General features: G+C 46.1%; 3 protein-coding genes across 8 annotated transcripts; 2 read left to right on the top strand and 1 right to left on the bottom strand.

The window, feature by feature from the left end:
* Nucleotides 1-510: 510 nt before the first annotated feature.
* Nucleotides 511-126,087, top strand: LOC119970564 (zinc finger FYVE domain-containing protein 16-like). Of its 5 annotated transcripts, none has more exons than XM_038805393.1 (18): nt 511-867; nt 7,114-7,222; nt 8,679-10,990; nt 23,470-23,569; nt 48,347-48,529; nt 70,230-70,393; nt 70,618-70,852; nt 73,809-73,928; nt 78,667-78,822; nt 87,923-88,147; nt 95,315-95,397; nt 97,307-97,411; nt 101,702-101,852; nt 101,946-102,026; nt 110,081-110,243; nt 111,294-111,399; nt 120,311-120,487; nt 123,744-126,087. In XM_038805393.1, the coding sequence occupies exons 2-18, from the start codon at nt 7,153-7,155 to the stop codon at nt 123,909-123,911; spliced, it is 4,599 nt and encodes a 1,532-aa protein (XP_038661321.1). In that variant the 5' UTR covers nt 511-867; nt 7,114-7,152; the 3' UTR covers nt 123,912-126,087. The 5 variants fall into 5 exon arrangements, with proteins under 5 accessions (XP_038661321.1, XP_038661323.1, XP_038661320.1 ...); XM_038805392.1 differs by having other exon boundaries at nt 512-987; XM_038805394.1 differs by lacking the exon at nt 511-867 and adding an exon at nt 1,058-1,368.
* Nucleotides 126,088-136,212: 10,125 nt separating this feature from the next.
* On the top strand, nt 136,213-161,927 carry fam151b (family with sequence similarity 151 member B). 2 transcript variants are annotated; one of them, XM_038805390.1, is made up of 6 exons: nt 136,213-136,319; nt 150,741-150,866; nt 153,103-153,268; nt 154,458-154,675; nt 160,828-160,963; nt 161,328-161,927. In XM_038805390.1, the coding sequence occupies exons 1-6, from the start codon at nt 136,268-136,270 to the stop codon at nt 161,491-161,493; spliced, it is 864 nt and encodes a 287-aa protein (XP_038661318.1). In that variant the 5' UTR covers nt 136,213-136,267; the 3' UTR covers nt 161,494-161,927. The 2 variants fall into 2 exon arrangements, with proteins under 2 accessions (XP_038661318.1, XP_038661319.1); XM_038805391.1 differs by lacking the exon at nt 150,741-150,866 and having other exon boundaries at nt 136,253-136,319.
* Nucleotides 161,928-199,610: 37,683 nt separating this feature from the next.
* Nucleotides 199,611-230,174, bottom strand: LOC119970562. Its single transcript, XM_038805389.1, has 4 exons — nt 229,662-230,174; nt 208,898-209,114; nt 200,442-200,619; nt 199,611-200,364 (listed from the first exon to the last, which is right to left on the bottom strand). Exons 1-4 carry the CDS (start codon nt 230,083-230,085, stop codon nt 200,131-200,133), a joined length of 1,053 nt encoding a protein of 350 aa, XP_038661317.1. The 5' UTR covers nt 230,086-230,174; the 3' UTR covers nt 199,611-200,130.
* Between the last annotated feature and the right edge of the window lie 13,619 nt (nt 230,175-243,793).

Here is a 243,793-nt window from a genome sequence, read left to right as displayed (position 1 = left end):
GAGGGATTTTCACAGTAACTTTGTTGCACTGTTAATGTAAGCCTACTTCTGACTCGAATAAAGGTTATTATTATTAAATGACTAACTGCCCCTACACTCCCATCTTTGGTTGGTACCATGTCCACCCTCCAATTGCAAACCGTCAATTCCCTCTTTCACTTTTCAACTGGAAAGTTAAAAAACTCTTCATTCCCCAATTCTTGACTGTCAGCTAAACAACCTTGTTTCCCAGCTCTAATGCTTTAAAAAACATAATAAATGAACATGCATTCCAAGGAAATGAAAATCACACATTTTTATATCATCGTTTTTCTGCAGTGTTGCTCGCAGCAGTAGTTTGGGATTTGACCTCAATGGCTGGAGATTTCAGGCCAATCCTGAGACGATGGCAACCCTCCGCCTGAATCTGTTTAAGCAGGCAAGGACAACAGCGCTGATTCCAACTTTAAACTACAAGAATATTCTGTGGTTAGGTCTTATGGACTCGAAATGTTAACTCTGTTTCTTCCTCCACAGATGCTGCCAGGCCTGCTGAGTTTATCCAGCATTTTCTGTTCTTATTTCAGAGTTCCGGCATTTGCAGTATTTTGCTTTCATAAGGCTGTTCACTGTGACCTGTTTGACAGCAGCCTGCTGACTGCTCTTTCAGGGCGAACAGCTGGAGTCTGGCTGAAACGCAGCAGCGCAACGGGAAGGCTGGGCTGAGGCGCGACTAGGACCCGGGACCAGGCCGCGCCCGGTTTCCATGGTTACCCCTGACCTCGCCATGAGAGCTCAGCCTGCACCGCGCATGCGCCCTACCTATCTCCGGAGGGTTGGGGGCGGTGGTGGTTCCCCGTGGGGTGAAGGAACTGGAGCTCGGACATGGTGAGTGAGTGGGCCAGTTTCATCACTTGACGGTCGTCTCTGCTGCTCAGGCCTTGTCCTGTCGGTCGGGCCGCTCTGATCTACCGTCTCCGCCGATGCATCAGGAGGGAACAGCCAAAGGTAAACCGGCCTTTCCTTGGCGCAGCCCCGGTTGGAGTCGATTCCCTGGCCTCCGTCCACCGGAGCAGGCAGGCAGGAAGGAAGGAGGATCCACCTCTCTGACCGTGCCTCCCCTGGCAGCTTTTCTTGGTTAGTTGTGGTTTGGTGTAGCCGGACACAACCCCATTCCGCCTGAACTCTCAACAGGAACCGGGGAGGATCGTGAAGCCGAAAACTTAGCCTTTTGTCTCTTCCCTGACTAACTTATTCCAAGGGCCTCGCGAATCGTCGGTTTGGTTCCACTAATTTTGAGCTCTTGTTGATCTGCGCAAGGGTTTGTTTGGTGTGCTGCCAGAAATGGTAGTTTTCCAAAGATACGGACTTGGTTTATCAGAAGTGTCGGTAAGATATTTAGCCAGTTATGAAGTTACATTAATTCAAAGAATTTTAAATTAGTATATGCACAGATTGAGATAATGTTCATCTTTTTGTCTAACTCAACATTTTTCAGGGGACCTTCTTGCAAATATTTCAGTGGCCTTATGCTCCACACCTATTTTTTTTGTTGGTGCCATTTACAATGAAGTTAATCTTCATTGTATCTCATTCTATCTCGTTCAGAAATAAAAACGAAAATGGTGGGAACATTCAGCAGGTTGAGAAGCATAATTGGAGGGAGAATATTGGAGTTGTCAACCTTCTGGCAGTTGTTTATAAAGAGGATGCTGGGGCCAAATTGGGATGATGTGGAGTTTATAAAGAAGATGCTGGGGAAGATACCGGGTGACCTGGACTCTCACAGGTTGGTCATAGGAGGGGACTTCAACACAGTTGTTGACCCTGGCTTGGACCGGTCAAGTTCAAAAACGGGCAGGGTGCCAGCAAAGGAACTAAAAGGGTTCATGGAGCAGATGGGGGGTGGATACATGGAGATTTGGGCAGCCGAGGGTGAAGGAGTTCTCCTTCTACTCACGCGTGTATAAAGTGTACTCCCGAATTGATTTCTTTATTTTGAGCAGGGCCTTACTGGTAGGGGTGGTGGACATGGGATACTTGGCGATCACAATCTCAGACCATGCTCCGCACTGGGTTGACCTGCAGGTTAGTAAAGACAGTAACCAGCGCCCGCACTGGAGGTTAGATATGGGACTTTTGACTGACGAAGGGGTGTGCGAGCGGCTGAGAAAATGTATTCAGAACTACCTGCAGGTCAACGACACAGGAAATTTCAGCAGCAGTGGTCTGGGAAGCACTGAAGGCGGTCATCAGAGGGGAGCTGATCACGATATGGCCCATAGGGAGAAGGTGGACAGGGCAGAGACGGATCGACTGGTAAAGAAGATACTACAGATCGATAGGAGATATGCGGAGACCCCAGAGGCAGGGCTTTTAAGGGAACGGCGGAGTTCGGCTTGTTAACCACAGGGAGGGCAGTGGAGCAGCTGAGAAAGGCGAGGGGGTCGATCTATGAGCATGGAGAGATGGCCAGCAGAATGCTTGCACAGCAGCTTGCAAAGAGGGAGGCAGCCAGTGAGTTAGGGAAGTAAATGACGGAGATGGAAACCTGGTGGAGATTCAGCAGGGGTGAATCAGGCGTTTAGGGATTTCTACAGTAGGCTGTACAGGTCGCAACCCCCTACGGGGCTGGAGGGGACGAGGCACTTCTTGCAGGGGCTGAATTTCCCAAAGGTGGACGGGGAGCTGGTAGAAGGGCTGGGGGGCCTGATCGCGTTGGAAGAGATAGTGGAGGGTCTGAAGGCCATGCAGTCTGGTAAAGCCCCGGGGCCGGACGGGTACCCAGTGGAGTTTTATATAAAGTTCTCTGGGATATTGGGACCGTTGTTGATGAGAATGTTCAATGAGGCAAGGGGAAGAGGGGTGCTGCTGCCAACGATGTCACAGGCCACGATTTCGCTGATTCTGAAGCGGGACAAGAACCCAGAGCTGTGTGGGTCCTACAGGCCGATATCCCTGTTGAATGTGGATGCCAAATTGCTGGCCAAAATTTTATTCTCCAGAATTGAGGATTGTGTTCCGGACGTTATTGGGGAGGACCAGATGGGGTTTGTTAAGGATAGGCAGTTGGTGGCCAATGTAAGAAGGTTGTTAAACGTGATCATGATGCCCCCGGAAGGTGTGGAGGTAGTGATTGCAATAGATGCAGAAAAGGCTTTTGATCGGGTAGAATGGGATTATCTGTGGGAGGTACTGGGACAGTTTGGATTTGGGTGGGGCTTTATTGACTGGATCAGGTTGCTCCATCAGGCTCCTGTGGCAAGTGTATGGATGAATAGGACAACATCGGACTATTTTAGACTGCTCTGGTAGACGAGACAGAGATGCCCCTTCTCCCCACTATTGTTCGCGCTAGCTATAGAGCCATTGGCAATTGCTCTGAGAACCTAAAGGGGCTGGTCTTGGGGGGGGGGGGGGGGGGGGGGGGTTGGTGGAGCACAGAGTCTCGCTCTATGCACACGACCTGCTTCTGTATGTATCGGGCGCAATAGAGCGGATGGAAGAAATCACGAGGATTCTATGGGAATTTGGCCGGTTTTCGGGGTATAAACTAAATATGAGATGTTTGTGGCCCAGGGGAGGGGACATGAGAGGCGATTGGGGGAGCTGCCGTTTAAATTAGTAGGGGGAAACTTTAGGTAACTAGGCATTCAAGTGGCGCGGGAATGGGACCGGCTGCATAAATCTGGCCCGACTAGTAGACCAAATGAAGGACGATTTTCGGAGATGGGACACGCTTCCATTGTCACCGGCAGGGAGGGTGAAGACGGTGAAGATGACGGTCCTCCTGAGATTCCTGTTTCTATTTCAGTGTATCCCCACCTTTATTCCGCAGTCCTTTTTTAAACGGGCCAACAAAGTGACCCCGCGAGTAAGGAAGGTAATGCTTGAGCGGAGTTGGGGAGAGGGAGGGCTGGTACTGCCAAATTTTAGTAACTATTACTGGGCGGCGAATATAGCCATGGTCAGGAAGTGGGTTGTGGGGCGGGGGGTCGGCATGGGAGCATATGGAGGCGACTTCATGCAAGGGCACCAGCCTGGGGACGTTGGTAACTGCCTCTGCCGTTCCCGCCGGCATGGTACTCCACCAGCTTCATGATGGTGGCGGCCCTGAGAGTCTGGGGGCAAAGGAGGAGACATGTGGGAGCAGAGGGAGCATCGATCTGGCCTCCAATCTGTAATAATCACCGGTTTGCCCAGGGAAGTATGGATGGGAGGTTCCGGATATGGCGGAGAGCAGGGATTGAGAGGATGGGGGATATGTTTATAGAGGGGAGCTTTCCGAGTATGAGGGAGCTGGAGGAGAAGTTTGGGTTGGCAAGGGGAAACAAATTCGGGTATCTGCAGGTGCGGGACTTCCTATGTAAACAGGTGTCAACCTTCCCGCTCCTCCCACTAAGGGGGATTCAGGGCAGGGTAGTTTCCAGAGGGTGGGTAGGAGAAGGGAGCGTCTCTGACATTTACAAGGAACTTACGGGGTCAGAGGAGACGCAGACCGAGGAGCTGAAGCACAAGTGGGAGGAGGAACTCTGAGGAGAGATAGAGGATGGTCTATGGCAGGAGTGGAGTCAACGCGTCTGCAACGTGTGCCAGGCTCAGCCTGATACAATTCAAGGTTGTTCATCGTGCTCACATGACAGTGGCCCGGATGAGCAGATTCTTTGGTGTGGAAGGCAGGTGTGCAAAATGTGCGGGAGGACATGTCCGAAGCTTAGGGCATGTTGGCAGGGGTTTGCAGATGTTATGTCCATGCTGTTAAAAATAAGGGTGGCACTGAGTCCAGAGGTGGCGATTTCTGGGGTGTTGGAAGACCCGGGAATCCAGGAGGAGAAAGAGGCAGACGTTCGAGTCTTTGCTTCCCTGGTAGCCTGGAGACGGATACTATTAGCTTGGAGGGACTCAAAGCCCACAAAGTCGGAGACCTGACTATTGGACATGGCTAGCTTTCTCTGTTTGGAGAAAAATCAAGTTTGCTTTGAGAGGGTCACTGTTAGGGTTCGCCCGGAGATGGCAACCGTTCATCGACTTCTTTGCGGAAAATTCATCGTCAGCAGAAGGGGGAGGAGTGGGTTAGTTTAGCTTAGAGTAGGGGGTTAATAATGGTGGGAGCTGTAAGGAAGGGAGACGGCTTTTGCACTATGTTTATAGTTTCATGTACATTGTTTATTTTGTTGTTGTTACAAAACCAAAAATACCTCAAAATATTTATTACAAACTTTCTGGCAGTTGATAACTCAATGCCCAAGTCATGTCGGTCTACAGCACTTGTGGAGATGTTGGTGATTGACCAGCCTGGTATGTTTGCTCATACAATATGGAGGGCTACATCTGTGATTTGTGCATTTGGCCTCCAATAACCTTGCAAGCCAGTTCCCCAGTCATTTGGTTATAGAGACAGGGAACTGTGTTCTGTGCTACTAAGTTACACTGTTGTAGTTAGTTAGGTTTAGCTCAGTGGGCTAGACAGCTGGTTTGCGATGCAGAACCGGGCCGGCAGTGCGGGTTCAATTCCCATACCAGCTGAGAATTGTGAATTCTTCCTCTGTGTACCTGAACAGGTGCCAGAATGTGGTGACTAGAGGCTTTTCACAGTAACTTCATTGCAGTGTTAATGTAAGCCTACTTGTGACAATACGGTAGCATGGTGGTTAGCATCAATGCTTCACAGCTCCAGGGTCCCAGGTTCGATTCCCGGCTGGGTCACTGTCTGTGTGGAGTCTGCACGTCCTCCCTGTGTGTGCGTGGGTTTCCTCCGGGTGCTCCGGTTTCCTCCCACAGTCCAAAGATGTGCGGGTTAGGTGGATTGGCCATGCTAAATTGCCCGTAGTGTAAGGTTAATGGGGGGATTGTTGGGTTACGGGTACACGGGTTACGTGTGTTTAAGTAGGGTGATCATTGCTCGGCACAACATCGAGGGCTGAAGGGCCTGTTCTGTGCTGTACTGTTCTATGTTCTAATAAAGGTTATTTATTTATTTATTTAAATTCCAAGAGTATTCCTGCATTTACTCTGTATATGCTTTAATTCTTGTCAACTTGCACCTAACTCTCCTGTTTGGTTTAGTGAGATATATAAACTACAGTATGTAACTACCACCAAAACATTTTGCCAGTGTCATTATTTAATTTATTGCCATTTGAAGCATACTAATTTTAATATTTTTGGTGATTTCATATTGAGACAGTATCTTGCTGTGTATCCTTTATTTCATAAACAGGTTTGTACAATGTCAATTAAGCAAGTTAAAATGTTATTTAAAATATCCCACTTTCCATCACGTATTCTATCCTTTATGAAAAATAGACAGGTTTTGCTGCCCTTTTCACAAGGGTAGGTGTTGTATTTGCGGCATTTTGGTTTGCATTTGATCTATTTGTTGTACTGACAAGTATGCAGACTGAGTTTTGTTCACATCAGCCTTTGAAAAAAAGTGATAGTTTTTTAAAATCAATTTTTCAACTAATAAAGCAATTTAAAGTTTCTTCCGTTTAAAATTTGCTTAGTTTTGTACATTGTTCATCCTTGATTTACCCTTTCCTACTATTCAACAGTCGCAATTTTAAAATTATTTTACTTTTATATTAGGTTTTAAAATTATTTCATAATATTTTTAAAATCCAACGTTTTTGATTCTTTGAATTTTTTATTCTCCAGTAACCACAGATTAATCTTGTCAGTAACAAAATTAATTTGAATAATCAGCACAGATTATTGGCAGGGGTTTGGTTGAACATTTATTTTGTCCTTTTTCCTACTTTTGTCCCATTAAGTAGTCTGCTTTAGATTTGTGAAATTATAGAAATATCACTGCAGACAAATTGGATCTAGTTGTCCTGATCTTTTTCCAGTTTTTTAAAAGTCTATTACTTTTAAGTTACCTTCCTGCTTGCATACTTGTGTGTCAGTTAATATGACTCCTGTATGACCATTCCTTTTGGCGAGAACCATGGAAATACAGAGGGAACAAAGACTTGCATTTACATAGGACTTTCAATAACCTCAGATGTCCCAAAACATTTCACAGCCAAAAAGTACTTTCCAATTTGTTGTCATGTAGGAAATGCAACATTTAATGACTTTCAACCTTAACCATAACCCGATTTTAAAAATCTACTCTGTTCATTCTTACAGGAGCATGAAAGCTTCAGATTTGAATTATAAATACCCAGAATGGACAGCTACTTCAAGTCAGCAGTTTGTGACCTGGACAAATTGCTTGATGAGTTTGAGCAAAATCCAGGTTGGTTGTATTTTTCTTTCAGACATCTTTAATTTATTTTCCCCTTTCAGTTAGTGTGCAGTCTGTTTTGGAGCCCTAAATTAATCTGATGCTTTGAGTTGCGCAGGAATAGTCCAGAGATGTAACTTTTTCCTCCTCATGTTAGTGCTGGTATCTGTTTTGATGCTTTTCACAGTCATTTTGCAGAGGCTAAGAACTTGGGTGGGGTAAACAAGCTTTTGTGCTACAACCTGGTAGATTTTCCTCCTTGTGAAATTGTCTGAAAATTTGAAGAACGTTGTACTGAGTGATGAGCTTTGTGATGTTTCAAAACTGTATACATTAAATTCTCCCAGACCAGACACTGTGTATGGTGTCTGCATAGAACTATTGCTATGTAAAGTTTATTCACTGCTTAATCTCATTTAATTTTGGACTCTATTAGTCATCACATTGATTGCATCCATTCCATTATTCTTTACTGGATTCAACCTGGCGTGTCTGGGCTTTGCTATAGTTGGCGAGGTTGAAGGAAGCATCTGCCCTGCGAGTGATGGCAAAATTATGTTAAGTTGAGTGACTGTCTATGAAGGCTGAAATTGTATGCTTCCTTTTTCCTAATGCCCATTTCTCCAAGTCACTTCTGAGGAAGTGCTTGACCTCAACCCAGCACCTTTCTCAATAAGATCTTTCTGTTCAATGCCCTGTGCATCCTGCCAGGAGTGTTTTTCTCTATCGAATCTCCTTACTAGTTGATATATTTTCTGCATTGTAGTTCTTTACTTCAAATCATGTAGTTTCAGTGTCGGCAAGTTACTCAATTTTTACTCCCCCTTAGCCATCCAGTTCTGAGGCTCGTTGTTGAATAATGCTACACTAGTTCTGTTTGAGTAAGCATGACCATATTCTTAACTACACAATCATCCACTTCAATTATGTAATGTGTGGTATCTTTTATTTGGTTAAAAAATAAACTAGTGTTTAAAAACTCTTCAGCATTTGGGGGGCACAGTAGTTAACACCGTTGCTTTACAGCGCCAAGGATCCAGGTTCAACTCCGGCCTTGGGTGACTGTCTGTGGAGTTTGTACGTTCTCCATGTGGCTGCGTGGGTTTCCTCTGGGTGCTACGGTTTCCTCCTACAGTTCAAAGATGTGTAGGTTAGGTGAATTGGTCGTTCTAGATTATCTTAGTGTCCCAACGGTTGGGCGGGGGAGTGGGCCTAGGTTAGGTTGCTCTTTCGGAGTGTTGGTGCAGACTTGATGGGCTGAATGGCTTCCTGCACTGTGGGGATTCTCTGATTCTATGATATGATAAACACATTTACTAATTGTGATGATTTCTTTGCCCAGGCAGTTAAGCTGTTCTATTTTGGTACTATATTTTACATGTTTTACAAATTTCCCCATTGTTAATTGTGGAGTTAAAACTTTGTGTAATTTTAATTTTGATATTTTGTCCTGATTTTTGTTTTAAAGACGAAAATGATTTTTGCAAGACTGGTGTAGAAGAGCCCATATCTTCAGACTATCCATCTCTTCAATCAAACTCAAAATACTTAACAAACTTGCCTGCATCCACTGCACAGGCGACATTCAGCACACACTCATTTGATGCATCTGATGGTCGGCTCAAAACAGATTCATTGTCGCCATGCATTGCTGATCCGAGAGAAACTTTAACATTGTCACAATCCCAAAAAACTCTAACAGAATTAGACTTGTTGTCTACTGTTGATAGCAGAGCATCTGGTGACCCTGAGCAGTTCAATCATAACAGAGGCAGTGGACCTATCTGTGACTTAATAAGTGACACTGAAAGTGTGACCCATGAAACAAATGGCCCTGAGGTTGATAATGAAGCTGAAATTGAACCCACTGAGAATCGGGCTAGTGGCTCTCTGCTGATAGACTTTAATCAGCCTTCTCCACCAGTTCATATTGGAGAATTGGAATGTTCAGGAGGAGAGAGTCTAGGAATTACAAGTCTATTGGAGTTGAATATATCTTTTCATAATGGTACAGGGCTTGAGCCACAACATTCAGGTTATTTTAATGCAGAAATAAAGAACCAAGAATATCCAAACCAGCACAAGAGTCCTGATGAACTCGAAGACGATAAACCTCAAAAGGAAGAGGAACATCTTGAAAAATTGCCTCAGTCTGAACAAAGTGAAGAGTTATCATTTGTTTCAAAACACACCAATGAAATCAGTTCTGTAATTGACGATGCTACTGGATACCACGCTTGCACCAACAAGCGACTGGAACATCCTGCCAATTTGCCTACAAGTGTAAATTTGAACAATGTAACCGCTGTTGTATCCTGTGAGGCGGAGGATGTTGAAACTGGTTTGGAGGTCGAAAAGGAATTTTTAAAAGTGAGATATACATGTAATGCAGGATTAACAAAAAATGCAAATAGGATGGGTCAAATGAATAATCTGACCAAATCTTCAGATTCTTTGTTGATTCCACTTCCTGCAGCAGGCTGTGCCATAAACTCAGTTGATTCAGAGCAGGATTCGCAAGCCAACTCATCTCAAAAAGAATCTAATGGGACGTTAGACTATGACTTGGCCACGTGCATTATTAAAGACTCTGTTAACCTGAGCTCCAAACAATGTGATCAAGGTCTACCTCTTGTGGATGGCACCAATCAGAATTTGGAGCATAATGGTGATATCTCTTCCATGGAACCTGTATATTTTGAAGGTGAAGAGAAGACTGAGGAAAAGGATGAAAAATATCCAAACAAGTGGGTGCAACATGAAAGAACTTTGATATCTTCAGCTACTCTTGCAGAAACTGTAGCTAAACCACTTGAAGAGGTATTGAATAATGTAAATGACATGGAAGCAGTGTCGACTTACAAAGAATTTACAGCAGAGTTTTCTTTTGTTAATGACATTGACCAAGATGGATATGATATAAATGATATGCTGGTTAGTGATTCTGAGCTTGATGCGTTCTTAATGGAACAAAGTGATCCGAATGGTTTAACAGAACCCATGGTAGGCCATTCAGTTCAAAGCTTTTCGGAGCCTACTACTAGCCAAACTGGTTTGCTTGAAACAGTTGGTTCTCGAAGTCTTCCTAAAGATGTTGTGGCTGATGGTATAAGTCGTGGTCCTTGGGAAGAAGAGACTCCCATATCAGCTGAGCATGAAAAAGGGAAGTTAACGTTAAATACTGAGAGCACTCCATCCCCAACAGAAAATGGTTTAGTCAACCCTGCTGTAAATGACCTACTGTTTGGGATAACTCAAAAACCAGGCAGAACCAAAAAGAATGAGTCATTGTCTGCCACTGACCCTGATCAAATAGTCAACTCTACCCTTAATAATCAAATTAATTTTGGAGGTGCAAGACCCAAACTTCTTAATTCTCAAGCAGGCATTCAATCAAATAGAGACCTGAATGGTCCAATTCTTGATAATCCTAAGGATGCTGCTGATGGTTTGGATCAGTGCACAGTGTATATTGAATCAAAAGGTCTTGTTTCTGAAACAGTCCAAAGCCCATCCATTTTAAGCTCCACTTGTAATTATGACATTTCTACAGAAGATGGGACACAAGTGTTTGGACCATCCTATGATTCGATTACACATGATTATGAAGAAATTGCATCTGAAGGTGTTGATGTCACTGAACAGCTCACCAAAGAAGCGACTGTACTGGGACAGAATCAGCCACAATGGATACCAGATTCTGAAGCACCAAACTGTGCAAAATGTCAAGCTAGGTTCACTTTCACAAAAAGGCGACATCACTGCAGAGCATGTGGACAAGTAAGTTGTGTGTCAATTTATTCAATGGCAAGAAATTTTGTTTTCAATTTTCTGGGGTAATGTATCCAAGTTTGCTGATATACTAAGTGGGAATGTAAGCTGTGAGGAAGACGGAGGCAAGGGAATGTACAAGTTTAAGTGAGGTGGCAGATGGTGTATAATTGGAGAAGTGAGGTTTTGGTAGTAAGAAACAGAAAAGCAGAATATTAACTAAAAGGTGTTAAATTTCTAAATGTTGATTCTCAGAGGGACTTGGCATGCAGGTGCAGCATCAAATTAAGAAGGCAAATTGCATGTTGGCCTTTTTTGAAAAGGGGTTAGATTACAAGAATAAGGAATGCGTCCTACAGTTTTGGGTGCTGTTGACAGAACACTTGGGGCACTCTGCAATATTGGTCCCTAAAGCTAAGGAAATATTGTGTTTGGGATGGTAATGAGGTGCCATTAGATTGGCTCCAGGCAGGTTCCCTTTCAGTGACTGTCCCTTCACTCTGTCCCTATGTTTATTTCATTTAGTTTACTTGGTTATTTGTGTTCATCAAAATAGTTGAAATGAGAGGGATGTTGTTCACTGATGAGAGGCTGAGTGAATTGAGCCAATTACCTGTGGAGTGGAAGAATGAGTTGATCACATTGAAATGTATAAGATTTGAATAGAGGGAAGAAATGTTCCCTTTATTATGGCGTTGTGGAGATAGATGGATTTTTGGTATCTCAGGGAATCAAGGGGCATAGGGAGCATGTGAGAAAGTGGGGTTGAGGCAGAATATCAGCCATGATATTGAATGGGAGAGCAGGTTTCAGGGGCTATATGGTCTATTTCTTTATGTTAATTTTACAGCCCTCCGCCTTTTGATTTAAAATGGTTCAAACTAGCTGTTTGATTTTTACCTGAAAATTTATAACTTGTCAATCCGTATGATTGCTCCGAAATACTACATATTTGAGTTTCATGAGATTTGATGTGTGCACATTCTTCATAGAAACTTAAACATTTTGGGGCGACATGGTGGCACAGTGTCCCCGGGGTCAGTGTCCATGTGGAGTTTTCACATTCTCCCCATGTCTATGCAGGTCTCACCTCCACAACCCAAAGATGTGCAGGGTAGGTGGATTGGCTATGCTAAATTGCCTCTTAATTGGGGGGGAAAAAAAGAATTGGGTACTCTAAATTTATTTAAAAAAAAGTAAACTTAAGCATTTAATAGCATAGCATCTATCTCCACAAGACCATGTTCACGTCAACCAAAAATGACCAAAGCAACCTAATCTCACTATCCAGCTCTTGGTTTGTAACCCTTGGTTGGGTTACAACATGTTGAATGTATTTCGAATATTTTTTTTATAAATACAATGAGGCTTTCTGTCTCAACAGCCTTTTTCAGGTAGTGGAATCCAGAACCCCATCATCCTGTTGATGAAAAATTTCGATGCGGCTCCTTTCTAATTCATCTGTCAATTCCTTTAAATGATACCTGAATATTGATCCTCTGCTAATATAAATAGACATATCCTATCCACTCTATGCAGGCCCCACAAATTTTGTATCTGTCAATTAAATCTCTCCTCCAACTCCCCTGTCCAAAGAAAACAACCCCAGTCTATTCATTCTTTCCTTGTGACTAACATTCACCATTCTGAGGTGGCACAGTGGTTAGCACTGCTGCCTCACAGCGTCAGGGACACAGCTTTAATTCCGGCCTTGGATAACTGCGTGAAGTTCACACTTTCTCCCCGTGTCTACGTAGATTTCCTCCGAGTGCTCCGGTTTCTTCCCACAGTCAAAAGATTTGCAGGTTAGGTAGATTGGCCATCCTAAAATTGCCCCTTAATGTCCAAAGACATGCAGTTTAGGTGGGGTTACAGGGGTAGGGCGGGGGAATGGACCTAGGTTGGGTGCTCCTCTGGAGAGTTGGTGCAGACCCAATGGGCCAAATGCAGCCCTCCTATACTGCAGGGATTGTATGCGTCTTGACAATATCCCTGAAAATCTCATCTGCACCCTCTAGTGAAGTAACATCCTTCCTGTAATGTGGTGATCAAATCTGTACACAGTTTTCTAGTTGTGGTCGAATGAGTATTTTATACCGTTCCAGCATAACCTCCTGTTCTAATATTTTATGTCATGATAAATAAAGGAAGTTATTTCATATGCTGTCTTAACCACCTTATCTACCTGTTCTGCTTTCAGAGGCCTGTAGAAAAGCATTCCAGTCCCTCTGTTTCTCTAACTTTGCAATATCCTACCATTTATAGTGTATTCTGTTGCCTCTTTTACTCTTCTCCAAGTATATTACCACATGCTTCTCCCGATTGAATTCCACTTGCCAATTTTCCATCCACCTTGACTAGCCTATGGCTAGTCCATAGCCATCTTCCTGCAGTCTACAGATTTGTTCCTCACTAACAACTACACAGACAATTTTTGTATCACCTGCAAACATTTTCATCATGCCTTCTACATTTCAGTCTAAATCAGTGATTATACCACAAAGGGCAAAGGATCTAGTATTGAGCACTGCAGAACCATATAGAAAACAGCCTTCTTGAGTGCTGCAGATCCTCAAGGGAAACTGCTTTTAGTCACAAACATCTGCTGATCACTGTCTTTTGATTCTTGCCACTCAGCTGATTTTGGATTCCACTTAGTACTTGCCCTTGAATGTAAAACTTTTCAAAAATTATTTCATAGGATGTGGGCATCATTAGCTGGGCCAGCATTTATTGCCCTCCCTAATTGCCCACAAGGAGGCGGTGGTGAGCTGCCACCTTGAACTGCTGCAGCCCACGTGATGTAGGTACACCCACAGTGCTGTTGGGGGGGGGGGGGGGGGAAGAGTTCCAGGATTTTGATTCCGCGACAGTGAAGGAACACCGATACAGCTTCAAGTCAGGATGATGTTTGTGTTAGAGGGGAACTTGCACGTGGTGGTGTTCCCATGCATCTGCTAACATTGTCCTTCTAGGCGGTAGAGGTCGCACGTTTGGTAAATTATGTCAAAGGAGCTTGGGTGAGTTGCTAATTTGTCAACTTTGTCAAAACCCTTGCTAAAATAAATGTAGACTACGTTGACCAAGCTACCTTCAGCAATAATCCTTGTTACTATCTCCAAGTTAATCAAACACTGCCTTCCAATAACAAATCCATGCTGACTGCCCTTTATTAATCTGTACCTTTCTAAATGATGATTTGTGCTACCCCCCCCAGAAATTGGAGGTTTGGTTGACTGATTACACAGTCTATCCTTTTCTTATGGTACCAAGCATAGCCAGAGAGGATTGGGTAATGATGGCCAGAACCTTGGTGACTTCCTCTCTTGGATCTCTTAGCAGCCAGGGTTACATTTAATATGAACCTGCCAATTTATCTACTTTCTAAGATGCTCATCTCCTTAATGTTTCCCCTCTCATTGTTTGTTTATCCTATCCAATATTTGACAAGTCCTCCTCCTTAACATACCTGCTTTAGCCACCACTTTTGTAAAGAGGGATGTCAATTATTCATTAAGAATCATGCTCATGAGCCTCAACATACAAGTTACCTTTTTGATCACTAATATAACATTCTCTTGCTTTTCATGTATTTATAAAACGCCTTTGGATAATTCTTAATTCTACTTGCCAGTAATATTTTAATTTTTTTGCTCTCTCAATTTCATTTCTAATTTCATTCTGCCTTGTTGAGCCTCTTCAGGGCTTTCTGCAGTATTTTACTCGGCGACAGATATAGACTCCCTTCTTTTTGCCTTTCCTATCCAACGTACACTTCGATAGGGCTGGCACAGTGGTTAGCACTGCTGCCTCACAGCTCCAGGGACCCGGGTTCAATTCCGGCCTCGGGTTACTGTCTGTGTGGAGTTAGCACTTCCTGTGTCTGTGTGGGTTTCCTCTGGTTTCCTCTCTCAGTCCAAAAATGTGCAGATTGGATGGATTGGCCGTGCTAAATTGCCCCTTACTGTTCAAAACGTTAGGTGGGTTACAGGGATAGGGTGGAGGTATGGGCTTAAGTAGGGTGCACTTTCCAAGGGCCGGTGCAGACTCGATGGGCCGAATGACCTCCTTCTGCACACTAAATTCCAAGATTCTATGATCCGGAAGGGGATGAGGAAATGGAAGGTAGGTGCAGGGGTGGGTTCTGGATTTTGGAGTCCCAACCTTTTTCTTAGTGGGTCCATATTTTTTCTGATCCTTTATTATCTCCTTGTAAGCCTTCCCTGCTTTGACATCGATTTTGTCTTCATTACCTGTTTCCAATTTACTTTTGGCAAATCACATTTCAGCTTAGCAAAATTTCCTGTTGCCCAATTTTAAGTTTTTTATTCTTGGTCTATCTGTCTTTTTCCATAGAACATAGAACAATACAGCACAGTACAGGACCTTTGACCCACGATGTTGTGCCGACCATTTATCCTCATCTAGGATCAACCTAACCTACACCCCTTCAATTTACTGCTGTCCATGTGCATGTCCAAGAGTCGCTTAAATGTCCTGAATGACTCTGTCTCCACCACCTCTGCCGGCAGTGCATTCCACGCACCCACCACTCTCTATGTAAAGAACCTGCCTCTGACATCTCCCCTATACCTTCCTCCAATCACCTTAAAATTATGTCCCCCTCGTGACAGCCATTTCCACCCTGGGGAAAAGTCTCTGGCTATCCACTCTATCCATGCCTCTCATCACCTTGTGCACCTCTATCAAGTCACTCTCTTCCTTCTTCGCTCCAGTGAGAAAAGTCCTAGCTCCATCAACCTTTCTTCATAAGACATGCCCTCCAGTCCAGGCAGCATCCTGGTAAATCTCTGTACCCTCTCCAAAGCATCCACATCCTTCCTATAATGAGGCCACGAGAACTGGACACAATATTCCAAGTGTGGTGTAACTAGGGTTTTATAAAGCTGCAGCAAAACCTCACTGCTCTTAAACTCCATCCTCCTGTTAATGAAAGCCAACACACCATACCCCTTCTTAACAACCCTATTAACCTGGGTGGCAACTTTGAGGGATCTATGTACGTGGACCCCAAGATCAGTCTGTTCCTCCAAACTTCCAAGAATTCTGCCTTTAACCCTGTGTTCAGCATTCAAATTCGACGTTCCAAAATGAATCACTTTACATTTATCAAGGTTGAAATCCATCTGCCACTTCTCAGCCCAGCTCTGCATCCTGTCAATGTCCAGCTGTAACCTGCAACAACCCTCAACACTATCTACAACTCCCCCAACTTTCGTGTCATCGGCAAACTTACTAACCCACCCTTCCACTTCCTCATCCAAGTCATTTATAAAAACTTCAAAGCGCAGAGGTCCCAGAACAAATCCCTGCGGGACACCACTGGTCACCGACCTCCAGGTGGAATACTTTCCATCCACTACTGCTCGCTGTCTTCTTTTGGCCAGCCAATTCTGTATCCAGACAGCCAAATGTCCTTGTATCCCATGCCCCCTAACTTTCTGAATGAGCCTACCATGGGGAACCTTATCAAATGCCTTACTGAAATCCATATACGCCACATCCACGGCACATAGTTATGTTAAAATGACTAAAATGTAATCACTACCACCAAAGAGCTCTTCCTTCTAATACCCCTGGCACATTCCCAGCTGTATTCCCTAAAACAAAGCCCAGAATTGTCCTTATGTACTTAGCTATGTATTGGCAAAAGATATTCTCAATGCGTTTGAAGAGTTGTTTCCTCTCCAAATCTTTTACACAGATCTATCCCATTTAATATTGGGATATTTGAAGTCCCCTATTTCTGCCCTATTGTTGCTGTGCTTCTCAGAAATGTTCTCTTCTAACTAACTCCCTTTGATTGTTAGGGGGAGGGTGGTGGTATTCTCTAGTTTACACTCAGCAGTGCAATTACCCTTTTTCCCCCTCCCCTCAGCTCAACCCATAAGTTTTTAAAAATAAATTTAGTGTGCCCAATTCATTTTTTCCAATTAAGGGGCAATTTAGTGTGGCCAATCCACCTAGCCTGCACATCTTTGGGTTGTGGGGGCGAAACCCATGCAAACACGGGGAGATTGCGCAAACTCCACACGGACAGTGACGCAGAGCTGGGATCGAACCTGGGACCTCGCCGCCATTAGGCAATAGGGCTAACCCACTACACCACCGTGCTGCCCAGCTCAACCCATAAGTTGATGATTCCCCTAACATGCCTACCATCTTCACAGTTGTGATTGTTTTTTTGATATTACGACCCCTCCCCACTGTTTTTTTACATCCCCCTTCTATCCTGTATGAAAATCCTTTAAGCAGAAATGTTGAGCTATGATTTCTGCCTTCCTTTAAGCCATGTTTCAGCTATAGCTATGATATGCTTCCAAGTGTCCATCTGTACCTTCAGATCATTTGCCTTATTTGCTGAACTCTGTGTGGAAGCATATACTTTCAATACTGGTTACCACACTTTACAGGATACTTACCAGAATAGTTCCTGGGATGAGGCATGTTAGCTAAAAGGTTGGGTTGGGGAAACTAGGTTGTTCTCCTTCGAGCAAAGGAGATTGAGGCATATTTGGCAGAGGTATAACATAATGGCATGATTAGAAAATGCAGAGAGAGAAAAGATGTCCCCTTTCGCTGTTCTCTGGGAGGTCTGTGAGGAAAAAATAGTTTCTGCTGTGAATGGCAAAATAGTTTATGCTGTGAATGCAGTAAAAGCAGTGCAATAAACATGCAGGACAATGCCTGACTGGATTGCTGTTGAGCCAGCATGGACTTGATGGGCTGAATGGCCTCTGTGGGGTGATAGTACAATAATTGAAATGCTCCTTTGTAGCCTTTGTTCCTTCTGTATTCCATTCTCCACAACTTTCTTTCCATTTCCAGCTTTGCTTCACCCCCTTCATAACTACGCTTAGGCTCCCATCTCTTTGTCAGTTGACCGTTTAAACACTCCCAAAACAACACTACTAAACCTCCATATCAGAATATTGGCCCCAACACTGTTGAGGTGCAATATGAGTGGTTTACTCAGACTGCTTCCAAAACCAGCCCCAATACTCCAGGAATCTTAAGCTCCATCTTCTCCACCATGTCTCCAGCCACACATTCAGCTACACTATCTGACTATTTCTGTCATCGCTATGTATGGCAATGGCAGTAATCTGGCGATGTTTACTTTTGCGGTCCTGCCTTTTAGTTTCTTTCCTAGCTTCCTGAAATATTCCGACAGGGGCTCATCCCACGTTCTGACTTTGGTACCAAAATGGACCATGATCTCTGCCTGTTCACCGTCCTCCCTGAGCTTCAACTACTCAAGTGACATCCATGATTCTGGCACCAGCCAAGCAAAGTAGCATCCTAGAGTCAAGTCTGAGGCTGCATATACATCTGTCGGTTTTCCCCCAACTATTGACTCCCCATATCCAGCAGTTATATAGAGGTTTGCGAGATCTCATTTAGAGTATTACACACTGTGTTTGGTCCCCTAATCGTTCTTTTTAATAAATTTAGAGTACCCAATTTTTTTTTTCCCAAATAAGGGACCATTTCGCTTGGCCAATTCATCTACCCTGTGTATCTTTTGGGTTGTGTGGGCAAGACCCGTGCAGATATGGGGAGAACGTGCAAACTCCACATGGGCAGTGGCCCGGGGCCAGGATCGAACCTGCGTCCTCGGTGTCATGAAGCAGCAGTGCTAACCCACTGTGCCACTGTGCTGCCCATTTGGTCCTCTAATCTAAGGAAGTATATTCTTACCATAGATAGTGCAACAGAGGTTCACCAGATTATCCCTGGATTGTTTTATGGGGAGAGATTGAGGAAGCTAGGTCTGTATTGTCTCAAGCTTCAAAGAATGAGGGGTGACTTTGTTAAATTGTACAAAGTTCTTCCAGGAGGCATCCCAGGCTGAATGCAGATCTGATATTTCCCTTGGCTGGTGTGTCTAAAATCTGGGGACATAATCTCAGGATAAGAAACAGGCCATTTAAAACAGGAGATGAGGAATTTATTCACTCAGAGGTGGTAACTCTTTAGAATTCTCAAGCAAAGTGTGAAAGCTAAATCATTGAGCATGTTTAAGACAGAAGTTGATAGATTTCTGGATAAAAATTACATCAAGGGAAATGGAGACAGTGTGGGAAAGTGGCATTGAGATAGATAACCAGCTATGATCTAAGTTAATTAATGGGCTGTATGGCCTACTCCTGTTATCAAAATCCTGACTTACCTCATCACTTTGCTTCTGTAGAGTTGAACCCCCATGATGGATTGCATATAGATTGGGTGAGTCAAATCAATCATAGTACAATTGAGGAGAAACTTCTGGAGTGTATACGGGATGGTTTTCTGCAGGAGTACGTTGAGGAGCCAAGAAGGAAACAGGCCATCTTGGACTGGGTGTTGTGCAGTGAGAAAAGATTAGGTGGCAATTGAGTTGTGAGAGAACCCTTGGAGATGAATGACCAAAATAAGATAGAATTCTTTATCAAGCTGGATAGTTGATTCTGAGATCAACGTCCTGAATCTCAATAAAGGTAACAATGATGGTATGAGGCATGAGTTGGCTATGACGGACTGGGAATCATTACTGAAAGGAAGTACTGTGGACAGGTAATGGCAGGCATCAAGGAACAAATAGATGAACTCCAAAAGTTGTTTATTCTATTTGGCGAATGAGTAGAAAGGGAACTGTGGCCAACTCATGGCTTACAAAGGAAATTAGAGATAGTATTAGATTCAAAAGAAGACCCATATAAATGAGCAAGAAAAAAACATTAGACCTGAGGATTGGGAACAGTTTCAGCAAAGGTAGACCAAGGAATTGATTATGAAAGGGAATATACAACATGAAAGTAAGCTAGCGGTGGACATAAAAACTGACAAATTTCTTTAAAAAAAAGAATAATCATAAATGGGGGAATTCACAACTGGGAACAAAGAAATGGCTGGCAAACTAAAATTGGTACTTTGCTTGTGTCTTCACAAAGGAGGACATGAATAATGTACCAGATATTCTGAGAAATACAAGTTTCAATGAGGAGCTGAAGGAAATTAGGATAAGTAAAGAAATAGTTTTGGGGAAATTAATGGGATTGAAGACGGGTAAATCTCCAGGGCCTGATAATCTTCACTCCAGAGTACTTGAGGAATCAACCTCAGAAATAGTAAATCCATTGGCAGTCGTTTTCCAAAATTCTTTGGATTCTGGAATGGTTCCTATAGATTGGAGAGTAGCTAATATTAACTTGCTATTCAAAAAGTGAGGTTGAGAGGAAACCAGGAACTACAGACCAGTGAGCCTACCGTTTGTAGTAGGGAAGCTGCTAGAATCCATTGGGGTGGCACGGTAGCACAGTGGTTGGCACTGTTTCTTCACAGCGGCAGGGTCCCAGGTTCGATTCTGGCTTGGGTCATTGTCTGTGCGGAGTCTGCACGTTCTCCCGTGTCTGCCTGGGTTTTCTCCAAGTGTTCGGTTTCCTCCCACAAGTCCTGAAAGACATGCTCGTTAGGTGAGTTGGACATTCTGAATTCTCCCTCCGTGTACCCAAACAGGCGCCGGAGTGTGGCGACCAGGGGTTTTTCACAGTAACTTAATTGCAACGTTAATGTAAGCCTACTTGTGACAATAATAAAGATTATTATTATTTCATGGATTTCATAGCACAGCATTTGGAAAGCAGTGGTATTATCAGACAAAGTCAGCATGGATTTATGAAGGGGAAATCATGACGAATCTACTCGAATTTTTTGAAGAAGTAATTAGTAAGTTGACTAGGGAGAACCAGTGGATGTGGTTTATTTAGACTTTCGGAAGGCTTTTGATAATGTCTCGCACACATTACTAAGTAAAGTTAAAGTGCTTGGAATCATGGTTAGTGTCTTGAGATGGATAGAAAGCTGGTTAACAGACAAAGCAAAGAGTTGGAATAAATGAGTCGTGATATGATTGTCAGTCTGTGACTAGTGGGGTACTAGGAATGTGTGCTAGGACCCCAACTGTTCACATTATATATTAATGATTTGGACGAGGGAACTAAATACATTATCTCCAAATTTGCAGATAGTACAAAGTTGGGTGGGGAGAGTGAGCTATGAGGAGGATGCAGAGATGCTTCAGTGTGATTTGGACTGGCTGAGTGAGTGGGCATATGCATGGCAGATGCAGTATGATGTGGATAAATGTGAGGTTATCCACTTTGGTAGCAGAAAGAGGAAGGCAGATTATTATTTGAATGCATGTAAATTGAGAGAAGTGCATACTCAGCGAGACCTTGGCACCCTCATGCATCACTCGCTGAAAGTAAGCGTGCAGGTAAATGTACAGCAGGCAGTAAAGAAGGCAAATGGTATGTTGGCCTTCATAGTGAAAGGATTTGAGTATAGGAATAGAAATGTTTTACTGCAATTGTATCGGGCATTGGTGAGGACACACCTGGTGTACTGTGCACGGTTTTTGTGTCCTTTTCTGAGGAAGGATGTTCTTGCTGTGGAGGGAGTGCAGCAAAGGTTTATCAGGCTGATTACTGGGATGATGGCGGGATTGTCATGAGGAGAGACTACATCAGTTGGGATTATATTCATTGGAGTTTAGAAGAGTGAGGAGGGATCTCATAACTTAGAAAATTCTAACAGGATTAGACAGAGTAGATTCAGAAAGAATGTTCCCGATGGTGGGGCAGTGCAGACCTTGGGGGTCATAATTTGAAAATAAGGGATCCACCTTTTAGAACTGAGGTGAGGAGAAATTTCTTCACCCAGAGAGTGGTGAATCTGTGGAATTGATCAGTCCCACTAGAAAGTAGTTGAGGCCAAAATGTTGTGTAATTTCAAGAAGGAATTAGATATAGTTCTTGGTGCTAAAGGGATCAAGGGATATGGGTGGAAGGTGGGATCAGGGTATTGAACTTGATGATCAGCCATGATCATAATGAATGGCAGAGCAGGTTCAAAGGGCCGAATGGCACCTACCTGCTTCTATTTTCTATGTATGATGCTATGGACTTGTCTCTAGCTGCACACCTCAGAAGAACAATTACCTGCACCAATATTCAAATCTGAAATCTGGTCTGGTCCTCTTTGCTTATCTGGCAGTCATCTCATCTCTACCTGCGAAGACTCAAACTACAGAGTGACCATCTCCTGGAATGTTCTATCCACTTGGCTCTCCACATCATTATAATGTAGTGACTGGAAGCTCAAGATGCTCTAGCTGACGATAGTTGCTCCACATGTGGTTATCCATGATGAGAAGCATTCTGGAGTTTTCACTTTAAAAGACATTTAAATAATTCAAGGGATGTGGGCTTTGCTGGCTCAGCCAGCATTTATTGCCCTTGAGAAGCTGCCTTGTTGAACCACTGCAGTTCATGTGGTGTTGGCACACCTGCAGTGCTTTTCAGGAGTGTTTTGACCCTGCAGGAGTGAAGGAACAACAGTATATTTTCAAGTCAGGATGGTGTGTGGATGTGAATCTGGTGGGACAGATGCCCTGTCATGCCTCTTCATTAGGCTACTAAGATACAAAAAATCTGTAGTTAAAAACAATGGGCTGGAAATATCCACCGGTTTCAGTAGCATTTGTGGAGAGAGAAACAGAATTCATGTTTCGATCAATTGACTTTTCAGAACTGTGTTTCTTAGTTTAACCCTCTGCTTTAACTTCGGAGAAAGAAACAACCCCAATGCAAAAAAAAAATCACTGTTGAGCTGTCGTGTCACTTACTTGATTTTTTTTTGTTGAATATATACTGCTGCATTCACACAGATCTGCATACAGTCTTGGGCCTTCTCTCCTGCTAGGTCTGCTTATGCTATCACTATGTGGGTCCATGTTTTGTGAAATCACTTTCGCTATTTCTATTTTTCACAACCAGTGATCGATTGTGAAGCTGCAAAAGTTTTTATTGCAGTACATTTTGTTGTGGTCTTAAGTCCACTTTCCTGTCTTCCATCCAGAACACTTGACTCCCTTGCGTTTCAAAAATCTATCTAACTCGGTTTTGATTGAATTCAATGACATAACCATTGCTTTCTGAGGAAGAGAATTCCACAGACGGCCCTCTGAGAGGAGTGGTTCCTCTTTATCTCTTACTGTGCACATGTATGTACTATGTAGATAATAAATATAACTCTATAAATATTTCCCCAGAGCTTCTGATCTTGCTAGGGTTTGGGGTGGAAACTTCGTACCCTGGAGGTACCCCAGAAGAATCACTGGGGGGGCCACCTAGAATCCCAAGGATACTAGTAGGAGCAAGAGTAGACCACAGGGCTGATCTTAGCAAATGGTGAAGCAGGTCCTCGGGGCCAAATGACCTTCTCTGTAGCCGAATGTTCTTATCTTCACACTTTTCCTTTCATGCACTTTCTGTCATAACTTGGAAGTTGAATATTGACTTTGAATGTAATTGTGGAGTGCACCATACTTGCTAATTTGTCTTAAAAATGCCAAACGTGTGTGATTCTTTATTTTTACTGTGCTATTTGTTTTAATAATGGCACTGATACAGTCACTTTTTTAGGTTTTCTGTGCTGCCTGTTGTAATCAAAAGTGTAAGCTGCAGTATTTGGAAAACAAGGAAGCTCGAGTTTGTGTTGTCTGCTATAGCAGCATACAGAAAGGTAAGCGATTTAAATAGCTCTAAACTTGGCCTTGTCCTATTGTCTTTCCACAATGTTAAACGCTATCCATTAGTTAGAAGAATGCTTTTATTTTATTGGAATGGTTCCTTCATTCTACAGTGAAAATCACTTGAGAGGGCAAAAAAACAATTTCAAATCCTCCTTCCCCATCCCAACCATGGTTTTGATTAAAGATAAACTTGTGGAAACCGCATCAGGAGATTTTTGAAAAAATAATCACAATTTAACAAGCTGGTTCCCTGTCTTGGTTCTTGATTTGAATGGTATCCTTGTTTCTGCATTAATCACAAGCTTGGTATTGGAAGGATGTTCAGGATGATGGATATTTGACTTGTAATGTGTGTGTATATTTTCTTCTTGCAGCTCAACTCCCCAAGGGTGACATGGCTCAGTAGTTTTTGGGTTTGTTTTTCTTCGATTGGCTTCTGAGACTGGGTGCCTTGTTTCCTCTGAAACTTGGAGCCACCACTTGGTGCAAAGAGATGAAATGAACCATAAAAAAGTTACTGTACAAAAAGAGGCCACTCAGCCCATGGTGTTTTTGCCGACTGAAAAAAATAAAGATGCCACTCATTTTAACCCCACTGTATGTGCAAAAATGTTAGCATGCTACCATTTTTAAAACTCTATTTATTAGACTTTTACAGTTTAGAAACAGACGCAACAAAGTTAGAAAATAATACCATACATAAGGAGTGCAGGGAAAATAGGCTCAACATACATGGGCATAAAATGGAGCAGGAGAACAACATCACAACTGGCTAGGTACAATCATTGGGTGAAATTGAATATTACCAGAAATCAAGGGAAAAACAAGATAAAGTCATAAAAACTGACATGCAGGACAGTGCATACCCTCCCACACTGGACCACTCATGTTCAGATTGGGTACACACCAACACAAGCCCCTCTTGGCTTCAGCAGCACCACGGGCATCATCCACCCAGCCCAGCAGTCTCTTTCGGATATTTAACCCAACTGCATCCATGCAAAAGCCAAGAATGGATACATCATATCCAAAACTGCAAAAAGCCAAAGAGAATACACGGAAACCCCAGCTCCAAGGACCCACTTCTCAACATGGCCAGGATTGAGCTGCACAACCAAATAGCTTGGGCAAAAACAAAGTGAGACACGGAGCGGAACCTCTGAAGCATCCCAGGAGAGAATAAGCAGAAAGAGAAAGCAAGAGCCACCAGTGCTATTCATACGGATAACCGAGAAACAGCATCCAACCCAAACCCCACATTTCTCAGGCAATTGCCCGACCCATGCCAACGAGAAGAAGAGCCAGGCACTCAGTCAACAAGGAAGTGCCTCACCCACCCTGGGGGAAAAGCAGGATATCTCTTCAGTGCAGCGCTCCGCCCAACCAAGTCCCCACACACCCGGGGGGGTTGAGCGCAGACCCCTGGGCAACACAGGATACTGACCACAGGGCCAAGCCTGGCCTAGCCCAACCCAGCACTGCACTTAAAACCCCCTTATATTGGATGTCCCCAGGACCTCTCCACAACCCGTAGGGCAACACAGTAGCATTGTGGATAGCGCAAGCCCAGCCCAGCCCTTTCCACATCCCCCTCCACATCCACATCCCCCAAGAGCACCGTCTCCTCCCCCAGTCAACCAGGACGAGCACCATGCACACCCAGCTGAGAGAAGAAATAAGAGAACCTGGGAAGGGGACACCCCAACCAGCTTGCGGACCCAGGTAATTTGGACATTGTGAATTCTCTCTCGGTGAACCCAAAAAGGTGCCGGAATGTGGCGACTAGGGGCTTTTCACAGTAACTTCATTGCGGTGTTAATTTAAGCATACTTGTGACAATAAAGATTATTAATATTGTTATTAGTTTCGAAACAGAGAGAGACCCATGTAAGGAGGAGATACAAACTCTACCCGAAGGAAGAAACAGATAGAGCCCAGTCCTCCCTAGGATAACAAAATGCCTGCCTAGGCTGATGAAGGATATAAGCACAGATTCTTAAAAGAACCCCAAACTGCTGAGCTCTAATTGGGGGTCTGTTGTCGATCAGCGAGTTTGAACAAACACTACCAATCCCAACCTTCCACCCCTTCCGACTCCACTCATCTTCTCAGTTAATGTCACTGGGGTGAAAACAACACCGTCCTCCCTCAACCACAGGGATTATAAGACACTAAAGCATTTTTAGGATTAAAACTATGCACAAATCCATGTATGACTAAACATAAACTTGCTCAATCAGCATAATTAAAGGTACAGGCCACCGCATCCACAATGCACCCTCTTCTGACAACATCAAGCAAACAACAGCATGACCAATGTCCAGGATAACAATTGAATTGCTGGGCAGTCCTCTGGAAAAGGCATCTTCCCAGATGTGCAAAGAAAGGATAATGAAGGATCAACGAGCATACTTCAGGAATTTTCAAGGATTCCAGTGATCTAAGCACATGACACCATTACATGCACCATACCGTCGCACCAATACCTAGGCTGTCCACAGCCTAGGCCTCGGCCAGGAGGGGATGATTCACCTCCAACGTCTCATGATGCGCATCAGGAATAGGACAACACAGGACCAGCGATCAGTAGGCCAAACCTCTTGTGCTCACCAGCGTATTAACATTTTATAGAATAACTTGGCTATCATACCTTGTGCTTATGGTTGATCTTGTGTCCTTTGTGAAGTATAAATTATATTGGAGTGATGTCCCTGATTTGAGTTAATTAAGACAGTATGTAATTAAACCATACTAACCTGTCCAAGTTCAATTCCTGGTTTGCGCTGTGAGTTAATCTCAGAGTAACAGTTCGGTACCTTTATGATAACATACTTGGTTCTTGGTCCTGATTGCTTGTTAAAATGGCAGTATTAACGTCAGGAGATCAGGAATAACCAAATAATTATTTTTAATCAAATAGGGTGTTATAACATAGAACAAATAGTGCAGAAGGAGGCCATTCGGCCCATCAAGTCTGCACCGACCCACTTAAGCCCTCACTTCCACCCTATCCCTGTAACTCAATAACCTATCCCTGTAACCCAATAACCCCACCTAATCTTCTTGGTCACCAAGGCCAATTTATCATGGCCAATCCACCTAACCTGCACGTCTTTGGGCTGTGGGAGGAAACCGGAGCACCTGGAGGAAACCCATGCAGACATGGGGAGAACGTGCAGACTCCAGCAGGGAATCGAACCTGGGACCCTGGTGCTGTGAAGCTACAGTGCTATCCACTTGTGCTGCCCAAATAACAATATAATAATCTTTATTGTCACAAGTAGGCTTACATTAACACTGCAGTAAAGTTACTGGGAAAATCCCACAGTCGTCCCATTCTGGTGCCTGTTTGGGTATACTGAGTAACATTAACTTAATGAGGCTTATTTCATGAAGAATCGTGAATTGAGCAATGTAGTAGTAGTGATAGATACCTGACAATTGATCTGCTCAAAGTAATGCATTAGGAAGGGAGCAAAGGGGAGCCAATTGACAAAGAAAGCTAGTGTTTTAGCAAGATATGTTCTGAGCTGTTCAATAACTATCAATAGAACTGGCACAGCACCAATTTGACTGATTACAATTTAAAAGAAAGACATTACTTGATAGGGCGGCAAAGATATTGGACATGATTCTCGATTGGCCGTGCCGGAATCGGGAAACACAATTGCTTGGAGAATTTGGCATCAGCCGAAAATAGAGGCTACACCGGGCACCAAACGTAATGTCATGCTCCGGTCCTTCCACAGCGGCGTGAATGAATTCTACACCGCACGCTGACGTGGGCATGCAAATTGTACAGTAAAAGCTGTTGGCATATCATTAACGGGCCCAACCTGGCATTTTCAGGGCCTACCGCGATGCTCCGCCTCTGCCAGGAGGAATTATGGACTGTGAGGATCACTTTTGATATTTCAAATTGGGAAACCGGTACCATGGCTGCTGAGGGTACCGGATGGGGTAGAAAAATGTCCAATGTGGCTATAGTGCTGGTGGGCATCTGCCAGGGCTTGGAGGAAGGGGGGTGGGTAGGAGTACCGGGGTGTGGCTAGGAGGTGGGCTGTGTGGTTGGGATGTACGGGCATGGACCTCCATTGCCGTAGCCTGCAAGGTAGCCAAGCGGCTGCGTATGCTGCTGACTGCCCACTGGGAACTTAGCACCATGGGTCGTAATGGTGCCACCCCCGAGGTACCCTCTTGCCCCAGCCAACCCATCAACGGGGTGGCCGTGCCCCAGCGCAACTAGTGCCATCATCTTGGCAGAGTTGAAGATCGGCATGCATTGGAATTGCGCGGGTTCTGCGTGGCGCCAGTGCTAGCCCATTAACGAGACCTGAATCGCTCCGGGACTGGCGCCTCTTTCGTCCATGTAGAACACTTGCGATTCTGTCCTGGTGTGTCTCAAAGAGAGAATTTTCCCCATGTGTTTAGTCTCTCAAATGGAGTATTCGTCATGTCTGTTTGGGTTTGTGACAAAGTTAGTGTAAAAGTAGAAAATGCGGGAAGAACTCAGCAGGTCTGGACAGAGAGTGTTTTGTTTTATAAATTTAGAGTACCCAATTCATTTTTTCCAATTAAGGGGCAATTTAGCGTGGCCATTCAACCTACGCTGCACGTCTTTGGGTTGTGGGGGGCGAAACCTACGCAAACACGGGGAGAATGTGCAAACTCCACATGGACAGTGACCCAGAGCCGGGATCAAACCTGGGACCTAGGCGCTGTGAGGCAGCAATGCTACCACTGCGCCACCGTGCTGCCCTGACAGAGAACGTTTTAAAAAATAAATTTAGAGTCATGGCACCGAGGTCCCAGGTTTGATCCCGGCTCTGGGTCACTGTCCGTGTGGAGTTTGCACATTTTCCCCGTGTTTGCGTGCGTTTCACCCCCATAACCCAAAGATGTGCAGGCTAGGTGGATTGGCAACGCTAAATTGTCCCTGAATTGGAAAAAATGAATTGGGTACACTAAATTTATAAGAAGAAAATAATAATAAATAAATAAATTTAGAGTATCCAATTATTTTTTCCAATTAAGGGACACTTTAGTGAGGCCAATTCACCTACCATGTCATGCTTTTGAGTTGTGGGGGTGAGACCCACACAGACAAGGGGAGAATGTGCAAACTCCACACGGCAGTGACCTGGGGCAGGAATCGAACCTGGGTCCTCGGTGCTGTGAGGCAGCAGTGCTGACCACTGTGCCACCCCTTGGACAGAGAAAGTTAACGTTTCAAGACTGATATGTTTAATGTTTTTTGCATTGTGTCTAATATATTTAAATCTGTAACCAGCAAAGAAGACTACCTCTATTATTAATTTTCTTTGTGGAGTAAATGGTCAACTTGAACTTTAATGGGATACACAAACAAGGTATGATTGAGATGTGAAATCAGTGACTGTGTAAAAGTGGTTTTGTGATTTTTTTTCTACTTTTCATTTATTGTTAATTACTCTTGAATAGATTGTGGGGAAATATGTTTTGGCAATATATATTTTGGCCTATTTATGGGGAGGGAATAGGAAGTTGAAAATTCCCACCTAATTGCTGTGCATTTACCAGAAAGAATATGTGGACACTGGAGGATAATGGCTCCATACAAGTATACTAGCCAACAGTGCTAAATATGCTATAAGGATTCGGGACCACCTTCACCTTGAGCACCTCCGACATAACATCAACAAACCCCTGCCAGAATCCCCCATGCTTCGGACAAGCCCAAAAGATGTGGACATGATTCGCGGGTCCACCTGCACATCGCACACACCCTGTCTTCCACCCCTTCAAAGAACCTGATCATCTCGGCCTCTATCATATGTGCCCTGCGACACAGGGACTGCGGCGCTGAGAACCTGGGTTCGAATCCTGGCCCTGGGTCACTGTCAGTGTGGAGTTTGCACATTCTCCTCTGCGTCACCCCCACAACAAGCAGATTAGGTGGATTGACCACGCTAAATTGCCTCAAAAAATTGGAAAAAATTAATTGGGTACTCTAAATTTATATTTAAATAAAAAGTGCCCTGTGAACCACCTTAAAACCGGAGAAGGGTAACCCGAGCGCACAACGACTATGTATTCACCCTCATCAGGGCCTCCTCCCACAGCCCAGCCTCCAACTCCCTACCCAATTCCTCCTCCCACTTGTGCTTCACTACCCATATCTGTGCTCCCTCCCAATACATCAGCTCCTTGTAAATTTCTGAGACCTACCCCTCCCCTACCCCTATGCTTGACACCACCTTGCCCTGTAGCCCCTGGGTGAGGAAGGGACGGTACCTGCGTCTGGAGAAAGTCCCTCATCTGCAAATGGAACCCATTCCCGATGGGCAGATCAAATTCCTCCTCCAACTCTCCCAAGCTCGGAAATCTGCCCTCAACAAATAGGTCCCCAAACTGCTCAATCCCCACCCGTTGCCACCTCCTGAAACAGATCGGTGCCCAGACCGACGCCTCCTCCAGCCTCAGGGACTGCCGCCACTCTCTCCACACCCCAAGGCTGCCATCACCGGGCTTGTGGAGTACATGGTCGGCGAGAACAGCAAAGGTGCCGTCAACACACATCCTTGCAAGAGACTGCCTCCATCTGCTCCTACTCTGACCCCTCCCCCACTACCCACTTCCTAGCCATAGCTATATTCATAGCCCAGTAATAGTTCATGAAGTTCGGGAGAACCAGACCCCGCTCCCGCTCTAGCAGCACCTTCTTCACCTGCAGGATTTTACCCACCCGACAAGCCATGAAATCAGTGCATTCACCCTCCTAAAGAAAGCCGTGGAAATAAAAATCGGGAGGTTTTGGAACACAAACAAGAAGCTCAGGAAAACCGTAATTTTCACCGTTTCTACCCGTCCCGCCAACAAAAGCGGGAGCACATCCCACCTCCTAAAATCCCCCTTCATCTGTTCCACCAACCGAGCCAAATTTAGCCTGTGCAGTTGCTTCCTCCCCCATGCCACCTGAATACCCAGATACCAAAAGTTCCCCGCCCTCACCACTCTAAATGGAAACTCCCCCAGCCCCTCCTCTTGTCCCCTCGTTTGGATGGGAAAAACCTCGCTCTTCCCCGTATTCAATTTGTACCCCGAGTACCGGCTGCGCACACGTACACAAAATAACAATCCAAACCCCAACGCATTGAAAATGAATTAAGTACTGTTCGAAGTAGTCGAGATTGCACTGTCTTGTGTCATTTGTCTGTATATTAGTAGAAAAGCAGAGCAGCTGATGAGCACAAACAAATCTGTCTCAGATATTTATGCTGACTCTAGTTTTCACTTCTGTATATTTTTTCAAGTTTCCGATGTTTATCTTAAATTATTTTCGTCTGAAGTAAGTGTTCAAGAGCACAGTGGTGTGTTGCTGCTTGTGGTTTCTTCTGCACAGTTGTCTGGAGTTTCTGCTTTGGTGCAATTGGAGGTCCAGATGGAAATTGCCCTCCTGAGAATATTGACAACTTTTTTTTGTCTATAAGTTTCCGCTCCAACACATTTGCATTTGGTGAACATAAATCTGATGTGAACCACCACAATCAGAAAGCATGTGGAATATTGTTTGAAACAAAATTGCTTCAAAAATATCCCTTGCTCTGAGTGGTGACCTTGGTTCAATTTTAATCATACTGTTGTAAATGTGTTTATCTAAAAAATAACTATTTTCTCATCATCTACTTGCATGTAACCCGATTTTTATAAATATATTGTACAGTAGTCAGATGTTTAGTATATAAGCACATATATTAAAAGCTTTTAAACATGCCTATTAATGTCCTTTACATCTAAAAGAATATCTCAATTTCACGAATCTCTCTTGAAGAGGGGCAGCACGTCAGCACAGTGGTTAGCACTGTGGCCTCACAGCTCTAGGGTCCCAGATTCGATTTCCAGCTTGTGTCACTGTCTGTGTGGAGTCTGCATGTTCTCCCCGTGTCTGCGTGGGTTTCCTCTGGGTGCTCTGGTTTCCTCCCACAAGTCCCAAAAGACGTGCTGTTCGGTAATTTGGACATTCTGTATTCTCCCTCTGTGTACCCGAACAGGCGCCGGATTGTGGCGATTAGGGGCTTTTCACAGTAAATTCATTGCAGTGTTAATGTAAGCCTACTGTGACAATAATAAAGATTATTATTATCCAACCTCTCCTCATAGTTAATGCCCTCCATACCAGGCAATATCCTGGTAAACCTCTTCTGTACCCTCTCCAAAGCCTTCACATCCTTCTGGTAGTGTGGCGACCAGAATTGAACACTATTCCAAATGTGACCGAACTGGGCAGCGTAGCGCAGTGGTTAGCACTTCTGCTTTCCGGTGCCGAGAACCCAAGTTTGATCCTGGCCTTGAGTCACTGTCTGTGTGGGGTTTGCACATTCTCCCTGCGTTTGCGTGGGTTTCATCCCCACAACCCAAATGATGTGCAGGGTAAGTGAATTGGCTACGTTAAATTGCCCCTTAATTGGAAAAAATGAATTGGGCACTCTAAATTCATTTTTTAAAAAAGTTTGGCCTAACTAAGGTGCTATACTCAATGCCCCAGCTGATGAAGACAAGTATGCTGTATGTCTTCTTGACTACCTTCTCCACCTGCATTGCCACTTTCAGTGACCTATGGACCTGTACACCCAGATTCCTCTGCTTGTCAATACTCTTGAGGGTTCTGCCATTACTGTATATTTCTCACCTGTATTAGACCATCCAAAATGCATTACCCCACGTTTGTCTGGATTAAACTCCATCTGCCATTGCTCCGCCCAGGCCTCTAACTGATCTATATCTAGCTGTATCCTCTGACAATCCTCATCGCTATCCGCAATTCGACCAACCTTTGTGTCATCCGTAAACCTACTTATCCGACCAGTTACATTTTCCTCCAAATCATTTATAGATACCAACACACAGCAAAGAGTAATATGAAACGAAAATCACTTGTCACAAGTACGCTTCAAATGAAGTTACTGTGAAAAGCCCCTAGTCGCCACATTCCCTCCCCTGTCCTTGAGTGTACTAACCTCTTGCTCTTTATATACTTATAATAAGACGTGGCATTTTCCTGTTTGCCAATGATTTTTCGTGACCCCTTTTAACCCTCCTGACTCCTTGTTTAAGTTCCTTCCTACTTTCCTTATATTCATCACAGGCTTCATTTGTTCCCAGCCTTCTAGCCCTCACACCTATATTCCCCTTTTCTTTTGCCATTGAATGTCATGGGGCGATGGTTAGATTCTCTCTTTGCCACTGCTGACCGTAAGACCAGGAGCAGAATTAGGCCTCTCGTCCCATCGAGTCTGCTCTGCCATTCAATCATGGCTGAGATTCTCCTGCCTTCTCCCCATTTTTATGCCTTCTCCCCATAACTCCTGATCCCCTTATTAATCAAGAGCCTATCTACCTCTGTCTTAAAGACACTCAGTGATTTGGCCTCCATAGCCTTCTGCGGCAAAGAGTTCCACAGATTCACCACCCTCTGGCTGAAAAAATTCCTCCTCCTCTCTGTTTTAAAGGATTGTCCCTTTAGTCTGAGATTGTGTCCTCTGGTTCTAATTTTTCCTACAAGTGGAAACATCCTCTCCACGTCCACTCTATCCAGGCCTTGCAGCATCCTGTATGTTTCAGTAAGATCCTCCCTCATCCTTTTAAACGCTAATGAGTACAGACCCAGAGTCCTCCACTGTTCCTCATATGACAAGCTCTTCATTTCAGGGAACATTATTGTGAACCTCCTCTGGATCCTTTCCAAGGCCAGCACATTCTTCCTTAAATACGGGGCCCAAAACTGCTCACAATACTCCAAATGGGGTATGACCAGAGCCTTATATAGCCTCAGAAGTACATCCCTGATCTTGTATTCTAGCCCTCTCGACATGGATGCTAATGTTGCATTTGCCTTCCTAACTGCCGACTGAATTTGCACGTTAACCTTAAGGGAATCGTGAACAAGGACTCCCAAGTCCCTTTGTGCTTCTGATTTCCTAAGCATCTCCCCATTTAGAAAATAGTCTATGCCTCCATTTCTCCTTCCAAAGTGCATAACCTCACACTTGTCCATATTGTATTCCATCTGCCACTTCTTTGCCCACTCTCCGAGCCCATCCAAGTCCTTCTGCAGCCCGCCTGCTTCATCAATACTACCTGTCCCTCTCTAGATCTTTGTATCATCTGCAAACTTAGCAACAGTGCCTTGTTCCTTCTTCCAGATCATTAATGTATATTGTGAAAAGTTGTGGTCACAGCACCGACCCCTGAGGCGCACCAATAGTCACTGGCTGCCATCCTGAAAAAGACCCCTTTCTGCCTTCTTTCAGTCAGCCAATCCTCTATCCATGCCAGGATCTTACCCTTAACACCATGGACTCTTAACGTATTTAACAATCTCCTATGCAGCACCTTGTCAAAGGCCTTCTGGAAATCTAAATAAATCACGTCCACTGATTCTCCTTTGTCTAACTTCTTTGTCACCTCCTCAAATACTCTGACAGATTTATCAGACATGAAATGAAATGAAAATCGCTTATTGTCACGAGTAGGCTTCAATGAAATTGCTGTGAAAATCCCCTAGTCACCACATTCCGGCGCCTGTCCGGGGAGGCTGGTACGGGAATCGAACCGTGCTGCTGGCCTGCTTGGTCTGCTTTAAAAGCCAGCGATTTAGCCTGGTGAGCTAAACCAGCCCCTGACATGACATGCTAAACATGACCTCCCTTTGACAAAGCCGTGCTGACTCGGTCCTGTTTTATCATGGACTTCAAAGTACTCCACGATCTAATCTTTAATCACAGACTCTAAAATCTTACTAATGACTGAAGTCAGACTAACCGGCCTATAATTTCCCGTCTTCTGCCTCCCTCCCTTCTTAAACAGATTTCACAGATTTCTGACCATAAAATTCGGGCCATCGTGTCATCAATGATTTGATTACTTCTGCGAGAGTTGATGAAAGTTGAGTTCGTTATTGCTGCATCGTCTCTTGATATTACTCTAGTCTCAGTCCAATTAGTTGATGCGTTGGTTACTTATCATACCAGATGGACTTCCGATTGTGACCATGGAGTGTGGTCACAGACACAGCAGCTCCTGCTTAAAGGCACAGAAAATATATATATTTTTAAACCTGATACTGGGTGGAATTTTGATGAAAAGGCGTAGATGAATGTTGGAGGAGTAGTTTCCCCCAGGAGCGATTTGTCTGCTGGCTATAAGATCCGGCAGAAAACAGAGAGTTGGCTGAAAAGTTGGAGGGAATCTTTGCTTCAGCAGCCACTGCAAGCATGCAGGTGGGAGGAGAAGGACTGTCGCAAGCTGGAAGGCCCCAGATGGATGACCTGATGGTGTTTATTAAAGACTAATTCTCCTGGCAGAGGAAGGAAGTGCGTGAGGATCGCGTAAAGGCCATTGAAGGAGCTGTGGCACCCCTGAAGAGTTCTGTGGGTGGAGAGGTGCAGTGATCGCAGATTCGGGAGATCGAAGGAGTGATCTCAGACCACAACAATCATGTTGTGGCTATGGAGGTGGAGGTGGGGCTCCAAGGGGACCTGTGTAAAATGCTGTGGGCAAAGGTTGAGGAGCAGGAGAATGTCTCAAGAAGGCAGAACCTGTGAATAGTGGGCCTGCCTGAAGGAGTGCAAGGTGTGAGTGCCACGAGGTATGTCTCTTATGTCTCTTAAGACGCTGGCAGGGCTCATGGCAGAAGGGGTGCCAGATAAGGTGCCTAAAGAGGACCGAGCGCATAGGTCCCTGAGCTGGGGAGCCGCTGTGGGCGGTGATCGTGAGACTCCATGAATTTGTGGAGAAAGAGAAGATTTTGCGATGGGCCAGGGAGAAGCGTACCTGCGACTGGGAAGGGAATAGCATCCAAATTTATCAGGACATCGGAGCCGAGTTGGCAAAGCACCGGGCAGGCTTCAACAAGGCTAAGGCCTTGTACCGGTGGCAGATCAGGTTTGGGGTGCTCTACCTGGCGAAATTATAGGTGATGTTCAGAGGCTGGGAGTATTATTTTGAGACCCCAGAAGCGGGCAAAGACTTCATTAAGGAGCATAAACTGTGGGAGAACTGAGTGGACAATGCTTGGGAACTGGGGTGCTGGCACTTTGTAATGGTTGGGAGCATGTTTGAAGTAGGTGTAGGGATATGGGGATTTCTGTCTTTTTTTGGGGGGGGGGGTTTGCTGTCTAATGTTGAGATTGTAAGGGGTTGTAGGGGTGAAGAGTTTGTGGGGATGGATGTTCCCATTCCTCCCCCCTCCTGTTTTATGGGAGTGTTTGTGTTTAACATTTGTTTGTTTGCTTTTGGAGAAGACTACCTGGAGTTCAGAAGAAGTCCTTGTTTGGGTGGGGGAGGGTAAGGTCAGGGGGGAGCCTTCCTCCTTGAGTTGAGGAGTGGGGGGGGGGGGGGGGGGGAGGTCATCAAGAGGTTCCTTTGGGGACTTCCCGGTGTGCATCATGAAATGAGTGAGCACACAGAGGCAGCTCCTGCCTAAGGTTGCAGAAAAGAGCTCTTTTTTGGGCAGCACGGGTTGGAATTTCGATGAAAAGGCGTGGGTGAATGTTCAAGGAGTATTTTCCCCCAGGAATAGGATGTTTCTTGGTTATCAGACCCTCAGAAACAGTGCAAGATTTGTCTGAACAGCAACAAACAAAAGCCTCTGCAAGCATGCTAGCGGGGGAAGGGCCAGCTTATAGGTCTCAAGCTGACCTGAGGGCCTTTATGAAAGCTGAATTCTAGCAGCAGAGGGAAGAACTGTGAAAAGATCTCACCAAGGCCATTGAAGAAGCGGAGACGGACTTCCGGTAGCGGTGATGCGGAGCTAAGCCGCACGTTCAGTGGCTCCCACTATTTTCGGACTTTGGGGCTCTTTTAAGGGCTCGTAGTGGTGCTGTTTGGAATTTTCCCCGTGTGGGAACACTCCTCAGATTCTCCACCGGTGGATGGCCTGGACTAGGAGTGGAGCGGTCAGAAAACCGGCTTTGCAGTTGCGGCTAACCGCAGCTCCCGCTACTTAAGGACTTTTGGGCCGATTTGAGGGCCCCAAACGGCGCTGTCTCGACGAATCCCGGTGGGGGAAGGTGTCTAGAGGAGCATTCCCCATAATTTATGGTGCTCACCCGGAGTGGGGCAAAGGAAAAGGCTGCAGCAGCTCCACAAGAAAAGCGGGGGAAGAAGGACAAAATGGCGGCCGGCGGAACACCTGAGGACTGGTGGAAGTGGGCGCAGGAGCAGCAAGCTGCTCTTCTGCGCTGTTTTGCGGAGCTGAAGGCTGAGTTGCTGGACTCACTGAATGCGACTACCAACAAGCTGCTTGGAGCTCAGGCGGCCCAGGAGGTGTCTATCCGGGAGTTGCAGCAGCAGGCTGCTGAGCGGGAGGAGGAGGCCGTGGTCCTCGTGGGGAAAGTGGAGTTGCACGAGGCACTTCACAAAAAGTGGCAAGACCGCTTGGAGGAGCTGGACGTTCGCACGAGGCGAAATAATTTGAGGATCCTGGGCCTGGCGGAGGGGCTGGAGGGGTCGGATCTCCCGTGGTACGTGACCACGATGTTGAGCTCGTTGATGGGAGCGGGTCCTTCCATTTGCCCCTGGAGCTTGAGGGAGCTCACAGAGTGCTGGCCAGGAGGCCTAAGGCAAATGAACCCCCGCGGGCGGTGCTGGTGCGGTTCCATCGATTTAGTGACCGGGAGTGTGTGCTGCGCTGGGCCAAGAAAGAGAGGAGCAGCAAGTGGGAGAATTCGGTAGTACGAATCTACCAGGGCTGGAGTGCGGAGGTAGCAAAGCGGAGGGCCGGGTTCAACCGGACGAAGGCGGTGCTGCATGCCAAGCAGGTCAGATTTGGAATGCTGCAGCCTGCGCGTCTGTGGGTGACATATAAGGACCGGCACCACTACTTTGAGTCCCCGGAGGAGGCGTGGGCCTTTGTACAGGCGGAGAAACTGGACTCAAACTAGGATCTGGGGACACACTATGGCCGTTGCTGTTTTTGCTGTTGCTGTTCTTCAATTTTGACACGTGTTTTTTTTATGCTGCTTTTCTTTTTGCTCTGTTTCCGGGTGGGTTTGTCTGTTGGGTATGGGTCTGGGGAACGTTGGGGGTATGTGCTTTATATGTTCTCTTCTGTACGGGGCCGGGGGTTGGGGTGAAACTGGATTTTGAGGAGCTGCGTCGGAAGGGTGGGGTGTGGCAGTGTGAAAGCGCGGGCTTTCCTCTGGTTGTCCGCGCTGCGGGGCAGGGGGGGGCGGAGCTGGAGGTGGGGACGTGGCCTCTACTGGTTTTCTTTCCCGCGCTGAAGCGGTGCCAAGGAGGTGTGGCAAGAGGGGGATGACCCCATGCCGGGAGGAGATGGGTTTTGGCAGGAGCTGCCGGGTCAGCAGAAGTCAGCTGACTCACGGAAGTACCATGGAGGGTGCGTCGCGGCTAGGTGGGGTCCTAGCCTGGGGGGGTGGGGGGGGATACCGGGTTGCTGCTGGAATGGCCAGGAAGGAGCTGGCGTGGGCCGGGGTGGGGTAGAGGAGAGGCGTTATCGCCATGGGGAACGGGTCAGGCGGGGCGAGCTGGCCTGGGGCGAGCAGTCGATAAGCTATGGCTAGCCGGCGGGGGAGAGGGGCAGGTTGCTCTCTGATTCGGCTGATTACCTGGAACGTGAGGAGGCTGAATGGGCCGGTTAAGAGAACCAGGGTATTTTCTCATCTGAAGGGGCTGAAGGCGGACATGGCTATGCTCCAGGAGACCCACTTGAAGGTGGCGGACCAGGTTCGTCTGAGGAAGGGGTGGGTGGGGCAGGTTTTTCACTTGGGATTGGACGCGAAGAACCGGGGGGTGGCGATCCTGGTGGGAAGAGGGTGGCGTTCGAGGCGGCTGAGGTGGTGTCGGACAAGGAGGGCAGATATATTATGGTGAAGGGTAGGCTGCAGGGAGAGAAGGTGGTGCTGGTTAATGTATATGCCCCGAATTGGGATGATGCCGGCTTCATGAGGCGCTTGTTGGGCCGCATTCCGGACCTGGAGGCAGGGGGCCTGATCATGGGGGGAGACTTTAACACAGTGCTGGATCCCCCACTGGACCGGTCCAGTTCAAGGACGGGTAGGAGACCGGCGGCGGCCAGAGTGCTGAGGGGGTTTATGGACCAGATGGGAGGGGTGGATCCCTGGAGGTTTGGGAGGCCGAGAGCGCGGGAGTATTCCTTTTTCTCCCATGTCCATAGGGTCTATTCCCGAATAGATTTTTTCATCCTGAGCAGGGGATTGATCCCGAAGGTGCAGGATGCAGAGTATTCGGTCATAGCGATCTCAGACCATGCTCCGCACTGGGTTGATCTGGAGATGGGGGAGGCGCGGGACCAGCGCCCGCTCTGGCGCCTGGATGTGGGGCTGCTGGCTGATGAGGAGGTGTGTAGGAGGGTCCGGGGAAGTATTGAGGGGTATCTTGATACCAATGATACGGGGGAGGTCCGGGTGGGGATGGTCTGGGAGGCTCTGAAAGCAGTGATCCGGGGAGAGCTGATCTCCATCCGGGCCCGTAGGGAAAGGAGGGAGAGGAAGGAGAGGGAGAGACTGGTGGGAGAGCTCCTGGATGTGGACAGGAGATACGCGGAGGCACCGGAGGAGGGGTTGCTGGGGGAACGGCGCAGTTTGCAGGCCAAATTTGACTTGTTGACCACCAGAAAGGCGGAGACACAGTGGAGGAGGTCGCAGGGCACGGTATCTGAGTATGGGGCGAAGGCGAGCAGGATGTTGGCGCATCAGCTCCGCAGGCGAGATGCGGCTAGGGAAATTGGTGGAGTGACAGATAGGGGTGGGAATGTAGTGCAGAAGGGGACAGAAGTAAATGGGGTCTTTAGGGACTTCTACGAGGAACTGTACCGGTCAGAACCTCCGATGGGGAGAGGGGGAATGGAGAGCTTCATGAACAGGCTATGCTTCCCAAGGGTTCAAGAGGAGCTGGTAGAGGGGCTGGGGGCGCCGATAGAGTTGGAGGAGCTAGTCAGGGGGATTGGACAAATGCAGTCAGGTAAGGCGCCGGGGCCGGACGGGTTCCCGGTGGAATTTTATAAAAAGTATGCGGATCTGGTGGGCCCCCTGTTGGTGCGAGCTTTCAATGAGGCATGGGAGGGGGGGGCTTTGCCCCCGACGATGTCGCGGGCACTGATCTCTCTGATCCTAAAGCGGGATAAGGACCCCTTGCAGTGTGGATCATACAGGCCTATCTCGCTCCTCAATGTTGACGCTAAGTTGCTGCCGAAGATCCTGGCCACCAGGATAGAGGACTGTGTGCCAGGGGTGATACACGAGGATCAGACAGGATTTGTCAAGGGACGGCAGCTCAACACGAATGTGCAGAGACTGCTAAATGTTATTATGATGCCGGCAGTGGAGGGGGAGGCGGAGATAGTGGTGGCGCTGGATGCGGAGAAAGCGTTTGATAGAGTTGAGTGGGGGTACCTGTGGGAGGTGCTGGAGCGGTTCGGATTCAGGGAGGGATTCATCAAATGGGTGAGGCTGCTCTACACGGCTCCGATGGCGAGTGTAGTTACAAATGGAAGGAGATCGGAGTACTTTAGGCTCTACCGTGGGACCAGGCAGGGGTGCCCCCTGTCCCCCTTGCTCTTTGCACTGGCGATTGAACCTTTGGCTATGGCGTTGAGGGAGTCAGGGAGATGGAGGGGTTTGGTGCGGGGTGGGGAGGAACATCGTGTATCGCTGTATGCGGACGACCTGCTGTTGTATGTGGCGGATCCAGAAGGGGGAATGCCGGGGGTGATGGAGCTGTTAGCGGAATTTGGGGGCTTCTCGGGCTATAAGTTAAATTTAGGCAAGAGTGAGGTATTTGTAGTACACCCGGGTGATCAGGAGGAGGGAATTGGGAGACTCCCATTTAAGAGGGCAGTGAAGAGTTTCAGATACCTGGGGGTGCAGGTGGCCAGGAGTTGGGGGACTGTCCATAAGCTTAATTTTACCAGGCTGGTGGAGCAGATGGAAGAGGAATTTAAAAGGTGGCACATGGTGCCGCTATCGTTGGCGGGTAGAGTGCAGTCCGTCAAAATGACAGTTCTCCCGAGGTTCTTGTTCCTTTTTCAGTGTTTGCCCATCTTTATCCCTAGGGCCTTTTTTAGAAGGGTTACGAGCAGCATCATGAGCTTTGTTTGGGCGCATGGGACCCCGAGGGTGAAGAGGGTCTTCTTGGAGCGGGGTAGAGATGGGGGGGGGCTGGAGTTACCCAATCTCTCGGGGTATTATTATTGGGCGGCCAATGTGTCGATGGTGCGCAAGTGGGTAATGGAGGGGGAGGGGGCAGCATGGAAACGGATGGAGAGGGCGTCCTGTGGAGATACAAGCCTGGGGGCCCTGGTAACGGTGCCGTGGCCGCTCCGTCCTACGAGGTATACCACGAGTCTGGTGGTGGCGGCTACCCTCAAGATTTGGGGGCAGTGGAGGCGACATAGGGGAGAAGTGGGGGGCTCGATGGAGGCTCCGTTAAGGGGGAACGATAGGTTCGTCCCGGGGAACATTGATGGGGGATTTCAGGGTTGGTACAGAGCGGGCATCAGACAGCTGAGGGACCTGTTTATTGATGGGAGGTTTGCGAGCCTGGGGGAGTTGGAGGAGAAATTTGGGCTCCCCCCGGGGAACATGTTCAGGTATCTGCAGGTAAAGGCATTTGCTAGGCGGCAGGTGGAGGGATTCCCTTCGCTTCCCACGAGGGGGGTGAGCGACAGGGTGCTTTCGGGGGTCTGGGTCGGAGAGGGGAAGATATCTGATATCTACAAGGTTATGCAGGAGGCGGAGGAGGCGTCAGTAGAGGAGCTGAAAGCTAAGTGGGAGGGGGAACTGGGGGAACAGATCGAAGACGGGACATGGACTGATGCCCTGGAGAGGGTTAATTCTTCCTCCTCGTGTGCGCGGCTTAGCCTCATCCAATTCAAGGTGCTGCACCGGGCCCACATGACTGGGACAAGGATGAGTAGGTTCTTTGGGGGTGAAGACAGGTCTGTCAGGTGCTCGGGGAGTCCAGCGAACCATGCCCATATGTTCTGGGCATGCCCGGCGCTGGAGGAGTTCTGGAAGGGGGTGGCGAGGACAGTGTCGAGGGTGGTGGGATCCAGGGTCAAGCCAGGATGGGGACTCGCGATTTTTGTGGTTGGGGTGGAGCCGGGAGTGCAGGAGGCGAAAGAGGCCGGTGTGCTGGCCTTTGCGTCCCTAGTAGCCCGGCGAAGGATCTTGCTACAATGGAAGGATGCGAGGCCCCCAAGCGTGGAGACCTGGATCAATGACATGGCGGGTTTCATTAAGCTAGAGAAGGTCAAATTCGCCCTGAGAGGGTCGGTACAAGGGTTCTTTAGGCGGTGGCAACCTTTTCTCGACTTTCGGGCTCAACGATAGGGTACGGGGACAGTAGCAGCTGCAACCCGGGGGGAGGGGGGGGAAGGGGGAGGGAAAAGGTGGGGGGGGGGGGAGCGGACGATGACTATGTTTGTTTATTTAATTTAAATTTATTTTGAAGTTCTTTTGTTGTTCATTGGGGTTGGGGGAGTGGGGGGGATGTGATACATGCGTCGATACGGTCTGGGGGTGGTACGGTTATTATGGGTTATTTTGTTGCATTTCATTGTTTGTCGTTATGTTTTATATTTTCTGTAAAAAATTCCAATAAAAATTATATTTAAAAAAAAAAAGAGGTTCCTTTGGGCAGGGCGGTCGTGCTAGCAGGTGATGCTAGTGAACGGAAGTGAGGTGGTGGGGAGAAGGCCAAGAGGGGAGGAAGGGAATGGGGAGAGGTTGTTGCGCCATGGCAGGGGGTGATAGATTCCATGGTCGTGGCGGAGGAAGGGGCCATCTAGGATGGGCTAGGTATAGGGTGGAATTAAGGGGGCAGGAGTTAAGTCAGGAAGATGATGGACGGTAGAGAAGATTGGAGGCGTAACCCTCCGGTAAGACTGGTAACGTGAAACTTTAGGGGACTGAAATGGGCCTTTAAAAAGGTCACGGGTGTTTGCGCACCTCAGGTGCTTGAAAGCAGGCGTGGTCTTTCTGCAGGAGACGCACCAAGGACCAGGTTAGGTTAAGGAAGGGTGCGAAGGAGGTGAGGTATCCAGGTGGGAGATATGTGATTGTGAGTGGGGGTATTGGAAGGGGCACTGGTAGTGTTGGTAAATGTGTATGCCCCAAATTGGGATGATGTGGGTTTTATGAGGGGGTTGCTGGCAGCGATCACGGATTTAGCCACGCACCAGTTGATCATGGGAGGAGATTTTAACTGTGTCCTGGAGTCGAGGATGGATAGATCGAGCCCCAGGTCGATGGGTAGGGTATGAATGGCAAGGGAGCCGGGGGTGTTTATGGAGAGGATGGATATGGTGGATCCATGGCGCTTTCAGAACCCAGGGGGAAGGGAGTATTCTGTCTTTCACGCTTCTATAAGGTGTATTCGAGGATTGATTACTTTGTAGTGAGGCGGGAGATTTTGTTTGGGGTGGAGGCTGCAGAGTGTGCGGGGATAGTTATTTTGGACAATGTGTCCCGCTTGGCTGGAGATTCGGTTTAGAACGGGACAAGAGCAGAGGCTGGCTTGGAAGTTTGACTCGGGGTTGTTTGGCGGATGAAGGTTTTCGTGATAAGGTGCGGGAGGCGATTAAGGAGTGTGTGGAGTTGAATCAGAAGGGGGAGGTGTCGACGGCTATTTTTTGGCAAGCACAGAAGGCAGTGGTCCGCGGGGGGAAATAATTTTGTTTAAGGCTCATGCGGATACAAAAGGAGGGAGGAACATGACTATCCAGTGAGCGAGATAGTGGAGGTGTTCAGGGAATATTCAAGGGTGCCCATCGTGGATGGATTGGCGAGGAGGAAAAAGTTGCAGGGGCAGTTTGACAGGCTGACAATGGGGAGGGCGGTAGGGCAACTGCGTAGAGCAAGAGGGATGCAATATGACTATGGGGAGAAGGCGAGCCCCATACTGGCATACCAGCTGCGGGAGCAGGCTGCGCCCAGGGAAATATTGAAGATGGGGATTGGGGCGGGGGATGTGGTATCGGACCCAGGGAAGATAAATGAGGTGTTTATGGAGTAATACCAGGCACTTTACGAGGCGGACACGGGGCGGAAAGGAGGGGGACATGGGGCAGTTTCTGAACGAGCTGGAGTTTCCCCAGTGGAAGAAGCAAAGAGGCAGGCATTGGAGGAGCACCTGGGGCTGAAACAGTTGCTGGATAGTATCAGGGGTATGAAGTTGAGGTGGGCCCCAGGGCCGGATGGGTACCCAGTGCAATTTTATAAGGAATTGGTGACGCACCTGGCACCACATCTGTTGGGGGCGTTTAATGAAGCACTGGAGAAAGGGGAGTTGCCGGAGACAATGTAATCACACTAATTTCCAAAAAAGGGAAGGACCTGGTCGAATGTGGGTCGTATAGACCCATCTCACTATTGAATATGGATGTGAAAGTATTGGCTAAATTGTTGGCGGCGAGGATGGAGGACTGTGTCCCGGGTGTGGTTGCAGAAGATCAAACTGGCTTCGTAAAGGGCAGGCTCCTTTTGAGTAATATAAGACGGCTGTTGAATGTAGTGATGAATCTGTTGGGTGCTCTGGCACCGGAGATTGTCGTGCCCATGGATGTGGCGAAGGCATTTGATCAGGTGGAGTGGCAGTACTTATTTGAGGTTTTGGGAAGGTTTGGTTTGCCTGAGATTTGTGGCATGGATGTGGTTGCTGTATACGGCACCAAGGGTAAGGGTGAGGACAAATGATATGAGCTCACGAAGCTTTGACTTACACAGAAGTACGAGGCAGGGATGCCCGCTCTCGCCATTGCTGTTTGCGCTGGCCATAGTGCCGTTGGCGATGGCGCTCTTGGCGTTGGCGGAGTGGTGGGGATTATGAGGAGACAGAGGGAGCATCGGGTGTCGCTCTATGCCGATGATCTTTTGCTGTATGTTTCGGATCCATTGGAGAGTATGGGAAGGATTCTGCTTGCTGCGGAGGTTTGGAGGGTTCTCTGGGTACAAACTGAATGTAGGGAAAAGCAAGATATTCCCGGTGAATGAGCTGGGACAGCGGGCTAATTTAGGGGGGATTTCATTTACGGTAGTTAGGGATAGGTTTAGGTACTTGAGGATTCATGTAACGAGGGAATGGATGGGGCTCCATAAATGGAACTTAACGAAGCTGGTGGAGGAGGCCAGGGAGGATCTTAGGAGATGGGATACACTGCACTTAACGTTGGTGGGGAGGGTCCAAGTGGTGAAAATGAATATTCTGCTATGGCCTTTTTTCGGAAAGGGGACACGATCACCTCAGACTTTGTGTGGGCGGGGAAGGTGACGAGGGTAGGGAGGAGCCTGCTACAGACGCAGCAGGGGGGATGTTGGTGTTGTCAAACTTTATTATTGGGGGGCGAATGTGGACAAGGTGTGGCAGTGGTGGGAAGGCGAAGGGGAGAGTGGGTTAGGATGGAGGAGGAATCCTGTAAGGGGTATAGTTTGAGGGCTATGGCTCCGAGTAGGTATTCAGGAAACCCGGTGGTGCAGTCCATGGTGAATATCTGGGATCAGCTGAGGAGGCATTTTAGGGTGGAAGGGATGTCGGTACTAAACACTGTGCGAGAATCATGGGATTAAGCCGAAGGGGATGGATAGTATATACAGGTGGTGGAGGGAAGTGAGGCTGTTCAAAGTGAGGGATTTGTATTTGGCGGAAGGGTTCGCCAGTCTGGAGGAACTGAGGGAGAGGGTAGAGCTGCTGAGGGGTAGTGAGTTCACATCTGCAGGTTAGGGACTTTGCACGAACGGTCTGGAGGGGGTTCCCTCGATTGCCGGGATACACCCTGCTTGAGCGGTTGCTGCTTCCGGGTTGTGGAAGGGGAGGGAAGAATTAGGGATATATACAAGTTGCTGGGGGAGTAGGGAGGTGAAGATCAATGTGCCAGGGACCGGTGAGCGAAACAAGCCAATCCAGGATTACTGTCTCTTTCTTTTCTGGAAACACTCCACGTACCGGCAGACGATGGCTCGCGTACCACACTTTGAGAAGCACTGCTCTAGTGGTTTACTTGGCTGTGCTCAAACTCATTTCACATTGGCTGAGTATCAGGAGCCTATGTACTCTGGGATAATACAGGCTGCAACTGGATGCAGCCTTAACCAAAAGATACTCCAGACCTTGAAATTTGTTCAATCTGATTTATTGAACCAGTAGCACAGTTGTCTATGAGTTCGACTCTCTGCTAACCTAAGTGTGGTTACTCTGTCTGACTGAACCAGACTAGCTCTTAGCCACGTGCTGGAGGTGCGATACTGTAAATACACCCTGACTCACTCTGTAGATGTTCATCGGTGGAAAGAGGCAGAGTGTGGGTGCCTCATGCCTTTTATAGTGAGATACCACCCCTTAGTGTCCTGCCTGCTCATTGGTCATGTCCTGTTCTCTGTGTTCCTTAGCTGTCTGTCTGTGCCTGTCTGTATATCATTATCTGCATGTCTGCATATCATGACAAGACCCACACACAGATCGAGAATGTGCAAATTGCACATGGACAGTGCTCCCACACATTAGTTGTAGTGAAACTTAAAAAAATAAATTTGAGTACCCAATTATTTTTTTCCCCAATTAAGGGGCAATTTAGCACGGCCAATCCATCTAACCTGCACATTTTTTGGGTTGTGGGGAGATGTGCAAATTCCACACAGTGACCCGGGGCTGAGATCGAATCTGGGTCCTCAGCGCCGTAGGCAGCAGTGCTAACCACTCCACCACCGTGCCGCCCCCATAGTTGTAGTGAAACTTAATTCTGCCTTTAACAGGTTATTAATCGGTTTTTAATTTGAATATACATATTTGAAGTCACTGTCCCTATTAACATGGAAAAGGCATTTAGCTTAGAAATGCTGATGCGTGTTGCAGAAGAGTGGGACCCCAGTAAATATTCGAAGCGTAAAAGTGAAACTTTTTGAAATAAGTATTCCAAGTACATCTCAGAATGATCAGTAATGATGTTGCCTATTGCCCATTCACATGAGGTAGGAGAAATAATTAGCCATCATTCCATTTCTGATACATTCAATGACTCATGCAAAGTGGATTATTAATAAAAAATGATGTGAACATAACTGGTCAAACCACATCTATGGAGATGGGCAGGGTTAATGTTTTGAGGTCAATGACTTTGAATGGAATGTAGAATCTCAGAATGTGCCGGAATGATGTTGATACCTATTGCCCATGAACATGAGTAAGGACAAACAATTAGCCATTATTCCATTTATGATGCATTCAATGACTCATGCAAAGTGGATTATTAATAAAAAATGATGTAAACATAACTTGTAAAACCACATCTATGGAGATAGGCAGGGTTTTGAGGTCAATTACCTTTTCCAGAACCCAGCAATGTGGGTCCTGGGTGACTTCAACTGACTATTGCAATGCTTTGGCATTTGAGCGACTTGTCAACAAATGACTTCTAGTTCCCTTGGAACTAAGTGCATAAGTATCATGAGAATATAGAAAAATAAGGAAAGGGAAGAACATGAACGCAACAATCATTCATGTGTGTAAGTAATTTCAGTTCTGCCAAGTAGGGCGGTACGGTAGCACGGTGATTTAGTACTGTTGCTTCACAGCACCAGGGATCTGGGTTCGATTTCCGGCTCGGGTCACTGTGCGGAGTCTGCACGTTCTTCTCGTGTCTTTGTACATTTGGGCGTGGGTTTCCTCCGGGTGATCCAGTTTCCTCCCACAGTCCAAAGATGTGCAGGTTAGGTAGATTGGCAATGATAAATTGCCCTTAGAGTCCAAAAGAGTTTGGTGGGATTGCTGGGTTGCGGGGATGGGGGTGGGGGTATGGGCTTAAATAGGGTGCTCTTTCCAGGGGCTGGTGCGGACTCGATGGGCTGAGTGGCCTTCTTCTGTACTGTAAATTATATGACTTAAGTGTATGATTCTGCAAGAAAGAAACTAAGGGGCAGCATGGTGCACAGTGGTTAGCACTGGGACTACGGCGCTGGGGACCTGGGTCGAATCCCGGCCCTGGGTCGCTGTCCGTGTGGGGTTTGCACATTCTCCCTGTGTCTGCGTGGGTTTCCGCCGGGTGCTCCAGTTTCCTCCCACAGTCCAAAGACGTGCAGGTTAGGTGGATTGGCCATGCTAAATTGCCCCTTAATTAGAAAAAAAATAATTGGGTACTCTAAATTATTATTTTTTTTAAAGAAAGAATCTAAGGCAAAAGGTGGAGCACATACTTATTCCTCCTCTTGGTAAGTAGGGAGGTTTTCTTTTCAATTTCTAATAGTTGTGCAGAGGGAAATAATATATGACAAGGGTTGTGTAATATGTGCAGCCAAATATATTATTTGCATATTAGCATGATTAATATTGCTGATGGGATAGAAGATTGTACAGAAACACTCAGAATAATCTGACTGTTATAATCCAAATATGATAATTGGATGCTGAATATCAATGCTACAACCCGTGGTGCAAGAAGTAGCTACTTAGTAAGCTTATTTAACCCTTTTTATCAAAATATTTATTGCTGTGTTTGCCATGAAGCTACATTTTGGCTGGATGGAAGGAAAGCAAATCTAATACCCATTGATGAGGAACCTCAAGGGTGTGCACCACATTCCATTTGAGACTTGTTCGGAATTCAAGGCATTGAATGAGTTGAACTTAGCTAAGTTGGTGACTTGATGCACTACAGTGAAAAACTGCTAGGAGCATTTTGTGTAGTGATTTTTGGGAAGAGTTGGGTAGTTTCAGGTCAACTGTTCATAAACCAGCGCATGTTATTTGGTCTTTTGCAGCTCAAGCATTTAAGACAATGATGAGTCCAACTGGTCCAAGCCCTAACCCTAATATCCCATCAGAATATTGTTCCACAGTTCCACCTCTGCAGCAAGCTCAGGCATCTGGCACCCTCAACTCCCCTCCCCCCACTGTCATGGTACCAGTCTCGGTACTAAAACACCCAAGAAACGAAAGCACAGGTATTTGTTAATTTGTTTTAGTTTTATTAGATTTCATTTTGTTTGTCTAGTAGAAACAGATACTGTGAAAATTTTATGTTTAATTTTTGTTTCAGTATGCTGCTGATTATCTTTGTACAATCATTAGCTGCAGAAACTTTATTTTTTTGGGAGGGGGAATCTTCTATTCAAACAGCACGTTACTACTTAAGAATGGAACACTTATTTTTCTCCCGTCCCACTGGCATCACTGAGTGTCATCTTGAAGTAATCTCAGGACAAGTACAGCCAGATTCGGAGTAAGCAAATCCAGGAATGTTCCTTCAGCCCCAATCTCAAGAGAATTCCTATACCGTACCAATATTAATTTGTTCCTATCATGCATAAGCCATGCCCTTTATTCTCGATGTGATTGGCAAATGATGCTGGCCTTTGCTCATGGTCACGAGGTTATGGGTTGAAACTGTTTAATTAACCACCAGTGGGGAATCATTGCAATCATCAAAGAGAGGAAAAATGTCATTCTGTAGATCCGGACTACGTTTCAACCAATGGTGAAAAGATAGCATGCTTACCTATTGCAAATTCCAGTTGTAGAAGTTTAGTGAGGGGATAAATTATTATCTCCTCATTTTTAGGCATCAGTATATTTATGAGAAGATAATATGTTGCATCTGATTGACATAAAGCATTATATCATAAAGCAAGGTATGATGTATCCACATGTTCGTATTCTCTACCATTGTCTCCCACAAATTGAACTCCAGTCTTGGCTAGGTTACCCATAAAAAATGCCAGAAGGCTTTTTTGTCTTTCGATGGAAAATAATTGAAAGTTAACCATTTCCCCTCCCAATTTTCTCCATTTCCTATGGTCTCATAAAACATAGAAAATACAGCACAGAACAGGCCCTTCGGCCCACGATGTTGTGCCGAATGTTTATCCTAGATTAAGAACAAATTAATCTACACCCCATCATTATACCAATCCAATAGCCGCTTGAAGGTCCCTAATGTTTCTGACTCAACTACTTCCACAGGCAGTGCATTCCATGCCCCCACTACTCTCTGGGTAAAGAACCTACCTCTGACATCCCCTCTATATCTTCCACCAATAGATCATAGAAAATACTCTATCCATCTAATGCAGGCCTCTTACAATCAATAACTGGTATGTAAAGAAAGGAAAAATATTAAAATTTCGCAGCTTCAGATTTGGATTGCACGTCATCGTTCCTTTTATTATACAATTAGCTCACTTTAAAAATTAGGGTACTGGAAAATTTATGCACCTGATCTCCAGCTTACAAAGATTTATAAATATTGTTCTGAGTTATCTTCGATACAGTTCAGCATCAAGAAACAAGGGGAGTAAATGCACTCTATAAAATACTTTTATTGTTTCCAATATTAGTCACTTTCCGGCGACCTATATGCATTTAAAAAAAATTCCTGATCAAGATTTGGGATGCTCGCCAATGAAACATTGGTTGCATTTGTGTACTTGTCAATTTTATGGTTCAATTCGTGGCAGCAATCCTCCTGTGCGGTTTACTGTTTACACAATGAGTTTAATGAATGTTGCTGAGTCAAAATCTTGGACTCTGACACGCTCTCTCTCTCTCTCTCTCTCTCTCTCTCTCTCTCTCTCTCTCTCTCTCTCTCTCTCTCTCTCTTTTTCTCTCTCTCTCTCTCTCTCTCTCTCTATACACACTCCTCTCCCCTCCCCCCCAAACTCACTCACCCCCCCCCCCCCCCCACCCCACTCACCCCTCCCACTGCACAATGGGGCTGGTTTAGCACAGCGCTAAATCGCTGGCTTTGAAAGCAGCCCAAGGCAGGCCAACAGCACGGTTTAATTCCCGTACCAGCCTCCCCGAACAGGCACCGGAATGTGGCGACTAGGGCCTTTTCACAGTAACTTCATTTGAAGCCTACTTGTTACAATAAGCGATTTTCATTTTCACTCACCCCTCCCACTCACCCCTTCCACTCACTCACTCCAACCATTCACTCCACCCATTCACTGGAAGTTAAATCACCACTATCCTTAGAAATCTCCCCCGAAACCAAAAAGAGTCAAAAAAGATGTTCTAAATGGTGCACAAGGATTTTCACTCCTTGACTCCTTTGCAGACTTAACTAGGTGTTATTTGGGTCAAACTAATGTTTCAAGTTATCCCTGGTATAACCTATATCTTCAAAGAAGGTTTTATTACTTACCACTCAGTAGCTTTGATCTTGGGTCCCGCCTTGCTGAGAAAGTACAGTAGACTTATCGATATTTTTGTAATAACCACTGTTTCAGGTTAGTTAATTTTTAAATTACTTTATTTTACTTCAAAAGATAACGTCACTGTCTTTACAACAAATGAAAACGGTCTTCTGCATTTTCCGTTCAAGTTGTTCGGACCTTCGTGGCCCCTTGACAATCTCTCTTCTTATCTGTGGGTGTTCTCAGTAACTTTGATTCTCTGTTCGGCTCTTGCATTCAGTCATTCCCATCTACCGAAGCAGCTCTGAGAGCTGGAAGTGATAATGGCCGTTAGTGATTCAGGATATTTATTACCCTTCTCACAGCCGTGCTGGTTACATTTTATTATCTTCAAGTAATATCTTCTGTTCATTAATGTAATTTTGTTTTGTCCATTGTATTCATCTAGTTTCCATTATAATAATCGCTTATTGTCACAAGTACGCTTCAATGAAGTTACTGTGAAAAGCCCCTAGTCGCCTCATTCCGGTTGCCTGTTCGAGGAGGCCGGTACAGGAATTGAATCTGTGCTGCTGGCCTTGTTTTGCATTACAAGCCCGCTGTTGAGCCCACTGTGCAAGAGGATGTTTCAATGATGGGCATTGGCAAAAAATGCTTTGATGCTAGTCAAATCTTAGAGGAGTGATACATCCGGTTCTCATCATGTTTAAACTGATTCCTGCTTGGTGTTAATTTATGCCTTAGTAGATTCGACCGTTATCTCCAGACTTCCACGTCTCACTGATGTCATGAAATTTCTATTATTCACAAATGCACCTTATTTCATGTAATTCACTTAAGATCTGGCAATTCTTATTCAACTGCTTTCTAAAATAATTAACTTCTATGAAAGTGTGAACTATTGTTTCCTCTATGTAACTAAAAACATAATTCACTAATATTTCTTTAACTTGAAAGGACAGCATCAGATTACAGCATAAGCTGTCTCGGGCTGGTTTTCAAGCTGATAAAGCCTATTTGCATTTCAAACCCGCTTTTCTGAATGTGGGATTTTCTGAATTCCTTTGTGGGATTTCTCTCATATTCCTTTGGGTTTTGTCAGATCTTCATGTTTCAAGTGACATCTTTCCCATTTTACTTTACAAACACCACCCACTCACTCCACCCTCTCACTCCACTCACTCACTCCCCTCAACCACTACCCTCCTCCCCTCACCCACTCCACTCCCCTCGCCCCCTCACCCACAGCCCTCACCCACTCCCCTCATCCACTCAGTCACTCAATGCTGGCTTAGCCAACAACGTTGCCAGATCCCATGATCGACTGATAAAAAACAGCCTGACTGGAACTGTAGCCAAGCCTGCTCTGGATCTGACTCAACAGGCAAGCAGACCGGGTTTATTAGATAACATTGGTGCATGAACTCTGGCTGACATTGTTTTCAATATCCCCTTTACTTGCCTCCTGAGGTACAGCAGTGGATTTGAAGCTGCCAATGCTGCTTCCAGCTGACTCAGTAAAGACAGGGTATCAAGCTTGGGGCTTAATAGTTTGCATTACTTTATCCTTGAATGACATTCAGGGAGTCCTCTGATATCTGGCCAGATGAACATTCCAGTAGGTGGAACATGAGGATCACAATCAATTTTATACTCTGAAGTGCTTTGGCTTAATTGACCTTTGAAACACTGGCTTTGAATAACTTTTCATTGTGTTTCCTGATTGGAACAACCTTTGCCCAAATGTACAAAGAGAGGAGACTTTCATTTATATAACACCTTAATGTAATTAAGTGACCATCCCAAGTTGCTTCACAGGACTGTTGTAAATCAAACCTTTTAATGCAACAACATATTAAGACAGAAGGCTAAAAGCTTGGTGAAAAAGATAGGTTGTAAAGGACAGTCTTAAAGGAGGGTAAGGCCTTGGACAACATTTGAGAGCAGTACAGCTGGGCAGTTAAAGTCACTAACTCCAATTGCACTACTTCATGCTCTGGTAAAGCGGAGCTGATTGCACACTTAATGGATCAGTGTTGGTGATAAATAGTGTCTGGTTTATAGTGTCTGAATTAGCTTGAAAGAATAGTTATTGCTCTTCACAGAAATTTTAAATAGTTTTTAAAATTTGTTTTTTAAAGTTTGACTTCCAATGATAGAGCTGACACAAAGTTATCTTTTTTCATTTTTATATTGTAACGGTACTTTCTATATCGGTTCTCTATGAGCACTTGTATTTTTATTGTCCAGTTGCTGGCGGCAACTCCGTCAGCATTTTAAACTGGGGGCAGTGTTAAGATGGACCCCTATCTGTAGGAATCATTTGTTAGAGCTGGCGGAATTGAAAGTCACATTTTGGCGGGGTGGAAAGGTAAGTAGCTGGAGTGAGTGACGGATTTGTTTTTGGAGGGGAGGTTTGCCAGCTTGGAGGAGTTGAAGGAGAAAGTAGTTGTCTTGTTATGCTCTAAGTGTGGCATAAGCGGCTTCCTTGTGATGCACTTGTCAAAGGAAGGTTCAGACGTGGAGATAACGTCAACACGTTTATTAAACTATATACACTTCTATTACTTGGGTTCGACACTACTGCTAATCCTACTATAGCTACCCAGACTGACTAACCAGTCTGCTACAATCCACGTGGTGGGAATGATATCGAATCAACCCTGTGTCTGTACTCACTGATTCTCTCCACTGGAAAGAGGCAGATCATGTGTGTGGTGTCCTTTATATCTGGGTTGGTGTAATGCCCTCCTGTGGTCATGTCACCTCTGTGTGTATCGTGAATGCCCATTGGTCGTGTCCTATCTAACTGATCTATTGGTTGTGTGTGTGTGATGTCTCTGTCGCTCCCTCTAGTGTCTAGCTAGTATACATGTATTTACATTAACCCCTTGTGTATTTATAGTGATGCACATCACCACAGTAGTATTTGTGGGTTCATTCTTGGTCGTGCCGTTGCCCACTTTATTGGAGAGGATTCTCTCCTTGTGGGGTCGGAAGAGTGCCGCACATTCAGGATATATGGATGGATCTTGGGGGGAGGAGCAGACCTCAGTAGAAGAGGTGAAGGCTAGATGGGAGGAAGAGCTGGGACCCATATTGGATGAGGTGGTGTGGAGTGAATGCTACTTCATCATGGCGAGGTTGAGCTTGATTCAACTCTGGGTAGTGTTTAGGGGCTCATCTCACCAAGGTAAGAATAAGTCAATGTTTTTGCGGGGGTTGAAGACGAGTGCAAGCAGTGTTGAGAGGGCCCGCAAACCACACGCATATGTTCTGGTCCTTTCTCAAATTGGGGTTTTTTGGGTGTCATTCTTCAGCATCATATTGGTGATACTAAATATTGATTTGGAGTCCTGTTCGCTAGTAGCTATAATCAGGTGTGTCGGACAAGTCAGAGCTGAGGACAGGTGAGAACGGATGCCCTGGCATTCGCCTCGTTGGTTGCTCGGAGGCCAATTCTGTTGAGATGGAGGCGGCCAACGTCACCTAATGCCTCGGCATGGCTAGGTGTCCTGATGGACTTTTTGCACCTCGAAGGTCAACTTGGGGGGTGTCGGTCGAAGGGTTCTACCGTAGATGGCGGCCTTTCATATCGTACTTTAAGGAATTGGTCACTTTGCTGTGGGGGCAGGAGGATGTGTTGTTTGGGTTACATTTCTGTTACTAGGACAACTTACTGTTATTTGTAATTTTTGATTTGGGTTTTGCAATTGTTTGATATTTGATATAAAATTATGTTCCATAAAAATATTAAATATTTTTTGCAAAATATCAGATTGCACTGCATATGATGCACATTAATTAGAGTTAAGGCCATTTCTAGCAGATGATTTGACACGTTTGTCTCTAGTGCAAAATATCAAATTGTAGCAACTTCAAAAGATGTTATAAAGCTAATTTCCCAGCAGTGGCCTGGGTCTTTTGAGGAGTGATGAAAGGTGTGTTGTGCCACAATTGAATTTAATATTGCAGTCTCAAGTATAAAGTAAGTATATAAATTTGAATTCTAACAAGGAGCTAAAAGATATTCCCTCACACTATTTCAGCAAATAATTTGCACCTTATGCACCGCAAAGTTGAATACAATGGGGTGCTTAAACAACCAAAATGTTGATCATTACGTAAGCATGGTGGTGACTTTGGGAGGTTTTAGGACCCTTTATTGATTTCTTTTTTGTATCCTGTTTGTGGCAACACCAGGAATGGCCCATATATTTACTATCCTTAGTTACCCTCTGAAAATAATGCGTTTGTATAATGTGGGACTGAAGTAACACGCAGTCCTTTCCGGAAGGATATCAATGAACAAATTGGTGTTTTGCAAATTACATTTTTTCTTGAGTTGAATTTGTGATATGCCATTAATTTCTGCTTAAAGATACTGTTTACAAATGACAGCAGGGCAAGTGTCTATTATTTTACATTTTGCAAAGTATTGTAAGTCTCTACTTTGCATGATTTTCACATTTCAAGAAAATGTTCCCACTAGCAAATACTGCAGAACTTCAAAAACGGCCATGTAAATGGCAAGCTAGACACAGTAACAAATAAGATCAGTTAAACCTTTCTGACCTTTTACCGGGGGACCGTACGCCACCGAGCCCCTGGAGGGGGACTTGTAAATGAAATGGTTTCTCCACGGGCTGGACATAACCAGCAATGGGGGAGGAAAAGAAACAGGGACCGGAAGCACTGCTAGGACGAGGGAGATTATGGAGAGCATCAACTTTCATGCAGTCGGGGAAAGCATCAGGTCCGGATGGCTTCCCAGAGAGCTGCTATTCAAACATGCCCAAACCAAGTTCCAATACCTGGGGATCCCGATAGCCCATAAGTGGACCTGTCGAGTCTAGTGGAAGAGGTAAAGAGACATGCAGAGGTAGAGCTTGCTCCCACTCTCCCTGGAGGGAAAAGTGCAGACAATAAAAATAAACATGCTGCCAATATTCCTCTTGCCATTCAGATACCTCCCGATCTTCATCCCCAAGGCTGCCTTCACAAAGGTAGAAAAATTAATTATGTCATTTGTGTGGGTGGTGTGGTGGCACAGTGGTTAGCATTGCTGCCTATGGCACTGAGGACCCGGGTTCGAATCCCGGCCCTGGGTCACTGTCTGTGTGGAGTTTGCACATTCTCCCCGTGTCTGCGTGGGTTTCACCCCCACAATCCAAAGATGTGCAGGATAGGTGGATTGGACACACTAAATTGCCCCTTAATTGGAAAAAATAATTGGGTACTCTAAATTTATAAAAAAAAAAAAAAAAAAAAATTTGTGTGGGTGGTGAAAAGAAAAACCAAAAATCTGTAAAAGCATCTTCCAAAAAACGAGGAATATGGGGGACTTGGTGCTGCCGAACCTCTGATTGTACCACTGGGTGGCAAACATAAAGTGGACAGGGGGTGGGTGAGAGAGCCGGATGGGTGTGAATGGAGGAGGCCTCCTGTATGGGGACATCCCACTGAGCACTAGCCATGACTCCACTCGCATTCACCCCCCTCAACCAAATACTCAAGTAACCCAGTGGTGCTGGTCACTTTTATTTAAAAAAAAAAAAAATTTTTTATTCAAATTTTCACAAAATATCAATGACAGAAAATACTAAGAACAGAAAGAACAACCCCCCCCCCCCCCCCCTCCCCCCAATACAAAAAAAGAAGAAATAAATTAACGCCCGACATTAGCAAAAAACAAATATACACGTCCCGTCAGCCCAAAACAAAGGGACGTTCCCCCCGGGATTGCTGCTGCTGCCGGCCTTATTTCTACCGTTCTGCCAGGAATGGTTGCCACCTCCTGAATAACCCCTGCATTGATCACCTTAGGGCAAATGTCGCCCACTCCAATTTAATAAACCCTGCCATATCGTTGATCCAGGCCTCCACGCTTGGGGGTCTCACATCCTTCCACTGAAGAAGAATCCTCCGCTGGGCTACAATTGATGCAAAGGCCAGAATGCCGGCCTCTTTCGCCTCCTGCACTCCCGGCTCCTCTGCAACCCCAAATATTGCGAGCCCCCAGCCCGGTTTGACCCTGGATCCTACCACCCTCGACACCGTCCTTGCTACGCCCTTCCAAAATTCCCCCAGCGCTGGGCATGCCCAGAACATATGGGCATGGTTTGCTGGGCTCCCTGAGCACCTAATACACCTATCCTCGCTCCCAAAGAACCGGCTCATCCTTGTCCCGGTCAAGTGAGCCCTATGCAGCACCTTAAACTGTATGAGGCTAAGCCTCGCACAAGAAGAGGAGGAGTTCACCCTTCCTAGGGCGTCCGCCCACGGCCCCGCCTCAATCTCCTCACCCAGCTCCTCCTCCCATTTACCCTTCAGCTCCTCCACCGAGGCCTCGTCTACCTCCTGCATCACTTGGTTCGTTGCCGAGATCCTCCCCTCTCCAACCCACACCCCCGAGAGCACCCTGTCCTGGACCCCACGCGGCGGCAACAGAGGTAACTCCGCCACCTGCCGCCTGACAAACGCCCTTACCTGCATGTACCTAAAGGTGTTCCCCGGGAGGAGCCCAAACTTCCCTTCCAGCTCAACCAGGCTCGCAAACTTCCCGTCTACAAACAGGTCCCTCAACCTCCTAACACCTGCCCTGTGCCAACTCAGGAACCCGCCATCAATTCTCCCCGGGACAAACCGGTGGCTCCCCCGTATTGGGGACCCCATCGAGGCCCCCACCTCCCCCCTATTCCGTCTCCATTGCCCCCAAAGTTTGAGGGTAGCCGCCACCACCGGGCTCGTGGTATACCTCGTTGGAGGGAGCGGCAGCGGAGCCGTTACCAGCGCCTCCAGGCTCGTGCCCACACAGGACACCATCTCCATCCTCTTCCATGCTGCCCCTTCGCCGTCCATTACCCACATACGCACCATCGCTGCGTTGGCAGCCCAATAATACCCACAGAGGTTGGGCCGAGCCCCCCCCCCCCCCCCCCCCCCCCGTCCCGCTCCAAGAACACCCTTCTCACCCTTTGGGTCCCGTGCCGTCACACAAACCCCGTAATGCTCCTGTTAACCTGGGTGCTGGTCACTCTTAAGGACCTGGAACCAGCTCAGGCACCATTTCAATCTTGGTGCAATGCCTGCTGCGGCCCTTTTCTGCAAAAACCATAAATTAACCCCAACAACAATAGATGCCTCCTTCAAAACCTGGAGACAGGAAGAGGTACTGTCAGGAGACCTGTACATTAGACAGCAGAGTAGCGACTCTGGAAGAACTAACAGAAAAGATCCATATCCCAAAAGGGAATGAATTTAGTTAGGTACAATTGAGGGATTACCTATGCAAAGAGATCGCTACGTTCCCTAGCTACCCGGACATATATTACTGTACAGACTGCTGGCAGGTCAGGGGACGGGAACTGCACCAACATGTACGGATGAATGGTAGGCAAGGTAAAGGCCCTGCTGGACGAGACATGAGAAAGGATGGGGACAGGAGCTGGGCATGGAGATGGGGGAGGACTCTGAACCGAGGCACTGCACAGGGATGAACTCCTCCTCATGTGCAGGTGGAAGGGTACATTTTTCCAGGGCACACATGAGCAGGTTCTACCCAGAGGTGGAGGACAAATGTGAATGTGCCAGGGAGGCCTGGCCAATCACACCCACATGTTCTGATCCTACCCCAAACCTGTCTGGTACAGACTGCCTTTTTCCAAGCCATGCCCAGGATTGTGGGGTGAGGGTGGTGCCTTGCCTGCTTGTGGCGGTCTTCGGGGTGTTGGAACAGCCAGAGCTCTTTACGTGTAGAGGGGCAAGATGGCTAGACTTTGCCTCTCTGATAGCCCGCCGGAGATTCCTACGCAGCTGGAGATCAACAGTGCCACCCAAGGCTGCGGATTAGATGTCTGACTTGGCAGAGGATCTGCAGAAGGTTTCCATAATATATGGAGACAATTCATCAGCCTAGGTGAAGTGGGAGGGGAAAAGGAGGGGGGAGATACGAAAATGTGGATTGGGGAGAGGAGACAAGACCCAGAATACAGGGGAAACCAGCACAGAGGGAGTAAAGGGTGCTGAGGGAGGGTGAAAACCTATTTCAGCTGTCATACCCCTAGTATGCTTTAATACAATGGGGTGGCATGTATATAGTTTACGGTTCTTGTGACCAATCAGTTGGATTTTACTGTTAATATGCCTCGTTTCTGTATATGTTTCCTGTGTGTTCTTATCTTTTTGTTACAAATACAAATGTAAATCAATAAAATTTCTTTTTTTTAAAAGAAGTAACATATGAAATTTTGAAGTGTGCTATTTCTAACACAGTGGCTGCAATATAACTTAATTTTTATATTGATATGTAATAATACAACTCCACAGTGATCCTGTGCTTAGACGTCTGCAGGACAATATCAGTGGGGTCCACTGAAGTTGGTATTTTGTTTAGAACATAGAACATAGAACATAGAACAGTACAGCACAGAACAGGCCCTTCGGCCCTCGATGTTGTGCCGAGCAATGATCACCCTACTTAAACCCACGTAACCCGTATACCCGTAACCCAACAATCCCCCTATTAACCTTACACTATGGGCAATTTAGCATGGCCAATCCACCTAACCCGCACATCTTTGGACTGTGGGAGGAAACCGGAGCACCCGGAGGAAACCCACGCACACATGGGGAGGACGTGCAGACTCCACACAGACAGTGACCCAGCCGGGAATCGAACTTGGGACCCTGGAGCTGTGAAGCATTGATGCTAACCACCATGCTACCGTGAGGCCCCAAGAACGTGAAAGCATTGAAAATCTTCAGTCTAATATGGGATTTTAAACAAAGCTATCCGTATGATTGAATAAATAGGACTAGGAAATCAGATACTCAGTTTCAGGACTTAATTTGTAAAGTTAGTGCACAACAAAGTTTAATATAAATATTCGTATAGAAAACATTGATCACACAAGTACGGCCAAATTCAAATGAGCCTGTTATAATGCAGTACCATAAATTACAACATTCTATTCAAATTGATAGCTTTTAAAAGTATTTGGGTTTTAATATTGAAGCTTAATTTCTTGCAAATAATAAAAATACCTAGTTTATAAGGCATTGTCCAAACAGCACGTAGTTGTTTTTTTTGGAAGTGTACAGCAATACTTCCAAAAAACCACAGTCCTGATACTGAGTGCTGAGCTTGTGGCATTTGAGTGCTACAGTGAGAGTTTGGTGACTGAGGGAGTAAAAGGGTTATTTAAAGTCTAGTATTTCTTTTATTTAGTTAATTAACTTAAAAGTTGCTGTTTGGTCTATAAGAAGGTGAATTTTGAATCAGCTTTAAACAAGGTTCTACTTGGACTTACTTGCAGCTGGAGCTTGTTAATTAGTTAATTGCATTAGGCCAGTTTTTAGAAGCTAGAGTCACAGTATAAATAGGGGCTAGATACAGTGCAGACTTTGTTTGCACTGAGTGCTGAGCTTGTGGCATTTGAGTGCTACAGTGAGAGTTTGGTGACTGAGGGAGTGCTGAGCTTGTGGCATTTGAGTGCTACAGTGAGAGTTTGGTGACTGAGGGAGTGCTGAGCTTGTGGCATTTGAGTGCTACAGTGAGAGTTTGGTGACTGAGGGAGTTAGGTGAGGAGGGAGTAAGGTACTCCTTTCATTTAATTTCCTATATTTATCAAAGAGCGTGAAGGGAACCAGGAGTTTAGAGTACAGCTGACTGGGAGCAGAGTCGGAGGGCGGAGGTCCAGTTGGTCCACAGGGCAGCTAATTCTGTAAAGTAAGAGGGGATGGAGGCTAGGGCAGTTGCATGCTCCTCCTGTAGGATGTGGGTGGTGAGGGATACCACCGGTGTCCCCGCTGACTATACCTGCGGGAAGTGCACCCAACTCCAGCTCCTCAGAGACCGTGTTAAGGTACTGGAGCTGGAGCTGGATGAACTTCGGATCATCCGGGAGGCAGAGGGGGTCATAGAGAAGAGTTACAGGGAGGTAGCCACACCAAAGATACTGGACAAGAGTAGCTGGGTTACAGTCAGGGGAAAGAAAACTAACAGGCAGACATTGCAGGGATCCCTCGTGGCCATTCCCCTTCAAAACAAGTATACCGTTTTGGATGCTGTTGGGGGGGATGACCTACCGGGGGAAGGCCCCAGCGGCCAGGTCTCTGGCACTGAGTCTGGCTCTGGGGCTCAGAAGGGAAGGGGGGAGCATAGAAAAGCAATAGTAATAGGAGATTCAATGGTTAGGGGAATAGATAGGAGATTCTGTGGTCGCGAGCGAGACTCCCGAAAGGTATGTTGCCTCCCGGGTGCCAGGGCCAGGGATGTCTCTGATCGTGTCTTCAGGATCCTGAAGGGGGAGGGTGAGCAGCCAGAAGTCGTGGTGCACATTGGTACCAACGATGTAGGTAGGAAAAAGGGTGTGGAGGTAATAAACAAGTTTAGGGAGTTAGGCTGGAAGTTAAGGGCCAGGACAGACAGAGTTGTCATCTCTGGTTTGTTGCCGGTGCCACGTGATAGCGAGGCTAGGAATAGGGAGAGAGTGCAGTTGAACACGTGGCTGCAGGAATGGTGTAGGAGGGAGGGCTTCAGGTATTTGGATAATTGGAGCGCATTCTGGGGAAGGTGGGACCTGTACAAGCAGGACGGGTTGCATCTGAACCAGAGGGGCACCAATATCCTGGGGGGGAGGTTTTCTAGTACTCTTCGGGAGGGTTTAAACTAATTTGGCAGGGGAATGGGAACCGGATCTGTAGTCCAGCAACTAAGGTAGACGATAGTCAGGACGCCAAAGCACGTAGTGATGCAGTGGGGAAGGTAACAATGACAAAGGAGAGTACTTGCAGGCAAGGAGATGGGTTGAAGTGTGTATACTTTAATGCAAGAAGCATCAGGAATAAGGTGGGTGAACTTAATGCATGGATCGGTACTTGGGACTACGATGTGGTGGCCATCACGGAAACTTGGATAGAAGAGGGGCAGAAATGGTTGTTGGAGGTCCCTGGTTATAGATGTTTCAACAAGATTAGGGAGGATGGTAAAAGAGGTGGGGGGGTGGCATTGTTAATTAGAGATAGTATAACAGCTGCAGAAAGGCAGTTCGAGGGGGATCTGCCTACTGAGGTAATATGGGTTGAAGTTAGAAATAGGAAAGGAGCAGTCACCTTGTTGGGAGTGTTCTATAGGCCCCCCAATAGCAGCAGAGATGTGGAGGAACAGATTGGGAAACAGATTCTGGAAAGGTGCAGAAGTCACAGGGTAGTAGTCATGGGCGACTTCAACTTCCCAAACATTGAGTGGAAACTCTTTAGATCAAATAGTTTGGATGGGGTAGTGTTTGTGCAGTGTGTCCAGGAAGCTTTTCTAACACAGTATGTAGATTGTCCGACCAGAGGGGAGGCCATATTGGATTTAGTACTTGGTAATGAACCAGGGCAGGTGATAGATTTGTTAGTGGGGGAGCATTTTGGAGGTAGTGACCACAATTCTCTGACTTTCACTTTAGTAATGGAGAGGGATAGGTGCGAGCAACAGGGCAAGGTTTATAATTGGGGGAAGGGTAAATACAATGCTGTCAGACAAGAATTGAAGTGCAGAAGTTGGGAACATAGGCTGTCAGGGAAGGACACAAGTGAAATGTGGAACTTGTTCAAGGATCAGGTACTGCGTGTCTTTGATATGTATGTCCCTGTCAGGCAGGGAAGAGATGGTCGAGTGAGGGAACCATGGTTGACAAGAGAGGTTGAATGTCTTGTTAAGAGGAAGAAGGAGACTTATGTAAGGCTGAAGAAACAAGGTTCAGACAGTGCGCTGGAGGGATACAAGATAGCCAGGAGGGAACTGAAGAAAGGGATTAGGAGAGCTAAGAGAGGGCATGAAAAATCTTTGGCGGGTAGGATCAAGGAAAACCCCAAGGCCTTTTACACATACGTGAGAAATATGAGAATGACTAGAGTGAGAGTAGGTCCGATTAAGGACAGTAGCGGGAGATTGTGTATTGAGTCTGAAGAGATAGGAGAGGTCTTGAACAAGTATTTTTCTTCAGTATTTACAAATGAGAGGGGCCATATTGTTGGAGAGGACAGCGTGAAGCAGACTGATAAGCTTGAGGAGATACTTGTCAGGAAGGAAGATGTGTTGCGCGTTTTGAAAAACTTGAGGATAGACAAGTCCCCCGGGCCTGACGGGATATATCCAAGGATTCTCTGGGAAGCAAGAAATGAAATTGCAGAGCCGTTGGCAATGATCTTTTCGTCCTCGCTGTCAACAGGGGTGGTACCAGAGGATTGGAGAGTGGCGAATGTCGTGCCCCTGTTCAAAAAAGGGAATAGGGATAACCCTGGGAATTACAGGCCAGTTAGTCTTACTTCGGTGGTAGGCAAAGTAATGGAAAGGGTACTGAGGGATAGGATTTCTGAGCATCTGGAAAGGCATTGCTTGATTAGGGATAGTCAGCACGGATTTGTGAGGGGTAGGTCTTGCCTTACAAGTCTTATTGAATTCTTTGAGGAGGTGACCAAGCATGTGGATGAAGGTAAAGCAGTGGATGTAGTGTACATGGATTTTAGTAAGGCATTTGATAAGGTTCCTCATGGTAGGCTTATGCAGAAAGTAAGGAGGCATGGGATAGTGGGAAATTTGGCCAGTTGGATAACAAACTGGCTAACCGATAGAAGACAGAGAGTTGTGGTGGATGGCAAATATTCAGCCTGGAGCCCAGTTATCAGTGGCGTACCGCAGGGATCAGTTCTGGGTCCTCTGCTGTTTGTGATTTTCATTAACGACTTGGATGAGGGAGTTGAAGGGTGGGTCAGTAAATTTGCAGATGATACGAAGATTGGTGGAGTTGTGGATAGTGAGGAGGGCTGTTGTCGGCTTCAAAGAGACATAGATAGAATGCAGAGCTGGGCTGAGAAGTGGCAGATGGAGTTTAACCCTGACAAGTGTGAGGTTGTCCATTTTGGAAGGACAAATCTGAATGCGGAAAACAGGGTTAATGGTAGGGTTCTTGGCAATGTGGAGGAGCAGAGAGATCTTGGGGTCTATGTTCATTGTTCTTTGAAAGTTGCCACTCAAGTGGATAGAGCTGTGAAGAAGGCCTATGGTGTGCTAGCGTTCATTAGCAGAGGGATTGAATTTAAGAGCCGTGAGGTGATGATGCAGCTGTACAAAACCTTGGTCAGGCCACATTTGGAGTACTGTGTGCAGTTCTGGTCACCTCATTTTAGGAAGGATGTGGAAGCTTTGGAAAAGGTGCAAAGGAGATTTACCAGGATGTTGCCTGGAATGGAGAGTAGGTCATACGAGGAAAGATTGAGGGTGTTAGGCCTTTTCTCATTAGAACGGAGAAGGATGAGGGGCGACTTGATAGAGGTTTATAAGATGATCAGGGGAATAGATAGAGTAGACAGTCAGAGACTTTTTCCCCGGGTGGAACACACCATTACAAGGGGACATAAATTTAAGATAAATGGTGGAAGATATAGAGGGGATGTCAGATGTAGGTTCTTTACCCAGAGAGTAGTGGGGGCATGGAATGCACTGCCTGTGGTAGTAGTTGAGTCGGAAAATTTATGGACCTTCAAGCGGCTATTGGATAGGTACTTGGATTAGGGTAGAATAAGGGAGTGTAGGTTAACTTCTTAAGGGCAGCACGGTAGCATTGTGGATAGCACAATTGCTTCACAGCTCCAGGGTCCCAAGTTCGATTTCGACTTGGGTCACTGTCTGTGTGGAGTCTGCACATCCTCCCCGTGACTGCGTGGGTTTCCTCCGGGTGCTCCGGTTTCCTCCCACAGTCCAAAGATGTGCAGGTTGGGTGGATTGGCCATGACAAATTGTCCAAAATTCTATGATTAACCTAGGACAAAAGTTCGGCGCAACATCGTGGGCCGAAGGGCCTGTTCTGTGCTGTATTTCTCTATCTATCTCTATCTCTAGGCTTCAATTCATTTCCAGCATTAGAATTTGAATTTAATCTAAAATATTAGCCTCCCTGTTTTTACTTCTAAAATTTAAATTGTTCATCTGAGTGCAGAGCGGTATTTTGGGGCAGACGAATATTGAGCGAGGAATGAAATACTTCCCTATGGACAAAATGACAATCTTCAGCAAAGTCTGATTGACATTCCTGAATTTCACCTTTGTGACTTTTTATATCTTTACTTTTCAGAGCTGAATTTGTATTTTTGTTGTTCGCACTTCCTCTAGTAACTGTTCTCCCATGGCTCTGATGCTTTTGTTGAATGATTTTCAGTGCTACATGAAGCTAGAATTGAAGTAAAACCCAATCCTCGAACAACATTTATGTTGATAAAGAATTGCTGAGGAATTACTATATTGCCAGGATCTATTATCTGGATGAAACAAGCCATATTCTGAAGTAGACTTCTAAAACCCTGCATCACTTGATATTCATTTGATATCCCAAACAGTTTTCTTTCCTCCTCTAATGCTACCACCACAAAAAAAAATCATACTAGCTGTGGAACCTTGCTATACTCAAATTGGATTCTACACTTATCTACATAGCACCAGTGATTGGTACTTCATAGTTCAAGCTTTCGAGATGAAACCTTTCATGACTTCAGGACATCCCAAAGCACTTGGGGTCCATGAAGAATTTTTCAAACGTAGTCACTCTTCTAATGTAGGAAATGCAGCAATCAATTTGAGCACAGCAGGGCCCATCAAACAACAATGTGCTGATTATTTAAAAAAAATATTTAAATAAAATTTTCAACATTTGATACATAAACTTAAGGCCAAAAAAAAACAGCCCCCCACAAACCAGAAACGAAATCCCTCCTTTCTCCACCTCCTCAGCAGCTGATGGAGGCCAGTTCCTTCAAGCAAGAAATAAATAGGCGCCATATCTTATGAAACCCTTCCACATTCTTTCTCAAGGAGAAGTAAACTGTCTCCAAATGCAGAAACTCCAAGTCCCCCAACCACACTGAGGCAGAGGGTTCAGAAGCTGACCTCCACCCCAACAGGTGCCGCCTCCTAGCCACTAGCTAGGCGAAAGCTAAAACGTCTACCCCCGCCTCTGACTGCAGCCCCGGCAGATCTGACACCCCGAATATGGCTCGAGGGACTGGGTAAGTCCATCTGCAAGATCGCCAAAATGGTGCAGTAGAATGAGCCTAAGAACTTCTTCAACTCGCAAACATCCTCCACCCCCTCAGACAACCGACTCATTCTCGACCTCGTCAGGTATAACTCACGCACAATCTTCAACTGTATCAGCCCGGCCCCGCACAAGATGTTGACACATTCACTCTCCGCAACACTTCGCACCACAACCCCTCTTCCAACCCTCCTATTCTTCCTCCCACTCGACCTTCACCCCCTCCAAAGATACCGTATCCTCTTCCATAAAAAGCCGAGGTGAATCCCCCCACTCCAACTCCATCACAGACCACATCCCTCCAGCAATAAGAGGGGAGCAGCACCGGAACATCAGGAAAGTCTTCCTGACAAAATCCCAAACCTCCATATACTTGAAGGCCTCAGTCCGCGGAATCAGTCGTAGGTAACTGCAGAGTGTGGTGAACTCAGCCCAACACATCCCACAAGCTTGCCATCCTCCCATTGATTCTGTATACACCTCCCACTGCCTCAGAAAGGTAGACAGCATTATCATAGACCCTCACACCCAGGCTTTGCCCTCTTCCAGACCCTTCCATCAGGCAGAAGATACAGAAGTCTGAGAACCCTCACTGCCAGACATAGTAGGAACAGCTTCTTCCCCACAGCTACTAGGCGCCTCAGTGACTCTCCCTTGGACTGATCTGTTCCCTGGAAGAACAATGCCCTATGCTCTCTTGTTGGCCCTTGTTTCGCACTGGAACCAATCACTATTTGTTGATGTACCATTGTCAATATACTCTGTTGGTTATTCTTTTGTCTACTGTGTACATTCCCTTGACCATAGAAAAATACTTTTCACTGTACATTATTTATAGCTCTATCTATGTTTTTGGTTTCCACCCCTTTATTCGATTAGTACCACCCCATAACTAATAAACTGAAAGAAATGCAGATCATTTAAAAAAAAAACAAAAAAAAAACTAACACAGAATATCAAAAAGGATAGCAAAAGGTTCCAGAGGTACATAAAAGAGAAGAGAGTTGCTAAGTTGAATGTTGGCCCCAACTAGTGAGTTAATAGTAAGGAACACAGAAATGGCAGTGATGCTAAATCAGTACTTTACCTCGATTTTCACGGTGGAGGACACTCGTACCATTCCTATAGGAACGGGCAAATCAGAGGTTATAGAAAGGGTGGAACTTGGAACAATCAGCATCATTAGGGAAACTGTACTTAACCAACTCTTGGAATTGAGGGCAAACAAGTCTCCAGGCTCTGATGGCCTACATCCTAGGGTGTTAAAGGAAGTGGCAGCAAAGATAATGGATCCATTGGTTATGATATTCCAAAATTCCCTGGATACAGGAAAGGTTCCACTGGATTGGAAAAATGCTAACGTCCTTATTCAAAAATGGAGGGAGGCAGAATTTGGGAATTATAGAACAGTTAGTTTGATAATTGTTGTTGGAAAATTGTTAGAAACAATTATCAAGGATGTAATATCAGGACATTTGGAAAGCCAAAGCGCCATCCATCAGAGTCAGCATGGTTTTATGAAGGGCAAATCATGGTTGACTAATTTGCTTGAGTTCTTCAAAGACGTAATAAGCAAAGTGGATAATGGGGTTCCTGTAGATGTAGTATATCTGGACTTCCGGAAGGTGTTTGATAAGGTGCCATACAGGAGGTTAATTCACAAGGTGAAATCACATGGGATTATGGGTAATTTATTAGCTTGGATAGAAGACTGGCTGGCGGACAGCAGACAGAGTTGGGATTTTAAAAAGATTTTTTAAAAAAATTTTTAAATTTAGTGTACCCAATTATTTTTATTTATTTATTTATTTTTCCAATTAAGGGGCAATTTAGAGTGCCCAATCCACCTAACCAGCACATCTTTGGGTTGTGGGGGCGAAACCCACGCAAACACGGGGAGAATGTGCAAACTCCACACGGACAGTGACCCAGAGCCGGGATCGAACCTGGGACCTCGGCGCCGTGAGGCAACAGGGCTAACCCACTGCGCCACCGTGCTGCCCAGAGTTGGGATAAATGGGTCTTTTTCTGGATGGAAAGATGCAACTAGTGGGGTGTCACAGGGTTCGGTCCTTGGCCCCCAGCTAGTTACAATCTATATTAGGGACTTGGATACAAGGCTAGAAGGATCTATAGCCAAATTTGCAGATGACACAAAAATAGGTGGGACACTAAGTTGCAATGAGGAAATAAGAACTTTAAAAATGAATATAGATAGGTTAGGAGAGTGGGACAAAATGTGGCAGATAGAGTTTAATATGGATAAGTGTGAGGTCATTCATTTTGGTCAAAAAAATGGAAGGCAGCTTGTTATCTAAATGGGGAGAGACTTCGGGGTGCTCCAATGCAGAGGGATCTGGGTGTCCTCGTGCATGAGTCACAGAAAACGAGCATGCAGGTGCAGCAGATAATAAGGAAAGCAAATGGTATGTTGGCATTTATAACAAAAGGAATTGAGTATAAAGGTAAGGAAGTGTTGTTGCAACTATAGAAAACATTGGTAAGACCGCACCTGGAGTATGGTGCACAGTTTTGATCCCCTTATTTGAGGAAAGATATAGTGTCGTTAGAGGCAGTTCAGAGGAGGTTCACTAGATTGATTCCAGAGATGAGGGGTTGTCGTCTGAGGATAGATTGAACAGTTTAGGTCTATACTCTCTGGAGTTTAGAAGAATGAGGGGAGATCTAATTGAGGTATACCAGATGCGAAAAGGTATGGATGAAATAGATGTGGAGCAGATGCTTCCTCTTGTGGGGCATTCTAAAACGTGAGGTCATAATCTTAGACTGAGAGGTAGCAAATTTAAAACAGATTTGAGGAAAAAAATACTTCTCCCAAAGAGTTGTGAATCTGTGGAATTCGATACCCCAGAGTGCGGTGGATGCAGGGGCAGTGAGTAAATTTAAGGAGGAGTTAGACAGATTTTTAGTTGGTAATGGGTTGAAGGATTATGGAGAGCGGGCAGGACTGGAGTTGACAGGATGGGTTTAGCCATGATCACATTGAGGGTGTTTGCTCGGGAGGCTCAATTGCCTACCCGCTCCTAGGTCATGTGTTCTAGGGAGGAGAAGCTCTGGCTGATTTTGCAAAACAGCTCTTGACCTATAACGTTGTAGGTAGCAGATGAGGAACATATCAGCCATGATAGAATGGCGGAGCATATTCTGCTCCTATATCTTATGAACCTATGAAATTGTGTTTATGCCACTGACCCCCTAACTTATCTCTTTAGGCAATAGTATCATTCGGGTGATGTGATCCCCTTCCAAGGCCAGTGTAACTTTTCTGAATTTCAGAAAGCATAACTGAATGCTGTACTCCAGATGGGGACTTATCTACAACAGTATGGTTCAGTCTCTTTGTGTCATCCTGTAATATCAGCATGAAGGCTACTGAATAGGGATCAGGCGAAGGAGCCCTGGCTGACTCCGCCACCCCCTCTCCTTATCCAAAGACACTGAAAACAACCTTATAATCCCAACTGCTGCCCTAGCTGAGGTCAGCTAACACAGAAGAGATGATTTGGTTTCCAGTCTGCTGTGGCACTTAGTTGCACATATTAGTTACACTGCTACTAACTTTGTTTCAGATTGCCGCATCTGCAGTAATTTAATTTTACATGCTACATTGGCTTTCACCCAAAAGACCATTTGGGAAATCTTTAAGTTATCCTGCACATGAAAAAGCAATTTCTCTCTGCCAATTTAAAAATAAAATGGCGACCAAAATTCTGCACAGTACTTCAAGTGTTGTCTGACCAATACTCAAACACAACGGTAGCACAAGTGGATAGCATTGTGGCTTCACAGTGCCAGGGTCCCAGGTTCGATTCTTCGCTGAGTCACTGTGCAGAGTCTGCACGTTCTCCCCGTGTCTGCGTGGGTTTCCTCCGGGTGCTCCGGTTTCCTCCCACAGTCCAAAGACGTGCAGGTTAAGTGGATTGGACATGATAAAATTGTCCTTAGTGACCAAAAAGGTTAGGTGAGTTATTGGGTAACGGGGATAGGGTGGAAGTGAGGGCTTAAGTGGGTCGGTGCAGACACGATGGGCTTAATGGCCTCCTTCTGCATTGTATGTTCTATGTACTATGTACACAAGCCATAATAACTTATGCTAGTGAAATATCTATATGTACATAAATTGTTTACATGTATTTGATCCATTGGCTGTTGTTAGACTAATTTGTATCGGCAAATCTGAGATTTCCTGAGTTTGGCATTCAGGATGAAGCATTTTTATGAACCTTTATGCTATCTTCGGAATCTCTATTCTTTAATGCTAAGAAAACATGACATTTCTTCTATGAAAATTTGCATTAGTTCAAGTTGTGATCTAAAGAAAATAGAGTTGATGCAGTAGTCTTAATATGTTTGAAGCTTTCAATGAGAATATGTATAAATTTTATCGGGTATTCTTTTCTCCACAGGCATCTGTTCCAGAGAGCACAGAAGGGTATGGTTTGCAGATGGCATTCTGCCAAATGGAGAAGTGGCAGACACAGCAGTGATAGGAAGTTCAACAGTTGGAGTAGGCAAAAGAGTACCAGATGAAGTGTGCCGAATGAGTCCTGCCACACAAGAACCAAAAATGGTATTGATAATTGCCAAATTAATTCCTTTTAAAACAGCAAATCCAGATGTTATGGTAGAAACTTCTTAACTGAAAAAAGTGGCCTGTTGTATGTCTTTTGTACCATTTTGTTGAGATAAACAAACAAGTATTTATACAGAAGAATTTTTAGAAGAATTTTAAAATGTTTACCAAAATCTTCAATTACTTTAAGCTTTAGAGGTGCTCTTTCTCCCAATTTGCAGCCTTCGTCTTTTAACGCAGGGGATAAAATCCATTCTGTTGATGCTTTAAGGACTGATTCAGCTATAACAAAGACAGTTTTAACAAGTCTTCAAGATGTCAAGTCTGACATTACTTGTCGAGCAGACTATACAGCACTGGCTAATGTTGGCAAGTCTGTCGCAAAAATCATCAGCCTTATTCCAGATGATGAGCATGGTCTACCTCCCATTATTCTAGCAATTGGAGAACAAGAAGGTATTTGATATTGATATGCCAACATTTTTAATAAAGTTTTTTGTACATTTTTAAATGTAAAAGAAAGTTGTATTTGAAATGCTGTCACTTCTATAAAATAAGTAGAACTGAAAAGAAAACTTGCCTATGGTTCTTAAAGGTGCAAATGTATTTTATCTAAAATGAATTGCTTTGAAGGATCAATCATCGATTTGTAGGTGATAGTTTTTGTCATATGTACAGCAAGGTCAGACAAACTGATGAAATAGTTGGCCAGTTAAACTTATTGATTGGTCTTTGATCAAATCTTTCTTTGCCATGAATAACTTTAGAATGAAAAATGATTTGAGCCTTAAATTTGTTGCAAATATCAAGTTTAAATGAGTCTGCCTGATTTGAGGAATTATCTGAATAAATAATGTAACAGACAATTTGGATGTGATCTGGGCTTCAACCTTTGGATACTACTGAAATCTGAATAATAAAGACTTTCCTGGAAATATTAATGAGAAAGAAAGACCAGAAGGACACACAACCCGTGGCTAACTTGGGAAATTGAAGATAGCATTAAATTGAAAGAAAAAGCATCTGATTCCACCAAGATTAGTGGCAGATCAGAAGATTGGACAGGATGTTAAAAAAGCAAATAATGATTAAAATAACAATGAGGAAGAAATTTAAAGTCTGGGAGAAAGCTTGCTGGAAGTATAAAAACAGATTCGAAGAGTTTCTGCAGGTATTCAAAGAGTAACTAGCACTGGCTTTCCAGGGAGTGGGTCAGGGAAATTAATAATGGGAAATAAGGAAATGGCAGATAAATTGAACAGATATTTTGAATCTGTCGTCACTATAATGGATGCAACTAACATCCAATAAATAATTGTCAAGCAGGAACAGTGAGGCAGAACTTAAAACAATTAAAGACCTAATGGAAAGGGTACTAAGAAAATTATTGGAACGAAAAGCTGACAAGGCCTCAACTGGCTTCATCCTAGTATCTTAAAAGAAGTGACTGCTGAGATATTAGATGCATTAGTTTTGATTTTTCAAAAGTCCCTACATTCTGGAAAGATTCCATCACATTGGGGGAAAAAATAAAATAAATATAGGCGGCAGGGTGGCGCAGTGGTTAGCACTGCTGTCTCATGGCACCGAGGGCCCGGGTTCAATCCCGGCCTCGGGTCACTGTCCATGTGGAGTTTGCACATTCTCCCCGTGTCTGCGTGGGTCTCACCCCCACAAAACCCATAGATGTGCAGGACAGGTGGATTGGCCACGCTAAGTTGCCCCTTTATTGAAAAAAAATTGGGTTCTCTAAATTTTAAAATCATAGAATTTACAGTGCAGAAGGAGGCCATTCGGCCCATCGAGTCTGCACGGCCGTTGGAAAGAGCACCAAGTCCACACCTCCACCCAATCCCTGTCACCCCACCCAACCTTTTTGACCTCTTAAGGGCAATTTAGCATGACCAATCCACCTAACCTGCACACCTTTGGACTCTGGGAGGAAAACGGAGCACCCGGAGGAACCCCATGCAGACACTGGGAGAATGTGCCGGACAGACAGAGACCCAAGCTGGGAATCTAACCCGGGACCCTGGTGCTGTGAGGCTACTGTGCTACCCTAATAAATAAAAGGAAGAAATTAAATATAATTTCTCTATTCAAGAAAGAAGGGAGACAGAAGGAAGGAAACTACACGCCAGTTAGTGTAACATCTGTCATCAGGGAAATGCTGTAATTTGTTATTAAGGAGGTTATGGCTGGTTACTTAGAAAATCTCAATGCAATCAGGCAGAGTCAACATGGTTTTGTGAAAGGAAAATCATGTTTGACTAATTTATTGGACTTCTTTTGAAGAGGTAACAAGCAACATGGACAAAGGGAACGTGTGAATGTACGATACTTGGATTTTCAGAAGGCATTTGACAAGATGCCATGTCCAAGGTTGCTACACAAATTATGAGCTGGTGCTGAAGCATTTCAAACTGTCAGACTGCGAGTTGTAACTTTTTAAATCTCAATTGTAGTTGTAATTTGACTTGTTAATGAAGTAATATTGTAGATGTTGAGCTAAACTGGTGGATCCTGGTTGTATGTGGTAAAGCTATACTTGTATGTCTGCTTGGCTCAGTTGATAGCTCACACATGCCTGGGTTGGAAGATTTTTAGGTCAACTTGGAACTTGAAGCACAATCTAGACTGAAATACCTGTGTATTTTTGACTATTGCTTCATTGTTGGTTTTATTCTTTGATTGATATGTTAAAATATTTTTTTTTGTAAATAGAACATAGAACAGTACAGCACAGCACAGGCCCATGATGTTGTGCTAACCATTTATCCTAATCTAAGATCAACCAAACCTGCATCCCTTCAATTTACTGCTGTTCATGTGCCTGTCCAAGAGTTGCTTGAATGTCCCTATTGACTCTGACTCCACCACCTCTGCTGGCAATGCATTCCACGCATCCACACTCTCGTGGGCAGCACGGTAGCACAAGTGATGAGAACGGTGGCTTCACAGCGCCAGGATCCCAGGTTCGATTCCCTGTTGGGTCACTGTCTGTGTGGAGTCTGCACGTTCTCTCCGTGTCTGCGTGGGTTTCCTCCGGGTGCTCCAGTTTCCCTCCACAGTCCAAAGACGTGCAGGTTAGGTGGATTGGCCATGATAATTTACCCTTAGTGACCAAAAAGGTTAGGAGGGGTATTGGGTTATGGGGATAGAGTGGAAGTGAGGACTTAAGTGGCATGGTGCTAACTCGATGTGCCAAATGGCCTCTTTCTGCACTGTATGTTCTATGTTCTCTGTGTAAAGAACCTACCTCTGACACCTCCCCTACTCCTTAAATGTTAAAGCTGTAAGTGGGGAGACATTAGAGTTAATTTTCTAGAATGATATGATCGAATGAACAAAGTGTCCTCTTCATTCACTTATATTTTGTTTCATTAACTTTCTCCTTAATGCGGTGGTCCAGTAACATTGGAGGAACACCCATCTCAGGATCAGGCCATGTTGTTGCTGAAGGATGATGGGCCGAGTCCATTGACCTTTGTGTTAAATGCCAATCTCCTTGTAAATGTGAAACTTGTGAACTGTAAGTACACTCTCCATTTCATAAAGATGTATGCTAAGTAGTCATTTGAATCAGGAGCTATTGCTTCCAACTTTTTCCCCTCTCCCTCAGGTCTTCTGTTGCTCATACAATCTTTAATTTCTCTCTTCGCACGTGTTTTGCCCATTCCTTGCCTCAGTCTATGACAACTCCATGTGAGATAGTTTGAATAAATGTTACAACCCTTTTTAAAACTTAAGCTTGATACCCTTATTACCAAAAGACACTCTGTAAAACATTATTTGAAAGGCACTATATGATCTGTTTATATCTACCTGGGGGACACCAGTAGTTTTGCAAGGCTGGACCAAATATAACTTGCATGCTTCTTGGCAGGTGTAATCAAAGTTTTCAAAAGTTTTTTTTAACTCTCTCAATCCCAGGTGTATATGACCACTGGCACACCTGACATGACATTAGTGAGCTAAGACATTTCCGAACAAGTGGAATATGTTTGGCAAAGCCACGTCTCATTAATATTGTAAGCTAAATTTGAAGTTAACATGCAATGTTCCAGTCTAAATGAGACAAATTCCCAATTTGAAAACAAAAGATTCTGCAGTTGAGCTAATGAGATTAGTTTACTTCATTCCGAATAGTGTCTCTCGGAACAATCCTGCTGTAGTTAATCAACAGTGTAAATCAGCTGGCTAGAATCCATTAGTTGATTCTGTAGTTTCATACATTTGTTCTCAACTGATCTCCGTAATCACAGACATCAATAAAGAATTGTATACCTACGCCATTAAACCACATCCTTCATTAGGTGATTAGTTCTTTTAAGGAATACAGTAATATGGCCAGTGCTGTAGGAATCCATTTTGGTCCAAATGTTTAATGAACTCCAGTGTGCATAATAGCACAACTTGTCCAGTTAGTAAACTCACAGATGTGTCCATCACTGGCATTCCTACTCCCTGGCTATTAGCACAGAATCCCTCTTGAAAAAGTCTGAATGTACCCTCTGCTTCCCTTGGCATTCTCTGAAGGGTCTATTGAGGCTCCTGCAACTCTCCTCATGAACAGTGAGATATTGTTCACTTTACGAGCTGGTATTATACTTCCTACTCCCTTTCATGTTATGATCACAGTGTCCACCACAACCATCCTGAGCTTTGACATTGAATCACCATACCCACCATTTCCTCAACTTCCCTGCAGAATGTCTATTTACATACGGGCAGGTCATGCATTACTTTATCGTGGCTGTGCATTGACAACCAAAGTTTTGACTGAAACTTTGCTCTCTGGTAGCAGCACCCAGTCGCTTACTCTCTAAATTCTAGGCAGAATTACCTGCCTTTACCAAAGTGCTTTGGTAGTGGCTAGCCAATATCACAAAGTTCACCACCTTCCCCATAGGAAATGGGACATTAGACCTAATAAATCTGGGTTGGTGTTAATCCTCCAGCTGAATAAATCGTTCACCTGAATTGACTGTCTCTCAATACTCTCTAAATTTACTCTTCCATATGATCTTTCTTAACCATAGTATCATAGACACTCTCATCTTGCCATCTCCTGTGGCAACAGATGATTACTGACAAGATCATTTCTGGCCACTTCCCGTAAATCTGACCAAACCCCTTAAACCCTCCAGTTCCACTTCCTCTGTGCCCAGCTAATAACTGCACAGTCAAATTACCACCTGTGTAACCTTTATCTCTCCATTTACCATAATGTATCATCAATCTGTTATTTCACACACACATCCCTCTGTGATGCTCTCGGCCCTGCAACGGTTTTGCTGTCTCGCATCACTTGTTTGCCATTGGGCCTAAGGGTACAAATGTACGGTTATGTGCAGCACAACCAGCTATCAGTTAAACAATTTTATCTGGGGGGGACTTCCGGTAGCGGCAATGACCGAGTGAGCCGCACATTCAGCAATCCAGCAAGCGCTGGAAAACATGCTACAGGTTATAAAAAGTAGTTTTGAGTCGCTGAAGCGGGATAACTTGGACCCACTTCAGAGGGCAGTGGATCAGCTAAATCAGAGGCTGGATGCCCAGGATGTAAAAGTTAAGGAGCTGGGAGAGGCGGTGGAGGAGCAGGCGGATGCGCAGACGATTGCGGCGTTATAAGTTGACGGGCTGAAGGAGAGGCAAAGAAGACTGCTGGACAGAGTGGAGGAGTTGGAAAATAGAGCCCGCAGGAAATATCTGAGGATCATCGGCCTCCCGGAGGGGGCTGAGGGAGCTGATGCCACAGCGTTTGTGGCGGACCTGTTGATGCAGCTGATGGGGGCTGAAGCCTTTCCGCGACCGCCGGAGCTGGAGGGGGCATACAGAGTGCAGGCGAGGCAGGTGCGTCTGGGGGGACCCCCCCCCCCCCCCCCCCCCCCCCCCCCCCCCCGTCCGATGGTGATTAGGTTCCACAGGTTCGTGGACAAGGACCGGGTGCTGCGGTGGCCGAAGAGTGCCAGGAGCAGCACGTGGAATAACAGTGTTCTTCGCATGTACCAGCCTTTAAACAAGTCAAGGAGGTATTGTTCAAGAAGCATGTGAAGTTTGGTCTGCTGTTCCCGGCCCGTCTTTGGGTTACACATCAGGGTCAACACCACTACTTCTCCGAGCCCGAAGAAGCGATGGACTTTGCGAGGGATTAGGGGCTGGTCCTGAAAAGAGGTCCCACGGACGCAAACTAGGGCCCGAGAACTACCGTTTGAAGGGACGCCGAATATGCCTAAACTGCTGGTCAACTGTTTACTGTTTTAAAGGTGCCATGTGGGACATTTGGGACTCTTCCTTTTGTTTTTGGTTGTTGTTTTTTTTGTGTGGACCATTGTTGCCTGGGGGGGTGTTCTCCCTCCCCCGCCCCCTCGTACTGTCTTTTTTTTAGTTTTTTGTCGCTTTCACTTTATGGTTTCTTTTCTGGGTCTTTCTGTTGTGATGGGTACTTTTTGTGGGGCTCGCTGAGGGCACTGGAGCCAGTATTGCAACTAAGGGGTGGCCGGTCAGCGAGGGGGGTTAAAGATTGGGCTAGGGGCTTTTGTTTTATTGGTGTTTATGCCTTCCAGTGCCAGTGAGTTTGCTCCAGCAGGTTGGAGAGGGGGAGGGTGCGCTGGGGGGTGGGGATGAGGACGGGGAAACAATGGGAATGAGACAGGTGGGCGCCAGAGTGACGAGTCACCGGGCTAGCAGATTGGCTAGTCAAGGGAGTCAGGTGGGGGGGGGGGAAGAATACAGCCAATGGATGGCAGGGGTGGGGTTACCTGGGGATGTTGCTAGGGGTGGGAGGGGGGGGGGGGTTATTCTGCTGACGGAGGGATCTGAAGTAGGCAATGGATGGGGGGGGGGGAAGAGAGAGAGGAGGAGGAGGGGGGGGGGAGAGAGAGAGGAAGAGGAGGGGGGGGGAAGAGAGAGAGGAGGGGGGGAGAGAGAGAAGAGGAGGGAGGGGGGAGAGAGAGAAGAGGAGGGAGGGGTAGAGAGAGAAGAGGAGGGAGGGGGGAGAGAGAAGAGGAGGGAGGGGGGAGAGAGAGAAGAGGAGGGAGGGGGGAGAGAGAAGAGGAGGGAGGGGGGAGAGAGAGAAGAGGAGGGAGGGGGGAGAGAGAGAAGAGGAGGGAGGGGGGAAGAGAGAGAAGAGGAGGGAGGGGGGAGAGAGAAGAGGAGGAAGGGGGGAGAGAGAGAAGAGGAGGGAGGGGGGAGAGAGAGAGAGAGGAGGGAGGGGGGAGAGAGAGAAGAGGAGTGAGGGGGGAGAGAGAGAAGAGGAGGGAGGGGGAGAGAAGAGGAGGGAGGGGGAGAGAAGAGGAGGGAGGGGGAGAGAAGAGGAGGGAGGGGGAGAGAAGAGGAGGGAGGGGGGAGAGAGAGAAGAGGAGGGAGGGGGGGGGAGAGAGAAGAGGAGGGAGGGGGGAGAGAGAGAAGAGGAGGGAGGGGGGAGAGAGAGAAGAGGAGGGAGGGGAGAGAGAGAGAAGAGGAGGGAGGGGAGAGAGAGAAGAGGAGGGAGGTGGAAGAGAGAGAGGAGGGAGGGGAAGAGAGAGAAGAGGGAGGGGGAAGAGAGAGAAGAGGAGGGAGGGGAGAGAGAGAGAAGAGGAGGGAGGGGGAAGAGAGAGAGGAGGGAGGGGGGGGAGAGAGAAGAGGGGGGAGAGAGAGAAGAGGAGGGAGGGGGGTTACTGTTGCTTGCCTCCACTCTTTCCTACCTCACTGATTGTAACTAGAAAGTCTGCAGCAGTGCCTTCTCTCTCTCTGCACTGTTACCTCTGGGGTCCCACATGATCGAATCTGACATGCGTTCTTTGATCAGCTGTAATTTCCTCCAGTTAAACATTGGAAAGGTGAAAGCAATTAAATTTAGCCCTTCTTGGGTCACTTGAGGCAAAAATACTATAATGCCAGCATAGCCCATACCCCAACATCTTTTAAAAGAAACAAATTTAGATTCCTTGGCACCTAATTATTTTGCGTTTGATTCTTTGCAGCCCCTCCATCTTGCTGTCATCAACACACTTTTAATAATTGAAAATCTATTTTAATGTCGGATCATTGATTCACAATGTGACATGCAGCAATACCTTAGGCCATTTCCTGCTACACCGACATTAGCTTACCTTGTCTCAGTTTTCACCCAGTGCTTCTTTCTGACATCTATCTTCAATATGAATTATTTTTCTATGTCTCTAAATTTACAATATATTTAATTTATCAGAAAGGTATTCCAACTTGATTCATGAACTCCATTTTCTCACACATATAGCATTTTCTTTCTTATCTCCGATTCCTAGATGCTGCAAATAAATGCTGGTGCTTTACATCCAATGGATTACATGGTGTGGGCCAGGAAGAAGTTGTCATTCTCTTATTGTGTTTGCCTGATGAACATACAATTCCCAAAGACATCTTTAATTTTTTTATTACACTTTACCAGGATGCAACTAAAGGTATGACTACAATGCACCGTTATAGAAATAATCAGAGCATAAATGCCTGCATCAAACTATAATGTAGAGATACCTTTTTTACCTGCTCATTGGATTTTGAGTGATATTTCTAGCTAACTTAATTTGAAAAATGTGCTTATTATGGAGCTTCTGTAACAAACGAGAGTGTGGAGTCGTTAATGTGAAAATAATTGAATTCAGGGAATATGAATGTTCGATTTTAAATAAATTAACTTCTGTATTCCCAGTTTTAAAGTGGCAAGTTAAAATCTTTTGAAGAAATGTGTTTTCGCATATTTTGTTCTCTCGCTCATCCTGCTCTCTCGATTTAGCCCTCATTTGCTTTCAAAATCCAAAGGATGCAGAGTTGAAAGGAAATGGTAGATAATTAGTTTAGCTATCCATGCTAAAATTGCTCACTACTCCAGATTCATCCTGCAAAGGGGTTTTTCACAGTAACTTAATTGAAGCCTACTCGTGACAATAAGCGATTTTCATTTTTTTTTCAATGCAAAGATAACTCTCAACAACTTCTCCACTCTAAGCCGTCTTTTGCTGTCTTCTCCACCCTCTCGTCCAACAATAAGGACTTTATATTAATGATTTTGGACTTAAATGTAGGGGGCATGGCAAAGCAGTATGCAGATGGTACTCAAATTGGTTCTGCGGTTCTCATATCTTTAGACTGCACAAAGATATAGATCGTCTGGTCAATTGGGCAGAAAAGTAGAAAATGGAATTAATTCCAGAGAAATGTGAGATAATGCATTTTGAGAATTTTAACAAGACTGATATGTGCAGGAACAGAGGGATCTTGGAGTAAATGTCTCAGATCCTTAAAGGTAGCAGGGCAAGTATTTTCTTTTTATTAACTTATGGGATATGGGGGACAATGGTTAGGCCAGCATTTATTACCCATTTCTAGTTACCTTTCAGAAGGTGATGAGTTGCCTTCTTCAACCACTGCAGCCCCTCAGGTATGGGTGCACCCACTGTGCTGTTAGGGAGGGAGTTCCAGGATCTTCACCCAGCGCCAATGAAGGAACAGCGATATATTTATAAATCGGGATGGTGAGTGACTTGGAGGGGAACCTCCAAGTGGTGGAGTTCCAACGTATCTGCTGCTCTTGTCCTTGTGGATGATAGTGGTCGAGGGTTTGGAAGGTGCTGCCAATGGAACCGTGGCACGTTCCTGCAATGCATCTTCAAGATGAGACACACGGCTGTCACGGTTTGTCAGTCGTGGAGGGATTGAATGTTTGCGGAACGGGCAGCAATCAAGTGGACTGCTGCCCTGGATGATGTGAGCTTCTTGAGTGTTGTTGGAGCAGCACTTATCCAGGCAAGGTGGTTAAGAAGGCATTTGGCATGTTTTCCTTTAGCCAATGGATAGATTATAGAACATAGAACATACAGTGCAGAAGGAGGCCATTCGGCCCATCGAGTCTGAACCGATCCACATTAAGCCCTCCCTTCCACCCTATCCCCGTAACCCAATAACCCCTCCTAACCTTTTTGGACACTAAGGGCAATTTTGCATGACCAGTCCAACTAACCTGCACGTCTTTGCACTGTGGGAGGAAACCGGAGCACCCGGAGGAAACCCAAGCGGACACGAGGAGAACATACAGACTCCGCAACCTGGGACCCTGGCGCTGTGAAGCCACAGTGCTATGCATGTGTGCTACCGTGCTGCCCGAAATTGGATTATAAATTCTAAATTGTAAATTATAAATTGGATAGTTCATGTTGGAACTTTGTGACACTGGTTGGATCACAACATGAATCCTACATACAGTTCTAGTCACTGCATTGCAGGAAAGACATGATTGAATAGGAAAGGATGCAGAGGAGGCGTATGTGGATGTTCAGAAATGGTAATTATGGCTCTGAGGAAAGATTGGGTAGGATAAGGTTGTTTTCCTTGGCACAGAGGAGGTTGAGGAATTAATATTTACTAATTAATGCAAATCCCCAAATCCAAGCTATAATCTCATTTGCTGAGCTTGCAATTAGTCTGCAACTTAGTCTGTAGACGGGACAGTCCTCAGTAATGCATGGTATTATTTGTCTTTCCACAAGTGCATAAAGAGTTTGTACTAATACTTTCAGTGGAGGTTGGCTGCACAGGGGCCTTGCCTGATCTGAACTGCTATTAGCATGACCGTTCAAAACCTGCCATTTGACAGATAGGGTTTGTCACAAGGAACTTGGTATTGACTTCCTGTGTTTCCCATTCTTTGATCCCAAGGATGTCTGCTTGTGAAGCTTCCTCATGAACTAATTGTGCACACTGGTTAGCCACAAAATAAGATTTGAAATGATTAAAAATTAATTTAAATCTTACCTCTGCCGTCATCTCTGTGGTTGGCATCTCCAAGTCCCGAAACCTCTGGCCTCCCGCGCATGCGCTAGCTGGGAAAACGATGCGTGGTCTGGATGTTTTTAATGTTGGTAATCCCAACTCTGTATACACTGGCCAGGAACAGCCCACACATGCCTGGTTTTGATTTTTTTTACATTTATCATGTGCATTGCCAAATTGCTAATTGATGTAGAACAGGTGCTTCAACAGAAATTAAAAATGAGTATAAAATTTTCCCTGCAGATTGACCCCCCTGGCTATGTCTGTAATTTTCTCCAGCCCCAGAAATCTCATACCTGTGCTTATTAATTCTGGCTTCTTGAGCATCCCAAATTTTAATTGCCGCACCATTGGTGACTGCTTTTCAGTTGTCTGGTACCTATCTTCCAGAATTGCCTCCCACACTTGCTTGCCTCTTCACCTAGGTGTTGTCCTGTAAGACACTCCTTAAAACCTCCCTTTTTTGGCCAAACAGTTGATTATCTGACCCAATTAACATCTCATGTGACTGACCCAATTAACATCTCATGTGACTCAGTGTAATATTTTTCTTAATAATATTCACGGTGAATTGCCCTGGGGTATTTTATTCCATTGCATATTCCCTTGTTTGCGCACACCCACACCACACTCAACCTAACTGTGTAACTATGCGTATTATTACGCTCAACACCATTCCCTTGGCTTCCTGTCCTGACAAACATCATTACTCCACATTGCTGCCGAGTTGCAATAACCCACAAAATGATTGCAAAACGTAGCAATGACCCCACCTGCCACTCCATGCTGATCTACTCACCCCAACCCAAGGTACGACTCCCATCAAGAAGGTCGATGTGGAAAAAACCCTCCCACGCAGGAATTCAACGCAAATTTTCTCCAGCGTCTGTGGTGGGTAAAGTCTTGGAGAGGATTATAAAAGATACGATTTATAATCATCTAGATAGGAATAATATGATTAGGGACAGTCAGCATGGTTTTGTGAAGGGTAGGTCATGCCTCACAAACCTTATCGAGTTCTTTGTGAAGGTGACTGAACAGGTAGACGAGGGTAGAGCAGTTGATGTGGTGTATATGGATTTCAGTAAAGCGTTTGATAAGGTTCCCCACGGTCGGCTATTGCAGAAAATACGGAGGCTGGGGATTGAGGGTGATTTAGAGATGTGGATCAGAAATTGGCTAGTTGCAAGAAGACAGAGAGTGGTAGTTGATGGGAAATGTTCAGAATGGAGTTCAGTTACGAGTGGCGTACCACAAGGATCTGTTCTGGGGCCGTTGCTGTTTGTCATTTTTATAAATGACCTAGAGGAGGGCGCAGAAGGATGGGTGAGTAAATTTGCAGACAACACTAAAGTCGGTGGAGTTGTAGACAGTGCGGAAGGATGTTGCAGGTTACAGAGGGACATAGATAAGCTGCAGAGCTGGGCTGAGAGGTGGCAAATGGAGTTTAATGTGGAGAAGTGTGAGGTGATTCACTTTGGAAAGAATAACAGAAATGCGGAATATTTGGCTAATGGTAAAATTCTTGGTAGTGTGGATGAGCAAAGGGTTCTCGGTGTCCATGTACATAGATCCCTGAAAGTTGCCACCCAGGTTGATAGGGTTGTGAAGAAGGCCTATGGTGTGTTGGCCTTTATTGGTAGAGGGATTGAGTTCCGGAGCCATGAGGTCATGTTGCAGTTGTACAAAACTCTAGTACGGCCGCGTTTGGAGTATTGCGTACAGTTCTGGTCGCCTCATTATAGGAAGGACTTGGAAGCTTTGGAACGGGTGCAGAGGAGATTTACCAGGATGTTGCCTGGTATGGAGGGAAAATCTTATGTGGAAAGGCTGATGGACTTGAGGTTGTTTTCGTTAGAGAGAAGAAGGTTAAGAGGTGACTTAATAGAGGCATACAAAATGATCAGAGGGTTAGATAGGGTGGACAGCGAGAGCCTTCTCCCGCGGATGGAGGTGGCTAGCATGAGGGGACATAGCCTTAAATTGAGGGGTAATAGATATAGGACAGAGGTCTGAGGTGGGTTTTTTACGCAAAGAGTGATGAGGCCGTGGAATGCCCTACCTGCAACAGTAGTGAACACGCCAACATTGAGGGCATTAAAAAATTTATTGGATAAGCATATGGATGATAAGGGCATAGTGTAGGTTAGATGGCCTTTAGTTTTTTTCCATGTCGGTGCAACATCGAGGGCCGAAGGGCCTGTACTGCGCTGTATCGTTCTATGTTCTATGTTCTAATTCCACCTGGACAAATGAATGGGCATCATTGAACATGACAAACAAGTGCCTGATCTCAAACGCAACTCAACAGCTGCCTGTTTTTAATCTTCCAAGAGTGGTCCATCCTTTAGTTCTGCTTGGCCAACCTCCATGGATGGAGCATTAGTGTCAACTCTCTATGAACATAGAACATAGAACGATACAGCGCAGTACAGGCCCTTCGGCCCACGATGTTGCACCGACATGGGAAGTCAAAAACTAAAGGCCATCTCACCTACACTATGCCATTATCATCCATATGCTTATCCAATAAACTTTTAAATGCCCTCAATGTTGGCGAGTTCACTACTGTTGCAGGTAGGGCATTCCACGGCCTCACCACTCTTTGCGTAAAAAACCTACCTCTGACGTCTGTCCTATATCTAATACCCCTCAATTTAAGGCTATGTCCCCTCGTGCTAGCCACCTCCATCCGCGGGAGAAGGCTCTCACTGTCCACCCTATCTAACCCTCTGATCATTTTGCATGCCTCTATTAAGTCACCTCTTAACCTTCTCTCTAACGAAAACAACCTCAAGTCCATCAGCCTTTCCTCATAAGATTTTCCCTCCATACCAGGCAACATCCTGGTAAATCTCCTCTGCACCCGTTCCAAAGCTTCCACGTCCTTCCTATAATGAGGCGACCAGAACTGTACGCAATACTCCAAATGCGGCCGTACCAGAGTTTTGTACAGCTGCAACATGACCTCATGGCTCCGGAACTCAATCCCGCTACCAATAAAGGCCAACACACCATAGGCCTTCTTCACAACCCTATCAACCTGGGTGGCAACTTTCAGGGATCTATGTACATGAACACCGAGATCCCTCTGCTCATCCACACTGCTAAGAATTTTACCATTAGCCAAATATTCCGCATTCCTGTTATTCTTTCCAAAGTGAATCACCTCACACTTCTCTACATTAAACTCCATTTGCCACCTCTCAGCCCAGCTCTGCAGCTTATCTATGTCCCTCTGTAACCTGCAACATCCTTCCACACTGTCTACAACTCCACCGACTTTAGTGTCGTCTGCAAATTTACTCACCCAACCTTCTGTGCCCTCTAGGTCATTTATAAAAATGACAAACAGCAACGGCCCCAGAACAGATCTTTGTGGTATGCCACTCGTAACTGAACTCCATTCTGAACATTTGCCATCAACCACCACCCTCTGTCTTCTTTCAACTAGCCAATTTCTGATCCACATCTCTAAATCACCCTCAATCCCCAGCCTCTGTATTTTCTGCAATATACGACCGTGGGGAACCTTATCAAATGCTTTACTGAAATCCATATGCACCACATCAACTGCTCTACCCTCGTCTACCTGTTCAGTCACCTTCTCAAAGAACTCGATAAGGTTTGTGAGGCATGACCTACCCTTCACAAAACCATGCTGACTATCCCTAATCATATTATTCCTATCTAGATGATTATAAATCGTATCTCTTATAATCCTCTCCAAGAATTTACCCACAACAGACGTGAGGCTCACCGGCCTATAGTTACCGGGGTTATCTCTACTCCCCTTCTTGAAGAAAGGGACCACATTTGCTATCCTCCAGTCCTCTGGCACTATTCCTGTAGCCAATGATGACATAAAAATCAACGCCAAAGGCTCAGCAATCTCTTCCCTGGCTTCCCAGAGAATCCTAGGATAAATCCCATCAGGCCCCGGGGACTTATCTATTTTCACCTTGTCCAGAATTGCCAACACTTCTTCCCTACGCACCTCGATGCCATCTATTCTAATAGCCTGGGTCTCCGCATTCTCCTCCACAATATTATCTTTTTCCTGAGTGAATACTGACAAAAAGTATTCATTTAGTATCTCGCTTATCTCCTCAGCCTCCACACACAACTTCCCACCACTGTCCTTGACTGGCCCTACTCTTACCCTAGTCATTCTTTTATTCCTGACATACCTATAGAAAGCTTTTGGGTTTTCCTTGATCCTACCTGCCAAAGACTTCTCATGTCCCCTCCTTGCTCGTCTTAGCTCTCTCTTTAGATCCTTCCTCGCTTCCTTGTAACTATCAAGCGCCCCAACTGAAACTTCACGCCTCATCTTCACATAGGCCTCCTTCTTCCTCTTAACAAGAGATTCCACTTCTTTGGTAAACCACGGTTCCCTCGCTCGACCCCTTCCTCCCTGCCTGACTGGTACGTACTTATCAAGAACATGCAATAGCTGTTCCTTGAACAAGCTCCACATATCCAGTGTGCCCAACCCTTGCAGCCTACTTCTCCAACCTACACATCCTAAGTCATGTCTAATGGCATCATAATTGCCCTTCCCCCAGCTATAACTCTTTCCCTGCGGGGTATACTTATCCCTTTCCATCACTAACGTAAAGGTCACCGAATTGTGGTCACTGTTTCCAAAGTGCTCACCTACCTCCAGATCTAACACCTGGCCTGGTTCATTACCCAAAACCAAATCCAATGTGGCCTCGCCTCTTGTTGGCCTGTCAACATATTGTGTCAGGAAACCCTCCTGCACACATTGTACAAAGAACGATTCATCTAATGTACTCGAACTATATCTTTTCCAGTCAATATTTGGAAAGTTAAAGTCTCCCATAACAACTATCCTGTTACTTGCGCTCTTTTCCAGAATCATCTTCGCCATCCTTTCCTCTACATCCCTAGAACTATTAGGTGGCCTATAGAAAACTCCCAACAGGGTGACCTCTCCTTTCCTGTTTCTAACCTCAGCCCATACTACCTCGGAAGAAGAGTCCCCATCTAGCATCCTTTCCGCCACCGTAATACTGTCCTTGACTAGCAGCGCCACACCTCCCCCTCTTTTGCCCCCTTCTCTGAGCTTACTAAAACACCTAAACCCCGGAACCTGCAACAACCATTCCTGTCCCTGCTCTATCCATGTCTCTGAAATGGCCACAACATCGAAGTCCCAGGTACCAACCCATGCTGCCAGTTCCCCTACCTTATTTTGTATACTCCTGGCATTGAAGTAGACACACTTCAAACCACCTACCTGAACACTGGCACCCTCCTGCGAAGTCAAATCTGTGCTCCTGACCTCTATACTCTCAATCTCCCGTACCCCAAAACTACAATCCAGGTTCCCATGCCCCTGCTGAATTAGTTTAAACCCCCCCAAAGAGCACTAACAAATCTCCCCTCCAAGATATTGGTGCCCCTCAGGTTCAGATGTAGACCATCCTGTCTATAGAGGTCCCACCTTCCCCAGAAAGAGCCCCAGTTATCCAGAAATCTGAATCCCTTCTGCCTGCACCATCCCTGTAGCCACGTGTTTAATTGCTCTCTCTCCCTATTCCTCATCTCACTATCACGTGGCACGGGCAACAACCCAGAGATAACAACTCTGTTTGTTCTCGCTCTGAGCTTCCATCCTAGCTCCCTAAAGGCCTGCCTGACATCCTTGTCCCCTTTCCTACCTATGTCGTTAGTGCCAATGTGGACTACGACTTGGGGCTGCTCCCCCTCCCCCTTAAGGACCCGGAAAACACGATCCGAGACATCACGTACCCTTGCACCTGGGAGGCAACATACCAAACGTGAGTCTCTCTCGCTCCCACAATATCTCCTATCTGTGCCCCTGACTATTGAGTCCCCAATTACTAATGTTCTACTCCTTTCCCCCCTTCCCTTCTGAGCAACAGGGACAGACTCCGTGCCAGAGGCCCGTACCCCATGGCTTACCCCTGGTAAGTCCCCCCCCCCCCCAAACAAGTATCCAAAACGGTATACTTGTTACTCAGGGAAACGACCGCAGGGGGTCCCTGCACTGACTGCTTCTTCCCAGTCCCTCTTACAGTTACCCATCAGTCTTTGGTGTAACTACTTCCCTGAAGCTCCTATCTATGACCCCCTCTGCCTCCTGAATGATCCGAAGTTCATCCAGCTCAAGCTCCAGGTCCCTAACACAGTTTCTGAGGAGCTGGAGTTGGGTGCACTTCCCACAGATGAAATCAGCAGGGACATCGATGGTGTCCCTCACCTCAAACTGTCACATGACAACAGCCCCTCCACAAACCACCTTCAAATTAGGCTGACCGCACTGCACGTATGCAAATTTCCCCAGAACAGCTGATCATTAGCTCTGCTCTGCTGCCCTCTGCTGGATGCTTGCCTTCACTCAAACTCCTTGGGTCTCCTTCGCAGGCACACCTTCTAATTAGGCTGACCGCACTGCACGTATGCAAATTTCCCCAGAACAGCTGATCAGTAGCTCTGCTCTGCTGCCCTCTGCTGGATGTGCCTATGGGAGAGAGCAGACTATGCACCACATGATAGAAAAGTATCCAATCCACTAGACTCAGCAGACGCCACAGAACAGGATCGGAAGAAACTGCTTGGCTTCGGGACTTTGCATTTGCTATATAAATTATTATAAAAAGCAGGTGCAGTAGAAGTATAAGTTGTAAATATTGCTTATTTTGAGCCCTTTAAACCAAAGCTTGCTCATTTTTGGTCAAACAGGAAAAACCGTTGGAAATTTAGGAAATATAACTTTCACTGAAAATTTTCTGGGCAGTAAAGATCATGGTGGATTCCTCTTCATCGTACCCACTGCCCAGTCATTGGCAGATGTACTACTTCCAAGTAGCCCATTTTTATTTGGGATCCTCATTCAGAAACTAGAAGTACCTTGGGCAAAGGTGTTTCCGATTCGGCTCATGCTAAGGTTGGGCGCAGAATATAATGGTGAGTTTTTACCTGTTTGGAAATAACTTGTGAAGTAATTATGATGTTTATGTACATGCCTGGAATGTGATATGATGGTTAATGACTGCAATGCATTGTCCCTTTGTTTCCATCGAATGACTACATATTCAAGTGTTGTATCCATCTCAGCTTATACATATAACTCGGGTGAAACAGATCTGGTATTGTATTTTATATTGTTGGAATGAGAAAACACCAAATTGAGACATGATTGATGTAATGAAGAGAATTAAACTGTAGTTGTGAATGGACTTCATAGAAAGTTACATAAAGAAATGGCTGGGAAAATCGGACACCCGTTTTCCTATAACAGTTGGAAAATCAATTAAAAAAGGAATAGTGCCCAGAGATTACAAAGCCAATAATAGAACATTTTGGGGCATTGGATAATCCAGGGATATCCAGACAAGTGAGATCATTAGTGGGTGTAGTATCGGAGGACATCTTGGAAAGGGGGATAATTAAGTATTACATAGTAAGCAGGAGTCATTATGGACTTCTGGGAATGACGTCTTGCCAAACAGGTTTACTGAAGGAAATAATGGATCTTTTGGGATACAAATTCCATGTTTGTCAAGTATTGAGATTTCAACAAGGCTTTTATCAGTCAACAAGGCAGAAATAGGATGAAATCTTCTGTGGTGGATTGATATTAGCTTAACCAGAGAAAGCAAAGCATGATTGAATATAACTGCATTGACAAGGCAGTTGTTCTCTTTTGAACTATCAGAAATATCTGTGCCAGGGTGCTATGGATTGCATAAATCTGGCAGCAGGGGACAAAAAAAGTTGACCAAATTTTTACAGACTGTTAAATTCGGAACGGGGGTTCAAACAGCAAGAGCTTGCATCTTGTATGAAGTAACAGATAAAAGGATCTGGATAGGTTGAAAATAAAAGACCATAAAACTGGGGAAGGGAAATTTGTACAAATATAACTAAAATGTCTCTGAGCTGCAGAAGAATAGAAATGCAAAAAGAAAAGGGGCAACGATTTTGGATTTATTGGTGAATAGCTTGAATAGATATTAATCAGCAATATGAAGTCAGCAATGAATGCTAACCAAATTCTGAGCTGTGTAGCTGAAGGAATACAGTACAGATATTGGGAATGGGCATGCATACAAACAGAACCCAGGATTGATTTATAAAGTGTAGGTGTCCAAAGAAATTTTGGCCCTGACAGAAATGCAAAAATGGCTGTTGAAGCCATCGGTAGCCTCAGGAGGTTGAAGATAAATATTTTTTGGAGAAGAGAATATTCAAAGGGAATAAGTAAACTGAACCTATTAATATATTTGTAATTGCCGCAAACTCTAGAATGACCATAAGACATCGGAGCAGAAGTAGATTATTCTGCCAATCAAGTCTGCCTCGGTGTAGACACTTAAATGTAACTATATGAAGGAGGTGGGTTGTGCAGAATGAGCTGCCCCAGGAGGCATAGAGTTAGGCATGTGTGTTTAGGGGTATATTAGTTTTTCAGCCGAACCAGAATTATTGTCGTCTTTTCCAGACTTTATTTTCTGATGTTTCTCACCACAAGAAAAAAGTTTAACCTCCTCTGTGACATAAATCCTGTGAAATGTTATGTTCCTTGTATGATACTTTTATCATTGGTCAATTGAAGAGCTTAACCATCTGATTTGCTGAATCAGTTATGACAGACCCACAGAAAAACAATGAATTAAAATGGTTCACGTCATTTAGTTTTTATCTTTCAGTGCTTTCATGTGCCATTTTGTCAGCTGAATGTGTAGCTGTATAAAATGAATGCAGAAATTAAATGCGCACTAAAATAATTGTAATTACTTGAACCTGATGCTGAACTCCACTTCAGTCTGGGTAGAAAATATCCCTGAAACTTGATTGCTACAAGTGCAATGTCTGCTACATTGGATGATTTTTTACTACATGGTGTGTGTGAGAGTCCGATATATCACTGGAGTTGCAGTTTTTAATCTGTTTCTATGGAAAAAAATAACTTCCACAGTATATCATTCAGAACCCATATGCCATGATTGATAGATTTATAGAATCACCTCCGTGCAGAAGGAGGCCATTTTCCCACTTTAAGCTAGTTACTTTAAAGAAAAAATTTAAAGTACCCAATTCATTTTTTCCAATTAAGGGGCAATTTAGCATGGCTAATCCACCTAACCTGCACATTTTTGGATTGTGGGGGCGAAACCCACGCAACCACGGGGAGAATGTGCAAACTCCACACAGTGAGTTGTGAGCACAGAAGCAGCATTCTTAAGGAGATTATTGGTGAGGTTACAGGAAACATTTTGGGGGGCAAGGTGGGGAGTAAGGACTTAGTTAGACACAGGGCCTGCCCCCTCATTCTACCCATCAGAAAAATTCACAGCATTTTTCTGTGGCTTCTGAATAATTGCCATGGGCCTTGGGCAAATAACTCAAAAAGAAAAATAAGGAGAAGTTAGTAAAATATTCCAGAACATGTCACAGGAATGTCATCAAACAAAATCTGATACCGAACCTCATAAAGAGATATTAGAGCAGGTGATAAGGCAGGTTTAAAGGAAAAGTGATAGGTGGAAGGATTTATAGAAGGAAATCCAAAATGTAACTATGAGGCAACTGAAGACTCAGCGAACATTGGTAGAACAGGATAGTGAGATGGAGAGAAGTCAGTAATCAGAGAGTTGGAGGATTTCGGGGACATTTTAGAGCGGCAGAAGAAATCGGAGCTCAGGAGAAGTTAGGCCAGTAAGAGACTTCAACATGAAGCATTGAGGAATCTGAGCCAGCGTAAGTGTACTTGGAGGCTAGAGGTGATGGGCAATTAGGACTTGGTGCCTGATAAGATACAGTGAACGGATATTTGGAAGAGCTGAAGTTTAAAGAGGATGGTGATGGGGAGGTTTGCAAAAGAACAGCCAAGTATTGGAATAGCCAAGATGAAAAGTGACAAACACGTAGAATCATAGAAGGGTTACAGCATTAGAGCAGGACATTCTGCCCAACCTCCTACCAGGGCAGCTCAGCTCAGCTGGTGCTATCCGCTGAATTTACCCCTAGAACATAAGAACTAGGAGCAGGAGTAGGCCATCTGGCCCCTCGAGCCTGCTCCGCCATTCAATGAGATCATGGCTGATCTTTTGTGGACTCAGCTCCACTTTCCGACCTGAACACCATAACCGTTAATCCCTTTATTCTTCAAAAAACTATCTATCTTTATCTTAAAAACATTTAATGAAGGGACCTCTACTGCTTCACTGGGCAAGGAATTCCATAGTTTCACAACCCTTTGGGTGAAGATGTTCCTCCTAAACTCAGTCCTAAATCTACTTCCCCTTATTTTGAGGCTATGCCCCCTAGTTCTGCTTTCACCCGCCAGCCTTGCAAATATTTTCTCTTCCCGTAATTATCCAATTTCCCTTTGAAAGCCACAGATTAATCTGTCTGCACCACATTCTCAGGCATTACCTAATCACACGGAACTTGGATGCTGTTGCTGTAACAGAGATTTGGTTAAAAAGGGACAGGACTGGCAGCTAAATTTTCCAGGATACAGGTGTTTTAGGCGAGACAGGAAGGAAGATAAAAGAGGTGGGTGAGTTGCAATGCCGGTTAGGGAACATATTACAGCTGTACAGAGAGAGGACACCATGGAAAAATCAAGTAATGAGGCACTGTGAGTAGAGCTCAGAAACAGGAAAGGGACAGTCACTACGATGGAGGTGTACTACAGGCCTCCCAACAGCCCACGGGTAAGTTGAGGAACAGATATGTCAGCAAATTCTGGATAGATGTAGAAATAATAGGGTTGTTGTAGTGAGAATTTTTAATTTTCCTTATTGACTGGAAATCCCTTGGGGCTAGGAGTCTGGATGGTGAGGAATTTGTTAAGTGTGTCCAAGAAGGTTTTTTTGGAACAATATGTGGATAGTCTGACCGACTAGAGAGGGGGCTATATTGGACCTAGTACGAGGGAACAAGCCCGGCCAGGTCAACAACATTGTAGTGGGAGAACATGTGGCGAACAGTGACCACAATTCTGTAAGCTTTCGGATACTATTGGAAAAGGACCAGTGTTATGGGTTAAGGTGCTAAATTGGGGGAAGTCTAACTACAACCAGATTAGGCAGGATTTTGAGGCTGTTGTTTGGGAGAGGTTATTTGAGGATAAATCCAGCTCAGTGGGCTAGACAGCTGGTTTGTAATGGAGAACAAGGCCAGCAGCGCGGGTTCAATTCCCATTCTTGCTTACCTGAACAGATGCCGGAATGTGGTGACTAGGGGCTTTTCACAGTAACTTCCTACTTGGAATAATAAAAGATTATTATTATATTATTTGGCATGTGGGAGTCTTTTAAGGAGCAGTTGGGAGTGCAAGACAGGCATGTGCCAGTAAAAAGGAAGAGGAAGGACGGGAAAGGCAGGATTCAGGAATCATGGCTGACCAGGGAAATTGAGAATATTGTCAAAAAGAAAAAAGATGCATATGTGAGGTACAGGCAACTGAAAACAGATAAAGCACTTGAGGAATACAAGGAAAGTAGAAAAGAGCACAAGCAGGGAGTTAGGAGGGCTAAAAGGAGTCACAAAATGTCCTTGGCAGACAGGATTAAAGAAAGTCCCAAGGCATTTTATACGTATATTAGAAACAAGAGGGTAGCTAGAGAAAAAGTTAGCCAACTCAGGAACAAAGTAGGAAAGTTATGTATATAACCAGAGCAAGTAGGTGAGGTCCTTAATGAGTATTTTGCATTGGTATTCACAAAGGAGAGGCACAGGTTGATTAGTGGTGTCTCAGAGGGATGTGTAAACACTTTAGAACAGGTTGTTATTGCGAGGGAGAAAGTGTTAGGTGTGTTAAAAAGCATTAAGGTAGAAAAATCCCCAGGGCCAGATGGCATCTATCCCAGATTACTAAGGGAGACGAGAGATAAAATCGCTGGGCCTCTGACAGAAATCTTTGTGTCCTCATTGGCCACAGGTGAGATCCCAGAGGAAAAATGAAAATCGCTTATTGTCACGAGTAGGCTTCAATGAAGTTACTGTGAAAAGCCCCTAGTCGCCACATTCCGGCGCCTGTCCGGGAAGGCTGGTACGGGGATTGGAGGACAGCCAGTGATGTACCGTTATTTAGGAAGGGTTGCAAGGATAATCTGGGTAATTATAGGCCAACGAGCTTGACGTTAGTGACAGTGAAATTGTTGGAAACATTTCTCAGAGAGGATCTATGCACATTTGGAAGTGAATGGTCTTATTAGTGACAGACAGCATGGTTTTGTAAGAGGGAGTTAATGTGTCACTAATTTTATTGAATTTTTTGAGGAGGTGCCAAAAATGATTGACGAGGGAAGGGCTGTGGATGTTGTCTACATGGACTTTAGTAAAGCATTTGATAAGGTCCCTCATGGCAGGCTGGTGCAAAAGATTAGATCACATGTGGTCAGGGCTAAACTAGCTGGATGGATCCAGAACTGACTTGGCCATAGAAGGCAGAGGGTAGCAGTGTTAGCAGAGGGTGTTTTTCTGAATGGAGGTCTGTAACTAGTAGTGTTTCGCAGGGATAAGTGCTAGGACCTCTGCTGTTTGTAATAAAAATAAATTACTTGGAAGAAAACGTAGCGGATCTGATTAGCAAGTTTGCGGATGATACTAAGATTGATGGAGTTGCAGATAGTGATGAAGATTGTCAGAGAATTCAACAGGATATAGATAGGCTGCAAAATTGGGCAGAGAAATGGCTGATGGAATTTAACCAGGACAAATGCGAGGTGATGTATTTTGGTCGATCCAATTCAGGTGGGTGCTATAAAATAAATGACAGAACCATCAGGAGCATGGAGACACGGAGAGATCTGGGCATGCAGGTCCACAGATCCTTAAAAGTGGCAGCACAGGTGGAAATGGTGGTGAAGAAAGCATATGCCATGCTTGCCTTCATAGGACAGGGTATTGAGTATAAAAGCTCGAAAATGATGTTACAATTATATGGAACTTTGGTTAGGCCACATTTGGAATACTGTGTCCAATTCTGGCCACTGCACTACCAGAAGGACGTGGAGGCTTTGGAGAGAGTACAGAAAAGGTTTACCAGGATGTTGCCTGGTATGGAGAGTATTAGTTATGAGGAGAGATTGAATAAACTGGGATTGTTCTCCCTAGAGAGACTGAGGCTGAGGAGCGACCTGATAGAAGTCTATAAAATGATTAGGGGTATAGATAGGGTGAACAGTTGGAGGCTTTTCCTCAGGGCGGAAATGACAATTACAAGGGGGCACAGGTTCAAGGTAAGGAAGGGGGGGGGGGGGGGGGGGAAGGTTCAGTGGAGATGTGCAGGGGAAGTTATTTACACAGAGGGTGGTGGTGACCTGGAATGCACTGCCAAGTGAGGTGGTTGAGGCAGATATGTTTGTGACTTTTAAGACTTATCTGGATAGGCACATGAACAGACGGGGTATAGAAGGATACAGGCTGTTGGTGTAGATGGGATACGTGAACGGCGCAGGCTTGGAGGGCTGAAGGACCTGTTCCTGCGCTGTATTGTTCTTTGTTCCAAGACAGTGACCCGGGGCTGGGATTGAACCTGGGACCTCGGCGCCGTGAGGCAGAAATGCTTATCACTGCGCCACCGTGCTGGCCCTAAGCAAAGTTACTTTTTATTACAAAGTCATATGTTCTATCTTGTGTCGCTCACTGTGATATAAATGTGTTGTATCAATACTGATCAAGCTACTGATTTTGATTTGATTTATTATTGTCACATGTATTGGTATACAGTGAAAAATATTGTTTCTTGCATACTATAGAGACAATGCATACCGTACATAGGGAATTAGAGCGTATGCTGGGCACAGCTTGCAAGAAGTCGCCTCACTCCGTCACCATCTTGGAATTTTTGTTATTTGATGAAGAGCTCTGAAGTCATACGGACTCAAATGTTAACTCTGTTTCTTTCTCCACAGATGCTGCCAGACCTGAGTTTTTCCAGGATTTTTTGGTTTTATTTAGGTTGCCTGCAGGATCATGCGAAGCATCCAAAATTATTCTTCAAATTTAATATAGCTGTATACAATGGCACGATAACAGCCATATCAAAAATTATTTTCAATTAGTCTCATGTTCTCGCCAACAAAATTGTTAATTGATGCATCCTTTTGTCTGCAGTTTATCCTTGTCCATTATTAAGCGTTCGATTCCGTAAAGCACTTTTTGGAGAAACGGGTCATACCATCATGAATTTGCTAGCAGTAAGTGTTCTGATTTATATTATATTTTCTGTATTTCCTCCGTAGCCCTCCCCATCTCTTGTAGATGAACATTCTAAAAATAATTTGCTCATTCCTGCTTCTAATATTTGCAAGCCCGGAATGCAAAATTGTGTTCACTCAGCGCCAATGGATAGATGGATGCACTCCAGGATGGATCCTGCAGGATTTTGCATTGTACCACAAAAATACTGAAATGTGTCTACTGCATTGATTATATGATGAATTGTATCACGCGTGTCTGAAGCCATAACGCAAAGAACAAAGGAAAGTACAGCAGAGGAAAAGGCCCTTCGACCCTCCAAGCATGTGCTGATTATGATGCCCTAACTAAAAACAAAAAACAACCTGGGCTAACTCCTGACATTTTTCATTAACTCCAGGCTTTTACAAGGGAAGGCCATTGTAAAGTGTGAACAAATTGAATGAGGACATTTACACATTTGCTACTTTAATGTGTTTTCATTTGGCATATGAATCTGCTTTCTTTAATATAGACTGCACTTGTTGGCATTTCAGGTTGCGTAGATATGTATTCAGATGGAAATAGGACTTCCTCGGCTACCACTAAGTTCTGCTTAACATGTTTGTGGGTTGATCCCCTGGGATTGTGGGTGGCACAGTAGCATAATGGTTAGCACTGTTGCTGCACAGTGCCAGGGTCCCAGGTTTGATTCCCGGCTTGGCTTACCGTCTGTGTGGAGTTTGCACACTCTCCCTGTGTCTGCGTGGGTTTCCTCCGGGTGCTCCAGTTTCCTCCCACAAGTCCCGAAAGACGTGCTTGTTAGATGAATTAGTCATTCTGAATTCTCCCATTGTGTACCCGAACAGGTGGGCGGAGTGGCGACTAGGGGATTTTCACTGTAACTTCATTGCAGTGTTAATGTAAGCCTACTTAGGACACTAATAAAGATAAAGGTTGTTATTATTTGGTTCATTGGGATTTTACTGTAATAGTGTATCCCTTCCAGAGATGAGACATGGTTTTATGTGTTTCTTTAGACATGGTTATGAGGACACTACCAATATTTGCAGATAGCATAACACTTTTAAGAGTATGATTATTTTGAGTTTGTAAACAATTTCAGGAGGGCATGTGGTGCAACAATGGACAGATAGATATTGGTTCAGTTACAAGTGAAGAGACTTACTAAGATGCTGAAAAGTTCTGAGATGCTTCGGTTATAAAGTTATTAAACCTGGTAAAGAGGAGAGATTTATACAGGTTTTCAAAATCATGAGTTTCGATTAGGTTTTTTGGGTTTGACTCTGAACTCATTGCTTCAGATCAATGTTCAGAAATTTCAGGGCAACTCCCACCCAACTACTTACTGCCATCCTCTCATCCCTTATGGGCTGCTGTGTTGAGATATTCCCAGGGTGAATCTAATCATGTTGGTTGGTAGATATGATTCTAAGAATATGACTGTTGGAATGTTGCTTGATTAGTCTGAGGCACTTTGTTATTTCGGAGGATTTACCAAGGTCACCAGATCTTATCCATTTGTTGTTGAATGGTTCTACCAATTTATTATTTTCCGAACAATTTTGCAACTTGCTAACTTCCGAGGGCTTTGAGGCTATCACGTAATGTGGGACCGGAGTCACGTGTCAACCTGAATAGAGGTGGCAGGCTTCCTTCCTTGGAAAATATTCAGTGAACCGTTTGGGTTAGTGAGCACTTATAGATATTTTCCTGGTCCTGGCCAAATCAATTTCAATTGCACAAATTGTTAAAAACGTGCAACATTTGTACCACGAGTTCAGATCCGTAACTACACTACTGATGAAGCAATTTGGTTACCAGAAAGTTTGTGCTGATTTTATTAAGTACTTATGGTCAAATCTGGTTTGCTATTTATGTTCACATTTTTCACATTCTTCTTTGCAGGATCTTCGAAATTATCAGTACACTCTACCCACAATTGAGGGATTAGTACTACTTGTGGAGATGGGGAAAAGCTCTATTAAAATACCGAAGAGAAGATACAATGAGGTTAGTAATAAGAATGAAACTGAACCATATCTGAGTGGTAAATACCTGTAGGAAGAAAAGCTTATTTTCTTTGTATCCATTACAATGTGTTGGACATCATGAGTAAGACAATAAGATCAAATCTTTCTTGGCAAGATCATAAATAATAAAAATGCAAAATAATGATTGATTACTCAGTTTTCTGAAACCTTATAACACAGTTTTATTTTTGCGATTGAAAGTTGTTCCATTCAGCGCAACGCTGCACAATATATGCCCAAAAGGTTGTGTTGAGTACTGCTCTCAAAGGTTGCTTGTTAAACAATTGCTCCAAGGCAGAAGTCCGGAGTGGGATGGAGTACTCCCCACTTGCCTGGATGAGTGCAGCTCCAACAACACTCAAGAAACTCGACACCATCCAAGACAAAGCAGGCCACTTAATTGGCACCCCTTCCACAAATATTCACACCCTCCACCACTCACGCACAGTCGTAGCAATGTGTACCATCTACAAGATGCACGGCAGGAACTCACCAAAGCTCCTTAGGCAGCACGTACCAAACCCACAACCACTACCATCTAGAAGGATAAGGACAGCAGATACATGGGAACATCACCATGTTAGTCTCAAACAAGTTTTGGAACAGGTTGATGAATAGCCCCCACACCTCGGATGGTGCTCTCAATCTTCTCCAGGTGGAGAAATTCCGACAGGTCTGCCAGCCAGTCTGCAGCTACGGTTGGTGCTGCTGATTACCAGCCATGCAGGATTCTCTGTGTGCGATTAAGGAAGCGGAAGCCAGGGCATTGGCCCTCTTCCTCATATGCACTCCTGGCTGGTACGATACCCCAAAGACTGCCACTCTCGTGCACGGCTCCACCCTCACCCCAACGACCTTTGACATAGCCTCGAAGAAAGCTTACCAGAACACGACAAGTCAGGGGCAAGCCCTGAACATGAGTGTGGTTGGCCGGGGCTCCCTGGCACTGTTCGCATTTTATCCTGGGAATAACTTGTTCATTCAGGTTCTGGTTAGGTGTGCTCTATGCACTACTTTAAACTGCTTGAAGCTTAGCATTGCCCCCCACTTTACTGTCCGTATTTATTAGTTTCTCTAGTAATGTGTCTCTTGGGGCTCTGGGGTACCTTGCTATCTCCTTGCGGAGAAAGTGTTTGATTTGTAGGTGTCTGAGTTCTTGTCCTGTCAGTAGTTCCAGGTCTTCCATCAGTTCGCCCAAGGTCCCTAGTCTGTCCCCTATAGTAAAATTCCCTGACTGCTAACGTTTCCCTGTCCTGTCTCCATTTTTCAAAAGTGGCGTTGAGCATGGCTGGAAGGAATATGTGATTTCCCTAGGTAGAGACCATGGGGGACATTTCAGTTAGACTGAAATGCTGCCTCATTTGGTTCCATGTCTTTATTGTTGCTACTACCATTGGCAGGATGTGTATTTCATCGAGGGGGAGCGCTGTGGTGGCGAGGGCTCAGAGGGTCGTTCCCTTGCAGGAGGAGGACTCCAACCTCACCCATTCCATGCTGATATAGAAACCGCCATGGGTCCACCGCCCCTATATGCTCCATGTATGTTCCCAGCTCCCTAGCCATGCCTGTCTTTTTCCCCGTTCTAGGGTTTTAGCCGTCCATCAGAAAGTCCTGAAGTAGCCCCCCCCCCCCCCCCCCCCCCCCCCCCCCCCCCCCGCCCCCAATGATCAGTTGATATATGTCAATGTTGGGTTTTCCGTCTTGGTTGGGTTATTGGCTGCCCTCTCTCCTGGGTGGTCGGGGCCCCTTTGCCTCATGAGCCTGCTATCTTGTCTGCCTGCTGGTCATGGAACTTTCCGCCACTTCTGCCATCTCTTCGGCCCCTTGAGCTCCCATTTACTGGCATCTTTCCTCGGTTACCCTCCTTTAGTTGTGCAAGGATTCTTTTCCCTTCATATTTGGGCAAAATTCAACTGAAAGTGCCTTATTTTGTCTCGGTTCAGAGTAGAGTCACCTGATGTGCGTCCTCTCAGAACATCACCGTCACCAAAAGTCATCTAATTGTTTTCTGTTGTCAGAATTTAAAAAAAAATTTGAACTTAGAAAATACAGTTTCTGTTCTAAGTTTGAAACCTATTCAGGATGCTATGAACTGAAAGGCATCTTTTTCAGATGTACTTCTCTGTTTCTGTATAACTATTTTAAAATCATAATACATAGATACAACTACCAGCTAGGCTGACAACATTACAGATGACATCTACCACACCAACTTTCAAACTTCCTTATCTGATCACCAAGTAGGCACTGATCTATAATAAATATACCAAGCTGATTGCATAGGCTCTCAATCATCAGACTGTACTGCCGCTCAATATGCTTGAACTCCGAGAATATTCCTAGCTATGTCTCTCATTACCATTCATTCCTCACTTTGTATGTTTTTATTCCCATTATCCTCCATCTATGTCCTTTGGAAAATGAACTATTACCCTGTGCTTCTGTTTCCTCTTTCACCCCAGCAGCTGCTTATACAGTTTCTGAACTCCAAACTCTCTCTCCTCTGGCTAATTATTTGACAAGGCACTAGCCACAGACACCAGATGAATGACACATCCAAAGCCATCCACCACCAGATTTAGATCAAACAATACACAGCTAAGTTCTCCTACTGTAAGATCACCCGGAAGAGTAAAAGGTTGCTTTTCTCCATTGCAAAACTACATTCTGCTGGAGTCATCACTACCCTGTCCCGAGCCATCTGTGCCCCTAGCTCAATCAATAATGTTGATCCAGTTTTCAGTTAAAGATCTTCAACGTTCTCCTTGCTAGCACCCAACTTTTCTTCCACAAATAACAATTCTTCAAATTCTACCGTCTGAATTTGTCCTGTACAAGGTCCTATTCTAACTCCCTTGCTGACCAATACCAGTTCCCTATTAACCAACCAAACTGCAAGTCTTTGTCCAACCTCCTCTAGTTTAGTGTCCTATATAGTCTGCCAACTCTGGCCTCCTGTGCATTCCCTCTTCCTCTACTCCATCTGGTGTCAAAAACTTCAACTTCAGACGTGTTGGCTATACACTCAACTATTACTGCTTCCCTTCTATTCCCTACCTAAGCATGTACGTGATTATCTAAATTATATATTTATATTGATTTCTGCGAAACTACATGAGCACTGTATAATGATATATGCAGGTCATCACAGATTGCAAGTGTGGGTAACTGAAGAGTAAAGAAGCAGCCTGTACTGAACATACGTCGGTAATAAAACTCATTTAGCCTGTCAGCCTCAGTGCCTCCTAGAATCAATCCTGCGGACAACGCTATCAAAACTTTTCTATATTTGCATCTTTCCAATAAAGCATTCAGTCACCTCTCCCGGACTACCCACAAAGCTTTGGTGTTTGTTTCATTCTTCCTCTTATGTTCAAAGTTCCTAATAATGTTATGGGCCAGGGTTTAGAAAACTCCAAAGTATATAATTTTGTTTATTGATTTTGGTTATGATGCGCACAAGGGCCTGCCTTTCAGGGGTTATTCAACAGAGGCCTTAAGCACTTTTACTCAAAAACAAAGTTTATTCTACGAATTTAGTTAACATTTTTATGAACACACAGTAAGCATTTTTATCAACTACTGACATAAATATCCCACACAATTACCGTACTCTATGTATAACGCTTAATAAAGTCCCCCTTTAGCTGTTCCAATTTAATAACAAGAGCCCATAAACGAGAAAATCCTTTTCAAAGGTGTGGCCCAGCACACAGCACTGAAGACCTGGTATGGATGCTCCTGTTTCCTTTCCAAAACAGCAGGTTTGAATTTATTTTCTTTTCAAGTTATCAAGCAGTCTGGAAACCACTTTTAAAATGCAGATAGGGGGAAAAAACCTTCTTTCAACCTGTGCAGAACAAAGCCAGTTCAAACTCAAAAAGCGAATGTAAAATTAACTCCCAGGGCCACAGCCCAGCTCCACACACACACTGACATCACTGAAGCCATGTGATAAGACAAAAACATTTCTTAAAGGGACACTCCCATGACAAGAAATACAAATTTAATGTTTAATGTGCACGGTTTTAACCACGTAACACACGTGAATACCCCACTTAAACTCTTCATATTGACATGGCGAGCAATTGTTTCATAACTTCATTCTGTTTGTTTGCTGTGCATGCTTTATTTTCTTGGATTTCTTTTTTCTATAAGCCCTTGTGCAATTGGGTATCTTCACATCCATTCTGTATTGTGTTAAGACTGGTGATGATGATACCTACCACGAATGTTTGTCATTCAAAGATTATCTGTTCCTATTTCTCAGATCATGAAGGTAGTAACCTCTTCTAATGAACATGTGATTACCATGGGGACATGTTTTAGTTTGGATGCTGACTCGCACCTGGTCTGCATACAGAATGATGATAAAAATTACCAAACGCAGGCAAACACTATTGCTGGGAAGTCCAGGGAAGGTAATTTGCATTTTTGCTTTGCAGTTTTGGTGGAAATTGGGGAACACTGCAAAGCTCAATGTGCAGTAATTTATGTTTTCTAATGTGCTGTAGTTACAGGAGCCTCTTTTGTGGTATTTAATGGAGCTCTGAAAACTACCTCTGGCTTTATCGCTAAATCCAGTATCGTGGAAGGTAAGAAAACAAATCGTTAAATACAAAGCTAGTGTCTGTAGTTCAGATTCGTAGCCTTTGTACGTTTAATTCTTTATGTCCAATTACATTTTAAATTGCTCTATAAATTATCTGTAGCGCTTTGCCCCACCAGTTTGGTGGGCGTTGGTGTAGGTGGGGCTATCACATTTGGCCCTGCAAGATGAATGGGCCTTGTTGATGCCTCAGTGTGTCGTGGGGTGGTGGGCTGAACTTGCAAGGTTGGGACAGCCTGACTGAGGTAATCGTTTGTTGTGAGCTCCCATTGGTGAGGACAAGCTGCAGAGCACAAGTAGTAAGAAATAAGTCAACTACTACCTTTGATTTGTGAGAGCTGTAGTTATAGCCCTGAACAGTAAACAATCTTAGTAATGCCTAGCGGGCTTCCATGAAGCCTTTCAGTGCGGAGTCGAAGTCTGCAGAAGTTTTGTTGAGTCTCTGGGTGCTAATGATATGGTTAATGGTTGGCCCAACACATTGAACAAATGAACTGACTCGGAGTTGCTGTGTTTAGTAAAGAGACACGAGGCTGCTCGGTACTTCAAAATGTTATTGTGCCACGTCTTTCAGCGGGTCTTCAGGCTTGAAAATGGAGTAGGAGCCGTGTTATGCAGTGCCGTTATCGCTATCCTTCTTGAGTAAGGCTGTTGTTGAGAAGCCCTGGCAAGTTGAGATGTCCGTCTGCCTGTTGCCGTTGTGGACTGTGGGTGCTCGTTGTATGGTACCAATCGTTGTTTAGTATGCCACCATCATTGCTATCATATTTGAGCAAATTTCCAGGTTTAGAATCATGCAAAGAGAAACTGTGGGCAGGCTCTGGTATGTATAATATGTACAAGGTCGGTAATTGAACAGGCACATCTCCTCTTGAGTTGCTTATCTGCTGTAGAGAATCTCCAGCATCTGCCTTCTGATGGCACAGTTGCAACATTGTCTACATCCGTCGTTAGCATTTGTACTCTATTAACTCGGGGTTTTTCAAACTCAGGGTCGCGTCCCGCAGGTGGGTCGTGGAGTGATCGGTTGTGGCGTTCCCGATCGTGGCTTTTAAGAATGCCGTCCGCAGGCAGTCCCCAATTGGTTGTGTGTTTGAGGGAGTGGGCGGCGTGAGGCTGGACTGTGTGCTGGTCACTGCGCGCAGAGTGGTGGGTGGGGGGGAGACATGGACGGACTTGGGCTGGCTGACGGGCGTCCACGTAAACACGATACTAAGAGTGGTGGCTCTGATCTATTGCTCGCCCTGTGACTGGGTTGGATACAGTGAGAGGAAGCCAGGCCAGGTTTGTGGGAATACTGATTAAACAAGGCCAGTGTAGGGGGCTGACATGGGAACACTGGAAGAAACCTACAGTCATCACTTTGTGTCGACACTCTCTGGAAAACAGGAAGTCCGAGCTTTTGGTGAGAATGGAGCCAAAGGTGACTTGGATGTTTGGATAGTGCAATGCAGTGAAACCAGTAAGAGATAGTGTGACATTGTGTGTGTTTGACAAGTCACTTCATTTCCCTGGGATATATGGGAATATATTTAAAACAAGTTTGTGTATAAAAGTAAAGATGCACATGTTCAACTGAAGTTGTTTTAATTTTTACCAGTTTAAAAAGTCATAAATTTGTAAAATTTAGGTGTTCGAAATAGTTTCAAAGTTTAAAAAAAAAGAATGCCAGCCGCAAAGGTCCTTTAACTATGAAGAATGAGTCTTTCAGCCAGAGGCAGCAGCAGAGAGAAGGTCATGTGTGCAGCACGTCAATGCTTTGGGTGAAAAATCATAGAGGTGAGATTCCTCCTTTTTGTAGCTGCCAGCAAGAAAGCAACAGGGCTGTGTGAAGAACTGAAGATGTGTCATTTTGTAATGAGATAAAGAGGGCCAGAGATACAAACAGACCAGGAACTCACAACTAAATCTGCTGGAAAGAGTTTCTCAGGAGAGCCCATGCAAGGACAAACCAATGCTGGTGTGAGCTGTATCCCGAGGTCCAGGGCCTCTGGTGATCAAACAATTAAGAAGAAACTGAAATCGGGAACAAAGCAGTATAAAGATGATTTCTTGAGGTATGGCTTTAATTGTGCCAATGCAAAGCAGAATGTAAAGCCCGTATGTTATATGCAGTGAAGTACTGACAAATGAAGTTTAAAACGCTCAAATCTTCAAAGGCAATTGAAGACTATGCATGGATAGTTCGAGGACAAACTTCTTGATTTTTTTCAAAGCATTCAGCAAGAACTTAAATCATCAGTTAAAATTCTTAGCAAAAATGTAATATTGAATGATGAAGCAAGACAGATCGTGAGGACCAAGAAGGCTCACCTGCCGCAGTAAAAGTAAGCAATAATGGTGTGTTGTGAAGGTCGGCCGGGGTAGGTCGCGAACATAACCCGGCATGTCTCGCGAACGTCAACCGGCATGGGTCCCAAAGTTCCGCCGGTTGGTAAAAGTGGGTCTCAGGAAAAAAAGGTTTGAAAAACACTGCATTAACTGCCCCCTCCACAATCCAAAATATATACTTTTTAATAACTGTTAACAGTCAAACTATTTACACCAAATTTACTTTTGGGCTATTTACGTCACTTTTGTTCTGGCACCACCTTTTCCCTATGCCCCACCCTGCTCCTGGTTAAGGGTTATGTCTCTGTGGAGTCTTTACCTGTTTTCTAGGCTGTGTTGTTGTGACTGCCCCATGGAGTCAGCATTCTGGGGCTGGATTCTGGAAGGTCAGAAGGTACTGTGAATTGCGCTTTCACATAGCCGTCTGTCAGTCCAGAAATAAAACACTCGAACACGTTGGTAACGAATATTCGTTTATTCACGGCTGGGACAAATCTCTAAGTAGTCGGGGAACCACCTTCGAGAAGTGCCAAAGTCCCAGAGTACGGACTGTCCCTTTATACAATCACAGCTTAGAGGTGGTCCCCTTAAATTCCTAGATACACCAATGATTTGGCAAGGATCCAGAACATGTACTTATATGGAATTATTATCCTAAGGTAGGGTGGTGACTATGACATAATCATTAGCTAATACTGCTGCTGCTAACGGTTTTCTTATCCTATCCGTCCATCAGGTCCAACTTCCTTATCTCCTTCCCTCTCGTGCTCCTGAGTCAGCTCTTTCACATTCCAATGCCCATTGTCTCAGTTGACAAGGTTTTACACACTCATCTTTGCTGTCTCTGCACTAACAGATACAGAAATCTGCTCTCATTCCATTCCCTCAACCCTTTAACATCCTTTTTACTTGATGGTCACAGATATATTTCAGAACCTTAATATTACGTACAGACAGCAAGGTTAAAACAAGACAATAAATGTAATCCACTTCCACAGTACCAGACAGTATCTGGACAAAATATGAGCACAGGTGCCCATTCTGATGAGCTTGAAACCTTTGACTTACAATGATGGATCCAAACTCTCTGACCTAGATTTAAAAGAGCAGGCCAGAAGGGCTGAATGGCCTACTCCATGTATGCAAAGAGTAGTGGGGCTTTGGGCCTATGTTGGGACTTATTGTTTATCATGGTGGCTTGACTCCCACCCTCTCATCCTCGTACAGTCAGCCGGTTCGACATTAGGTTAAAGATTCGGAAGAATAGAGGCGTACGCATTTTTAGATGTCGGCCCATGAGCAATACAGTGGAAGAGAATCCATTAGCTAAAAACATGGTTCAATAATGCAATATGGCGAATGCCAGTCTGGATTCTGGGACATCAGGTGTGGGATTTTCCGAACCCCCGGGGAGTCGGAGAATCGCCTGGGGCCGGTGTCAATCCCGCCCCTGCCGTGTCCCGAATTCTCCGCCCCCTGAGATTCGGCAGGGGCGGGAATCGCGCCCCGCCGGTCAGCGGGCCCCCTGCGCTGGTCGGCAGGCCCCCTACGGCGATTCTTCGGCCCGCGATGGGCCGAAGTCCCGCCGCTGACCGACCTTTCCCGCCAGCGTGGACTAAACCACCTACTTCACCGGCGGGATTGACGGCGCGGGCGATCTGACCCCGTAGGGTGCCCCCACGGTGGCCTGGGCCACGATCGGGGCCCACCGATTGGCGGGCGGGCCTGTGCCATGGGGGCACTCTTTTTCTTCCGCCTTCGCCATGGTCTTCACCATGGCGGAGGCGGAAGAGACCCCCACCCCTGCGCATGCGCCGGTGTGACGTCAGCAGCCGCTGACGCTCCGGCGCATGTGCGGACTTACGCTGGCTGGCGAAGTCCTTTAGGCCCCGGCTGGCGTGGCGCCAAAGGCCGTTCATGCCAGCCGGCGGAGTGGGAACCACTCCGGCGTGGGCCTAGCCCCTCGATGTGAGGGCTTGGCCCCTAAAAGTGCGGAGAGAATTCCGCACCTTTGGGGAGGCCCGACGCCAGGGTGGTTCACGCCACTCCGACATGCCGGGACCCCCCGCCCAGCCGGGTAGGGGAGAATCCTGGCCCAGATCTTTTTTGATCCTGATTGCTTGCTCAGCCTCCTTGTTGGTTTGAGGATTAAAAGGGATGCAAGTGATCCTATTGTAAGCAGTAAGCTTCTGGAATTGATCATTTGAAAATTGGGGGCCGTTATCAGAAGTGATTTCATCCAGAAGCCATGCATATATAAAATGGTCAGGAACACCCTGATCCCAGACTCTACTGTGGCTACATGGAGTTTCACTACTTCTAGCCATCTAGAGTAGTGATCTATAGCCTTGAGGTATGTCTTGCCGTGGGAATCATAGAGGCCAAGCCCAACTGCCAGGGCCATTGTGAAAATGTAAGTTCATTGTGTGTCGGACTATTTAATGCAACAGATGTGGCAGAAAATCTCAAACTGCCTGATGTTCGACCACCACACAGGTTGCAGAGCTTTGCTATGCACATATTAATGCTTAGGTGGCCTGCAATAAGTCAGTGGAGAATGTCTTTTCGTGTGAACTGTGGAATGATCTAATAGTGGTCCGAAATCAAGAAGTCAACTACTATGGTCAACTGGCTGTGTTTCTCGTGGTGTTACGGATGAGGCAGTCTGCATGGGCTATATTTAGAACACACTTGGATGGGAGTGCATTCGGCCTCCTCCTTTTGGGTGCATTGGACATCCTGGAGCTTTGTGTTGGAGATGGGTCATTGCAGTTGATGAGACAAATGTGAAATCCAAGGTGGCTGCTTGGTCTACCATAGCTTTGGAGGGAGCAACAGCTGTGGTTTGTGATTTCCCTGGAACATGGGTGGCTGTGTATTGGTACCGCATCAAGCGAGGACAAAATTGTGAATGTCTAATGGCATTTTAACAATCTCTATGCAAGTCAGGAGGGTAATGAGGTGCTTGTGGTCAGCTTCTACGGGGAAGAGCCAATCAGATAATTCAAGAGCCATCCAATAGCCGATGCAACTGCCAGTGCCTCGTTCTCAATAGTGGCATGCCTTCATAAGTTTCTGTTAGTGCTCTGGTTGCAAAATAGGGGCAGTGAATGATTGTACATTCCCACCATCGTTACCCTTCTTCGGCGAGGGTGTTGCTGAGGCACACTTGAGATGTTGGTTGGATATTTAGCACCAATGGTTGCTTAGATTGGTGCCACTAGCACTGCTACCATGCTTGAGGAACATGCCAGACCTTGCAAAGTGGAATTGTAGCCATGTGTAAGTGAATGAGATGTAGATTATTTTGATTCTTGAGTCGGCACATCTTGAAGAGTTGCCTGCCTGCTGTCCAGTGTCTCTAGCTCATGACCTCTATATCGTAGTCTACATCATTCATTAGTATGTTTTCTATTAACACTTTACACTTAACCTTTTCAAAAAAAGATGCTATAAAAGGATAGAGTTGTGCCATTCCAGCAAATGCCAGCTGCTATGATGAGGTACATGACCACCTTCTGTACCTCAAGTATCTGATTCTTTATGCTTTCTGTTTCCAATTTTATCCTTCCACTGATTTGCATACATGTTTTCTGGTTCTCTTTGCTGATGGTAATTTATACTGTGATTTTAGACTTTTACGTAAATATTTGCAAAGTTCATTAGTTGAATAAAAATGAGACAATGGAATACTGTATTGAAACACTGCATTTAACAAAATCAGCTCACTAATTTGCATGCAGTTAAACTATTTGTGTTACTTGTATTTGCAATTTGGTCGATACTATGGACTTTTTCCACATGCCAGCGCATTGTTTTATAAGATACTGGCAGTTGAGTTGTACACCAGCATACTCATGCTCTTTCTCTCTCTCTCTTCCCACTCCAACAAATTGCTACAAATTTTAAATATGGGCACAAGACGAACTTTGCATTTTTTCATTAAAATAGACTAAATAGGTTCACATTATACAAAAGATTTATTGGAAGAATCTATAAATCAAAGAATTTTCAATAAATAGTCATTAGGTAGTAGGGTACTTGAGTATTGCTGAAAAAAAGAGACATGCCAAAGCTTTTCATCTTGCACTCATCAGGACACCCCAAAGAATACCAATATAAGGGGAAAGCAATTTATACTGTATGAAAAGAGAGTGTTGATTGGTGGGCAATTGGCCTCTGGTAGAGGAATCGCCATTACTTTCAAGAAACTTAGTTTTAGCTGGGTCGAGTAATAGTTTTACAGCAGGGAAAGAGGCCTGTCGGCCCACCACGTCCATGCCAACCATCAAACATCTTCCTATGCTGATCTACATGCTACTTAAAAGTTGAGGGTTCCTGCCTCTACCACCCTTTCAGACATTGAGCTCCAGATTTCGACCACTCTCTTAGTTAAATATGTATGTTAGTTCAATATGTAATAAGCTTAGAAATATGATTGCGTTATATACGTATATTGTATTTTCCCATTGACATACTCGTTGTGATCATCAGAGGTTGGCAGTCTATGTTTTATGTATGTCTGTAAAGCCACCTCGTACAAATATGGGGCAGGATTCTCCCGTACCCGGTGGGACGGGGGGGTCCCGGCGGAACGGAGCCCGCCCCAGAATGGTTGGCGACCCGCTGGCCGGCGGTATAGGGGCCTGGCCAACTGGTGCCGAAGGGCCTCTGCCAGCCGGCGGGTCGGCACATGCGCGGGAGCGCCAGCACGTGCTGGCATCATCCCTGTGCATGAGCACATGGGGTCACTTCTGCACCGGGAATAACGGATGACCACGGCCTCTGGTGCGGAAGGAATAGAGTGCCCCCATGGCACAGGCCCACCCCTGAATCGGTCAGCCCCAACCGTGGGCCAGGCCACTGTGGGGGCACGTCCCGGGGCCAGATCTCCATGTGACAACCCAAGAACCCCGGAGCCCGCCCACGCCGCCAGGTCCCACCGGTAACGGACCAACTCCAATTTACGCCAGCGGGACCGGCATAGAACGGGCGAGACTTCGGCCCATCGCGGACCGGAGGATCCGGACAGCCCCGGGACCCATTGAGTCGCGCCGGACCCCGCTATTCTCCGAGGCGGTCAGCGCGACCCACGCCACGCCGGTTTTTGGGGGGGCGGGAGAATTGGAAGGACGACGGGGTCAGGATTCACGCCGACCACCGACAATTCTCCCACCCGGCGGGGGGGTCGGAGAATCCCGCGCTTGATGTACAAATACCTACAGCATGTGCAATTTCTGTTAAACAAAATGGTGAAGAAAGTAAAATCCAAGGTCTATGATAAAGACTATCACTTAGTGAGAAATCAACGATCAATAAGTTCCAATTTGTTTGTGGGTGACACTTTTTTCTCTTGCCCATCACCTCAAGGTTTGTTAGACAAACTATTGATCATAATGAGGTACAATGCAAAGTTTTCAAATTAAGCTCTGATTTCTTCTATGGAACCAAATACTGCTAACAGCAAGCAATCTTAAAAGAAGCATCTGCTTATTGTGATGCCATTTTTGGTTTTCCAACAAATCAAAATAATTCCGATTGTTTATGTATTTGGCTATTAATTACCCCAGCGAAGTTCAACACTGCATCAAATTTGTTTTAAAATTATTCTGTAGCTTTCAATTAAATCTGAGTCTGTTTTCTGTTTCCTGATCTATTGACCAAAATTATTTTTTCTCATTCCTTTAATGAGATTGATTCTGATTACAGATGGACTTATGGTACAGATTACCCCAGAGACAATGGAGGGTTTAAGACGAGCTCTAAGGGAAAAGAGAGACTTTCAAATTATTTGTGGAAAGTTGGATCCAGATGACAGAAGAGAATTTGTAAATATTCAGTGGGTGGATGGTGACGAACCTGGAAACAAAGGGTATAATTTTTAGTGTTATAGTAACCTTTTGAACAGTGTTAACCTTTTTGTGGTGTCACTCATTTGCAAAATAGTCTGTCTGTAGAATGTCAAAACAACTTTTGACGGTAGGCATTCATGAAGCATTTTGCAATCTGTGAATTTCTTGGGGCAAATTGAGAGGTTCAACCAAAATCAAATCCAGACTTCGAGAGAATTGCAATAAGATTTTGGTTTTCGATTGGATGGATACCTGCAAGGGGGACTGAAAAAGAGGGAAAGGACCAGATGGAGCTGCAAAGCTGCTTTTGTTTTTTTGTCCACTTTGCACCGTTCTATGGCATACTGAGAAATTTACAAATGATACTGTGTAACTATCACCAAGGCATACAAGACGTTAGACTGTTGAAGTTAAGTGTGCGCCACAACAGTGACCTCCAGTCCGATTCCACTGATGGTGCAGTTACACTACAATTAGCTTTTTAAAATTTAGTGATAACAATGCCCGATTGAAGACTGCGTAGAGAAGTGATTTGTTGATTTTTAAAGTTATCCTTGTGTGCTATTGTTGTGGTAGACTTCTTCCAACTAACCACAGAAGACTTGGAAACAGGTTACAATAGTTTATTCATGATTCCAGCATGAAGGAAACTACCCCAGAGAAACCTCTCAAGGAGCACTCTCCTCTGATTCAGCTCTTACACAGCTCTCATAGGAAGAACATTGTAACACAGCCCTCAGCTCCCAAGTCACAGATACACTGCTTATCCAATTAGTCAGTACACAGAACATTGTTTTAGAATTCCGATCTTGCCTGCTTAGGTTTATTATTAAACCTTCACCAAAAAGCTTGTTTGTAATCTTCTAGCTGGGAACTCTGTTTTTCTAACAAGCAAATTTAGCTGACAAGTTCTGTTGATAATAGGACCTTGAGGTATAAGCATTTGACTAGCTGGGGTGTTAGAGCCCCCTTTTACTAAATCTATTCACCGTTACACTATGAATCTTGGAGTACATAATTATTTTCATGATTATTATACAAAATTAACTTTGTTAAAATTCTACTTCCAGTGTTATAAGTCCTGTTGATGGGCGGTCCATGGAAGACATTCCCAGCATCAACATCCTGCAGGAAAATGTGTTTGAAATGGCTGGCATTGTTGTAAAGTGTACAGAGGTCAGTGGTTATTTAGAGCTATATTACAACCTCAGATTGCACAATTGAGCAACGTGTATGTGAGATTTCTAATCCTTTCCACCATCAATACATTTAGCAAATGAAGGTGACATTTGCCTTTTCTCTGAGAAAAGTGGTGATGTAGCTGGGTCACAAAATCATCTTCACCAACATTGTGATCATGCGTTTCTCAGCCAACCAAGAATAATTTGTGTGGCGGTTGCTAATCTTACAAATGTATGCAGTGCCCTTTATATTTACCATTGCATAGCAAGTTGTGATTACGTTCCTGAAAATCACCACTTTAAGTCACTCTTGGATTTCTATTGGGAACCAGAGTTGGGTTCTTTTGGACATTACTTGCTTGAAAAAAATTAAAATGCTACACTACATATGCAGGAATGTGAATTTCTGTTAGAGTGACCAATTCTTTTTTTCCCGAATAAGGAGCAACTTAGCATGGTCAATCCACCTACCCTGCACAAGATGGTTTCTGGGGGTGAGACCACACAAACGTGGAAGAATGTGAAACGGAATGCGAATTCCTAGCTGGAATAGATCACTAACTATAACAGCAATACTATATACCTTAAAATTAGGTAACTCAAAATTGCCCAAACAGCACTTCAGAAACTCAGCTCAACTTTTTTCTTACTTTTCTTTCTCTCACACACACACACACACATATACACTCTCCTTTCCCACTGGCTGTCTGTCTCTATTTCCCTTTCCATTCTTCTCTCTCACTCTCTCCTTTCCAACTCTGTCTGTCTCTCTCTCACCAGAGCCTGGACCCTTTCCTGACATTTATGGACTGCCCCACCTGGATTACTTTCACCTTGGCAGCCAGTTGCTTTCTAACCTTGCCCTGCACTCCTGCGTCTGGTTCTCCGGCCTTGCTATCTTCCCGCTCAAGAGGCTAGCCTGGTCCTGTGGTGAATGCAACAGCCATTCTGCGATCAGAACATGACGGCGGCTGACTCAGAATGCACCGTGTGGAGAGTAGGGCAGGGTGCATATGCGTAAAGCCGAAAATGACAAATCAAATCGAAAAAACCTAAATAATAAACAATATCAGCACAAAATAACTTTAAAGGGATGATTTAAAGTGAGGACTTACTATATCTCGAGGCTTTGTGTTCTATCTTGTAGACAGAGACACTGTTTTTCATTTAAAGTACCCCATTATTTTTTTCCAATTTAAGGGGCAATTTAGCATGGCCAATCCACCTAACCAATTAATCTTTGGGTTATGAGAGTGAAACCCACGCAGACATGGGGAGAATGCTGCCACTGAATCTTTTTTTTAAACAGACAATTTTATTGAGGTATTTTTGGCATTGTAAACAGTAACAATATACATTAGTGTGCAGATACCAATTACAAAAAACATAGTGCAAATAACAGTACCACTCTCTCAAATAGACCCACCTATTCTTCCCCCCCTGCTCTATTCTACACCCCCCCCCAACCCCCGGGCTGATGATTATTTCCCCGCGAAGAAGTCGATGAATGGTTGCCACCTCCGGGCGAATCCCGATAGTGATCCTCGTACAGCGAAATTGATTTTTTTCCAATCCGAAAAAGCTTGCCATGTCCGACAGCCATACTTCGGTCTTTGGGGGCTTTGAGTCCCTCCAGGCCAACAGTATTCGTCTCTGGGCTATCAGGGAAGCAAAGGCCACAATGTGGGCCTCTATCCCCTCCTGGACTCCCGGGTCTTCCGACACCCCAAAAATCGCCACCTCTGGACTCATCGCCGCCCTTGTTTTCAGTACCTGGGATATGACGTCCACAAATCCCTGCCAGTATCCCCTGTGTTTTGGACACGCCCAGAACATGTGGACATGGTTCACTGGTCCTCCCCCACATCAAGAACAATTGTCCTCCAGCCCAAAGAATTTGCTCATCCGGGCCACCGTCATGTGGGCCCGGTGAACCACCTTGAACTGAATCAGACCGAGCCTGGCACATGTTGCAGTTGTATTTACACTCCTCAGAGTGTCTGCCCATGCACCTCCCTCCAACTCCCCACCAAGCTCCTCCTCCCACTTGAGTTTCAGTTCCTCGGTCCCTGTGTCCTCCGCTCCCATAAGCTCCTTATAAATATCCGAGACTCTCCCCTCTCTTACCTCACCCCTGGAAAATACCCTGTCCTGGATCCCTCTTGGTGGAAGGCGTGGAAAGGACGGGACCTGTCTACGTACGAAATCTCGCACCTGCAAGTACCAAAAGTCATTCCCCCTCGCCAGCCCGAACTTCTCCTCCAGCGCCCTCATGTTCGCGAAGCTCCCTTCCAGGAACAAGTCGCCCATCCTTCCCACCACTGCCCTCCGCCATGCTTGAAACCCGCCATCCGTCTTCCCCGGGACAAATCGGTGGTTGTCACATATTGGGGACCAGACCGACGCTCCCACTTCCCCCGCATGCTTCCTCCATTGGCCCCAAATCCGCAAAGCCGCCACCACTATAGGGCTGGTGGAGTACCTGGCCGACGGGAGTGGCAGGGGTGCCGTGACCAGGGCTGCCAAGCTGGTGCCCCTGCACGAAGCAGCCTCCACCCGCTCCCAAACCGACCCCATACCTACCATCCATTTCCCGATCATGGCTATGTTAGCCGCCCAGTAGTAGTTGCTGAGGTTCAGCAACGCCAGCCCCCTCCGCTACGGTTCCGTTCCAGCATCCCCCTCTTTACCCGCGGGGACTTCCCCGCCCAAACAAATCCCAGGATGATTTTATTGATTCTTTTAAAGAAGGACCGCGGAATGAAAATAGGGAGACACTGAAAAATAAACAGGAATCTCGGGAGGATCGTCATCTTCATCGTCTGTACTCTCCCTGCTCGTGACAGTGGGAGCGAATCCCACCTCCGAAACTCGCTCCTCATTTGCTCCACCAGCCTAGACAAGTGCAACTTATGCATCTTACCCCAGTCGCGCGCCACTTGTATGCCTAGATATCTAAAACTTTCCCCAACCAGCCTAAATGGTAGCTCCCTCAGCCTATTCTCCTGACCCACAAACATCTCGCTTTTTGTCATGTTCAACTTGTAGCCCGAAAACCGGCCAAATTCCCCCAGGATTTCCATAATCCCGTCTATCCCTGACGCTGGATCTGACACGTACAAAAGCAGGTCATCCGCGTAAAGCGAGACCTTGTGTTCTATCCCCCCTGACCATTCCCTTCCATCCCCTTGCTGCTCTCAGAGCAATTGCCAGCGGTTCTATGGCCAACGCAAACAGCAATGGAGAGAGGGGGCATCCCTGTCTTGTCCTGCGGTGTAGTCTAAAATATTCAGATGTTGTCCTGTTCATCCTTACACTAGCCTCCAGGGCCTGATATAGCAGTTTAACACAGTCCACAAAGCCTTCTCCAAACCCAAACCGTCCCAGCACTTCCCATAAATAGTCCCACTCCACCCGGTCAAAAGCCTTTCCATTGCCACCACTACCTCCACCTCTCTGCCCTCCGGGGGCATCATAATCACATTGAGTAGCCTTCTTAGATTGGCTACCAGCTGCCTGCCCTTAACAAACCCCGTTTGGTCCTCCGCAATCACGTCCGGTACGTAGTCTTCGATTCTAGACGCCAGGATCTTGGCCAGCAGTTTAGCATCCACATTAATCAGGGAGATTGGCCTATAGGACCCACAAACTTCCGGATCCTTATCCCGTTTTAATATCAGCGAGATGGTGGCTTGCGACATCGTCGGGGGTAGCACCCCATTGTCCCTCGCCTCATTAAATACCCTAACCAGCACTGGCCCCAGTATACCCGCAAACGTTTTGTAGAACACCACTGGATACCCGTCCGGCCCCGGGGCTTTAACCGACTGCATGGCCTTCAGGCCCCCCCATTACTTCTTCAGCTCTAATCGGGGCCCCCAGCCCCTCTACCATCCCCCTGCCCACCTTTGGGAAGGTCAGCCCATCTAAGAAGCGCCTCATCCCCTACGGCCCCGTGGGGGGTTCCGAGGTATACAGCTTACTGTAAAAGTCCCTGAATACCCTGTTCAATCGTGCCGGGTCTCCCACCTGCCCCGTCCACTACCGTCCCTATTTCCCTGGCCGCTTCCCGCTTCCTAAGTTGCTGTGCAAGCATTCTGCTGGCTTTCTCCCCATACTCATACACTGCGCCCTTGGCCTTTCTGAGCTGCTCTACGGCCTTCCCAGTGGATAGCGCCCCCAGCTTCGCCTGCAGTCTCTGTCGTTCCCCAAGTAACTCTGCCCTCGGGGACTCCGCATATTCCCTATCCGTCCGTGTTATCTCCTGCACCTGTCTGTCCATCTCTGCCCTATCCGTTCTGTCCCTATGGGCTCGGATTGAGATCAGTTCCCCTCTCACCACCGCCTTCAGCGCCTCCCAGAGCACCACTGCTGAGACTTCCCCTGTATTGTTGACCTGCAGGTTGTCCTGCATGCATTTCCCCACTCTCTCACACACCCTCTCCTCTGCCAACAATCCCACCTCTAACCTCCATTATGGGCGCTGGTAACTTTCTTTGCAGACCAGCAGGTCGACCCAATGTCCAAAATAGTGATCGCCGACACAAACACAAGAACACCACAATTTTAAGTAAAAGAGCATGCCGAACGACATCGCTAACACGCAGGGCAATCTGCGAACAAATGCAAACATCCCTTAGTACACTCTAACTTGAGTCCATGGGTCCTCAGTTCGGCACCAGTCCATGCCCCTTAGCAAAGTCCATCGCTTCCTCCGGGTCGTCAAAATAATGTTGCTGTTCCCAGTATGTGACCCAAAGCCGCACCGGGAAAAGTAGCCCGAACTTGACCTTTCTAAACAGGATCTCTTTAATTTGTCTATAGGCTGCCCTCCTTCTGGCCACCTCCTAGCTCAGATCCTGGTAGATGCGCAGGACACTGTTGTTCCATGAGCAGCTCTTTGTGCTCTTGGCCCACTGTAGAACCCGCTCCTTGTCCACGAACCTATGGAACCTGACCACCATCTCCCCCCCCCCCCCCCGCTGCTGCCTCGCCTGCACTCTGTGTGCCCTGTCCAGCTCCAACGGACGCGGGAAGAAATCATCCCCCACCAGCTTCTGCAGCATGTCTGCCACATATGCTGTGGCATCCACTCCCTCGGCCCCCTCCGGGAGCCCAATGATTCTCAGATTCTGCCGGCGAGACCTGTTTTCCAGGTCCTCCAGCTTACTAATTTCCACGTCCGCTACCGTTTGGAAATCCGCCTGCTCTTCCACTTTCTTCTCCAGTGCCTGGACCTTCTTATCCTGAGCATCCAGCCTCTGGTCCGATCGCTCCACCGCTTTCTGGAGCGGTTCCAAATTATCCCGCTTCAGTGCTGCGAAGCTCTCTTTCATGACCTGCAGCATGTTGTCCAGTGCTGCCTGGACCTTCCTTTCCGTGGTCCGTTCATCGACCATCTTTCCTTCCACTTGAGCTTCCACACCACCTTTGTTCAGCCCCTTCTTCACCTGTTTTCGCTCCCTTCTGCTCCTTAAGTCCACACAACTCTGTATAGATTCAGATCTAGAGTGCTATTGGTTTTAACTCCAGCGCTCAAAAGTTCAAAAAAGTCGGGAAAAAGGTCTTGAAGTCAGACTGGAGCGAGCGCCACCAAATGCGCGACTTACTCCCTCATAGCCGCCACCGGAAGTGCTGCCACTGAATCTTAACCACAACACTAGTTAAATAGAAAAATACACATGAAACCTCATTTGTATTGAAAACAATTGTCTTCCTCAGAAGATATGTCAAATTGCACAACAGGATTTGTTTCAATTGTCTAGCATGTTCTTAATTAATTATCCAGAGAGATGTAAACATATTTATTTTTCTTTTCCAATTAAGGGGCAATTTAGTATGGCCAATCCACCTACCCTGCACATATTTGGGCTGTAGGGGTGAGGCCCATGCAGTCACAGGGAGAATGTGCAAACTCCACACGGACAGTGACCCGGAGGCGGGATCGAACCTGGGTCCTCAGTGCTGTGAGGCTGCAGTGCTAACCACAGTGCTGTAGAGAGAGACATCTATATTCCATTTTTACCTGAGTAGGTTTTGACTGCCTTCAAAGTCACAGTTCTTTGCTACACTAAGCAACAATATTTGATAAACTCTCAGAATTCCTTTGTCTTGACTTTTCTGTACTGTACCCTACTTCTATTTTCTATGCTGTATCCTACTTCTAGGTTTTTGTACTTTATATTACCAAGTCACATTAGTAATAACGTTAGATTTTAATAATTAGTATTCCAGATAGTAACCTAAAAATTTTACATGTGGAATTTTGTGATTTACTTGATGGGTGTTATCAAGTCCATTCTACTTCACAAATCTTCAGAAAATAAGCGTTGAATTGAACTATACAGAATTTATTACAAACATTTCACTATACCTGCATGCTCGTTGTAAGCATACAAAGTGAGCAATGATTTAGTGATATAACTTCACTTTGAATAACTAATGAATAAACATCAATTGTAATTGATCCATTTCTTTCCTGAATAGCAAAACCGTCAAGATTTAACAAGCTATGAAGTTCTCTGTTCTGGCATCAAATATTTAATGTATGAAGCACAAATAAAACAACTTTGATTATTCAGCAATAATATGTTACAAAATATGTAAAAATATATTGCAAAACGACATGTTTTATTGTTACCCATCAGTTTGCAACTACACTCCTTCCGCCAACCCTGCTTATATCAGGTTTTTGGCAAACGGCTAGTGTAACATGTCAGTTCTAAGTGCTGTTACTACATCTGTTTCTGTGTTGTGACCTTTCTGACAGCACTCTGACCTGCAGCTTAATTTAGTACAAAGTAGCACATCTTTGGGTTGTGGGGGTGAGACCCATGCAAACACAGGGAGAATATGCAAACTCCACACGGACAGTGACCCGGGGTCGGTATCAAACCCAGCTCTTCAGCTCAGTGAGGCAGCAGTGCTAACCACTGCACCACCATGCCGCCCTCGGGTTCTATTCTAATTCTATTTCCGCTGCTCTATTCTTGTTGCCCTGCAGGCTTAATACCCTCAAGTGTCCATCTAATTTCATTTTGAAATAATTAATTGTCTCCATTTCCACCACCCTCTTAGGCAGTGCGTTCTAAGTCAATACTAATTACTGCATGAAATGTTCTTCCTGCTATTTCTTGTCAAAATCTCGCATCTGTATCCTGTAGTCCTTGTACATTTATCTACCTTATGTCAACCGGTCATACCTTGTACACCTTTGTCAAATGTCCCCTCAATTTCCTTTGCTCTGAAGAGAATGCCCCATCTTCTCCAACCTACCCTTATAGTTAAAATTCAAAGAACAATATAGCACAGGAACAGGGCCGTAGGCCCTCCAGGCCTGTGCCGGTCATGATACCACCCTTGGCCAAAACCCTCAGCACTTCCTTGTGCTGTATTCCTCTATACCCATCCTATCCATGTATTTGTCGAGATGCCTTTTGACCACCGTTAATATATCTGCTTCCACAAGCTCCCCTGGCAACGCGTTCCACGCATTCACCATCCTCTGTGTAAAATAAACTGCCTCGCACATATCTAAACCTGCCCCACAGACTTCAAACCTGCCCCCTCGTGACTGACCCCTCCACCCTTGGAAAGAGTGCCTGTCCATCTACTCTATCCATGCCCCTCATAATTTTGTCGACCTCTATCAGGTCACCCCTCAACCTCTGTTGTTCTAATGAAAACAGTCCAAGTCTATTCAGCCTCGCCGTGTAGCTAACACCCCCATACCAGGCAACATCCTGGTAAACCTCCTCTGCACCCTCTCCAAAACCTCCACATCCTTCTGGTAGTGTGGCGACCAGAATTGTGGGCAATATTCCAAATGCAGCCGTACCAAGGTTTTATACAACTGTAGCATGACTTGCCAGTTTTTATATTCGATGCCCTGTCCAATGAAGGCAAATATTCCATATGCTTTCTTGACTACCTTGTCCACTTGTGTTGCCACTTTCAAAGATCTGTGGACCTGTACGCCCAGATCTCTGACTTTCTATATTCCGAAGAGTTTTGCCATTTACGATATATTTCCCCTCTGTTAGACCTACCAAAATTCATAACCTCACATTTGTCTGGATTAAACTCCATTTGCCATTTCTCTGCCCATGTTTCCAACCCATCTATGTCTTGCTATATCCTCTGACAATCCTCAAAACCATCTGCCACTCCACCAACTTTAGTGTCATCCGCGAACTTACTAATCAGACCAGCTACATTTTCCTCCAAATCGTTTATGTATACTATAAACAACAGAGGCCCCAGCACAGATCCATGTGGAACACCAATAGTCACAAACTTCCATTCAGAAAAACACCCTTCTACTGCTACCCATTGTCTTCTGTGACTGAGCCAGCTCTGTATCCATCTGGCCACCTCACCTCTGATCCCGTGTCACTATCTTTTGTGTAAGTCTGCCATGAGGCACCTTGTTAAAGGCTTTACTGAAGTCCATGTGAACAACATCCACCACCCTCCCCATATCAATCATCTTTGTCGCCTTCCCAAAATCTTCTTGATCACTTTGCTGCTATAACTGCTGTGGTGGCACGGTGCTTAGCAGTGCAGCCTCACAATGCCAGGGACCATGTTCAATTCTGGCCTTGGGTGACTTCTCCTCGTGTCTGCTTAGGTTTCCTCCAGGTGCCCTGGTTTTCTCCCACTGTTAAAAGATGTGCAGGTTAGGTGGGGTTATGGGATAGGGTGGGGCAGTGGCCTAGGTAGGGTGCTCTTTCAGACGGTTGGTGCAGGTTCAATGGGCTGAATGGCCGCCTTCTGCACTGTAGGATTTAATGGTATTCTAGTATATTTTATGAAACTGGAGGTGTCACTTTTGGAAAATATACAGTGTTTTGAGACAAATAATAACCCTGATCATTAACTTGAAAATGCATTGATTATTATTCTAGGTATTCTATTTGCAAAGAAATCATGATCCTCTTAGTCCTACTGTTCCAGCTGTACAGAGTGAACTGACTGAGCAGATTGCCAATGCATGCTGTGCTGCATTGTGCCCTCACCTAAAGGTCTTGAAAGAAATTGGAATAAATAAGCTGAGCCTCAGGGTCTCTTTAGAAACTGACAAGGTAAAGATGACAAAAAACATATAACTGTATTTTTTAACAAATCCTTCCATTTTCTGCATGCACATTAATGGCACAACTTGTCACCTGACTTTCAATCTTAATTATGTAAAAAATATCTTTATCACAAAAGTATGATATTGAGTTTGAATATGTTTTGTGTTGCTGCAGTACATACTGTTAGAATACTTCAGCATATTTGATTCATGTCTCTTCCCTCATTCCCTCCCTCACCTTTTTTTTGGTCTTCAATACAATGTGCTTCCCCGTGTACTTTTAGTACTCCTACAGTGCCATTAGAGCTGTGCCACATTTGGTCAAGTAGGCTTTGGGTCAAAAACTGGAACACAAAAGAACAAAATTAGGAAGAGTATCAGCTTATGAAAATTGTCCACGGATCATTTTTGACCTTGCAATGTGTACAGTTTAGATTTACTACAATCATACTTGGGCCAACATGTGTGGTTGTGCAAGCACAGGAATGTCAAGGGACCAAAATGCATCAACCTACATGAGGACTTCCTGGTTCTGCGCAGTCGTACAGTTTACAGGGAATATTGACCTGGATTGCAAGGGGTAAACTACGAGAAGTAAATATGGTGTATTCCTGGAATTCCAAGGGGTGCTTTGATCAAAGTTTTTAAGGTATTAAGAGCAACTTGGGAGAAACTATTTCTACTGGTTGGGGAGTCTAAGACTCTGGAGCATCGGCTGAAAGTTAGATTGAAGTTGGGGAACCTTTCAAAGGGTGGTAGACTTGTGGAACTCTTTCACAAATGGGAGCACTGGATTAGTTGCTAATGTTAAAACTGAGATTGATTGATTTTTGTTAGAGAGTGGTATTGAGGGATATGGGCAAAGATGGATATGTGGAGTTAGGTAATAGATCAGTTATGGTCTGAATGAATGGATGAGCAGGTTTAATGGGCTAAATGGCAGAGTCCTATTCCTGTTTTTCCTTTTATCCATTTTGGAAAAAAGTCATGGATTAGCTTTTAGTACTAATGAATTGATTACGTGAAAGGAATAGTGCACAGCCTCTTTGACAGGTTTAGTTGATTTTCAGGGCCCTGAGATAAAGGTTTTTTTTAACTTCATTTATGGGTTGTGGCCGTCGCTGGTTAGGCCAGTATTTATTGCCCATCCCTAGTTGCCCTTGAAAACGTGGTGGTGAGTTGCCTTCTTCAACCGCTGCAGTCCTTGAGATGTAGGTACACTCACTATGCTGTTAGGGAGGGACTTCTAGGATGTTGCAACAGTGAAGGAATAGCGATATATTTCCAAGTCAGGGTGGTGAGTGACTTGGAGGGGAACCTCCAGGTGGTGGGGTCCCCAGGTATGTACTGCTCTTGCCCTTCTAGATGATAATGGCCATGGGTTTGGAAGGTGCTGTCTAAGGAACCTTGGTGAGTTACTGGAGTGCATCTTGTAGATGGTACACACGGCTGCCACTGTTCTTTGGTGGTGGAGGGTTTGAATGTTTGTGGAAGGGGGAGCAATCAAGCGGGCTGCTTTGTCCTGGATGGTGTTGAGCATCCTTGAGTGTTGTTTGATCTGCACTCATCCAGGCAAGTGGAGAGTATTCCATTACATTTCTGACTTGTGCTGTGTAGATGGTGGACAGGCTTTGGGGTGTTAGGAGGTGAGTTACTCGCCATAGGATTCCTGGCCTTTGACCTGCCCTGGTAGCCACTGATTAATATGGCTAGTCCAGTTCAATAGTTTCCTGTGATGGGATATATGAGTACTTGCAAGGTAAATGCAAAAGAAGAAATTCATTTGATTTCTTAACTCATTCACCCAGTACCAATCTACAGCCTGCTGCCCCCACCTGCCCAAACATTGATTACTCAAGTGATTTCGGGGATTTGTCCTCCACCACATTTATTTCACTCAATTCCACATCTTGATCATGGTGAAGAATTACTGACACTTGTCATAACCTTTGGTGTGCTGCTGTGTTTATTTTGAGGTAGCAATGGTTGATCGTTCTCATAGTCTTCTGGTTTCCCATCATCACAGATGACAGTCTGTAACCAATTCCATTCATTTTGGGTGGCATTGGGGAAAGCCAGAGTACATGTAACATGGCCCTGATAACATCCCAGATGCAGTGCCAAAGCTGGTTTTCCTGAAATCTCCCTGGCTAAGCTGGCATTTACTTGGTGATGTGGAAAATTGCCCATGACTCTGTCTTCAGAGAATTAATCCTTTTAATGTTTGGATTATTCTTCCATATAAGCGCTAAGGTCAAAATTACATCCTGAATAATGGAAAAAGCCTTGTTTCTTCAGGTTTTCTTTCAACTATATTGTTAAACACTAGGGGAACTCAATCTGATATTTCTTTATTTTTCCTTAGGGATTGAATGATACCTTTAAGTTTGGTATGAAGGCAGCACTATATTGTTGAAGCAAACTTCCCCATGTTCCATTGGATCTGTCCCAACTTCATTCTTAGTTTCTTCAATACCATTCATGGACTGCTTAAATTATTTTAGTTTCTACATTTTGTACTTTATACTTTGTATTCAATTTCATCTGCCACAGTTCAACATCTTTAACAATGACAGCAACTTGCATTTATATAATGCCCTTAACATGCTAGGCCACCCAAGGCACTTCACAGGAGTGTTATCAAAAAAGGTTTGACACCAAGCCACATAAAGAGACATTGGAATAGATGACAAAAGGCTTGGTGAAAATGCTAGGTTTTAAGGATCGTCTTGAAGTATGATAGAGCGGTTCGGAGAGAAATGAGTATATAGCCACTAATAGCAGTGTGTTAGAAAGTGGGGATGTACAAGAAACGAGAATTGGAGGAGTGCAGCAATTCCTTTGTGGTGTACGGCTAAAGAAGATTACAGGGATAGGGAGGAGTGCAGCCATGGGAGGAATTTGAACACAAACATGAGAGTTTTAAATTGGAGGTGTTGCTGGGTTGGGAGCCAATGTCGTTTAGTGAACACAGTGATGGGTGAACAAGACTTACTGCAATTTAGGATACAGGCGGCAGTTTCGGTTGAGCCGAAGTAGGATGGCAGTTCCAACCACTTAGATATTTTATTAAACTAATTTTCTTGGTTGTTCGAGATTTAACTAGTTTGTTTTGAGTTTCTGAAGCATTTGCTGAGGCAGTGGCCTAAGTGAATAGCCTACAAATAGCTAGATACATCAATGATGCAAATTTAAAAATAATACTTGGGGTTTCTCCAGATTTTAGCACATTTGATGTTCTTGTATTTATCTGTGTCTTACAGGTTGAATATCAAGCAGGATCAAGGGGCCAACTACTTCCACAACACTACATGAATGACCTGGATAGTGCATTAATCCCAGTAATCCACAGTGGGAGTTCTTATGCTAGCAGTGGTCCTCTAGAGATGGAATTATTCTTCTTCATTTTGGAAAGCCTTGTCTCAGGATGAAGGGAAGTAAAAATGTTATGAATCCCTTTTTTCACAGAATTTTCCTTCATTGCTGGAAAGATGTCCCGAAAAAAATTGAAGCTTTCCAGAATCTGTTTCAGTAACTTCACTAAAGAATACAATGATCAATATCGTGAGTTAACCTTTTCTCACAGGTGCTGTGCTAACAAGCACACATGGTTACAGGACAGTCTATCTTGTGAGGTGTGGTTTATTCGACAAAATGGTTGAGTTCCTGTTCCAAACCCATTTGTATCCTCACTCAGAATCTTGACATGAAATCTGCTTGCTCAAAGTTGGTGGAGCTCCAGAATTTGATGTCCCGTAGTGGATGTTACATGTACAACCAGAACCAGCAAATGGCTGGATTGCATTTCAAGTACAAAAAGTAAAGTAATGCAATTATTCCAAGTCCACAGGAACATATTGGCATCATTTAAATGCACTTTCATCAGTCCACTTAGTACAACCAAGTTCCAGTTCAATGTTGGAACTAATGCTGAGTAATAAGTTGGAAGATAAATTTGTGCAGCAGCAGTTAGCCTATCTTTAAAAAAAAAAGATTATATTTAATTCAAAATGTCCTCTGTTGTAACTGAGGGAGGTAGCATATGATGAGCTGGAAACAATTCTGCCACAAATGGGATTTGAGTCATTTTGCACGGGATTCTATGATCCTTAATGTTTCCTAGATGCTTGTGTCTAAAGATGGGTGAATAAGAAAGAAGGCAAACTAGTCTCTATTTTTTCCTCGCCCCTAAAGACTTGCACGGTAGTTTATTTTGTAAACTGATATTTGTGCACAGTCATGTGAAATGGTCAGAATTTTTGAGCTATTTCCCAAGGGATTTAGTGATTGAAAGATGATTCAGAGCTGCTCAATTAAATCTGGAAGAAAAGTGAGGAACACTGCAGAAACACATTTTTTCTTTTTACACAATATCCTGTGGTGGTTGGAAATGTTGGAGTTTAAAAAGCCCCTTTAGGCAATGCTCTTCATGTGTGTGAAATACCCAAGTTATGCTATAGCTGGCACCATTTTTATGGAGCGAATAAAGCAGTACATGAGGGCAATCTTTCAACTGTCATCTGAAAAATGGTGTCAATTACTGAGTTGTAGCCTTCTTCAACTCGGTAAAATAACACAAAATAATGTGGACATCTCTAGTAACAGTTTAGATATAAAAAAAAAAGTAGTCTCCTTGCCAGTATTACTTTAAAATAGATATCCCACCTGATGGTCCATCTAGTGAGCCATAACAACATGTGCTTTTGCATATTTCATGCATCTGATATTCCTATGTGAGGATATGAACCTGCAGAAATAATTAATTATGTTAATAAATTTTATGTATATTGACTAACTTTTTTTATAACAAATGGAAATTTTTCATACCCTTGTTTACAAAATTTTCACTATCTGAATATGCAGTAATACGCGACTTTATGACTGCGGCTTAAATTTTCACAAGTGCTTGAATCAATTGAAAACTTATTTCAAGCATACTTATCTTTCGTACTTTTTTATTAGTTTTATAAAATGGTGGTAAAAAGTATAGTTTCAAATAGAATATAATCAATTTGAGAACATTTATGGGATGTTAAATCAGCTTCACATTTTTGAGGTTTTGAACAGCTAATTTTGGAAAACAAAAGCAGGCAATACATGAGCTGTTAGGCACAGTCTCTATATCCTTAAGTCTAACTGGTATTTAGCTCGGTTAGAAATGTGCACTTTCCCTACCATAGGACCTGTGGATCTATATTCGTCCTTTGAGTCTCTGAAAAGTGTTAAAATGTATATTTGCCTAATTTCTTCTTGTAGGTTTTGTATTCAGTTAACTGTCTGTAGAATCACTAATTCTTGTCTTTCCAAATATAATGTTTTGCTTTTTACTGCCAATGCACGGGGAAAGATATGTCTGCACTTGCCATTCAAACCTGTTCAATGCTGTCTGCTTGAAAGGTTAAAGTAATAAAATATGCTCCGCACAATGGGTGCACAGGTAATTTTATTTCTGTATAAACAAAATCAAATTAGAGTGCCCTTGAATGTTCAGTTTTAAAACATGTCTATCTTTATTTTGTAAAATGATGAATCATTTGTTTCCTGCATATTTTTATTTATGTGTACCCATGTATATTTATGATGGAAAATAAATCACTAGAAAATTAAGGTGATCTAATTTAATTGTTGCCAACTTTTATAGTATTCAAATGGATAAGAATAAGCAGGTCAGAGGGAAATCCTGAAGACCTGACTCCCTGTAGCAGCAGGCAGATTAAGCTGGGTGAGAATCGCTGTAAAATCTTTAGGGATCAGATTTAATTTTAAATTCCATTGCATTATTAGTTCTCTGTGTATTCATTTTATGTTCTAGAATAGGCCTATTATCATGTTTCAAACTTCTGTACATTATAAAATATAGCTACAGATATGGTTTGTGATTACTAAGATTTGCTAGAGCCATCAAATGAGATTAAACAAATATGTTTAACATTTCACTTAAAATGTTACAACATTCTAAGAGCTTTCATTAAGCATCAAAAGTCAATTCACATCAAAATTGCTTATTTGCTGCAGGTGCAATAATAAATCATGATTTAACCCATTATAACTTTTTGAAACACATTAATTATGAGTAACTATGTGCTTTGAAAGCTTTACCTGTAGGTCACCTAATGTTAGTTTTCTAAGCCTTTTCAAGATATTTCAAGAATTCTTTTCATAGCGTTCTATTCACGTGTTTTTTTTTTAAAAATAGGTATGACCAGAAGAAATTCTACTGGAACATGTTTTTAAAAAAATACATTTAGAGTACCCAATTCAATTTTCCATTTAAGGGGCAATTTTGCATAGCCAATCCACCTAGCCTGCACATCTTTGGGTTGTGGGGGCGAAACCCACGCAAACACGAGGAGAATGTGCAAACTCCACACGGATAGTGACCCAGAGCCGGGATCGAACTTGGCACCTCGGTGCCGTGAGGCAGCAGTGCTAACCACTGCACCACAATGCTGCCCTTACTGGAACATGTTTTGCATACATTGGTGCGGGTGGATTTGGTCTATTTGGAAATTAATTTGGATCTTTTTTCCAGTCCTTTTGCTGCCTGTATAGATCAGACTGGAAGTCCAATTTGAAAAGAAAAATATTTGAGATTGATTCTCTTGCCACCAGAGATTGTGTAGTACTTGTGCCCCAAATAAATACATTGCCACATTGCCTCTTCTGGATAAGTAAATGAAAGGCAAAAAATTTGTACGTGATTGGCAGTCTGTCACTTCGTGAGTAAAGAAGACCTGTGATCCAGAAACCAACCGCAGTCAACTCCAAAAGGTGTTTCCAGTTATGTTTATTCAACCTCTCCTGCACAATTAAAAAACAATTTGAAAGTGAAAAGGCTGAAATTAATTTTTATATTTGAATAATAAAATTATATTGCAATCTTGTGCAATATTATGCATTTTGAAATAAATGATTTCTAAAGATATTTTCTGATGAGAGGGGAAAAAAGTCACCCTCCCTTAATGGATGGGGCTACTCAATAGTTTATAATTCCTTCACTAGAATGTGAGCTTCGCTGGCGAGACTAAAATTTAATGCCTATTCCTAATTGCTCTTGAGAAGGTGATTGTGGGCTGCCTTTTTGAACCCCTATAGACCATGTGTTGGAGGGAACACTCACATTGTTGTTACAAAGGGAGTTCCAGCATTATGACCCCGCAGCAGTGAATAAATGGCAAGATATTTCCAAGTCAGAATAGTGATTGGGGAACATATAGATAGTTGTGCTCCCATGCATCTACTGCAGTTGACCTAAGTGGTCAACTTAGGAACCTTGCTCATTGCTGCAGTGCATCATGTAGAACCGTCGGTACTCACTGCTGCTACTGTGCATCAGAGGTGGATGAGGTGCCAATCAAGCAGGCTGATTTGTTCTGGATACTGTCAAGCTTCTGTAATATTGGTGCTGCACTCATCCAGGTAAGTGAAGAGTATTCCAGATAGTGGACTTTGCGAATCAGTAGGTGAGTTACTGTCTGCAGAATGCCCAGGCTCTGACCTGCTCCAGTTCAGTTTCTTGTCAATGATAATCCCCAGGATGTTGATTGTTGGTGATTAGCAGTGGTAATGCCATTGGATGTCATGGGGAGATGGTTAGACTCACTCTTTTTGGAGATGGTCATTGCCCAGCACTCGTGTGGCAAGAATGTTACTTCCCACTTGTCTGCCCAAACCAGAATGTTGTCCAGGTCTTGCTGCATGTGGACATGCTTTATTACCGGAGGAGTTGCGAATGATGCTGAACATTGTGAAATCATCCGCGAATATCCATAATTCTAATCCTAATTCCCTTTGGATAGAGGGAACGTCATTGATGACGCATCTAAAGATGGTTGAGCCTAGAACACTACCCTTTGGAACAGCAATCTCCTTGAACTGAGATGATTGACTTCCTAGATATGACTCCAACCAATGGAGAGTCCACCCAATTTCCATTCACTCCAGTTTTGCTAGGGCTCCTTTATGCCACACAATCAAATGCTACCTTGATGTCAAGGGAAGTTACATTGCATCATCTTTCTTTTTGTCCACTTTTAGACCAAAGCTGAGATCCAGAGCTGAATGGCTCTGGCAAAACCCAAAAGGAACATCAGTGAAGAGGTTATGGCTGAGTAAATTCTGCTTAAAGCATAATAGCACTGTTGACGATATCTTCCATCATTTTACTGATAATTGAGAGTAGTCAGAGAGGCTGCAGTTGGCTGGTTTGGATTTGACCTGCTTTTTGTGAACAGAATATACCTGAGCAGTATATTGAGCACATTGCTCAATAAATGTCACTGTTATCGTTGTATTGGAACAGCTTGGGCTAGGGGCATGGCTAGTTCTGGAGCAGATGTCTTCAGTATTATTGCCGGAATGTTGTCAGGGCAAAAACGTTTGCAGTATCCAATGCCTTCAGCCATTTCTATATATCACGTGGAGTGAATTGAAATGGCTGAAGCCAGGCCTCTGATGCTGTGAAGCACAGTTTTATATAAATTTACCAATGGTCAGCAGGTAATCTTTCAGATCAGTTTTGTGGATGTGATGGATCTCATTCTTTGGGCGGCATGGTGGCGCAGTGGTTACAGCGCTGAAGACCCGGGTTCGATTCCGACCCCGGGTCACTGTCTGTGTGGAGTTTGCACATTTTCTCCATTTCTGCGTGGGTTTCACTCCCACGACCCAAAATGTGCAGGGTAGATGGATTGGCCACGCTAACTTGCCCTTTAATTGGAAAAAAATTATTAGCTACTCTGTTGAAATCTACTGTGCGGTTAAGTGTAGTCTCGAATACACTTTTACTCAGTAGAAATTTAAGCTACACGTCTCGGGTGTGAAATGAAATCTTTATAGTGTCTATTGAATATAATTGAGAGTTTGAAATCTTCTTGTGGTTACAAATCAAATGTTCTCAAGAAAGCCCCTGCAGAAGGCTTTAAGAGATATATAATTAACTTAGTGGCTTACAAACAAATTGAACTTCAAAATATAGTAATGGTTTCTTGCTCAAAACAAACAGCTTGCGTGGACTAAGAGTTAGAATAGAAATATGAAATAAGGATAGCGAGTAGGTAGATAAATGATGTAGAGTGATCCCGGAATGAAAACTGCTGCCTGGACCTCTATCTTTAAGAAAAATGTTATCAATCTATCTTCATCTATTCCTACCCTTGTAATGTGTTGATTGGCTTGGATGAGTCTCAAATGCATTTGATGGATGGGTAGTTGTCAATCATCAATGTGCAACAAAGATGTGACTATGTTGCATTTTGGATGTTTTTTGTGGGTTGGAATGTGAATTTTTATCAGATCTGCTTTTTGCTGACTGCTATACTATTCACGTTTTGAACAATGGGAGATTCATGTTAACATATGGTGCACATTTTGACCTTCATTGAATTGTTTTATTTGCTTCTAGTTAGGCTGCAAATGTTTCAAATCCATGCTTTTATTATTGCAAGCTATAGGCTTTTGTAATCTGAGGTTGTGTTTGCAGTCTTATGATGGAATTCATTTAAAAAATGAATGCTGACATGGGCTTTAGTATTTACATCAAAATGGCTAAATCAATGATCTTTTTACCTATCAGAATGAGCTAAATTGCCCTTTAATTGGAAAAAAATAATTGGGTACTCCAAATTTTTTTTAAAACAGGGGAGAAAATCTAATTCTGTAAGTCTACAGCACTTTTTTCAGCAAAACATGTGAATGATATCAGACCTTTTTTGTTAATGAATTTTTGCAAATAATTGAATTTATTTTTCATTTTAACAAAATTATTGATTTTGTGTTTTCTCATTTTCGTCATTTGGAGTCTTTTACAAGTCAGTGGCACTTCATTTCCCATTAGATACTGTTAGCGGAAGAAATTGTTATATATGTCAGGATTGGTATAATAAAGATGTCTAAAGTATTGTAATGGCACAGGGCAAGGGCAAACCAGCAGGCATGGGGTTAAACATATACCAAGGGAAAACCTGCAAGCAAGGGGTCAAAGTCACCCACATTGGAAATTATTTAATCATCTCACACAGAGCATCTGAATATGAAAAGGGAAACACAGGAGATCCAGTAGGTCTAAGGGATCCATTGTCCAACATATTCGTACCTCTTCCAGAAGATAAATATGTTAAGCACAAACCCATGAGATTGTAAGGCAACATTGTATTCTTTAATCATTTTCCCATTATGGGGACCAGAAAATATGCATACTGATCACTTTGTATTGCTCTGAATGATTCAGTGACGTCAATACCTGCTTTTGACTCCAAAGAACTTTAAATATATATGCATGTAATTCTGAGGACAGGCAGAGCTGACTTTTGCGAGCAATAGGATAGTCACAGAATCTATCTCTCCTGTGTGCGCACAGTTTTTCCGAATTAAACAAAGTTTTACCAACACCACGCGGCCGAGAACAGATTTTGAGGTTTTTCTTCCCTCCAACAGATACCCAGCTGAAGAATTGATATTTTAATCGGGGAAAGGAACCCCGTATTTTAAAACTGAGTTCTCAAATTCCAGCTCCTTGAGAGACGAGAAAAAACACTTTCAGGTTTGATAAACAACTAGGGGCTGGTTTAGCTCACTTGGCTAAATTGCTGGCTTTTAAAGCAGGCCAGCAGCATGGTTCGATTCCTGTACCAGCCTCCCCGGACAGGCGCCGGAATGTGGCGACTAGGGGCTTTTCACAGTAACTTCATTGAAGCCTACTCATGACAATAAGCGATTTTCATTTCATTTCAACTGAGTACACGTTGAGAGAATATGAAATTTTTTTTTAAACAACTACATTAGTTAAGTCACGTTCTCTATAAAAGCTGTATTGAAACTTTCATAACATCCTATATGTTCTTCAGATCACTTTGCTTCTGTGTCAGCATTCACCAAATTAGGCAGCACGATGGCACAGTGGTTTGGACTGCTGCCTCAGCGCCAGAGACGCAGATTCAATTCCAGCCTTGGGTGACTGTGTGGAGTTTGCACGTTATCCCTGTGTCTGCGTGCGTTTCCTCCAGATGCTCCAGTTTCCTCCCATAATCCAAAGATATGCAGGTTAGGCGGATTGGCCATGCTAAATTGCCCCTTAGTATCCAAAGATGTATGGTGTTGCAGGGATAGAGTAGTGGCATGGGTAGGGTCCGCTTTCAGTGGGTTGCAGATTTGATGGGCCGAATGGCCTCCTGCACTGTAGTGATTCTATGAAAGCAATTTGAAACTACTAAGGTGGGCATACACTAAGCACCTTTTCTCAGCAACATTCGTACTGGCAGAAACTAGTCTTTGTGATTACACTAACATGTAGATCAATGCTTATCAAATTTAAACAAGAAGTGGAATTTTCATAAATTTCAACTCCACTGAAGCTGCAAGATTCAGCTTTTCAGGTTGAGGCTTCATTTAAAAATGAATTAGCTGATGAGTTGCCATCTCTATTATTTCTACCACAGCTGGTAACTGGTGTGGCATAAGGACAACCTAACTGGTTAGGTATAGACAGTGAGACTTTTTCCCTCTCTTGTGAAGCTGTCCCAGTGCGACACTTCTGGGTTGTAGTTTCAACATCTGTTACAATGGCGACCACCACAGGACTACGGTGGACTGGAGTTTGTGACTTATCAGAGGGGGTGAGAGAAAGGAATAAAATGGAAGAGAGGATTTCCTATTCAAGAAAATTAACCTCACGAAACAGTGGGTAGTAGCGCACACTGGAGCTGAACAGCCAGCGGAAGCTGCAGCTGAGTGGACATAAAACAAAAACTGTGATAAGAAAGGAAGAAAAGGCAGTCTGGTTAGTGTGCTTATCACAGCAGGTGGCGGGCAGCACGGTGGCACAGTGGTTAGCATTGCTGCCTACGGCGCTGAGGACCCGGGTTCGAATCCCGGCTCTGGGTCACTGTCCGTGAGGAGTTTGCACATTCTCCCCGTGTCTGCGTGGGTTTCACCCCCACAACCCAAAAGATGTGCAGGATAGGTGGATTGGCCATGCTAAATTGCCCCTTAATTGGAAAAAATAATTGGGTACTCTAAATTTATTTTTTTTTAAATCACAGCAGGTGGCAAAAATGGAGAGGAAAATTAATAAACTGGAGAGCCAGCTTAGGGAATCTGAAGGGGATGCAGAAGCTAGGGCTAGGAATGAAGAGAGGCTCTGGGAGGGGTTATCTGAAGCCAGGCAGTTTATTCGGCAGGTAACTGAGTCGAACAGAAACACTCAGGAATATCTCCAAAGCCAGATAACAGGCAAAGGAGAGGGAGAGGAATTTCCAGGAACTCCACTTGCAGGGTACCAAAAGATACAAGGAGCTGGAGGGGAAGTTTAAAGACACAAAGCAGCTTACAGAGTAGCATGTAGTAAGCTGGGTGGTAGCGACCACAGACCTTGTCAGCTGAGGATCAAAAAGCTGGAAGAGGCTCTGTCCCCGGCAACGGGACGAATCTACCTCATCGGGTCGGGAGGGTCCCCAGGAGATGGAGGGCTTCAGACAGCAGATGATAACCCAGTGGCAAAGGGGGTTAGACCGCCACCTGAGGCGTTGGTAATGTGTCAGGGTCAGCAGGTGGGGTTCGGAGTGTCCAGGGAAGGACAGGTCCAAGGAGGGTCAGGAGAGCACCCTCGGTTGTTGGCATCTCCGTCATGTGTAGCACACCCAGAGGTGGGGTTACCGATCATGGTAGGGGAGCCGAAGTTAGGGGAACAAGGGGGGAAACAGCCCCATGTGGGACAGATGTGCCCGGTAAGGCTGCGCAAGTATGGTGCCTCTCCGGGTGCTCCGGTTTCCTCCCACAGTCCAAAGACGTGCAGGTTAGATGGATTGGCCATGATAAATTGCCCTTAGTGACGAAAAAGGTTAGGAGGCGTTATTGGGTTACGGGGAAAGGGTGGAAGTGAGGGCTTAAGTGTGTCGGTGCAGACTCGATGGGCCGAATGGCCTCCTTCTACACTATGTTCTACGTTCAAAATCTGTGCCAATGTTTTTTTTTAAACTATCCTGTTCCTGGTACATTCCTCCAGCTCACAGAAAACTCCCAATTAGTATAGATTGTTGAGGTTTGGGGTGGGTGAGTGAATATATCTGTGTTTGCAGGCGCTAAAGTAAATCTGTGTAAACTGTAAGAATTTTCGATGTACCATTTAGTCTCTTGTTTTACACACAGCATTTCAGAATCGGTGTTTGTGTGTGTGGGTTGTTGCCTGTTCTACTGTTAGTGTGATTAACACGCCTCCAATAAAGGACATGTCGCCAGGTGCCGTAAGAGACACCGTCACAAGTTATCAAGGTCAAGTTCAAAGCAATAAATCTAAACACCGATCAGTAAGTCCAAACAATTAGTGTTTATTATAACAAATATAATAAATACTCATGCACACGCTAAAAGACTAATACTTATTCCTACTATTAAACGACTAAATACTTATCTAGAAAGGAACAGGCAAGGTCAGGGGGGCAAGGCCTTCGTCCCGTTCTTGGTCTGCAACTTCTGGTTATTAAAGTCAGCAAGAGTATAAGCAATGCCTGGGTCACGTAGCGATCGTTGTTTTGGCACTTACTGATAGATGGCTGATGCTCAACGGCCGGTGATGAAAGACAGGATCTGGAGGCTGGAGTCGGAGGCCGGAGTCAGGATGCAACAGCCTAGGCCGGAGTCAGGAAGCAACAGACTGAATCATGTGTGGGACCTTCTTTTTATAGGTCCCAGGAGGTCCAGGCCCCCATGGGGCGGTTGCCTCATCGATTGGGTCTTTCCCGATCGATACGTTTTGAACTCCCCTATCCTGGGGTCGTTTCCCGATGGCTGGGGCGGTTCCTAGGGGTCATTGTTCTGGTTTCTCTGGCGCCATCCTGGCTGGGTAGCTATAGAAAAGTATCGATTGATACTTAAAATGTTTCTATTGTATCTGGGACTGGGCCGGTATCACCTCATTAGTATGTAGATCGCTTTCCTATTTGCACCTTTGGCTGAGTTTCTGCAACTGCCTTGACACCGGTTTTGTACGTGCAAAAATGCTAAATGCTTCTGCAAGCTGTGTGTCCTTACTATGGCTGTTTTTCTCTGTATTCTTTGCGGTTCTCCATTTTGTAGACTGGTGTCCATCTTAGAGGGCTACAGGGTTAATCTGAGTTGCAGAAGACTTAATTTCTCTCGAATAAATCAATTATTTTAAAACTACCATTGTTGTAGTCTCACCTTCCTTTCACTGTCTGCTCTGGTTAAGTCACAATAATTGCAAGGACATAATCCTGTAGTCGAGGACCCAAAAGGGAATCCGAGGACTTCGAACGCACTCACTCAAAAGAGGCAACTGGTTAGGAATAAACAGTAGTCCCTCTTTCTCTCTCTCTTGTGAGGTTGCACTAATGGGGCACTTCTGGGTGACACCATCACAGGAGAGAGACTCACACAGGCGTAGGTGGCAGTCAGGTTAACTGGTGTGGCATAAGGACAACCTCACTGGATAGGCATAAACAGTGAGACTTGTTCCCTCTCTCTTGCGAAGCTGTCCCAGTGCGACACTTCTGGGTTGTGGTTCTAATACCTGCAGGCGAGACACACCCACAGTTATCTGTGACACCCAATATCCAATACTGTATCAGCCTGTTGTGGAGTTACACTTTGCACACAATTTGCATGAAATTTAAAACGTGCGGTTCTATACCAGGAGTACATCAATGAACAGGTGATGGATGAACAGTCATGTTGCAAATTGAGAAGGATGGTGGAAGGACATAATAGAAATGGCCAGACATGGGCAGCATGGTGGCGCAGTGGTTAGTGTTATATTCCTTGCCTTGTTCTCCAAGATAGCCAGATATATAGTGTTGACAAAGAATATAAAAATAAGTTTAAATCAAAACTAATTCATTTTACACTACTAAACTTGATTAGGTTCGCACACTTTACTAAGTAACAGATAAATTAATAATTCTGAATCTGTAGTACAGTAATCAATATTGCCTCTATTAAACTACACTATATCTCAACCTCATGCTATGTTTCTACAATGAAATCTCTCTCTGCTTTCTCATCATCTTCTCCCAGAATTCCTAGAGATGCTGCCTTATACACAATAAACTTAGTAATGCCATTTAGTGTTGAGTTACACATAGTTTCAGTTAAGCCTTTACTGCACTTGTACTATACATATCATTACAGTTAGCACTGCTACCTCACAGCGCTGAGGTCCCAGGTTAGATCCCGGCTCTGGGTCACTGTCCAGTGGAGTTTGCACATTCTCCCCGTGTTTGCGCAGGTTTTGACCCCTCAACCCAAAAGATGGCAGGGTAGGTGGATTGGCCATGCTAAATTGGCCCTTCATTGGAAAAAAATGAATTGAGAACTCTAAATTTATTTTTTTAAATGGCCAGACATATCACAAATAACATTTAATGCAGAGAAGTGTCATGTATTTCTGTTGAAGGAATGAGGAGGCAATATAAAATGAATCATACGGATTTGAAATGTTAATTTGTTTCTCTCTCCAGACCTGCTGAGCTTTTCCAGTATTTTTATTTCAGATTTCCAGCATCCTTAGTATTTTCTTTTTATAAACAAAATGGTATATTTTTAAAGGGACATAGGCACAGTGATTACACTGCTGCCCACAGTGCCAGGGATCCGGGATCATTTCGGTGGGCACTTTCTTCAGCATCCTTCTTTAAATTCCCTTGCTTGAGCTGCGTGCGCAATGGGCCGTGCCGGCCACCGTCACTCTCCTGCCGCCAGGGTCTGAGCTGCGTGCGCAATGGACCGTGCCGGCCACCGTCACTATCCTGCCACCGGGGTCTGTGCTGCGTGCGCAATGGACCGTGCCGGCCCCCGTGGCTGGAGCCTGATGGAGGACCGGAAACTGGGTAAGTATTGGCCAGTCTCTTTACCACAGACCAATCTGGGGTTAGATAGGGACAACATTTTTTTTGTTAACATTTTCAAATTCGCAGTGGAAGCTGAGCTGCGCAGTTAGAATTGAGGTTTAGGAGGTTTGTTGGTCGAGTGGTCTTGATAAGTAAGGGGATGGGGGCGGACCCAATATGTAAACAATTGGGTCCATGCCAGGTGGACCATGGGTTAGGGGTTCCAGATGTGAGTTGCTCAGGTTCCACAGGTCAAGAGTTAAAACGATATCGTCAGAAAAATACCTCTGTGACCATTTCAAATACATTTTAAAAATAAATTTAGAGTGCCCGATTAATTTTTTTCCAATTAAGGGGCAATTTAGCGTGGCTAATCCCCCTGTCTTGCACATCTTTGGGTTGTGGGGGCGAAACCCACGCAGACACGGGGAGAATGTGCAAACTCCACTGGACAGTGACCCAGAGCCGGGATCGAACCTGGGACCTCGGCGCTCTGAGGCAGCAATGCTCACCCACTGTGCCAATGTGCTGCCCCTGACCACTTCAAGTGCTTGAGGAGTTCTCATTTAATAAAAATAAATATATTGTAATTTACTTTCCAACTGCTGTACCAGCAACATCCCGGGTATAGAACATAGAACAGTACAGCACAGAACAGGCCCTTCGGCCCTCGATGTTGTGCCGAGCCATGATCACCCTACTCAAACCCACGTATCCACCCTATACCCGTAACCCAACAACCCCCCCCTTAACCTTACTTTTTAGGACACTACGGGCAATTTAGCATGGCCAATCCACCTAACCCGCGCATCTTTGGACTGTGGGAGGAAACCGGAGCACCCGGAGGAAACCCACGCACACAGGGGGAGGACGTGCAGACTCCACACAGACAGTGACCCAGCCGGGAATCGAACCTGGGACCCTGGAGCTGTGAAGCATTTATGCTAACCACCATGCTACCCTGCTGCCCCAGTTCTGCCTAAAATTTTTGGTGCTTAATCGGTGTAGGTCTTTTTCAGCACTGATCCTCTTCCTTGTATTTCTTAGAGATTCCATACAGAAGAGGTCCATCACAGCTGGCCTCATACCCACTCTTCAACTTGTCTGCAAAAGTAGCTCAGTTGGTAGCACTCTTGCCTCTAACTCAGAATGCTGTGAAATCCAAGTCCCATTCTAGAACTTGAGCACAGAAATCAAGCTTAACGTGGGTTTGGCACATATAGGGTTAGATTGGATGCAGTACTGCACATACATGAAATGCAGGAAGGCTCGACCAAGACCATAAGACATAGGAGCAGAATTAGGCCACTCAGCCCATCGAGTCTGCTCCGCCATTCAATCGTGGCTGATATTTCCCTCATCCCCATTCTCCTGCCTTTTCCCCAAAACCCCCGATCCCCTTATTAATCAAGAACCTATCTATCTCTGTCTTAAAGACACTCAGTGATTTGGCCTCCACAGCCTTCTGCGGCAAAGAGTTCCACAGATTCACCGCCCTCTGGCTGAAGAAACTCCTCAGGGTATTGATGTGTAGACTTGAGCATGGAGTCAGATCCTATCTTATACCCTTTACATGTGTGAATTAATAATTAATAAAAGCTTACAGTTAACTTATGAAAGACATAAGACATACCAATCAGTAACTAACATCCTACAGCCCCATTTACAATAGAACAACCACACAAAATGCTGGCAGAATTAGTGGATAGAGAAAAAGAATGAACATTTCAGGTCATGACCTCTCTAGGCAGCAGCTTCAGAAGGTGGAGTGGTGCGTATAAAGTAACTTATCTCAGGGATTTGCGGCCAAGGCTCCAGGGAGCACCTTGGAGGATGGAGCGGTGAGTATTAAATAACCTACCTTGGGGATTCACAGCCCAGTCTCCAGGGAGCAGTCTCTGAAGGCGGAGAGGTGAGTATAAAGTATCTTGCCTCGGTGATTCAAAACCTAGTGTCCGGGGAGCAGTCTCAGGGTGGAGTGGTGAGTATAAAGTGTCTTTTTTTTAAAGTTTTTATTCCACAAATTTTCAATATTTTTACAATTTACAATAAACCCATAAACCCCCCCAACCCATTAAGCGCCCACCCCTCCCCCAGCAGTCAACAGTAACCAACTCCCCTTAGAGCGAATATCACTTTTCCCAGGGCCAAAAACTCCAGTAGGCACCCCACCACGCTGAGGCACAGAGTGAAAAAGCAACAAGAACTGCCTGCGAGCAAACATCAAGGCGAAGGCTAATACATCCACCCCCACACCCGTCTGCAGCTCCGGCTGGTCTGACACCCCGACTATGGTTTCTAGGCTCCACCCCCAAAATGGTGCTGAACAACGTCCTCCAAAACCTTTCCAGCTTAGGGCAGCCCCAAAACATATTCACATGGTTCATAGGGCCCCTCCCACATCGTTCACAGACATCCTCCACCCCTTCGAACAGCCAGCTCATCTGAGACTTTATAAGGTGCGCCCTGTACACTACCTTCAGCTGTAACAGCCCCAGCCTCGCACATGGGGTCAAGGCGATAACCCTCTGCAGCATCTCCCACTTTGTCTTAAACCCCCTCCATGGAAACCTCGTCCTCCTCCAAAATCCTCCCATAAATCCCTCCAAACTCTCCCTCCCAGAAACAGATCCTTTATTTCCTTGATTCCCCCTTTTCCCATCCCTGGAACCTTGCATCCATCCTCCCTGACTCGAACCCATGATTCCCCCTAATCGGCATCCCCCTCACCAGGCTCCCAACCTAAACTGCCTCGAGATCTTCAGCAGGGCCACCACCAGTGGACTCGCCGAATACTTCCCTGGAGCTATCAGGAACGGCGCTGTTGCCAGTGGCTACAACCCCGGCCCCTATATGAGCCCGCCTCCATCCTCACCCACAAAGCCACCGCCTCCCTATTCCAACTCTGGATCTTCTCTGCATTCACCGCCCAGTAGTAAAACACCAAATTTGGGAGGCCTGGCCTCCCCGTCTGCCATTCCCTCTGCAATATCACCTTCCTAATTCGAGACACCTTCCCTACACAAACAAATGAGATCAGCCTGTCCACCCCCTAAAGAAACCTTGGGCAAAAAGACCTACAGGCAGTAAAACAGAAACAAGATTCACAGCAAAATATTCATCTTTACTGCCTGTACCCAGCCCGCCAACGACAGATGGAAATTGTCCCACCTCAACAAGTCAGCCTGCACCCTCCCCACCAAGCTAGTCAAGTTGAACATCCGAAGGCTTGGTCAATCCAGGCCACCAGTATCAAGTAATTTACCTCGGCTGAAAATCGGGGACACCAATGAAGCTGAAAAAAACTGAAAAACGCGACGTCAGAGTAAGGCTGTGACTTGATTGACTGGTAGGGAATCTGCATTAAATTTGAAAATACTCTCTCAAGATGGCCCCGGAGCGAGGCGACTCTCTGCGAGTTCTCCCCAACAGATCCACTTTTTACTTAACTTATACTCGTTCTAATCGTTTAAAAATTAATTCTAAAGCTCTTGAATTTTGTTTAATTCCCTTTTCTTCCCATGTACTGAATGATCTGTTGACCTGCTTGCAGAAAAATACTTTTCACTGTACACGTGACAATAAAAAAATTCAATCCAAAAACAAATTGAAAATCTAATTAAAACTAATTAACTATGTAAAGGAGTAACTAAGCCGGAGGGTGGAGATTAGTGTGTTTATCATTTAATATTTATAGTAGAAATCTAGTGCTCGAGACCATATAGTAATTGTAACTTAATTTGATAAGTATTTATTTCAAATTAATTAGTGCTAGAAATGTCAGTTGGCGGGGTAAAGTGCTTCATCTGGAAGATGTGGGAGATCCATGACGCTTCCAACGTTCCGAACAACTACATCTGCAGGAACTGTACCCAATTGCAGCTCCTCACAGACCAGATGGAGCGGTTGAGCAGCAGTTGGATGCACTTAGGAGCATGCAGGTCAGGAGCTTTAGCGATGTGGTCACACCCAAGGTGCAAGCAGATAGATGGGTGACTGCTCGAAGGGACAGGCATTCAGTGCAGGAATCCTCTGTGGTTGTCCCTCTCTCTAACAAGTATATTGTTGGAGAGCGTGGAAAGGCCCATCAGGGGAAAACAGCAGCATTTTTAATTCCTCTCTGGCATCAGGGGAGGTGCCAGAGGACTTGAGGAGAGCTAATGTGGTCCCACAATTTCAGAAAGGTTGTAGGAATAAGCTAGGGAACTACAAACCAGTGAGTCTCACTTCAGAAGGGAAACTTGGAGGAAATTCTGAAGGAGAGAATCTATCTCCACTTGGAGAGACAAGGTTTCATCGAGCCATAGATGTTTACAGCATGGAAACAAGCCCTTCGGCCCAGCTTGTCCATGCCCCCCAGTTTCTTATCACCGAAGCTGGTCCTACTTGTCCGCATTTGGCCCATATCCCTCTATACCCACCCTGACCATGTAATTGTCTAACTGCTTTTTAAAGGAAAAATTGTACCCGCCACTACCACTGCCTCTGGCAGCCTGTTCCAGATGCTCATCACCCTCTGTGTGAAAGAATCTCTCTTCTGTATCTCCCCTCTCGCCTTAAAGCTATGCCCTCTGGTTCTAAACTCCTCTACCTTTGGGAAAATATGTCGACCATCTACCTTATCTATGCTCCGCATTATTTTATAGACCTCTATAAGATCACCCCTAAGCGCCCTACGCACCAGGGAAAAAGGTCTCAGCCTATTCAGCCTTTCTTAAAACTCAGACCATCAAGTCCTGGTAGCATCCTCGCAAATCTCTTCTGCACCTTTTCTAGTTTAACAATATCCTTCCTACAATAGGGTGACCAGAACTGAACACAGTATCCTATGTGTGTTCTTACCAATGTCTTGTACAACTTCAACAAGGCATCCCAACTCCTGTATTCAGTATTCTGACCAATAAAACCTAGCATGCTGAATGCCTTCTTCACCATCCTGCCCACCTGTGACTCCACCTTCAAGGAGCTATGAACCTGTACTCCTGGATCTCTTTGTTCTGTAACTCTCCCTAACTCCCTACCATTAACAGAGTAGGTCCTGCCCTGATTTGAACTACCAAAATGCATCAACTCACATTTATCCAAATTAAACTCCATCTGCCATTCATCGGCCCACTGGCCCAATTGGTCAAGATCCTGTTGCAATCTTATATAATCTTCTTCACTATCCACTATGCCACCAATTGTGGTGTCATCTGAAAACGTATTAACCATGCCTCATACTTTCTCATCCAAATCATTTATTTATTTATATATATATTAAAAACAAATAAGTGGACCCAGCACCGATCCCTGAGGCACACCGCTGGTCACAGGCCTCCAGTTTGAAAAACAACCCTCCACAACCACCCTTTGGCTTCAGTCGCCAAGCCAGGAATAGTCAGCATGGCTTTGTCAGAGGGAGGTCATGCCTAACAAATTTGATTGAATTTTTTGGGCATGTGACCAGGTGTGTAGATGAGGGTAGTGCAGTTCATATAGTTTACATGGATTTCAGCAAAGCCTTTGATAAGGTCCCACATGGGAGTTTATAAAGAAGGCAAATGCCCACGGGATACAGGGTAACCTGATACAGTGGATTCCAAATTGGCTTAGCTGTAGGAGACAGAGGGTGATGACAGACGACTGCATTTGTTACTGAAAGCCAGTGTCCACTGGAGTACCAAAAGGATCTGTGCTGGGTCCCCTATTGTTTGCAATTTATAAATGACGTATATGACTATGTGGGGGGGTAGGATCAGTAAGTTTGCAGATCACACAATGATTGACTGGGTGGTTAACAGTGAGGTTGAGTGTTTTGGTATACAGATATAAATAGGATGGTCTAATGTCTATTTAATTGTTATTGTATATTCTCTTTTTGCACTATGCTAATGTTCACTCTAGTTTGTTTTGTTATTATTGTTACTACTGTTTTATTATGAAAACTTCTGCAAAACCTTAATAAAAATACTTTAAAAAAATAAATAAATAGGATTGTCAAATGGGCAGAAAAGTGGCAGATGGAATTTAACCCTGTAAAGTGTGAGGTGATACACTTTGGAAGTAAGAAATTGACAAGGATGTATTCAATAAATGGCCTGACACTGGGAAGTTCCGAGGAGCTAAGTGACCTCGGCGTATTTGTCCATAGATCTCTGAGGGCAGAAGGGTAGGTTAGTAGGGTGGTGAAAAACACATATGGGACACTTGCCTTTATCAATCAAGGCATATTGTAGAAGGGACTTTAGGTGGCGGATTAGTTGCCTTAATGCCCTGTATTCATTTTAACCAGCTGCTGGACTATATTTAATGGAAATAGGCACTTGGCAAAGCATGGTGGCTTTTTGGCCTTATTTTTAGACAAGAAGTTCTGTTTGAAACAATCAGAAGGCCATACAATGTAAACAAGCATATAGCTGCAAATAGTTTTGCTGACAGCAGACAATTATTATTTTTCTAAGGCGAGGAACTTAAGGCCAGTAATTAAACTCTAATTCCAGCCTGCTCACTTTTCTATCTTTCTGCTAACCTAAAGAATGACTTTTGTCCTAGATATTGCTTACTGTATCATATAAAATGCTTGCCTTATCTTTGTAAAGCGGGGACATTTGGAATGACTGTGGTCTCTTCAATCCCCCCCACGAACTTTGTGTTAATTAAAGGACCTTTGCGAAAACTCGAAGTGTTGACTTATAATTTCTTCCACACATATATTACAAAAGCAGGGAGGTCATGATGGAGCTGTATAGAACTTTGGTGAGACCACAGCTGCAGTACTGTGTGCAATTTTGGTCTCCACATTCTAGGAACGATGTGATTACACTGGAGGGGTGGAACATTTCAGTTTTGAAGAGAGGTTGGATAGGCTTGGTTTGTTTTCGCTGGAGCAGAGTAGACTGAGGAGTAATCTGTTTGAGGTGTACAAGATTATGAGGGGCATGGATAAGGTGTATAGGGGGGCCTCACGGTAGCATGGTGGTTAGCATCAATGCTTCACAGCTCCAAGGTCCCAGGTTCGATTCCCGGCTGGGTCACTGTCTGTGTGGAGTCTGCACGTCCTCCCCGTGTGTGCGTGGGTTTCCTCCGGGTGCTCCGGTTTCCTCCCACAGTCCAAAGATGTGCGGGTTAGGTGGATTGGCCATGTTAAATTGCCCGTAGTGTAAGGTTAATGGGGGGGATTGTTGGGTTACGTGGGTTTAAGTAGGGTGATCATTGCTCGGCACAACATCGAGGGCAGAAGGGCCTGTTCTGTGCTGTACTGTTCTATAGGGAGCAACTGGTTTGAAGGGTCAGTTACAAAGGGACCCAAGTTCAAGGTCAGGGGCCTTGATTAGGTTTGGCGGGGAATTTGAGGGAAAACCCTTTACCCAGAGGGTAGTGACAGTCTGGAATGCACTGCCTGGGCGGGTGATAGAGGTGGGTTGCCTCACATCCTTTAAAAAGTACCTGGATGGTACATCATAACATTCAAGGGTCTCGGCTAGGTGCTGGCAAATGGGATTAGGTTGGCAGGGCAGGTGTTTTTTATGCGTTGGTGCAGACTCAATGAGCCGAAGGACTCTTCTGCACTGTATTTACTGTGAATTGAACCACTGTCAGTTGAACATAAGGTTTCCACAGCATTGTTTTGAGGAAGGTTCTTTCAATCAACATCACAAAAAATGCTGAAAGCAATTTGCTGCAGATGCTGGAATCTGAATTATAAACAGAAAATACTGGACAATCTCAGCTTCCACTGTGAATTTGAAAATATTAACAAAGCCAAAAGAAATGTTGACCGTGAGAGAACCGAGCTGAGAAAAACTGATTATCTGCTCATTATAATAATAATAATCTTTATTATTGTCACAAGTAGGCTTACATTAACACTGCAATGAATTACTGTGAAAATCTCCTAGATGCCACACTCCGCCGCCTGTTCGGGTTCAGTGAGGGAGAATTCAGATGTCCAAATTGCCTAACAGCACGTCTCTCATATTGTCATTTGTTTTTCTTTAGAAAACGTTTTATTGAGGCATTTATAATTTTAACAGTTTTAAACATCAGGTTTCAACAAAAACAAAACAATATAACCAATCGGGGGCTCCGAGTCCCTCCATCCTAGTAAGATCCGTCTCCGGGCCACCAGGGAGGCAAAGGCCAAGACATCGGCTTCTCTCACCTCCTGGGCTCCCGGATCTTCCGACACACCAAAGATCGCCACCTCTGGACTCAGTTCCACCCTCACTTTTAATACCTCTGAAATGATGTCTGCAAACCCCTGCCAGAAACCCCTCAGCCTCGGACATTCGCAAAACATATGGACATGGTTCGTAGGACCCCCCACACAGCGACCACACCTATCCTCCATCCCCTCAAAGAACCTGCTCATCCGGGCCACAGTCATGTGCGCCCTGTGGACCACCTTAAATTGTATCAGGCTGAGCCTGCACACAACAGGGATGCATTGACTCTCCTCAGGGCCTCCTCCCATAATCCGACCTCCAACTCCCCAGCGCTTCTTTCCACCGTCTCTTCACCTCCCCTATCGGGGCTCGCTCCCATCCATCCGTTCCTTATAGATTTCTGAAACCTTCCCCTCCTACTCCTGTTCTCGACACCACCTTATCCTGTAACCCCCGGTGCAGGAAGGTCGAGACCTGCATCCGCACAAAATCCCTCACTTGCAGATACCGGAACCCATTCCCACCTGGCAACTCAATCTTTTCCTCCAACTCCTGCAAGCTCGGGAAGCCCTCATCAATAAAAAGATCTCCAAATCTCTTGATCCCTGCCCGCTGCCACCGCCGGAACCCCCCACCCAGTCCCCCCGAAGTGAACCGGTGGTTATCACATATTGGTGCCCACACTGACCCCTCCAACCCCATATGCTGCCACCACTGTTCTCACACCTTCAGGGCTGCCACTATTACCGGGCGTGCGGCATACCTGGCCGGCGAGAACGGCAGAGGTGCTATTAACAGTGCCCCCGAACTCGTGTCCCGACATGAGTTGCCTCCACCCGTTCCCACAACCACCCCTCCCCCACTACCAATGTCCTGACCATCGCAATATTTGCCACCCAATAATAATTGATAAAATTCAGAAGAGCCAGCCTCCCCTCACCATGCCCCCGCTCCAGCAGTACCTTCTTCACCTGCGGGGTTTTACCCGCCCAAACAAATCCCGAGATCACTGCATTTAATTTTTCAAAGAACGCCTTGGGGATAGAAATTGGAAGGCTCTGAAAGACGAACAAAAACCTCGGGAGGACCTTCATTTTCACTGTCTGTACTCGCCGCGCCAATGCCAATGGGAGTGCATCCCACCTCTGAAAGTCCCCCCATATCTGCTTCACCAACCGACCCAAATTCAGTTTATGCAGCTGCTCCCACGCCACATGGAGGCCCAAATATGAAATATCCCCCCATCAACTTGAAAGGCATCTCCCCCAATCTCTTCTCTTGCCCCCTCGCCTGAATCGCAAATGTCTTGCTCTTACCCATATTCAATTTATGCCCGAAAACCGACCAAATTCCTCCAATGTCCCCATAATCCCTCCAACCTCCCCTAGCAGGTCCGATATGTATAAAAATAAATCGTCCCGTAAAGCGAGACCCCCCCCCCCGCCCCGCCGCCGCCTTGTTCCTGGTGTAACCTAAAATAATCTGATCTCACCCGGTTCGTCCGCACACTCGCCACCAGTGCCTGATGCAACAACCGGACCAGTCCACAAATCCCTGCCCAAACCCAAACCGCCCCAGGACCTCCCACAGGTATTCCCATTCCACTCGATCACATGCCTTCTCTGCGTCTATGGCCACCACCACCTCTACCTCGCGTCCCTCTGGAGACATCATGATCATATTAAGTAACCTCCTGATGTTAGCCGCCAGATGCCTCCCCTTATCAAACCCTGCCTAGTCCTCCCTTATTACCCCGGGACACAGTGCTCGATCCTCGAGGCCCAGATCTTCGCCAATAGTCTGATATCTACATTTAGCAGGGAAATTGGTCTATATGACTCACTTTGTTCTGGATCCTTATCTCGCTTTCGAATGGGGGAGGTCAATGCCTGTGACAATGTCATGGGAGTACTTTCAGCTCTTTTGCCTCATTGAAAGTCCTTACCAACAGCGGTCCCAATACCCTTGAGAACTTCTTGTAAAATTCCACCGGGTACCCGCCTGGACCTTGCATCGCCTCCAGCCCCTCCACTACTACTTCCAGCCCAATTGGGGCCCCCAGGCCCTCCACCAACTCCTCATCCACTGGAGGTTCTGATTCGTACAATTTACAATAGAAGTCCCTAAATACCCTGTTCACCCCCGCCAGGTCCAAGACTGTATTCCCACCTGTGTTCTTCACTTTCCCAATCTCCCTCGCCGCCTCCTACTTCTTCAACTGCTGCGCTAGCGTCCTGCTCGCCTTCTCTCCATACTCGTATACCGCCCTTCTCAGCTGCCCCACCACCTTACCCTTGGATAATAGCCCAAACTCCTTCTGCAGCCTCTGCCGTTCCTTAAGCAGCCTCCAGGGGCCTCCGCATATCTCCTGGCCACCTGCAGGATTTCCTCCACTAGCTCTCTATCTCCGGTCACTCCACCTTGTTCCTATGTGCCTGAATCGAAATAAACACCCCCCTGACCACTGCTTTCAGTGCCTCCCAAACCACACTTGCCGCAACCTCCCTCGTGTCATTAATCTCCACATATCCCTGGAAGGCCTTCCTCACCCGCTCACACACCTCTTCCTCCACCAACAGTCCCATGTCCAGCCTCCATTTCAGGCACTGGAGCCCCCCCCTTTGCTCACTCGTCAGTCCACCCAGTGTGGGACATGGTATGACACCACTATTGCCGAATACTCAATATAAACCACTCCTGCCAACAACGTCTTGTCAAACATGAGAAAATCTATTCGGGAGTACAGCTTGTGCACATGGGAGTAGAATGAAAATTCTTTCGCCCTTTGGTCTCCCAAATCTCCATGGATGCACCCCACCATGTGCTCCATGAACTCCCAGAGCTCCTTAGCTGTTGCTGACATCCTCCCCGACCAAGAGCTCGACCGGTCTAGCCTCGGATCCAGAGCCGTATTGAAGTCCTCCCCCATAATTAACCAATGAGAGTCCAGGTCAGGGATCCTCCCCAGCACACGCCTCATAAAGTCAACATCGTCCCAGTTCAGGGCGTAGATGTTCACTAACACCACCGGCATCCCTTCATTTTCCCGCTCACCATAACATTATCTTCCCCAGAGTCTGCCACTATACTTCCCACTTCAAATGCCACCCACTCATTGATCAAAATCACGACCCCCCTCGTTTTAAGAGTCCAATCCCGAATGAAATACCTGCGCAACCCATCCCCACCACCACAACCACCTCCTACCGATCAACCATAGTCCCTCTTGGGCCAGCCCATGTCTCGCACCTCCTCAGGCCCGCCCTCGGGCACCCACCGCCATCGAACCGCCTCCCATTACACTTTAATAACCCTACCCCTGTCAGCAGTATATCCCCCCTCCCAACCCAGTTCCCCCCCCCCCCCCAACAACAATACCTGCCCCATCCCCCTCACTAACATTCTGCTCACCCCCTACTGCGCTTCCATGAACTAGCCTGCCCAGCTAGCCTGGCAGCCGCCGCCCATGGCACCTAGCATCCTACCCCCCACGGATTCCTCTTCCCCCCCCCCCCTCCACGCTCAATCATCTTACTAGTGCAAACAAAAACAACTCCTCCCCAAGCCCAATCGAAGAGATCAACCCCCCATCTTCCAACAGAACACAAATAAACCTGAAGCTATAAAATAGCCCCAAAAACAAATTAAACACAGCGCCAAAGCATTTCCACTAAAGTTCAAAGTCCACCTAAGAATTATTCATAGAGTTTACAGTGCAGAAGGAGGCCATTTGGCTCATTGAGTCTGCACCGGCCCTTTTAGAAAGAGCACCCTACTTAAGCCCACGCCTCCACCCTGCCCCCGTAACCCAGTAACCCCCCCCCCCCAATCACTAAGGGCAATTTAGCATGGCCAATCCACCTAACCCGCACATCTTTGGACTGTGGGAGGAAACCGGAGCACCGGGAGGAAACCCACACAGACATGGGGAAAATATGCAGACTCCGCATAGACAGTGACCCAAGCCAGGAATCGAATCTGGGACCCTGGAGCTGTGAAGCAACTATGCTAATCATTGTACTACCATGCTGCCATCTTCTCCTGCCAGTCCATTGTCTCTGATAAATTCTATCGCTTCTTCCGATGTCCCAAAGTACAGCTTCCAGTCTTTGTAGCTCACCCACAGACGTGCCGGATACAACATCCCAAACTTCTTGTAGAGGGCCGCCTTCACCTTATTGAAACTCGCTCTCCTCTTGACCAGCTCTGCACCCAGGTCCTGATAGGTTCAAAGTTCACTGTCCTCCCAGGTGCAGTGCCTAGTCTGCCTGGCCCACCTCATGATCTGCTCCTTGTCCAGGAAAAAGTGGAAACGCTCCACCATCGCCCTCGGTGGCTCGTTCCCCTGGGGCTTCCTCATTAGCGTCCTGTGTGCGCTCGATCAACCTCCAGAGGTCGTGTGAATGTTCCCTCTCCCAGCAGCTTCTCCAGCATCCTCCCCACAAACACGCCAGCGCTGGCTCCTTCACGTCCCTCCGGCAGGCCCACAGTCCTAATATTCTGCCTGCGTGACCGGTTCTCCAGGTCTTCGACTTTCTCCTGGAGCCGCTTCTGCTGATCCTACATCAGCCCCGTCTCTGCTGCCGTCGAGGCGAACTGCTTCTCATGTTCCCCCGCCACCCCCTCCATCTTCTGGATTGCCTGACCCTGGGCCTCCAGCCCCGTCTCTATGCGGTTGATCACCGCCTTAATTGAATCCACCGCCCGGGCCAGGTACTCCAGATTCTCCTTGCGATGCTGGGTGAACGTCTCGTTCAGGAAGCCCACCAGCTGCTCTGTTGACCACTGAGCCGGCAGGGCCGCTCGCTGACCCTACGCCATCTCCACGTGCGTCGCAGGCACTGCACCAACGTATGCAGTCTGATCCCCTCTTTGTGACCGCTTCTGGCCCTCAGCTCCATACACCAGTGGGTTAATCTCTTCTATGCACTCTCCTGCACCTTTTTGCCTCCTCATATCCACCCGTTAACCGGGTAAGAGGTCTCAAAAAACTGCCACGAGCGGGAGCCACCAAATGTGTGACCACTCACACCATGGCCGCCACCGGAAATCCATTTTGCCATTTGTGAGACCTTGCCATGCACACATATGCTGCCACAACAATGACTACACTTCAAAGAATACTCCATTGACAATTATACATTTTAGGATACCCTGTTGTCTCTAACTGTAGCTATTTACTTTAATACCATTTTCCTCACCTCCCTATATCTTTTTAATGCCCCTATTCGATTTTCTTAAAAAGTTACTTTATAGGCTGTGCCTCAACAGCCACTTGTGATAAAGCATTCTAATTTCTCAAGAGTTCTTTGTGAAGAAAGCTTCTCAACTGCTTGCACCCCTCTTCCCCCATTCCCCCGGTGCTAGTATTACTTTCTGTGAAGCATTCTTTTAAAAGAATTACTCTTTTAAATACTCTTTTAAAAGAAAGGAATCCCCACAATGGAAACAAATAAAGGGCAAGATTTCACTTTTAAAACATGTACTGTAACAAAAAAAACTAAAATCAGCACAGATGAAACATTAATTGGCAGGGAACAGATACAAATTAAAGAAAAAAGATAAATTTAATTAATGCTAATGCTTCAGAACATGGCAGTTCAAAATATTCTCCCAGCTCTCCAGCCAAGATCAATACCCCTCACCACATAGGGTTGAATCTTGGAGAGTCCATGACTAGCCGCTCCACTCCCACTCCCACTGAGACTTCCTGATGCGATTATCATCAGGAAGGCACACCTCAATGAATCCCCATTCCCTAAATCTTCAAGAGCCTTGTCTGCTTTTTTTGCATTCCTTTTGAACAAAAACTGAACCTTTAAAAGCATCCTGCTTGGTCTTTAACACAAGCAATTCTTCCTGCTTCCCTACAGCAGCAGCTTTTGTTCTGAGTGTGACCGTCTGAGAAAGGTGTTAGAAAACTGCAGCTTGACAGCTCAATGGGTTTTCATTTGACTTTCTATCCCTTCTCAACCCATCCCCATGGCACCTCAAAGTCACATGGGCATTTATCCAAACCAAGGTGTTTACCAGGAATTCAGCACCTCTCTTTTCAAAACTCTTGTTTCACTTTAAAACATCATTGTCTAGTCGTTCAGCATTCATGACATAGGGATATATCAAAGAAACATGCTAATTTTTTTTCTGGATTTGTCATGTGGTAATAGAACATAGAACAGTACAGCACAGAACAGGCCCTTCGGCCCTCGATGTTGTGCCGAGCAATGATCACCCTACTCAAACCCACGTAATGTAAAACTATTTTGTTGATTAGGTGGTGGTGGTGAAAATGCAGTGGAGTGCTTTCTTAAACAGAGAAGAATCCGCTCAAACGATGCAGTGGAAATCATCTGGTACCATGCCGCCAACAGAAAAGCACAAATGGAAGAAGCGCTGAACAGTAAGACAATAGTAAAGATAGAAATAAACTATTTTGGCGTATACAGTAGTTCTTTTGCTACCGAAGAAAAGGTCCTATTCCGTGTGAATTCTTTGCTATACTAGTCTTAGCAAGACATCATTGGTTCCAGCACCCTTTAATCACGGGATAACATGGTCTAAAGGCTTTCATTAATCTTCTTAATAATAATCTTTATTATTGTCACAAGGAGGCTTACATTAACACTACAATGAAGTTACTGTGAAAATCCCCTAGTCGCCACACTCCCGCACCTGTTCAGGTATACTGAGGTAGAATTCAGAATGTCCAATTCACCTAACAGCACGTCTTTCAGGACTTGTGGGAGGAAGGAACATTCTCCCCATGTTTGCGTGGGTTTCACCACCACAACTCAAAGGTATGCAGGGTTGGTGGATTGCCCACACTAAATTGCCCCTTAATTGGAGTGGCAATCCACCTACCCTGCACATCTTTGGGCTGTGGGGGTGAGACCCATGCAGACATGGGGTGAATGTGCAAACTCCTCACAGTCAGTGACCCGGAGCTGGGATCGAACCCGGGTCCTTGGGCGGTGAGGCAGCATCGCTAACCACTGCGCCACCATGCTGCCCCTGGGTCGGATGTCTTACGAGGAAAGGTTGGGAGGTTAAGTGTGTATCCAGTAAAGTTTAAAAGAGTAAGAGGTGACTTGATGTGGAGAGGATGCTTGCTCTTGTTGGAGAATTTAGAACAAGGGGACACTTTTTAAAATGCGATGTTGTTCATTTATGACGAAGATGAGAATTATTTTCTCTGAGGGCCATGAGTCTTTGGAACTCTCTTCCTCAAAGGGCAGTGGAAGCAGAATCTTTCAACATTTTTAAGACAGAGTTAAATGGATTCTTGATTAACAAGGGGGTGAAAGGTTATCGGGGGAGACAGGAATGTGGGGTTGAGGTTACAACCAGATCAGCCATGATCTTATTGAATGGCGGAGCTTGGCCGAGTGGTCTACTAATTCTCTTAATTCTTATGTTAATTTCCACTTGGGTATATTTATTGCATCGTTAATGTGTTATTCTCCTTCTGTAATGCCTTGTTGGTAGAAAGCAAAATAAATATTTTGAGCTGCTCAGTAATGTGTGTGACATTTGTATGGTGGAGCATTCAGGAATATATTGGTTATAAATCAGAACACAAATCAAGATTTTCTGAATACCTAGAATGTCCCTAAGGACTATAATACAATTTTTGAAAAATGGAAATTTTTGTTTACCTACAAATGATCTTGCAACTTGTTTTTTTTCTCCAAATTTTAGAGTACCCAATTAATTTTTTCCAATTAAGGGGCAATTTAGTGTGGCCAATCCACCTACCCTGCAAATCTATGGGGGCGATACCCACGTAAACACTGGGAGAATGTGCAAACTCTACACTGACAGTGGCCCAGAGCCGGGATCGAACCTGGGACCTCAGCGCCGTGAGGCAGAAATGCTAACCACTGCGCCACCATGCTGCCCTTGCAAGTTGTTTTTAACTAAATATAACTGAAAGAATGTCTGTACTGCAATATTCAGACTGTTATACCTTAACCACCTTCAGTTTCATAAATGTGTACTGATTCACAAGTGTCTCCATGGCTGTTAATATCCATCACAGTACTTTGAGCTAGCAAAGGAACTCCAGAATCAATCCAGCAGTACTGTAGCTTAAAATACAAACAGAAAATGCTTGAAATACTCAACAGGTCAAGCAGCATCTGTGGAGAAAGAAACAGTTAAGCTTTTAGGTTGTTGACCTTTTCAAGCTGCTATTGGCCTACAATATTAGTTCTGTATTTCTCTCCACTGATGCTGCCTGACCTGAATATTTCCTTCAATTTCTGTTTTTATTTCTGATTTCCAGTATTTGTAATGTTTGCTTTTCTAATACAGTAATTGATGTGTACATGTTTAAAAACAAACAAATGCACTGGAGATATAGATAGGAATCTCATCTGGAGATTCCAGTCTTGATGATCGATTGTTACTGTTTAAACATTCTTTTCAAGCAATCTAATACCATTGCTGACATACATGACACTGGAAATACATCTCTTGGGTTTACTGCTCCAAACAGAATGATGGAAGAAGTCAGGTGATTTCCTTCTAACATCAGAATCCAAGATTGCTTGTAGCGGTCTCTATCTGACTTTTAAATAAGATTTGTACTGGGTATCCACGATTAAATTATGCATTATTTTTAAATTCACATGCAGGTGATGCACATATGATTGAAGCAGATGTTCTTGTTGGGAGCCAGGGATCACATGGAGGAGAGCCAATCATGGCCCATCCACCTGAAACTGATAGTGACAACACATTGCATAATTGGTTGAATGAGGTACTGCAATCTGACAAAGGGATCAAGCTGGATTTTAAAAGGTACAAACACTGAAACATTTTATTATTTTTAGAGATCATTGATTTTTGGCAACAAGCCCTCTTCCATCCAATTTAGCAGAATATGACCGGAGGCCATATAGACTCAAAATCCAATTATATTGAAAACCACTTGCTTTGTGATGAGATCATGTAATTTATGTTAATCTGATTTCCAAAAACTGAATTTTTAAATCCTATTTTCTATTCAGGAAAGTAAACTTATCAATAACTGAAAAGGCAAAACAATGCAATCGGGGGTCTAAATTTGGGTCAATGCAGACACAAGGCCATCTTATTTTGAAAACCTTGGGGTGATAAGCAGCATTAACATTTGTATCTGCCGATGGTCATCTCCAACAAGAGATAATCTAGGAACAATTTCCACTTGACATTTAACGGCATTACCACCATCAAAATCCTATGGATCATCATTGACTGGAAACAACTTGATAAGCCATATAAATACGTGGCTACAAGAACAGGTTGGAGACTGGGAATTCAGTGTCAAGTAGCTCACTCTGACTCCCAAAAGCCTTTCTACAGGAGTGCAATTCCAACAGCCCTCAAGAAGCCCTTCATCATTCAGGATAAAGGTACTCCATCCATCACTAACGTTCAGCCCCTCCACCAACATCATACCATTATATTGGACATCCTCTCCAAGGTGAACTGCAGCAGCTCACCAAGGCTTCTTTGACGTGTTTTCCAAACCTATAACCTTGGCCGTCTAAAAGAACAAGAGCACCAGGTGCATGGGAACAGCACCACCTAGTTCCCCTCTGAGTCACACATCGACCTGATGTATCTCGTTCCTTCACTTGTCGCTGGGTCAAAATCCGAGAATATCTTCCCTTATAACACTGACTGTACCTACCCTACATGGACTGCAGCAGCTCACCAACATCTCAAATGCAATTAACGATAGCAATAAATGTTGGCTTTGCCAGTGGCACCACAGCCCATGAACGAGTACAAAAATGTAGTCTGAATAGGTCCTGTGGTCAGTTGGAGTATCTTTCTACATTTCCCCAGATTTATAGTTATTTGATTCCTTTTGTTGTGGCAGGAAGGTGCATTTTCCTCCATTTTATCTTGTAGAAAGAACCATAAGCTGCGTCTTGTGTCAGTTTACGACATTATTGAGAGGTGAAATTACTTGGTAGTAAAATTAATTATTTGTCATTGACAGTTTATCAGCTGTAGAACCTGCAATGAAAATGTTAGTATCGATGAAGGATCTTCTCACACAACCAGTTTGGATCAATGCAGATATTCTTCCTGGACCAAATGGAAGCAGTACTGAAACAGTTGCAAATGACTTTTTACACACAGTGACTTCATATTTATCAGATATAACACTGTCTCTGGGATGGACAACCAATGTGTTGGCTGGTCAAAGAAATAATGGTGAGTGTTGTGGGAAAATCAACCACTTCGGGAGTCAGACTTGCTGTGTTCAATCAGTGCAGTTTATTGTCACACGAAGCTTTGGGAGAAAGCGTACGTACCCCACGGTACGGTAGCCAATCCTTCTCATGGTTTGAATGGCAGTCATTCATTTTATACTTTGGGTTCACAATGAGCCCAGATACAAAACAATTATCACCTTGTTATCTTTAAACAGCCACTTTGGGTTCACAATGAGCCCAGATACAAAAGAATTATCACCTTGTTATCTTTAAACATTTTCATTTAGTTATAGTTTAGTTTGGTGAGCTGATTTAGCTCACCAGGCTAAATCGCTGGCTTTTAAAGCAGACCAAGCAGGCCAGCAGCACGGTTCGATTCCCGTATCAGCCTCCCCGGACAGGCGCCGGAATGTGGCGACTAGGGGCTTTTCACAGTAACTTCATTGAAGCCTACTTGTGACAATAAGCGATTTTCATTTCATTTCATTTCATTTACACATGGTTATAGTTAACAAGGTTTTACGGGTTACAGGCAGCAGCAGGAAAGCAGTATCGATTGTCCCTTTGTTTTAGGAAATGGCCCAAGACATTTGTATTAGCATATCATTGTGTACACCATGGCTGAAGTTAGCTTTATTCAAGTGGTGTCCTACATTTATGTATTTCTTAATCTTCCTGTCTGGCTCCCTTTGTCCTGGATCTGTTCCTGTCTGTCCCACTGGCACCCCGCTGGGCTCCAGGCATCAGTTATGTCTGCTTTATTCTCTGTGTCTCCATCTTGTGTGTCAGGCAGCCATCTTCTGTGCCAAGTGCCCTTCTGAACCATTTCCCACTTCAATGAGGATAGTAGATGTTATAAAAATAATTTGCAAAATAAATTATTTGTCAAGCATACGTATTTCATTTATTTGCTTATATATGGACGTGTCCACCATGAATGTAATATGAAGCTAGGATTTCAGATAAATTAGTTTGTTGGAAGCTACTTTGAGCACGATATCATTATTGTTCATCTCTGTCATTTCAATAATGTTGGTCAAATACCAAACTATTTAGCTTCAGATTGTTATTTGGACATAGTCATCATTGTCTAAAATACTTTTATCACATTGCAAATCCTTAATGAGGTGTATGCCATACAGAACAGGGTGCTATTGACTATGAGAGTAATAGGAAGTAAAGACTTGATAAATCAGGAAGTAGTAGCTGGTGCTATAAATGCAGGGAGTCAAGTTCCATAGTTTCTCATACAGGGAGACAATTTTTCATATTTAGTTTCATTGAAATGAAATCTGTTTTATCATAATTATTTGTGCATAAATTTTGTGATCACTGTTAGTCATCTATCCCACAACCAAAAAGCATTCAATAATCCAGTTCCCAGTGGACTTGATGGTAGCAAATTTTCTTATTTTAAGAAATCTTTGGCATTTTTCATATTTATAAACAATTTTAATATACATAACATCCCCCCCCCCCCCCCCCCCCCCCCCCCGCCCAGTTGGCATTGGCTGTGCTTGCTTTTGTGTTCTGGGGGTCGTGTGGCGTCGTCGTCGTCCCCCCCCCCCCTCCCAAAATCATCTATTTTGTGGCTTTCCCACCTTCCTTCCGTCTTCTCCTCCTCCCCTCCCTCCCCCTGGGTTGCGCAGTCCTATCGTTCTGCATCTATCTTTTTTTTAATATAAGTTTAGATTACCCAATTATTTTTTCCAATTAAGGGGCAATTTAGTGTGGCCAATCCACATACTCTGTACATTTTTGGGTTGTGGGGGTGAAACCCACGCAAACACGGGGAGAATGTGCAAACTCCACACGGACAGTGACCCAGAGCCGGGATCGAACCTGGGACCTCAGCGCCGCGAGGCAGCAGTGCTAACCACTAGGCCACCGTGCTGCCCGTTCTGCATCTATCTTGCTTTTTTTTCCCCTATCTTCCCTCTTTTTCTTCCTCTCTTTCCCGTATTCTTGACTTACTCCTTGTTGCTGACCTCGAACAGGTTTTGGAACAGGCCGACAAACTGCCCCCATGTATCTAGGAAGCCTTCCTCTGACCCTCCGATGGCATATTTGATCTTCTCCAGGTGGAGAAATTCCGAACGAGCCAGTCTGCTGACAGGGTGGTGCTGCTGATCACCAGCCGAGCAGGATTCTCCGTCGTGCGATTAGTGAAGCAAAAGCAAGGGCGTTGGCCCCCTCCCCCATGTGTAGCTCTCGCTTCTTCGATATCCCGAAAATTTCCAATGTTAGGCACGGCTTCACCCTCACCTCCACAACCTTGGACATTGCCTCAGAGAAGGCTGTCCCGAACCCAGTGAGTTTGGGGCAAGCCCAAAACATGTGGTTGTGATTGGCTGGGCCCCTTTGGCACCGTTCACATTTGTCCTCCAACTCTGGGAACAACCTGCTCATTTGGGTCCTGGTCAGGTGCGCTCTGTGCACCACTTAAAACGGCATTAGGCTGAGCCTTGCGCAGGAGGAGGTGGAGCTAGCCCTGCTGTGATCCAGAGTCCCCACCCTACCACTGTCCCCAGCTTGTCCTCCCATTTTTGTCTGGTCTCGTCCAGTGGTGTCCGAGCTCTGTCCAGTAACTGTCTGTATATTTTCCTACATAGTCCCCCCTCCTTGCCGCGTGTGCCCATCAGATCCTCTAGTAGTGCGAATTCTGGGGCCCCGGAGTACCCTACGGTCTCCTTGGCTGGAGGGAATTTGTGATTGCCACAGGTGGGGGCCATGGGGGACATCTTAGTTAGCCCAAAGTGTTATCTCAATTGGGCCCATGTTCTCAGTGTGGCCGCTACCACTGGGCTCGTTGTGTATCTTGTTGAGTAGGATGGGAGTGCTGCTGTAGGCAGGACCCGGAGGGTCGTTCCTTTACAGGAGGTCTCCTCCATCTGTACCCACTCTGTGTTGGGTTTGTGTACCCATCCTCCCACTCTTTCTGCCGTTGCTGCCCAGTGGTAATATTGTAGGTTCGGTAAAGCCAAGCCCTTTTGATTTTCCTTCTTTGCAGTGTAGGTTTGGAAATTCTCGGGTTTTTAACCCCCCCCCCCCCCCCCCCCCCCCCGATCAGCATGGACCTAAACAGGAAGAGGAACCTCGGCTGTATGTTCATCTTGATTGTCTACACACTCACCGCCAGGGAGAGTGGGAGTGAGTGCCACCTCTGTAAATCCTTTCTTACTTCCTCCACCAGGCTGGTCAGATTCCACTTGTACATCTGTGTCCAGTCTCTGGCCATCTGGAACTCCAGGTAACGGAATCTTTCTGGACCATTTAAAACGGAGCCACTCCAGCTCTGTCCCTTCCTCATTTAGTTCACTGGGAATGCCTCACTTTTGCCCAGGTTATGTTTGTAGCCGAGAAGGTTCCAAACTCTTTCAGGATCTGCAACATTGCCTTCAGTCCCTCCTGTGGCTTATAGACATAGAGGAGCAGGACATCTGCATATAGAGTGAGACTGCTCTCTGTCTCCTCTCCGGTGCCCTTCCAGCTTTTCGTATCCCGCAAGGCTATGGGCAGAGTTTTTTTTAAACAAACAATTTTATTGAGTTATTTTAGGCATATAGAAAAAGTGACATTGTAAAGTACAAAAAAAAAGTCAAGACACAAATTAAACATAGTGCAAACCACGGCTCTGTTCAAGCAAGGACCTGCCTCAATATCCTCCTACTCTACTCTACCCTAGCCAATTTAGGGCACGACCAGAACATGTGTACATGGTTAACCGGCCCTCCGGCACATCTAGCACACTTGTCCTCCAGCCCGAAGAATGTGCTCATCCGGGCCACCGTCATGTGGGCCCGGTGCACGACCTTAAACTGGATCAGGCTGAGCCTGGCGCATGTTGCGGTCGTGTTTACTCTGCTCAGGGCTTCTGTCCAGATACCGTCCTCCATCCCCCCCCGAGCTCCTCTTCCCACTTATGCTTCAGGTCCTCGGTCTGCGTATCCTCAGCTCCCATTAGTTCCTTGTAGACGTCTGAAACTCTACCCTCTCCCACCTTTCCCCTAGAAACTACCCTGTCCTGCCTCCCCTTTGACGGGAGGTGTGGGAAAGACGGCACCAGTCTGCGCACAAAATCCCGCACCTGTAAGTATCTAAAGTCATTCCCTCCCGCCAGCCCAAACTTTTCCTCCAAGGCCCTCATGCTCGGAAAGCTCCCTTCCAGGAACGGATCCCCATCCTCACAATCCCCGCCCTCCTCCACAGTCAATACTCCCCGTCCATGTTCCCCGGGGTAAATCGGTGTTTGTCGCAGATTGGGGTCCACACCGATGCTCTTACCTCCCCTACATGCCTCCTCCACAGGCCCCAGATCCGAAGAGCCGCCACCACTATCGGGCTGGTGGAGTACCGTGCCGGCGGAAGCGGCAGAGACGCTGTGACCAGGCCTGTTAAGCTCGTGCACCTGCAGGAAGCAGCCTCCATCCCCTTCCAAACCGACCCCACAACCACCATCCATTTCCTTATCATCGCTATGTTGGCTGCTCAGTAATAGTTGCTGAAGTTCAGCAACGCCAGCCCCCCTTCTCCTCTGTTCCTTTCAAGCATCACCCTCTTCACCCGCGGGGACTTCCCTACCCATACAAATCCTAGAATAATTTTATTCAGCCTCTTAAAGAAGGCCCGCGGGATAAAGATGGGGAGACACTGAAAAACAAACAAGAACCACGGGAGAATCGTCATCTTAACAGTCTGCACCCTCCCCGCCAATGACAGCGGGAGCGAATCCCACCTCCGGACCTCCTCCCTCACTCGTTCCACCAGTCGGGACAGGTTGAGCTTGTGCAACCTGCCCCAATCCCGTGCCACCTGAATCCCCAAATATCGAAACTCTCTACCACTGGCCTGAACTGCAACCCCTTCAGCCTACTCTCCTGCCCCCTCGCCTGAATTACAAACACCTCGCTCTTAGCCATGTTCAGTTTGTATCCGGAGAACCGGCCAAATTCCCTCAGGATTGCCATAATAATACCGCCCCCCCCCCCCGGACCAGCCCTTTCCAGCCCCTAGAAGCTCTCAGTGCAATTGCCAGCGGCTCAATGGCCAGCGCAAACAGCAGTGGGGAGAGAGGGCAGCCCTGTCTTGTCCCAGGGAGCAGTCTAAAGTAGTCCAATGTCATCCTGTTTGTCCTCACACTTGCCTCCGGGGCCTGATATAATAACCTAACACAGTCGATGAACCCCGCCCCAAACCCGAACCATCCTTGTATCTCCCACAGATAATCCCACTTGACATGGTCAAAAGCCTTTTCAGCATCCATGACTACCACTATCCCTACTTCCCTACTCTCCGGGGGCATCATAATCATGTTGAGCAGCCTTCTTAGGTTGGCCACCAGCTGCCTCCCCTTTACAAACCCGGTCTGGTCCTCCATAATTACATCCGGTACACAGTCTTCAATTCTAGTCGCCAAGATCTTGGCCAGTAACTTGGCGTCTACGTTAATCAAAGAGATCGGCCTGTATGACCCACAAGCCTCCGGGTCCTTATCCCGTTTCAGAATAAGTGAGATGGTGGCCTGCGACATCGTCGGGGGTAAACTCCCTCTGTCTCTTGTCTCGTTAAACCACCTGACCAGCACCGGCCCCACTATCCCAGCAAATTTTTTATAAAACTCCACCAGATACCCGTCCGGCCCCGGGGCTTTACCCGAGTGCATGACCTTCAGGCCCCCCAATACCTCTTTGATCCTGACCAGGGCCCCCAGTCCGTCCACCAGCCCCCTCCCCACTCTTGGGAAGGTCAGTCCGATCAGGAATCGCCTCATCCCCGGGGATTCCAAAGTGTACAGCTTCCTATAAAAGACCCTAAAAGTCCCTACAGACCTTGTTCAGCCCTGCCGGGTCACCCACTAGATTGCCCTCCCCATCCACTACCCTCCCTATTTCCCTAGCCGCTTCCCTCTTCCTTAGTTGTTGCACAAGCATTCTGCTGGCCTTCTCCCCATGCTCATAAGTCGCGCCTTTTACCTTTCTGAGCTGCTCTACAGCCTTGCCTGTAGTCAGCACCCCAAATTCGGCCTGCAGCCTCTGTCGTTTCCTGAGTATTCCATCCCTAATCCACATGATCTCCCTCGCTGCTGCCTGCCAGCAATCAACTGGCCTTCAAAGAAAAAAATCTTTAAAGATGGACTTACTTTACACACAGGCTACACCTGGGAGATGGTGAAGGAAATGGAGCAAATTTGTCGAACACTCTACCAGCCAGTAACATTCCCAGTTAGAGCAGCACTGGTTCGCCCATCCTGGCCACAGTTACATTGGTTACTGGAGCAGTCAGAAAGGTAAAAGAATTCTTCAACTACATTCTTAATGTCTCTTGAAGCAGGTTTCAAGCATTTTTCATTTTTCTCTTGTTTTATTTATGTAGTTAACTTCTAAACCTGTTTGGAAAAAAATGATGGGAAAGAGGAAACAAAGAACAGAATATTAATTTTAACCCATAGAGGGTGATAGAGACAAAACATAATCAGACATGGTGCTAAGGATAATTGCATCAACGCAACACATTCGAGATACATAAACCGTGCACTAAGCAACTTATTATCAAGTCTGTTCTATATATTTTTGTTTTGATCTGTTTCATTGACAACCTACCCTGCCTATATTGTCAGTCTATTCTAATTGACTAATCTGGTTTTAATACAGGTACAGTCTGACCGTGTGGACAGCAAGAGGAGATTTCTACAGTGTGGAAGATATGCTGTATATCAGAGAAAACTTTGACAAGTCAAGAATCTACTTTGATCTTTTTGAACCTCAAAACAGTGAATTAAGGCAGGCAGTGAACATGAAAGTCACAGACCAGAGATAACATTTTTACAGCAGCCTTGATTTATATGGCATCTTTAAGGCAGTAAAAGATAACAAGACACTTCTTACTATCAAATAAAATTTGACACCAAACCATATAAAAAGACATTAGGACAAGAAAGTGATCAGTTTTCAGGAGCATTTGAAAGGAGAGGGTGAGGGTGAGAGATCCAGAGTATGAGATATAGGAAGCTGAAAACGAGGCCGCCAATGGTGGAGTGATTAAAATTGGGGGTGGACAAGAGGCCAGAATTGGAGGAGCACAGTGACCTCAGCAGAATATAGGACTATCGATGGATACACCACAGTTTTAATAGAATCATAGAATTTACAGTGCTGAAGGAGGCCATTCAGTTCATCGAGTCTGCACCGGCCCTTGGAAAGAACACCCTACTTAAGCCCACGTCTCCACTCTATCCCAGTAACCCCACCTAACCATTTGGACAGTAAGGAGCAATATAGCATTGCCAATCCACCTAACTTGCACATCTTTGGACTGTGGGAGGAAACCGGAAGAAACCCACGCAGACACAGGGAGAAAGTGCAAACTCTACACAAGGCCGGAATTGAGCCCAGGTCCCTGGAGCTGTGAGGCAGCAGTGTTAACCACTGTGCCACCCCTATTAAAGTGTACATACAGTGACCCAAGCCAGAAATTGAACTTTGGGCCCTGGAGCTCTGAAGCAACAGTGCTAACCACTGCGCTACCGTGCCGCCGTATATATTAATGATCAAAAAGCTAACTTGTATGTTGAGGCGCAGGACATGAGCATGATTCTTAATGAATCATTGACAGTCCTATTTACAAAAGTGGTGACTAATGCAGATATGATAAAGAAGAGGACTTGTCAAATATTGGGTAGGATAAACAATGAGAGGAGAAACATTAAGGAGATCAGCACCGTTGAAAATTGGTTCAGATTAAATGTAGCAGATTAAATAGGGCAGCACGGTAGCATTGTGGATAGCACAATTGCTTCACAGCTCCAGGGTCCCAGGTTCGATTCCGGCTTGGGTCACTGTCTGTGCGGAGTCTGCACATCCTCCCCGTGTGTGCGTGGGTTTCCTCCGGGTGCTCCGGTTTCCTCCCACAGTCCAAAGATGTGCAGGTTAGGTGGATTGGCCGTGATAAATTGCCCTTAGTGTTGGGTGGGATTACTGGGTTATGGGGATAGGGTGGAGGTGTAGACCTTGGGTAGGGTGCTCTTTTCAAGAGCCGGTGCAGACTCGATGGGCCGAATGGCCTCCTTCTGCACTGTACATTCTATGAAATGTAACCCTGACTGCGAAGTGAACCAAGGGAGGAATTGGCCAAGGTTCTGGCCATCATTACCCAATCCTCTCTGGCTATGCTTGGTACCATAAGAGAGAAAAGGATAGACTGTGTAATCAGTCAACCAAACCTTGAAAATTTCTGGGGGATAGTACAAATCATCATTTAGAAAGACACAGATTAATAAAAGGCAGTCAGTATGGATTTGTTATTGGAAGGCAGCGTTTGATTAACTTGATTTAATTTGGAAGCAGTAACAAGGATGGTTGCTGAAGGTAGCTTGGTCAATGTAGTCTACATTTATTTTAGCAAGGTTTTGGACAAAGTTGACAAATTAGCAACTCACCCAAGCTCCTTTGACATCATTTACCAAACGTGCGACCTCTATCACCTAGAAAGACAATGTTAGCAGATGCATGGGAACATCACCACATGCAAGTTCCCCTCTAACACAAGTATCCTGTGAAAGTAGACAACCAAAGAGGGAGAAGGACATAAAGGTGGTAGATTTAGATGAGGAAAAATGGGAGGAAGCTTGAGAAGAGCATAAACGCTGTTAAGGACTGGTTGAGCCAAATGACTTTCTATGCCATACCCTGTGTAATTCTGTAGATAACAACAATTGGTCTGAGGAGACTAAAGTGCTTAATATCAAAGTTATACAGGTGTCAGATGGAAACTGCTTTAAAGATACGAAATATGAATGGATTTTACTGCCAGTTCTAACTTATTTTCTGATCACTGCTCCAACTGATTGTATCAAATAATAGTATTTTGTATGTTATTCCATCATGCCCACCAATGAAACAAGTTTCTAATAATAATAATAATTGATCAATTCCTCTGCCCAATCTTCATTTTAGATGGAACTATAATCATATGTTAAATAAGTTTTAAAACAAGATATAATTGTCACTAACTAAGGAGGCGGATGTGAAACATCTATGTGGGATATGCAGAAGTGGCCAATTACATCAACAAAGTGAATTATTTAAATTAAAGTACAACAATTTTAATTCAATAAATGCACCCAGAGCCATGAGTTTCAGAAATTGGAACACTTAGCAGAATAATTTGAACACTCAGTACACTGTGGTCTAGCATTTTTATTTACAAATAAACTTCTAGAATTCAGCAGCAACAGTGGGATCCCATAATTATTGATCAAAGTAATGTTAAGATCTTTGGCTTTCCTCTTGATTTAGTATGGTCCCATGAGCACAAATTGCATGGAACACATTACCGTATAGCATGTCCATAAAATACACAATATTTGCAACCCATCCACATGCTTTATGGCATGTACTAGGCATTACAAGTTGTTCAGTCCAGCAACGCACTACAGTGGGATGTGGCAAATGCAGTGTCGAATGTTACCTGGTATTCTGTTTATGTGGCTATACTTAATGGGACCATACACACTGATACCCATTTCATTTCTCTAATGCTAATATTTTGGCCATATCCTGAGCTTTCTTTCACTGGTTGGAATTCATCAGATTCATGGGTTTATGACACTAACCACAGTGTAATTTGACACCAACTGACGTCGACACTACCACCAAGAAAGCACAACAGCACCTACACTTCCTCAGGAAACTAAGGAAATTCGGCATGTCCACATTACCGACTTTTACAGATGCACCATAGAAAGCATCCTATCTGGCTGCATCACAGCCTGGTACGGCAACTGCTCGGCCCAAGACCACAAGAAACTTCAGAGAGTTGTGAACACAGCCCAGTTCATCACACAAACGTGCCTCCCATCCATTGACTCCATCTACACCTCAAGCTGCCTGGGGAAAGTGGGCAGCATAATCAAAGACCCTTCCCACCCAGATTACTCTTCCAACTTCTTCCATTGCGCAGTATTACGGGCCAGAGTTTAGAGAACTCCAAAGTATATCATGGAGTTCATCTGACCCACAACTTTAAATAGATTTTGGTTATGGGGAGCACAAGGGCCCACTTTACAGGTGTGATGCAACAGAAAGCTAAAGTATGTTTAAAACAAAACAACGTTTATTCTCTGAATCCAGTTAATAAACACATAGTAAACAGTTTATCAACTACCAACCCTGGCCACCCCCCAAAAGATCAGTACACTATAGATAACCCTTAATAACTTTCCAAACAAAATCCATAAGTTAAATCCTTTTTAAAATAAAGACAGCAGGTTTGAATGCTCTACAGAAACAGGTATTACTTTGAAATCATCAATGATCTGGAGACATTCCTTAACCTGTAGAGAGAGATCATTATACAGCTGCTTGCATTGAATGCAGCTCTCCATCTCTGAAAATGAAACCAAAAACACACTGCAGCTGCCGGCTCAAAAACAAAAGTAATAGCAGAGCTTAGCTCCACCCACACACAGACATCGCTGCAGCTATTTGATAAACACCCATTTCTTAAAGGTACATCCACCTGACAGGCAGGAGATACAAGAGTCTGAGAACACGCATGAACAGACTCAAAAACAGCTTCATCCCCGCTACCAGACTACTAAACGACCCTCTTATGGACTGACCTGATTAACACTACATCCTGTATGTTTCACCTGATTCCGTTATTCAGTTACATTGTGTACCTTGTGTTGCCCTATTATGTATTTATTTTATTTTATTTTCATGTACTTAATGATTTGTTGAGCTGCTCGCAAAAAAATACTTTTCACTGAACCTCAGTACACGTAACAATTTAATTAAAAAATGTTTGGAGCTCAACGCTGCGTTAACACTGCGTCCTAAACATGCACAGCTGAACATGCATTCATCAGCAGGTAGGACACTCCCAACAGCACTACTAATTTCAGGTTACTTGCTGACCAAGATCGCAGGAAACTGCGGAGTGTGGTGAACTCAGCCCAACGCATCACACGAGCTTGCCACCCCCACATTGATTCTGTATACACCTCCCGCTGTCTTAGGAAGGCAGACAGCATTAGCAGAGACCCCTCCCATCCAGGCATTGCCTTCTTCCAGATCCTTCCATCAGGCAGAAGGTACAGAAGTCTGAAGAACCGCACATCCAGACATAGGAACAGCTTCTTTCCCACAGTTACAAGACTCCACAACGACTCCCCCTCAGACTGATCTGTTCCCTGTGAGAACAGTATTCACGACGCCCTATGCTGCTCTTGCTCATGTATTTGCTTTGTTTGGCCCCTTGTTCCACAATGTAACCAATCACTGTCAATGTACCATTTGTCAATGTTCTTTTGATTATTCTTTTGTTTACTATGTACGTACTGTACGTTCCCTCAGCTGCAGAAAAATACGTTTCACTGTACTTCAGTACAGTTGTATTCAAATCAAATCGATTGATCGACCGACTGGCTATTGCTGAGTTTGTAGAAGTGTTTGGTGGCTTGTGCAGTTATTTAAAGTTGCTAAAGCCTACAAGGAATGGTTGATCAGTGCTGGAGGACTTCGTCCTGACTTGAAGGATTTTCCACAAAACACTTGCTCCCATGCATGCCCTTTGACTACAGAATGACAAGGAGTACAAAAAGAGGCAATACAGCAGAGCAAGCAGCTGGGGGAGCAAGGAGAAAGGGAGAAGATCTCAGCAACCAAGCCCAGGGTGTTAGCCTTAGCCTCAGTGGAAAAAACTAAACAAAATGGCCCTTTCATTAAGGAGGTGAAGATTTTCTAGCTGCTGCAACCACACATGCAATCCTAGAGGAGATCTCACGAGAGAAGGCTGCATTTTCATGCAAGACAGCTGTTCATGCAAGTTTAACATAATTTAAAGTTTGACTGCATTACCATAGTCCAGCCTGTACCTCTTAAAAGAGATGTGTTCTGGTTGCAGCAGTGGCTAGAAAGAGATTCTGAAATGTAAGACAAATGACTAGTGGCGCAACAGGGCGAACAGTTTTCTCTGAGGTTGTCAGATACTGTAGGCCTTGTGCAGGAGTTGAAGAGGAGAGGTGTCCTCAGTCCCCAAGGGGCCAGGAGGCCCTCAAATAGAAATGACTAAAGGCCATGTCAACAGATTGCCAGCTCAGCCAATACCGGTAGAATAGTCCCAATAACCTGAATGCAGTGCTACAGGAAATTCAACGACATCACACGAGTGATTGAGATCAGTGAATGCATCTTCAAATGCCATAGCCTTACAACTGAATCACCGACCTCTGACACTGCTCAATTCACCATAAGCTCACTCACCAACCAATCATTTCTAATAATATAGCTTCACTTCGTTCTCATAAGACTTCTGCTGCAAAGGATTCAAATAAGGACTTTGATGGAGGGTGGATGTGTTGAATGGGAAATCACATGTTTTACTGCAGATTGTATTGCAGATTCTACTCAGGTACACCAGTCACACTTCATATATAAAAACATTATTATTCATCTGAGAAGAACAGAGTGCTTACAGTTAAGTACAAATCCGTGAATAAACATGGTGAAGCCCGAGAACAGATCACTAGGACAATACTTGTCAAAATACGTGTCAAAAATTCTGCTATTCTGGTCGATGGGACAGGTACCACTGGAACCGCCGCCACCAAACTTAGTCTCAAATTAGAAGAATTCCACCCTCTTATTAATTACTTCAAAGTAAACAAAATTACTCAGAGACACTTTTTTAAAATTTCATTTATAACACAGGACATCAATATCAGTAACATAGATGATTGCTACACAGTTTAATGCAATGACAAATGCACAGAAAAAAATAAGACTAACGACACCTATCATAATTTTTTCACAATTCTAACTACCCCCCCCCCCAAACAGCTGATGACAACTAATTATTTAAAGCAGGTAATGAATGGCTGCCACCTCAGCTAGAATCCCTCCGCTGATACCTTAATGGCTTACTTGACCTTTTCCAGATATAGAAACTCCATATGGTCACCCAAGGCCAAGGTAGTGGCCAGAGTAGAGGATCTCCATCCCAGCAGAACTCACGCCTGGGCTATTAGCAAGGCAAAGGCCAGAATGTCCACCTTCACTCCCGTCTGCAGCCCCAGCGAGTCCGAAATCCTGAAAATAGCCACAATGGACAAGGCTCCAGATTCATATTGAGAATCGCTGACAGGTGTTAAAGAAGGAGATCCAAAAGCTTACCATCCTAGGGCACGAGCAGAACATATGGGTGCGGTGAGTGGGCCCCAAGAGCACCGCCCACATTTGTCCTCCACTCGTGCAAAGAGCCCACTCATCATCCTTGCCTTTGTTATTTGGACTTAAGTACCACCTTGTGCTCAATCAGGCTAAGCCACACGTTGGAGGATATCGCACGCACCCTGCGAAGGACCTCATACCACACCTCTTCATACAATGAAGCTACCTCCATTGACATGATCTTGACATCGACATTGGCTAAGGTACTGGCGGTGCAGCTAGAGGAGTGTCTTCCGAAGGTGGTGGGGGAAGATCAGATGGGTTCGTTAATGGCAGACAGCTGTCATCGAATGTGCGGCAACTGTTGAATGCGGTGCTTTCTCCAGTAGAGGGGTTGGGGAGAGGGGTTGGGGGGAGGGGTGGAGTTAGAGGTGATGGTGCCGTTGGATGCAGAGAAAACATTCAACAGTGGAGGGGAGGTATCTGTGGTATTGGAGAAATTTGAGATTGGGCTTAAGTCTGTGGCTTGGGTAAAATTGCTATATAAGGATCCAACAGCCTGTGTGCAGATGAATCAGATGCAGTCGGAATACGTCCTGCTATTCCGGCGAATGAGGCAGGGGAGCCCCATGTCCCTCCTCTTGTTTGCGTTGCCGGTTGAGTAGTGGCTATTGCGCTGAGGGGCTCGGGCGAATGGAGGGGGATAGTGAGGCAGGGTGTGGTTGGAGCATAGGGTGTCGTTGTACACAGATGATTTAAACTGTACATCACGGATCTGGGTTCTTCAGTGCGGGTCATAATGGGGCTGCTAGGGAAATTTGGGACGTTTTCAGGGTATAAATTGAATTTAGGGAACAGCGAATGTTTTTGTTGTGCCTCCTTCCTGTGGAGGGGCGGAATTGGAGGTGTTGCCAATTAAGGTGGTGACAGCTCACTTTAGGAATTGGGGGTACAGGTCGCATGGGACTGGGTACGACTCCGTAAACTGAAATTCACAAGCCTGGTAGGGAAGGTGAAGGGGGATCTGGGGAGGTGGGATCATCTCCCATTGTTAATGGCTGGCCGGGTACAGGAGGTCAAGAGGAATATTTTGCCATTGTTATTGTTTTTATTCGAGTGTCTGCCGGTCTTTTTGCCAAAAGCATTTTGTCGAGGGGTGGATCGGCTGATCTCGTCTGTGTGGTCAGGGAAGGTGGTGAGGATAAGGAAGGTGGTACTCCAAAGGAGGCGGCAGTCAGGGGACCTGGCTCCTCTGAATCTGCTGCACAATTATTGGTTGGCGAATGCGGAGAAAGTGCGGGGCTGGAGGAAGGAATCGTAAGCTTTATGGGTGTGGATGGTGACCGGGTCCTGTAAGGGATCGGGGTTGTGGGTGCTGGAAACAGCACCGCTGCCGCTAGCCCCAGGGAGGTATTCTGGGAAACCGGTAGTGTTGGCCATGCTGAGGATATGGAGGCAATTTCGACAGCACTTCCAAGTTAAGGACGGGGTCAAGGGTGATCCCGATAGGAAATCATGGGTTAGAGCCGGGGAGGGTGAATGCAAGGTTCCGGGGATTGGAGGAGGAAAGGGAGGAATGAGATGAAGGATCTGTTTCTGGAGGGGAGATTTGCAAGTTTAGAGGAGTTTGGGGGTGAAGTATGGGCTCCAGCATGAGGAGGACTTTAGATATATGCAGGTGCGGAACTTCGTGAGAAAAACGTAGCCGAGTGTCGAGGTGGAGTAACCCTTCTCGTTGTTCAGTAAGAAGTCTTACAACACAAGGTTAAAGTCCAACAGGTTTGTTTCAAACACTAGCTTTCGGAGCACTGCTCCTTCCTCGGGTGAAGGAAGAGGTATGTTCCAGAAACCTCTTTGAAACAAACATGTTGGACTTTAATCTGGTGTTGTAAGACTTCTTACTGTGCTCACCCCAGTCCAACGCCGGCATCTCCACATCATGGCTCCTTGTTGTTGGAAGAGTTGCTGTCGGTGGGGGTTGGAGAGTAGGGTTGTCTCAGCGATTTATGGTAGGATTATGGAAGTCGAGAAGGAATTGATGGAAGGGATTAAGGCAAAGTGGGAGGAAGAGTTAGGGATGGTGCTGGAGAAAGGATTATGGTGCGAATGCTGCGAAGAATCAATGCCTTGACCTCGTGTGCGAGGCTGGGGCTGATTCTGCTAGAAGTGGTGCATAGGGCACACTTAACAAGGGTGAGGATGAGCTGGCTGTTTGAGGGGGTGGAGGATAGTTGTGAGAGGTGTGGTAGGGGCCCAGTAAACCATGTCCATATGTTCTGATCCTGCCCAAAGTTGGGGAGGTATTGAGGGTCGTTTTTCAGCACCATGTCCGAGGTTCTGCATGTGGATCTGGAGTCGGGTTCCCTCGAGGCCATGTTCGGGGTGTCGGACCAGCTAGAGTTGCAGACGGGAGCGGGGGCAGATGTTTTGGCCTTCGCCTCGTTGATCGCTCGCAGGCGAGTCCTGTTGGGTGGAGGTCATCTTCTCCACCCCCAGTGCCTCGGCTTGGCTGGGGGATCTGCTGGAGGTTTTGCCCTTGGGAAAGATGAAATTTGCTTTAAGAGGGGCAGATGAGGGGTTTCACCAGAGATCGAGGTTGTTCATTTTGCACTTTGGAGATCTGGTTGATGCCAAAAGGTGTCTGTGGGGGGGGGGGGGGAGAATTGGGAGATGGGGGCAGGGGTGGCGGGGGGGGGGGAGCAGTGGGTTTTGTTTTGTTTGTGTAAGAATGTTGAATAAAAATATTTTTAAAAAGAAAAAAATTATTATTGGCAGTAGTCCACTTTTTTTATGCAAGGGAGCAGGTATCTACCTATCAGAAAGAAATCAGTTCTGGAGTATATTCCATGTACATTTGAAAATAATTAGAACACCTTATGCCTTGGGTTCAGAAATCTCCACTGAACTGCCCCCCCCCCCCCCCCCCCCCCAACCTGCTGTATAGTGGCTCAAAGTGCCTTAGTCACCCCCGACAGAGCTAACGATTTAGATATGGATCAGTCCATTTTAGGAATCAGCACAATTGAAGTCTCCTCCAAAAATCGGTTGATGCATATCCATGTAAGGGATGGATCCCAACAGACGTTTTACAAATGCCACATCCCAGTTAGGGACATAGACATTCACCAGCACCACCAATGTCCCTGCTAACGACCCACTGACCACCACGTATCTCCCATTAGTGTCCGCAATGATCCTAGTGATCGATAGTGGGACCTGTTTATTACATAGAAACAGACATAAAAAATAGAAGTAGGAGGAAGCCATTCTGCCCTTTGAGCCTGCTCCGCCATTCATCATAGAATCCCTACGGGGCAACACGGTGGTGCAGTGGTTAGCATTGCTGCTGGGCAGCACGGCGACACAGTGGGTTAGCCCTGTTGCCTCACGGCGCTGAGGTCCCAGGTTTGCTCCCGGCTCTGGGTCACTGTCCGTGTGGAGTTTGCACATTCTCCAACGTATCTGCGTGGGTTTCACCCCCCCCCCCCCCCCAACCCAAAGATGCGCAGGGTAGGTTGATTGAACATGCTAAATTGCCCCATAATTGGTAAAAAATGAATTGGATACACTAAATTTCTTTTTAAAAAAGCATTGCTGCTCAAGGTGCTGAGGTCCCAGGTTTGATCCCAGCTCTGGGTCATTGTCCGTGTGGAGTTTGTACAATCTCCCCGTGTTTACATTGGTTTCACCCCACAACCCAAAGATGTGCAGATAGGTGGATTGGCCACGCTCAATTGCCCCTCAATTGGGAAAAATGAATTGGGTACTCTAAATTTTTTTTTTAAATTATAGAATCCCTACAGTGCAGAAGGAGGTTATTCAGCCCATCGAATCTGCACCAACCCTTCAAATGAGCATTCCACCCATGTCCACCCGTCCCCCCCACCGACCCCTTCCTATCCCTGCAACCCCATAACCTAACCTGCACATCCCTGAACACAAAGAGGCAATTTAATATGGCTAATCCACCTACCCAGTACATCTTTGGACTGTGGGAGGAAACTGGAGCACCTGGAGGAAACTCAGGCAGACACAGGGAGTACATACAAACTCCACACAGACATTATGATCATGGCTAATCATCAAGTTCAATCCTGCCTTCCCCATAATCCCTTGTTCTTTACTCCCTCACCATCAGGAACATTCTTTTTGAGTCTACCCTGCCTAATTCTGTTAGAATTTTATAAGTTTCTGTGAGATCTCATCTCACTCTTCTAAACTCCAAAGAATATAATCCTAACCAATTTAGTCTCTCCTCAAATGACAGTCCCGCCATCCCAGGAATCAGCCTGATAAACCTTCGCTGCACTCCCTCCACAGTAAGAACATCCTTCCTCAGATAAGGACACCAAATCTGCACACAATACTCCAGGTGTGACCTCACCAATATCCGATACAATTGCAGTAAGATATCCCTATTCCTATACTCAAATCGTCTCGCTATGAAGGCCAACATACCATTTACCTTGTTTACTGCCTGCTGTACCTGGACTGATGCACAAAGACATCAAGGTCTCGCAGAGTATCTTTCAATTTATACCCATTCAAATAATAATCGTCTTCCTATTTTTGCTTCCAAAGCGGATAACCTCACATTTACCCACATTGTACTGCACCTGCCAAGCACGTGCCCACTCACTCAGCCTGTTCAAATCCTGCTGAAAGCATCTCTGCATCTTCCTCACAGTTCACCCTCCCACCCAACTTTGTGTCATCTGAAAAGTTGGTTCCCTCGTCCAAATCATTAATATATAATGTGAACAGTTGGGGTTCAGGCACAGATCCCTGCAGTACCCCACTAATCAGCATGCCAATCAGCAAAAGATCAGAATTGCAGCTCATTGAGCCCTTCCATCAAAGCCCAAGTGAAACAGCTGAGCACCCAGCCCCTCTGCAGTCTGCTCTTATCTCTAACCCTCAAGTGACTCTCATGCAAGAATACCACATCAGCATTTAGTTTCTTCAGGTGAGTGAAAACTCTTGACCTCTTCACCAGGCCACTCAAACCTGTTGCGTTCCAGGTGTCCAACCCAATCGGGGGTTTCCCACCCGCTTCCTCACAGAATCAGCCATCTCCACCACAAGGAACTACCCAGTAAATAGTCAAAAAAACACAGGTCAAGGGCCCACTTAAGATGGCCTCCATGCGCCCCCTCAGAGTAAATCAAAAACAGTTTGATAGTCATAATCAGCAAACTAACCCCTCCTGCCCCACCCCCGGATTTCCCACCAACACCCCACCCATATATTGAAATGGAAACCAAATCCAAGATCCAAACCCCCTGACCCAGGCTCCGACCCAGACGCTAAGCACTTCGAACCAGCCAAAACTGGTTCAATGGCTGCAGCTACACCCCTCCATCTTACTCTTGTTCCCGCTCCCACTCACACGACTTGTGTTGAATAAGGGGCCTTAACAGGGAAAATGTGACCTAGGCTGCTCGTAGCCCCGTTTTGTACAATGAGGAGCTCCGCCTGCCAGACCTCCCCGTGTAATGAGTGATCGGGACTCCATTTCTAAATGGCATTCCGATCTCCAAGGCCCCCAAAACAATCCCCTACCTCCCCACCCCCCAGCCCGAACACACTATGGGAGGGTCCCCGACCCCCCCCAACACCCATGCCAGGCAACCCGAGCCCAATGTCACATGCAAAAAAAATGCCAGTGTGGCACCTTGGCAGTGCCAACCTGACAGTGCCCATGTCAGCTGGCAGTGCCACCTGGGCAATGCCAGGCTGGCACAAATGTGGTATTGTCAGGGTGCCAGGCTGGCACTGTTATGGTATCCAGGTGGCACCAGCAGTGCCAGGGCACCACCCTCCCGAAAGGGTATGCAGCTGGGGACTTCCGAGCCCCTGCGAGACCCCCACGGGTGCTGATCCATCTGGTTCCTATTTGTGGGGAAAGTGGCGCTCGTCCAAGTTCTCTGAGGCAAAAAGGTTAAATCCCAAAGCCTCAGGAAATAGGGCGGAACAATAGCACAGTGGTTAGCACTGTTGCTTCAAAGCGTCTGGGTACCAGGTTCGATTCCCAGCTTGGGTCACTGTGCGGAGCCTGCACATTCTCCATGAGTCTGCGTGGGTTTTCTCCGGGTGCTCCGGTTTCTTCTCACAAGTCCCGAAAGACGTGCTGTTAGGTGAATTGGACATTTTGAATTCTCCCTCAGTGTAACCACACAGAGTGTGGCACCTTGGGGATTTTCACAGTAACTTCATTGCAGTGTTAAGGTAAGCCTACTTGTGACACTAATAAAGATTATTATTATGACCTCGTGAATCTGCTCCAATATGCAGATTTGCCAAAAAGTGATCCCATCCATTGTGGGCAGGATTCCCCTTGCAACGCCTCATGTGAGGATTCGGAGATTTGACCGATTTTCTAGGCTGTTGACCCTTAGCCTTCAATTGTTTTTTTAGATCAGCCACGACCGCCATCTCAGCCTCCAGTGACACAAGCTGGTCACGTTGCATGGTCAGGGCCTACTCCAGCCCCTCAAGCACTTCACCAGCTATCCTTACTACTTTGCAATTTTGTCAAGTTTCTTCCGAATGGGGCCTAATGCCTCCTCAATTAACTGCAATAGCATCTCTGACATCACTTTCCAGTGCCTTTCAAAGTATTTCTCAAATTCTCTTTCAATCACCCTGAAAGCCCGGTCAGCTGTTATCGGGATGGCCGTCGTCAACAAAGCTGCCTCCACCATTTTGTTTGTTGAAGGACTGCATGAGGCCTCAGAGTCTGTCAAAGAATTGTATTCGGTGGTTTTGTCCCTCCTTCGTTCCCCATTTAATCGATGTTGGAATCCTTTGCCAATGAATCAGAAACGTTTTTCTGTAAAATCTTCCCAGAAAATCAGACAAAAGGGCATAGGAAAGATGGGTCCTGATCAGAGTTGCCTGGTGTGCAATCTCTTCTCACAAGCTGCCACTGGAAGTCATCTACTCAAACACACTTTTTAAAAAAAATTCCAATTAAGGGGCAATTTAGTGTGGGCATTCCACCTACCCTGCACATCTTTCGGTTGTGGGGGTGAACCCCAGGCAGCCACGGGGAGAATGTGCAAACTCCAAATGGACAGTGGCCCGGGATCGGGATCAAACTGGAGTCCTCAGCAGCGTAAGGAAGCAGTGCTAACCACTGCCTCTCCGTGCTGCCACTCAAACACACTTTCAACAAAACTTTCTAAACACATACATTTTTTGAAGTGCTCAGTTATTCTATCCCGAACAGTAAACTCTAGCTGCTTCCTCAAAACTGACCTTAAATTGACATACTTATCTGTTTGTTCTCTCCCACCCTTCTTAAATAAAGAATAACATTCCATTTTAGCTTTAGTTGATTCAGTTTGTTATTAGTTTCTTTTCACTGTTCAGTATGAAGCTATATTCCCTAATGTTCCTGATTGATTGAGTAGCGTCATTTTCTTTGTTGCTAAGCTTTTATGGTTTCACCTCAATTTTCAGGTTTCCATCATATTTTTTGTTTGCAAGTGACAGCGCTGTGAAAATTGATCTACCTTCCCACAGGAATTATATAATTTCCCTTTAGCAGGACAGTTACAGTCAAACAGATATGAGTCACTGTAGAAATAATACTGCTTGCAGTGGTCTTTTGTACCTTATGATTTCTATTACTCAATATCTAACTTCTTGACAACATTCTTTGGTTCATGGTCAGTTTATAAATGATAGGTTTTTTGATCTATCCAGGAGAGCCCTAGATGAAGTGTGTTAGAAGATGACACAGCCTAGAGGCTGCAATGCAATTGAAAGTTCTGCCTGCAGCTTTGGGTGTCAGGTGCTGGCAGTGGTACCCCAAGACCTAGAAGTGGTATAATTCTATCCTGTGATCTGGATAGTGTGTTAGAAATGTCCACACACTCCTGAAATGAAAATGAAAATGAAAATCGCTTATTGTCACGAGTAGGCTTCAATGAAGTTACTGTGAAAAGCCCCTAGTCGCCACATTCCGGTGCCTGTCCGAGGAGGCTGGTATGGGAATCGAACCGTGCTGCTGGCCTGCTTGGTCTGCTTTAAAAGCCAGCGATTTAGCTGAGTGAGCTAAACCAGCTCCTAGCAGCAATATTAACATTATTATACCTGCCCTCCAGCCCATGAACTTTTTATTCTTAAAAAATACATTTTATTATAATTTTTATACAAAGCATATAATAACACACAATAACAACTAACAACAAAACAGTAAGACCCCACCCCTCACTTCCCCTTACAACAATATAACCTCACCACTAAACCTCCCCACCTCACCCTAACCCCCCCCCCCCCCACCCCCCCCCCCCACCCCCCCCCCCCCCCCCCCCCCCCCCCCTCCCCTGATGTGTTGGGCAGGCTGGGTCTATTGCTGCAAAAGATAAAGATGCATGGCATTAAGGGTAAGGTAATAGCATGGATAGAGGATTGGTTAATTAATAGAAAGCAAAGAGTAGGGATTAATGGGTGTTTCTCTGGTTGGCAATCAGTAGCTAGTGGTGTCCCTCAGGGATCCGTGTTGGGCCCACAATTGTTCACAATTTACATAGATGATTTGGAGTTGGGGACCAAGGGCAATGTGTCCAAGTTTGCAGATGACACTAAGATGAGTGGTAAAGTGAAAAGTGCAGAGGATACTGGAAGTCTGCAGAGGGATTTGGATAGGTTAAGTGAATGGGCTAGGGTCTGGCAGATGGAATACAATGTTGACAAATGTGAGGTTATCCATTTTGGTAGGAATAACAGCAAACAGGATTATTATTTAAATGATAAAATATTAAAGCATGCTGCTGTGCAGAGAGACCTGGGTGTGCTAGTGCATGAGTCACAGAAAGTTGGTTTACAGGTGCAACAGGTGATTAAGAAGGCAAATGGAATTGTGTCCTTCATTGCTAGAGGGATGGAGTTTAAGACTAGGGAGGTTATGCTGCAATTGTATAAGGTGTTAGTGAGGCCACACCTGGAGTATTGTGTTCAGTTTTGGTCTCCTTACTTGAGAAAGGACGTACTGGCACTGGAGGGTGTGCAGAGGAGATTCACTAGGTTAATCCCAGAGCTGAAGGGGTTGAATTACGAGGAGAGGTTGCGTAGACTGGGACTGTACTCGTTGGAATTTAGAAGGATGAGGGGGGATCTTATAGAAACATATAAAATTATGAAGGGAATAGATAGGATAGATGCAGGCAGGTTGTTTCCACTGGCGGGTGAAAGCAGAACTAGGGGGCATAGCCTCAAAATAAGGGGAAGCAGATTTAGGACTGAGTTTAGGAGGAACTTCTTCACCCAAAGGGTTGTGAATCTATGGAATTCCTTGCCCAGTGAAGCAGTTGAGGCTCCTTCATTAAATGTTTTAAGGCGAAGATAGATAGTTTTTTGAAGAATAAAGGGATTAAGGGTAATGGTGTTTGGGCCGGAAAGTGGAGCTGAGTCCACAAAAGATCAGCCATGATCTCATTGAATGGTGGAGCAGGCTCGAGGGGCCAGATGGCCTACTCCTGCTCCTAGTTCTTATGTTCTTATGTTCTTATGTGGACTGCGTTTGATGCGAGAGACTGACTTCCAACACTTGATGAGATGGAACACGATTTTATTTAACATCTAACTATTTTACATGTTCAACTGTGGGTTGACACTATGCTGACTTGACTGGAGACCTGATGCTAGTCTGACCAGACTTACTGACTACCACATGGTGTTTGCACTGGCTATGCTCATGAGCTCTGACTGTCTCATAGGCTGGATCCCGAGAGAGCGGGAAAACTGGTGCCCTCTGGCTTTATAGTGGCCGTGTCCTGTCTGGTGATTGGCTGCTGTGTTCTGTGTGCTTACTGGTTATCCTGTGTGTCAATCACTGCCTGTCTGCACTCCATTATATACATGGATGTATATTATGACATCTCCCCCCCTTGTTTTTTTGAAGTTTGTGTTCAGATAATAAATATTAAGGTGCATGTGTGTGAAGATGTGTATATGTACGTGACTATATACAGAATGTGCTAAAATGAACTTATATACATAGGAAGGTGTCGCTAGTGCAGATATAGGGCCGATGAAACGGTAAAAAAAACGATATTTACAGATGTCAAAATGATGAGGTAACAAAATTGTGCAAATATTCAGTCTATAAGTTTAGTCTCTGTGGCGGGCAACGAATTCTGGTTGACCGCCTCAAGGGTGGCAAAGGGCCGCCTGCTCCTGGATAGGCAGGACTGCTGCCAATGCGGCGGGCGCAGAGGTCGGCAGGATTGCTGGTAGATCGTTGGCCTCATGGCAGGGCGCGTCCGGAGGAAGCAATGTGTGAGGTGGAACATCACGGTTGTGTGGCGGGCGTGGAACTCTGCGCAGCGCCCGTCTGTTGCGTCGTAGGAAGGAGCTATCATCCATGCGGACAAGAATGATCTCGGGGCCACTTGCTTGACCACCACAGCTGTGGCGGACCAGCCGCCATCAGGCAGCTGCACAGGATCACGATCATTTGGGACCAGCTCGGGGAGATCCGTGGCATGAGCGTCGTAAGCTAATTTCTGTTGGGCCCAAGACTGCTGCATCTTCTGTATGACCGTGAGGTAGTCAAGGTCTGGATCATAGATGGCTGGAACCGTGGTTCGCAGAGTGCGATTCATGAGCATCTGCACTGGAGACAACCCAGTGGACAGCGGGGTTGCTCTGTATGCCAGCAGCGGCAGGTTGAAGTCGGAGCCTGAGTCTGCAGCCTTGCATAGTAATCTCTTGACGATATGGACCCCTTTATCGGCCTTCCCATTTGACTGTGGGTAGTGGGTGCTGGAGGTGACGTGACTAAAGTTGTATAGCCGGGCAAACTTAGACCACTCCTGGCTGTATAAACAGAGACCGTTGTCACTCATCACCATGAGCGGTATCCCATGTCTGGCAAATGTTTCTCTGCATGCTTTAATCACCACCTTCGACATGAGGTCAGACAGTTTCACCACTTTGGGGTAATTGGAGAAGGAGTCGACCAGGAGGACATAGTCACGTCCCTTGGCGTGGAACAGGTTGACACCGACTTTGGACCATGGGGTGGTCACTATCTCATGTTGCTGCAGAGTTTCTTTAAGTTGAGCTGGCTGAAATTTTTGACATGTAGGGTAGTTGAGGACCGTGTTGGCGATGTCCTGGCTGATGCCTGGCCAGTAGACTGCTTCCCGAGCTCTGCATCGACATTTCTCGACCCTCAGGTGACCCTCGTGGAGTTGGCCGAGCATCACAGCTCGCATGCTCTGCGGGATCATGATTCTGTCAAGCTTCATGAGGATGCCGTCTACCACCGTCAGACTGTCCGTGACGTTGTAAAACTGGGGACACTGTCCGTTCTGCCAGCCATTCGTGAGGTGCTGCATCACCTGTTGGAGCAGAGGATCCCTGGCCGTTTCCTCACTAATTTGAATGACCCTCTCATCAGAAGCCAGAAAGTTGGAGGCACAGAATTGCACCTGCGCGTCGATTTGACATACAATGTCAGTTTGCTCACACGGTGTGGTGATTGACCTGGAAAGTGCATCTGCAACAATGAGCTCTTTGCCTGGGGTGTAGACTAGTTCAAAATTGTAGCGGCGTAGCTTGAGAAGGATGCGTTGTAACCCTAGCGTCATGTCATTGAGGTCTATTTGGATGATGTGGACTAATGGCCTGTGGTCCATCTCAACCGTGAATTTGGGGAGGCCATATAAATAGTCGTGGAACTTGTCGATTCCCGTTAGGAGGCCCAGGCATTCCTTCTCAATCTGAGCGTACCGTTGCTCAGTGGGCATCATGGCTCTGGAGGCATACGCAACTGGGGCCCAGGAGGAGGAGTCATCCCTTTGGAGGAGCACCACCCCAATGCCAGCCTGGTTCGCGTCGGTGGATATTTTTGTCTCCTTGGCGGGGTCGGAAAACGCCAGCACCGGGGCTTTGGTGAGTTTTGCCCTCAGCTCACGCCATTCTTTCTCATGCGCGGGCAGCCACTGGAAATCCATCGACTTTCTGACGAGATGGCGGAGGGCTGTGGTGTGGGACGTCATGTTGGGATTGAACTTCCCAAGGAAGTTAACCATCCCTAGAAAGCGGAGGACCGCCTTCTTGTCCTCTGGGGTCTTCATGGCGTTGATCGCCAAAACCTTGTCAGCATCTGGCTGCACGCCTTGCTGCGAGATGTGGTCGCCAAGGAATTTGATTTCCGTTTGACCGAATGAGCATTTGGCCCTGTTGAGTCGGAGGCCCTGCTTGTAGATCCTGTGGAATACCTGCTTGAGGCAATCGATGTGATTCTGAGGAGTTGTGGACCAGATTATGACATCGTCAACATACACGTGCACCCCCTCGATACCCTCCATCATCTGTTCCATTATGCGGTGAAATACCACTGAGGTAGAGATGATGCCAAAAGGCATCCAGTTGTAGCAGTAGCGACCGAACAGGGTATTGAATGTGCACAGCTTGCGACTGGATGCGTCCAGCTGTATTTGCCAGAACCCCTTGGAGGTGTCCAGCTTCATAAAGAATTTGGCATGAGCCATCTCGCTGGTCAACTCTTCTCGTTTTGGTATTGGGTAATGTTTCCTCATGATGTTGTGGTTTAAATCTTTGGGGTCAATACAGATTCAAAGCTCCCCTGACGGCTTCTTGACGCAGACCATGGTGCTGACCCAGTCCGTGGGTTCTGTGACCTTTGATATCACGCCCCGGTCCTGGAGGTCTTGCAACTGCTGCTTGAGGCGGTCCTTGAGGGGCGCCGGCACCCGACGTGGTGCGTGAACCACAGGGGTGGCGTTTGGTTTCAGCAGGATTTTGTATCGGTATGGGGGTGCGCCCATTCCATCGATCACGCGGTGGTACTGCGCTATGATGTCATCAATTTGAGCCTGGAAGTTTTCATCAGGTGAGGCCGTCGCCTGTGAGGATGACATGGTGTGGACTCTCTGAACCAGGTTCAGGAGTTTGCAGGCCCGAGCACCGAGCAGGGAAGCTCTGTCAGGTCCTACAATCTCAAATCCAGCGTCGCTTTAAATGACTTATTGGAAACTCCGAGTTGGCATGAGCCACTGGCAGCAATGGCATTTCCATTGTAGTCAAGGAGCTGGCAGGCTGGTGGAAGAATGCTTGGTCTGACGTGGATGGTGTCGAGATCAGATTTCGAAATGAGTTTCGCTGATGCGCCGGTGTCCAGCTTGAAACGGATGTGAGCCTTGTTAACTGTAAGGACAGCACACCACTCGTCATCCGGATCCACGCTGAGGATTGGGAAGTGTTTCACCATCTTTGAGAAAGGCAGCGCATGCTTAGTAATGATGCCCACCCGGAATGGGGATTTGAGGCACTCGGCTTCAGGATCTGGTGGGCTGTCGGGGTCGGAGTCTGGCATAGCCGGTTGTATCGAATGGACGCTTCTGCGCCGTGGCTGGGATCGCTGGATGCTGGGCAGTGGAGCAGATCTGCAAAGGGCTGCGTAGTGGCCAAGCTTGCCACATACACACAGTAGACAGCGTCGTGATTTTGCCGGACATTGTCGATTCAAATTCGGACACGTCATGACGCCAAAGTCAGCGCGTTCCGTGCGCCAACACGCATGCGCAGTGCGGTCAAATGACATACGCACCTGCGTAGGCTGGTCATCGGTCTCGCTGCCCCTCGGTCGTGGCGCGCATGCGCTGGAGCCCGGGAAAAGCGCGCGAAATGGCCACTCTCATCAAGACTCAGGTCCTGCATTTGTGCTATAGCCTGCACCCATTCCGTCTTGTGGGCGGTTTGCTTTGCAGTTTCTGCTGCCCTGATGTGGGAGTACCAATTGTTGGCATGCTCGTGGAGAACGCACGTTTCGATGGCGATGGTGAGGGTGAGCTGCTTGACTTTCAAGTGCTGCTGGCGAAGGGAATCGGAGTGGACCCCAAAAACGATCTGAACCCGTCTCGTGGAATCAGTTGTCGAGTCATAGTTACATGACTGCGCGAGGATGTGGAGATGGGTCAAAAATGATTGGAAAGGTTCATCCTCACCCTGAAGCCTCTGCTGGAAAACGTACCGTTCAAAGCTCTCATTCACCTCAATGTCGCAGTGGCTGTCGAATTTCAGCAGGACTGTTTTAAATTTCGTCTTGTCTTCGCCTTCAGCGAATGTAAGGGAGTTGTAGATGTGGATGGCATGGTCCCCGGCTGTGGAGAGGAATAGTGCGATCTTCCTGGCATCCGATGTGGCCTCGAGGTCGGTGGCTTCGAGATAGAGCTGGAACTTTTGTTTGAAGATCTTCCAATTTACACCGAGGTTGCTGGCGATGCGGAGCTGCGGAGGAGGGCGGACGTTTTCCATGTCACTGAATGGCAGTTTGCTGGTCAACGCTGATTCACTCAAGGTAGGTCCGTTAATTTTCAACATCCATACCTGGTACCATGATGTGTTGGGCAGGCTGGGTCTATGTGGACTGCGTTTGATGCAGTGTAGCGAGAGACAGACTTCCAACACTTGATGAGATGCAACATGATTTTATTTAACATCTAACTGTTACATGTTCCACTGTGGGTTGACACTATGCTGACTTGACTGGAGACCTGATACTAGCCTGACCAGACTTACTGACTACCACATGGTGTTTGCACTGACTAGCTCACAAGCTCTGACTGTCTCAGAGGCTGGATCCCGAGAGAGCGGGAAAACTGGTGCCCTCTGGCTTTATAGTGGTCGTGTTCTGTCTGGTGATTGGCTGCTGTGTTCTGTGTGCTTACTGGTCATCCTGTGTGTCAATCACTGCCTGTCTGCACTCCATTATATACATGGATGTATATTATGACACCCCCCCACCCCTGACAGCTAACAGTGACCAATTCTTTAAAGTACATTACACACGGCAGCCATCTACAGCAAAACCCGTCTACCGACCTCCTCACGATAAACGTGACCTTCTTGAGGTGCGAAAACTCCATCACGTCACCCAGCCATGCCGAGGCACTTGGCGATGTAGTCCACCTCCAGCCCAAGAGGATCCGCCTTCTTGCCACAGGTGAGGCAAAGGCCAGAAGGTCTGCCTCGCCCCCGACCGGAGCTCCGGCACACCTGAAACCCCAAACATTGCCACCATTGGGCAAGACTCCAACCCAATGCCCAGGATTGCCGACATGGTATCAAGAAAGGACTTCCAGATGCCCACCAGCTTTGAGCACGACCAGAAGATGTGCACGTGGTGCACTGGCCCCCTGTCACACCGGTCACATCGATCCTCCACCCCACCGAAAACCGACTCATTTTAGCCTTTGTGAGATGTGCTCGAAACACTACTTTTAGCTGAATGAGACTCTGTCTCACACAGGACAAGATCGCATTCACCCTCCTCAGTGCCTCACTCCAAACCTCCTCCTTCAAGATTGGCCCCAGTTATTCTGCCCACTTTCCCTTCACAGCCTTAACCGAGCCTTTCTCCTCCCCTACTATCCGCTGGTATATGCCCGATGTATTGGCCACTTCTGACCCCAAGCAGGGTAAAATCTGCTTGAGCAAGGTGGAAGGCTGCTTCACCGGGAAGGCTGGAAAGTGCCTTTGACCCAGCGACACACCTGAACCCATCAGCGTCCATAAGCCCATATTTCTCCTGCAGTTCCCCTAGGCTAGCGAGCCGACCTGCTAAAAATAAATCTCCCACCTTCTCTAACCTCTTTTCCTTCCACTCCCTAAACTTCATGGGCGGAATTCTCCGCTCCCCACGCCGGGTTGGGAGAATTGCGGGAGGTCCGCTCTCGCACCTACCGTGATTCTCCCACCTCCCCCAAAATGGCGTGTCGTGTTTTGCGACACGCCACTCGAAGAATTGCGGGCCGCCGTTTTTCACGGTGGCCCGCGATTCTCCAACCCGGATGGGCCAAGCGGACTGCCGTTCGCGACCGGTTCACGACGTCGTGAACATGGCGGGAGATGCCCATTTGGGGCTTGTGGGGGGCGTACAGGGGACTGAGCACCACGACCGTGCTCAGGAGGCATCTCAATGGGACGCACTCTTTCCCCTCCACCACGTCTTGCGGGGCGGCGGAAGGGAAGACAGCAACCGCGCATGCGCGGGTTTGCCGTCATCCGTTGTGACATCAGCCGCGCATGCACGGCTGATGTCATTAAGTGCGTCGGCCGCGTCATTCTCGGTGCGCCGGGCCTTGACGCCAGCGACAAGTCCCGGCGGCCGAGATTCACGGCACGGCCTTCCTAGCTCCCTGGCGGGGGGGAGAATAGGGGGCCAGGAGCAGCCTCCGACGCCGTTGTGAACCTCTCCGGAGAATTCCGCCCCATATCCGGCCTAGTAGGCTTGAATAACTGGTTTGCACAGATGGGAGTTTGCCTTGAGGCAGCCTTCAAATTGAAATGTTGAAGGAGTTGCCTCCAAATTTTAATGTGGTCACTACCACCGGGTTTGTCGAGTGTTTCTTCGGCACCACCGGGAGCGGAGCTGTTACTAATGCCCCCAGGCTTACCCCCTTCACAGACTCTGCTTCCACCCGGACCTACAGCTCCTCCGAATCCCCATACTAAAACACTTTTTCAGCATTGGCTGCCCAATAGTAACATTGAAAGTTTGGCACAGTCAAGTCCCCTGCTTGTCTCTCCTTCTGCTTCACCACCCTCCTGACCTTCGAGCCATTTCCCGCCCAAATAAACCCAGTCACAAGCCGGTCAATCTCTCTGAAAGATGCCTTGGGCAGGAATACCGGAAGGCACTGAAATAAAAATAAAATTCTCAGCAAGACATTGATCTTAACCGATTGCACTCGGCCTGCCTGGGATAGTAGGAAGCCGTCCCACCTTTGCAGGTCTGCCTTAACTTTCCCTACCAGATTTGTGTAGTTCAACCTCCAGAGTTTCCCCCAGTCCCTTGCTTTCTGGACCCCCAAATACCAAAAGTGACTTCCTGCTGGAACCCCTCAGCCCCGGTGCCTCAACCACCAAGTATTCACTCTTTCCTATCTTTAGCTTATAGCCAGAAAAGGCCTCAAAACACTGCAAAATCCTCATAATGTTTCCTATTGATGCCTCCAGATCCCCAACGTATAATACCAAATTGTCGAAGTTTAGCGAGACCCAATGCTCCACCCCTCCTCAAACTATTCCTTCCGATGCTTTCGAAGACCTCAGTGGCAAGGTTAGTGGCTCTATTACTAACACAAACACAAACAATGGACATCCCTGCCGAGTATCCTGGTATAGATGAAAGGACTCAGAAATCACTTTGTTAGTGCATACACTGGCAAATGGGGCCGCATACAACTGCCGCACCCACGCTACGAAGCTCTAGTATTTCCCTTGTATCACGAACAGATAGTCCCACTCTCCCGGGTCAAACGCTTTCAATGCATCAAGCGAAAGTATGATCTCCGGAACTGGACCCTCACCCAGGGTAAGCACCACGTTGAACAGCCGTCTGACGTTTGTTGTCCACTTCCGCTCCTTTACACATCCCGTTTGGTCTTTCCCCACCACCTCCAGGAGACAAGGTTCCAGTCTTAACTCCAACACCTTCCTTCGCATCCACATTTTACAGGGAGATCGGATGATATGACCCACAGTCTGTGAGGTCTTTGTTCCTCTTTAGGAGAAGGGAAATCGACGCCTGCCCCATCGTCGGTGGCTCTCTCCAATTAATTTCTGAACATCCCCAACAATAAAGGGGCCAGCTGGTCTATGAATGATTTATAAAATAACACTGAGAACCCATAGTGTGGTGGAGTCCAAATTATTAAATGGTTTCAAGAGGGAGATAGGTATATTTCTGATTTTAAAAATGGGTTTGAGAGATATGAGGAACAGGAAGGAAGGTGGATTTGAGACCAGGAAGAGATCAGTCATGATCTGATTGAATGGAGGAGCAAGTTCGAAAGGTTGAACTTCAGCTCCTAATTCCTATGTTCCTATGTTCCAACGGAGCTTCTAGATCCTCCTGTAACTCCTCCCACCTTGGGAAACTCTGACTCCCCAGGAACTCCTCCATCCCGAGGCAGTTTGGACTTGTATACCTTTTCGTAGAAGACCCTCTCCTGTGCCAAGGCCAGTCCCCCATCCTGCACCCTAATCTGGACAATCTCCCTCTCAGCCTCTCGTTACCTCAGTTGATATGCTAGGAGCCGACTTGCCTTCTCCCCATACTCGTAGATTGCCCCTTTAGCTTGCCTCAATTGTCGCACTGCCCATTTGTAGAGATCAAATTGAATTGCATTTGCAGTTTATTTCTCTCTGCTAATAGCTCCGGGGATGGGCTGTTCACACACCTGTGATCAACCTCTATGATATCGTCTAGCAGTTTTTCCTTCTCCGTCGACAGAGAATCCCGCCCATAATTTCTCCCCTTCAACGTCTCCCATAGTATCGAGGGTGAAACCTCCCCATTACCATAGTTCAAAATATAATCCTGGATAGCCCTTGACATCCTTGCTCAGACCGCCAGCAGACCTACATCTAACCGCCATCCCTAGCGACACCCCCGGTCTACCTCCAATTCCAGGTCCACCCAGTGTGAGGCATGGTCATGAATGACCACCACCGAGTACTCAGACTTCTTCACCCCTGCTACAGCTTCCAGCTCTTAACAAAGTAATCAATCGTGAAAAAAAATTATGTACTGAGGAAAAGAATGAAAACTCTTTCTCCCCCGGATGCCTGAACAGTCAAGAGCCTGCCCACACACCACCCCCCCCACCACGAACAGTCACGGGTCTGTCCCCCACTGAACCGTCAAGGGTCTGCCCCCCACGACCCACCAAGGGTCTGCGCCCCTCCCCACTGAACCGTCAAGGGTCTGCCCCCCACGACCCACCAAGGGTCTGCGCCCCTCCCCACTGAACCGCCAAGGGTCTGCATCCTCCCCACTGAACCACCAAGGGTCTGCCCCCAGCCCACAAAGAATCAAGGTTCTGCCCCCCCCCCCCCACTAAACCCCCAAGTGTCTGCCCCCCCCCCCCCCCACTGAACCCTCCAAGGGTCTGCCCCTCCCCCACTGAACCGGCAAGGGTCTGCCCCCCCCCCCTCCCCCCCACTGCCCTGACGTCAGTTGTAATGAAGTGCTTCGAGAGGCTGATCATGAAGCTCATCACCTCCATACTCCCGGAACGCCTTGACCCACTTCAATTCGCATACCGTCGCAACCGGTCCACATCAGACGCCATTTCCCTGGCCCTACACTCATCCCCAGAGCATCTCGAAAACAAGGACTCCTACATCAGACTCCTATTTATTGACTACAGCTCCGTCTTCAACACCATAATCCCAGCCAAGCTCATATCAAAGCTCCAAAACCTAGTACTTGGCTTCCCACTCTGCAACTGGATCCTTGATTTTCTGACCAACAGACCACAATCAGCAAGAATGAACAACAACACCTCCTCCACAATAGTCCTCAATACTGGTGCCCCGCAAGGCTGCGTACTTAGCCCCTACTCTACTCCCTGTACACACACGACTGCATGGCAAAACTTGGTTCCAACTCCATCTACAAGTTTGCTGACGATACGACCATAGTGGGCTGGATCTCGAATAACGACGAGTTAGAATACAGGAGGGAGATAGAGAACCTAGTGGAGTGGTGTCACGACAACAATCTCACCCTCAATGCCAGCAAAAGTAAAGAGCTGGTCATCGACTTCAGGAAGCAAAATACTGTACACACCTCTGTCAGCATCAACGGGGCCGAGGTGGAGATGGTTAGCAGTTTCAAATTCCTAGGGGTGCACATCACCAAAAATCTGTCCTGGTCCACTCACGTCGACACTATCACCAAGAAAGCACAACAGCGCCTCTACTTCCTCAGGAAACTAAGGAAATTCGGCATGTCCACATTAACCCTTACCAACTTTTACAGATGCACTATAGAAAGCATCCTATCGGGCTGCATCACAGCCTGGTATGGCAACTGCTCGGCCCAGGACCGCAAGGAACTTCAGAGAGTCGTGAATACCGCCCAGTCCATCACACGAACCTGCCTCCCATCCATGGACTCCATCTACACCTCCCGCTGCCGGGGGAAAGCGGGCAGCATAATCAAAGATCCCTCCCACCCGGCTTACTAACTTTTCCAACTTCTTCCATCGGGCAGGAGATACAGAAGTCTGAGAACACGCACGAACTGACTCAAAAACAGCTTCTTCACCACTGTCACCAGACACCTAAATGACCCTCTTATTGACTGACCTCATTAACACTGCACCCTGTATGCTCCATCCGATGCCGGTGCTTATGTAGTTACATTGTATATCTTGTATTGCCCTATTATGTATTTTCCTGTATTTTCTTGAATTTTGTTTAATTCCCTTTTCTTCCATGTACTGAATGATCTGTTGAGCTGCTTGCAGAAAAATACTTTTCACTGTACCTCGGTACATGTGACAATAAACAAATCCAATCAAATCCAATCCAATCCAATCCTGAGCCGCCAAAGCTCTGCCTCCCACTGAACCGTCAAGGGTCGGCCCCCAACTGAACCGCCATGGGTCTGCCCCCCCCCACTGAACCGTCAAGGGTCTGCCCCCCCCCCACTCAATCATCAAGGGTCTGCCCCCCCCCCACTGAACCGCAATGGGTCTGCCCCCAACTGAACCGCCATGGGTCTGCCCCCCCCCCCCCCACTGAACCGTCAAGGGTCTGCCCCCTCCACTCAATCATCAAGGGTCTGCCCCCCCTCACTGAACCGCCATGGGTCTGCCCCCAACTGAACCGCCATGGGTCTGCCCCCCCCCACTGAACCATCAAGGGTCTGCCCCCCACTGAATCGTCAAGGGTCTGCCCCCCCACTGAATCGTCAAGGGTCTGCCCCCCCACTGAATCGTCAAGGGTCTGCCCCCCCACTGAATCGTCAAGGGTCTGCCCCCCCACTGAATCGTCAAGGGTCTGCCCCCCCCCACTGAACCACCAAGTGTCTGCCCCCCACTGAACCACCAAGGGTTGCCCCCCACTGAACCGTCAAGGGTCTGCCCCCCCCCACTGAACCGTCAAAGGTGTGCCCCCAACTGAACTGTCAAGGGTCTGCCCCCCCCACTGAACCGTCATGGGTCTGCCCCCCACCACCCCCTCTGAACCACGAAGGGTCTGCCCCCCCCCCCGCATGTCCTCCATAAATGCAGTTAATGCCTTTGCCATCCCCCCGAGGATAAAGAACAAAGAACAAAGAAAATTACAGCACAGGAACAGGGCCTTCAGCCCTCTCAGCCTGCGCTGATCCAGATCCTTTATCTAAACCTGTTGTCTATTTTCCAAGGATCTACTTCCCTCTGTTCCCCACCCGTTCGGATAGTGACCTTGGCCTAGAATGATCCACCCTCGGGTCTAGCACGCAGTTCATGCCACCAACCCCCCCCCCAATGAGTTGATGGATATCCTGATCTGGTATCATTGCCAGCAACCGCTTCATGAATATCCGATGACATGCACAAAACTTCAAAGTTTCAGATTCACCACCTCATCAGTTAAGAAGGTCAACACGACGATGAAGAAAACCTAACAGACTGAACTTCTAAAATATTGTATTATTGTGTCTAGTCATTACTCAAGTTTTGCTTGTAGAGATATACATCTCATGTGTATACTTATCTTGTTGTACAATTTTCTCTGTAGCATAGAAAATATGTTAACAAAAAGATGATGGAGGGATCTGTATATCTGCTGGTATGTAAGAGGTTAACATCTGTAGTACAGTGCTAGAGAACCACTAGATGGCAGCTCCAGATCTATGTATATAAACTGCACTCAGAGGAGATCCCCGCCTCTTCGTATCAGGAGTGAGTAGAGAGAAGAGTGTTAGAGATATAGCTTAGTTTGCCAGTGTAGTTACAACATTATATATACTTACTCTTTTTAACCTAATCTTTAGTTATATTTGTAGAAGAGAGAACAAACACCTAGATATTTAAATTTTTTATTCAATAAATGTTATTTGCTTAATTTGAAGACTGATCAGACCATTCTGGAAGTAAGCAAAAGAATAACGAGATATTCCTATCACGTAATATAACACAAGCATTGAGGGAAAGAAGATTATGGCAAAGTCAGAGGGGAAGAGCTCCCAGAAGTTGCTGAAAGGGTGCACTGATGGAGTGGTGTGGTAGGAAACGATGGTGCCTCTTGTTTTTTGCATCTGTTTAGAAGTCTGATACGGTCTATGAATGCGGGTCAGGATGAGACAGCTGGGAGTTTCTGAAAGAAATTCTCAATCCCAAGTTGGAACAATTTCTCTGTTGATATGGTTGCTGAGTAACAAACTCCCCGTTGCACAAAATGAGTCTTCCACAAAATGGCTGCTGCTTTGCATAGGAAACAACTTGCAAGGAGAAATACTTGTGATTCGGATCTATAAAATATTATTTCCTGAAGCTTTGCAATAGGTTGTGCCCTGTTATTTAAAGTTGTAAAATGACTTGATGAATTGAAGGCTATTATAATTTTATGCTTGTGGTTTCACAGTGTCTCTTTGTAATGATCTTAGGATTGTGAAGTTTATTCAATTTATGGTTACCGGTTGTTCTTGAGACATTGCTGAAACCCAGTAGAAATTCAAGTTAAAAACTTGTCAGGTGCAAATAAGAATTGTTTTATTTGAAGTTCATTGGTTACAACTTGAATTTCATTTAAAAGGTAGTTTGTTGACAATTTGATTTTCTTCAAAGAATCACAGGAATTATCTTCTGAGACAATAGCCTGAACACAACTTTAAAAGTCAAAGTCTGCAGTCAAAGTATGAAAATGAAATAGGAATACAGAACTCTTTTCTAATTCTCTTCCTTTACTTTCTCTCTCTCTCTTTCTGTCTTTCTACTCTTTGTCTCTTTCTCTGTCTCTTTCCCTTTGTCTCTTTCTTCTCTTTCTCTGTCTCTTTCTAAAATGGTGGCCAAATCATCCATGGATATACTATTTCATATCTGTCTTAAGCGATCCGATCACACCCCAATATAATCCTAATTGGTTTAAGTTATACTCAAAACACATTTGATTTGATAACAAGCCGTCCATCTTCACGATGTAACGTTACTTTCAATTGTTGCTTATCTGCAACAATGGAGACGTTATGTCATCTCATCATACTATAATTCCGAAAATATAATTGAAACTGTCTTTTGACACAGTCTAAAATGTTTCGGCTTGCATACGTTATGGAATGTGGTTCAGGCTGTTATCACAAGTGGCCTGAAATCAGAACAATGGAGCCATTAATGCTTCCACCTCATTGCCATGGGATTCAGCCCCTGTCCTTGGACAAATGTGATGTTTTTATCAGTGGTTCTGTGTTTTCCAAACTCATGACTGAGTTTGGAAATTGTATGTTTCTTTCATTTTAAAACTGGGAATTAATATTTATGCTTTAAACAGCTTTTTAACCTATATTAAGTGTATTTAAAATACCTGACTTCTACAGTCGCCCCTTTGATAAATTGAAAGATCAAGTGAGATATATCAGAATAAGATAAAAGATATCATTAAAGCGATAGGATAGGTAAAAGCGCAAAGAATAATTCATTCATATTGTCATTGCAGATTTAAACAATAGAATGGAAACTTAGCATTGCAACAACAAACTGAGTTTGGAAATTGTATGTTTCTTTCATTTTAAAACTGGGAATTAATATTTATGCTTTAAACAGCTTTTTTACCTATATTAAGTGTATTTAAAATACCTGACTTCTACACTCTTGTATGTTGCATCATGCATGTTACTTGAGGGTCTCAAGAAGTAGTTTTGAAGATGTCTGTGTTTAGAGCATATCCATATCAACAGTTTTCACTGTACAGTGAGTCATTAATTAAGTCTGGCCAATCATTGGGAGAATCATCATCAAGTTGTGCCTGTGTCTGCTTACCACTGGCTGGGGACTAATGGCAATCCCACAGAACTGCTCCATTTGCCAGGAGCATCAGAAGCTTCTGCCGGCCGTGCCTCTACATCACTGGGAATGGCGCGCTTGCAAGCGGATTTCTCCACCCTTTTCAAGGATCCATGTTCCTTCTATTAATCAATGCCCAGTCTGAATAGTTAGAGGTGCATAAGATGGTCGGGTCAACGTCCTGCGCAACAATCGAGAAGATGCGTTTGTTTTTCAGTATGCATGGCCTCCCCGAGGTGCTGGTCACAGACAACAGCACTCCGTTCACAAGTGAGGAGTTTGCGAGGGTTCATGAAGATGAACGGCATACACCAAATCTGCACCGCTCCATACCACCCGGCTTCCAATGGGATGGCGGAGCGCACTGTATGGACACGAGACTGGCTCGTTTTTTTTGTTTTCGTACAGGACCACTCCACATACTGTGACTGGGGTAGCTCTCGCGGAACTCCTAATGGGCCGGAGACGTGGCACCCGCCTTAGCATGGTTTTCCCGGGCATTGGCGCAAAGGTACGCCCCACTCAAGAACGGCAGGGACATGGCCTTTCTCGGCATCGGCCGATTCGGCAGTTTGTGCCCGGTGACCCAGTGTTCGTTCAGAATTTTGTTGGTGGTGCCCAGTGGGTCCCTGGCATTATCCTTTGCCGAACGGGCTCTATATCTTACCGGTGCAAGCCCAGGGTTGTCTCCAGCGCAAACATGTAGACCACATTGGGTCCAGAAGACCGTTTCTTCCAAAGATTCCCTGCCCCCGGAGCTCACGTCTACAGCTGCAGAAACCAGACACAGTGGAAAGTATTCCTAACGATCTTCCTCTGGCTCTGCACTCAAAGCCTGCGCAGGTCATTGCAGAATCGCGTGGAGATAGGGACGCCGAGATGACGGAGGCAGTGGACTCCGACTCCGAGATGGAGACACAGGAATCCTCGGGGGGGAGTCCTCGGTCCCACGGGCCGTGGATGTACAACTGTTACGCCGTTCATCACGGAAGTGCTGTTCTCTGTCTCGTTACACGCCACCTGATCCAGCGCCTCGTGCAAATGGTGTCCGGCCTGTGGCAAAACGAGTCTGACGTCCTCCTTTGCCGGGGTCTTCGGTGGATTCCTTGGACTTTGAAGGGGAGCGATGTTATGACCTGCCTGCTTAACACTGGCTGGGGACTAATGGCAATCCCACAGTCCTTAGGGAGTATGAGCTTCCCCAATGAGGGGGGCGGAGAAATCATTAGCAGAGTCCCTGCATAAATAGAGCTGACCAGTATGGAACCAGCTAGAGAGGAGTGAGCAGCAATAGAGTATAGCTGCTGCTGTTGTATATATATGTAATTGTAAATAAATGTTATTTCTTTCTATTCTACAAACCCGTGCTGGATTCTTCGTGGCCCTCACAAAACTGTGTTTGTTTAAGCCAGTTGTCAGCTGTAGTTCAGTTGTTGGCCTTCTCTCTTGAGTTGGAAGATTGTACTTTCAAGTTCCATTCTAGAACTAGAGCATAAAGATCAATGGTGACACTCCCGTGCAGTATTGAGGGAGTGTACTGTTGAGACATAAGTCGAGGGATCAGGCGGCACGGTAGCACAATGGTTAGCACTGCTGCCTCACGGCACTGAGAACCAGGGTTTGATCCCAGCTCCGGATCACTGTCCATGTGGAGTGTTGGAACCAACAATTCTACGGACACGGGCTTGTAGGATTAGAATAGCGGTTTTAATATACTCACAACAGAGCCAGCCTATTAGCCATTGAACTTTCGGTGAACTGGCCGGCTGACCATGTGGCACTGATCTTTATACAGCAGCTCCAGGGGGAGGAGTCCTGGGCGAAACCAAGGGAGAAGCCCAGTTCAATTCTCGAGCATTCCCAGAGCTACTCCCCCTGGTGGTCAGGTAGTGCAATTGCACTTACAATATAGACACATGTATATATAGATTATAATCCGGTGTGAATCACATTCACCACATGGAGTTTGCACATTCTCCCCATGGTATGTGCGTCTCATGCCCACAACTCAAATTTGTGCACGGTAGGTGGATTGGCCACGCGAAATTGGCCCTTAATTGGAAAAAAATAGAAATAAACTGAGGTCTCCTCAATGGATGTAAATGATTCAGTGGCAGAATTTTAATGAAGACTAATTGAGTTCTTCACAGTGTCCTGGCCAATATTTTACTCTCTATTAACATCACAGAAACAGATTATCAGGTCATTATTACATTTCTGTTTGTCGAAGTGCTGCGTGCAAACTGGGATTTCCCACATTATATGAGGGACTGCACTTCAAAAGTGCTTCAGTGCTGTGAAGAGACTTGGGAGGAGCTGAGATTGTGAAAGACACTATTTTTTTTCCATTTCAGAACTGAGTGGTACGGAACTCAAAGTGAAGAGCATAACAACTGTCGCTAGTAAAATTAAATGGCCTAAAAATATAAAGAGAAGAGAAGGTTGTGAGGAAATTTGATAGAGGAATTCAAGATCTCGCGATGTCTGGGCAGAGTAGAAAGGGAAGAACTGTTTCCAGAGATCCTTAGAGATCCAAGATGGCATCTCTCTGCGAGCTCTCCCAAACAGATCCTCTTTTTACAGCTCTTATAATCGTACTAATCTTTTCCCTATCATGTATTTTCTTTTTCTTTTTTCATTTTTTTGTTAAACGCATTTTATTCAAACTTGTATCAAAGTAGGTTACAGCAAATAAACGCCCCGGGAAACATTCTTCCCAACAATCAACTATACAGTTTGTACAGATTTTTCTCCTTTTTCACCCCATTCCTCCAAAATTCCTCCAAAACAGGACAGAAAAGCACGAAGTCCTGGGACCTGCACGGGAGCTACCTAAAGCAACCGGCTTTTACCTGCTGCCGCACATAACGTCCATCCATGGACATTTTCAAGGCTGAGATCGATATATTTTTAATCAGTTGGGAAATTAAGGGGTAAAGCAGGAACGTGGACTTGGTGAGTGTTAGATCATCCATGATTCTATTAAACAGACTAGGTTCGAAGGGCCGAATGACCTATTCCTGATCCTGTTTCATACTATCTTATACTATTCCTTCCCGAAGCCTCTGCAACTCTCTCTTCATTATCTCCTCATATGGCTGATTGTCTAATACTGCTTGATGATCCTTCTGTGATACCTCTTGGGACATTTTATTATGTTAAAGGCACTTGAAAGGTGTTATTTGGTCTTTTATAGCACCAGCATTACATTGGGCGGCATGGTAGCACAGTGGCAAGCACTGTTGCTTCAGAGCACCAGTGTCCTAGGTTCAATTCCCGGCTTGGGTCACTGTGTGCGTGGGTTTCCTCTGGGTGCCCCAGTTTTCTCCCACAGGTCCCGAAAGACGTACTTGTTAGATGAATTGGACATTCTGAATTTTCCCTCAGTGTACCCGAACAGGCGCCGTGCTGTGGCGACTAGGGACCTTTCATAGTAACCTCATTGCAGTGTTAATGTAAGCCAACCTGTGATACTAATAAAGCTGATTATTGTGGATCACATTCTTTCTCTAATGCATGTTGACGCAACTCATTTGAAGCTCAACTTTAGATAATCTGTGCTTGGGTGTCACAGTCCATATTCACATCCCATTACTTTCTGTTAACAGCCAAGTCCATAGCTTTGGAATTCACTGTTAAAATCTCTTCGCCTTTCTCACCTCCTTTAAAACAGTCTTTAAAACAAAGCTTTGGATCACCTGTCCCAATATTTCCTAATGTGACTTGATGGCAAATGTTGATAATACTCCTGTGAAGCACCTTGAAATGTTTTACAATGTTAAAGGTGCTACATGAAGAAAAGTTTTTGTTATTTGGTTGCAAAACTCTTTCTAATATTTTAGCATAAAATGCTTTTGTACTGTTATAATAATTGGTCTTACCTACATTAAAGCTAATGGGCGGGATTCTCCGACCCCCCCGCGAATCCCGCCCTGATGCCAGCTGCTGTATTCTCCGGCGCAGTTTACCGGGCGGGGGCGGGATTCCCGCCACGCCGGTCGGGGGCCGTTAGCAGCGGCCCACCCAGCGATCCTCCAGGCCCCGATGGGTCGAGTGGCCATCCATTTTTGGCCAGTCCCGCCGGCGTGAGTATTCGTGGGCGGTCCCTGAGGGGGGGTGTGTGGGGGGATCCGACCCCGGGGGGAGGAGGGGGGCCACGGTGGCCTGACTCACGATCGGGGCCCACTGACCTGCGGGTGGGCTTGTTCCGTGGAGGCACTTCTTCCTTCCGCGTCGGGTCTCTGTAGGGCTCCACCATATTCCCCAGGGGCCAGCGTGGATTAGAGAACACCCCCCCCCCCCCTGTGCATGCGCGAAAATATGGTGGCCAGTCTGCGCATGCACAGAATCACACTGGCCGTTCCGCGCGTGCGCAAACTTGCGGTGGCCCTTCGGCGCCGGCTGGAGAGGCGCCAACCACTCCGGCGTCCATCTCGCCCCCTAGAAAGCTGAGAATTCCTCACCTTGGGGGGGCCTTTGACGCCACACAAGGCTAAATAGCTGGCTTTTAAAGCAGATGAAAGCAGGCCAGCAGCGCGGTTCAATTCCCGTACCTGCTTCCCCGGACATCGCCGGAATGTGGCAGCTAGGGGCTTTTCACATTAACTTCATATGAAGCCTACTTGTGACAATATGCGCATTTCATTTCATTTCATTTCAAAATACATATCTAGCCCAGTGGTAATGGCCACAGTGAAAACATGGGGCCAACTAAGACAACACTTCGGGCTCAACAAGATGTCTGCCATGCCCCCATCTGTGGTCACCACAGATTCCTGCCAGCCATGGTAGACGCAGCCTTTAAAAAATGCAGACAGGGCGGGGGAACGCTGACAGTTAGGGACTTCTACATAGAAACAGAAAATCAATAAAAACATTCTAAAAGAAGATATAGCATTGCAACCAAACCGTATCACATTTTCGCTGTGTCTTTGTTTTAGTTGGGTGGTTTGAGAAGGGGTGGGTATGGAAGCAATAAAACACATTTTCCAATAACTGATTTTTACTGTGTTTTTTTCTCAATTTTCATTTCTTCGATTCGTGAAATAGAAATTGAAAAATGTCTTGCAAAAATGAGGTTTTAAATTAATAATGCAACTGGACTTTAATTTAAACTTTTCAGCACACTCCCACTCATTGTTCTCCCTCTGCTGCACCTGACTCTCCAGTATTCACTGGAGTTCACCCTGCATGGCGGAGGGACTACAAAAAGTTCCCTAAAAATTGTCTGTTCCGTCCCCAACCTGGCTGGAAACCCTCATCCAGCAGACTCATCTACATGTAGTCAGAAAATCAAATTAAACGTAATTTCAGATCCTGGAGTGTACGCACCCTGATGGATAATAAGCAAAGAAATCGACTGGAATGGACATCTGCCTTGTTGCCCGTGAACTCAGGCACTTCAACATTGACGTGGCTGCCTTGCAAGAGACCCAAAGGGCAGGCAAATGGCAGCTGAGGGAAGATAGTGGTGGTTACACCTTCTTCTGGAGAGGAAAACCCGAGAATCAGTCCAGGACGCATGGAATTGGTTTCTCCATCAAAAACAAACTTGTTAACTGACTCTTGGAGCTCCCTGTCAGCATCAACAGCACCTCATGACCCTCCAGCTACAACTTGCCAACAGTTGTGAGTGCCTATGCCCCAATCCTTGATGCCAATGGTGAATCCGAAGAGCGTTTCTACTCCATCTTGGACACCATAATCTCCAACAATCCTAAGGAAGATAAGATCATCCTCCTTGGGGACTTCAACACCAGAGTTGGAAAAGATCCCAACTCTGGAAAGGAAGGAATTGGGAATTGTAACTCCAACGGAGTTCTTCTGCTCATCAAATTTGTGGACACACAGGCTTGTCATCACTAATTCACTGTTCCATCAAAAAGAGAAGTTCAAGACTTCCTGCAGACATCCACTGTCAAAGCACTGGCACATGATCGACTTTGTGATTGTCCAATCCCGAGACCAAATGGGGATGCCCCCATCACCAAAGCGATGGCCAACGCAGATGATTGCTGGACAGACCACTGGCTCATCCGCTCCTCTATGTCCATCAAACTCCGGACGATGAACAAACAGCTCAGAAAAAAGATCAATGTTGAGAGCTTCAAGAGCCATGCAGGCCAGTGAATTTCCAAAAGGGCCTTCTTCAAAATTTCCAAAGTGTCCATTCTAATGAAGTGGAGGAAAACTGGAAAGAGCTGAAGACAACCATCACCTCGAGCAGGGAAGAAACCATCGGCCATGAGAGCAGGAAACACCAAGGCTGCTTCGATGAGAACGATCACACCAGCCAAGACCTAATTGACAAGACGAGGAAAGCCCTGTGTGTCTGGCAAAACAACATCACCAGCAAGGCATGTGAAGAATGGAAAAGCCACAGGAGTGGATGGGATCCCAGCGGAGATTATCAAACTTGGAGAAGAGATCAGCTGTCATCGAGCCAGTCTGCAGCTGTGGCCAGCAACGAGTAACCTAATAAGAATTATTTAAAATCACCAAGAAAGATGAGGTACCAAAAGACTACGCAACCTGGGAGGACCAAAGAATGGTGGTGGTGGTGGTGGTGGTGGTGGGGGGGGGCAAGGTGAGGTCGCAAAACTCAGTGGAAAAAAATGGGGAGCAGCAGTGAAAAATGGGGAAAGGGAGGGGGGGGGGTCAAGGACAGAGGAGCTCTGGAGGGGGCATAATAGGGAGGAATGTATGATGAGCCAGATGGCGACAGACAGTAAATAGAGAAACCTAAAAAGGAACCTTTGTGACTGTACAATAAATGAAAACGAATGGCAATGTATATAATTTTGAAAATGTCTATAAAAAGATTTAAAAAAAAGAATTACCAAGCTGTGCTCAAAGAATCGGTCTCAGCCTCAACCTTAAGTAGACTCAAGTCCTTTACCAACCCATTCCAGGGCAACATCAAGGTCAATGGAGAAACCCCTACCGAATGTGGAACATTTCCCCTACCTGCGGAGCCACCTCTCATCTAAGGCTGACATGGTAGCGGAGATTCAACATCGTATCCTGCTGACACGAAGGTCCTCGTGTACAAGGCAGTTGTCTTCCCAGCACTTCCACGCAGCTTGGACTACATACAAAAACGTATAGAAACCTGGACTATGTACAGACGCCACCTCGATGCCCTGGAGAGGTACCATCAATGCTGTCTGAGATAGATTCTTCACATCAGCTGGAAGGACAGACATACTGACATCAGTGTTCTTAAAGGAGCTAGGGGCATCAACATCAAGGCCATGATCATCCAAAACCAACTCCACTGGGCTGGCTATGTGCTTAGGATGTCAGAGTCCCAACTGCCAAAGCAAATCTTTTTTCCCAGGTCAAAGGAGGCTTTCAAACAAGAGAAAGACAAAGGAAGCACTTCAAAGACACCCTGAATGCTTACCTCACGAAATGCAACATAGACACAAAAAAGTGTGCGGTCGAAGATGCGGCTCTAGGTTTGGGCTCATCAGTCATGCAAGAACCCACAGAACCCATGATCAGTAACATGGATTTTCTTAGGTGGACAATCATACTCGTTAATGAGTGATCACTGAAGAAATAAAGTGATTGAAACAATCATTGGGAGAGTTTGAGATGAAAATGAGTGAATCTTCTTCGCTGCATGTATTCTGAAGTTTGCATTATTTGTCTTTTGATGCATTGTAGTTCAGTGTTGGTGTGCAAGGAATGTAGCAATCAAATGTAGAATTGGTATAAGTGCTTTGATTAAACCACTGCTGGCTGTAATAAAAAGGGAAAATGCTGGAAAAGCTCAGCAGGTCTGGCAGCATCTGCAGAGACCAAGATGGAGTTAATGTTTAGAGTTTGTATAATACTTCTTCAGAGTTAAAGAGAGGGAGAAATGGGATGGATTATATACTGCATAAGAGGGTGTAGAGCAGCCGGAGAAGAGTAAGCAGAGTCGGGCTGGAATGGAAAATCATGGTGCCTGAGTTTTTATTGTGAATTCAATAATGAATCATATCATCAAATGGAATCATATTGGTTGAGTACTCATGTTGAGCTGTGTAACCTGAACTTGTCAAAATCAATGATCTAATTCTGCTGTTGTTATAACTGATGTCTGAGTTATAAGGAATAATGGTAAATTAAGAGCACATCTCATGTAAAGTTTCACCCTTGGTCACTCTGGAGATACGCACAGGCTTGGGCTCCACTCTCAATGTCCAGGACCCAGTGCTTTTGGGAAGATTCAGCCCAATGTATAATTCAAAAGAAACATATTGCAAAAGGAACGTTGGGGTTTGGCTGATAACTTTCTGCAGGGCATTTCCAAATTATTTGCTGTAACGTTGGCCGTTTGCCTAATTTCTCCAGTAGTTTTGCTGGAATTATGTTTGATGACTAGGAGAACCCTGTGGAAATTCTAGGGACAATTATTTTCCAAATTACACAAGAAACATCCTGGTTCTTATGTGATATTTCTTCTTCCAAACAGGTTAGGAAATCTCTTCTTCTGGATCTTCTAGAATTTTATGGATTTTTCCCTGTAACCATTGGAAGGTTTTATCAGCAACACGGTCAAAAAGATTGATGTCAGCTTGATAATAGTGATCCAGGCGCTTCTCATTACAGCATTGGTTCAAAACTTCCAAGAGGTTGCAAAATGACATTCCCAGTGACTCCCATTGCTGATCTTCTGGATACTTTTCCCTCGTGTTTAAATAGAGCATCTGCAAAGAGGAGAACCAGTGAGAATTTGGACAAGCAAAATATGTTCATTAATTTAGAATGTAACTGTAAAGTCTACCTTCATCATGAAGGACCCAAGAAAAGGACTGCTCTTTCCTTGATAATTTTCACATAATTGATCCACCGTCCAATAGTAACCATTGAGAGATTTAAAGATTTTGAAAGCCTTTTTCCGATAGCCACCTTTGCGATCAATTTCACCAAGTAAAAAGGCATCGATCTTCGAGAAGGAAGGCCTTTAAAAACAATAATGCACAGCTGTAATTTTCCCTCACACATCGTCTGGTTAGAAATTATAGCAACTCTGGGACACAATTTTGTTCTGTAATTGCAGCATTAATCGATCTCTAATGCCTGTCGCCACAGAGAGTTTCTAAATGCGTTGATTCCCGACACTTGAAAGTAAAAAATAAGCTCAGGGTCAACAACAACAACAGCAACAACTTGCCTTTCTTTAATAAGCCTGATGCAGACCAGCAACCCAAAATGTTTTGCAGAGGTGTAACCAAAAATGAATCCTCAGGCAAAAAATAAAATATCTTGAGACGAAAGCTCAGCAATACAAGTGGGTTTTGTTTTTAGAACAGTACAGCACAGAACAGGCCCTTCGGCCCTCGATGTTGTGCCGAGCAATGATCACCCTACTCAAGCCCACGTATCCACCCTATACCAGTAACCCAACAACCCCCATTAACCTTATTTATTAGGACACTAAGGGCAATTTAGCCTGGCCAATCCACCTAACCCGCACATCTTTGGACTGTGGGAGGAAACCGGAGCACCTGGAGGAAACCCACGCACACACGGGGAGGACGTGCAGACTCCGCACAGACAGTGACCCAACCTGGGACCCTGGAGCTGTGAAGCATTTATGCTAACCACCATGCTACCGTGCTGCCCAAGAATGAGAAGAATGTTTTTTTTTATAAATGTTTTTTTATTGAGTTTTCATATTTTATATATGACAAATTACAAGTTATTAGAGAGAGAGAAAAAAAAAGGAAAACACAAAAATTTTTTACATGAATATTTACAGGTAAGCATCTTCACTACAATAATTGTGGCCGCCCCCTTTAGCCAGCATACATATTTTACATTCCCCAATATGGCCGAGGCACATGTTTATAGGCATTTATTTATAGTTTGGTTTTGGGCCTTGGCTTGCCATCAAACCCCCATACCGAGCCCGTAGCCCCCCCCCCCCCCCTCCCCCCTCCCCCCGCCTACCTTCCCCCGATTCCCGCCCATTTTCCCCTGGTTCTTGGCCACCCGACTATTCTTCCTCATGTACGTTGGCCACAAACAGGTCCCGGAACAGTTGCATGAATGGCTCCCACGTTCTGTGGAAGCCGTCGTCCGACCCTCGGATGGCGAATTTGATTTTCTCCATTTGGAGAGATTCCGAGAGGTCGGACAGCCAGTCTGCAGCTCTGGGTGGTGCTGCTGACCGCCAGCCAAACAGGATTCTACGGCGGGCAATCAGGGAGGCAAAGGCAAGGGCGTCCGCCCTCCTCCCCAGGAATAGATCTGGCTGGTCTGAAACCCCGAAGACCGCCACTATCGGGCATGGCTCCACCCTCACCCCCACCACTTTGGACATAGCCTCGAAGAAGGCTGTCCAGTACTCCACAAGTCTGGGGCAAGACCAGAACATGTGGGCGTGGTTGGCCGGGCCTCTCTGGCACCGCTCACATTTGTCCTCCACCTCCGGGAAGAACCTACTCATACGGTTTCTCGTTAAGTGGGCTCTATGTACCACTTTTAGTTGCGTCAGGCTGAGCCTTGCGCACGTGGAGGTGGAGTTGACCCTATGCAGTGCTTCGCTCCAGAGTCCCCACCCTATCTCCATCCCCAGGTCGTCCTCCCATTTCCTTCTTGTTGCGTCCAGTACGGTGTCGTCCCTGTCTACCAGTCGGGAATGAGAAGAATGTTAATAGAGAAGAGTGAAATAGTGGGGAAGAGGGAATTTAAGGAGAGAATTCAATACCATGGAACCTAGATGTTTGAAGGTGGGGTGTAGGATGGGAGATGCAACAAATCAGAGTAGTTGGAATGCAATCTTTGTGGGAAATGGGAATCATAAGACTGGAGGAAATTTAGAGATCTGGAAGGGAGTAAGTTTGAGAAACAGAATTTTAAGTTTGAAGTATTGGAGGGCTGGCAGCCAACATATTTCAGCAAGGATGGAGATGTTGAGTGACTGAGACTAAGACCAATAGGATATGGTCAGTTAGATGAGCTGAAGTTTAAGGAGGGTGGATGATTGGAGGCCCGTGATGACTTCTGGTGGCGGCCATGGAGTGAGTGGTCGCACACAGGGCAGCTCTGGCTCGAAGGCGTTGGTTTGGGCATGTTTAACCCGTTAGTGGTGTAGCTCTGGCAGGAAAGTGGTACAGAAGGTGTAGAGGGAGAGGTTCACCCCAGAATTGGCATGTCCATTGGCTATCAGACCCGACAGAAAACAGTTTAGGACCTGGCTAAGGAGTTGGAGGAAACCTGTGGCGCAACACCAATTTCGAGAATGCCAGGGGGGAAGGGTCGTCGGTGGAGGTGAAGCCTCAAGTGGAGCAATTGATGAGCTCCATCAAGGAGGAATTTTGGCAGCAGAAAAGGACGTGCACAGTGACTGGTCAAAGGCGATTGAGGCAGCAGTGGCACCTTTGCGAGGGCCATTGGATCAGGTGGAGAAGTGCCTTGTTGGGCTCAATGGCCTGTTTTTGTTATAGACATTCTTTAATTCTATGCGATTGCTAAAGATATTTAGGCTGTGATCAGTTAGTTAAGAGCAGAATCAAATGAAGGCATGTCAGAGATGTTGGAGCAGAATTATATGGTCTACTGTATTGTCAGTTGCAAAGAGGTCAAGCTAAAGAGTCACAATAAATTCCCACGGCTGGATTTATTCTGCCCCCCACCAGATATGTTTCCACCAGGGTTAGGCGGGAAACACACATAGGAACTATGAAGTATGGCAAGCCCATTGCCTTCCTATCCCTCCCCCCACCCCCCCCCCCCCACCCCCACCAGCTCTAGTCCCATAATATGGTGAGTGAGTGGGTGCTGAAAATGGCAGCCCGCCCGCCATTTTTAAAAAATGGACAATTAAGCTTGTGACCAAGACAATTTACCCATATTTCACACTTCCCACAACCATAACATGGTACCATAACATGGTACAGGCGAGCAGGAGTAGAGGGAGGTGGGGGCAGAGCATTCAGGGGGCGCTGTGTGCGCATCAAGTGCACCGGCCCGCTGCCCAAGGTATTACTCTCCCTTTGTTTCACCCTACCTGGCCTCAAAACACTGCCCCATTCGCACCCCTCTCTATAGAGTGCCCAATCTCTTCCCACTCTAAAAGTTCAAGACTTACCTGGGTGGGGTCTATCAAAGTTATGCTTGGGCCTAGCAGTGCCCACTACTCAGTTCTAGTCGTGCTAGAGCAATCTGATTGGCCAGCCGCTCTTGACAGGACGTCCCCTCACAGAGGGTAGAGGTTCTCAGTGCAATCTGCCAGCAGTGCGCTATTGCCACCGGCAGGCTTTCTACCAGGTCAGCCGGCTGCTGACCGACTCTTGCAATAAGGGGAAACATGCAATACATTTCCAATACCAGCACCAACCCCCAACCCACACGCCCCCATCAGCACAATCCCCCACCCCATAAAAATCAGCCCCTCAGGCTTTTTATTCCCAATAGTATTGTGTCCAGGCAACATCAGGACGAAGGTAGTTTTTCATTAAACGATCCGGCATCTCGACAATTTGCTCAAAATAGCTAAAATGTCTCAATATGTTCTGTGTGGCCCGATTACAACCTGTCAATCACTTGCCCAAAATAATGGGCGCAGTTGAGCCTGTTAATCAAAGCAGGTTAAGTTTGGTCTCTGGGCAATTCAAGTCTTAACACTTCCATTACCATCTAATTTAACAGGCAGTGATGTTTGTTGTACCACCTGCAACATAATAATAATCTTTATTGTCACAAGTAGGCTTACATTAACCCTGCAATGAAGTTACTGTGAAAAGCCCCTAGTCGCCATATTCCGGCACCTGTTTGGGTATACAGGGAGATTTCAGAATGTACAAATTACCTGACAGCACGTCTTTCGTAACTTTTTCATAGAATTTACAGAGCAGAAGGAGGCCATTCGGCCCATCGAGTCTGCACCGGCTCCTGGAAAGAGCACCCTACCCAAGGTTAACACCTCCACCCCATCCCCATAACCCAGTAACCCCACCTAACACTAAGGGCAATTTTGGACACTAAGGGCAATTTATCATGGCCAATCCACCTAACCTGCACATCTTTGGACTGTGGGAGGAATCCGGAGCACCCGGAGGAAACCCAAGCACACACGGGGAGGATGTGCAGACTCCGCACAGACAGTGACCCAAGCCAGAATCGAACCTGGGACCTTGGAACTGTGAAGCGATTGTGCTAACCACTATGCTACCGTGCTGCTACTTGCGGGAGGAAATCCACGCAGACACAGGGAGACTGTGCAGACTCCGCACAGACAGTGACCCAAGCCGGAATCGAACCTGGGACCTTGGAACTGTGAAGCGATTGTGCTATCCACAATGCTACCGTGCTGCTACTTGCGGGAGGAAATCCACGCAGACACAGGGAGACTGTGCAGACTCCGCACAGACAGTGACCAAGCCGGGAATCGAATCTGGGACTCTGATGCTGTGAAGTAACAGTGCTAACCACTGTATTACTGTGCAGCATATGGGAATTCGTAGACACTCCTGGCAGTCTGAATGATCACGTGTGTGGTAAGTGCCACTAGGTTCACCCTTGCGCACGAGGAGGTCATGTTTACCTTATGCAGTGCCTCACTCCATACTACCCAATTGATCTCCCCTCCCAACTCCCCTTTCCATTTTTCCTTAATCTTCACCACCGGCTCACCTCCCTGTTCTCCCAGCCACCTGTCTATATCCCCAATTCTATAAACCCCTTCCACATCTGGAAGCAGCAGTCGCTCCAGCAGGGTGTACCTCGGCAATCTAGGGAACTCCTTCCAAACTTTCCACGCAAGGTCCCTGATCTGCAAGTATCACTCCCTCTCGGCAACTCTACCCTCTCCATTAGATCCTCCAGACAGGCAAACCCTTCCTCCATGTATAAACTCCTCACCACTTCCCTCCGCCTCCTTACCTGCTATCTATCCCCCCTAGCTCAAACCCAAATTCTCACACAGCCGCGTTAACAATGACATCTCCTCAATCCTAAAATACCTCCTCAGCTGGTTCCCGATCTGCACCATGGACTGCACCACCAGGCTCCCTGAGTACCTACGCGGCACCATTGGCAACGCTGCCGTCACCATCGCCCTCAAACTGGAGCCACTACAAGATTTTTCCTCCATCCAAATTCATTCTGCATCCTCTCCTTCCCACCATCGCCGCACCTTTTCCACATTCGCCGCCCAATAATAATGAAGCAGGTTCGGCAAAGCCAATCCCCCCTGCTGCGTTCCCAACTTATTCACCGGGAACACTTTGCTTTTCCCTACACTCAACTTACACCACAAAAACTCCCCAAACCTCCCCAGCAGACCCATGATCCTTCCCATGCTCCCCAGCAGGTCCGAAGCATACAACGGTAGGTCATCAGCATAGAGTGACACCCGATGTTCCCTCTGTCCCCTCATAATCCCCTGCCACTCCGTCGACCCCCTGAGAGCCATCGCCAATGGCTCTGGCCAGCGCAAACAGTAACAGTGACAGTGGGCACCCCTGCCTCGTACCCCTGTGTAAGTCAAAGCTCCGTGAACTCATATTATTCATCCTCACCCTCTCCTTTGGTGTGAAATTTCACCATCTGCAGTGGTGGGATTCGAACCCATTTCTGGTTTATTAGTCCAGTGACAATACCACTAAGCCACTGCCTCCCTTTATGTGGAAAGTAAACTAACCTTAATCCTAACCCAGGTTTGCTGTGGAGAATTAGTAAAATTAGATCATGGAAACCAGGGTTTTGGAAAACACACCACTGCCTAGCTTTTAAAAACAAATTCAAAAGTGTTCTGTTTACAGACATGTGGTAAGAAGAAATCAGTGCAGTTTGACTGTCTCTCTCCTGCCCATAACATTTATTTGGAGGAAGTTTCTGCTCACCCAGTGTGGGATGTTGGACAGGCAGTCTGACAATTTAGAGACAGTGGAGGAGGCAAGGGAGATAATGTTGCTGTTTTTGGATGATACCATTGAGGGGTAACATGAAGATGGAAAATAGGAGGGAATAGTAGGCGACACCAGAGGTAATGGTCCAGGTGCAGGAAGAGAAGCTATTGTATATGATTCTTTAGCTATGATGAGATAGGTAAGAATTGAACCAGCCAGGTGCAGTCCCATTCAGCTGGACGTTGGTGGAGAAGCATTGGAGGCGGGAGAACGATATGATCACCTGTGTCAAAAGTTGTAAACTTACTCAAGAAGGACAAACAGTCACATTGGCTGTTATTTGATAAAAGCCATTTCAGTACTATCGCAAGGAGAAAATAGGTTGGAGGAAAGCAAACATCAGTTCTGGGAAAGATAGTCAGTCACATATTTAGAAGCTGGCAGCACATTCAAGAACTTTGAAAAGAAAAGTGACATTGGACCGATGACAGAGGGATCGGTAACAATGCTGAAGGCATTTGTTAAATATTGTTTACTTTCTCCTCCTACAAATCTGCCGTCATCACTCCCCTCGATAAACAAAGGTCTTAATTTCACCAACTTTAGGTCCTCCTAAAATCTCCTCCTTTGGATCAGCATTTATTGATTTCTGATTATGCATATTTTTCTAAATGAAATGCAAATTGTTATAATTGAGTTGATCGTGGTACCTGTAATGTTCTTGTCGGATGGCCTGATTTATATTACGATAAGACTTGTAGCTAAAGCTATAAACGATTTATTAACATTATCAGATAAATAACAGTAAGATCAAGCACAAGCAACCTCTCTCTTCAGCTTCCTCCAGCCAGAATGTCATCTGACTCTAACATTCACTTATATACTAGTGAGACTCCTAGTGGTCAGTCGGTGAAATACAACAAAACCATGCCATCACTACATTACCCAGCATATTATAGTACCTATAAATGTATCGGAAAATTGATTGAAGACCCTTTGTTTTAACATCGTGGTATACTTTTAATGTAGTTTTCAAATTACTCCCACTACTATCCTCGCCAGTAACTATAATTATATCACAGGGCTCATGGAGTTGGGTTAATGTATCAGTGTGAATGGAGGATTGGTTAATGACAGGAAATTTAGAGAAAGCATAAATGGGACATTTTCAATTTGGCAGCCTGTAACTCACAAAGTGTCACAAGGTTCAAGCTGAGATATCAACTATTTATATACTAATGACTTAGATGAAGAGACTGACAGTAGTGTATCCAGCTTTCCTGATGATGCAAAGTTAGGTGGGATTGTATGTTCGGAGGAGGACATAAAGAGTCAGCAAATAGATATAGACAGGTTGAGTGAGTGTGCATCAAGGTGGTATTTATAGTAGATTGTGGACAAGTGTGAAGTGATTCACTTTAGTAGTAACAATAGAAAAGCCAAGTTTTTAAAAATGATATGAAACTTCTAAATATTGATGTTCAGAGATCCTTGGGTGTATTTGTACCAGGAATAGAGGAAGTTAAATTGCAATTAATGGGAAGGGCAAAAATGGCATTCTGGGCTTTATTCCAAAGGGATGGGAGTACAGGAATAAAGGGAATCTTTAAAGGGTTTCAGTAGACCACACCTGGAGAACTACACAGTTTTGGTTTCCATATCTAAGGAAGGATATAGTTGCCTTGAATATATTACAAGCAAGGTTCAGTGGTTCCCGGGGTGACAAGGCTGTTCTATGATTAGAGACTCTGTAAACAAAGCCTACACACTCTGGAAAAGGATAAGAGGCGACCTCATTGAAACGTACACGAGTCTGAAAAGTTTTGACAGGGTAGACATTGAGAGATTGATTCTCTCGGGTGGGGAATCTAAAAAACGTGGCACAATCCCAGGATAATAGGCTGATCATTTATGACTGGATTGCAGAGGGTTTTCTTCACACAGAGGGTTATGAATCTTTGAAATTGACTGCCCAGAGGGTTGTGGATGCCCTATCATTGAGGCTTTTTAAGACTGAGATAGATTTTTGGGCCCTCGGGGAGGCTTGGGATATGGGGAGTGGGCGGGAAAGTGGATTTGAAGCAGACAATGAACAATGATCGTATTGAATTGTGGAGCAGGCTTGAGGGGGCCATAGGTCTACTCCTGCTTCAGTTTCTGACGATATTACGTAGCTCCAACTGCTCTTTCCAGACACGGAGTGCTTTTCACAGTTCAAGTCGACACAGATCAAAGTTTTCATAAACTTACCATTATTTACTGAAATGCAACCAGTATGCATTGTGTAAAATTTTGTGTTTGTCTGAGATCCTAATGATAACACTGATTTACATACTCAGTTTAACCAAACACATATTTGATGCAGCAAATACATTTTTTTCACCTCCATTGTATTCCATGACATGTCATATCTATGCCCATGTGTCTGACATATTCTTGTTGTTGACAGCTCAGCCATTTGGACTGGCCATTCAGCCATTTTGGAAAAGGCCATTTCACATCAGAAAATTGAAGGGCATTTTCAATGCAAAGCACCATATCAATTTTTATCCAGTCGATCATCAGAGGCAAAGCTCCAGCTGTAATCTTCTTTTTCCTCACTATAAATACAAGATCACTATTAGTTAAATGCATAAGTTACCAAATAGATGAGATACAACACAACATGTAATCGCAAAGCTGAACTTCCTTCAATTTGGGACAAATGTAATCACAATTAAGTATATAGCTTTTGAAATACTTAAAACATTGCCATTCTGCAGTAGTGCTCATCAGGAACCATTGTTATCTGACCATCCATAAGAACCAGACTATGATAGGTTTGCTGTCATTAATACAGAGTGACTGTTTACTCCCAAGTAATATGGGCAGCATGGTAGCATAATGGTTAGCACTATGGCTTTGTGGTAGTCTAGTTAGAAGTATTATGGTACCTAGTAATGCTGGAACACCATTGGTGGATAATGCATGTTGTCTACTGGTCGAGACTGTATGGTAGCTCCGTCCTGCAAGGTGGGGTATAAGAGCCTGTGCAGCCCCAGCAGCTTCCTTTCTGTACCTGAGCTGCTGGGGGAAACATCTATCTTATTAAAGCCTTCAGTTGGACTACAACCTCGCTTAGTAGTCATTGATTATGCATCAATTTAATAAGCTACATTTAAAGAATGGAGCTCCGAATCAAGCCGGAGTGTCTGCAACTCAGCCCCCACGCAGTCAACTCGGCGGCGACTTTCAAGCACTGGCTAGCGTGCTTCAACAGCTACCTCGGAACGGCAGAAAACACACCCACAAGAGAACAGAAACTGCAAATCCTGCACTCGAGGGTGAGCCCAAAAGTCTACACCCTCATCGAGGATGCGGACGACTTCGATGCTGCAATGGAGTTGCTGAAAGGACATTACATTCGCCCTGTGAATCAGGTCTATGCCCGGCATCTACTAGAAACGAGGCGACAAATTCCTGGTGAGTCACTAGAAGAATTCTACTGTGCGCTCCTAGTGTTGGGGAGAAATTGCAGCTGCTCACAAGTTTCAGGAAACGACCACACTGAACTGTTGATTCGGGACACTTTTTTGCAGGTATGCTGAATTCTCAAATCCGCCAGACTTTGCTGGAGAAAGAAACTCTAGGCCTCAAGGAGGCTCGGGCCCTTGCCGGCTCCCTGGATGTGGCCTCCCGAAACGCCCGTGCCTACGCACTACTCTGCGGCCAACTCCGAGGCGATGCCCCACACTACCCCACAAGCTTGCGCTGCAAGATGGCCCAGCAACCCCGGGGGGCCCCGCTGCTATCTTTGCGGGCAAGCCAAACACCCCGACAGCGCTGCCCAGCCCGTTCATCCACTTGTAAAGGATGTGGCAAAAAGGGCCATTTTGTGGCAGTATGCCAGGCCCGGGCGGTCGCTGCGGTCTCCGGAAGCGAATGTAGACCGCCACTGCAACCCTCTCCACGGGACCCATGCGGCCAGCGAGCGCCGCCATCTTCCTCCTCCAGGGCCACGTGTGGCCTCCGGGCGCCGCCATCTTGTTCTGCGGACGCCGCGTGCGATGGATGGGCGCCGCCATTTTCTGTACCCACAGCCACGTGCGACCAGTGGGCGCCGCCATCTTGGATGGACTCCCAGGACCTCAGTGCAGATGACCACACACTGCCCGACGAGAACACCCAACTGCTGCCACATTTAGCCTCAGTGACCCTGGACCAGTCTCGGCCTCGAACACTCTCAACTGCTACTATAATGGTGCTAATCAACGGACACGAGACATCCTGCTTATTCGACTCTGGGAGCATGGAGAGCTTCATACACCCCAACACGGTAAGGCGCTGTTCTCTTCCCGTCCACCCTGTTAATCAAAAAATCTCCCTGGCCTCCGGTTCCCACTCAGTAGAGATAAAGGGGTTCTGTGTAGCAAATCTCACGGTCCAGGGAAGGGAGTTCATAAATTACCAGCTCTATGTCCTTCCCCACCTCTGCGCAGCCACACTCCTAGGGTTAGACTTCCAATGCAACCTCCAAAGTCTAACTTTCAAATTCGGCTGCCCTATACCCCCTCTCACTGTCTGCAGCCTCGCGACCCTCAAGGTCGATCCGCCTTCCCTGTTTGTAAACCTCACCCCGGATTGCAAACCCGTCGCCACCAGGAGCAGACGGTACAGAGTCCAGGACCGGACCTTTATTAGGTCAAAGGTCCAACGGCTACTGAGGGAAGGGGTCATTGAAGCTAGCAACAGTCCTTGGAGAGCTCAAGTTGTGGTGGTAAAGACTGGGGAGAAGAATAGGATGGTCATAGACTACAGTCAGACCATCAACAGGTTTACGCAGCTGGACGCATACCCTCTCTCCCGCATATCCGACCTGGTAAACAGGATCGCGCTACACAAGGTCTTCTCCACAGTGCACCTTAAGTCCGCCTACCACCAGCTCCCATCCGCACGAGTGACCGCAAGTACACTGCCTTTGAGGCAGATGGGCGGCTCTACCACTTTTTAAGGGTTCCTTTCGGTGTCACTAATGGGGTCTCGGTCTTCCAGTGAGAAATGGACCGAATGGTTGACCGATACGGTTTACGGGGAACATTCCCGTATCTCGATAATGTCACCATTTGCGGCCACGACCAGCAGGACCACGACACCAACCTCCGATAATTCCTCCAGACTGCGAAAATCCTTAACCTTACGTATAACAAGGATAAATGCGTGTTTAGCACCGACCGCCTGGCCATCCTTGGCTACGTCGTGCAAAATGGAGTGATAGTCCCGGACCCTGAACGCATGCGCCCCCTTATGGAGTTTCCCCTCCCTCACTGCTCCAAGGCCCTGAAGCGCTACCTAGGTTTTTTCTCTTACTACGCCCACTGAGTCCCCAACTAGGCCCGTCCTCTGATCCAATCCACAGTTTTTCCCCTGTCGATCGAGTCCCGCCAGGCCTTCAGCCGCATCAAAGCAGATATTGCAACGGCCACAATGCACGCCATCGACGAGTCCTTCGCCTTCCAGGTCGACAGCGACACGTCCGACGTAGCTCTGGCAGCCACCCTCAACCAAGCGGGCAGTCCCGTGGCCTTCTTCTCACGTACGCTCCACTCTTCCGAAATCCGCCACTCCTCAGTCGAAAAGGAGGACCAAGCCATAGAAGAAGCTGTGTGACATTGGAGGCATTACCTGGCTGGCAGGAGATTCACTCTTCTCACTGACCAACGGTCGGCCGCCTTTATGTTCGATAATGCACAGCGGGGCAAGATAAAGAACGACAAGATCTTGCGGTGGAGGATCGAACTCTCCACCTATAACTACGAGATCTTGGTATCGTCCCAGGAAGCTAAACGAGCCTCCTGATGCCCTGTCCCGCAGCACATGTGCCAATGCACAAGTGACCGCCTCCGAGCCCTCCACGAGGACCTCTGCCACCCGGGGGTCACTCGCTTCTTCCATTTGTCAAGACCCGCAACTTGCCCTACACCATCGAGGAGGTCAGAACAGCCACCAGGAATTGCCAAATCTGCGCGGAGTGCAAGTCGCATTTCTCCCGGCGAGAGAAAGCGCACCTGATAAAGGCTTCCCATCCCTTTGAACGCCTCAGCATGGACTTTAAAGGTCCCCTCCCCTCCATCGACCGCAACATGTACTTCCTGAACGTGATTGACGAGTACTCCCGATTTCCATTCGCCATCCCCTGCCCCGACATGACCGTAACCACTGTCATCAAAGCCCTCCATAGCATCTTTACACTGTTCGGGTTCCCCGCTTACATACATAGTGATAGGGGTTCCTCCTTTATGAGCGACGAACTGCGTCAATTTCTGCTCAGCAAGGGCATTGCCTTGAGCAGGACGACCAGTTACAACCCCCGGAGTAACGGATAGGTAGAGAGGGAGAACGGAACGGTCTGGAAGACCGTCCTACTGGCCCTACAGTCCAGAGATCTCCCAGTCTCCCGCTGGCAGGAAGTCCTCCCGGATGCCCTCCACTCCATCTGGTCCCTGCTCTGCACCACGACCAACCAAACACCTCACGAATGTCTCCCTGTTTTCCCCAGGAAGTCCTCCACTCTGACCTCGTTCCCGACCTGGCTGGCAGCCCCCGGACCCATCCTGCTCCGAAAACACGTGCGGGCGCACAAGTTGGACCCGTTGGTCGAGAGGCTCCATCTTCTCCACGCTAACCCCCAGTACGCCTGCGTGGCGTACCCCGATGTCCGACAAGACACGGTCTCCCTACGAGACCTGGTGCCCGCTGGATCCCCGCGCACACCCCTGCCACCAGTCCCATCTACCATCACACCAGGGCACCTTACAGCCGCCCCCTTCCCAGGAGGATCGGTTCTTCCTCCGGCCCCGTCTAGGCCCCCCGCACACCGACGCACCCCACAGACGCTCCCTTCCCAGGTCAATCAGCTTCCCCGCCAGCGCCGTCTAGGGGTGTTGAAGCTGCCACAGAGATCGAAACCACGCTCCCGGAGTCACAGACGCCCGAACCTCCACCGGCGTCACCACCAAGGCTTCGGCGATCACAGAGGACGACCAGGGCCCCTGATCGACTGATGGCTTCACTGTAACATGTATATAGTTAATTGTGAAATTGTAAAAGATTTTGTAAATAGTTCCGATTATAAGTCAAAACACTGTACGGAGGTATTACGGTACCTCCATCACCATAAATCCTACCATGTTACCATGTTGTAATACCAAGCCACCACCCCCGCCGGACTCTTTTTTTTTAACGTGGTAGTCTGGTTAACGTGAATGTGGTAGTCTGGTTAGAGGTATTACGGTACCTAGTAATGCTGGAACACCATTGGTGGATAATGCATTTTGTCTATTGGTCGAGCCTGTATGGTAGCTCCGCCCTGCAAGGCGGGGTATAAGGGCCTATGCAGCCCCAGCAGCTTCCTTTCTGTACCTGAGCTGCTGGGGGAAACATCTAGCTTATTAAAGCCTTCAGTTATACTACAACCTCGCTTAGTAGTCATTGATTGTGCATCAGGCTTCACAGCGCCAGTGTCCCAGGTTCGATTCCCGGCTTGGGTAACTGTCTGTGTGGAGTCTGCATCTTCTCCCTGTGTCTGCGTGGGTTTCCTCCGGGTGCTCCGATTTCCTCCCACAAGTCCCGAAAGACGTGCTGTTAGGTAATTTGGACATTCTGAATTCTCCCTCTGTGTATCTGAACAGGCGCCGGACTGTGGCAACTAGGGGCTTTTCACAGTAACTTCATTGCAGTGTTAATGTAAGCCTACTTGTGTCAATAAAGATTATTATTATAGGCAGAACATTGATTCCAGTGAATAATAGAGTAAGAGAGCAGCGTCCAATAGATGGTTAAACATCAAATGAGAGGAAATCCTATTAAATTTAGTGAAAGAGTGCAGCAACGCATACAGTTCAATAAAATAATAGAATGGGAAGCAATCAGGATTTGGGAGGAATGATACATAGCAGGAAACATACGAGCCATGGCCACAGGAAAATCAGGACTGGGAATTAAACAGTGAAGGGTATAACATATTTAGAAAAGATAGATGCCAAGACTTTCTGGCCCAGCTGTGGGAAAACAGAGGTGATCCATTTAAATCTCTGTTGATTTTGGTGAGACCAGAAGATCTTGCCAGCAGGAGGGTCTGGAAAATCCCATGTAGGGAGGGGAAAAGGGGAGGTGGTACAAATTCGGGATAACATAATGGCTGTAGAAAAAGGGGCACAGTGGTCAGCAAGGGGGAAAAAATGGAATCCATATGGACAAAGATATGAGATAATAAAGGATTCACCCGACTAATAGGTGTACTTTACAGACCACCTAATTGTGGGAAGTGAAGGAAGAAACATGCAAAGAAATTAGGGAATTTAATAAAAACATAGAATAATAATCATGGGGGATTTCGCCCACCCTGATATTAATTGGACAGAAGGGGTAGGCAAAAGGGATGGGGTGGGGGAGTTCCTATAGTGTGTGCTCATGAAGATGTGCTTTTTGCCGGCTGGAAATATGAATTAAACTTTTAAAAACATAGACTAAAGTGACTTGAACTCACAGCCAAGATAGCTACTTAATTTGCAATACTGTACAGATCTGTCAAAATTCATCAAACCCTATAGGAATGTGAATTAACTATATTTCCAATTCCATTAGCACAATGTCCAGATTCTCAACCAGATGGAGACAAGCCATCAAGCCTAACCACATGAGCAATGGGACCCTGGCTAAGAGGGGGTTTCCCAGGCCGGGACCGAATCAAGTTACCATGGAAATACACAATCATGTTTGAATAACTGGTCAGTTGGAAAGGGTGGTCACATGACAAGCACATATTTTTTCAACGGAACGGATTACGAGAGGCCGAGAGAGATCCTTGCTCCTTTTTGCCTGCCACACCCAACTTCCAAGATTTGGGGCACTGTCTTCAATTGCTTGATTCACCCTCCAAGTCCAGCAGACAGAGATTTCAAAGAAAAACAGATAAATCATCCATCTGCAGTTTTAAACCATCTCGACGCTGAAAGCAGAAGATCACCAGGCAGAAAGACTGATTCAGCCTGAGGCCAGCTTAGTCAGCAAACTATAGAGTATGAATTGCTTCTAACTTTTATGTACTCTAATATGGCCAGCCTATTGTGGTGGTATGATTTGCATAGCTGTCTGCCATTGGTGCAGAACACCGGCTTACCATTGGCCCATGTCGGTCATGTGCCTCTCGACCGATTGGTTGAGACCAGTCATGTGACAGCTCTCCTATTGGTCGAGAGGCTGAGTTAACCACGCCTCCATACCGAGGTATAAATAGTCGGAACGCCCGGCGGTCGTCCATTTTATTGTAGACAACCGCAGGGCTAAGTTCTAGCTTATTAAAGCCTAACTTTTGTATAGAAACTCGTCTCTCGTGCAATTGATGGCTCATCACCTATCCAATTATTAAGGGCTGATTTAGCTCAGTGGGCTAGACAGCTGGTTTGTGATGCAGAACAAGGCCAGCAGCGCAGGTTCAATTCCCGTACCAGTTAACCAAACAGGCGTCGGAATGTGGCGACGAGGGGCTTTTCACAGTAACTTCATACCAGTGACAATAAAAGATTATTATGGGCAGCACGGTAGCACAAGTGGCTAGCACTGTGGCTTCACAGCGCCAGGGTCCCAGGTTCGATTCCCCGTGTCTGCGTGTGTTTCCTCCAGGTGTTCCGGTTTCCTCCCACAGCCCAAAGACGTGCAGGTTAGGTAGATTGGCCATGATAAATTGCCCTTAGTGACCAAAAATGTTAGGAAGGGTTATTGGGTTATGGGGGTAGGGTGGAAGTGAGGGCTTAAGTGAGTTGGTGCAGACTCGATGGGCCGAATGGCCTCCTTCTGCACTGTATGTTCTATGTTCTATCCATCCCCATTCTGTAATCTGTAGTTGTGTGGGTGTAAAGTTTATGTTGCATCTGTGTTTGCACTAAAGTTGGTGTGTATTTTATTATTTTACTTAGATTGGTTTAACTATAATACAGCTAATCTCTTTCTATATTAAACTCAAGAAAACCTGTCACATTGTTTAATTTATGATCACAGTATGTAACGAGTTAAGTACTCACTCAATTGGCAAATCTATCATTTCAACACTTGTTGCAGTCAAACAAGGAGAGTGCAAAGAGGGGAGCCATTCAATCCCCCCTCACCTGATCGTATCAATGTACAGAGCTCCTGATGTGGGAAATAAAAGGTTAATATGGTTATTATGCGTTAAGCATATGAAAGCTGTCTCTCTCATGTATTTTTCTACCATAACCTTTCACCTACACAGCAGCATGCTGTTTTTATGTGTTTTGCTAATTGTGTTTATTCAAATGGAAACCAATATTGTGGAAGCCAAAGATGACGATGCAGATTTTGACAAGGCATGGCTACAAACAGTTGTGTCTGTACTTCCTGAAATTACTTTATAAATAACGTGCCATTATTGATGTTTTTTGAGAGACTTTGCTGAAGCATTTCCCTGCATGCTTATAATAAAATGATTGACTTCCAGTCTCTTGAGTTGTTTTTATCTGCGCCTCCTTTCCAAACCAATGTGTACAAAGAACGAAGAACAATACAGCACAGGAACAGGCCCTTCAGCCCTCCAAGCCTGTACTAGCCATGATACCACCCTTGGCCAAAACCCTAAACACTTGCTAGTGCCGTATCCCTCTTAACCCATCCTATCCATGCATTTGTCGAGATACCTTTTGAACACCGTTAATGTATCTGCTTCCACAACCTCCCCTAGCAACATGTTCAAGGCACTCACCAAGCATTCCGTATGCTTTCTTGACTACTTTGTCCATTTGTGTTGCCACTTTCAAAGATCTGTGGACCTGTACACCCAGATATCTCTGACTTTCTATATTCACAAGTGTTTTGCCATTTACGGTGTATTTCCCCTCTATGTCAGATAAAGTAATTTAAAAAAATAACAGAGGCCCCAGTACAGATCCCTGTGGAACACCGCTAGTCACAACCTTCCATTCAGAAAAACACCCTTCTACTGCTACCCTTTGCCTTCTGTGACTGAGCCAGTTCTGTATCCATCTTACCATCTCACCTCTGATCCTGTGTGACTTCACCTTCCTCAAAAAAGGCAAGTTAGTGAAGCACGACCACCTCTTCACAAAATCATACTGTCTATCGCTAATGAGTCCATTTCCAAATGGGTATAAATCCTGTCCCTGAGAATTCTCTTCAATAATTTACCTACTACCGATGTGAGGCTCACCAGCCTATAGTTTCCTGGATTATCCCTGCTCCCTTTCTTATGGGCAGCATGCTAGCACAGTGGTTAGCACTATGGCTTCACAGTGCCAAGGTCCCAGGTTCAATTCCCGGCTTGGGTCACTGTCTGTGCGGAGTCTGCACGTTTTTCCCCCTGTCTGCGTGGGTTTCCTCCGGGTGCTCATTTCCTCCCACAAGTCCTGAAATATATGCTATTAGGTAATTTGGACATTCTGAATTCTCCCTCTGTGTACCCAAACACATGAGGAATGTGGCGACATGGGGATTTTCGCAGTAACCTCATTGCGGTGTTAATGTAAGCCTACTTCTGACAATAAATATTATTAAAATTAAACAGCGGTCCCACATTAGCTTTTCTCCAGTCCTTTAGGATCTCACCTGTAGCCAATGAGGATACAAAGATGTTAGTCAAGGCCCTAGCAATTTCCTCCCTTGCTTCTCACAGCATTCTGAGGTAAATCCCATTCAGCTCAGGAGATTTATCTACCTTAATGTCTTTTAAAACACCCAATCCCTCCTCCTTTTTGATGTCAACATGATCCAGACTGTCCACACACTCTACCCAAGAATCATCTTCCACAAAGTCCTTTTCTTTGGTGAACAATGATGCAAAGTAATCATTTAGTACCTCACCCATTTCCTCTGGCTCAACACATAGAGTCCCCCCACTGTCCTTAAGTGGTCCAACCCTGTCCCTGGCCAGCCTCTTACTTTTTACATATGAATAAAACGTTTTGGGATTCACCTTAATCCTATTTGCCAAGGACTTTTCATGAACCTTTCTTGCCCTCATAATTTCCTGCTTAAGTACCTTCCTACTTGCTATATACTCCTCAAGGGTTTGACTGCCCCGACCCTTCTAGACCATGTAAAAGCCTCCTTTTTCTTTTTGACAGGACAGGGACTCCGACACCTGCAAATTAAACACTTTCTCCGCAAGGAGATGACGAGGTACCCTAGAGCCTCAAGAGACACTCTACTGGAGGAGCTAATAAACATGGCCAGTTTACCAACTGGCTAACCTTCGGGACTCATGCCAGTTGACCTTCGCAGCCCATGCCGGTTGACCTTCGCGACACACGTCAGCCGACTTTCGCGACCCATGCCGCCAAACTTCGGAACCCATCATTTTCACTTACCTTTAATGCGACAGGTGAGCCTGCTTGGTCCTCATGATCTCACTTGCTTTGTCATTTAATGTTACATTTCTGTGTGGGTTGTTCATCAGAGGTCCTGGAGATCACACCTGCTTTTTCCTGCTGGGGGCTCTCCTGTACAGCTCACACCAACACTGCTTTGTCCTGTTGTGGACTCTCCTGCACAGCTCACACCAACACTGCTTTGTCCTGCTCTGGATTCTCCTGAACAGCTCACACCAACACTGCTTTGTCCTGGTGTGGACCCCCCTGAACAGCTCACACCAACACTGCTTTGTCCTGGTGTGGACCCTCCTGAACAGCTCACACCAAGACTGCTTTGTCCTGCTCTGGATTCCCCTGAACAGCTCACACCAACACTGCTTTGTCCTGGTGTGGATTCTCCTGAACAGCTCACACCAACACGGCTTTGTCCTGTTGTGGACCCTCCTGAACAGCTCACACCAACACTGCTTTGTCCTGGTGTGGACCCCCCTGAACAGCTCACACCAACACTGCTTTGTCCTGGTGTGGATTCTCCTGAACAGCTCACACCAACACTGCTTTGTCCTGTTGTGGATTCTCCTGAATGGCTCACACCAACACTGCTTTGTCCTGTTGGGGACTCTCCTGACCAGCTCACACCAACACTGCTTTGTCCTGTTGGGGACCCTCCTGAACAGCTCACACCAACGCTGCTTTGTCCTGGTGTGGATTCTCCTGAACAGCTCACACCAACATTGCTTTGTCCTGGTGTGGACCCCCCTGAACAGCTCACACCAGCACTGCTTTGTCCGGTTGTGGATTCTCCTGAACAGCTCACACCAACACTGCTTTGTCCTGTTGTGGATTCTCCTGAACGGCTCACACCAACACTGCTTTGTCCTGGTGTGGACCCCACTGAACAGCTCACACCAACATTGCTTTGTCCTGGTGTGGATTCTCCTGAACAGCTCACACCAACATTGCTTTGTCCTGGTGTGGACCCTCCTGAACAGCTCACACCAACACTGCGTTGTCCTAGAACATAGAACAGTACAGCACAGAACAGGCCCTTCGGCCCTCGATGTTGTGCCGAGCAATGATCACCCCACTTAAACCCACGTAACCCGTATACCCGTAACCCAACAATCCCCCCATTAACCTTACACTATGGGCAATTTAGCATGGCCAATCCACCTAACCCGCACATCTTTGGACTGTGGGAGGAAACCGGAGCACCCGGAGGAAACCCACGCACACACGGGGAGGATGTGCAGACTCCACACAGACAGTGACCCAGCCGGCAATCGAACCTGGGACCCTGGAGCTGTGAAGCATTGATGCTAACCACCATGCTACCGTGAGGTCCTGTTGGGGACTCTCCTGAATGGCTCACACCAACACTGCTTTGTCCTGCTGTGGACTGTCCTGAACAGCTCACACCAACACTGCTTTGTACTGTTGGGGACCCTCCTGAACAGCTCACACCAACACTGCTTTGTCCTGGTGTGGATTCTCCTGAACAGCTCACACCAAGACTGCTTTGTCCTGCTCTGGATTCTCCTGAACAGCTCACACCAACACTGCTTTGTCCTGTTGTGGACTCTCCTGAACAGCTCACACCAACACTGCTTTGTCCTGGTGTGGACTCTCCTGTACAGCTCACACCAACACTGCTTTGTCCTGGTGTGGATCCTCCTGAACAGCTCACACCAACACTGCTTTGTCCTGCTCTGGATTCTCCTGAACAGCTCACACCAACGCTGCTTTGTCCTGGTGTGGACCCCCCTGAACAGCTCACACCAACACTGCTTTGTCCTGTTGTGGATTCTCCTGAACAGCTCACACCAACACTGCTTTGTCCTGGTGTGGATTCTTCTGAACAGCTCACACCAACACTGCTTTGTCCTGTTGTGGACCCTCCTGAACAGCTCACACCAACACTGCTTTGTCCTGGAGTGGACCCCCCTGAACAGCTCACACCAACACTGCTTTGTCCTGGTGTGGATTCTCTTGAACAGCTCACACCAACACTGCTTTGTCCTGTTGTGGATTCTCCTGAATGGCTCACACCAACACTGCTTTGTCCTGTTGGGGACCCTCCTGAACAGCTCACACCAACACTGCTTTGTCCTGTTGTGGATTCTCCTGAATGGCTCACACCAACACTGCTTTGTCCTGTTGTGGACCCTCCTGAACGGCTCACACCAACACTGCTTCGTCCTGTTGGGGACTCTCCTGAACAGCTCACACCAACACAGCTTTGTCCTGGTGTGGATTCTCCTGAACAGCTCACACCAACGCTGCTTTGTCCTGGTGTGGACCCCCCTGAACAGCTCACACCAACATTGCTTTGTCCTGTTGGGGACACTCCTGAACAGCTCACACCAACACTGCTTTGTCCTGGTGTGGACCCTCCTGAACAGCTCACACCAACACTGCTTTGTCCTGGTGTGGATTCTCCTGAACAGCTCACACCAACACTGCTTTGTCCTGTTGTGGATTCTCCTGAACAGCTCACACCAACACTGCTTTGTCCTGTTGGGGACCCTCCTGAACAGCTCACACCAACACTGCTTTGTCCTGTTGGGGACCCTCCTGCTCAGCTCACACCAACACTGCTTTGTCCTGCTGTGGATTCTCCTGAACAGCTCACACCAACACTGCTTTGTCCTGCTCTGGATTCTCCTGAACAGCTCACACCAACACTGCTTTGTCCTAGTGTGGATTCTCCTGAACAGCTCACACCAACACTGCTTTGTCCTGGTGTGGATTCTCCTGAACAGCTCACACCAACACTGCTTGGTCCTGGTGTGGACCCTCCTGAACAGCTCACACCAACACTGCTTTGTCCTGTTGTGGATTCTCCTGTACAGCTCACACCAACACTGCTTTGTCCTGGTGTGGACCCTCCTGAACAGCTCACACCAACACTGCTTTGTCCTGTTGGGGACTCTCCTGAATGGCTCACACCAACACTGCTTTGTCCTGTTGTGGATTCTCCTGTACAGCTCACACCAACACTGCTTTGTCCTGGTGTGGATTCTCCTGTACAGCTCACACCAACACTGCTTTGTCCTCGTGTGGACCCCCCTGAACAGCTCACACCAACACTGCTTTGTCCTGCTCTGGATTCTCCTGAACAGCTCACACCAACACTGCTTTGTCCTGTTGTGGATTCTCCTGAACAGCTCACACCAGGACTGCTTTGTCCTGTTGGGGACCCTCCTGAACAGCTCACACCAACACTGCTTTGTCCTGTTGGGGGCTCTCCTGAATGGCTCACACCAACACTGCTTTGTCCTGTTGGGGACCCTCCTGAACAGCTCACACCAACACTGCTTTGTCCTGGTGTGGACTCTCCTGCTCAGCTCACACCAACACTGCTTTGTCCTGGTGTGGACTCTCCTGAACAGCTCACACCAACACTGCTTTGTCCTGCTCTGGATTCTCCTGAACAGCTCACACCAACACTGCTTTGTCCTGTTGGGGACCCTCCTGAACAGCTCACACCAACACTGCTTTGTCCTGGTGTGGACCCCCCTGAACAGCTCACACCAACACTGCTTTGTCCTGTTGGGGACTCTCCTGAATGGCTCACACCAACACTGCTTTGTCCTGTTGGGGACCCTCCTGAACAGCTCACACCAACACTGCTTTGTCCTGGTGTGGATTCTCCTGAACAGCTCACACCAACACTGCTTTCTCCTGGTGTGGACCCTCCTGAACAGCTCACACCAGCACTGCTTTGTCCTGGTGTGGACTCTCTAGAGCCTCTCTCCAGCAGGTTAGTTGTGAGATCCTGGCCTGTTTGTGTCTCTTACCCTCCATTTCTTAATACAAAATGATCCATTTTAAATTTTACCCTCCTGTTGTTTGTTTGCTGCTGACAAAATGGAGGAATCACAATCATATCCAGAGCACATGTCGTCAGTGTTCGGGGCATGTGACCTGCTCTCTGCCGCTTCAGGCAAGAGGACTGCACTGAATTTTTAAAAAAAATCTTCTCCTGGGTCAGCAGCTGACATCAGGAGGAGGCGGTGTTTCTCTCTGGCTCTGGGTCTGCGCATTGATGAACATGCATGCATTTGCAGCGCACCCGCATTCTGAAAGGCAGTTGCTGCGGCCATTCCGCATTAATTCCCACGATTGGGAACACTGTGTTGGATGTCTCCGCGACCCTCCCGCGACCCACCCGTGAGTTGCAACCCCGATTTTGAAAATGACTGTGTTAAACTGTGTACTATAAAAATTGGAAAATGCCAATTAAAATATTTTCCTTCCAATGCATTTGCCAACATCAAAAACCATTTGCCATGCCTCAACCTATCCACATAATTAATTCCAATCTCTCCAAAGATAGTCAATCTAACTTTTGCTTGTAAATTGCCGACTAATGATTGAATGCGTATGCAACGTTACTTTCTGAGCTACAGGGAAATGGGATATATCACAATATAGCTGCCACCACAAATGGCTTTACATTACAGATTCCGAGATAAGTATCATTTTATTACTCTTGAATAACCTGTTTATGCAGAAGTATTGCACAATTAACCATCGCAATCTTGTTTTTACAGTTGTACTTTGATCACTCATTGAGCAGATTAACATCTGAACAACAGCATCAGCCATAAACTCAATCATATTTCCCCCCTACAACAGGGCATGAACTTTCTTGGTCTCGCTGAGCCACAGCTGGCTGTCGGGCAGGCAAGATGATAATATGTAGCTCTAGATCTGGGAACCCAAAGGGTCACTCGCCATTGTATTTTCTCTCCTTTCTGTGAGGAGATTCCTGGGGTGAATTGAACACTCTCCACCGCAGTTTAGCTGAGATTGGAAATACAACACTGTATTGGTCCCGCCCATTCTATGACACGGACCAGGTGATGTGTTGGGTTCTCTGGATGTGTGGAGACTGCGTTTACCTTAGCAATAACACATACAGGCTACCAACACTTGAAATAGTACAACACTATTTTAATAAGCTAGGAACTGTTGAACACACTTTCACTGTGGGTTGACACTATGTTAGATTAAACTGAAGACCTATGCCTATCCTGACCAGTCTAGACTGTTAGCACATGGTGAAGATCTGTGCTACAAGCTGTGAGCTCTGTCCTTCTCAGAGGCTGCACCCCGAATGAACGGGAAAACTAGTGCCCTCTGGCTTTATAGTGAGTGTGCTCTAACTGGTGATTGGCTGCTGTGTTGTGTGTGTTGATTGGTCTTGCAGTGTGTCAGTCAGTGTGTGTCCGCACCATTATATACTGATGTGTATATTATGACATCCCCCCTTTTATAAAAAAAGTGTAATTGTGGTAATAAATAATGCGTGGTGAGAATGTTCCTAACTACGTGTGGTATGTGAAGGCATATTTACAAGACTATGTACATAAACACTAATCTATTTACATTGGAAGGTGTCTAGTGCAGATGGACAGTATGCAACAAAAGAGTAACTAGAGCAACATTATATACAAACAAGTGAGTTGATTAAACAAAGCAATGAAACAATTCAGAGAATCCATGAATTCAAAAAGTTCAGAAATTTAGTCTCTGAGGTGGGCGACGAATTCTGGTTGACCGCCTCAAGGGTGGGTCAAGAGCTGCCGGTTCTGGAATGGGCTGGACTGTGTCAGAGTCAGAGGGTGGCAGAGCAACAGGGAGCTCTGCAAAGTCCATGGCGGGGTCATCATGATGGCGAGGCAGGACCTGAAGATCACGTGGCGAGCGCAGGATGAGTTGCAGCACACGCCGATTGCGTCACAGAAGAGAGCAACCCGGTAGACGAACTAGGAACGAACGGGGGGCCACTTGTCGGAGCACGATAGCGGTGGCGGACCAGCCACCATCTAGAAGATGGATGCAGACGTTGTCATCGGGAGCCAGAACAAGGAGATCATTTGCACGGGAGTCGTAGGCCGCTTTGTGCTGGGCACGAGTTAGCTGCATCGGGCGAAGGACCGGAACGTGGTCGAGGAACATCCACATGGATGGATGGCACCGTTGTCCGTAGCATGCGATTCATGAGTAGTTGAGCCGGTGACAGGCCAGTGGACAAGGGGGCGGAGTGGTAGGTAAGCAAGGCAAGGTAAAAATCAGAACCAGCATTGGCTGCCTTGCATAGGAGCCGTTTGACGATATGTACCCCCTTCTCTGCTTAGCCATTGGATTGGGGGTACAGGGGACTGGACATGACATGTGCTAAGTTGTACCGTCTGGCAAAGTTGGACCACTCTTGACTGGCGAAGCAGGGGCCATTGTCGGCCATGACAGTGAGTGGGATGCCGTGTCGAGCGAAGGTTTCCTTACATGCACGAATGACTGCAGCTGAGGTGAGGTCGTGCAACCTTACCACCTCCGGATAGTTCGAGAAGTAGCCCACAATGAGGACATAGTCTCGGCCAAGAGCATGGAACAGGTCGATGCCCATCTTGGTCCAGGGCGACGTGACCAACTCATGGGGTTGCAAAGTTTCCCGTGGTTGCGCAGGCTGGAATCGCTGACATGTTGGGCAGTTCAGCACAGTGTTAGCTATGTTCTCGTTAATCCCAGGCCAGTACACTGCCTCACGTGCCCGTCGGCGGCATTTCTCCACTCCCAGGTGGCCCTCATGGAGCTGATGGAGGACAAGCTGGCACATGCTGTGCTGGATGACAATGCAGTCCAGTTTTAGAAGAACCCCGTCTACTACCGCCAGATCATCTCTGACATTATAGAATTGAGGGCATTGGCCCTTGAGCCACCCGTCTGTTATATGGCGCATGACACGCTGGAGCAAGGGGTCGGCAGCCGTTTCGCGACGAATTTGGACGAGGCGTTAATTCGTGGCAGGCAGGTTGGAGGCAGCGAATGCCACATGGGCATCAACCTGGCAAACAAATCCCGCTGGGTCACATGGTGTGGTGACAGACCGGGAAAGGGCGTCAGCGACGATGAGCTCCTTGCCCGGGGTGTATACAAGCTGGAACTCGTAGCGCCTGAGCTTGAGAAGAATGCGCTGCAGGCGAGGCGTCATGTCGTTAAGGTCTTTTTGAATGATATTGACCAGTGGTCTATGGTCTGTTTCGACGGTGAACTGAGGGAGTCCGTAGGCATAGTCATTAAATTTAACGACTCCGGTAAGAAGGCCCAGGCACTCCTTTTCAATCTGCGCATAGCGCTGTTCGGTGGGGGTCATCACACGCGACGCGTATGCAACGGGGGCCCATGATGAGGCCTCATCACGTTGAAGGAGCACCGCTCCAATGCCGGATTGACTGGCATCTGTAGAAATTTTGGTTTCTTTGGCCGGGTCAAAAAATGCCAAGACCGGGGCCGTGGTCAGCTTCGCCCTGAGTTCCTGCCAATCGTGTTCGTGGGCAGGGAGCCATTGGAACTCTGTCGTCTTCTTAACCAGATTCCTAAGAGCCGTGGTGTGTGAGGCGAGGTTAGGGATGAATTTCCCTAAGGAGTTGACCATGCCCAGGAAGCAGAGGACCGCCTTCTTGTCCTCCGGTGTCTTCATTGCCTTAATGGCAGCTACCTTGTCCGCATCCGACTGCACACCCAACTGTGAAATGTGGTCTCCGAGGAATTTAATTTCTGTTTGGCCAAAGGAGCATTTGGCCCTGTTGAGGCAGAGGCCATGCTCATGGATCCGTCAGAAGACGCGCTGGAGGCGATCAATGTGCTCCTGCGGGGTGGTGGACCAGATGATTATGTCGTCCACATAGACGCGAACCCCTCCAATGCCTTCCATCATCCGTTCCATAATCCTATGGAACACTTCCGATGCAGAGATGATCCCAAACGGCATCCTGTTGTAGCAATACCTGCCAAAGGGGGTATTGAAAGTGCAGAGTTTCCTGCTGGGTTCGTCGAGCTGGATCTGCCAGAACCCCTTTGAGGCATCTAGCTTGGTAAAGAACTTGGCGCAGGCCATCTCACAGGTGAGTTCTTCGCGCTTTGGAATGGGATAGTGCTCTCTCATAATATTGTGGTTGAGGTCCTTGGGATCACTGCATATTCTCAATTCGGCGGAAGGTTTTTTCATGCATACCATGGAGCTGACCCAGTCAGTTGGTTCCGTAACTTTGGAAATCACTCCTTGGTCCTGGAGGTCCTGCAGCTGCTGCTTGAGGCGGTCCTTGAGGGGTGCCGGGACCCTGCGAGGTGCGTGCACCACAGGCGTGGCATTCGGTTTCAACAAGATCTTGTAGGTGTACGGGAGTGTGCCCATGCCCTCAGAAACACCGTGGTATCGGTTAATAATGGCGTCCACCTGAGAGGCAGACGCGTCAGCAGGTGACAGGTAGTGAACCCTTTGGACAAGGTTCAGCAGTTTGCATGCTTGCGCACCAAGCAGGGAGGCTTTGGAGGATCCCACTATTTCAAATGGAAGGATGGCTTTAAGTGACCTGTGCGCCACTTCAAGTTGGCATGAGCCACTGGCAGCAATGGCATTACCATTATAATCTAACAGCTGGCAGGCTGATGGCAGAAAGGTTGGCTTGACACGGAGGCTTTTGAGGTCAGACCACGCAATGAGATTGGCTGAGGCGCCGGCGTCCAGGCAGAATCGGATTCGGGATCGGTTGACCATGAGGGTGGCACACCACTCGTCGTCCGGATCAATGCTGTATACCGGGAGAGGCTGGACTTTTTGCTTCCGGGGCACCCTGTGTTTGGTAATGATACCGACTCGAAAATGTGCTTTAGGGTCCTCGGTGTCAAAGTCAGGCAGCAGGTCAGAATCGGATTCGGTGACTGTGGGTTAGATGGTGCGGACATCCCTGCGTAGCTGGTTGGAGCGGCGAGAGTTGGCAGGCTGAGCAGACCTGCATAAAGCAGCATAGTGGCCAAGTTTGCCACACTGTAGGCAGCGTCGGAATTTTGCAGGACATTGCCGCTTTGAGTGGGCGGAGCCACAGTTGCTGCACGTTGTTACGTCAGGACGCTCGTTGCGCCACCGCGCATGCGCGGTGCAGTCGTACGTGGTGCACGCCTGCGCAGTGCGATCTTCGGCATCGCCGTCCCCTTGTTCATGCGCGGGAGGCCATGAAAAGTGCACAAAATGGCCACCCTCATCCAGGCTGAGGCCCTGGAGTTGCTTGATTCCTTTTACCCGTTCTGCCTCGTGGGGACCTTGCCGCGCCGTTTCAGCCCCTTGGATGTGTGAATACCGATTAGTGGCATGTTCATGCAGCACGCAGGTCTCGATGGCAATCGCAAGGGTGAGCTGTTTAACCTTGAGGAGCTGCTGGATTAAAGGGTCTGACTGAACACCAAAAACGATCTGGTCGCGTATCATGGAGTCAGAGGTGGACCCGTAATTACAGGACTGCGCAAGGTTGCGGAGGTGGGTGAGAAAGGACTGGAAAGGTTCGTCCTTACCCTGCAAACACTGTTGGAAGACATAGCGCTCAAAACTTTCATTTACCTCGATGTGGCAGTGACTGTCAAATTTGAGGAGGACCGTCTTGAAATTTGATTTGTCTTCACCATCAGCAAAAGTGAGAGAGTTGAAGATGTGGATGGCGTGGTCCCCGGCCATGGAGAGGAAGAGAGAAATCTTCCTGGCGTCTGAAGCAGCTTCCAGGTCTGTGGCTTCAAGGTAGAGCTGGAATCGTTGTTTAAAGATTTTCCAGTTGGCCCCGAGGTTACCGGTGATGCGGAGCGGCGGTGGGGGGCGGACGTTGTCCATTTTGCAGGATGGCTGATTGCTGGTCGAAGGCAGATCACTTGAAGGTAGGTCTAATAAGTTGTAACATCACGTACTGGTACCATGATGTGTTGGGTACTCTGGATCTGTGAAGACTGCGTTTACCTTAGCAGTAACATATACAGGCCACCAACACTTGAAATAGAAGCTAGGAACTGTTGAACATATTTTCACTGTGGGTCGACACTATGTTACATTAAACTGAAGACCTATGCCTATCCTGACCAGACTGTTAGCACATGGTGAAGATCTGTGCTACAAGCTGTGAGCTCTGTCCTTCTTAGAGGCTGCATCCCAAATGAGTGGGAAAGCGAATGCCCTCTGGCTTTATAGTGAGCGTGCTCTAACTGGTGACTGGCTGCTGTGTTGTATGTGTTGATTGATCTTGCAGTGTGTCAGTCAGTGTGTGTCTGCACCATTATATATTGATGTGTATATTATGACATCAGGCTTGTGTTCATCTTTTTGTCAAATTAAATGAAAATCACTTATTGTCACAATTAGGCTTCAATGAAGTTACTGTGAAAAGCCCCTAGTCACCACATTCCAGCACCTGTCCAGGGAGGCTGGTACGGGAATCAAACCATGCTGCTGGCCTGCTTGGTCTGCTTTAAAAGCCAGCCATTTAGCCAAGTGAGCTAAGTGGCTGACCTTCATGCATCTGACAAGTTTGCTTGTTCTAGGTTTCCCAGCAACAACATAAGTGCGCGTGTGAGTAGACAGAGGTACGAACACGGAAACCCAATACAGTTAACAACCATCAGGTCCTGTTTCTTGCTGTTTATAAAGGGAGATATTTTTTACTCTGTGCACTTTTCACTGCACTCCCAATCCTCAGGAAAGTTCAAATACTTTTACTTATTAACAATCAAAGCTGATTGGCCACAAAGGTTTTATGATGTGGAGATGCCGACGTTGGACCGGGGTGAGCACAGTTAAGAAGTCTTACAACACCCAAGTTAAAATCCAACATGTTTGTTTCAAATCATTAGCTTTCGGAGCATGTTGGACTTTAACCTGGTGTTGTAAGACTTCTTACAAAGGTTCTAGTTAACATTTTTAGATAATGCTGTGTATGTTTTTACCTTTAAAGAAAGGGTTATCCTTGTAATACTCCTTTTTGTATTCAGTTACCAACTCAAACAGTTTCAAGATAGTTTCATCGTGAGAAAAGCACCTCCACATCCCGTTTACATGCTCGTCAATTGAAAATATTCCCAAATTCTCGTCATCTGCAGCAACCTGAAGTTTATCCTTTTGCAAGGGAACGAGTACATCCAGCTCATCGACAGCCTCTGCTTTGGTTCCATCTGCAATGCTCCCAACCTGGATAAAATCATTCGCAAACAAGTCGTCCTTGCTGTGAATAAATTCAAGAAGCTTCTTTAGCACAGAATGCAAAGTTCTTTTCCTAATCGCTTGATCTGGCTCCTTTTTAACATAATTTGTATAATATTTCTGCAGAGGCTCCTCTAATAAATCGCTCATTGCTGGTATTTGTAATTCCATTCTAACTGGACTATTTTGCAGAATTCTGAAGCTTAATTGGCTGCAGCTTTGTTTGTTTTGAACGTCTTGACCCAAGCAGAAAGCTGTTCGAAGGAAATGTTTGAACTTCCTGTCTGCCGATGAAGTATTTTGCAGTCAGCTGCTGCACAGTTGTTGCATTGCTCAATAAGGCCATAATAAAGCAGCCAATCAGATAGTCACTCAGAAATCCGACAAATAATTCAAGAGAAAGCTGTTTACCTAAAAAGGCGACACGAATGTGATAAGAAAGTGAAACTTGCTACCATACCACAAGTAGTTGAGGCGCTTTAAGGAAAAGCTAGATAAGCAGATGAGGGAGAAATTAATAAAATAACAAGCTGATAGTGTTAGAAGCCCCCCGACGAGATTGATCACGTGGAACTTTAGAGGGCTAAATGGGCCAATTAAGAGGGCACGCGTGTTCGCGCAATTGAGGGGATTGAAGGTGGGTGTGGAAATGTTACAGGAGACGCCCCTTAGCGTAATCAGACTAGACTAAGGAAGGGATGGGTCAGGCAGGTATTTCATTCGGGGCTGGACTCTAAGACTAGAGGGGTAGCGATCCTGATTAATAAGCGAGTGTCATTCGAGGTGGGAAGAATGGTTGCGGATGTGGAAGGTCGGTACATCATGGTTATTGGGAATCTGGAAGGGCTGCTGGTGGTGCTTGAGCTAAAGGGGTTTATGGAGCAGATGGGGGAGTGGACCCATGGAGGTTTGGGCGCACGTAAAGTGTACTCCAGGAACAACTTTTTCACCTTGAACAGGGCTTTACTGATGGGGGTAGTGGACACTGAGTACTCAGTGATAACGGTCTCAGATCACGCCCTGATGCCCTCGGATCATGGATTTACAGGTGAGCAAGGAGTGTGACCAGCGCCCGCATTGGAGATTGGATGTCGGACTGTTAGCGGATGAGGAGGTGTGCGGACAGGTGAGGAAATGCTTCCTGAACTATCTGGAAGTTAATGATACGGGGGAAGTCTCTGCAGCAATGGTCTGGGAGGCTCTGAAGGCAGTGTTCAGAGGGGAGCTGATTTCGACACGGGCCCACATGGAGAAGGTAGATAGAGCAGAGACGGATTGACTGATAGGGGAAATACTTCAGGTCGACAGGAGATATGCGGAGACCCCAGAGGCGGGGCTTTTAAGGGAACGACGGTGGCTACAGGCGGAGTTTGGCTTGCTAACTACAGGGAACGCGGTGGAGCAGCTGAGGAAGGTGAGGGGGGTGATATATGAGCAGGAGAGAAGGCCAGCAGCTCAGAAAGAGGGAGGCAGCCAGGAAGATTGGGAACGTGAAGGACAGAGACGGGAACTTGGTCGGAGATTCAGCAGGGGTTAACAGGGCATTCAAGGAGTTTTATAACAGGCTATATGAACAAAGAACAAAGAGAACAAAGAAAATTACAGCACAGGAACAGGCCTTTCGGCCCTCCCAGGCTACGCCGATCCAGATCCTTTATCTAAACCTGTCGCCTATTTTCCAAGGATCTACTTCCCTCTGTTCCCCGCCCGTTCATATATCTGTCTGGATGCATCTTAAATTATGCTATCGTGCCCACCTCTACCACCTCCGCTGGCAAAGCGTTCCAGGCACCCACCACCCTCTGCGTAAAAAACTTCCCTTGCACATCTCCCTTAAACTTTCTCCCTCTCACCTTGAAATTGTGACCCCTTGTAATTGACTCTTGGAAACAACTTGTTGCTATCCACCCTGTCCATACGTCTCATAATTTTGTAGACCTCAATCAGGTCCCCCCCCTCAACCTCCGTCTTTCCAACAAAAACAATCCTAATCTACTCAACCTTTCTTCAAAGCTAGCACCTTCCATACCAGGCAACATCCTGGTGAACCTCCTCTGCACCCTCTCTAAAGCATCCACATCCTTCTGGTAATGTGGCAACCAGAACTGCACGCAGTATTCCAAATGTGGCCTAACCAAAGTCATATACAACTGTAACGTGACCTGGCGACTCTTGTACTCAATACCTCGTCCAATGAAGGCAAGCATGCTGTATGCCTTCTTGACCACTCTATCGACCTGCATTGCCACCTTCAGGGTACAATGGACCTGAACTCCCATATTTCTCTGCGCATCAATTTTCCCCAGGACTCTTCCATTGACCGTATAGTCCGCTCTTGAATTAGATCTTCCAAAATGCATCACCTCGCATTTGCCTGGATTGAACTCCATCTGCCATTTCTCTGCCCAACTCTCCAATCTATCTATATTTTGCTGTATTCTCTGACAGTCCTCCTCGCTATCTGCTACTCCACCAATCTTAGTATCATCTGCAAACTTGCTAATCAGACCACCTATACCTTCCTCCAGATCATTTATGTATATCACAAACAACAGTGGTCTGAGCACGGATCCCTGTGGAACACCACTAGTCACCTTTCTCCATTTTGAGACACTCCCTTCCACCACTACTCTCTGTCTCCTGTTGCCCAGCCAGTTCTGTATCCATTTAGTTAGTACACCCTGAACCCCATACGACTTCACTTTTTCCATCAACCTGCCATGGGAAACTTTATCAAATGCCTTACTGAAGTCCATGTATATGACATCTACAGCCCTTCCCTCATCAATTAACTTTGTCACTTCCTCAAAGAATTCTATTAGCTTTGTAAGATATGGGGCGAAATTCTCCGCAACGGCCGACGCTGGCGTGAAACCTGGAGTGTTTCACGCCGGTGTCGGAGGCCGCTCCTCACCCCCTATTCTCCCCCCCCCCCGGGGGGCTAGGTGCGGCGTTGGGAGAATGACGTGGCCGGCGGCGCCTAGGTGACGTCGGCCGCGCATGCGCGGGTTAGCGCAGGTTGCCGTCTTCCCCTCTGCTGACCCGCAAGACGTGGCGGCTTGATCTTACGGGGCAGCAGAGGGGAAAGAGTGCGTCTCTTAGAGACGCCGGCCTGACAATCAGCGGGCACTGATCGCGGGCCAGTCCCCTCACGAGCACGCCCGTGGTTCTCGTTCTTCTCTCCACCCCCCACAGGCCCCACACTTACCTGTCATGCGCGCTGTTCACGCCGGCAGTGACCAGGTGTGGTTGCCGCTGGCGTGAACAGGTCGGGATCATCAGGCCGCTCAGCCCACCCGGGCCGGAGATTTGTCGGTCGCCGGGAAAAACGGCGACCGCCGATTCTCCGAGCGGCATGTCGCAAAACGCGACACACCATTTTGGGGGGGGGGGGGGGGGGAGAATCGCGGGGGGTGCCAGAGCGGCCCTCCCGCGATTCTCCCACCCAGCCTGGGGAGCGGAGAATTGCGCTCATGACCTTCCCTGCACAAAACCATGCTGCCTATAACTGATAAGTCTATTTTCTTCCATATGTGAATAGATCCTATCCCTCAGTATCTTCTCCAACAGTTTGCCTACCACTGACGTCAACCTCCCAGGTCTATAATTCCCTGGATTATCCCTGCTACCCTTCTTAAACAAAGGGACAACATTAGCAATTCTCCAGTCCTCCGGGACCTCACCCATGCTCAAGGATGCTGCAAAGATATCTGTTAAGGCCCCAGCTATTTCGGCCCTCGCTTCCCTCAGTAACCTGGGATAGATCCCATCTGGACCTGGGGACTTGTCCACCTTAATGCCTTTTAGAATACCCAAAACTTCCCCCTTCCATATGCCGACTTGACCTAGAGTATTCAAACATCCATCCCTAGCCTCAACATCCATCATGTCCCTCTCCTTGGTGAATAACGATGCAAAGTACTCATTAAGAATCTCACCCATTTCCTCTGAGTCCACGCATAAATTCCCTCTTTTGTCTTTAAGTGGGCTAATCCTTTCTCTAGTTACCCTCTTGCTCCTTATATACGAATAAAAGGCTTTGGGATTTTCCTTAACCCTGTTAGCCAAAGATATTTCATGACCCCTTTTAGCCCTCTTTATTCCGCGTTTGAGATTTGTCCTACTTTCCCGATATTCCTCCAAAGCTTCATCAGTTTTAAGTCGCCTAGATCTTATGCATGCTTCCTTTTTCATCTTAGCTAGTCTCACAATTCCACCCGTCAACCCCCCGCTGGGCCGGAAGGGATGAGGCAATTCTTAGGGATGCTGAGGTTCCCGAAGATGGACGAAGGGCTGATAGAAGGGCTGAGGGCCCCGATCGGGATGGAAGAAATAGCAGATGGTCTGAAGGCCATGCAGTCGGGTAAAGTCCGGGACCAACGGGTACCCAGTGGAGTTTTATAAAAAGTTCTCTGGGATGCTGGGGTCTCTGCTGATGAGGACATTTAATGAGGCAAGGGAGAGAGGGGTGCTTTCCCCGACGATGTCACAGGCCACGATCTCACTGATTCTGAAGCGGGAGAAGGATCTGGAGCTATGCAGGTCCTAGACCAATCTCCTTATTAAATTTTGACGCCAAACTGTTGCCCAAAATCTTGTCCTCATGGATAGAAGCCTGCTTTCCGGATGTGATTGGGGAGGACCAGAAAGGATTTGTTAAGGGCAGGCAGTTGGCGGACAATGTTAGAAGACTGTTGAATGTTATCATGATGCCCCCAGAGGGTAGGGACGTGGAGGTAGTGGTCGCAATGGACGCAGAGAAGGCATTTGATCGGGTGGAATGGGAATAACTGTGGGAGGTGGGTTTGGGTTTGGACGGGGCTTTATCGACTGGGTCAGGCTGCTGTATCAGGCGCCTGTGGCGAGTGTACGGATGAACAGGTTGACATCGGGCTATTTAAGGCTGCACCGGGGGATGAGGCAGGGATGTCCCCTCTCCCCACTGCTGTTTGCACTGGCCATAGAGATGCTGGCAATTGCGTTGAGAGCCTCAAGGTGGTGGAAGGGGCTAGTTCGGGGGGGGGGGGGGGGGGGGGGGGAGTGGAACACAGAGTCTCACTATACACAGATGACCTGCTCCTATATATTTCCGGCCCACTAGAGGGGATGGGAGAAATTATGAGGATTCTAGGGGAATTTGGCCGGTTTTCGGGTTATAAATTGAACGTGAGATGTTCGCGATCCAGGCAAGGGGGCAGGAGAGCTGATGGGGGGATCTGCCGTATAGAGTGGTAGGGGGAAGCTTTTGGTATTTAGACATCCAGGTGGCACGGGAATGGGAACGGCTACACAAGCTAAATTTGACCCGACTGTTGGACCAAATGAATGAAGACTTCAGAAGGTGGGGCATGCTCCCGTTATCACTGGCTGGGAGGGTACAGACAGTGAAAATGACGGTCCTCCTGAGATTCCTGTTAGTTTTTCAGTGCCTCCCCATCTTTGTTCCACGGGCCTTTTTGAAACGGGTAAACAAGGTGATCTCTGGCTTTGTATGGGCGGGCAAGACCCCGCGAGTTAAAAAGGTGATGCTGGAGCGTAACCGGGGGGGGAGGGCGGGTTGGTGCCGCCTAACTTTAGCAATTACTATTGGACGGCAAATATAGCCATGATTAGGAAATGGGTGGTGGGGGAGGGGTCGGCATGGGAGCAAATAGAGGTGGCATCATGTAAGGGCACGAGTTTGGGGGCATTGGTAACGGCACCTCTGCCATTCCCGCCGGCACGGTACTCCACCAGCTCTGTGATGGTGGCAGCCCTGAGAGTCTGGGAGCAATGGAGGAAACATATGGGAGCAGAGGGAGCATCGGTTTGGACTCCAATCTGCAATAATCATCGGTTTGCCCCGGGAAGGCTGGATGGAGGGTTTCGGAGATGGCAAAGAGCAGGTATCGAGAGGATAGGAGATCTGCTCATAGAGGGGAGCTTTCCCAGCCTGAGGGAGTTGGAGGAGAAATTTGAATTGACGGGAGTGAATGAGTTTAGGTACCTGCAGGCGCAGGAATTCTTACACAGGCAGGTCTCAACCTTCCCACTCCTACCACTAAGGGGGATACAGGACAGGGTAGTTTCCGGAGTATGGGTGGGAGAGGGGAGGGTTTCGGACATCTATGAAGAACTCATAGGGTCAGAGGAAATGTAGACCAAGGAGCTGAAACACAAATGGGAAATGGAGTTAGGAGGAGAGATAGAGGACAGTCTCTGGGCGGATGCGTTGAGTAGAGTCAACGCGTCCACATCATGTGCCAGGCTCAGCCTGATACAATTTAAGGTCATTCACCGGGCACACATGACAGTGGCCTGGATGACCTTTGAGGTAGACGACAGGTGTGCAAGGTGTGTGGGAAGACCAGCAAACCATGTCCATATGTTCTGGGCATGCCCAAAGCTTCGGGGATTCTGGCAGAGGTTTGCGGACGTCATGGCCAAGTTGTTAAAAACAAGGGTGGCACCGAGTCCAGAGGTGGCGATTTTCGGAGTGTCGGAAGATCCGGGAAACCAGGAGGAGAAAGAGGCAGACGTTCTGGCTTTTGCCTCCATGGTAGCCCAGACACTGTATACTGCGCAGGCTATGGCCCCCGACAACATTCCAGCAATTGTACTGAAGACGTGCTCCAGAACTTGCCACACCCCTAGCCAAGCTGTTCCAGTACATCTACAACACTGGCATCTACCTGACAATGTGGAAAATTGCCCAGGTACGTCCTGTACGCAAGAAACAGGATAAATCCAACCCGACCAATTATCATTTCATCAGTCTGCTCTCCAACGTCAGCAAAGTGATGGAAGGAGTCATCAACAGCGCTATCAAGTGGCCGTTACTCAGCAATAACCTGCATATGGGCCCTCAGTTTGGGTTCCGCCAGTTCATTCAGCTCCTGACCTCATTTGGTTCAAACATGGACAAAAGAGCTGAATGTCAGAGGTGAGGTGAGAGTGACTGCCCTTGACATCAAGGCAGCATTTGATCGAGTCTGGCATCAAGGAGCCCTCACAAAACTGGACTAAATGGGATTCAGGGGGGAAACTTTCTGCTGGAGTCGACTTGGCACAAAGATGAAAAGATGATTGTGGTGCTTAGAGGTAGCACAGTGGGGCAGCATGGTAGCACTGGGTCCAGGACCCGGGTTCAATTCCCACTTGCGTCACTGTCTGTGCAGAGTCTGCACGTTTTCCCCGTGTCTGCAGGTGTTCCGGTTTCCTCCCTCAAGTCCCAAAAGACATGCTGTTAGCTGCTTTGGACATTCTGAATTCTCCATCCGTGTACCCGAACAGGTGCCAGAGTGTGGTGACTAGGGGCTTTTCACAGTAACTTCATTGCAGTGTTAATGTAAGCCTACTTGTGCCAATAAAGATTATTTATTTACTTACCCATTTACTTATTTACTTATTCACTTATTTATTTAGTTATTTATTTACGTATGTATTTATTTATGTATTAATTAATTACTTTATTTATATAACCATCTTGTATGTTCTGCTTATTATTTTGTTATGCTCTTGACGTAGCATAAGCTGCTTCCTTGATGTGCACTCTGACAAAGGAAGGTTCAGACTTGGAGATAGCTTTAACACATTTATTAAACTGTTAACGATTCTCCTACTTGGATTCGACTCTCCTGTTAATCCTGCTATAGCTACTCAAACTATCTAACCAGTCTGCTACAATCCACGTGGTGGGTGTGATGTGTTTCAATCAACCCTGTACTCACTAAGTTTCTCCACTGGAAAGAGACTGAGCATGTGTGCTGTGTCCTTTTATATGGGTTGGTGTAATGCCCCCCCTGTGGTAGTATCACGTCTGGTGTGTGTCTTGACTGCCCATTGGTCATGTCCTATCTTACTGACCTATTGGTTGAATGTCTGTGTGTCATGATGTCTCTGGTGCTCCCTCTAGTGTTTATCTAATCTATGTGTATTTACATTAACCCCTTGTGTATTTACAGTGATGCATATCACCACACTTATGGCCCCTGCTTTCAGGTATAATAAAATGTCATAACTTTGCACTATTTATTTCTGACCGGTTCCAAGTTGTGAACTCCTTACTTTGCTTTGAAATTCAACAGCTAAAAATTTAAATGCTCAATTATCTCCTAATGCAAATTTCTACCCACATTGTGTTTGCCTGTCGAACATCCAGCTCAGCACTATTCATTTCAAATGCCTCCCTTTCACACCGAGCCCCTTTGATGTTTTCAGCTTTGTACACACTTAGTCCCCAGCTTAACTAAGTTAGTCATGCACACACACAGCCCCCACAATCCTGCTTTATAGAATTCAACAGTACACACCAGAAATATTTAAAAATAAAATTTTATTCACACAGTACACGCTCTTGGAAAAGAGACTGAACCAGATGGAGCTGAAGGAGGAAAGGAATTGAGCTTCAGACGCTGATGTAGAAATGATGTTGGTACAAATCATATAAAAAGATAAATGTCACTATTGAAGCAGTGGGAAGTGGCCATCATATGTAATGGCACAGAGCATGTGCAAGACGGTGGATATGGCTTGTGTAGGACCTCCAAAACTTCAATGGTTTCATTGCAGTATTGGAAGAAATTTAATGATTTCACCAGGTTAACAAAGGGTTGAGTGCTTTCGGAGGAAAAACAAGTTGAATCATAGTTGAATCATAGAAACGCACAGGGGTATTCACTAGAATGATGTCAGCTTTGCCCTTTAAGATATCACATGGCCCCAGCACAGTGCAAAACCACTTGGCAACACTCATTTCAGTGTTTCGCATTTCATACTCACACGTGCAAATCTCTTTGATCCCTGACACTTATCCTTAAAAGCATCAATTTCAAGAATGCTGACTGCTTGTAACTAAATACAGAATTGTGACACTGCAGCAGCCAATTAAATTACTGTATTCTCCCTACAGGAGAGGACAGCACATAATTCCAGGGAATGGAAGGAAACTGGAGCAGGATGAGCCAACATCTAGTGTCCGCTTGTATGTGAAGTAAGGTCCATCATTCACTTCCACTGTGATTTGGCAGATTGGATCGAGGTGTGTGTTTGTGAGTGGGGGAGAGGAGTCTCTATGCTAATAGTGAGTTGGAGTAAATGTGTGGCTTTTGTAATGTTACTATTATTACAGGCGATGGATTAGGTTTAAATAACCCTTATTTCTCCTCTCTCCAACTATCCGTAATAGAAAGGTTATTTGCTTTTGATTTCCCCCTCTAGAAGTGGTGGCATATTTTCCCATCCCCTCAGTTTCAGTGTGATCTGATCTTGATCAAAAACCCTCATGGCAAACTTAAGATAAGGTAAAGTTAGAGGGTTCAGTTATTTGCCTACACTCAAATGCGGTGTCCGTTATATTCATGCAATAGGAGATGGATACAAAAAATAGAGGTACAGGGCAAGATCGGCCAGTTGGCATGGGGTGGATTCAGTGGGAACTCCTGGCCAACGGTGGGCTCCCTGATGCCGCCAAGAAACATGACCATTGTTTCACATGGGTGTCACAATGGATAGCGCTGCTGCCTCATAGCACCAGGGAACCGGGTTTGAATCTGACCTCAGGTGACTGTGTGAAATTTGCACATTCTCCCTGTGTCTGTGTGAGTTTCCACTGAGTGCTCCAGTTTCCTCACAAAGTCCAAAGATGTGCAGGCTTGATGGATTGACCAAGATAAATTGCCCCTTAGTGTCCAAAGGTTAGGTGTGGTACGAGGATAGGGTGGGGAAGTGGGCCTAGGTAGGCTGCTCTGTCCACGAGTCGATGCAGATTAGATGGGCTGAATGGTCTCCTTCTGCACTGTAGGTTTCTATGATTTATATGAGTCCAGAATGAAAAGTCCAATGGTGTATACTGTCACAGAGTTGGCAGGTCAAAGATTGATGCTGGATAATTCACTTTTCCAGGAGAGATGACTTCCATGGATATTTGTTATGGCCCAGAGTTTAGAGAACCCCAAAGTGTATCATGGTTTCACCTGACCCACAACTTTTACTAGATTGTGGTATGGGGAACACACGACCCACTCTACAGGAGTGGTACAACAGAAATCAGAAAGTATTTTTTAAAGCAAAACAATGTTTATTCTATGAACTCATGTTAACCTTTTTAAAACATAGTGTTCACAATCATCAGTTCAAATACAACCCCAAAGAATACAACACTAAGTAATCCTTAAGCTTTCCTTTTAACATCCATATGACATAAAAAAAACCTTTTAACAGGATCACATCAGGTTTAAATTCACTCCTGAGAACAATTATCCCTCTGAATTCACCAAATGATCAAGAGATAGTCTTTACGTGACAGAGAGAACAACATTACGCATTATTTGGCTGGCTTCAGCTCCAACACTAAAACAAACCCAGAAAAACAGACGCACCCCAGCTTTTCTCAAAGTGAAACTAAAAAGTAGAGCCAGAGCTCAGCTCCACCCACATTCTGACATCGCTGCAGTAACTTGAGCAGACAAACATTTCTTCAAGTGACATTCTCATGACAATATATAGAGATGAATTGGCCTTGTAGGTGCTGGTTCGAAAGTTCAAAAGTTCCAATAGAAACAGTGTAGATGGGGGGGTGGGGGGGGGGGGGGGGGGGAGGCATTCAGTTGGACCAAGCCCTTGTGCTGGGCTGCTGCTTGATTGATGGAAAATGGAAGACTGAGTTCTGTAGCTCCACAAGGCAATATTACAAGTTCCACCAGCAAGGGGGGACGATGTTATGACTGCCACTTTTCCAGTTTGGTCCAGACAAAGGGTGCATATTGCTTTGTCTGGATTCTTGAGATGGTTAATGTTTCACCATTAATTATTTCAAAAAAGAGATTTCAGGATCCTTTGTCCTCACAGACTGATTGTCTCTGTTGAGATGTCATAGATATCATAGAATTTACAGTGCAGAAGGAGGCCATTCGGCCCATCGAGTCTGCACCGGCTCTTGGAAAGAGCACCCTACCCAAGGTCAACACCTCCACCCTATCCCCACAACCCAGTAACCCCACCCAACACTAAGGGCAATTTTGGACACTAAGGGCAATTTATCATGGCCAACCCACCTAACAGTCTTTGGACTGTGGGAGGAAACCAGAGCCCCCGGAGGAAACCCACGCAGACACGGGGAGAAACTCTAAACAGACAATCACCCTAGGTTGGAATTGAGCTGGTCTCTGCCACTGTTAGGCAGCAGCGCTAACCACTGTGCCTCTGTGCCACCCCCGTATGTCAAAGCTTTTCATTTTGCACTCATCATGACACTTCACAAGAATGTCAATATCAGGGGTAAACAGAAATTAATTCAATTTATGAGAAACAAGTGTTGATTGGTTGGCATGTAGACTCTGATTGGTAGAGACATTGCCATGGAGACTGCGCCAGGTGACTGACAGTTGTGAAGCCTTTGCTTTAGGAAACTATTCTTCAATCTCTTTGCTGGCTGTTGCACTCCTCAGAAGAGATCCACAAAGTTAATGATTTGCACAGGCAAAACTAATAATCCTTCTTTCTTCCACCCGAGGCTGCAAGCCAGGACAAAGCAAAGAAGATACCTGGCAAGCAAATTGCTGCTGTCTCCTCCTGTAGTGATGAAGAGAATGTGGTGGATGTTATCTATAAGGATTTTTAAAAGAAATGCTTTTATTGCAGTTTTTCATGTATAAATATAGTAGACAAGGGTCTGTGGATTTGGTACAATATACAAGAAATTTCCATTAATATCCCCTTCCCCTTTCACCTTTTATTGATTGCCCCCCTTCCCTCTCCCCCCACCCCTCACTCCTGTTTTGGTTGTTTCCTCTGTTCTTTGTGGCCCTGCTCTAGCTCCCGTATTATCTGTTATGTCCATTCTACAGCCTCCCCCTCCTCTCTCCCTGGGCTCCCCCTCCCCTATCTGTTTTCTGCTATCTCGTTGGCTTCCGTGTGTCCCCCTTCCCCTCGCTCTATTGGCTGTTGGCTTCGCACAGGTCCTAAACAAGTGAATTTCAGGTCGAGAAATTTCTCCAGGTGGAAAAATTCCGACAGGTCTACCAGCAGGTTTGTAGCTGTGGGTGGTGCTGTTGATCACCTGCCAAGCAGGATTCTTCAGCAGACAATTAGAGAAACCATGGTAATGGCGCAGCCCCCTTCCCAATGAATAGTTCTGGCTGGTCTGATACCCCAAAGACTACCACAATTTGGCCATGGCTCCACCCTCACCCCCACAACCTTGGACATCGCCTCGAAGAAGGCTATCCAGAACCCGACAAGTCTGGTGCATTCCAGAACATGTGGGCGTGGTTGGCCGGGCCTCCCTGCCACAGTTCACATTTGTCCTTCACCTCCGGGAAGAACCTGCTCATTCGGGTTCGTCAGGTGCGCTCTAGTTGCATGAAGCTTGGGCGAGTGAAGGTGGAGTTGGCCCTGTTCAGTGCTTCGCTCCAGAGCCCACCATCATATTTCCATCCCTAGTTCTTCCTCCCAATTTTCCTGTGTTTTGTCCAGTGGGGAGTGCGCCCTTTCTAATAGTCATCTGTACACGTCCCCACAGTTCTCCTCTCCTAGATTACCCGTGTCTAGTAGTTTCTCTCGCATTGTGTCACTCACGGTCTGTTGGTATATTGTCATCTCCTTGCGGAGAAGGCTCTTAACCTGTAGATGTCGGAATTTGTTCTCATTAGGTAGCTGCATTCTCTCTGTTGGTTTCTCGCCAGCCTGTCCCCTGTGTAAAAGTTCCTAACGGTCAGCTTCAGAGAGTCGTGAATACCGCCCAGTCCATCACACAAACCTGCCTCCCATCCATTGACTCCATCTACACCTCCCGCTGCCTGGGGAAAGCGGGCAGCATAATCAAGGATCCCTCCCACCCGGCTTACTCACTCTTCCAACTTCTTCCATCGGGCAAGTGGTACAAAAGCCTGAGAACACGCACGAACAAACTCAAAAACAGCTTCTTCCCCGCTATTACCAGACTCCTAAACGACCCTCTTATGGACTGACCTCATTAACACTACACCCTGTATGCTTCATCCAATGCCGGTGCTTATGTAGTTACATTGTGTACTTTGTGTTGCCCTATTATGTATTTTCTTTTATTTCCTTTTATTTTCATGTACTTAATGATCTGTTGAGCTGCTCACAGCAAAATACTTTTCACTGTATCTCAGTACACGTGACAATAAACAAATCTAATCCAATCCATACCAGGCTGTGTTGCAGCCAGATAGGATGCTTTCTATGGTGGTGCTGATGCTGGATCTTTACAAAGATCTGGCTAGACCCCAACTAGATCTGCATCCAGTTCTGGTCACCACACTTTAAAAAGGATATGAAGGCAGAAGAAATTTACCAGGATGGTTCCAGGAACGGTGGGGTTATACCTGCAAGCTTAGTGTGGAACTGCTGGAGTTGTTCCCCTTGGAGCAAAGGAGATTGAGGGGGAGATTAGGCTGAAGTGTACAAGATTATGAAAAGATTAGATAAGGTAGACACAAATTATTCCCATTAACTGATGGTAGAAGGACTAGGGGGATAGCGATTTAAAATTTTGGGCAAGAGATGCAGGGGAAATGTGAAGAAGAACATTTTTATGCAGTATGACAATGACCTGAAACTCACGGCCCAAGAGGTGGTACAAGTGGAAATAATCAATGATTTCAAAGGGTAAATTGTGATGGGTACTTGAAGGAAATAAACCTTCAGGGCTACTGGAATCGAGCAGAGGAGTGGGTTTGACTGGATTACTCTGTAAGGGGTTTTGGGACTCATACATGTCAGTGATTGGCATTTGGCACATCAGCCAGTGTCCCAAATACTTACTCTGTAAGTATGGACTGGATGGGCCAAATTACCTTCTTCTGTGCTGTAACTGACCCTATGACCTATGGTAATGCTGGTGACCCCTCCGATCCATCACCAGCAAGCTCCCTTG

The sequence above is a fragment of the Scyliorhinus canicula genome, chromosome 8 (assembly GCF_902713615.1).
Source record: "Scyliorhinus canicula chromosome 8, sScyCan1.1, whole genome shotgun sequence".
In the NCBI taxonomy this organism is placed as follows: Eukaryota; Metazoa; Chordata; class Chondrichthyes; order Carcharhiniformes; family Scyliorhinidae; genus Scyliorhinus; species Scyliorhinus canicula.
The sequence above is the reverse complement of the archived record's forward strand: the minus strand, read 5'-3'. Positions and strand labels throughout refer to the sequence as shown.

What these genes read in the sequence shown, in the direction of transcription:
- LOC119970564 (XM_038805393.1), top strand. Translation starts at nt 7,153, where the DNA reads ATGGACAGCTACTTCAAGTCAGCAGTTTGTGACCTGGACAAATTGCTT. An exon ending in TGAGTTTGAGCAAAATCCAG is followed by an intron (nt 7,223 to 8,678) that starts GTTGGTTGTATT and finishes TTTGTTTTAAAG; the next exon opens with ACGAAAATGATTTTTGCAAG. An exon ending in AGCAATTGGAGAACAAGAAG is followed by an intron (nt 70,853 to 73,808) that starts GTATTTGATATT and finishes GCGGTGGTCCAG; the next exon opens with TAACATTGGAGGAACACCCA.
- fam151b (XM_038805390.1), top strand. Translation starts at nt 136,268, where the DNA reads ATGGACCGTGCCGGCCCCCGTGGCTGGAGCCTGATGGAGGACCGGAAA. An exon ending in GATGGAGGACCGGAAACTGG is followed by an intron (nt 136,320 to 150,740) that starts GTAAGTATTGGC and finishes TTTGTTGATTAG; the next exon opens with GTGGTGGTGGTGAAAATGCA. An exon ending in TTACTGGAGCAGTCAGAAAG is followed by an intron (nt 160,964 to 161,327) that starts GTAAAAGAATTC and finishes GTTTTAATACAG; the next exon opens with GTACAGTCTGACCGTGTGGA.
- LOC119970562 (XM_038805389.1), bottom strand. Translation starts at nt 230,085, where the DNA reads ATGGAATTACAAATACCAGCAATGAGCGATTTATTAGAGGAGCCTCTG. An exon ending in GGATAACCCTTTCTTTAAAG is followed by an intron (nt 209,115 to 229,661) that starts GTAAAAACATAC and finishes TTGTATTTATAG; the next exon opens with TGAGGAAAAAGAAGATTACA. An exon ending in TTGGGTCCTTCATGATGAAG is followed by an intron (nt 200,365 to 200,441) that starts GTAGACTTTACA and finishes TCCTCTTTGCAG; the next exon opens with ATGCTCTATTTAAACACGAG.